General features: G+C 38.0%; 13 protein-coding genes across 30 annotated transcripts; 7 read left to right on the forward strand and 6 right to left on the reverse strand.

The window, feature by feature from the left end:
• Positions 1 to 1394: 1394 nt before the first annotated feature.
• loxhd1b (lipoxygenase homology PLAT domains 1b) lies at positions 1395 to 32306 on the forward strand. Its single transcript, XM_028032685.1, has 43 exons — positions 1395 to 2087; positions 3457 to 3571; positions 3662 to 3673; positions 3957 to 4037; positions 4156 to 4340; positions 4435 to 4533; positions 5077 to 5225; positions 7862 to 7985; positions 8264 to 8373; positions 9530 to 9670; positions 9742 to 9877; positions 11850 to 12010; positions 12091 to 12177; positions 12463 to 12598; positions 12687 to 12841; positions 15311 to 15471; positions 16862 to 16938; positions 17008 to 17204; positions 17305 to 17497; positions 17925 to 18085; positions 18193 to 18517; positions 19435 to 19586; positions 20419 to 20552; positions 20681 to 20826; positions 20918 to 21022; positions 21101 to 21229; positions 21316 to 21480; positions 21830 to 22011; positions 22087 to 22203; positions 22343 to 22505; positions 24214 to 24368; positions 24439 to 24648; positions 25853 to 25979; positions 27458 to 27666; positions 27882 to 28067; positions 28150 to 28277; positions 28582 to 28699; positions 29547 to 29724; positions 29822 to 30007; positions 30173 to 30343; positions 30439 to 30571; positions 31391 to 31546; positions 31638 to 32306. The coding sequence occupies exons 1-43, from the start codon at positions 1850 to 1852 to the stop codon at positions 32116 to 32118; spliced, it is 6774 nt and encodes a 2257-aa protein (XP_027888486.1). The 5' UTR covers positions 1395 to 1849; the 3' UTR covers positions 32119 to 32306.
• A 957-nt stretch (positions 32307 to 33263) lies between these two features.
• ark2cb (arkadia (RNF111) C-terminal like ring finger ubiquitin ligase 2Cb) lies at positions 33264 to 51972 on the reverse strand. 2 transcript variants are annotated; one of them, XM_028033388.1, is made up of 9 exons: positions 51679 to 51954; positions 48812 to 50825; positions 46196 to 46523; positions 45394 to 45525; positions 43663 to 43792; positions 43390 to 43494; positions 42266 to 42361; positions 41650 to 41753; positions 33264 to 39294 (listed from the first exon to the last, which is right to left on the reverse strand). In XM_028033388.1, the coding sequence occupies exons 3-9, from the start codon at positions 46426 to 46428 to the stop codon at positions 39177 to 39179; spliced, it is 918 nt and encodes a 305-aa protein (XP_027889189.1). In that variant the 5' UTR covers positions 46429 to 46523; positions 48812 to 50825; positions 51679 to 51954; the 3' UTR covers positions 33264 to 39176. The 2 variants fall into 2 exon arrangements, with proteins under 2 accessions (XP_027889189.1, XP_027889188.1); XM_028033387.1 differs by lacking the exon at positions 48812 to 50825 and having other exon boundaries at positions 51679 to 51972.
• Positions 51973 to 54457: 2485 nt separating this feature from the next.
• LOC114154662 (ATP synthase subunit alpha, mitochondrial-like) lies at positions 54458 to 61709 on the forward strand. Its single transcript, XM_028033964.1, has 11 exons — positions 54458 to 54604; positions 55060 to 55135; positions 56450 to 56619; positions 56772 to 56945; positions 58012 to 58178; positions 58256 to 58556; positions 59295 to 59519; positions 59616 to 59723; positions 59808 to 59952; positions 60959 to 61109; positions 61184 to 61709. Exons 1-11 carry the CDS (start codon positions 54545 to 54547, stop codon positions 61260 to 61262), a joined length of 1656 nt encoding a protein of 551 aa, XP_027889765.1. The 5' UTR covers positions 54458 to 54544; the 3' UTR covers positions 61263 to 61709.
• Positions 61710 to 64403: 2694 nt separating this feature from the next.
• LOC114155076 (phospholipid phosphatase 1-like) lies at positions 64404 to 74366 on the reverse strand. The gene is made up of 7 exons (XM_028034747.1): positions 74223 to 74366; positions 73879 to 74027; positions 70758 to 70909; positions 70392 to 70672; positions 67163 to 67220; positions 65950 to 66126; positions 64404 to 65084 (listed from the first exon to the last, which is right to left on the reverse strand). The coding sequence occupies exons 1-7, from the start codon at positions 74246 to 74248 to the stop codon at positions 64959 to 64961; spliced, it is 969 nt and encodes a 322-aa protein (XP_027890548.1). The 5' UTR covers positions 74249 to 74366; the 3' UTR covers positions 64404 to 64958.
• Positions 74367 to 77020: 2654 nt separating this feature from the next.
• On the reverse strand, positions 77021 to 103023 carry atxn2 (ataxin 2). Of its 10 annotated transcripts, none has more exons than XM_028033609.1 (26): positions 102549 to 103023; positions 98491 to 98521; positions 98277 to 98336; positions 97839 to 97910; positions 96559 to 96709; positions 96008 to 96022; positions 91616 to 91740; positions 91374 to 91465; positions 90447 to 90635; positions 89892 to 90064; positions 87976 to 88224; positions 86760 to 86945; positions 86466 to 86645; positions 85763 to 85870; positions 85591 to 85661; positions 85166 to 85506; positions 84626 to 84689; positions 84389 to 84526; positions 83475 to 83492; positions 82863 to 82935; positions 81631 to 81824; positions 81414 to 81540; positions 79754 to 79945; positions 79482 to 79681; positions 78635 to 78812; positions 77021 to 77208 (listed from the first exon to the last, which is right to left on the reverse strand). In XM_028033609.1, exons 1-26 carry the CDS (start codon positions 102656 to 102658, stop codon positions 77180 to 77182), a joined length of 3366 nt encoding a protein of 1121 aa, XP_027889410.1. In that variant the 5' UTR covers positions 102659 to 103023; the 3' UTR covers positions 77021 to 77179. The 10 variants fall into 10 exon arrangements, with proteins under 10 accessions (XP_027889410.1, XP_027889411.1, XP_027889409.1 ...); XM_028033610.1 differs by having other exon boundaries at positions 79482 to 79684; positions 82869 to 82935; positions 102549 to 103022; XM_028033608.1 differs by having other exon boundaries at positions 79482 to 79684; positions 102549 to 103022.
• Positions 103024 to 106894: 3871 nt separating this feature from the next.
• On the forward strand, positions 106895 to 121879 carry mapkapk5 (MAPK activated protein kinase 5). Of its 3 annotated transcripts, XM_028035033.1 has the most exons (14): positions 106895 to 107710; positions 109928 to 110001; positions 112533 to 112608; positions 112994 to 113091; positions 113735 to 113843; positions 113954 to 114043; positions 114591 to 114686; positions 114764 to 114844; positions 115310 to 115497; positions 115638 to 115758; positions 116989 to 117119; positions 117921 to 118036; positions 118199 to 118303; positions 119160 to 121879. In XM_028035033.1, the coding sequence occupies exons 1-14, from the start codon at positions 107675 to 107677 to the stop codon at positions 119252 to 119254; spliced, it is 1416 nt and encodes a 471-aa protein (XP_027890834.1). In that variant the 5' UTR covers positions 106895 to 107674; the 3' UTR covers positions 119255 to 121879. The 3 variants fall into 3 exon arrangements, with proteins under 3 accessions (XP_027890834.1, XP_027890836.1, XP_027890837.1); XM_028035035.1 differs by lacking the exon at positions 109928 to 110001; XM_028035036.1 differs by lacking the exon at positions 106895 to 107710 and having other exon boundaries at positions 109936 to 109996.
• A 1875-nt stretch (positions 121880 to 123754) lies between these two features.
• On the reverse strand, positions 123755 to 133143 carry ostf1 (osteoclast stimulating factor 1). Its single transcript, XM_028035037.1, has 10 exons — positions 132988 to 133143; positions 129437 to 129483; positions 128311 to 128361; positions 128009 to 128072; positions 127878 to 127931; positions 127649 to 127756; positions 127455 to 127504; positions 126411 to 126489; positions 126158 to 126256; positions 123755 to 124733 (listed from the first exon to the last, which is right to left on the reverse strand). Exons 1-10 carry the CDS (start codon positions 133019 to 133021, stop codon positions 124675 to 124677), a joined length of 645 nt encoding a protein of 214 aa, XP_027890838.1. The 5' UTR covers positions 133022 to 133143; the 3' UTR covers positions 123755 to 124674.
• A 695-nt stretch (positions 133144 to 133838) lies between these two features.
• Positions 133839 to 137837, forward strand: nmrk1 (nicotinamide riboside kinase 1). The gene is made up of 8 exons (XM_028032651.1): positions 133839 to 134050; positions 134408 to 134498; positions 134589 to 134637; positions 134872 to 135034; positions 135356 to 135427; positions 135548 to 135654; positions 135903 to 135986; positions 136778 to 137837. The coding sequence occupies exons 1-8, from the start codon at positions 134022 to 134024 to the stop codon at positions 136786 to 136788; spliced, it is 606 nt and encodes a 201-aa protein (XP_027888452.1). The 5' UTR covers positions 133839 to 134021; the 3' UTR covers positions 136789 to 137837.
• Positions 137838 to 139793: 1956 nt separating this feature from the next.
• LOC114155218 (gamma-glutamyl hydrolase) lies at positions 139794 to 145412 on the forward strand. 2 transcript variants are annotated; one of them, XM_028034999.1, is made up of 10 exons: positions 139794 to 139899; positions 140048 to 140098; positions 140201 to 140315; positions 141714 to 141764; positions 141858 to 141942; positions 142399 to 142537; positions 142948 to 143054; positions 144134 to 144227; positions 144324 to 144461; positions 144539 to 145412. In XM_028034999.1, exons 1-10 carry the CDS (start codon positions 139809 to 139811, stop codon positions 144655 to 144657), a joined length of 990 nt encoding a protein of 329 aa, XP_027890800.1. In that variant the 5' UTR covers positions 139794 to 139808; the 3' UTR covers positions 144658 to 145412. The 2 variants fall into 2 exon arrangements, with proteins under 2 accessions (XP_027890800.1, XP_027890801.1); XM_028035000.1 differs by having other exon boundaries at positions 139823 to 139939.
• A 1043-nt stretch (positions 145413 to 146455) lies between these two features.
• rnf122 (ring finger protein 122) lies at positions 146456 to 167318 on the forward strand. 2 transcript variants are annotated; one of them, XM_028034583.1, is made up of 7 exons: positions 146457 to 146682; positions 146802 to 146885; positions 156279 to 156435; positions 163868 to 163913; positions 163996 to 164037; positions 164122 to 164204; positions 165385 to 167318. In XM_028034583.1, the coding sequence occupies exons 2-7, from the start codon at positions 146861 to 146863 to the stop codon at positions 165497 to 165499; spliced, it is 468 nt and encodes a 155-aa protein (XP_027890384.1). In that variant the 5' UTR covers positions 146457 to 146682; positions 146802 to 146860; the 3' UTR covers positions 165500 to 167318. The 2 variants fall into 2 exon arrangements, with proteins under 2 accessions (XP_027890385.1, XP_027890384.1); XM_028034584.1 differs by having other exon boundaries at positions 146456 to 146885; positions 164125 to 164204.
• Positions 167319 to 169469: 2151 nt separating this feature from the next.
• LOC114154568 (chondroitin sulfate N-acetylgalactosaminyltransferase 1-like) lies at positions 169470 to 177874 on the forward strand. Its single transcript, XM_028033789.1, has 10 exons — positions 169470 to 169587; positions 170500 to 171041; positions 171135 to 171235; positions 172012 to 172190; positions 172943 to 173159; positions 173327 to 173428; positions 174454 to 174635; positions 174743 to 174837; positions 174924 to 175005; positions 175955 to 177874. Exons 2-10 carry the CDS (start codon positions 170679 to 170681, stop codon positions 176221 to 176223), a joined length of 1590 nt encoding a protein of 529 aa, XP_027889590.1. The 5' UTR covers positions 169470 to 169587; positions 170500 to 170678; the 3' UTR covers positions 176224 to 177874.
• Positions 177875 to 178927: 1053 nt separating this feature from the next.
• Positions 178928 to 236510, reverse strand: sh2b3 (SH2B adaptor protein 3). Its single transcript, XM_028033788.1, has 8 exons — positions 236195 to 236510; positions 216392 to 217510; positions 188585 to 188686; positions 187311 to 187399; positions 181791 to 181882; positions 181467 to 181681; positions 181189 to 181366; positions 178928 to 180184 (listed from the first exon to the last, which is right to left on the reverse strand). Exons 2-8 carry the CDS (start codon positions 217481 to 217483, stop codon positions 179820 to 179822), a joined length of 2133 nt encoding a protein of 710 aa, XP_027889589.1. The 5' UTR covers positions 217484 to 217510; positions 236195 to 236510; the 3' UTR covers positions 178928 to 179819.
• A 3619-nt stretch (positions 236511 to 240129) lies between these two features.
• Positions 240130 to 245970, reverse strand: LOC114154575 (sesquipedalian-1). Of its 4 annotated transcripts, none has more exons than XM_028033801.1 (3): positions 245474 to 245970; positions 244929 to 245019; positions 240130 to 242969 (listed from the first exon to the last, which is right to left on the reverse strand). In XM_028033801.1, the coding sequence occupies exon 3, from the start codon at positions 242938 to 242940 to the stop codon at positions 242071 to 242073; it is 870 nt and encodes a 289-aa protein (XP_027889602.1). In that variant the 5' UTR covers positions 242941 to 242969; positions 244929 to 245019; positions 245474 to 245970; the 3' UTR covers positions 240130 to 242070. The 4 variants fall into 4 exon arrangements, with proteins under 4 accessions (XP_027889602.1, XP_027889605.1, XP_027889603.1 ...); XM_028033804.1 differs by having other exon boundaries at positions 244929 to 245022; XM_028033802.1 differs by having other exon boundaries at positions 245451 to 245970.
• Positions 245971 to 247460: the final 1490 nt, after the last annotated feature.

A 247460-nucleotide genomic window follows, 5' to 3' on the forward strand; every position in this document is an offset into this window, starting at 1 on the left:
CCTGTATCTCTTGATAAATCTCAACATCTCAGTGACGCAACCTGTGCTCGTCCTCCGTGAAATGGTTGTAATCGTGACAACGTCTCCCTCTGCTGGTTAATACAAAATGTACTTTTCCTACTTATTTGCAAAGCTACGTTTTACTTTAATAATCTAAAAATGTATAATTGGCTTGAATTAAACCAATCTTTTCGTTATATGTAATAATTTATTTAATTATGTTTTATATTCTGTATTAGTTTTAGGGATTTGAATTTTGAAATGAATAAAATAGTGTGGTCAGCAAAAGAATATTACACAGCTCTCCGTGCTTTTAACCCCACTTAAAAACTCCTTGCAGAATCACTCTTAAAAAATATTCTTACCAATTATTTATTTTATTAGTGGTTATATGCTTTTTTATTATTTAACAAATAGAGTTTATTTTTAATAAATACCATTAGCTTTTCAGCACAACATAGGAGTTCTTTTAAGTCAGTAATTCATTGATATTAATGAAAAAGTTCTAGTTGTAAGTGAAATAATCTGCCAGTGGAACAAGACAATATTCCCATATTATACATGAAAAATTGTCTTGTTCCACTGGCAGATTATTTCACTTACATAGAGTACTTTTACATCAATATTCCGACATTATTGACTTAAAAGAAGCTAATATTTATTGCAGAAAAGTTACTTGCACATTTATTTTTGTCTTATTTCAAGTGTACTAAGATATTTGAACTAGAAACTAGACCAATAATATTTGATAAGATTTTGTGTTTTGTGACCGCAAAAGACTTAAATAGTACCAGTTTGTGAAAATCTGTTTTAAGAAAAATGCTTAAAAGTACACATTAGCATCAAATGCTAATGTGCTTACATGTAAATACCGCAGTTACTGCAGCACATGTTTTCATGAGCTACCATTGGATGACAAACCCTGGAAATGTTGATGGAGGTTCAGTCCCTCCAGATAAGGGGTGTGTACTTAGGGACAAATTGACTGGTCAGTTGCTGATAAACACCCTAGAATTATTGACAGGTGACATCATGTCAATTATTCAATAATACACAGAACAACTGGGGTTAAGTACCTTACTTAACTTACAATCTTCCAATTGCAAGATAACTACTTTCCTATTGAGTCACAGCTGTCCAATTAAACCAGAAAACATTTGTCCTTAGAGTCCTCAAAAGTCTTACAGCAGCTGAATCATTCCTTGTTTGGTGATTAGCTGCATGTTTTTTCTTAATTTTCTTTCAGTACATCAAAAAGAGTTGCTGCCTGGCCCACCTTTCCCTATAAGGGCTCCCTCCTCTGATCAGGTGACTATGTGCCATTCATCATTGTTAATGAGGTTCCCACTCCTCTCCTCAAGAGCAGATTCTAAGCTCTGTGTCTGGCTCAGGCTGCCAGCTCGTCACTCCCCTGCAGCCACAGGTCAGCTTAATCAAGTTTCACCGGAACACCCTGGAATCAGTTACAAGATAGGGAATAAATTAAAGATGCTCACTAAAAAGAAAAAAAAAACGTGTCAAAGAGCAGAGGGGGAAACAGAAGATGCCGATGACGACGACTCAGAGGATCGGGAACCTGAGCCAAAGAAGAAAACTAAGCAGGCAAGTGAATCAAAGAACACTGGAAGATTGAAGAAGTTTGAGGAAGGCGATGAAGACGGTTACACAAGGCATAATGTGAGGAGCACAGAGAAGAAAGGAAAAGAGACAGAAGAGGCATAAACTACAGAAGAGAGCAGGGATGAGTAGGACTACAAAGAAAACAATAATGAGTCCCTGGGTGGGAGGAAAGGAGAAAAACTCCCTGATGTGATCTAGATGACCAAAGAAGTTCTCTGTCAAAGTCAAGATGGGATCAAAGAGCAAAAACAAAAAAGGTGGCGATCAGGATGAGGACGATGAGAAAAAGAAAAAGAAAGACAAGAAGAAAAAAGGCTCAGGGAAAGATGACAGTAATGAAGACACAAAGAAGACAAAAGGGAAGAAGAAAAAGATTGAAAACTATGTTGAAATCTACGAGAACGAGCTGCGCAACTACGAACCGGAGCTGCAGGAAAACTACGAGGATGAATACCACAAAAAAAAAGGTGATACAAACTTCTTATTTCAACCTGAACGATATATATATATAGTCAATAAATTGTCAGAGTACAGTATTTACCTTTGGTGAAAAGTATCAAGGATAATTTGACCCTCAGACAAGTGGAGTATCCTTGGTTGTCATTACAGATGTCTGAGTGCCTTCAGTTGCGTGTGAGCAGATTAGTTTAATGTTCACCGTAACGTGTAGCCGACTTGATAGCATGTTATCATCAAACCCTAACTACATGACACTTGTCACTAAGTATTACAAAGTGGCAGTTTCACATCCATCACTGCCGCCCTTTAAAACCAAACCAAACCTGATGAGCACAAACATTTTCTCACTAACAAAATATACTGAATTGTTTCAACCTGTTTTAAAAAGACAGGAGGGGGTTCAGAAAACAGCGCATTTTCTTTCATTTTATGCAAATCAGTGTCTTTACAGAGTTAATGTGTATCAGAGCAGCAACATGATCTTAAGTAAAATGTAGACACTAAATTTGATTGGAAAATTATATGTGCGACAAGCAGCAGCTGGTCACTTTTTTTTCTTTTTTTTCTGAAGATTACCAGCTTTCGGTAGGTGGTATTTTTTATGCATTATCTGGGTAAAATATGAAGTTCTGGTCTTCAAAAATGTCAAGAAATTTCTAATTTAAAAAGTGTAACTGGATTCTTTCTGTGTTGTGTTGGATAGAAGTGAAGGATTTGCCATAACACAGAGTGTCTTTAGAGATGGATTGTTTCTGTTTCTGTTTCTTCTGGCGAGAATAATAAAAACAAAAGCTACCACATCATGAGCTGCAGGCACCAAGTCCTACACAACAAAACTAAAGTCAATTCCTGATGCTTTACAGTACTCAAATATTCACATTATGGGATGAATATACTGTATATTACAATAATGACGGTAACCAAAAACCACTTGATAAATCTATAAATAAACTGGATGTATTCTGATGAAAAAAGGCACCCACCTCACCTCCAGGACAAGATTAAAAAAGGGGAGAGCCTTAGATTAAAGAAATAAAAAGGAGGGGCACCCATTCTTAAGGTCGAACAGTCGCAACAACCATATAATTATTTGGTTAAGTTGTGTGTCATGTAAAGATAACAGCTTTTTTTTTAAATGTCTGGCTGATTGAAGGAAAAATCTAAATATTTGGAGCTTCTGAACTCTTTTTGGTCAGTACAACATGCTGAGTCGGTGGTGGTTGATTACCCTTTATGATTCCTCCTAAGTTAAAATCACAAGTTTGAACATGAGGATCCTGTAAATATTAATGCAACTTGATGTCATAGCTTTAGCTAAAGAAAGTAAAAGATTCTTCTCTGCATGTAATTACATAATTGATTTTATAAACCCTGCAGTGTATGAGGTGGTGACTATTACCGGGGATGAGAATGGAGCAGGTACTGATGCCAACGTGTTCGTCACTCTTTTTGGAGACTATGGTATCACACCCAAAATTCACCTGGCCAGCAAGTAACGAAAAATATTCAGATAGCCATCTATGTGTTTAATGAAGATAAAATCAAAAGTTTAAAACCTCATGTTTTTCCTCCACTTCCACAGCACAGAGAAGAAGTATGTACTTCATGAATGTTATGCAGAGCAGACTGAGTGCAGTGATTGGTGTTAATTTGTTCGCATGACTTTTCTTCAGCTGGATGAATTTTCTCAAATTTTTGCAAGGCTTGTTGACTTTATTTTCACTTTACTGGGAGTTGATGTGACATCTTCCCTTCATCTCTCTATATAAAACATTTTCTGTTTTCTTAAGAGTGTTTTTTTTAATTCTAGAAATTACAAAAACGAGAGCACCTAAATGTCAACACATTAAAATGTATATTTGTTTTTTTCATTACAGGAGTCGAACCGCTTTTGAAAGATCTAAAACTGATGTGTTCAGGATTCGAACTCACAATGTTGGACATGTAAAAAAAATTAGGTACGGCAGGAACCACTCATCCTCTCTCTTTTTAGATATTCTTATTAGATTCAACTTCAGACAGCGATAGATTTATGAGTTGCTTTCTTTAAAGGATGTTCTTCTCCTGATTGTCCAGGATTGAGCATGACAACACAGGCATGAACGCCGGCTGGTTCCTGGACCGTGTGGTCATCACGGATGTCATTCGCCCTCATCTCAGGTTCTACTTTGCTTGCAACAACTGGCTCAGCAAAGAGGAGGGAGATGGCCTTTATGCCAGAGACCTCCTGGGCAGCATGGACCAAATGGACATGCCCAAATGTAAGAACTTATTCATCACACAAAAAAAAAAAACAAAATCAGGTTTAAGGACTGTTTTTCAAATGTTTTCTTTGATTTGGCTTTGGTTTTCCAGATAATAAATACATCGTTAGCGTTTTTACTGCGGATATGAAAGGAGGTGGAACCGATGCGGACGTCTTCATCAATATTTTTGGCGAGTTTGGGGACACAGGTACTCACCATGCGACCAAACAAGTTGCTTTTCTCACCATTTAGATACCAATTTAACATTAAATTAAAATTCAATAGTGTTTTATTTATCCCAAATATAAATTAAACATGGTCATAACTCATCAATTTATCTTCAACAAGTAATTGTGGATGATGATGCTGTGGGCAGGAAGGATCTACGGTAGCTGTCAGTCTTACAATGAATCTAAAAACACCTCTGACTGAAGACTGTTGCTGTATCACAGTCTCCTGACAATAATCCACAGTAAGATGTCCTGAATGACACCATCAGTTGTTGCAAGCACTTCTAATCCACCTCATTTACTTTTGTTGCACCTCCTAAACGTCTGTTCAGTCCTGTGGTTAGAAAGCCATCTTCCTTTTTCAGCTGTGGAGTTATAATTCAGGTATTATTTGAGCTTCTGAGATGCCAATCAGCTGCTCCTAATTGTAATTGTAACCAATGCAACAATATATTATCTAGTTCTGATGCAGCTACTCATGAATTCAGCTGATAAAATGTACTATCTCTTTTTTTTTTTAGGGGAGAGGCGTCTTGACAGTGACAAAAATAACTTTGAAAAGGCCACAGAGGACAAGTTTACCATTGATGCGCCAAACTTGGGTAAAATTAGGAAGATCACCATCGGCCATAACAACAAAGGTTCGTCAGCAGGATGGTTTGTAGATAAGGTGAGAATAGTGTAAATAGATTCATCTTGAAAGTTAGAGATCTAAATTTCCAGTCAGAAAATCACTTGAAACGCACACTGAGGTTTGTTTGTCAAACTTCTGGAGTACAAAGTTTATTTTCTTTCTTAAAAGTTGGAATTTCCGAGTCCCAGTTGGAAAACTGATGAAAATAAAAACATCAAAGTTGGGGCTGCAACTTAAAAAGTAAAGTAGTTTTCAAAATCTCCAGCCTCAAAGTTCGTGAGAGCTGCAGATAACCGCTGGCACACACCGCAACGTTTTCATAGCAACAAGACTTGTTAGATGTCTGCCTGTATAACTAAACATCAAATACGACTCCAGAAAAATCTCAAACTGTGGATACGAACTGTTAATGCATTTCTGACAGTTTTTTTAATCAATGACACGCAGATATGTTTTACATATTTGATAAACGTTTGTGTAGTTTTTGACTGGATTTAAATGCCCAGTTATTGGTCAGTGCAGAATAAGCTCAATCTTATGAGCAAAATCATTACCAGATCAAAGTTTTGACTTGCTAGGAATAAACATTAGGACAGGAGGTCTGGGGTTGATTTTTTTTTATTTCTTTCAATAGCAGAGACATTATAAATAATATTTGCAGTTGCACATTCATAGAGGACAATAAAAATAAACTAAAAATCTCACAATCCTCCACTTGTTCATATAGAAGTTATACAGCTCTGGAAAACATTAAGAGACTTAATGAGAAACTTAAAATGATCAGTTTCTCTGATCTTACTTTCTATAGGTTTATGTTTGAGGAAAATGAACATTGCTCTTTTATTCTATGAACTACTGACATGTCTCCACAATTACAAGCAAAATATAGTTTTTATTAGTGAAAAATGAGAAATGGTCAAAATAACAAACAAGATGCGGCGCTTTCAGACCTCAAATATTGCAAAGAAAACAAGTTCATACTCATTTAGAAACAACAGTACTAATGTTTTAATTCAGGAAGAGTTCAGAAATCAATATTTGGTGGAATAACCAGGAGGTTTTCAAACAGCGGTTCAGTGCAGAGGACTCTTCATTTTTTCCAGAGCTGTACAGTATATATTTGCACTGACTCCAGCTCAGGCAGCAGTTTAAAACAAACATGCTTCAAAAGACTTCTCCTCCCACCATGAATGATATTACCAGCCTGGAAACTGAATCTAGTCTTTGTTTCAGAGATATGTAAGGCTAAGAAATGTTTTTTTCTGTCCATTCCAGTTATTGAAAGTAAAGACGGACATGTTTAAGTTGTTGGAGGAGAACATTCAGGCCCTCCTCAGTAGTACTTAAGACACTGGATCTCCTCATTTCCATTTCAGCCTTCCTTATCTGGGTTTCCCATCTCAGCTCTTCGAATGCGTACAGTACAGTGTGTGTGCGCCTGTGAGAGATGAGTTCGCTCAAACTGGCGCGTACACGGACACATACATGACACGCCATGTCGTCATCCTAGCCTCTGTGTAAAGGGAAACCATGCCTCATTAAGGGATAACCTTACAACACACAGACAGATGAGTCAGTAAATTTGTTTGCTCCTGCAGAGACGACTGACTCTAAAGTGTAGTTGTTAATGCAAATTTGCATACCGAGAGGAGTTTGTGATGTAGTATTTGTTAAAAATATATTATCATAATCTGAACAGCTGAAAACATTTCAGTTTTGAGTTTAAAAGAAAGTCCATAAAATTCCCATCATCCAAAGTTAAAAGACGAAGAACAAGGACTTTAAATTTGTCCCAGCAAACATGCTGAGATACTGAGGTCAGTCAGAAAGTTACTAAAAATTGCAACCTGGTTAGAGGTTGTTAGGAATGTTATTTATATATTCAATACTCTTCTAGACAGAATTTCTTACTGAGCATGGTCAATCCTAGCCCTCCCGTCAAGCTTCTTGCCCCAGTTTGGGCTATGTAAATAAAGATGCATTAAATTACGTTAATTCACATAAATAAACCAAATTGGAAAATCCTCATCAGAAAGAAATCAGAATCTTGAGGTTAATCAAGTCTCTCTTTGGACATAGTGAACCTAAGTTTCCTGATGAGTTTCATGAAGCCAGTTCCTCTTGGCAGTATGTATTTCTATGAGAGTATTTGTCACAACGAGGTGATCAGCCAATCAGAGGCAAGAGCTCTTGTACAGACTCCAAATAATATATTAGGAATTGTTTATTTAAATATAGACTATATAATAGGGATACATTTAAATATTTAGTGTGGCAGGTAGTAACTTTAGATCTCAGCCTGTGCCTTGGTCGTTTTTGGTATTGTTAAACTTCACAGTGGATCTCCACACTGTTGCTATCTCTGGTTAAAATGTGCCAATGTACAAATGTTTTCTTATCTTTCCCACTTTGAAGAATACCGGTTCATTCCCTTTGGTAAACATGAAGTTGTAGATTATTTATAAAATGTCTTTGTCACCTTGGTCAACTTAAAGTAAAGTGTACTTTTAAGAACTGCTTTATTTATTTTTTTTATTTTTTATTCTTTTTGCTCCTCATGGAATCCAAAGATCCAAAGATTTAATAAATTTTTTAGTGTGCAATAAAAGGTCAATTCATTTTAAGGTCAGTTGTATTGAATTATTTGAAATGTTTTTTTGATTTTTCTGCAGGTGATTCTGGATGATATGGGAAACAAAGTAGTGTATGAATTCCCCATCAATCGCTGGTTTGCCCTGGATGAAGATGACGGGAAGATTCAGAGGGACATTTTGGTTGGAGCCGACCAGCCGACAGGTGAGGAGAAAAACACTCAGTGAGTTACGCAGCATAGATAAAAACCAAACAACTTTACTTTTTCTAAAATTGACATGATGGTGTAAGGTTTTCTAAACCACTCTAAAAATATTTCCTTTGCCAGAAAATCTTGTAACTATTATTAATTAGCTTAGGCTGGCAATGTTTACATCTTAGTAATTGTGTTCCTGCTCATCCTGTTGAGACCTGGGAGCAGTGAACCTGAGAGACTCTCTGACTCTAGCTGTGATAAACTAACAGGTAACCTAATCCCGCAGGTATCATCTACAACGTTCAGATTGTGACGGGAAACATCCGAGGCGCAGGGACCAACTCTAAAATTCACATAGTGATGCACGGTACGAAAGGCCTGAAGAACAGTGGAAAGGTAACGGGAAAACAACAGAAACAGAGAAGAACTAGTGAACAGAACAGCAGTGTTTACTTTTTATCCAAACAAAGCAGAGTTGTGTTTTATTAAATCCGACACTATTGGCTTTTGTGCTTTAAAGTCACAGCGCTCTGCAGAATAATTTATTCTTCTTGAACATTTTGTCTGAAAGCAGCTACAAGCTTTGTATTGAATTGTGATTTTATGCAATAGATCAACATGATGTGCTGAAGAATTGTGAAATAAGATGAAAATGATACATGGTTTTCATTTTAAGTAAATCTGTAAATTGAGGTGTGTATTCACTAAAACTGCAGGTCTGTTGATGTTTCTATAATTCTTTGCAACATAGCTCTAGCTCTGTTAGCATGGAAAGCATCTAATTATGAACTCCTTCTCATGCTTTCAATATGATTCATATCTGGGCTTTGAATAGGCCATTCTACTGTAGCTCTGGTTAATTATGATGTTGGAAGATGAAACTCGCTCCAGTACCACGTTTTTTGCAGTTTTTCTTCCAGTAATTCACTGTATTCATCTTTAAACTTTTACCAGCTGTCATTTTCTTGCTGGAAAAAACAACAACAAAAAAACAGGATGATTCTGCCACCATCGTATGCAACGATAGTTTTCCACCGAAATGATTGTTTTGCATTTGAAGCAGTGTTGGTCTCATCCGACCAGAGCACATTTTGCCCATTTTTGTTGTGTAAAACTGCAGAGTGCACCTTTTATCTCCTCCTTTTAGCAATAGCTTTCTGCTCGTCACTTTTCTAATAAAGCAAGATTGATCAATTGCATGACTAAAAGCTTTTAGTCATGCTGTATCTCCAGCTTGTGTCTGTCTGTTACACAAAATCCCAGTAAAATATGTTGAAGTTTGTGGATGTAACAAAACAAAATGTGTAAAAGTTCAGGAGGGTGTGAATAATTTTGCACATAATAAAGATAATAAAGGTGAGTATGAACAACACTGGATTTAAAGCAGAAACATATTCAATGAAGATGCTGAATTAAAAATAGTATTGCTCTGGAATGCACCCTACATGCTTCATGTTGCAAGATATCATCCTCAATTCAGTTTCTTTTTATAAATTTCAGCCTCTGACTCCAGATTTGATTGAAAAGTCATCTCTGCCACCCTATTCTGTAGGTATTTCTGGAAGGAGGGAAGTTTGAGCGTGGACTGACAGACATATTTAACGTTGAGATTGCCGCGCTCCTCAGTCCTCTGAGCAGAGTTACGATTGGACATGACAATGATGGAGTTAGCGCCGGATGGTACTGCGAGAAGGTAAATCAAATACTCATGTTAAAAATACTGCAGTCTGGACTGTGAATTAGCTGAATCAGGTCCGTCCACAGGTTGTTGTCTACTGTCCTTTCACGGGGATAGAGCAGACCTTCCCGTGTGGCAAATGGCTGGATGATGAGGAGGGGGACGGCCTGATTGAAAGAGAGCTGTACGAGATGGTCTCTCTTAGGCAAAGGAGGCAGAAAAGTGAGTTTAATGTGAATTATTATAGCTTATCTGTCGAGGTATTTTCACGTACAACAGTTTGGAAAAGTCTTGAGTAATTCCTTCCTCTTTTCTTTACTATTTACAGCCACAAATAATATTTTAAAATGGTATTGATCTTTGGGCTTTCAGTTGCTTCTTTCTATTAGTCATTTTTCTTCAATTTTTGTATTTTTTCCTCTTTGTTTTAAGTCTTTACTTCTTATGAATGACTTCTTAACTGAAGGGATGAACCAGATTTATATTGACACAGCAGATGTGGAGAAGCAGAGTCTAACAATTAATCTCTTGTCCTCCACTTAAGCACTTTCCTTTTATTTAAATATTAGCTCTGAAATGTCTGACATGATTAAAACCACAACAAGTGAAAACAAATGGAAATAGTTGATGGAGAAAAATCTTCAAACATTTTTCTGTTTGTTTATTGTTTTAAACCTGAACCTGTGATATGGATCCTCTACTCCTAAAGTTACATTTAATCAGTTTGCAAATACCACATTTTTACACTATCGATGCTTTATCTTTAAAAACTCATTTAATTTTTGATTTTCTGTATTTTTAATTTTCATATTTATGCATTTGACAGACACTTTTATCCAAAGCAATTTACAAATTAGGATTTAACAATACTTTTTTTTTTTACTGACTTTATTGTCATTTTGCATGCACAGGGTGTATACAGAACGAAATTTCGTTGCATACGGCTCAGGACAATGTTTTGAGCTTTTAATGTTGTGAGGTTACTCCAGAATAAAATAAAATACAGTATAAAATATGAATATAAATCTAAATATAAATATAAAGTGCAGGACTGACAGTAAAATAGAAGTTATTTAGCTCTGTACATGTGCAAGGTATAAAGTGGAGACCAGATTTTGAGTGCAGTCTAGTTAAGAGTTCAGCAGTCTGATGGCAAGTGGGAAAAAGCTGTTTCAGAACCTGGTGGACCTGCACCGGATGCTGCGGAACCTCTTTCCAGAGGGCAGCAGGGAGAACAGTCCATGGTGGGGGTGTGAGGGGTCACTGATGATGTTTCGGCCTCGGAACACGCAGCGCTGGGATGAAATGTCCTGAATGGAGGGAAGGGGAGCCCAGATGATCCTCTCTGCTGTCCGCACCACTCTCCTCACGTTCTTCCAGTCGGAGGCGCTGCAGCTTCCACACCACACAGAAAGGCAGCTGGTCAGAATGCTCTCTATGGTGCTTCTGTAGAATGTCTTGAGGATGGGCGGGGGCAGGTGGGCTCTTCTCATCCTCCGCAGGAAATACAAACGTTTCTGTGCCCTCTTGATCAGAGACGTGGTGTTCACAGTCCAGGTGAGGTCGTTTGTGATGTGCACCCCCAGGAATTTGGAATACGCTTGCGACCCCCCCCCCATTACTTCTTAAAACGGGTTTTCCATCTTTGTGTGTCTTCATGTTCACTCACAGTCAAGTCGCCCTTTTTCCAGCTGGGATCTGTCCACAGCACTCAGTCACTCCAGGAAGGGAGTCTCTGCCCTGAGAGGATATTTTAACAAGCAGCAAATGCCCTCTCCTGGGCTCTGCTGAAATATCAAAGGAGCTAAATCAGTCCAGAATAACTTGCCCCACAGTATTTTGGAAAACTCTCAACTTATGATTGTCCTAGAAGTGTTGGTTTCATGTCTTTAACTCTTTCCGAGCGGCACAGGTAAAGGACAAGAGCTATGATGTTTATTTAAAACAGTTAACTTGTACAATATCACAGTTCTAATAATGTTATTAAGAATAATTATGGCCATTATGGACATTTGAAAGCTAAATTTTCTCTATTACTATTTCATTATTTCCAACTTTTCCATACTCTGATTTCCTCTCTTCATGGGCAGCTTTATCTCACTTGCTCCTGGTTTTATGACTTGAAACAACACAATGCTTAATGCTTTTTAAGTCTAACTCAAGTAATAACAATAGTTTGTTTGTCGGTCCTCAGAGCACCCCTGGTCCTTGTGGATTTGGACTACAGACATGCCCAATGCCGGCACCGACGCAGACATCTCTTTTCAGGTTTACGGAGAAAAGAACAAGTCGGATGAGATCAGACTGGACAACAAGTCTGACAACTTTGAACAGGGCCAAGTTGACAAGTTTATGGTCAGTAGGAGATCATTTAACTCTATATTATGGAGTTAATATCTGATAAAGAGGTGACAGATACTATTATTGTTCAACAGATTGAGCTTCCAGATTTGGGAAAATTGACCAAACTTCGAATCTGGCATGAGAAGAGAAATCCTTTCGCAGGATGGCATCTGAGCAAGGTGAGATTTCTCAAATCCAATTATTCAGCTCATTTTATGACATTTCTTGGCATAAATATTTGACTTTTTTTTCTATTTTTATGTTTATGATTCAACAATTTTTTGCTTTCCATATTTCCTCAACAATTAGCAAAATCTTATGTCGTAAAAAAGACACTCAAAAGACAATGCACTTCTTTCTTTTGACTTACTTATCGCACTGTTTAGTTGATATTTCAATCCATGCATCTACCTCAGTTGAATCTACAGCACCCCTTCACCTAGCTCAGTCTTATTTTTTTTTAGGTTACCTTGATGAAGACATTAACAAAGGAGAAGTACACGTTCCCATGCGAGCGGTGGCTGGACATTAACGAAGACGACAATGAAGTTGTGAGGGAGCTTCCAGCCTGTGGAGACCTGATAGCTGAGCCGCTTCCCGGCACGTCTTTACACAGACAGATGCATCAAAACCTACTTATTCATAAAGCTATTCCAACGATTATCAGTGGTGTTGTTTTGTTCTGCAGTGATTAAATACCGGCTGACAGTCTGCACGGGTGATGTCAGCGGCAGCGGCACAGATGCGTCTATTTTCATCAACTTGATCGGAGACCAGGGGGACACAGGGGAGCGGCAGCTGATCAACTGCAAGAATAATGTCAACAAGTTTGAGAAAGGAAACGTGGGTACATTTTACACTTCATCTTAAAATTAAACCATTATGAAGTCTAATTTGCACACAGGGGGCAGTAGTGAGGTGTCCTCGGACTTTACACAGTGAATAGAATAGAATAGAATTCAACTTTATTGTCATTGCACTGTCACAAGTACAAGCAACGAGATGTAGTTTGCATCTATCCAGAAGTGCTCTACGAGATATAAATATTTATTTACAGATGTAGAAGACTATGTATGTATGGACTATAAGGGGTTATAGCAAGAGATATAGATATTGTGTATAAATATAAATATGGGAGCTATATGCACAGATTATACAGATTATACAGAATATACAAGAATGTTAGGGAATGGATTATAGATAAATAATGGCAGATAAAATTTACAGGTTGTATGTGTGTGTGAAGAAAACAGTCCGTGATTCATTAGCTGTTGCTAATGAATCTTAATAGTTTTAGAGATAAATTATGTAGATTTTTTAATATAACTTTAATTAAAAGCATTAGAGTTGTAGGTTTTGTTGTGGTTTGGTTCAATATTTATATTCTGCAAGCTACATGCATTTATTTATTTTCCATAAACATGCATTTTTTTCATTTAATATAATGCATGTGTTTTACGTCTTAATCAAATCAATTGAATGGGATTTTTATGTTAAAGTAATACAACAAAAATCAGCGTTGTTTCAGTGGATTTTGAGTTTAATTGAACATAACCCCACCCCCCACCCCCAAAAAGAGATTAATAAAATCAGTTTTATAATAATCGCTTTAGAAGTCTGATGGACTTGTTCTAAAAGTTAAATTAAAATAACTAAAAACTCTTTTCTTTCATTTAACTACTCTTCATTAGTAGTTGGAGAAAGAAAGGTGAAACAAACCTAAACAGCTGTAAGGTCCATACAGTTAGTGCTCATGCTGCATTCAGGTACAGCTGGGACACGAGGCTGTCTAAAAATCAAAACAACAACAACATAAACACAGACTGAGTCAAAATATTTTAAACATCAACCTTGATAGTTTTCAAGTAGTTATGTGGTTGTATAATCCATCAAGCACCAGCTATACCAGCTCGTGCTATTTTTTATTACACTGTTTTCCAAATTATTATGCAAATTGGATTTAAGTGTCATAAAGATTACATTTGTTGTTGTGCTATTAAATTTATAGATGGTATTGTGTGTCAGGGCTCTTTGAATCACTATAATTAATTTCAGAGAGCTGGGTTGATTAGTTTGTCTGGTGAGCTCAATTGAAGGAAATCTACTTAAGAAGGATATTCCACATTATTAAGCAGGCCACAGGTTTCAAGCAATATGGGAAAGAGAAAGAATCTCTCTGCTGACGAAAATCATCAGATAGTGTAGTACCATATGACAAGGTATGAAAACATTAGATATTTAACGAAAACTGAAGCGTTATCGTAGTGTGAGGAGATTTGTGACTGATTTAGAACAAAGATGGGTTTGTAGAGATAAAGGCATAATGAGAAACTCATGGTGTGGTCACCATCCACCTCTGACCTCAACCCTATTGAGAACCTTTTAAGTTTCCTCAAGCAGAATATCTGAGGGTGGAATACAGTTCATATCAAAACAGCAGCTCTGGTAAGGTTTTCTGACATCCTGCAAAAAATTCAAGCAGAAACTTTCCACAAACTCACAAGTTCAATGGATGCAAGAATTGTGCAGGTGATATCAAAGAAGGGATCCTATGTTAACATGTAACTCGGTCTGTTAAGATGTTTTTGACTGAAATAGCTTTTGATTTTAGTACACGTGACCACTTAATGCTGCACATTCAAAGAATGACCGTTTGCAGTTCATTATAATCCATAAAATGTTTAGAAAATCTGCTGTGCATAATCATTTGGAACAGTGCATTTTGAGTTTTTTATTTTTGAAAAAGATACTGTTCTCATGGGGAGATTTGTTCAGTAAAATTTGATTTATACTGTAATAGTTCATAACTTGGAAATTATACTGACCATCATTTTCACTGACCATTTAAGAAAAACCGAGAAAATATCACTTGCATAATAATTTGGAACATGGTGTAATAAAATTAAAAAAATATTCATGTTCTAAGCTTTAGATAATAATAAAATCAAATAGGTTGTCAGAAATTGAAAAAAAAACTTGCTTCTGTCTGAAGTAAAGAAAAAGAAGCATTTATTCTGGATTGAAGTGTTTAGAAATTATACCGAATTATGAAGTTTTGTGTACAGTTGTATCTCTAGTAATTATATAATAAGCTTTATTATACTAAGCGAGGGACAATGTGCCCTTTTGAATGATAATGTTTGTTTGTCCTTGTCTTAAATAAACCACAAAAACTTAATTTACTATTTACCAGAACTGTCTGTCCCCTTATTGTTGCTGTAACATCTCATTTGCATTATTTATATGTTGTTTTTTTTAAATGAAAAAAATTAAATCCACCCACACTTTGCGGCTGTTGTCTTGTCGATCCAGATGGACGAGTTTATAGTCGAGGCGGTGACCATCGGACGGATCCGCAGGTTGAGGATCGGACATGACGGGAAAGGCGGCGGCTGCGGCTGGTTTCTTGACAAAGTGATTGTGAGAGAAGAAGGAAAGGCAGAGGCTCATGCTGTAGAGTTTTCCTGCAGCAGGTAATATTCACATAAATACCATGCATTGCAGAAGTGTTCATACAACTTAAAAAAATAAAAGTTTTAAAGTATCTTATTGAGTTTTTACCTGACAGATCAACACAAAGTAGCAAATAATTGTCAAGTGGAATCAGAATTATACTGGTTTTTAATATTTTTTGCAATTTCACTACTAGTCTTGCAGATCTGAGACTGAAGAGTTCAAATTAAGTTCAGCTACAGTGAATAGAGAGCATCTGTGAGCAATAACTTTTTTGTACTGTATGTTCACTCAAACTTTGACTGGGCCATTTTAACCCGTTACTGCTTGACTTTATTAATAATCAACTTTTTTTATTTCTTACAAGCAGATGCTGAAATAAACAGTAATGGTTTGTTTACATATTATTCATACAGTAGATATAAATAAAAGAAATTAGATTGAAAATTGGTGAAATTGGGCACTATTGGGTGGACCTCCTTCTATTTGCAATTCAGTGTTTGTGATTTTTTGTTGTGAAAAGTAATCTCAGTTATTTGTGTTAATTAATATGTCTGAAATATAGAGACATTATATCAGAGCAAAAGAAGAGTGGCACAAATGCAAGTCACACTTTTATTTGGAAAAACATCTACTACCATGATTCCTTATAATTTGATCTCTCAGTGATATTATATTGAGATTTGTGGTTGCTATGTGACAGCATGTGGAAAAATTCAAGTGTTTTAAATACTTTTGCATGATCGTTATATTAGTGACATTTGGTCCTGATAGTAAGGAGTAGTCAGGCATTTTCTTTAACCCTGAATCAAGTGACACAAAAGTGTCATGTTGGTCATGTTTGATGCTGCGAAAAACAAATCCTGACTTTCTGCTCCAAATAAGATCACTATTAATTAGATTACAGTTTAAAATTAGACCAAATTAAAACAATAAACAGAGAAGTTAGACAGAGCTTTCAATAAAAAAAACTTTGACTTTTTTCCACAGTGTGGTAAGAGAAATAGGAGACTCAAAATGTGCCAGGGAATGTTAGTGACACATGACAGGTGACAAGCTTCATGCTGCTGATGCCTAATCCTGAGGAGACCATCTGTGACACGTCTCAGCAGAAGAGGAGATACCGGTGGTGTTGACAAAGTCGATCCAGACAATCTATTTATTTATTTTATTTAGGATCATGCTGAAAATCCTCCCTGCCATATAAAAGCAAATCCTCTTCTGGCATCAATAATGTAATTTTGGCTTAAATTTCTCATTTTTCTATCTGATATGTGTCATTGTGCTCCCACCTCCCGAGATAATTACAATAATAAGCAGCTGTTGCTAGTGAAATGTTCTGAGAGCACAAAAAGCAGTCATTAGATGCTGAGACGAGACGTTTCATTCCCTGCATGTGTTGCTGTGTAGGTGGCTGGACCGCAACGAGGACGATGGACAGATCACCAGAGAATTAGTGCCATTCCTAGATGGTCAGCGTCTGTACAGTAAGTGGGAAGGAGGCCTCACGTTTATTCATTATTTCATTCTGTCGCTAAAAATTCGCCTTGTGTCAGATCTCGGCTATCAGATCGTGGTGAAGACGGGCGACATTCCTGGAGGAAGCTCAGATTCCAACGTGTTTGTCAAGCTTTACGGAGATAAGGGCGACACCGACAGGATGATGCTGGTGGTTTCTACCAACAACTTGGGGAACTACTTTGAGATGGGCCGTGTTGACATCTTCACAGTGGAAACTTTTGATATTGGACAGGTTTTCCCATTTAGTATTGATGAAAGACTAATATATCTCTATTGTGGCACCTGAGTGGTGCAACCTGCTTGACCCAACCTAATTTCTTGGTCGATTTCAGATAAACCGTCTGATGATTGGTCACACTAATAAAGGGATGCGTGCTGGTTGGTTCCTGGACAGCGTTCAGATCGTGGTTCCGGTCCACGGAAAGAATTACATGTTTCCCAGTCACCGCTGGCTTTGCAAAGACGAGGCTGATGGGAAAACGGAGGTGGAGATTTACCCCAGTGAGATCCTGGAGGTGGAACAATGTAGGTGAAACACTCACACAGACATGTTTCATAATGGAAAAAACAACATTATTAATCTCCAGGAGGGTGCTTTCAATTACCAACAGCACAGAACAGATATACATGGTTTCTTTCTCTTTGTTTTCATCAGAGTACAAACATTACAGTCTCAATATCCTGGACCAACAGTGAATGAACTCGTTTAATAACTCTTCTACTATGTTCTGATAACACAGCAGCTAAAATGTGCAAAGGTTTACCATTTCTTTTATTTGAAGCATAATACAACAAAGGAAAGATTTTTACTTATTAATGAGGTAACTCTTTTCTATGTCAATCACAGATTATTCATTACACACAATTGCATATTTCTAATGTCAGCAGGAATCCTATTAGTGACCTTATCTCACTTTCTTGTTTTTTTGTTACTCGTCATTTTAATTTCTAGTGATGAACTATGAGGTAACCGTAGTAACGGGAGATGTGATGTTTGCCGGCACCAACGCCAGAGTGTTCATCCAGATCTACGGGGAGAAAGGCAAAACAGAAACTATCACTCTTGAAAACAGATCCAACAACTTTGAGCGCAACACGACTGAAATATTTAAGGTATTAACATTGTATTTTTACTGTTATGTGTCCCCAGATATGTTTTGCTTAATAAGCAGAGAAAACAATTTGATATTTGATGCAAAAACTTCCCCATTTCTTAACAGTTTGAGGCCAAAGACGTGGGAAAGATCTTCAAAATACGCATTGGTCATGATGGTTCAGGGATCGGATCTGGCTGGTTCCTGGAGTCGGTCGACGTTAAACACCTGATTTTGACTCTGGTGCCCAAAGAAAAGAAAAAGGACGACAAGAAGAAGAAGAAGAAAAAGAAGAAAGACGAAGAGGACGAGGATGAAGATGGAGGAGAGGAGATGCAGGAGGTGGTGCTCCCGTACCGTTTTCCCTGCTCACGCTGGCTGAGCAGCGGTGAGGAGGACGGAGAGCTGGTGGTGGAGCTGCTGCCGGAGGACGCAGACGAGGATCTGGAAGGTGTGAAGCAGACAAAAAGCAGAAAGACAGAAAAGATGAACTTTTACATTTATGTTACTTCAAAGAGTTCAATACGAAGGAAGATATTCACACAAAAATTATTTTTTGCACAGCACTAAATGTGTAAGCACTGAGACTTCCTCCTTACCTAAAGATGTAGACATCTGAGGTGAAATCCATTATCCACTACTACTCCATTTTAAAATATTCTGCACTTGCAAAAATAATGTGAGCATTGATTGAACACTCATTCAAAATAATAGATAACCTCTTTGTTTTTATCTTTCAACACTGCAACAAGCTCTGCTGAAAACTAATACTTTTCATGCATATTATCAATTATTCAACTGAACTGTTGCAGCAATAAAAGAGGTTTCCAGTGCTTTGATTATTTTTTTAAATTTATTTATTCTTTTTGGCGGAATATCCGGCTACTTTCATTGTTGTCTTTACTGCTTTCTATCAAGTCTTCATCGAAGTCAAGAAAGCAAAATTATCAACAGTGGCACCATCTGTGATCCAAGCGCAGAAAACAAGACAAACTGAATTTACAATGAATAGCTATAACGTCAAGTTACATTCACATTACTTGCAAATATTAATATTTAAACACGACCTTTTATCAGTAAAGTAAAACATGTCTTCATGTTAATTATTAAAAGAGTATCATTGATAGTATTTAAAAACGCCAATTTCCCTTAAAGCCTCTCTCATGAAAGCACCAGCCTAACATCTGATGTGCTGCTTTAGAAATTTTTTTTGTGTGACTCATTTAAATTATTTATACCATTTAGGGCACATTTGCATTTTTAACTGATGGTGTGATTTGAACAGTTTGATTTGACACTGTATCCTGGCCAACATATGCGACAGTTTGGAGAAGGTGTGAATAATTCATCGCTTGCTTTGTCTGACAGTCAACACCTATGAAGTGTGTGTCTTCACGGGTGACATGATGGGAGCTGGGACAGATGCCAAAGTCTATATTAATATTTATGGGGAAAACGGAGACACTGGTGAGCGCCTCCTGAGAAACTCTGACAACCTCAACAAATTTGAGAGAGGGCAGGTAAGACGGGTTCAACGACACTTGACCAATTAATTTCTTAACTTTCTTAACTCCTGTTGCAAAACTTATTTCTGGCAGGATAAATCCATCGTATTTATCTGTTTAATTGTTCAGAGCTCACGCATGTTTGCCATACCGATCTCCCTACAAACGTTTACTGTAGCACCAATAAGCAACCACAGATCTATCCAACATATTTCCATCCAAAATCTAATTTTTATAAGGACCGGTGTTTAAAATCAACAGCTCTTACTGATAAACCCGATGACTTCTGGGCAACTTGAGCCTTGCTCTGAGGTGTGGGTAGGAGTGTATTCTGCTACAATTACAGGATCTCCTGCAGGCAGGCCAGCTGTGACTGAGAGGAGCTCTGAGGAGTCCTCCATGTCATTGAACCTGTTCTACTTTTACTCCCCACTTCATCCATTCCTGAATTATTCATCTCTACGTTACAACTGGTGACAAACACACTCAGTTCAGGTTATTTCAAACCCACAAATCAAGGCCTGACTAAAATCTTATTATCTAAGAATGATTTTGGGTGAAAAAATGTAATGAACATAGCAGAATCTGTCAAAGGAACCATATTATGTCATCTAACAACTGGAACTGTGCAAAACAAGGATGAATGATCCTATCAAATGAGAACCTGAGTTTACAGAACCCCAGGGAAGACCCAGAACCCACTACATGCTTGGGTTTTCCCTCTAGATCCATGCCAATGGCTGGGTGGATAAAAAAATACTTTCTCTGGAGAGATATCTCATAAACTGGGAGTGGCATACCTAAAAGTCTAACTGAACAACACAGAGTCTCTCCTGTAATTGTGCAGGAAGACGTTTTCATCGTGACAGCTATTGATTTGCTCACTTTGAAAAAGCTGCGAATCCGACATGACAACACTGAGCCTCACTCATCCTGGTACCTGGATCGTGTTGAGATAGTGGACACAAAGGAAGACATAACGTAAGTGTAACTTGTGTTTCAGTGCATTTTTCTCTATTTTCTGACTAAATATATCTGTACACCTAAGCACATTAACAGTTTTGTGCAGAATAAAAGCTCTGATTAGTGTATTTCTGGGGGGTCTGTAGGTATTACTTCCCTTGTAACCGCTGGCTCGCAGTGGATGAGGATGACGGGCAGATAGCAAGAGAGCTAGTTCCTGTTGATGAGGCCTTTATGAGGCAGGATGAAGATGAGGAGGGGACTAGCGCCACTTTGGGACTGGAGCAAAAATGTAAAGTGCCTTAAACGACTGAAGCAAATTATTAACATAATGTACAATGTAGTCTATGACATGATATTAACCTCTATTACTGTTATTGCAGCCATGTCCACTACCTATACTCTCAAAATAAAAACTGGGGAAAAGAAATATGCTGGAACCGATGCCAATGTTTTTGCCATCCTGTTCGGTGAAAAAGACGATACAGGTGAGCCCCGGCGTTGCCATGGCAACATAAAAATCCTGCCTAAAGGTTAACTGGGATGTGAAACTCCTGTTGATTCAGGGCTCATCAACCTAAAGTCTTGTAAAAACTACAAGAACAAGTTTGAACAGGGGATGATCAACGAGTTCATTGTGGAGGCAGTAGACCTGGGCGACCTGGAGAAGCTCCGGATTGGACACGACAACTCAGGCGAGTGAAAAAGAAAACTTTTTTTTAAACAGAAATAAAATTAGATTAAATTATATCAAAATATTTGATGTTTTTTATTCCAACAGGAGGTTCATCCGGTTGGTTCCTAGACTGGGTTGAGGTGGACGCCCCATCTCAGGGACAGAGACTACGTTTCCCATGTGGCCGCTGGTTGGATCCAGCAGAGGATGACGGTGCCATCGTGAGGGATCTCTATCCTGCTGACTTACAGACTGAAGTTTACACTCCATGTAAGCAAAGCTAATAAAAACATTAGTGGGAATGGTATTTATGGAAATGTGTTTTTTAGGAACCAAATATGTTAAATTTTACAAAATAGGAAAACACAGTAAAATCTGCTCAAGTGTTCAAAATTTCATCAATGTTTTTGCTTTAATTCCAACTTTTTATGACACTTTCAAAACATAATGGTAGTCCAAGGTGTGCACAGCAAAAGGCAGAAAGACATAAATCAAAGAGCTTGTAAAACACTATTCAGGCACAATGTAAGAAGTGAAAAGCAAAAACCATAATTAAAAGGTGAAATTTCATATCGCAGGTCACAAAACTAAGCAAATCTCCTGGTTTCTTGATTTTCAGTTGTGCCTTATGAGATCAAGATATTCACCAGTGATGTGTTTGCTGCGGGGACAGACGCTGACGTGTTCATCGTCTTGTATGGACAAAACGGGATGTGCACGCTGCAGAAGCACCTGTGTGTAAACGAGAGAGAGCGACGCCTTTACTTTGAGAGAGGAGCAGAGGACATGTTTATTGTGGAGGTGAGAGTGCGTTTTAGAATAAAGATGGCTTCTTACGGCTGTTGGTTTGCAAACAACCAGGTGTTCTTGTCTCAGCTGGAGGACATTGGTGATGTGATAGAGAAAATCAGGATAGGACATGACAACAGAGGCACCAACCCAGGGTGGCATCTTGACAGGGTGGAGATCAGGCGACAGCTCCGGAAAGGAAAGGTATCCAATATGCACTCCAGACTACAACGCTTTCTCGGAAGACTAAATAAATTATGAACAGTTTAGTAATATAAAATTTCTACTGGCCGTCCATATTAGTCCAACCTAGCTTGACTTATTTGTCTGTGGTTAACTTCAGGGCTCAGAGACCACGATATTTCCGTGCGAGCGCTGGCTGGCCAAGTCTGAAGATGATGGAGAGACAGTGAGGGAGCTGGTCGCCTCTGACATCATCACCCAGAAGCTCCTCCGGGACGGGACACTAAAGACGACCGAAATGGAGGTGGAAGATGCTCTGGAGAGTAGGTTTTACTCTGATTTAGATGAACAAGTACAAATTATTTTACTTTTACTTATCATATTGTTACATTCACATCAGTATCTTTAGTGAATGCATTTTAAAGCACACACTGCATACACAAAGTTGGCTCAAAATGGTCAAAAATAAAATGTTAAGATAGGTGTAACTGTTCAGACTTGGTGATAAATCAACATATGAGCTGCTGTTGACTTTCAAAATGGTATTGACAAGTTTCCACTTAATAGTTTCCACTTCCATATTTTTTACCTTGCTCTGTTTCTGCCAGTGAGACTTCTTCCTGATGGAGTTTGGGGAAAATTCAGCGTTCTGACAGAATAAAAAATTTTGGTAACACTTTATTGGAAGGGGTGTGCATAAGACTGACATGACACTGTCATAAACATGACATAACACGTGTTATGAACATGCAGGAGTCTTCATAAATGTTTACAACTGTTTTCATGAAGTGTCATTTGGTAAATAATGACACTATTAATGCAAAGTTGCACTAAAAGTTGTATTAAAAGTCAATTAAATGTGTAAACTTTGCTTTATTTGGACAGCGATGATCCTTTTAATGCAAAGTTCTATTAAAATTTGCAGGTTTTAAAAAAGGAAGGAGTTTCCTATAGGGGCAATGAAAGGTTTACCAGGCCTGTTGTAGAGTTATAATCTGCAGCTCCACTTTGCCCAGCATATTGAGTTTCCTCTTTTTGTTTTTCGTTTTTCAAGCCTGCAGCTGTTCCTACATGTTAACTCTCGACAATTGTTTTCATTGGGAAAACCCCTGGAACCCTATTCTGCTCAACTTGAATCACCATTCAAAGTCGGTGACTAGTTGCAAAATGTAAAGGCGTTCAGAAACCAAGGGTGAGTTGTTTCTCAGAGAAACAACCAGACTGAAACTCTGCTGGAAGTGAACGTCTGACAATCGTTTCCCTGAACTAAGGGAACTTTCTAAGTTCCCTGAACTTAGAAAGGAGCAGAAATAAAGAATGTACTTTAAAAGTCAATATAATGAATTATTTCTGACATTTAATTGAAGTTGGATTGGATGCAACAAACAAATACACTAATATGTGAATTAAAGTATGTTAGCATAAGCTGGAGGGAACCCAGATACATTTTACAGCCATCAATAACGTTCTTTTATATTTCTGTTCGTATATCTGACCACTCTTATTATGATAAATATCTAGGTTAATTTAAATAAATTTGTTTCCTGGCCCTTACCTGATTTTTAGCATAAAGCATAAATTTTAAGATACGTTCTCGTGTGTGTTGAAACACTCAACTGTGTCAACCGTTTCTCTTTTGTTAAACATTTTGGAAATAATCCTCTATCTTCATTATTTCATTTACTTTGTTCAAAAAAAAAAAACTAATACCACACAGATAATACAAAATAAAGCCCCACCAATTATTAGTATCACTTGGAAGATTATTATTTTTGTCATATTTTGAGACCATAAGCATAATTGACAGAAAAATACAATAAACAATATAAAAATTTTAAACATATTCTTGTTTTTAAAATGTCTTTGCTCATTAGAAGCTGAAAACCTTTATGACATGCAAACCTCTGACCTAAACTGCAGTTTGTGTAAAGAAATGTAATATTTTATTTTTATTTTTTTGTATTTGTGTACCTGAGTGTGAAAGAGCGTTAAGTCCACTGTATTCATAGTTTGGACTCTTCTCCTTCACAGCTCACGGATACAAAGTGTCGGTGCGGACAGGTGACATGTACGGAGCAGGAACTGACGCCAACGTTTTTCTCACCATCTACGGAGACCTGGGAGACACCGGAGAACGCAAACTCGCCAAATCTGAGAACAACAAGAACAAGTTTGAGAGAGGAGAGGTATTTATAAAGTTCAACGTCTAACAATGTTGGTGTGTGGAGACATTAAACTCTATCCCTCATTCTGTAGGTGGACAGGTTTACAATTGAGGCTGTGGACCTGGGGCAGGTGTTTAAGATTCGAATTCGTCATGACAACACCATGTTGGGAGCTGATTGGTACCTGGACCAGGTGGAGGTGCAGGATGAGGACACAGAGGAAGTTTACATGTTCCTGTGTGAGCGCTGGCTGTCGACAAAGAAAGAGGACAAACAGATAGACAGGATCTTCTACATCAAGGTCTGTTTGAGTCAGTGGATTATTTTCTGTTTTACAGACGAGGAATGCAGACGAAACAAGTTGAAAATGGTTGCTAAACCACCAAAGAAGAAATATGACCTTCTGAAGAGAATAAATAGTGCTGCTGAGAGAGGTTCAGGAATGATTTAAGTTTCAGAAAGAAAGAAAGCAATTACATCCTTTGATTATTCTAATGATTAATTAGGACAAGACAACCCGGCTTTTCCACCCCTGACTGTGTTCTTATCTGGTACAGAAAAGAGTCAAATAAACAACTTATATGCTCTCAGAAACTTAAAACATAGAAAACTTTAGATTAATACTGACTGAAGTTTATCTCTGCTCTTCGTCCTTTACGGTACATTTGATAAAGCAGATAAATATGCAGGTAGACATAAACAGAGTCCATTTCTTCAGCTCATCCCCCAAATGTTTAGAAGACAAAGGGACGAGGAGGGGAATCCTGTTAAAAATGTAAAAGTAAATATTCCTCCATGTTTTTAATCGTGTTTGCTTTACAACGTATCATAAGGTAAAAGGTTCTAAGAACTAATTAGATCCTTCAAGTACAAATTTATTCAAAACTTTAATGTCTGTCTGAATCTTCTAAGCAGTTTTTGTATTGAAAAAGTTTTTAAATTTTCATTTAATTTCAATGTTTTTTCACAGCCGCTGGTTTTGTTCAAAGAATTATTAAAAGAATCACCTGTTAACATAGTTTAAATTAGCCTTGAAATAACATTTTTAGTTCTTTCCTCCTTTTCTTACATCAATACTTTTCCTAAATAGCTAAAAACGTTTATTTGTCCTTCTGACACTTTTAACAAACAAACCATTTTGTTCCCATGTCCTGAACTGATTGTTCTTAGTACACTATTTACTCAGCTACATTACCATGAAGATTCTCCAGTCTAACGTAGATTTTTGTTCCACTGTATTTTCTGTTCTGGATCTTTTCTGTTAATTGTGGATCTGAGTCCCATTTGGTCCCTTCTTCTCTTGAAACAGCCGATTATGACCTCAGTTCAAACCAAAAGATGTCATTGACATTTTTAAACACTAAATAATGAGATTATGTTTTCCACTACAATGCCTGCCAAAAGTATGAAGCGTGGCAATATTTTTTAAAACAATCGTTTTTATTCTTATGCAGTGTTCTGTTTTGTTTTGCATTACTAAAATCTGTTTGGTGGGTCCATTACAGGGGTATGAGGGTGAAAGGAATACTGATCCATATTTTATGAAGATGGCCCAGTCCAGACAAGGACTCGATAAAAATGCCAATAAGAAGAAAAAGAAGAAAAAGACTACAGTGGCCGAAGAAGGTCCAAGTAAGCAAACCTTTAAAAATCACTGATATCAACATGGAAAACAGTCATTACACCTCCTGCTTGTTCAAGTTCACAGACAAAAATGTCCCACCGCATCAATATGATGCTTATTTAATTGAGACAAGATTTCGTAACTTCTTGTTTTGTTGCTGTGTTTGTAATTTTGTTTTTATCAAAACTGTTCTCTCAATGAGACAACCTGCATAAATAACAGTCAGATAAATAAAAATCAAAAATATCTCTTTAATAAAGCTGAGATGTTGACGATGAGAAGGTACATAAAACTTCACTGTGAAGGGTCTGCAAACATTCTGGGATTCCTTTGAGAAATGAGGAAAAACATCTGAGGAGCAGAAAATGGAGGCGAGCATTTATAAACTAATGAAAAAAGGGATTACTGAGGATCCTGAACTTCAGATGAAATTATATTATCTTTACGATGATTACAGCAGCTGGCTATATAAACTGAATGTTGGTTTGATATCAGATAGAGGCTAATCTAATCTAATTAAATTTTCGGGATGGCTCGCCCTTTGAGATCGATTATTTTCTTTGCCGTCAGATATTTAAATACATTTCCTTGTCATTTGACAGTTTGCCTTTATAAACTAGGTCAAATGTTTTTACCCACAGAGGGGTTTATACCCACAACTCATCTAGTGGCAGTTTTAGTTTCACTTGGTTCAAATTATGTTAAAAAATAAATTTAAAAAAATCTCCTACTAAGCACCTTTTGCTTTCCATTTATTAATCTTAAAAATAATCAACGTATTAGTAGAAATTATTTTTAGCAGCAGATGCAACCTTTGCTACAAATGATCAAATGTTCACTAAAGAAATCTTGTGTTTTGCATTTCAAACAATCACATTTTTAATAATTTAAAAAAATTTATTATTTACTTATTTGGATCTTTTAAATATTTCACATTTTCTAATGAGTTCTAAAAAATGCAAAATCTGCAGAATGTGACAATTTTTCATCCGATTAACCATCAGAAAAGTCAATAGAATAATTTATTACTAAAATAATCATTAGTTTCAGCCCTATTACTTGATAAAAAGTCAAATGAGAACATAGTTATAGTTATAATTTTCATTTATTCCAAACAGGTTTTTTAAAAACAAGAGAACAAGCAATCAAACATGTGCAAACAAAACCAAGAATAAAATAATTTGTTTGCCACTACTTTTCTGTTTGAAAAGGAAGAAGTGAACACTTATTTAATTATCTCAATTTAATGAAATATGCTACCTACTGACACAATATTTACCCAAAATTTGTAATTAAAACCATATGCCTGTTTAATATACTGCGCTAAACAGCCAACAAATCAAGTATGTTACACAGACAAAATGGTTACAAACTAATTCTCATGAGACACACTAATCTGATCTTATTTAAATTAAGAAGCAGATTTTCTAAAACGTCACATTTCTTTGAGTAGTTAAATTTGAATCTGATCTGGTCCCTCATGCAGTCATTCCTTATCACTTCACGGTGTCCACTGGGGTGGACCGGGACGGCAGCACCACAGCCAGGGTTTATGTCATCGTCATCGGGCCGAACGACGCCGAGACAGACCGTCTGTGGCTGGACCTGGCAGAAGGAAAGAAATGCTTCGCAGCTGGTGGCATGGAGCACTTCGTGTGCTACGGAGCTGACGTAGGAGAGATCAAGAGGGTGGAAGTGAGAATCTGGGACTGTCTGTAGCTAAATCTGTGAAGCTGCCTGTCTGCTGCTGCTGCCTCCTCAGTGTTGAAGATTTCACATAACGGCTTTCTAGCGCAGGAATAATTAACTGTAGCTGCAGTGCATGGGATGTGGATCAAACAAAATCAAGTGATTTCTGAATTCCCAGCTCTCTCTCTCCTCTCTCTGTCTCATCTCTTGCTGCTGCTCAGCTCGGCCATAACGGAGTCACACCAGAGAGCTGCTGGTTGGTGGATGAGCTGTCGGTTGCTGTCCCAACCAAAGGTATCAAGTACATCTTCCCATGTAAATGCTGGCTGGCTAAAGACAGGGGAGATGGTTTGACTGTCAGACTGTTCAACGTGCTGGACTCCAGCACCATCAACATTATCCGCAAAGTGAGTCATCGCTCTGAAAATATGAGCTGTTGGAAAGCAGAGTTCCTCTCATTTATGCCTGTTGTTCTCTGTGTTTTTGCAGGTTATTTATTCAGTCTCGGTTGTCACAGGAGACACTCAGTATGCAGGGACGGATACGAACATTTTCCTGACTGTGTACGGGGCCAACGGGAGCACAGAGGAAATGTTGCTGCCGAAGAACGGGGATAGGTCAGTCCAGCAGCGATCCTCTAATAATAAAGAAAGTGTTCTCCTGATTAATAAAAGTCCCCTGATTATTTCTTCATCCAGGCTGAAGTGATGTAATTTGTCATCTGTGAAATATCTGAGAAAGATTTTTTATTTGCAACAAATCTCCACCCAATATTCTTGGGGAAAAAAAATTCCCTTCTATAACAGAGACCCAATAAAATTCCCATAAAGTCTCATTCTGAATTTTGTGATTTAATCCTGTTTCATTCGTTTCCGACTCTGATTCTGAGACTTTTTGTTTGTTTATTGTTGTTTTATGCAGGTTTGAACGTGACCAAGAAGACACGTTCACCCTGGAGATAGATGACATCGCTCCTCTGAAGAAGATCAGAGTTCGGATCGATGGCACTGGGAGCCGCCCAGACTGGTTTCTTGACAGGGTAACATGAAAACCATTTATGTCTAAAACTGCAAACATTATTATAAATATCACCAAAATACTTTATCAGTGGTAGAAAAGCAATTATAGGGTCATAAAGTTGGTTTTATCTGGCACAAAATGTTTGATATTATTATTTAAGAATATTTTTTCAGTGAAATTTATCATTTATACAACTTTTAATACTAAAGGGACAGTATTATGTATTTTTCAGGCACATAGTACCATTTGGTAGCTCAATCAAGTAACTTTGTTACTTGCTGTATAAAATTTGACTTGTAATAGGGCCTCTGTCGCTTTAAGAAGTCTTCCTCTTTCCGATACTCTGCCTTCAGCACATAATCAATAACAATATAACATCATGTAAACTCAAAAAAGTAAATTTCATAAAATAGCTCCCTTTAAGTTCTCAATAAGTGGTAATGAGTCAATTATGTGAATTGTGTTCTTGAATTTCTTTAGATCAGAGCCTGATGTGAGGCTTTTTGACTTTTTTTTTTGCCTACTTCATGTTGTCAGACAGGCCCTGTTTAAACTTTTTATTGGATGTACAGGTCAAATAGTTATTAAAAATGTGGTTAAATTAGTTTAAAAAAGGGGAAATGATTGATATTGCTTGAAAACAGCATTTTTTTATTCCTTTTGTTTTTGTTTTATATGAACACGTGGATGACAATGTAAAACAATTCAGATTGACAAAAAATATCAAAAACAGAAGACATTTGTTACAAGCATCTTTCTAAAAATGACATTTTAGCAGATGGGGACATTTCTTTACATCCAGTCCTGTCGTACTGGCATTCTTTTAATGTTAATAGTTAATTTAATTACTCCATGCTCACTTTTAGATCCTGATGCGGAACCTGACCACTGAGGAAGAGTATCTGTTCACTTACGAGAACTGGCTGTCCAAGACAAAAGGACCGAAAAGGACAAAAGTGTGTGAGCTGCCAGCAGTGGTGGACGACGAAGAGATGGTGGAAAAAACAACCTACATCATCCAAGTTCAGACCAGCGACATCGGAGGCACGTCACATGAGTTTTAGACAGTATTTCTCTTTACTTTTTAAGTAAATTTCATGTTTTTCTGTCTCGTTTTTAAACATTTGGTGTAACGTTTCAGGTGGTGGCACCGACGCCAACGTGTTTTTGATTGTGTTTGGGGAGTACGGCGACACCGGGATGCTGCCGCTGAAAGAGAGCACCAACAGGAACAAGTTTGAGAGGAAAATGAAGGACGTGTTTCGGTTTCCTGATATGCTCAGTCTGGGAGAGCTCTCCAAAGTCCGAGTGTGGCATGACAACAAGGGTGAGAAGAGGAAGCCTGCAGAGTGCAATACTCATGATGCAAAATGACGTATAATGCATGGGAACAAAACCAGTGCCTTCTATTCAAATCCAGACCTGTAAACTGTTTAGAAAAACATTGTTGAATGCATCAACATTTGGATCACAATGCCTCTCGTACAAACAGGCCCAGCGCCTGGGTGGCATTTAGAGTACATCGAAGTGAAAGACGAGGCCATGGACCAGACCTTCAGGTTCCCCTGCGACCGCTGGCTGGCTAAAAATGATGACGACGGGCAAATTATTAGGGAGCTGGCTTGTGCCAACAATGAGTCAATAGACCTCAGCGATAAAACCAGTTAGTATAAAAATATGTTTATGCTGAAAGCTTAAAATCTTTTAGAGGTAATTACATTCACGTGAGATTATATGATTGCTTCTGCTCCATCACAGAATATGAAATCGCCACCATTACTGCTAACACCGGCAACGCCTCAACCTCAGAAAACGCCTGGATTGTGTTGGAGGGAAGGAAAGCTCGCTCCAAGGAGTTTGTTCTGGAGAATAAGAAAAAGAAGTTTTTAAGGCAAGTCTTTAAAAACACTCTTATTGTGACGATCTTGGTTTGGTTCTCTTTTGTGTTTCTTTTCTGATTATTCTTCTGGGTTTGTTATTGTCTAGAAGGTTTGCCATATTAGTTTATTCTTGTGTTTTGTTTGGACTTTAATTTGAAATCATATCGTGATAAATATCAAAACTGTTTGATAAACAGAAGAAATATCGATAATTTTTCTAGCTTGCATTTGTATCACCTATAAAAATACATAAATAAATCAAATTGGCTTCAGAAGTTGAACAGTTACTCTGGCCTGATGATTCACAACTCTGTGTGGGAGAAAACAAACTCTGCACTCTGAACTCATCATCTCCACTGTAAGACATGGTGGTAGCAGCATCATGCTGTGGAGCTGCTTTTCTTTACCAGAAAGAGGAAAGCTGGCCAAGTGAGAAAGACTGGATACTAGCAGGACTAAATTCATTAGTCACTGAATTAGTGGATTTAAGATTTTGATTATTTGGGAAGCAATTTCCAGGTATTTATTTGTGAAATTTTCTCTTATATGCATTGTTTTTATTGGTTTATCACATAAAATCTCTGTATAACACATGGAAATGTGAAAATGTTAAAGAAATATGAATGCATTTGCAGGGATCTTACATAATCTCCCATCGTTCATGCTTTCTTTTTCTGCCCTCCTTTATCTGCTCGCGTCTCTTTTCTCAGGAAAGATTATTCCAGTGCTAACAAAGAAAATGGCTCACTTTATTGATTTTTTTTTTTTTTCTAATTGCTTGCCCTGCACAAACTTGCCTAATAGATGCAGATTTTTGTGAACTTTCACAGCGGTGCCACTGACACGTTTGAGTTCTCGTCCAAACACTTGGGGGAAATCGCTGGGATCTGCCTCGGCCACATAACAAAAGATGGAAAGAAAGTGAAGAAAGAAGTCTTCTGGCACGTTTTGGAGGTGGTAGTGACAGAAAATGAGCTGGGAAACAAGTGAGTGGATTCTCACACAACTTACATAATGTTAGGTTATGTAAAAAGACAAAAAGAAAATACTTTAATGACTATGAATCTTTTCGTTTAGGTATTTCTTTCACTGTGATGCACAAATCCCTCTTGCAGCCAAAAAGGACCAGTTCCAAACATTCGAGTGCTATAAATCCATCGAAAGCTTTGCGAGCAAAGTTCGCAAACTGGTTCCCGTCAAGTATGAAATCATCGTCATCACCGGGGACGTGAAAGGGGCTGGAACGGACACAAACGTTTTCATCACTATCTACGGAGTCAACGGCGACTCGGGCAGGCGTCACCTCAGGCAGAAGTTCCGCAACCTCTTCGAACGAGGGCAAACGGACCGGTTCGTCATGGAGATGCTCGACCTTGGAGAGCTGCTGAGGGTCAAGGTCGAGCACGATGGGAGCAACTGGAACTGCGGGTGGTTTTTAGAGTGTGTTGAGATAACCAACACGGCTAACTCAGTCACAACCGTCTTCCTGTGTGGAAAGTGGCTGGATGCTAACAAGTCTGATGGGCAGATACACAGAGTGCTTTATCCAAGATACTAGAAGATAAAAACAAGGGGTAGACTTTTAATTTACCTTTTTTACTCCTATTTTTTACCTGATTATCATGAAAAAGGTCAAAGTAACTCTGTGCCAATTGTCGAGGCTTGACCGCTTCTAACTTAAGGAAAAGCAATTAAAAAAAAGAAAAGAATATCAAAGTAAACAAAACACAATAAACATTTAATTTATACTTTTATTTGTGTCATCTGCTTTTCTGTCTTCACATTGAAGTTACAGGACAAAAGCAGAATTATATGCACTCCAGCACAAACTGAAAGAAATACTGTAAACACAGGGGGAAAATAATAGTTGTTTTTTATAAATATCAAAAGGGAAGTGTCAGGTTTCTGATTTTAACTTAACTTGTTCTGTCGGAGCCCATTCTGCGTTTTAAGCTCTTTAAACTCATCCTAAACTGAGCCAAATCTACGATTCACAGACTCAGGAGGAGCTTAAAGTTTACAATTTTCCCAGTGGACCTTCCTTAGAAACTCAAAAACTTAAAATCCTGCGACAAATTAAGGAAATATTGTGTCATTATATATGTACACTTTACTTTTGGGGAATCCCTAATAAAATTATTGAATCACCCAATAGCTAACAAAACTATTCAACTCAGGGTATCCCTCAGCGTATTATAAGCCTAGTGAGCCACCAAGCTTTACTTGTGCCCCCCACCAGGCTTAGCATTGTTAATTTTCCTTTTTTAAAGAGTTTATAGTTGGTGTTTAAGGATTAATCTTGCAGTCTTCCAATAACGCATAATTATAAAATTATATTTTCAAATTTCCTGTCAACTTTAAACATGTTTTACCTCAAAAACATGGCGGGCAGCTGGATGACCGACTGCCCCAGTGCCCCGGGCTTAGCAAGCTCTTCGGGGGAATCCCTGCAACTTTAATAATAACAATAATGTTTTATTAAATAAAAGATCTGATTTACAATTTACAAAAAAACTGTGTGTCAAAAATTGATACAACCAAATTCAAATCCCGACTTAAATCTGATAGAGTTAGAAGAAACATGTTGGTAAATTTAAAACATTACTTTTAATTTTGGGCTTGTGTGGAATTGTTTTAATTTTTTTAAATAACTGAACAGCCAAAAAATAAATATATAATAAACACCACATGTTTGATTAGTTGTCAGCATTTTAGGCAGTTTATTTGAAAAACACATACAAAAAGATCATATACAAGACAATAAATAAAAAAGAGACAGAACAGTTTGGGTTAAGCTATGCAACTTTTTGCATCATCATTAGTAATAAATACAGTACAAAATCCACCCAGAGTGAATCTAAAGATTTTCCACAATATTCACTGATCATGTTATTCTTCATTAAGATTTAGCTATTGCTTTCATATTATTGATACATACTTCTACATTTCTATAAAATACTCAAGATCATAAAACATTGCGCGGTTACAGCAAAACAGCAGTGTGTTGTACAAAGATGGCCACTTCCCTTTTTCACTGGCAGGTTAAAAATCAACATTTTTCTCAGCAGCAAAGAAACATCTGAAATATTCAAGAAGGTACAGCATCATATTAAACACGTCTACAGAGCTACTCCCACATACACATAGGAAAACCTGAGAAGGACATGCATTAAAAAGCTTGTGCTTTGAGTTCTACTGTTCATTCCGGTTCATCAGCTTGAGTTAATACTATGGCTACTGTCCAGTTCAGCCTGGAGTTACCGGGGTACGCAGTGGAGGGCACAGGGTAAGGCCAGTGAGAGCACGAAATGAAATTATAGTAAGACCAGTCAGCTTCATTCCAATCCAATACATGTTAGAATAATTTGCAGGATTAGTAGAGTATTAATAAGAAATGCACACCGAAAAACGCAGTTAGCTTATCATACCAAGGTGTGAAACATCTATATTGTAAAACCACAGTAACACCAGAAGTTTGCTCAAAAGATCAATGGCTCAAGGTAGCATGTAAGAGAAGTCCCATAAATCCCACACGAAGCAACTCCTAGCAATATGTAGCAACAGATAATTCAACTGATGTGGTTTCTAAATTATGATTACTAAAGCGACATGTTGATATGAGGGATATGATCATTAAAGGATCTAATAAAATATCATGGATTATTATGAGCAAAACAAAAGCAAGCTATAAGACAAACAGGGTTGCACCCTGACATCTGTGGTAGATGGAAGCAGGAGTGATATTAAAATAAATAGAAAGTTTAAACATTCAGCGATTAAATCAATAAATGACATAAATGGAATGTAATCTAGATCAACAGCACCATGCTGGTTAGTCCCTCAGTCACCTTTTCTAATTTTTCTCCTTTGAAAAACAAAACACAGACGGCATGCACAAGCATCCCCACCAACCAATGCATAATGAGGTAATTTTTTTTTTATATTTTGTGTTATTTTAAATAAATATATTGATTAAATTGCAAAGTTATGAGACAGAGACATTAAATATTCCACCACAATAGCTAGCTAGCTACAGTTAGTAATAAATAATGATTGTTAAATACTTAAGGCATCTTTAATCACAGCATTCTATGTGGACTAGCAAAACCTCCATTTTCATGTATTTGTAATTTCTTTTTTTGGGGGGGGATGGAGGTTACATATGTAAATAAAATAAAATAAAAATGCAACACAAACAGTCAAGTTACCTTCCAATAGTACACAAGGAAGCATGAAAATACTTGGAACTGAAAGAAAACACAAAACCTCGGACGAGAAGTACCCACACCACCAAACCAAAATATCAGGCAACGCCATATTATAGTGCATTTACAAAACACAAGCTACATTAGAACGACAATAAATATGTTTTTTGCAGCATTGCAGCTTCTTTTTCACGATGGTTAAAATGGACAAGGTTTTGGCGTATTAGTACCATGTCCCGATTGGCAGGTGAGCAAAGAAAAAAAAAACAAATAAAACATACAATTAAACGAAAAAAAGAAATGGAAGAAAAAGACAGTTAAAATAAAATTAATGCTAAGAACAGTTGTTTGGTATTTTTCAAATGGATGGCTTTTTTCTCCCTTTCACCCTCCTTCAAGTGAAGTATGCCAACATGGTTCATGCATGATACAGAGAAACAGCTTCTATCACTGAACATATCACAGTTCTAGCAATACCATACACAAGCACCATGAGGGAGAGTGGGTGGGGGACAATCGTACACATTCTAGCACATTTCACAGGCAGACTAGTTCGGATATTCCCTGTAACACCACCACACAGTCTTGTCTTTATAAGTTTTCAAACAGACAGAGCAACTACGATTGAAATGCAAGGAGCTGATACACGACAGAGGCGATTTACTTCTATATAGTAATCACATGTGCTTGTCTGATAGGCAATAAGGTTCTGGTAATAAGAAATAGAAATGTCACTCGAATGGCGAGACTCAGGCACTGCATCATCAGCCTCGTGTGAGTGCCGTCAAGACATGAGCAGGCATGGGACGGTTTCTGGTTTTACGGTATAGCACGGTTTTTGAAAAGTCACGGTTTCAATGCCATTAACATTTTCCATCGTACCATACCTGAGGATTGAACCCATTTCACTGAGAATGCCAGTGATGGTGATGTTTGAGCATAGAGTAGGAATTCTCTGAAACGTTTCCTAGTGTTAAGAAAAGTAGTGCTTGTCTATGAACGGAGCAGCAAACAAGTGTAGAGATGCATCAAGAAATCAGCTGTTGATCATAATTTGATTATTTTTAGCTAAAAACCTAAAAATCTTAATTTTGCCAAATTTTGAAAACCCCAGACATGACAAAACAACCTTACTTGGTGTAACTTCTAAGTCAGAAAGTTATCTACTTTCAATAATCAGAGAGGTGTACTTCAGTAAAATGATGTCAAGGAAGCAGTGATTAAAAAAAAGCGATTGTCTTGTACTACAGTATCTATGCAATCAGATTGTAAAGATACTGTATTTTCTCTGACATTTTGAGGCTTGGTTCATTCAGGCTGTGAGAGAGCGAGAGAGAGCAAGACTTTAAGCAGATCACAGGAGGGGTAAACAGAGTATAGGAAAGTTGCTCTGTTGTTGCTGGATATTCTGGCAAAGTAAAAAGACAAATTAAGGATCCATATAATAGGGAATACACGCACAGACTGCTTTTTAGTACAGTAAACCACACTAAACATGCTAATCGCTAATATTACTAGAACCAATTTAAAATGCAATAACTCAGATTTAATAATGCAATAATGAAATTTTTGTTTTAACTTATGAGCAAAACTGTGTTTTCTGTCGCACACTGTGTGACATCACCCCTAATCCTAACACAGATAATGTAGAATTGCTCACAGGTGGTAAGAATGTTTTAAGCAGCTTTCTTGTTCCTTTTATTTCATATTTTTCAAATAGAAATTAAATCTGTTTTACCAGGTCAAAGCTAAACCCACCACAAATACCCTGAGTGGTGAAACTCTACACAAGAATTAGCATGTCTATTGGAAAAATCAACCAAACCAACTGTGTTGGAATAGGGAATATGGGCTTAAAACTTTATTTTGTTATATTTATTGGAACAATAATGAAGCTGACTTTAAAAAGAAATTAAATTTCCTCATAAACAACTATTTCTCAATAGTTGTTGAGAAATAGTAAATAATGTAAATGTGCTACACCATTTACATTAATTAGTGCAATTGTTCTGGTAAATGGTTCAGTCTCACTGAGCAAACGCACACATTTATTGGTCCTACCGTGGAAGAAGTGAGGAAATACTTCCAAATGTAGCATGCCAAGTCATTCTATTATTTCTTGAGATTTGCAAGCATCAAAGGTTAGTTTTATTGGAGTTCAGTAACTTAGTCTTTCTTGATGCACTTTAGCACCAATGTGCTTTAAAGGGTTAATTGGCCTGTTTTAATTTAAATATATAAATGTATGTCTGTGTATATACACATACATTTTATATATATGTATATGCATATTTTTTTTCCACACCATAAACAGCATAAAAATCTAAATAAATGGGCGAGTCAATGAATTCAGATTCTCTAAACCAACGGTTATGATTTGGGATTGTTTACTTAGTTTTCAAAAAAAAATTGTCATCTCATCTTATGATTCCCTGATTTAATCTGTATTTTGGATACTTGGTAAAAATAACAACAAAAAAAGAAAAGAAACTGATGTGAGATACAAACAATATGTAAGCAGTAAGTAATACCACTAGCTAACTAGCGACTGGCTAACCGTTAGCTGCTAACAATACATCTGCTTTACAGCTTCCTAACTCTGCCAGAAACAGCAATACATGGACTAGTCAAAATCAGTGTAATATATTACACTGATTTTAAATTATTTTAAACACTTTATGACTAGTGAGAACAGAAAATATTGGTAAAACTGCTCTCATTCTGGTGAACCAAATGTCGCTGATTGTATCATCACACCTGTACTGTTTAGTTATGCCATCACTAATCTTTTTTATTTGCTGATTTAAATTTCATCTGAACATTTTTGACTGTTTCAAGATTCAGACCATAATCATAACTTATATACAGCTGATACTGATTAAAATTTTGTGCAAATAGCTGACACTGATTTTAAAGACGGTAAACGTTCACACACGAGTGTGTGCCTACTGTCTGTGTCTACATATGTGCATCACAATAGCAAAATTTCATAAACATTATTATTAATTATTGCAATAATTCTACAGGAGTATGAGGTTATATCTTAGCAGCAGTGGAAATAGTAATTGCATTTATGCTCATGAAATAAAAACAATTAGATTATGCTGTAGCTACTTTTTTTTTTTTTTTTTAACCCAGAAACCGTGGCATTTTCCCTTGCTTTTATCAAACCGGGAGAATCTCATACCGGCCCATGCCTTGTCACGAGGGAGGCTATGGAGGGATTTGCCATTAGACCCAGATCCACCCGCAGATCTTTGAATCCTAAACATGGTGATTAGGAGAGAAATGCCACACTGGTGTGAGATCGGCGTCTAAAGGCAAGCGTGGTCTACTCAGGGTGAGCAGCAGGGTGAGGGATGGGTGAGGGGCTACTGGGTGCATTCTTGTCCTCCTCTATGAATGATCATAATATACGGTTCACATGCACAGACACAGTTCCTGTTTCTACTTGCTCCACAATATTAACGACACAGCCCAAGCCTGCCATACAGCATGCACATCCGAGGCCTCTGCTCTAGGCTGCAGAGGCCCCGCTACGACACTACGCACATCACTGAAAGCCATGCCTGCAGTTAGCGGGTTCAGCATCAACTCTGATGGCGTCTACTAACTGTAAGTCCAAAACCATGTTAGACAAGAAAGAGGGATTTTTGGCCTTTTTTGTTTTGTTTTTCTTTTAATTAGCTCTTTCTCTCATTGCTGAATACTCAATAGATCCTCTCTGTGGGATTTTTTTTAACAGACATATTTCTCCAAAAGGCTTTTTGCTTGCTACACAACACTGTTACTCTGTAAATACTTATTCAGTACTATACTCCATTACACCACAAGCGTTCAGCTACAAGAGTTCACACCTAACAACCTCATGCTAATCATTTGACAATGTTCTGTACAGATGTGCTGAGTGAGGGCTTGGGCAGAGTACGGCTTAAAGGACTTTTCACAGGCCTAGGAGGGAGAGGGCAGAGAGGGCTTGGCTATACTGGCAGAGAAACGGCCCTAAAACACCACACTGAGCTCGGAAGGTTGGCAGTCAAGAGCGTCCTCTCTCTTGGCAGCTGTATGGAGAAATGTAAGTGGGAGTACACGATCTGACAGAGTTGTGTGAAGCCTCAGCACATCTGTCCATACGTGTCTCTGCTCCTAACCTTTACATCCAGCAAAGTCCTTTTTAAACTGACCTTCAGTCCAGCCACCTATCTGTGCGTCAACCGCCCCGTCTCTCGTTGTGTTGTACGTTGAGTGTGCTTTGTTAATCCCTCTGTCACGGCTGTCTCAGAAGGCAGGCTCTTTGAGTGATGCAGAGGGAAAGAGGGGTGTTTGGCAGGACTTCCCCAAGGACCGACCGGGGGAGACGATGGAGAAATAACAAGACCACATCTAAAGCTGCAGGAGTCAAGAGGAGCCATCAACTGTCAGGAGTCAGCTGGGTCTCGATGTCCACTCTGCAGATGGGGCATTTCCTGCTGGTGGCCAGCCACTGGTCCACACAGGCCTGGTGGAAAAGGTGCATGCAGGGTAATCTCCTAAAGGAAGCAAAAACACAGGGTCAGAACTAGCTCTGTATCAATCGATTAAAACAGTTTTAATCTGATTAATCATGATGCTGAGCTTTGTAAAAATGTCCAAGTTTTCAAAATGCTTCTATGGAAATATTTTATTGTCTCAAACATCTCATTTTTCCAGGTTTTCATAAGAAAGGCTTACAAGAAATAATTTCGTTTCAAACATAATTTAGAAAATGTTAACAATAAACTGGTTGTGCTTTGGTGAAAGCACAATTCACCATTGGAATAAGTAGGTTATATTTCTTTTTTGTTTGTTTGTTTGTTCTAACATCTTTTTTTGGACTAGTGGCCTTTATTTGACAGTAATCTGACAGGAAGTGGGGAAAGACATGCAGCAAAGGAACTGAGGATGAATTCAAACTCATGACGACCGCATTGAGGTTTTATAGCTCAATGCCTGCTAAAGAGCTACTGTATATGTAAATTACTTGTTAATTTGATAGCTTGAATGAGATACATCTCTGGCAAGCATTTCACTCTTTTTGTCATTTGAAGAATGCTTCCAGATGCTCCAGTCTTTTCTTTTTCTTTAGTCATTTTGTCTTCTTGAATTGTCAGCCACAAACTTCAAATAAAGGAATCCCTCTTATCCCCTTAGACCAAAATGTACGAGGCACTCACATACAGGTAGTGTATACAACTCCAATAATTTCATGTGATATTCATATTATAAATGGCCTTCCCCTTGTGCCTGTTCTCCAGCTCACTGAGCCGTGTAGCAAAGGTAGAGCTTTTTGTCCCTTTTTGTCTTCAGCCCACAAATAGTTATTTGCTTTGCCTCACTCAAAGTCTTACAAATATAACGTTTTTCTGCTAGTTATCATTTTAACTTGTGTTTATATTTTTACGTACTTATTTTTTCCCTAATGATCAATCCTTTAAACATATATTTTTTCAACACGACTGTTTAAAACACTTCGGCTTTTGGTTTTGGCAGAAATTTAAACATAAGTTTGCTAACACAAAGGCATCTGCTGATGTCTAAATGTGAAAAAAAGTTATTCGGATTGTATGAGCAAACCTTTTCTGACTTTCAGCAGCTAAAGTCGAACAAGTTATTTAGGACAAAAAGGTCCAAGATTCAGGGCAGTTTTGGTTGTAAATAAAGAGAAACACTGACAAACCTATAATAGCCACTGAAATATGAACATAGAAGTTCAATGTTTAGAGGGCTTGGGACACTATGTCTGGAGTCAGGTCAAAAATAAACCCATCTTCTTTGAAATACAACCAAATACGGTTTTATTTGGGAAGATTTGTTATCTGTTGTTGACTTTTTTGTCTTTCAAAAAGCAAAAAAAAGCTGCAGTGTCACTTTCCCTCTGGACACACATTATGTGATTTGTGAAATGCTTACAGTATGTTTCCTGCGGGCAGCATTTTCAAGACATGATGCCATAAAAAAGGGTGGGGAAAAATCCTGTGATGGGATTTTAATACCTGATACTTTGAAGTTGGATGGCAGAACCAATTTAGGCTTAAAAACTGCTTAGACCAGGTGACAGCTGTATCCAGTGTGAATATAAATAAGGTCTGAGGGCTGTAAACCACATCTTTCTCCACCTCTCTGTTAACGGCATGATGTTAGACCCAAAATGAAAATATTAAAGTGGGAAATGTCCCAAAAAAACTTTCACATGGTGACAAACAAAGAGATTTTAATTCTAATAAACAAACAACAAGCTTGGCAAACATTTATCACAGAAGTGAAGCTTTGTACCTTTGAAAAATGATTTGCTGTACTTGGGATGAACAACAATATTGTTGTTTTGAGACCATTTTGAAGTAATAAATTGATAATGGCACTTAACAATGCATCTGGAAGCTATTTCAATTATCCAAAATAAAACAACAAAATAATAAAACAGAAATTTAAAAAAAAACGCTCAAGTAAAACCCCGAGTAAAAGAGATTATGAAATCTCTGAAAAAAATTCTCATTCAAAAATTACAGATCATTAGAAAGGAAATGATCAACTTTACTTTAATTTTTTATTCGATTAATTTCTTATTGTGTCAGGCTCATGCCAGTCTGCACTAAACTAGCACATATTAAGAGCATAATGAGGTTTTTAAAGGGTTTCTAAAGATGTTTTATATCATTATTCCACATTTCTCCTGGTAGAAATTTGCAGGGTTATCTGTTGTGTTTGTCAATTTTTAAATTATAAACACACAATGAAAACAGCGGTCCGGTTTTTAAAATGAAAGCTGCAAAAAAGCAGAGTTGATGGACAGACTGATGGATGATTCCACATGAAGCAGAAACCAAGCATCCCTCCTTAAAAAAAACAAAAACAGCATTTTCCTGTACCTTACATCCTCTCCGTCTTCCAGCATCGACAGACAAATGGTGCATTTCTCATCTGTGTCCAGCTCCTCGTCATCCAGACACATCTTCAGGTCCTGCGGTATTCTCTGCAGAGGAGAGGAGAGCACACGCAAACACACTTTAATTTTTAAACGGACGCAGTGTTGATGCCACAGGGGTGTCTGAGTCAGCTAGGGTAGGACATGTTTTCTTAAAAGAGTCACCTTATCACAGCTCCTTGAGAAGAAGAAGAAAAAAAGACACACCTAATATTCTCACACTTTTCCCACAGCAACTGGGTCAGACTGAATGTAGACGTTTCTTTAAATTCACTCCACGCTCAGATCTGCAGACAGCTGGATGACTCATCCCCCTCGCCTTAAATTATGAACGCTGCAGCTCCATCTCATTAAATTTCAAACAGAAATTGGGTTGACCTTTGAACTACAGTAAGAGTCATGACCTTTTCTCGCTACCCTCTTCTTCACTCTCTGATCCTTCCAACTGCCAGCGCTGACTTTCTCTGTTGTTCCCTTCTTTCACGGCTCACTCAGCTTGTTTCTGGCCCAGTTCTTTGTCTGTAACCATCAAAAAGGTTGCAAAGGGCCTCCAGTCGTACCTTTTTGTACTTGTGGGGGAAAGTGAATCTCTCGATGGTGGTTTGGACGGCTCCACGATTCACGCTGCCCAGTCTGTCCTCCAGCTGCAGAAGCTCCTATGAAGAAACATTAAAAAACTAATTATTATCTAACACAACGAGGAAGATGATAGCAAAATATTTTGAATGCAAAGGAGGCCACAAGAAAACTGTTGTCAAGTGAACATGAATGCTATAAGATTAAAGTATTCTGTGCCGTTTAAAGCATGTGTGCCAAACTCAAGGCCCAGGGGCCAAATCTGGCCCACCATAACAGTTTATGTGGCCCTCGTGACTCCAGAGGGACGCATAAGTAGAACCTTCACAATAACAGACTTGATTTGATTTTACCAATCAAATCAAATCAGTTTGTATCTGTTTACTGCTAAATTACATCAATCTGCCCGTCTAGTTTTTTACAATTCCTCAAAAACAGGAATTCATGTAAAATCAACAGATCCCCACAGTTTTTCGCACTAATGCATGGTTATGAGTTTATTGTAAATTTTCCCCAAAAAATTGTCAAAAACATTTGGTTTAACTGATGCTAACTCCAAACTGCAGGTGGCAGTATTTTTTTCTTCTGCTACACTGCTGCTTCAGCCTTAATTGATGTTAAGTCCATGATCAATATAGTAACAAAAATTCACATTTACTGTCATACATAAGTGCAATTATCACAAAATTTCTTGCAAATATTTCTAAATTAGCTCCACAAACTCAGTGATTTTGATTGCAAATCACAAAACACTCATGAAATTCTGGAGGGACTGATCAGTGTGACAAGATGTTCATTATTTAATTCTAAGAAGTTACTGAATGTCAAAGTTACTTGCAGAGACAGCTTTTTGTTAATATTTTATCAGTTTGTTATCAATACATTCTGGCACAACTGGCCCTTTGACAACATTCACGATCGTGTTATGGCCCAAAATTAAAATGAGTTTTATATCCCTGGTCTGAAAAAAACAGATTGCTTGAAAATAATAATAGAAAAAATCTGTTACAAACTGAAGCCTTCTCAGATCATTGGTTACAGAGAAAACAGTGATTAATTACTGGAGTCCTTTGTGTCTGAGGCAGAGAGAGAGAGAAGCTGCACAGACCTCATAGCTCTCTCTGACGGCAGAGGCGTGCCGGGAAGGGTTGAGACTCTGCAGAGCCAGCAAGTGCAACTGGGGATATGGGTAGTTTCTGATCTCATGGACGACCTAAAAAGTGACAGATAAAAGAAGCTGGATCAGCTCCACAGCAGAAATCTGACGCCGGTCCTCCCCGGCTGCTGAGCTTCAGCTCAGAAAGCGAAGAGAGAATCAGTGAAGGTTCACAGAGACAGAGATGATTTATTGCAGAGAGACCGTCCTGAGGGGGGTTCTCACCACTTGTGTTGAGGCATTGTTTCTGGGGAAGTGGTGCATCCTGGGGGAGGTCAAGTAGTGCTGATAGTGCTGCGGCAGCGGGTGGATGTGGTACTGGTGAGGGGGCAGCCCGGCATCCACACTGAGATCCCTGAAGAAAAGGCAAAGTCATTTACCAGCAGCTCACTCTGCATTTTATAGGTTTCAATAACTTGTGATTAAAGACTGTGATATATTTAGTAATTAGAAATTTATTAAAACAGATTTTGATTGAAATAGTAGACTATTAAAAAAACTAAAAATGGAAAGTCCTTTCATTAGAGCGAGCACAATTAGCTTACATTTTGTTCACTTCTGACTTTTTGTCCTGTCAGGATGTTTGCACCTCTTTCAGTATGGTTTGTCTTTTATTACTAAACCATAAAAAAGTAATTACCTCTTTTACAAGTGTAGAGAGCAGTATAAGGGTAGCATATTAGTCACTAAGATCTACATTGTTAGGGCCATAAAAGTTAATTTATTCACTACATGTATGGGTGGCTGCTGGTAGAGATTGAACCATATCACCTCAAATGTTGTAGCCAACCAAATATTGCCTCCACGAAATCCTAATATTACACTTGCTGATGCAGTGAATTTTGAAATTTCATTTATTTGGTAGGAATAAATTAAATAGATCAGTATATGTTAATTTACAGAAATGAACATTTCGGTAAATGCACCAGAATTGGCTAAAAGGCTATTTTTCATCCGGACAATGAATAATTTGTCCTGATAAAAACAAACAAAGGTTACACAAAACAAGGTTGAAATGACTTAACTACACAAATTCTGTCAATAAATGCAATCAACACAAATAGTAAATGTAAAACAAAGTAGAACTACATCCCAATTATAATAAAAGGTATATGAAATTAAAATAGTTGTGTTTGACAGTTACAGTACTGTGCAGCTCCAGTCAGAAGAAGAAGGAAAGATGGCTGAAAGAAGTAAAACCTAATATAGGGATGGCAGAAATATAATAAGGAATTAAATTATTGATAAACACTCAAAGCTTTTTTTGTATTAGCTTAATCTGAAATAATAACAGTTAGAAAAATAAAACCTTTAATTTGAATATGTTTGTTAATGTGGGTGAAACTCAATTACTGACAAAACAATTCCTTAAAATTCATATAAAATAAATTGTTTTTTAGATGTATGCTGTTTTTAGTTGAGAAGAATCTCAAGCAATGTTTAATTAGTAATTACGTTAGTTTAAATAAGTATGGCATCCTGTATGAGATGGATACAAATATGATAAATGATATTTCTTAAACTCTTTAAAATAGAAAAGAAAAGAGAACGTAGGGCAGATGTCTATCATGCTTCATAAGGAATATCTTTTAAAAAAATCAATAGCTCCTCACCTAAATATTTATAGTTTGAACAATCTGTGGACTTCTCCATAGCAACCATTTATTTTTCAGGATTTTTACACATTTTTATCCAGGCAGTCGTCTGCTTTACCAGTAAATCTCCATTTCCTTACATTGTTTTTAACTTTTTAAGCCAGGGGTCTCAAACTGCATTCCTGAAACTTCTATATATGTCCCTTGTCCTCCACATTTATACAGTATTACAGAGCTCCACTAGTTAGATCATATTGGCTCTCTGAGGCAGAGAGACATCTAAACATTGTGGGACTCTGGCCCTCCAGTAAAGCAGTTTAAGACCACCACTTTAAGCCAAATAATAAAATGCGCTGCTCACCAGTCGGTCCCCTCAGCCAGGTAGCGAGGTTGCTGCACCACTGGCTGAGGAGGGACATGAAGAGGAGGACCAAACTCATAGCCTGGTCGCAGTCTGTGTGGCTGGTGAGGGACTCTCTCTGGGGTGCGTCTACTAAAGGAAAGAAACCAAGCATTTGAATCATTTTCTCCATAAAATGTGACCTATTTTGCTTCCTTAATGTCTATGGACTATACAAAACATGTTCATTTCATTTTTTTGCACAAAATAATTCTTAGAAAATGAAACGTCTGGTCAGTTCAGTTTATTTTGATCTCCTTTCAGAATGAGATGTTTTGGGTTTGTTCCTTGTCAATGCTGCTGGCCACGTCCCTCCATCTCAACTTTTACATTCACATGTGAAAATAACTGCAAACAGATGTTACACAACAGCATATCTTTGAAAATCAGAAGTGGAGCCTCCTGCTCAACCAACAAGAACGCAGCAAGTAGTTTCTGAATAGTAAGTCAACAGCAAAACATTTGTCTTGTCCAGTGCATACAGTGTAAGTAAAAGTGCTGGAGCTCAGCTTGGATTATTAGGTAAGGGTATGGTGCCTCGACAATAAGGAGGTTTTTCAAATGGCTCATTTTCGATTAAACACACCAATAAACATTAACTTCTTTCCAAAAAACAGCTGGGTGGTTTTTTAAGCACTTTTGTTGTTCTCAAGGCCCAAAAGGAAGAATAAAAATGTGAAAAATGTGAATTTTGCTTAGTAGGTATAAACCTGAAAGCCCCCATTGTTTCTTTTTATTTCGCACCAAACTTGTCTTTAGATACCTGGATGGCGGCAGAATGTGTCGGTGCTGAGCCTCGAGGATCTGCTGCTGGAGGAGGTATTGCTGGTGTAATGCCTGAGGTAGGAAGGGCGGGCCGGGGATGTCCTGGAATTGCGGAGCGGGCAGCGGGTTGAGAGGTGGATGGAGCGGAGGACCGTGCTGGTGGCCAGGAGGGGCCAGGTGGGGGTTCATGCCTGACTGCGGTTGCCCTGGATGGGGCATTGGGAAGTCCATGGGCAGAGGGGCCTGAGGACCTAACTGGAAGTGCCGGCAAGAGGTAGCATGGCTGTGCTGCTGCTGTTGCTGCTGCTGCCGGTTAAAATGGGATCCTGTGGAGGATACGAAGAACTTGTCAGGAGTCTAAAGGAAGAAACAAGTTGGAATTAATTGTGAGTGAAATGTGGTGTCGCTTTGTGTGTGATGTAGCATGTTCATGAAGCCCTACGTCTTACCTAGGGTGAAAATTACTTCTGGTTGGGAAGAAAAATGATGGTTACCACAAGTACCATGAAAATGATAACCCATTTTTGGTCTTGCACAGAAAACATGAGCTTTTCTTTCTTTCTACCGACTCATGTTATCAACTCCAGTCTTCTGATTCAGAAGAGGAAAGAGACGGTGTACAGGTGATGTCTTCAATGCAGTTCACCTTGCATACATTCTGCACCTGACAATAGGTTAGCGAGCCCAATAAAACATTATTACCTCTCTGTCTCTAAGAAACACGGTCAAGTATTTCTGTGCATAACTCACTGTTTTTTATTTTAGAGTATTTTTAATCAAATTAACCAGGCAATATCCTTTGTTATTGCACAGCAGAGAAAATAACTGTTAAGATTACATTTTTTGACAGAAAATCTATTAATTGGCCTATTGACATTAAATTCACACCAGATGTTGGAAATAACCCAAGTAATTCACACATATAAGGAAGCTAAAACAAAATAGTCCATAAATTGTGCATAATATAGTGGAATGACACATGGAAGTAGTAAACCAAGATGCTAAAAGGCAAAAACAAACTTAGCATCTGAAGTCTGGCATCAATCCTTTTACTGTGAGTTAAAATATTAAGATCCCTGATTTATTTCCAATTTATAATCCATAAAAATGTATCCTATCTATCAGCTTTGGCCAAAAGAGGATGAAGATCATAAAAATAATTGGTAAAAAAAAAAAAAGGAGCATACTAAGAATGTTTGAAATCTTGTTGCAAATTATACTGAAGGCTTTGGTTACAGAAGTATTTCTAAACTCCAGCGAGTTCTGTTGGAGTTACAATCTGGCAGTGGAAAGGACCTAATTTCACCATAAACCAGATATGACCAGAGGGTCCTCACAAGTTCTCCTACAAAGTGAAAAGAATAATCAAAAAGGTTGAATACAAAAGGCAAGGACCACGCAAAGTTTTGAAAGACCTGGAATCAACAAGAAAATGACAAGGAATGAGCTCAGCAAAAATAGCATCTCTATACACTCACTGCACTAGACTCCACTGATGAAGAAAAGTGGTTTGTTTTTTCAGGATGTGGCTCTGGCGGGTTTTATATTAATGAAGGAATGGATAGAGGAACACTTGATAAGAATCAGAAAATAAAATATGAGTGGATTTTTCAACAAGAAAATAATCAACTATTTTCTGAAACCTAATGGAGTTGCCAGAAGAGTCTTCTATTACCTAGCTTGTATTAGAGCTGCACAATAGATTAGCAATTTGTTCATCATTATTCTCAAAATATCACGATTTTGTAATTTTATGCCGTTATATTCAGGATGTTGGATGATGACATGATAGTAGATGACAGCAGTCAATGTTGAAAGTAGAACAGATGGAAAAAGGAGTGAAGAAAATTAGTGTTAGTGCAAGTGTTCTACAATATCATAAGATTTTTTTTAATATTGTCAAGCCTTTACTTGAATTCAGTGGAAAATGTACATAACTTACATGCAGCTCTAATGCAAAGATAAGGCAAAGGAACATTCATGATTTGAAGAATTTTATGTGGATGAATGTCAAAGGTCAAAGTCACTCCTAAATAATGTGTGATTAGTTCACACATACAGGAAGCATCTTATAACTGACATTACCAAAAAAAGTGTCACGGTTCAAGCCTTTAGATAAGTGTTTAGTGTTTGTTTCCTTTAAAATGGTGATTCATTATTTTTTTGGCCATATTGTCAGTTGTCCAGGGCACCATCAGAAAGAGACATAAGTACATAAGCACTGATTTTAAAAACTTACTTATATCACTAGCACCTTGAAATACTATTCCATTTTCTTTTTTGGATGTGCACTGCTTACTGCTGAATATAGGAAAACTATATGTATTTTATGTTTGACTCCAATGCCATCCCAACTCATACTTCAAATTTCTTACATTTTGATTGGTTGCGGGAACCACCAGTGTTCCTGGACCATTCTTTGATTTGATGTATGGACACATTTGTTCAGGTTCTTTTGTATATGTGGATTACTTGGATTATAATCTGCATTTAGTGTAAACTTCATAATAACCATCAAAATATATTTACTGTTAAAAACATTGTCATGATCAATACTGATTTTCCACAGTGGAATCAATACAATCTACCCCATCTTCTTTTGTCTTACACTTACACTATGACTACATTGTTTTTCCATTCAGCAGTTAAGAGGAAATAGTTTGAATGCCTTTTTCCAGCTCTCCCACCACAGCTATTTGGCAGATACAGGGAACAGACTGCTGTCTGGAAAATAAGGGAGGAAAATTGCAGGCTGGGTTATACTCAGGCACAAAAAGGTTTTAATTCTCTGCCTAAAGTAACGACTTTTTGATTCATAAGTACAGACGATTTGCAGCTATAAGGATAATTTCAGCTATATTATTCTTGTTCACCCATTGGGGAGCAGATTTAACGTACTATGTCTTGATTTTAACAAAAGTGAAAGTTAGCACATAGAATCACACCAATCTTTTCCTTGACAAGTGTTTTAGAAACATTACTAGGCAAAGTCTACATTGCATTTGCTGGCAGTCGGCTTAAAAAGCAACGTGTCCCTCCGGAAAAAAAAAAGAATAAAGACATCTTTGTTTCAGCTTGGTAGTTTGTCAGTACAGGCAGGCAGACAAGAGGTTGAACTTGCCGCCTCGGGTCGAGTCTAGACTGCAAACAGCACACTGCGTTTTCAAGCAGCTCAGTGAAAACGATCACCATGAATGACAGCAGATAGACTCATTCAGGCCCTGTGATGGAGGAAGCGTGGAAATCGTCTATCTTTGTCATAGCAGGAGAGGAGGTGGTTGAGGGGGGTGGAGGGGATGGGGTGGAGGGGAGAGGGGCAGGTAGGGACAAGGCAAAAGGGGGCATGGGGGGAATAAATGGAAATCAGCAAGAAGCACACTGAAGGTTAGGATAAACACTATATTCTTTATTGAAAAATATTAGTATATGTAGAATTTGTGTATTTTTTTTTCCTTGTTTGTTTGTAATAGTATAAAACCATGCAACAAAACTAAACAACATAGATTGAAGGCAAGGCCCACCATGCTCCATATAGGGTTAAATAAAGAACAAAAGCAGCATCCAATGAGCAGACGTGTTGGCTACAGCACATGATTTCAGTACAGCAAGGGTACATCTTTACTACAGAAAGATTACATTGGATTTTCACTAGTCAATGTAGAAAAAACATAAACAAAAATAATTATGAATCATAAATGTGACCATGCACTGAAAGTACTATTACCAGAACAAAAGGTAAAGAGAGACCACAACCAAACAATAAAGACGTTATTAATAATAAGAGGATCTCTTTAGCAGTGCAGGAAAAAATAGGCATCCCTGTGAAATGGATAGCATTTTGGTTTTATGTTAGTGGGGTAAATTTGAAAGTGATGAACCACCAGTAAGCATGTTTTCCAACTTCATATTGAAAAATTTAACATGCCCACAAAGGGCCCTGACGATTCAGTGTGATTCAAAGCTTGAAATTTTGCGAAAGGGAACAAAAAGATTACACAAAAAATGGAGACAGTTATGGTAGGTTGCTGTGTGCAGGTGCAGTGTACCTTAAGTCACATGGCAGGAGGAAATCGCATGCACATGGTTCCAATTTGCATATCTGCTTTGTCAATCGCAGGTTGGTTTGATAATGTACATTGCACCTTGTGTGAAAAGAAGGAGGATGAGCCAAATTCTGGTGTTCAACGATGCAAGTGCAGTACTTTGAGATCATGCAAAATGTATCCACTTTACAGGAATTTACAGCATGTTGTCTAACAAGACTGGATGGGAGGTACACAATGACATTCAACTGATATCTAGAAAGGAGCTATAATGTTTACTCAGTGCTACAGCAATTTGACAGAAAAAAAGACAAAACAAGGTGCTGTGTTCTAGGTGTTAGCTATAGTTTTAGTCTGCTTAACATGAAACAGTCTATAGCTGAATACATCTCGGGAAGGGGTGCTTTTAATACCAATGTCGTCTTCTGATGGAAAGAGGAAATGAAGAAGGGATTCACAATACAGCTAAATGCAGAGAACAGGCAGAGGCCACGCCACACCACACAGCAGCAGATGATCATTAGCTACACAATGGGGGGGACGACAAAGATCTGATAAATGCAGAATGTAGAGCCAGCCTCCATACTATGAAACAGGGAAATAAGAACAGAAATAAAAGCACAATGAAATCACTGATGCCACTGTTGTAAAATTAATGTTACACTGTAGCGTTAGAAATGCATCTCTGCTATGTGAGCGCAGATTTGGGTTATGTTTGCAGCTTCAGACAAGCAGCTGCTGGATTGCTCAATTAGCAAATCAAAAAGAAACGGCGGACAGGGCTGATTGATCGGATATCTACGCTCTCTCCACGCATTGATTTGTACGCTGACCAATTAACACTGGTAGCAATTAGCCGAATCGTGGTGTGAAATCTGTTAGCGCCGGCAGGAGCGGATGATCTTCAAATGACATCATCCAGGCATAGCTAAGCTGACTGGCTGGAGAGGCTACGTCTATTTTGCGGTATTTTAACACTGCAAATACACGACAGATTAGGTCGTGCAAATTAGATAACAAGCTGAGGATAAAAAAAACTATCGATAAATAAACTATAAAGCACAGCTGGTTGTGCTAATGTATCGCATTTCGAGTCGCACTCTCTAAACATGTGGAACCCTTTGTGGCAAATGTTTCCGTTCCAGGAAATAGCCGGAGCCAGCGAGACAGTTAGCTTATCTGTAGCAAGGGCATTTCCTTTCTAACAGGTTTTTACCACGAAGTTATCGCAGACAAATTAACATCATTCGATAAGTCTCGCTAATCTATAACGACCCGAATTATAAAAGTACCGGCGCGGTTCGGGTCGTCGTCAGGAAAAGCTTGACCGTTAACTCGAAGCTAACAGAAGCTAACGCGACGGCTAGCCAACAGCTGCAGTGAATATTAAGATAAACAGGGCACATGTTTTGGGTCGATGTGAATACTAATACCGTACCTCTGTTTCTTACTGAGCCGAATACGGGAAGAACCAGATATCCTACATGCACTAACACCATCCTGGGATCCGTATCTTATGATTCCGCCGGGTTTTTTAAGAGAGATGGAGCAGTAGTAGCAGCCCATGCGGATCTACATTCAGGCGGTTGGTTGTTGCTTGCAAATACTACAGGCGAACCAACGACTGTCTGACTGGTCTGGTTGTCGCTGACAAAAGCAGACATGTCATTTTTAGTCCGGAGCAAAAGAGGGCGATGTTGCAGCGCTGTAGCTGGAGGTATCTCAAGGTGAACCTGTCCGGACCTGACAATTCAGCTTTATTTATATTACTGCGACTGTGAAACAGGCTGTTGTACAGGAAAAAATGTGCTAAGCTGTAATACTTCACGTTTAAAGGGCTTCCTGCATTCACTCAGGCTATTGATGTTTCACCTTATAAAAAAGACTCAGAAGAAATGGATCGGAAATCAGAATGTGCAAATCTAACTAGTGCCAAAAATGGAAGAGGATTGGGGAAGCTGAAAAATTCAATTCAATTAATAACAATGAAATTACAATTGAAGTTGTTCATAAAAATACAGTTATTGATTACTCAGAGCCTCCTCTTAATGAAACAGCTTTACAATCACAGAGTGTCTTCAGTGAGAGGCTACTTCAGAACCACTACAATACAGACTGCTACAGGAGATCTTCCTCCCATCAGCCATCAGAATTTACAATTCTTTGAATAACCTTTAATTTATATTTGGTATCAATAAAGTGTTTTTGTATTTCATGATTCTGACTTTAATCTCAAAATTATGAGAGGAACATCTGCTTTAAAGTCAGAACTATCTGATAATTCTTTTCCATAACCAAGTGCCTGGAAAAAAGGAAATCTAGTTTTGTAAATCTGTGCCCTTATAATAATAATTTGTTTTTCTTCAGTGGAAAAAAAACACAAATGGGGATTTGCTACTTAGCATCAGTCTGGTAAACAATAATAGATGTTTCGGGCTGAGAGAACTAGCATCTTCAGTAAGTTGACTTTCTTACTGGAACAAATACAATTAGTTCTATTTATACTCAGAAAATACATTAAGAATCTAACACCACTTCATTTAGGAGTTGACCTTCAGAAATGGCACTTGCTAACATTACAGACTTACTAGAGTCAGTCAGGAAGGAGAGACAAAATGTATTGATTTGTTTATGAACAAAACACCAAGAATTAAAGGCTGCTGTTTTGATCAACTTGTAGTGACAGCTGGGTGTATGAAATTCAAGATGAGATCATCCATAACGATCAAAAGTGATTAAATTATAAGACTCTGGTAAATAAGTAGCAAATTCTAAAGATTTTTCATACATGGTAAGTTCCCGATAACTTATTACTACTTTGCATTTTATGATTAACTAACTACGCACTCTCCAAGGTAGAGCAATAAGCAACGTTCATTCTTGTAGTAATCTCGTGTAGCATGGTTAAATTAAGATACATTATTGAAATTTATGGATCAATCAGTTTCAGAATATTTTTTTTAAAAATCAGTCTAAGAGAATTTGTCTGAAACCTATTTTAAAAATCTGCATTACAAATACAAGAGGCAAAGAGAATTTTGTGGGTAATTTTAAGAGTTTGTGGGTAATTTTAAGAGTTAGGATTTATTTAGGATCAATCTTAAGATAGATAGATATTGTCATTGAACAGAATTCAACGAAATTTCCATTGCAGCTCCCGTGCAAAAGGTCAAATATATACAGTAAAAACAAGCAAACACACAATAATAATTCTATTTTACTAAAAAGAATCTTTTATCACATGATAAATCAAAGGGAACTTCTAATTAATGTAAACAAGAATGAAATGAATAATCAAGCTAAGATAACATACTAATGGATAAAGAAAAGTGTCCTTCACTTTAGACAAAGAAGGACAATGGTTTCCAAATATCGATTATTAAACAAACGATCTAATACTCATCAAGAGCATATTTTATTCTCCAAAGTCTACAGAAAGGACTGGATCTGAGTTCTGATACCTATAAATATATTTGTAGGTTTGTTTCCATTGCAGTCAGTGTAACAAGATAACAACAAAAGAAGGGTATGATGTTACACCACATTACATAATATCTAAAATACACAAATACAGAGGGTGCTCTGGTTTTCTTTTCCACTCATACTTGCTTCTATCAGTGGATTCTTTATGTTAACTGGGGACAATTACTTTCCACTGTTGCCACATCCTTGCTCAGAATGATGGATTGCTAAAAAGTAAACAAATCGATGCAACTAACTTGACTTCTTTAGATAAATTTCCTTTCAGCGTGTTGTGTAAAATGGGATTTTTGTGTTGGACCGAACTGCACTATATGGAATTGGATCAGAATCTTACTTTGTCATTGCATTTTATTGAAATGGACTCAATTGATTTGATTTTGGCAATTAACTGGATTCTATGAAGTTGGTATGAATTGGGCCATTTGTCTTGTGAAGTGCCAGGGAGGCATTTTGTTGTGAATTAGGAACTACCTAAATAAATTAACATAAAAATGTTCTAAGATATATGGTATATATACAATGAGTAGTTTTATATTTTTAAAGATTTGATTTGGAAAAGTGTTTTTTCTGATTATTTTCCTTTTCCTTTTATAACTGTATTATTTATCTGTGCCAATGTTTCCATTTTATTATTGAAAATACCAGATTTTCCTTGGGGGAAGCAGGCCATTGTCTATTCCTTGGCGGCAGGGGGCATAGCTGAGCAGTAAACCAGACAAATTGACAACATTTCAATAAATAGAAGAAGCGTTCATTCAGCCATTACATTCAGGCAGGTCGGTGCCGCTTAGTGGAGGACAGGTCATTAGCAACCCGACAAAATGTTATCCGTGAGAGTTGCAGCAGCTTTGGTCAGGAGCCTGCCCAGGAGAGCTGGATTTGTAAGTATTTTACTAAACAATATACAGCTACTGTGGTGGTAGCACTAAGCATTTTTGGTATTATTTGTTGAGCTTTGTGAACGTGAAGGGTACAGGCCGCTAGCTTACACAACACTAATCCATAAAAGCGCATCTGAACGCAAGAAATCAGCTGTCGGTAATAACTTAGCCTTGTGGTGTTAATATTACTGAGCTAAACATATTTTGTCGAGTTGTCCTTGCAAAGACCCGGTCGTCGTCCTGCAGCGGCTAACGTTAGCATCCAGGCTAACACCGAGCTAACGGCTCATTCAGCCACGCTTGAAGGTCAGGAAGCCTGACAGCGCATGCCCTCTCCGCTGCGCAGCGTTTAACCTGCGCAGATCTTAGGTTTTTAATCTCACCACCAATATCCGACAGAATAATGTGATGTTTCCCTTGGACAAGTTAATAAGTCCGCCTGTCCTTGACTGCAGGTGTCCAAGACGCTCCCGGCCGCCTGCGTGGGGGTCAACCACATCCACACACAGAGACCATGGCTGCAGAAGACAGGTGAGACAAATGCAGTTCTTTCCTTCAACATGTTGTCTACTCTATTCAAATAAACAATACTTATATATACCTAGAGAAACGCTTCATGTTGTTGCAAAGTTCTTAATATGAACAGTTCAGTAAGCTATCTAGAACAAAACCCTGGTTGCCAAATGGTTTGCTTCTATTCAACCTAAAATCATGGGATTATTTGCAGTTTACTAGAAATGGACAAAGACATTTGAGGTGCCAATTTTGCCTCAGTGATCAACTGGATCATATGCAGAAAAATGTTTATTGTTTTTATCAAAATTAATTCTAAGAGCTCTGATACGTTTTGACATTCATGCACCTTGAAGTATAATTGAGATCGGATCAAATTTTATGGTGTACTCTGGTGTATAAATAACAGAGGTGCTTTGGTCAAGCTTTTCCTGAGTGTTTTTCTGTCAAGATTTTGAAGGAAACTGATGCACAAAGAAGAAAATCCTGCATGTTCTGTATTATTGGAACCAAGCCAAGTTTTTGTCATGTATGTTGTTCTAAAATGAAGGCTTCATTGTTTTAAAAGCGAATTCAAGATGCATTTTCTTCAATGATATTTGGAGACATAAAATCAGAAAAATTTAATTTTATATCAATTTTCATTGCAAACATTTATCAGATATTTTTGTTTATAGTTGGAATAAATGTTCATTTGTAACAATCCTTTTATTTAGCCAAAAATATATTGCTGTTATAATACATTAAAGACATCATAATATTATACCATAAAAAAAGACGCATTCAGTTTTGCACCCTTAAAGAAAGTGTTGGCTGAATTCTGAAATTATTTCCAATCCAATGATTGAAAATAAGCTGTATTCTCATTGATAACATATCTAGTGGACTTCTTTTCTTTTTTACTTTTTTGGTACTTAATGTTAATACACAAAAACAATATCTTGCTGTACTTTGAAAAGGTCAAAGTGTAGTAAAGACGCACAAATCTATTGAACAGACCTCTGAATCGTTTTTCTCCTAACTGGTTCTAATAGGTAATCGAGCATCAATGCACTTCAATAAAGGTTGAGTACATGTGCTTTTGTGCATAAATGGGATTATTCTGCCAATTTCTTCTGTGTGATTCAAACCATCTCCCACCTAAAAACCTGAAGCACTTTTTTGCTTCTCTTATGTGATTGTAATTGTTGCCAAAAATAATTTAGATCAACAAATTTGTCCCGACACCTGAAAAATATCCAGGCTGAACTCTGTTCTTGCCTGGGAAGGACCGATCCGTGCTTCCATGTATTGTTAGACGAAGCAGTTGTAATATTAATTATTAATTCACAGGCACAGCTGAGGTCTCCTCCATCCTGGAGGAGAAGATCATGGGTGCAGACACCTCCGCTGACCTTGAGGAGACGGGCCGTGTGCTGTCCATCGGTGACGGTATCGCCAGAGTGTACGGCCTGAGGAACGTCCAGGCTGAAGAGATGGTGGAATTCTCCTCTGGACTCAAAGTATGTTTAGGAACAAATTGACTGTTATAAACAAAAGAAACTGTTAAAGCTGCTTTCTGCATCTGGTCAGCTGTGATTCAACAGAAGCTGAAATCAAAAAGCTTATTACTTCCTAATGTCAAAATACTAAATATGTACGTTTGTCGTTGTAGGGCATGTCTCTGAACTTGGAGCCTGACAACGTTGGTGTCGTGGTGTTTGGTAACGACAAGCTGATCAAGGAGGGCGACATTGTGAAGAGAACTGGAGCCATCGTGGATGTTCCTGTGGGCGAGGAGCTGCTGGGCCGTGTGGTGGATGCTCTGGGAAACGCCATCGATGGAAAGGTTAACTCAAGTTTCATAAAAACAAATAAATAAAAGACACTTTGATGGGAAAATTTGTAGATCAGTTTCAAAGTTAAATGAGTATTCTACAGCAGATCGTTTTGTTGTTCAATTAAATTCAATATTGAAGATTTTTCTAACTGAAATTAATTTCTGCTTTTTATTTTAAAAAAAGAATAGAATAGAATTCAACTTTATTGTCATTGCACTGTCACAAGTACAAGCAACGAGATGTAGTTTGCATCTATCCAGAAGTGCTCTACGAGATATAAATATTTATTTACAGATGTACAAGACTATGTATGTATGGACTATAAGGGGTTATAGCAAAGAGATATAGATACTGTATATAAATATGGGAGCTGTATGCACAGATTATACACAATGTTAGGGAATGGATTATAGATAAATAATGGCAGATAAAATTTACAGGTTTTATGTGTGTGTGAAGAAAACAGTCCGTGATGTGTGTGTGAGGATAGTCCATGTGTTATTGTTGTATGAGAGGATAGGGGAGTACAGTCCTTAAAAAAAGTCTAACGGTATTGTAATTAACTTTTTTAATTTGACCTTCATTTATACAGGTTGTCTCATTTCCAAAAGAGACCTGTTTTAATAAAACAAAATTACAAACACAGCAACAAAACATGTAATTCAGATTTGACTCAATAAATAAGCTAATAAAAAGTAGAGCAAGTTTCATAAGATTTCTAAAAAAAAAAATTGAATTGTCCCAAAAGAATCAAAATGGATCAGATCCTGCTGTAGTGTTTAACCGAGCAGAGTAAGATTTTGGTTTTTCCAATTTTTTTTTTTCTTTGATGTATTTCAAAGATTGATGTTCATAGACAAAGAATCAAGGAAGTTCTTGGGTTTTTGATTCATTTCTTGAAGAGTTTAAAGCAACTCTTCCCCTCCCCCCTGTATTTTACACGCCAGTCAAAGGAAATTTGTAATTCTCTGATCTCTGGCCATTTGATCAGTGCATCTCTTGTATTCATAAAAAATCTAGTGTAAATTTATGACAGAAACATGAATAAGAGCAGCATGGTTCTCTTTTCCTCAGGGTCCTCTGGGCTCAAAGATCCGCAGACGTGTTGGTCTGAAGGCTCCAGGTATCATCCCCCGTATCTCAGTGAGGGAGCCGATGCAGACTGGAATCAAGGCTGTGGACAGCCTGGTGCCCATCGGCCGTGGCCAGCGTGAGCTGATCATCGGAGACAGGCAGACTGGGTAACTGCATTCAGAGCTCATTTAGAGAAATGCTTTTATGCTCTGATGTTTCTAAACGCTGCTCATTTTCACTTCAGCAAAACCGCCATCGCCATCGACACCATCATCAACCAGAAGCGCTTCAACGACGGAACCGACGAGAAGAAGAAGCTGTACTGCATCTACGTTGCTATTGGCCAGAAGAGGTCCACCGTGGCTCAGCTGGTGAAGAGGCTGACTGACGCTAACGCTATGAAGTACACCATCGTTGTGTCCGCCACCGCCTCTGATGCCGCTCCGCTGCAGTACCTCGCTCCTTACTCTGGCTGCTCCATGGGAGAATACTTCAGAGACAACGGCAAACACGCCCTGATCATCTACGACGATCTGTCCAAGCAGGCGAGTTCGAATGTCAAGAGGAATTAAAGCTAGGAGATTATGCCTTAATTTGACAGAATATTTTCAAAAGTGGCTTTTATTTAAAAAAATCTCTTCTGTGTTGTACAACAGCATATCAGGGCCAGGCTATGAGATTTTAACTACAAGAATATACTTGCAATATTAACAGAATAAAGATGCAATGTTACCAAAAATTCTTAAAATTAAGTGGGGGGAAAAAATGAGAAAATCTTTGAGTTATCAGTTCAGTCTGTGTAGATCTGTCTTCGGAGTAGACACAGTTGTTTGTATGATTGTTTCAAAGTCGATGTGATTAAAAGATTAAATATTTCTATTATGTATCATCTGTAAAACTTTTACCAAAATATAATTTCACAAAATGCTTAATATTCCTCATTTAAATTTTTTGTCATGCTGGAGTTCTCATAAAATCACTAATTTATTTTCCTAATATTAAAACTTTATTCTGGTAGTATGACTTTATTCCGATAAACTAAAGATGAATTGTATCCTGGCCCTGATATTCTATTTAGTTAACCTGAATTGATGTCAGACAAGATGGCAGACATTAGGTGTGTCAACATCACTCTGAACTATGGAAACCCAAGGAATGCTTTATTGAAGGGAGGGGGGGGGGATCCAGATTTCCCAAAAATGAAATCTTCAAAAACCCAAATGGATTTATCACTCAGCCAAATGTTGCATATGGACTAATTTTCTCCTGGTCTCTCCCACCAGGCTGTTGCCTACCGTCAGATGTCTCTGCTGCTGCGCCGCCCTCCAGGTCGTGAGGCGTACCCTGGCGACGTCTTCTACCTGCACTCCCGTCTGCTGGAGAGAGCAGCCAAGATGAACGACAACTTTGGAGGCGGCTCCCTCACCGCGCTGCCCGTCATCGAGACCCAGGCCGGAGACGTGTCTGCCTACATCCCCACAAACGTGATCTCCATCACAGATGGACAGGTCAGTATTGTTTCATATTAATATTCAGTAAATGGTCTCTTTATGCAGTGTTTAATTTAGTTTTGTCCTTTTTTTTTTTTTTTTTTTTTGCTGCAGATCTTCTTGGAGACTGAGCTGTTCTACAAGGGTATCCGTCCAGCCATCAACGTGGGTCTGTCTGTGTCCAGAGTGGGTTCGGCTGCCCAGACCAGAGCCATGAAGCAGGTCGGTCCAGTCTGTGGTTAGAATTTACCCTCATTATGTTTAACGAGAGTTGAATCCACTAAATCCAGTCTGACTTCCCTGTAGGTGGCTGGTACCATGAAGCTGGAGTTGGCTCAGTACCGTGAGGTGGCTGCCTTCGCTCAGTTCGGTTCTGACCTGGACGCCGCCACCCAGCAGCTGCTCAATAGAGGCGTCAGGCTCACTGAGCTGCTGAAGCAGGGACAGTACTGTGAGTGTTGATGGGTCAGGATCCGTAAAGTGATAAACAATATCTTACCTGCAGTAGATGGCACTCTTGGCATCTTCATTTGGTATAAATCTAGATGAGTTGAATCCAGAGGCCAAATTGGACGTCTGCTGTCCTAAGATGACTCATGTCTCCACCAGGGTTTATGTGAACACTTCCTATTGGACCTTTAAGTCTTCCTGTTTGCAATGGGCAGATAAGTACACAAACTGATTGCCATAATTAACTGAGACAGCTGCGGTGCACCACTAATAAACTTCCTGTGTGAAATGTTTTCTGTCAGAGAAGCTGATTAAAAGTTAGGCTGTGTGAAAACTACATCTACGTTTTATTTAAGGTAGTTACTAAGGTGAAAACTCTTTACATAATCCTTATTAGAAAAGTTATTGGTGGCACAACACCTCCCAACTCTATTTCCAGCATAAATGTATCATCTATACTATCACTATAATATACTTTTTTTTAAGAACTGAAATGATTAAGTTCACTAATTGGGATGAACTAATTTGATAATCAACCATTAACTGGAATATGCATACTCAGAAAAGGATAATTTAATAAGAAATGCCTTTATTGCTGTAATTAAGGCAAAACTGTAGAAAAAATATAAACATTTTGCATTTATGAAACACTTCGACTGTAAAGTGTCAAGTGTTTAGGGAAAAGTCAAATGTGACCATTTCTTTTAATCAGATTAATCGATAACTAATTAGTTGCAGCCCCAGTATTTTTGTTGTGTAAAATAGTGCTAAAATTAAGAATAATACAATTAAATTAGAGCTAAAGCTGTTTGAAAGATTTTAAGCTCTGAAGTTAAGAAAAAAAAGAGCTAACCATTAGCTTCAGCGTCTAATCTAGATTTATACTAAATGAAAAATGTTATCTACTACTGGAAAGAAACTTTAACACCAACACAGTTAAATCCTGAACTATACTGAAAAATATCTGGACTGGTTTATGTACTGGTGTACCTGCCTCTCTCCTGCAGCTCCCATGGCCATTGAGGAGCAGGTAACGGTCATCTACGCCGGCGTCAGAGGACACCTGGACAAGATGGAGCCCAGCAAGATCACAAGGTTTGAGAAGGCATTCCTGCAGCACATCCTCAGCCAGCAGCAGGACCTGCTCTCTGCAATCAAGTAAGGCAAAGCTTCTCTCTTGTATAGGTTGGCACATTTAAAATATTTTTGTTAATTTTTTTCTTTTTTTCCAGGGCTGATGGAAAGATCTCAGAGGCATCAGACGCTAAACTGAAGCAGATTGTACTGAACTTCCTGTCCAGTTTTGAGTAATGGATTGCACTTCTCCTGATCCTCAGTAAGCGTCTTGTCTGTGTCCTAAAGCGTATACATGTGAACACACTGAAGGCCAAAACCTCCATGTACAGATGTCTCCAAATAAAATTTTACAGCCCTCCCTTTCCTCCTGCTCTGCTTTGCGGCTCTTCTGGTTCTTGACTGCAGCAGAATTTAATTCAGGCAGTTCCAGCCAGCAACATGTGATTCTGAACATTTTGCTTCTGGTGTTCTACATTCATAAAACATGTTAACTGTAATAAGTTGTTAGAAATATATTCAAGCAGACCAGATGAGAGGGTTTAAATTAATTTTGACTGAACCCGTTCTTCACTGGTTTTACTATGATTGAGCTGTAACCCCCCAGTTGGCCTGTGGATGGAGTAAAGGGGTAAAAACTGTTTGATACCGTAGTAATAAATGCCGTGACGCTGTCACAAAATATTTATTGTCCTGTCTTTTGTTTGAAGGTTTTATTAAATCTTGATCTAGATTTTTAAATGTAGGTTTTTATTTAACTTTAGCTGAAAGCTGTATTTATGAGAGAGGCATTTACAGGCCACTTTTTTAGGTACACTTGGTCTATTGGTTTCTGCAAAAGCAAAAAAAGATGCCAAGACATTTAGGCATCTAGAGCTAAATAGCAATACCAAGATCAGTATTGGTATTGGAGCAATAATAACTCTTGCATTATATGCATATTAGACTCGGTTAACTTAAAAAATAGCCAACTTGGCAAATACCTTTGTAAAGTGGTTATTTTTGGGACAGCTACTTTTTACATATATTTAAAAATATGTATAAGTAGTACTACTCATACTTGGGTACAATTTTTGGGTTCTCTACCCACCTGCAAAATTGCAATATACTATAAGTATCAGCTATAGGTGAAAATATTCATTTTGTAGCATCCATATTTAATAGGCTATAAATTTGTTGCTAAGCAGCCTAAAGTAATAGTGATTATGGCAGTGTAACGTAGCTTTCACAACTAATGTGAACTGATTAAGGGAGTATTATAATGAAATAGCTAACAACTAAGACAAAAACAAACTGGCCTACATACAGTATATGTTAATTTGTGAAATATCCAGTAATGGATATTTAATATGATCCATGTTACATCACAGGTTCATTGCCATTAGTAGTTACAGTTTTATTTCCCATAAACTTGAGTTTAGTCTAAAGATAAACTCAAGTTTAGTTTTAAAATTTAATGCTTCAAAACTGTAATAATTTATGTTGATAATAACCAGAAGTTGATGTTCAACCCAGATCATCTCAAACTGGATTCTTCTGCATTAATTCACTTTTCTCCAACAGAACCTTTAGAAATAAACCAGATCAGGAATATACAGACAACAAATCAGCAACTGTGATGCATTACTTCCCCTGAGGTGAATGGAGTCAGGGTTTGTTGTCCTACTGTATTTCGAGTTAAATAAAAGCACATGAAATGTCACGTTCTCCAAATTATCTCCAGTAAACTTATTTTTTCTGTGGTCTTTAGACTTCCTATGCAGTCTCATATATTGTCCAGTAGGGGGCCTTATACATCAATAGAGATATCGTCCGAGGTTCACATGATTGTGTTATAAGAGACCTGCCAAAGTCTGCTTTTGAGTCGAAGTTTCCAGATCAGTTTGTAGTTCTATTTACTAAGAAATTAAAATGAATACAGAAAGTCGGTTAAAATAAAAAGAGTTAATATTTTTGTCACTATTGGATTTTTTTCTGTGAAAATGTCACTTTTTAACACGCCCTTTGCTATAGTGGCAAAGGGCCACTATAGCTATTTATGTGGCCCTTTGCTTTCTTTAGGGCCACATAGATAAAAATGTATAACAGTTGCATGGTTCAATGTTATTTCCATCAGTCAAATCAATTCAGTTTTTATTTTTTAATAGGTTGATTTATCAATATGTTCTGTCACTACAGGCCCTTTGAGAACATTAATCAACTTGATGAGGCCCGTAATGAAAATGATTTTGACATTCCTGCCTTATAAGATAAAGACTATTTGTATCAACAAAATGTGCTTGCAGGTCAGATTTGCTCCTTTCCTGAATTTTCTGGGTGTCTCAAATGGACCCCGAGCCACACTTTGGACACTCCTGATCTAAATATTTCCCCATTTTCAGTGATTCTGCTGATATGTCCTCACTTCCTCCCTGTGGTCTGCCTGTGTCCTCCAAAACCACCTTTTCAAGAAGAACACTCTGTTCTTTCTGCTCGTTCACGTGAAATGTAACGTTAAGAACTCAGAGGTTTGAGTCGTGCATTTCTCTAGCTGCATGGTTGCCTGGTGGGATAAAGTCAGACATGTGACAGAGAGTAAGTGGAGCTGCTTTCACTGAGGACTATTGTTGGTGTCAGCGTGACAATAAGAGCAAGCTCTGTGCTGCTGACATACAGACAATAACAAACAATGACAGGTCAGAAGACATGGGCTTGTTTTCAAGGGTAAAGTGGTGTTGGAAAGAAAAGCTCCTGATCATGTCATAGTAGACTTAGACTTAGACTGACTTTATTGTCATTTTGCATGCACAGGGTGTATCAGCGTAATGTTTTTCCTCAAACTGGTATTTCAGGTTTGCTGTTGGGTATGTGTGGTCCAACCAGACAGAAAATGATTGAGTAATTTCAATTATGAACCTCATTGGTTCATTATAATCAAGTCTTGTACATGGAAAAAAAGCAAACAATACAATTTCTGTGGGATTTCGAGGTGTTTTGTTTGACAATTTGTTTTCAATTCTTGAACAGAATCTGTGGGGAAATACCAAAAGTAACAATCTGACAGTATTCACACTAACAAGGGTATATATATAAAAATGAGCTAAAATGTTAAGTTTTAATGGTACTCTGTGTTTGTGTTTTCACGTTGACGCTACACAAACATGGAGTCTTCGTTCTCATACACTAGGTGTCTTAAAAACCTAAATGCCTGCAACATAAAGTATTTATTTGAGTAAATTATAACAAAAGACTGGTTTTTCCATAATTTGCATTACAGTCTTTCTACTTACATAGGAATAATAAAAAAAAATTCTGCAGTAACTTTTACCCCATCTGCTTTATATGTTCCATAGACAAACCCTCCCCCCCCTCAAACAAAGAAACACACGCACACAAAGGTAGCAAAAAGGCTTTTCCCCTCCTTTATTTTAAAACTTCTGAACAAAAATATCAATTTTACACAATTACCCAGAAAAAGATTGTATTTAAATATATAAAATTACACTTGGAAGCTGACAGCAGGCAGCAGCTTAAAACCAAGGCAATAATCAATACAAAATATTTTGTTTTTGAGTTCAGTTTCTGTTTATAACTGCCCTGGTTTCCTGAAGCACATAACCACCAGATCTCTACAAGCCTGCTTGCAGTGTGAATACAGAGGCTCATTATATTCTTTAAAAAAAATAAAATTAAAAAAAATTTAAAAAATGGAATTTTTTCAGACAAGCATGTGCTGCCAGTGTCCTGCGCACTGCGCCTGTGTCTGTGTCTGAAGCTACGCCAGGTAGCAGCCAAAGCCTGCAGCAAATGGCACCATGTTGGTAGAGCTTGTGCGCCCCAACAGGCAGCAGGTAATGTATAATAAGGCTTGCTGTTTATTTATGGGTTTTAGGTTGACTCTGAGGTCCTTTTGCAACTGAGGCTGAGCAGAGTAGCGTCTCTGAGGCACCGGAGTCATTCAGTGCTGTTATAGTGGTTACTATTGTTGGGATTTTCCTGTGAATTGGAGTGAGGGTTCTCTTCCGCCTGCGATACCACTGGTTCCACTGGCAGCGAAAAGAAGTTAGAGACACAGAAGACCTGCAGAAGACAGACAAGATGACAATACACTGAACTATGTAGCTGTAACATAGTTAATGTTGTATAGAATGAGCTAGAACCCGATCACGATTACCGAGGTTACATAGCTATGACTGAAATGTTAGAATAATCCAAGTCGACCATAACTGTTTGAATGGATCTTTAAAAATGACATGTGGACCCCTTGAATGTTATTGTTTACGTCCGTGAATTTCGCGTATGCACACGAGGGCTAAACAACTTTTTTATTTTTATTTATTTATTTATTTATTTTTTTACATGCCAGCCATAGCTGCGCTGCCGCAGTAACTAAATGAAACCTGGAGTTGTAGGTATTAATTTACTGCAGTGTGCCACAGAAAAAGAAAAAATAACACAGAAAACCGTTAAAGTACATCTCAAAACCACTGTTTTTTCACTCTCCATGTCGACTACGCTACACGTTGACTTATTGCTATAGCAACTGACAACAATGCCACTATGTTTCAGGATTCAACACCAAAAAAAAAAAAAAACACACCCAAACATTTCCCACACAAACACAACAACCTTCGGTTACAGTATTATGTTTTTGGGCTTGATGTTTATTTTACAATTAATGAATGATCGCTGACGTAGATTAGCTACCGCTAAAAAAAAACAAGCAAAAAAGAAAACATTACTCAGCACATTAACCTTCTTCAGTGTCAGCAATTTCACACGGTGTCAAAAATAATAATTTAACTGAATGAGTGTGTGAAATATCACATGGGCATGAGCTGGTATTGCTCATGGTATGAGAGAGAAAAAAAGGCGTCACTGTATTTGCAACAAAATAAAAAAAGCAACAGCAAATGATCTTTTAGCCACTTTATGAGACACTTACTGTGAAAACAGCCACCAAACCGCCTTGCAAGAGGCCAGCACACACGTCACTCCAGTGGTGTTTGTAGTCAGACACTCGGGTCAAACCCACATACACTGCAGTGGCAATCAGAAAGAACTGGAGGGTGGGACGCAGAAGCCGAGACCACTTTGACCTCATCCTGGCTTGAAGGTACAGCTGCAAGATACAGAGGAAAGAAAAATGTACAGTCACACCTTTATCTACAGATTCCACAGACTGTATCAATATTTGTGATACAGGTGTTCCCTAAAGTCATTTTGCTGGTCTTTTTTTAAAAGCATGATACAAAAAGGTGAACATTTTTATGCTTCAGAGGGTTTCATTGGTTGTTTGAATACCTCACAAATGAACAGATGAGATAAACGTGGCATGTAAACATCTCATTTAGTGATAGCTATGTTCAAATTTGAAGAGAGCCTCTTTGTGTATTATCTTGACATCTGTGCTGCATTGTTTTCCAAGCAGAACTAGTTAAGCACATGACATAAGCCAACATCATGAGTAATTTATGCTGTTGGGGTGTCACTACATTTTTTGCACAAACTCAATCTTAGATGATGAGATTTTAGTCTCGTCAATTCAGATTGTTGTGAGCTCCTTTCAGAACGAGCCGTTTTAGAGTTTCTTGTCACTTTAAATCCAAATAAGCTGCGGCTGGCCACGTCCTTCAACTCAACGTTTAAACTAGCATGTGGAAATGTGTAATTGCACATAAAGATATGTGCAATTACACAAATGTACATTTTTAAAAAGCAGAAGTGGAGCCTCCTGCACCGTTAGCAAGAATGGAGCAAGTGGTTTCTGGATGGAAAGTCACCAACAAAACACTTGTCTTTTCCAGCAGCCATTGTACAGCGCATACAGAGGTAAAACCAGCTGATCAAAATGTTCTGGAGCTCAGCTGGGGTTGCCAGGTGGGGGGCAGTGCCTGCTGATTCTAAACAAGTCGTGAAACATCATCTTATTGCCAAACACTGGCTGGATGTTCTTTTTTTTTTTTTTTTTTAAAGCACTTTGGCTGTTTTTAGAAGCAGTAGAGTATTTTCAGGTTAGGCAATGCTTGCCTTCGCATGATTATGATTATTTTCAAGGGTTATTAAATGTATTCTGTGCCCAAGCTGAGGTTAAGGGTGCCGCAAAACTGCATAATGACTGTGATGGGGACGCTAAAGCTTTTATTATATGTACTTACGGTAAGGAACAGCATGCAGTACATGGAGAAGGACGAGTGACCGGAATAAAAGGACAATCTATGAAGGAGAAGAAGATTGAAGTTTAGTCTCTTTTCTTTAAATACGCAGTGAAAATGAAACTATAGCACATATCTGATAGGGATAATATCTGGACGACAACAGAACGAGCCGTTGTCCTCAGATTCTGACTCTTGATTACCTGAATATTTGTACCCTGATGTGATAAGCGATAAGGTGTGTGGGAGAGAGCTGGCCAGCAGCCGATCAGAACCACCTCCTCTTGCAGAGATACCATTATGCCTCTGTGACCATGCAGATACTTTCCAAGTGCTCAGACCTTCCATTTGAAAAATGTCTTTTCTGAACCAAACATCTTTGCTTTTGTGTCCCAGCCGTCTGCCTGGCTGGTTTTATTGCTGCTGCACCCTCTGCTGCCGATCGTCTCCTCAACCTTTACAATCTTGTTCAGAATCCTTTGGCTTCAGGTCCACATTTGGTTGTAGGCAGATTTAATTTGTTTCTCAAATTAGCTCTTCAGAACACAATGCCTCCCCTGGTATTTGAAAGTATTTTTTTGTTTGGACTTTAATATTAGGCAGAAGAAACCTGAGCATTTTGGAAACGGGACACTAAAAGCAATGTTGAATTAAACTTTCTATCGGATTGATATTTTGGTATCAATCCGATGGCAAGTAAATACATGTCCAGAATCACCAATTGATGCCAATACCAATACTTTTTGTTAATTAGTTAAAATATGTCAAACTTCTGACTTCTTCAGGTGTTTTTATGGCTTTTAGTTTGAAACACTGTTAAAACCAAGCATAGAATTTAAATAAAGTTTATAGGTGTAAACAAAATACTTTAAAAACATGGTCAACAAAATAAGACAAATTTGTGTAATTTTTTACTAAATAAAGGGCAAAAAAAAATCTAATTTGAGAGCAAAACAAAATCTGTTTTGAGGCACCATTGAAAAACAATCCATAAGTAAAAAATTAAAGACAGAATATGAAACTAAAGCATCAATCTCACCACACCAATATTGATCCAACACCAATCAATACAGGTGGGATTTTGGTATCGATATCATGGATCGATCCGCCCACCGTTTCGCTCACAACTTAAAATGCAGATAGCATATTTTCCACTTTTAAACATGTTTATATTCTCATTGAAAAGGTGGCAAAGTAATTTGTTTTCTGCTTCCTCTTTGTCACTATCCAGCATGTTTCAAATTAGGCTCTTAAGGCAAAAAGGAACATTTATCTTAATATTTTCAAAGCTAAAATGTGCATTAAAGACCTTTTAAGCTGATTTTTTTACTAGATATTTTTTACATGCCAGACACACTGTGGTAACATAATATGGCAATAAGGCATGTTATGAGAAAACAATTGATCTCCTAATCACACAGTTTACAGTCTAGTTATGTTGTGCTATTTTAAATGATTATCACTTCAATTTTAAGAGGTACTTTTTAAAAGCCCATCTAAGGACAAGTGCTGCAAATTAGCTTTTGCACTATGACGCAAACATGGGACTGCTGTTTTGTTCAGTTTGTCTTTGTCGATGTGTTTCTGTTCCTACCAAATAAACTTAAATAGTCTCTCATGAAATACAAAATTTTTTTGAACGCTTATGACTTTCACAAATCTCTAAAGCTGCTAAAAAAGTAATTGGAAATAACCAACTGTATGACTAAATAGGACAGAATAAAAAAAGTGATTTGAGCTTTCATGACTCAAAAGATGCTTTTTTTCCCATTACGTGTGTAAAAATTTAATGGTTTACACTCAGATGTTTACTTATCTTTATCATTTTGGTAAAGGGAGGGAATCACATGTTAAATGGTAATTTAATTTCTAAAGAAAATTCATCATTACCACGCCTTGAAAATCCCCATAAAATGATTCATTGCTGACATATTTTTTGCAATGAATTCATGTTAAGTTGCTAGGAGTATTAAAGTAGCTCCAAGTTAGAAATCTGCAGCTTTCCAAAGCCCTGGTTTACAATAGTGTCACACAGAGGTTGATTTGTATTAGCTACTCTTCACAATAGGAAATAAAAAAAATCTAATTTGAAAGAGGCAGGAGTGTATTGATTTTTTTTTTATTTATTTCAGAGACAAAACAATTACTCGTCTAAACTGCTAATATCTACAGGTGGAATAAGGATTTTAAAGCTCAAAACAACTAGAATAAACAAAACCCAGATTTATCAAGCTGGGTTTTGATAAAAACCAACTGTCATCACACAGTTAGAGAGAAAAAATGTTCTTGTTCATTGATTTTAAGGATTTTACACATTTTTGACAGAAATGTAAATAATTGATATTGATAACTAAACCTGATAGCACATTCCCACCTTCTCAAATGAATACAATAACCAATAACCATGGGTAATAAAACTAATATCTACCATCTCAGATCTGAATGAAAGTAGAATTATTTTAGTCGTGCCATTGACAACCATTTCCCTTTTGTATATATAATCACCAATCAATCAGCCAGTGAATAAAATCTTCAGATTTTAAACATTGATCGTCTCTGTTCAGTGATTTTCAGGAAAACACTGAAGGAACTGATTATTTTTCTCTGATTTCTGATGCATTTCTGACTTGTGATAATTAGATTGTTAGGCAAACAGTGTTCAAAGATTAAATCAAAAATATTTCTTTCATTATCTGTTAGTTTCCAAATTACAATTTCTCCAAGGAAGTCAAAGTCTATTTTATCTCATACTGACAAGATTTGTTTAATTAACATGATGATTTTGTACGCTCTGTAGTTCTTAGAAGGAAAAAAAATTAAAATCACACACGAGGTTCCCCAAAGCTCAATTTGTGGACCATTTTCATCGAATGATGACCACAACATTTCCTACAATATGATTTTGTAACATTTTTTCCCACCACAGTTGCCAAATTACAGTAATCCAAATATTCGTGAATAGATCGGTACAGCTCAATTCAGAAAAAAACATTAATTATTGCTTTTGGTCGCAAAAATGTGAGGTAAGAGATCTGAACTCAGCTGGATTCGATGAGGCTAAAGACCAATGAGCATTTAAAATAAAGGATCTACAGTTTTAAAAGTTTTCTCCATGCCATTTTTCCCCACCACAAAACAAATGTTTCATATTGGAAGAATTTCCCACTTTAAAATCTCATTTTAATCAATCTCTTTTAGTCACAGGAGATTAAATTCAAAGATGAAACCTCACCTGGCTTCGGTCACCTCAAAATCATTTCCAGTGCAGGTGAAGTTCTCTATGTATCCTCCAGTTTTACAGTCAATCTGATTCCACACCGGTTTGCAAACAGCCAGGAAGTACGGCCGCAGTCGGCCGATGGAGTATTTAGCAATGTCAGTCAGAGACTGGCTGGCGGCGGCTCCAAACAAGCTGCTCCCCACGGCTTTGTAGACGCACATCATCCATTTCCTCTTCAAAGACCGGCTCTTGATGCGACACATGTACACCGATAGAAACTCACCGCAGAGGAGCTAAGTTAGGCGGGGGAAAAAAGCCATGGAAAGACATGACATCATGAAAGAGTCAGATTTTAATCTGGAATCTAAATCATCTTACAGCTATGAGTGTGAAGGGAATCATGACTCCGAGGAGCAGCTGGTAGGATATGGTGTCCTCTTTGTAGGGGAATCTGATGGACTCATCGTTGCAGAAGAAACCCCGCTTGAAGGGGCTGTGTCTGGGAGTAAGGATGAAAAATGGAAGTCCAACTGTGAAAACCAAAAGAGAGATAAAGAACATGACATTAGATATTAGTAAGTTGTAAATGCCCCCAACTGATCATCAATTTTCCTGATTGGAAAGTTGATTTAAGGCAATGCTGTTCTTATAAATGATTGAGACTTTTGGTTTAACTAAACGGTCAAGAAACTGCTGGAAATTCAGGAAAAGTAAAATACAGCTCTGGAAAAAAATTACCACAGCAAAATTACCAGTTTTCTGATTTTACTCTTTATAGGTTTATGTTTGAGTAAAGTTAATATTGTTCTTTTATTCTATTAACTACTGACAACATGTCTCCAAAATTTCAAGAAAAATTTCGTATTTATTTGCAGAAAATGAGAAATGGTCAAAATAACAAAAAAAAAAAAACATGCAGTGCTTTCAGACCTCAAATAATGCAAAGAAAACAAGTTCATATTCACTTAGAAACAACAATACTAATGTTTTAACTCGGGAAGAGTTCAGAAATCAATGTTTGGTGGAACAACCAGGAGGTTTCCAATGGGGTTCAGTGCAGTGGACTCTTCATTTTTTCCAAAGCTATATTTGTACTTTAATAGTGGAAAAGGAGTGCCATCTAAACTTGTTCTTTCTCATCTGATATTAATTATTTTCTTTCATAATCAAAATAATCCTATATCAGTTCATTTCTTTCTTTTTTGTGCGTCTTCTCAAACTCCCAGTCGGTCATGGCAGACGGCTGATTCTACTGAGCCAAGTTCTGGTTCTGCTGGAGTTTTCTTCCTGTTAAAAGAGAGTTATTTCTCTCTACTGTCGCTACATGCATGCTCAGTATGAGAGATTGCTACGTGCTCATCCAGGAAGAGAGTGGATGCAATCTGCTTGGTTTCCTCAGAAACTTTATAAGCTAACATGAATAATTAACTGAGCTTATTCTTTGATTACTAGGATAAATTGGAATGTTTGTGTGATTGAACTGAAATTTTTTCAAGATGACATTTATTGTGAATTGGCATTATATAAATGAATTAGATTAAACTGCAGCTCAAGCTAGTTTCACCTTCAAAACCTGCTAAAAGAGAAAACATCATCATAATTTAAATGTCCTAAACAAAAACAGAAAGTCAGCCATTTTGAGCCAATAGTTTTTTTCAGATTTTGTCATATTTTAACAAACTCAAACTTTGACAGCTTGATATGCCATAATCCAAGCTTTACATGAAGTCTTTATTTCACACTACACTCTTCATTAAGCCTTTGCTCCCAAACAGGAAGTTTGAAATGTTTCAGGTCACCCAACCTTATCCGCTTCATTAGAGAACAATTAAAGCTCATTTTTAAACCGCAGCACCACTTTCTGTTGCAGGTATTGCTAGACAGCTTGTGATCACACTGCGAAGATATTGCTCAAACACACTGGCTCCAGATTTATCAGCATTCAGCTTCATCACTGCTTGTGACACCAACAGGATGGTAGGAGTAGATTTACTAAACGTTTCACAACAACTGAAGCACACAGCCTGAGGTTGATTACAATAAAACAATTTTGTAACTGATGCGCAACAACCACGAAGACCAACTGTGTCACCATGCATACAGTGACGGGCAGGACTGACTGGATGAGGCCCGGGATGTGTGATCCGTCTCGAACACATGCTCCAACATGTGTTGTATCATACTCTACTGCTTTATCTGAATCGGTTTTACCTGATTTAAGAAAGTTCAGACTGAAAACTCTGACATGACATCAGGCATTTCTCCAAGTGTGGATGCTTTCAGGCTAACCGTCACTGCCGCCTAAATTACTCCATCTGCAAGGAGATCTGCACAAGCTTATGGGATTATATTTGTTTTGTTTGTTCTTTTGTAGAAGCAGCCACCTCCATTACAAGACTGACTCTTTAGTTACTGAAAATTATGAAGATCAGACTTTCTTCGTAATTAGCCAAAATTGATTTCTACACATAAGTATATCTGAGATATTTAGTTTTGTCACTTATTCACAGAAAACATTTAGCAGATGAAGGTAGAGACATGAAAAGACAATATATTTTTGTTTAGTTTCCATTTTTAGGCTTGGTCTGGGACGTTCAGATTATAGCCCGAATTGGCTTCAAACCTGACATGTCAACTGTGTTTCTTCGTGATAATGGAAAAGCCAGACCAGCTGGATTATGCTGAGATTAAATCACACGTTTTCTGGTTGGGTGACTTCTAAAAGCAAATGTTCCTCTTGACTGTATTCATCAAAATAAAATAGGACACATGAACAACACCATTCAAATGTTTACTTGTATAAAACTCTTAAAACCTTGTATCAATTTCTTCCCATCTTAGGCACTAATTTTCTTAGTCTTAAAATCTCAATAAAATACATTCAAGTCACATAAAATGCAGATTTAAAAAAAAAAATACTACAGGGAGAAAATGCGTTTTTACTGTAATGTTTGCTTTGGCTTCTTACTGCATTTTACAAGAATCATAATAATTACAGAACAAAATTTCCTGCTCTGTAAACACAGGGCAAATGTAAAAGGAGCCTGACCTGCGTCTGCGTGTGGAAAAAATGAGGAATAGGAGAGCAGTCAGCAGCAAAGCAAACCACAAGACAGTGACTAAGCAGTGAGGAATATCCTCAGGGAAAGCTTTCTACTGCTCTGAAACCCTGATCTTATGAAACTAAATCAGAATCTGCAAAGGCTTAGTTTTATCTCTATAACTAGTTCTACAGGATGCTTTTTCTGTGACTCTTTTCCATTCATGCAGCTAAAAATACAGATTAATGAGTGAGGGGGAAAAAAGAAAAGAAAACATGCAGGGTGGGACTTTTTCCATCTTCCTGCCTGGCTGCTGAAACCTCAAACCTTCCTCTGAGTGTACAAATACCATTTATGCAAATAACCTTACACTGAATTCCTCCTCTAGTTCTTTACTTCGGCTCTGAAGCTTTAAAAAAAAAAAAAAAAAAAGTTGCAGAAAAACCAGGTTTACCTACCGAGGACAAGGCAGACAACATCGAAGATGACAGGGATTCCCGAGGCTTCAAACATCTTCGCTGCTTTCGGGTTTGTGTCTTCAGTGAAAAGTTTCCTGCTGCTTTCAGGAGGAGAGACGAGGCGCAGCCTTTCTGCCGCACATGTGTCTCTATTCCAGCACACAGTTAAAACACAACACCGTCATTGCCTCTGGGAGCGTCCGAGCCGCTGTAAATCTACCACGGAGCGTTTATTGGGGAAAGAAAACCAAATCCTCTAAGACCAACAGAGGGTGAAACTAAAACTGGAACTAAATACATAAATAAAACAAAACCAAACCAAACAGCACCAGACAGCCGCTCACCCTTCCTGCTGCTCACCGACCATCATAACTCAGCTGTATTCCTTCTGCTCGTCAGAAAATATCCTCCTGTCAGCAGATGACACGATTATCCAGAATGTCCCTGGAGCGCTTTGATTAGCGATGCCTTCAGGGGAAGCTCGGAAACCTCGGTTACCAGCGTTTACTCGTGAAAAAAAAATCTATCATTGTGTCATTTTTTTTTTTTTTTACCAATCTAGCAGTGATGGAGATCCAGAAGTGCCACAATTCACTTAGAAATTAACTTTAAATGTTTGCTTATGAAACTATCACTTACTCAAGGTAATATGTTAGAACAGAGTAAAGTACTCTCATTGCCAGTACAGTGTTTACTGCATATTCTCGATCTCCAAATGACACAGGAGGTTCAAAAAATAGAAACTAATTATTGAGTAGAAACAGAAAGTCTTGCTTCAACATTAACAGTCGGTGTGTTTCTGTGTCTGATGCATATTTGGTTAAATTATGTTCGTTCTTCAGTCTGTGGAATTATCGGCAGTGGGTCGAGTATCCAGAAAATAACAATAACAAAAGCAATACTTCATAATATTACTAAAGTAAAAATAAGAGGTGTGAAAAACAACTTCTAAAAGTTTGTTTTTTTTCCCCCCTAAAAGAATACTCAAATAAATGCATCCAAGTCTCTTTAAATACTTATATCGCTAAATATAATATAGGTGTTTCACAAATTAAAATTTTATGATATTTACGTAGGTTTCACTTCTGTGAAAAATACTTAAAGTATTCAGTGTTCAATGTTTTTTATAATGTATATTCAACATGGATAGCAAACCTGAATTATAATGCTAATATACTTTAAATAATTGTCTTCCATTACACGTTCTTAGAATATATATTAATAGAAAATATTCTAGTTTGATGTTTCTATATAATAAAGTACATGAATTTTGTGATTTAATTTTTTTTTTTTTGTAGATTTGTCCATTTTAATAGGATGTTTCAGTATATTACATATAAATGTTATTTTAGGTCAACTTTTCAATTTTCAAATGCCATACATCAGCAGCTGAACCAAAAGAGCATTTTAAATCCAAATTATTCTCTCAAAAATATTATATTAATCTCTAGTTAGGGGCATTATTTTCACACAATCAGATGATGTTTACAAAGTTTTCAGTTCAACACTCTTCTCTTTTCTTGTATTTGAATTTCCAAGCTGAGCTTGAAGGCACCTCAGACAGAAGAAGAGAAGAAGTGAGCCAGGAGCCAATCAGGTGCCAGTCTTACTGCTACGTCAGCAGTCGGCTGATGCAGGTGTGCTCCTCCCTCCACCTCGCCGATTGTCCTCAGACCGGAAATAAGGCGTCAATAGATTCGCTGCAAGATGTTGATCAGATATTTGTCTCTGTTGTTTTTAAAAATATTTTTAGAGATTTTAAACGTTTCAGCAAATCGTGAATATTATTTTAAAAGTTTATATTTGAATAATATTCTAACAATGCTTTACACAGAGGAAATTGTGCCTTTTGAAATACTGTTTTCCTACGAATATTCAAAACTAATAAAATACTCTTGATTTTTTTAGTACATGAATAATCTCCCAAAAATCTTATCTTAATTCATTATCTTGATTTTAAAAAATATAGTATTTTTGTATCTGAACTAAGTTAAAAGGAATCCCACCAAAATGGGGTTTTCTGACAGATTATAAAGAACCCAAAAATATAAACCAGAGGAAAGAAAGTAATGATAGTTTTCAAAACTCTTCAGTTCCAATTAATCTTCTGGTTTAGGGTGTGCAACATGTTTATGAACACTTCCCTTTTTCATCATTTTTCTCTTTTATTGCAGTTGGTTTTGCTTTGTTTGTTGCATCACACAACTCTTTTATCGGGCATCCCATTACGAATGTAAATGAGAGCATGACACATTTCGGCCTCTTCCGTTTTGAAAACAAAGTTCCTGTTTTGCTTGTAGATCATTTTGAATGAGTTTTTATCTGTCCTTTTGTGATGATTTAAAAGACAAAAGACAGAAGAAACTCAATTCTACCGATTCTGCAAATGAAATACCAATACCGACACTTTATTAGTTTTAGAAATGCAGACTTAAAATATATTGTTCTGTATGTGTTGAATATAAGTTTAAATTGATTGTAAGTACTTGGAGATGCACCTTTAAACTGAGGTTTAATATTTTTATAAACTTTAATAAATGTTCAGAAACAGTCAAACAACAAGGCAACAACCATCCAAATAAAGAGTAAACCACAGAGACACCATCCAGTTTTTAAAACTTTTTTATTGTTTTTAAGTTTTTTTGCTCATTTTTTAATTATTTATATTATCTACAAAGTAAAAGTTTTAACTTAAAAGTTACATAAGGGTCAGGTGAGAAGTGGGATCTGATCACCTCAGCCGTTATTGTATTTTTAAATAACAATTCTCCTGTCCTCTTGGCTGCTTTATTATTATTATTTTATTCCTCTCACAGGACGTTTCTGGTCGTTTTTCCGGTTTTTAGTTTGGTTAGAAACTTGTCTTGTAGTCTGGAAACAAATGCAGCACTTAGCAGCAGCAGCAGCAACAAACAGTAATATTAATACTGTCTAGAAGTTGGAAGATTTCTTTTCCATAACAAGGTGCAGACAGAATACCGGTTCCAGTTCCTAGCAACGCTCTCTCTAACTCCTTCAGTCGACCCCTCATACTACGCAGGATCAGGGTCCGAACAGGAGACGTCTTGTCCGTTAAACCTCTCGTTAAAACACTGCATCAACCTGTTAACATTCACTTATTGCCTAGTCTGACTGGGAGGGGGGGAGGAGAGAAACGCTGATGTGAAGCATGTCGGATGGAGGAAGAGGAGGGAGGGAGGAAGAGAATGAGGGAGGGAAATCTCTCGTTCTGCCTTGTTATGGAGGTTCTGGTTGAGAAGCATGAAGCAGAGCGGTCCCTCGGCTCGCCGGCGCCCTCTATCTACAGCTGCTGCTGATGATGAGGCTGCACTGCAGGGACGACACACAAAGATGGAGTCAGGGATGGAGACAGGGACAGAAACAATGACCCAATTAGGCCTGGTAGTACAATCCTCCACCTTTCAGAACCACAGCCGACTCATTACAGAGATTAGAAAAAGTATTTACACCCATGGGAATGTTTACAGTTAGTGATGAGCCAACATAAGGTAGAGGATACTATCAAGCTGAATGAAAGAATCTGATCATCAATTTTCAAGTCTTGAACAACTCATTCTCATATGGTCTGAACTTTGACTAGGCCATTCCAACACATGAAAACCATGCAGCAACAGTGTTCCGTGAGAGGCCTTTTGAGATTTGTTGTAGATTTGTTGTAAACAATTATGTTGGTAATCGAGTAATAAATCACTCTGACGATTGATTGAGTAAACATATAAAAAAAATTGTCCTGTACCATAGGAGCTACTGGAGCTCCTATGGTACTTAGGAGTTTTTAAAATAAATATGTAAAAGAGAAAATGTTGGTTAGAAAAAAAAAACGTAGTTTTTTTTTACAATCGACAATTTTAGTCTCACGTTTGAAGTACTGAAAAAAAAATTGGGGTGTACAAACATATAAGAAATGAAACATTTCACATTTTCAAGCTAAGTGTATTCTTGTTTATGTCTAAATAGTATTATTATATTAAACATGATTTTGATGACTCAGACAATGTCTTGTTTTTACTATATGCACATTATTCTATATATTTGTGTACAAGTGGATGTCCATATTTTTAATCTACTTTGCATAACTGAAAATAAAGCAAAAACTAACTAATTTCTAATCAATCATTCTTCACTTTTAGTCTTAAGTTTTGAAGTATAAAAATCATTTATTGAAATAGATATTTGTAATCTATTTTATTTTAAGTATCACAGTAAAAAGAAAAATGAAAAGAACATGTTTGTTTCACAATCAAGCTTACTTATTGGTCTATCATCCAGAATCCTAATAAATGTGAATACTTCAAGCCACCTAAGCTAAAAAGCAATTGTAGGATTTTACTATGCAACACAGAGCTGCACCACATGATTTATAACGGTTGTGGAAATTCATTAAAGCAGATCAGGTTGCTTTACTGGCCCGTCGTTCTTTCCACTTGAGCGTTTCTGATTATCTGAACTCTCTAACGAGTTCAGATAATCCTTAGAGATTATCTGAAACAAAAAATGTTTCTGAAACAAATCTGAAGGAGGAATCTGGAGGAACTCCAAGAGTTTAAAAAACAGGTTTCATTCGTCATCCTGGCAGCTTCATCACAACCATCCAGGCCACCATTTTGAGAAGATGCCAAAAAACGATGATAAAAACATCTGACATTAGTTAAAATCTGCGCAAACCTGCAGGAAGGCAGATGCTGCTGACATTGTAGAGGAAACATCAAGCCTGTTAGCAGGTTGATGAGTTTACCTTGTGCATGCGCCAAGTAGGAGAAATGTGTAGTAGAGGACACCGGGATGGGGTTCAGGGCCGCCTGGGGCATCGGTGGCTGGGGCCCCCCTGGAGGACCCTGTGTGGCCATCAGCATCATTGGAGCGTGGGTAGCGGCTGGATGGTGAGATGGCACAATACCGGACTGCATATGGGCCTGGGGTGAAGAGAGAGAGGGAGCGAGAGAGAGAGGACAATGAGGGGACTGACAGCTCAAGCTTCAGGACGGCAGCGATTAGAGCTGCTGCCTTCTGGAAGCAGAGAGGCGACCACAATCTATAGGAAATACATGATTGGTCGACGAAAAACAATTTAATTAACAGCTAACAGAAAGCAGAATGAAGCCACTATAGCTGCACAATGTCACCTGGGTTTTTATAACAGCCAGCTCAAAGCCTCGAGGGAACAAACACTCAGCTGAAAGAAAAAGAGAGCAAGAGAGAGGAAAAGAAATAAACAGAAAAAGAGAGAGCAAGAAAAGAAGAAGAGTGAGGAAGAGAAAGAGCAAAAGAAAGTAAAGGACAAAGAAAGAGGAGAAAAAATAGTGAGAAAAAAAGATAGCAAAAGAAAAAGAAAGACAGAGACAGAAAAGGAAGAAAGATGAGATACAGAAAAGAAGAAGAGGAAAAACGACAGGAAAAGTGAAGTGACAACTAAAGGAGGCAACCAGTTGATCCATGAGGGAGAAACACTTGTTAGTTTGTTAGAGAAACATAAAAAACATCCTTCATTAAGGTTTCCTGCAGTATCAGCACTAAATCCACCCAAAGCTTGAAAAGCTGCCGGTTTTGACCCGGTTTTGACCCGGGTCGCCCCTTCGACCCACCTGTTGCATGTGGGCCATGTGGTTGGGGTTGTAGCCATGCTGCACCTGAGGGTGGATGTAGACGGTCTGCTGGGCGGAGGGGAACGACGCCTGGGGGGACTGAGGGTTGGGCGTCATGGAGGGGGGCGTCTGGGCCAAGGCTGAGTAGATCTGCTGCTGGGGCGGCGCGTTGGACAGATGCAGGGCCTGCGCTGCTGCCGCTGCTGAGAAACACATCAGCGGTGTGAACACAGTGTAAACCGACTCAGCCGCTCATTAGGAAAGACGATCACCTGCTGCTGCCTGCTGGTGCTGAGGATGCTGGACCGGGCTGGCTGCAGGGTGGCTCGGCGGGCCCCCGTGCTGTGGAGGGCCGCCCTGCTGGGGTTGGCCTGTAGGGGTGGCAGAGGGCTGCGGGTGCTGCGGGTGAGGGTGCAGGGTGGCACTGGGGTGAGGGTACTGCTGAGGCATTGGCCCTGGAGACACTGAGGCAGCAAGAGAACAGAATCAAAACTTCCTGTTGCCTCTCAGTGCAGCAAAACAGAACATTAATTATTTTATTTTTATTATTTCCTTTATTTAACCAGGTAAAACCCCATTGAGATCTACAGTAGATTTTAGTTCCAAGAGGGACATGGGCAGAAATCTGCAACACACAACGGCCTGATTGCACAAAAGTAAAACAATTAAAACATATACAGAAGTTTAAGACAAATTATACAACAATTTAAAAGCAATGACCGGCTTAACACGAGGGAATGGTATTAAGACAAGTTTCAAAACCACTAAAGTTTTCCATCATACCGGTGTTGCAGAATAAGAGTTTTTAATGTCTGGTTAGAAATAAAGTGCAGGTCAAATCCCAACATTCCCATGCTGCTGCAGCATCACGACTTCTGCATATCTACTAGCTATGAAAATTCAAGAAAGTCCCCTAAACTCCCCACCTCCCTTCTATCTGGGAATACATCAGCCACCGTAAGAATACAGAAGACAACATGGAGGAAGAATGTTACCCGACATGCAATTCGAGCTTATGGACGGCGGCAGCCAGAGGAGACGACACGTCACTAAATTTAAGGTGAAGTCTATGAAATTAAAATGCTGCCATTAGTATCTAGAATTAGAGAAACTAGTATCAGCATGAGGCTAGTCACAATTTGTCTGCATGAGTGTTTTGGATTTGGATAGTGTATTTGATTAATTTCAAGTGAAAGGTGGAAATACCGAGTGTCTCCACCTGCGTCTGTGAGGAGCTCTTCAGCTGAACGTGCTTTTCATATAAACTTGTACGTACTTGTGAATCCTGACGTTTTTCTGCATGCAAACAATGTATATATATTTAGTCTTCTTTTTGTCAACACCGACTCAGAATCTGAAACCCAATAGAAACTCCCAATGTAATATAGTAGGTCAATAAAAAGAGGCCTGTCGTCGCAGAGAACAACCTGATTAAAGCAGTGGAAACACAGTTGTCCTATTAGTATAGCCTGTGATCTAAAAACAACTTCCAATAACAATTAAAGTTGACAGTCTATAGATTATGGAGAGGTTAAGGTTAAATTCACGTTAATCATAATTGTTCTGTTAGAGCAGAAACGGGTCAAAATTCTGTCATATCTCATGTTGATTCAAATTCTTCAAAGAGTTATTGTAGATAATAATGGCTGTTGGCAGGAAAGATTTCCTGTAGCGGTCTGTGTTACATTGAATTTGAGGAAGCTTCTGACTGAAGACGCCCATAATTTAGGTCATGTCAAAAGGTGAAGATCAGCCCAAAAATATCACCAGTGCATTCACATCAAAGCATGATAAAGAAAATGCAAAACTACATATTTTAGATTTGTAATCATAACACTGTGACATTTTTACCCCAGGTATAGGTCATAATTTTGTTTCAGCCCATACCTACTTACCAGTGAGCTCATATCAAGACTGACAGCTGCTACTCACCATACATGGTGTGTGTCTGCTCTGGGTACTGCGTAGTAGAAGAAGAGACAAGGCTGGGCTGGCCGTGCGTAGGAGGGCCCATCATCCTGCCGGTGCTCTGCATGACTGGACTGAACACGTGCTGTGCCTGAAGGATGAGTGTTAGCGGTGATGAATGACCCGGTTCTGACCCTGAAAAGACCCTCCTCTAAAAGCTGCTTGGTGTGCGAGTCTGCACCTGTGACTGGTAGTGTGTCATCTGCTGAACGAGCGGCTGGCTGGTGAACTGCTGCGGGCTGCAGGTGAAGTACTGCGCTGAGTACGCGGGGTTCGGTGCTACGATAGGCGGTCCTGCTGCGGTTGCTGGGTGCATCATGGTGGGCGTTCCGGGTGGGTGGTGCTGGTCAGACCTCTGCTGGGGCATGTTGGGTACTAACAATTCATGTTGGTAGATTATAGGGAGACAAAGATTATTGACCTATAAATCAAGTCAAGTTAAAAAAAATAAAATAAATGTTTTTATTGATCATAGTTTAGTAGAGTCATAGTGTCATCAGCATAGTGTCGACCAGTCTTGTTTAGTTCGTTTTAATAAAACTCTAGTTCGTTTGGGGAGGCATGAACGTGCAATCAAACTGACACACAGAACAAAAAGTGAATTCTGGTCAGCCTAAAAGCCTTCAGTCTCGGTTCGGTTGAAGTGAACTCTGGTGCGGTTCGAATGAATATGTGAATGCCAAGCAGACTGGAGTTACAAAGGCAGCAAGCAGACTACAGCGCAGGGCATTCTGGGTAAATACAGCCAAAACAAACATGCAAATCTAAAGCTAGAGAGAGAAATTTCTTGTGGTCTTTTGACAAAGACAAAAGAGAAATCCTACAACCACTAAAATCTGACACCACTCCATTTTTGTTTACATTTTGTGAAGAAGAAAGTTGCGCTCATGTCTTCTTTTTGCGTCGTTTCCCTCATTAGTTTTGGTGAAGGAGGTGAACAGATTTTTCAATTAGTTTGACACAGTGCAGTGTGAACGCAAACCGCACCAGATGAAAATATAACAAATGTTGAAATTTTGGTCCCCGAGTCCACCGGACTACCAGGCGTGAAAACATCCTAATTTCCTATTGTAGGATTTTACTGTTAATGCTTTGAGAATTATGAGGAAACATTTTAGAAATACCCGATAAAAAATAACCTTAATCAATTACTAAGGTCCGGTATAAACAAAAATATACTAATAACTGAAGTAAAAATGTCAGAAGTTGCTCAACCGTTTCAATGTATTAGGAAAAAAAATCTGTTATTTAAAAAGCAGAAAATGCTCATTTTATAATGTTTAGATAATGTTGGCTGGAGACACAAATTAATGGAGCAAACAGACTGACACTTGCATTATACAATGAATTTGTAAGAGCAGGAAGTGGTTAAAAAATAAAGGGAACAGCAAAGAAAGCAGGGATTATTCTCACCTTTACCTGGTCTGTAAGGTTTCGACTGGCTCACTGCCATGTGAGGCATTTGGACCTGGTACACAGCTGGAGACTGGAAGGAGGGAGGCGATTGGAGAAGGAAAAAAAAAGTTTATACTTAATGTTGTTTAGCAAATGTAAAATAGAAAGTTAATCTAAATAAATTATTTTTTGAATTAAAATGTAAAGGTTTTGTAAAACCCATTTTCCTGTTTGGAAATATCCCCTCAACATTTAAAAATGCATCTCTCTTACCTTGGGTTGCATGCATTTTCTATTATAAAACTGTGTCAGTTATGCTAGCCTATACGCTATTATTTCTAAACAATATACACCATGCATTCCTGTCGTAAGGTGCAGAGCCGCAAAAAAAGAAGCTTGAGAACCTTCTTGTTTTGGGTTTGTTAACAGAATAAACCAACAGAAACAGGATAATGTTAAAGGTCCATCTGGGATGGCGGCTCAAAGGAATTGCAATAAGAAGTTGGCAAACCAACATCTGATGGCATAATTCAACAAGCAAGCAAAACTATTTAAGTACAGATTGGCCTTAAATAAAATAAACAAAAACAAGGGTTGAAAAAAGTAGAAATCTTAGAAAAATTCACAAACCTTCCATATTATGCTTTTCTAATGGAGCGAGAGAGAGAGGAGAAGGAGGAAGAGGAGGGGGAGAGAAGGGAAAAAGAACCACTCTTTAGTTGTTATTGTTTGCACTCGTCTGATGTTGGATCACCAAGTTTTTCTTAAAGCAACACAGGATAGATGACATTACATATAACAAACACTAAAAAGTGTTTTAAGAACCCCTACACTTATTTTACTGTATTTGTACAAATAAATTACAAAATTGCAAAAAATTCTTTTTTTTACACGTTTCTGACCTTTTTTGTACCTGAAGTTAACATCAAAACTTATCTGTGTGTGTCAGAGATGATTCACAGGTGCACAAACTTCAAAGGGGAGTTTGTTTTTTTAAAATTTATGTTAAATCTGTAAATCCTCTTATTAATCTGTGATTTATTTCTACAATTTGCCCCTCCGGTCAGCTTGTACTTAAATACTCCCATTTTACTCCTCCCAGCTTCAGAACAATGAACTAAAACGGTGGCAAACTAACAAATTTTCTAGTAGAATTAAGGTTCAAGACAAGCTGCAATAAAAATGCTAAAATCTCACATATGATTAAATTCTGTTCCACAAAATCAATTTAAAAATGTGCACAATGCTGTGTTACCATTTACTGTGGTTTTGATCTCCATTTGAATTAGTTCATTTCTATAAAATATGACAGATTTTGAAAAATGATCTTCTGCTGGTAGATATTATTTACTGAAGTCATATAATCTCATTTTATTACAGCAGGATGTGAGTAAAACAAAGGAAGTAACTGAGTTGTTAGTTGTCAGAGTAGATATGGCTAAAGAGCAAAATGACCTGCACCTGTTGACAACTCTTAAGGTAACTTTTATTTATTGTTAATGAAAGCAGATCCAACAGTTCTAGCATGCAGGCGTGCATCTCACCTGAACGCCGGGGCTGACTGGCGTCAGCGGATACATCTGAGGGAAGCAGCCGTAGACCGCCGGCGGCTGCTGAACCACGATGGAGGGGCTGGGCTGACCCTGAGGCCGAGGAGGCGTCGGGGTGTTGGCTGGCTTAGGCTGAAGAAAAAGAAAAGATGAAGAACAGAAGAATGAAATCAGTTTGTGATGCTTTTTCTGGACTCGCTGGGTGACTTTGCTACATCCAGACATACTGACCTGTGTATTAAACCTGGGTTTGAATTCGTTAGCATTTGGGTTCAGGGTTGATTTTCTTACTTGACTGCAGAAAACACAAACAAATTGTTGAAGGATAGGTCAGGTCAAAAATGTTTGTTTTCTTCTGCACAGCAAAAATACATGAAACTTAATGGAAACATCTTGTCTGCTGAACAGTTTTCAGTTTAATTGACAGCAGTAGGGTGTTCAGTGTTAGAAATGATAAAAAATGAAACAATTAAATTGATTAATATTTGGATAGCAAAAAGTGCTTAATAGGAGATTTTTTTTAAAGAATTTGAACCAGGTGAAGCTAAAACTACACCACTTCAGAGGTTCTGGATAAAAGATATTTACAGACTATGAAGGTTTTTCATCTTAAGTGCAAAATGTATGTAGTTTTGTACATTTCTGATTTAATTTCTGATTTGAATGTCCTTTTTGAGTCTGTAACAATTAATCGATTACTAAATCAGTTGATGATCGTTTCAATAATCGATTCATCACAATTAATTCAGTTAATTTATCCGGTCCACTCACTCTTGTACCGCCTCCTTCTTCTCCTCCTTCTCTTCATGTTTGGGTCCACTCAGAGTGGACATGGCGGTCGTCTGAAATCCTTGTGATGTCACATCCTGCCCTCCTCTCTTCTGCTCTAAGGAAGATGGAGACGGCGCTGCAGGGCTGCCAGGTTTACTGGCAGATGACGCAGGCGCGGCTCCGGAGCCGCCAGCAGTCAGCCCTGCAGCGCCGTCCTCTGCGCCATCTCGGCCCGCTGCGGCGGCCTTGTCCAGGGAAAGATCTTTAGGCTTGTCTGATGAGTCTCTGACTGGCTTGGTCATCTGGTCAAAGGCAGGGTCTGGACTGGAACTGGACTGCAACTGAAACAGGTGCAATAGATTTTCATTATGCAATCTGGTTAAGCGACCAGTTGAGTTTTTGTTGAGTTTAACAAGGATACTTACTCTAAAATCTACACTAAATTTCTTTAAATTATCTATTTGTTTTCGGTGGTCGGGGGCCATAGAAGGAGGCCCTGCAGAGAAATGGAGTCAGGTTATGTCAATCATCAGAAAATACATTTCTTTCAATGTATAAAAACATCTATGAAACACATGCCTGATAACAATAAAGTACCTTTACAGACTGGTCTTGAGATGCTAGGGGAGTTATCCAAAGACTTAATGTTCTCATTATTTGCTGAGGGAGATGACTGTCTCGTCTCCTGGACACGACATTCTTTACCTATAAAGATTAAAAAACACAGGGGAGAAAGTTTGTCCAAATATTTACACTTGTTGAACTTTTCTCACACTAAAAAATAATAATCTGAAAAGTGTGGTGTGCATCTGTTATCAACCCTTTACTCCAACAGCCTGAGCCAGATTTTAAAACGGGCCTACACGAGCAGTGGCCAGGTACCCAAAGTTAGGAGGCGGCTCTTTATTTATTTATTTTTTTGCCGAATGCATGTTTTACAAAAACTGCACCTCATTTTGAACTCATAGGCTCATTTCAGCTGTGGTTTTTTAATATTGTTGGATTTGCATTAATTTAAAACAAAAATGTTTTTTTGTCCAACATACATTTTAAACTAACCAATTCAGACCTATCTACTAATGTTCTGTAATTAAATAGTTAAAAATTGCGCGCACACCAAACCTGGCTCCAGCCCAGGGGCCCTAATCCTTCTAAACCCGGCCCTGCCAACAAACCCTATATGAACTCATTTTAAAGCAAATGAGAAGTTGGTCAAAGTTGCTGGTTGCTTCCAGCTGTAATTATGCTCTCAACTTTGAATTAAATGTTTCAAACTTTGTCTTTAAACATTTAATCTCACCATCCCCTGATGGAGAGGCAACCATGTTGGGGGCGGGGCTAGCAGCAGTAGGAGAGGAAGCTGACGTCACCGTCGTAACAGTTTCTATAGGAGCCATTCCTGTCTGGGGTGAGGAGAGTGAGGAAGAGCCGGGGGAGGCGCGGCCCACATTGTTCTGTCGCGGGGATCGAGGTCTGTGAGCTGAGGACAGAAAAAAAACAAAATACATAAAATTACTCCAAGCATAAGGATAACGCAACAACCTTAGAATCAGGATGTCCAAACAATCTCTACAAGTAAAGAAAAACACTCTACCTCCACTGACCACTGAAGACCAGGTTCCTCCAGAGGAGTTACTCCTGGCTGGAGGCGTTGCCGAAACGTCTCCAGGTGGATTGTGGGAACCCAAGTCCACTGCGGTGGAGACCGAGCTGATCCGCGACGGCGGCACTCTGTGAGCACGAGGCGTTCGCTGGGATTTAGGAGACATCCTCGGAGGACCTGTGAACAAAGGTCCCGAAAAACGTCAAACAGGCGTTAAATACAAACTCATCTGTGTCAATGTGAACCCAGATGTAAACATCACATCAAACAACAAGGACATGCGTGTTAGTAAAGAACAAAGTTTCATGTGACAAAAACACCACATCAAGCCTTTCAAAGCCCAAATAAGTGAAGTGGGAGATGAGAAAATAAATCAGTGGAAAGGAGCAGAGGAAGGAAGAAAGAAGAACTTCATTTAATTCAATGGAAACCAAACATATCTTGGATAAGAAGATGTGAACAAAGCTGTGCAGATGTATGGATATCAATAAAATACAATCAAGTTTGCCATTGTAACACAACCAGTTCAGTGGGTCTGAATACTTTAGAGCAGCACCGTTCTCTCAGAGCAGGTGTTTTTCAGCATCATAAGTTGTTTTTGTTTTTTCCAGCATTACCAAGCAAATTAAAGAGTTTCATCTTGCCAAGTGAACCAGAAAAACTCAACACTGAATCACCGAAAAAAGAAAAACTAGAGCGAAGAGGACCTGAAAAGTGCCACAGTCAGAGCTCAGATTGCTAAAATGACAGAGGACTTGCTTGGTTTTGGACAGATACTGCGGAGCCATATTTAAGCTAATAACTTTGAAACAGACATACTCAGGTTATTGTGAAAACTTGGTGCCTCACTCACATGTTCTCTTTATGAGGTTAAAACAATAGAGACGCAGAAAAAAACAGCACACACACACACACACAGACCTTGATGCACCCACATGCCGAGGTGAAATTGCCTCACACACTGATAAGGAGTCACAACCAAATTCTTGCCATTAAAATGGCCGTTTAAGGTCAGACCCCAAATCAGAAGAAGCAATTTCCAGATGTTTCTATTCCACAAAACACCTGGGCAAATTTATCCATGGAAGAATTTTTTTTTGTTAATGTTTTTACAACTTTTACAATTCAAATTCAATTCAACGCCAAGGTCGGCCCCTCAATCTCCATCTCATGCCTTTGCCCAGGTGGGCTCAACCTATGGGGATACCTTCTGAGGACATGCGTTTGGGCAGAGTGGAGGCTGGTGACGTGGGGCCATGTTGAGAAAAGGAGGATGGAGAGGAGGGATAGGAGGGGTGAGATGAATGAGAAGGAGGTCTGGAAGGCCGAGAGGGGGGCCTGGAGGGTGGCCTGGTGGGCGTGGTTGCCCGGGGAGGCAAGTAGGAGGGGCCAGACTGGTAACGAGAGGGGGGACGAGAAGAGGGAGACGGACAGGGTGAGGGCCAATGGGATGAACCTAAAAAAGGCAAGGACAAATGATCAAGGATAACAAAGAGTAGGAGAAAACACAAATGTGCAGCAGCAACAGGAAGGAGAGGAGTTAATAAACATAGCAGCAAAACAGGAAGTTTGATTTAAACAGGAGCAAATAATAAAAAGCAGAAAATAATTTTTAACTGAGAGAACAAATAAAATATGCCAGACATTCAGTTCACAAGATGAAAGGGGAAATTTTCACTCTTTCTACACAAACAAAAACATGCAAAAATTTAATCTGAAAAAACTAAATTAAATCTTGGTCAGGTCAATGTGACATTTCATCATGTGCTAGTAAAAGAGGAGTCCGTTATTGGCTTAAAGTCCTGGCAGCATTTCAAAAAGCACTCAGAGTTTTTTCTCTAATTTTTTCCTCGACTCATCAGAGGGCAAAACTACTTAATATCAGATAATCACCGTTAGACCTGCAAACTATCATAAGAGTTTATCATCACAGTAACTTTCAATGTTATAAAAGGTTCATTTTTATTATTAAAGTGCAAAGCATCTAATGCATTTAGAGGAGAGTAACTTAGATCCCAAATATCCCATCATCATGTTGGAGCATCAAGAGGACAATGTGGACTAATTACAACTGGAGTACATTCGTTGTGAATTATTAATGTCCAGGTGGAGCTCAGAGGTGGCTCATCTTTATGATGGAAATGTTCTATGAAAAAGGCTAATCACCCCAGAAAACAACCCTGGTTCCTGAAAAGTTTCCTCCAGTGGAAACTAGCAAAAAATACTGTTTCTATTTCTTTGCTCTATATATATGATTTAAATTGGACACCAGCCTATTTGGTTTTGAGTATTTGTAGATTTCTCTGTGGAAAGCAACTCCAAATTGTTTGCTGAAAACTCAGCTATCCTGTCTTTTTATGTATCTATATATACTGTACAAAAAAATAAAGGGAACACTTTAAGTGTGAAACACCTGTTTAAGTGTTCCCTTTATTTTTTTGAGCAGTGTATATACAGTACAGACCAAAAGTTTGGACACACCTTTTAATTCAATGAGTTTCCTTTATTTTCATGACTATTGACATTGTAGATTCACACTGAAGGCATCAAAACTATGAATAACACATGTGGAAATATGCACTAAACAAAAAAGTGTAAAACAACTGAAAATACCCCTTATATTCTAGTTTCTTCAAAGTAGCAACCTTTTGCTGTGATTACTGCTGTGCACACACTCTGCATTTTCTCAATGAGCTTCAAGAGGTCGTCACCTGAAATGGTTTTCACTTCATAGGTGTGCCCTGTCAGGTTAATAAGTGGGATTTCTTGCCTTATAAATAGTCATGAAAATAAAGAAAACCCATTGAATTAGAAGGTGTGTCCAAACTTTTGGTGCAGCTAGGGAACTTAAAATACACATTGCTATTTGACACGCTATTGGCAAAGCAGCCAATCCAGGAGGGAAATTTATTTTACTTGCTGCTGATTGGCTGTACTCCCAAAAGTGGAGTTCATTTGAACTCATTTCTAATGTAATAGGTTCATTTTAGAGCTGTAATCCTGCTGCCTTGGCTCCTACTGCTACATCAGAATTAAGTCGGAACGAGGTTGCTTGATTACTTAAAATCAAGTAACTCTGTACTCAAGTACTCTGAGTAATCTGTCACTGATTTGTTAACATACCTCCGTTCACCACCCTCTGGTCCGGGCCAGTGTTGGGACTGTAGTCATGAGGTCCTGGTCGAGAAGCTGAGGCTCCTGCTGAGCTCTGACCCAGTCGAGGTGAATTCTGCCGTCCTGCACCCCATGACATTGCTTCCCTGTTCCTCTGACCCGGAGGAATGTACTTGTTCTCTCTAAATAGACACACAAACACAAAATGAGGATCAGTTCCACACTATAATAATCTTGGAATTTTCTGTCTCCTAAAAGTCAAGTTTATTTGTGTAACACATTTCAGCAACTAGGCAGTTCATACAGTAATCAGTTATGAAACAGCAACAAACATTACATTTTGTTAAGCTCCATCATTAAAATATACATCAAATATATTGATGAATATTTGTTAACATACCTCCGTATGAACAACACATTCTGTGTTGTTCACCGTGTTTCCTTAGTGAACAACACAGAACGTCACCCGAGTTTGGTGCAAACTAATAGCTGCTAACTGCAGTTAACAGAAGACAGCAAAAGTATCCAGCCTTTAAGTTCTTGATGTGTGTAACCTCATTTCACCTGCTGAGCGTGGGAGTCTCCCTCTCCCCTCGCACCACAGCCGTGTATTTCTCCTCCTCTGTGCGCTCGTCGTTTTCAAGGGCCACCCGAGCTTTATATGTGGCGCTGGCCTCTATCTCCTCTGCCAGCTGGGCGGCACGAGCTTCCCTCTTCAGAAACTCCTCTGAGTCGTCACGCTCCAAGGGGACACTGCAGAACGACGTCCCGAAGGACAAAGATGAACTAAACAAGGTGGGACTTTAAATTTTTGTTTTTTGTCTAATCACAAAAATGATAAACTGAGCACGAGTCTCCTTAGGTAATGGGTCAAAACTTCAAAATAAACATATGACCAGCAGATCTATTACATAAAGATTGGTTTAAACAAGTGGTATTATGTATTTTCCAGGCACATAGTGCTATTTTCAGTTGTTATGAAAATGCTGTACATATCAAACATAATGTAAAAGAAATTTTGCTTCTCAGTTTGACGCCTGTCTCTTTAAGAATCTCCTATTCTTTCTGAAACACCGTCTACAGCACATGAACACAAAAATGTTCATCCATGATGCCGTTTTACAACTGAGAAGTAGTTTGCATAATAAACTTAGCAAACACGCAGTTAAACAAGGTGTTTGCCAATTGCTGCTGCTGCTAGTCTGGAGGAGCTGAGTGGGGGAAGCGCGGGGAAGGAGTGCTTTGTGAGGCAGAAGCTCAGCTCGAGCTTTGTAGAAATAGGCAGCGCTTTGTGAGCGCAAGCGTATAACCACCACAAAATGGCTGCCAAAATTACTAAATCAACACTCCATGTATGTTTTTGATGAGGAAATTACATTTTAACATGATATAAAGCTGAAAAAAGTCAATTTTATATAAATATTGATAATGCTAAGATATTTTAATATAAATAACACAGACAGTAAAAAAGAAAAACAGAATGATGCTTACGTATATGTGGACAGGCTGCTGTCATATGTAGACAACACTCCGTACTTCTCCTCATTGTACTTGAACATGTCGTTTGGGTCCCATCCGTTTGACTGATTGTAGAGACAAAGTAGGAAAGCGAGGCAAATTCGTCATCAAAGCTTTTTAACAAAGGACAAGCATTTTCACTCCTGTGAGAACGCTACCCCAATTATGACAAGCTGATATCAACGTGTCTGATGCGTTTGCGTGATTGATCTCACCACATCCGTGTCCAGGGACTCGAGGCTGTCAGAGTTGTGAGTGTCTCCTCCGTCCCACGGCTCCAGATCTTTCTCCTTATGTTCACCATTAATTCGACCGCTCACTGCTGCATCTGTGAAGTTGTCTACATTAAAAAAACAGATCACATAATAACGCATGTGGAATATCACACACACACAAAAATAGCTCTGAAATACAAGTTGGATTTGCAGTTCATCTCAGTGTGATTATGTCATAATGTTGAACACCTAAATTAGTCTACTACAGAAAATCAATAGCTCTGGTGAATAACATGAGTGGTTTATCTAGTTTTCCTCATTGTTCTCAGCAGCCCTAAAGAGTGCAAAGTTCATGATAGTGTACAATCACATGGCTGCATTCATGTTGTATAAGTAGGAAAGAGCTCATGTCTTTAGCGCCTCAGTCATAATCCCTCACAGCAACAACACAAATGGGGGCATAGGGGTAAAAATAAATTAGAATATCATCAAAATGTTTATTACAGTAATTAAATTCAAAAAGTGAACCTGACAGGGAATATCCGTGTTTGTCAAAGAGAGATGAGCACCTAAAAGCTAGCTGAGCTTCACAAACCCCATGCCGATAGCCTCCATGACATGCAACACTGATTCATTCATTCATGCAAAAGGAGCCCCAACCAAGTGTTGAGTTCACATACAGTTCAGTACATGCAGACTCTTTTTAGTAAGCCCAGATTTCCTTATTAAAAACAATTACTAGTTATATTCTACATTTAAAACATGAGATAGATCCCTGTGTGGAACGAATCTACATAAAATACTGCTTTAACTTTTCAAACTGAAATACCGAAACTAAATACATTTCAGTATATTCTAATTTATTCATAATCACACATATAATTTATTTTAAAAGAATCTGAGCAATGTCTTGAGCTGAGTCTGCAAAAATGCAGCACAACCAACCCAACAGTGTGTCTTACCTCTCTGTGTAGGCCATTATTATAGCAAAACATTAGCTTAATAACATAAATGAAAATTCAATTAACTCAGTACATCAGCACTGCTTGACCTTATTATTACAGTCCACTAACATTCAAGACAAGCAAGCTCAAAGACAAAATATGTTTGAAAGGAAAGGAAAGCTAGTCTTATGTTAGCCCAAGTCTGGCCCTATATTCTCATTCTCCAATCAGAGACAAATAAATTGTGCACATAAAGCACATTGATCACCTGAACTCCCATAACTTAAGCTTTGATCCCTCAACTCAATATTATTTGAAAACAATCCAAAAACTTCTGATGAATGCAAAATTAGAGGCAAATATTGTACACACAATGGGCTAACAGGCTTGGGCTATACTACAGTATGCATTGCTCATATAATTGTATTGTGCATCAAATATACAATACCTTGTAAAAGGATTCATGCCTCTTGAACGTTTACATTTTTTCATGTTAAAGCCACAAACTTAAATTTATTTTATTGGGTGTTTTTCTGACAGAACAAAATTAAGTGGTGAATCATTATGAAGAGGAATGAAAATGACTCATGGGCTTAAAAGTTGGTCACAAGCCACATCAGAGACACAGCAAACAGGATGGAGAAAGTTCATCCTGTTTGCATCCTGCACATGCAGTACAGACATGTCTGTACCCGGAACATACTTTATAGTGAAACATGGCAGTGAAAGCATCATGCTGTGGGGATGCTTTTCTTCAGCAGCAACAAGAAAGCTGGTCAGAGTTGATGGGAATAAGGATGGAGTGAAATATCCATGGAGAAAATCTTAATAAATGCCACTTTCCAGAGATTCCTGATTGTAAAACATCGTGAAAACCATTTTCCTTTCACTTTCCAGCAGTGTGTTACTTTTGTTGGCCTATCACATAAAATCTAAATAAAATTCACTGTGAAAATGTGAAAACAGTCATGAGGTGTGAATACTTTCTTTAAAGTAATGATCATAATTTGCAAATGGAGAATGTGAAGAGTGTCGAGAAACATGCAGATAATTTAGACCAGGGGTGGGCAACTCCAGGCCTCGAGGTCCGGTCTCCTGCAACTTTTAGATGCATCTTTACTTCAACACACCCGAGTCAAATAATGAGGTCATTAGCAGGACTCTGGAGAACTTGACTGCACTTAGGAGGTGATTCAGCTGTTGGATTCAAGTGTGTTGGACCAGAGACACATCTAAGAGTTGCAGGACACCGGCCCTCGAGGACCAGGATTGCCCACCACTGATTTAGACTGTAGTTAATTATATGATCTTCAGGTTGAAGACAAATCACACATTCAGGCAAGGCTGCATATCTTCAAATAAAAAAATAATCAGAAACAAAATAAAGAACTGAACATAGGTTGGAAATATGTTGCTTTCAATGCAATCACACTGTGTGTTTTCAACCTACGCTCTGCACTGTCAGCTTAAAATAAAGTGCTGCAGAAGGGTGCCAGCTTTAGCAATAACATTCACAACATACAAGTCCTTCTCAAAATATTAGCATATTGTGATAAAGTTCATTATTTTCCATAATGTACTGATAAAAATTGAACATTCATATATTTTAGATTCATTGCACACTAACTGAAATATTTCGGGTCTTTTATTGTCTTAATACGGATGATTTTGGCATACAGCTCATGAAAACCCAAAATTCCTATCTCACAAAATTAGCATATTTCATCCGACCAATAAAAGAAAAGTGTTTTTAATACAAAAAAAGTCAACCTTCAAATAATTATGTACAGTTATGCACTCAATACTTGGTCGGGAATCCTTTTGCAGAAATGACTGCTTGAATGCGGCGTGGCATGGAGGCAATCAGTCTGTGGCACTGCTGAGGTGTTATGAAGGCCCAGGATGCTTCGATAGCGGCCTTTAGCTCATCCAGAGTGTTGGGTCTTGCATCTCTCAACTTTCTCTTCACAATATCCCACAGATTCTCTATGGGGTTCAGGTCAGGAGAGTTGGCAGGCCAATTGAGCACAGTGATACCATGGTCAGTAAACCATTTACCAGTGGTTTTGACACTGTGAGCAGGTGCCAGGTCATGCTGAAAAATGAAATCTTCATCTCCATAAAGCTAAAGCATGAAGTGCTCCAAAATCTCCTGATAGCTAGCTGCATTGACCCTGCCCTTGATAAAACACAGTGGACCAACACCAGCAGCTGACATGGCACCCCAGACCATCACTGACTGTGGGTACTTGACACTGGACTTCTGGCATTTCCTTCTCTCCAGTCTTCCTCCAGACTCTGGCACCTTGATTTCCGAATGACATGCAAAATTTGCTTTCATCCGAAAAAGTACTTTGGACCACTGAGCAACATTCCAGTGCTGCTTCTCTGTAGCCCAGGTCAGGTGCCTCTGCAGCTGTTTCTGGTTCAAAAGTGGCTTGACCTGGGGAATGCGGCACCTGTAGTCCATTTCCTGCACACGCCTGTGCACGGTGGCTCTGGATGTTTCTACTCCAGACTCAGTCCACTGCTTCCGCAGGTCCCCCAAGGTCTGGAATCGGTCCTTCTCCACAATCTTCCTCAGTGTTCGTTCACCTCTTCTCGTTGTGCAGCGTTTTCTGCCACACCTTTTCCTTCCCACAGACTTCCCACTGAGGTGCCTTGATACAGCACTCTGGGAACAGCCTATTCGTTCAGAAATATCTTTCTGTGTCATACCCTCTTGCTTGAGGGTGTCAATGATGGCCTTCTGGACAGCAGTCAGGTCGGCAGTCTTACCCATGATTGGGGTTTTGAGTGATGAACCAGGCTGGGAGTTTTAAAGGCCTCAGGAATCTTTTGCAGGTGTTTAGAGTTAATTCGTTGTTTCAGATGATTAGGTTCATAGCTCGTTTAGAGACCCTTTTCATGATACGCTAATTTTGTGAGATAGGAATTTTGGGTTTTCATGAGCTGTATGCCAAAATCATCCGTATTAAGACAATAAAAGACCTGAAATATTTCAGTTAGTGTGCAATGAATCTAAAATATCTGAATGTTCAATTTTTATCATTACATTATGGAAAATAATGAACTTTATCACAATATGCTAATATTTTGAGAAGGACCTGTACATGCCACTAAATTTTAAAGCAAAATTATTTATTTACTTTAAATATTTTCACTATTTACAGCATCCCACACACATTCTCCCTCTCACCAGTAAACCTAAATACAAGCGTGTGGCTAATGAGACACTTGAAGAGGCCCTTTTTCCACTAAAAGCAACACCCAAACTAAAGGCAACACAAGTTGTTAAAAAATGACATGCATCATATTCCTGATCAGCAGAAACTAGTAATAGTATGTACCCAAACCGTGCAGAACTATGCTCCCATATTCTGATCCAAGTGTGTATATTCATGTAAAAATAAAAAAAAATTCTGAGAAAATTAAAGTTCTTTATTACCTGTGTCAGAAGAGACTAGACCATTGGAAAGAAGAGACACACAAATGAGAGAGTCAGAGGATGGACGGACAGACAGAATGAAGAACGAAAATACTAACAGTTTCCTGACCAACATGCAAAGATCTTCATCAAAACTTTTAATCAAAATGTTCTTTTCCTTCTCCTTTTTGTTTGTACCTGACAACAGTATTTACCCTAAAACATAATGTTCATTGGCTTTTTTATTAAAGACATTTAATGAATTTATTGTTAAACATCAAGAAGCAGACTCGTTCAACCTTAAGTGTCCTTTCTGCACTTGAACCACCTTCAGAAAAATCAATAGATCAAATCGGTTTGCCACGGCCGGCCAGAAACATAAGATGTAACTCATGTCAAAGTCACTTCAGGGCCGTGAAGATAGAAAACAATCAACCCACTGCACATGTGCAATGATGGCCAATTACATGTTTTTTGAGCATTTGGCAAATACAATATCATTAGCTCTCCTAATTGTCTGCTGCTTGATTAATAATGGGCGTGAATTCAATCAACACAAAAGCCTTTGGTACCTTTTCTGGCGAAATTCGGGTCCACGTCTTTGAATGTCACCACTACAACATCGGAAGCCTTAAAAATTATGCTCTCTACTATATCTTCTTTCCTGGGGCCAAAACTCGGCTCTGGGCTCTTTCTGTGAGCTGCATCCAACACCAGGTCGCACTGCAGGAGACAGGCAGGTTAATACAAATCATAAATAAAGTTAAAGGCAATAACACCAACCGAAAAGGGAAAAAAAAGAAGAAAAAGTGAGGTGCATTTCTTTATATTAGAATAATACAGAAATGTACTGATTTTGGTAATTCAATTCTGCATTCAAGCTGCTGATTTATGTCTTTTAATCAACTATTCTGGCTTACAGCTAATAAAAAAAACATTTTCAGAAATATTACACAACATGAATACAATAAAGTCTCAAGACTAAAACTTACACCCATGTTCTGTACAATACTGCATTAAGCTCTGGGTGCTTTAATCACAGCAGTCACCTCTTCTGGATACACCTGAATGCCACAGATGTAGAAAAATGTCCTGATACGTCTGTGTGCGGTGGCTCTTCTGAATCTCCCCAAAACTCCTTTCACTTTGCAATCCCTTACCCGCTGTTAATTGTGAACAATTTTTCTAAGACATTTTGTCCTTCCACTTAATCCTTGCACACAGCTGTCTTGTATAGCAGTGACCTGTTGTGGCATTTTCTCCTTGTGGAGAGCGTTAGTGACTGACTTCTGGACAGCTCCTGGTAGCATATTTCATAACATTTCCACTATCGTATTTCTGTACTGAAAATCATTTTCTCTTTATTTTACATTTTATAAGGTGGGAGATATTGGAAACATAAATACAGGACCTTCAGTTACGTGTGCAGTCTTGCAAATGGTGTGAAACAAATTTATAAAGTTGATTATATATTCAATACTTCCCCACAGACTGATTTATCCCTTTAAAGAAAGCATGAGGAGTCGGATTCCTCTCTGTTCTTAAACACAAGATGGAAACCACCTCAGGGGGTGAGGCTGATTTTGAGCGCTGGCAAGATGGTGTCCTGCCTAAGCTTAAGACATTTTTCCAGCTACAGAGACAGTGACTGAATCAGTTATTATAAAAAAAGGAATATAGATGGATATAAATGCAGCGGCCTCATTGTTCTAGACCATCTGGAGTCCAATTCCTGAACTACAGACCTTTGCTGCCCCTTCGTCTCTCTCTGCCCATTTCCTATCTAGATACCATCAGATGCCACTATTAACACAGCATCTTTAGAAAGATATTAGACATCAGCTTTCCTTACCTCAGGACCGTATGTCTTGAATACTCCTTCATATACAGCTCCATTTTTTACTTTCAGCTCACACTTGGTCCCCTGTGAACAGATGAGCCAGTCAGTGGTCACCATATGAAAGACTTACTCACTCAGAGAGCCGATGTGAGCGTACTCTTTGAAATAACAAGTTCAACAAGCCCATCTGCTGGAAGCCAAATGATTGATCTGCCTTCCTTATGGTACAAGCTGTTCTAAGTGTTGTTTACTGCAGTGTAGACATTCTCAACTAACAGCATGTGTTAAAAAAAAGAGCAGTTTTGCTGACACTAGTCATTTACAGTAAGAATGAGCCCTATAGATTTTCATTTGTACCTTTGCTGCTTCTGTTCAGGCATCCACTAATAATCAAGACAAGAATTATAAAGATAGCCTTTAAATTTGACAGAGACAAGAAGTAAAACTTACTACCACTGAAGTCAAGACATGGACCATCCTCATATTTGCATATACACCATTGAAAATAACCTAAAGAACAGAAACATTGTGAATAGAAATCACCTTCTGGACATCTGTTTCTGACCAAAACGCAATCATTGGAAAAACAACATCTGATGATAAACATTTATAAAGCGCAAGTGTCTTAGAGTAAACTTGTGACAGATATAGCGCACCAACTTACTGCTGCAGGGCCTTTGCCACTGTGTCTTCCCCTGAAAGACAAAAATATGACATCAGATCCCCCTCAATTAACAGCAACGTTCTTCCAATCACGCAGTTGTCTGGATTGAGCTACAAAATAATACAAATGAAGAAAAAACAGCACTGTATAGGTCGACTGTGGATGAAAACAAAATGGTGTTAGAAAAGGTGAAAAAGATTCATTCATCTAAAGCAATCCACTCAGTTTGATCTAAACCCAATCCAGAGCCCATCAGGGCTTTGGTGTGCCAGGCTCTTCAATCACAGCACTGTCCTCAACTCTCACCTTAAGCCGCGATCATGAAGATCTTTATCAGAGGTGCACATAGAGGACACAGCAAGTCCAAAACATTTTTTATTTCCAAGCAGAGTTCTAATGGTTGCTGTGGCAAATCATGGCAGTCATTTGTAAGTGCAATGATCCACAAACTGTTATTGCAACAACAATAGCAGTTCAATATTTCATGCAGCTGTTCACAATAGGCAAGAGCAAAGATATCTTTGATTTTCCAGTTAATTAAATAGAATTTAAGCAAAAATGGTGAAAGCTGGTGGTTTATATCAATGGTCCTCAATTTCTTTCCCCTCTGTTAGCAAATACCATGTCAGGAAATGAAGGTTTTCCCAGTACCAGCTTTCTGACAATTGTCTGTGTTGTGTCAAACAAAACAACGTTCAAAATCTTAAAGAATATGGTTTAATTGTGCATTTTATTTTTCCTCAAAAATTTAAGTTTCTAACTTTCAGGTTGGAAACATTAACAGGACAATCCTCATGAAGTCACAGGTCCAAGTAGGAAAGTCAGAGGTTTCTAACCTGATGTTAAATTCCAATATGGCTGCCTTGCATGAAAATTAGTGAAAGCTGAAGCAAAAATATAAATATATATTTGCTTTTCTGACAATTTGTATCTGCTCAAATCTTTCACAACCTCTTTTAGTGGACATGTTGGGGCCATGCTGGCCCCATACTGTCATCTTTTAAGAATATCTCCCACCATTTTCATGCAGATGATATTCAGCTGTATGTTTATTTTTTCCAAATGAAGTTCCAAAAATGTATATTTTAATAAAATGCTTCGATTCAATTAAAAGCTTAGTAGCTGGCGGTTTTCTTCAATGAAAGAAAGCAAAAACTGAAGTAATGGTTTTTGCACCAGAACAAAAAAAGAAATTACTTCAGAACAATCTGATCCTTGGATCTCTTGATTATGCAGCTAAATATTCTGTAAGAAATCTCAGAATAACCTCAGATCCTACACTTGAAAATCATGTCAGCTCTCTGGTTCGATCCTGTTGCTACCATTTAAGAAACATTGCCGAACTTACTTCTACTACCTCTTGTCCTGTGATGGAAATCTTAACTCATGCTTTTGAGTCATCTCGTTTGGATTACTGCAATATACTTTACACATGTCTAACTAAAACCTCCTTTTACTGGTTGCAGTTTGCATAAAATGCTCCTTCTAGGCTCCAGACTAAGTCTTCAAAATTTTGTCATGTGTCTCCTGCTAATCCAACTTCATTGACTCCAAGTTTATTATCAACTTATTATCAATAAATTATCAATTTAAACTTCCTGAGATAGTGCATTAAAATTTGAGATAATTGAAAGGCAACAGTGGCATCGCTGAACACACAACATTTGAAAACCTTTGAAAACTCTGCACAGAACCGATCTACAACTCTGAGCTATGACATCACTTTACCACCATAAGGGCCCTGAGGTCCTGCAACCAAGACTTAGTGATTGTATCACATAAAAAACTGAAATCTAAAGGAGACAGAGAAATTCTTTTCTGCAACTCCAAGACTCTGGAACGCCCTTCCTCTGCGATCAGCAGACTCAGTGGTTTCCTTTAAAAGGCCAGCAAAACGTTAAATGTTTTTAATCTGCTTTTATTCAAATTTGTCTTGTGTATTTTTCATCCTCTGTTAGCTGAAGAACATTGTGATTTTCATCTTGAAAAGTATTGTATAAATAAAGTTTTACATTCTACGTTTTGACAGCATAGGAAAGCATAAATTGCAGAGAAATAAAGTCATTACCTTGAGCTGATAATAATATTAATCCTGGTCACTGAGCATGTTAATTATCAGATCTCACAGGTTTTCAAACAATTAACTGCAGAATATTTAAGATGGTTTAGATGTTATTCTCACACAAGAATCCAATGCAGAACATCATAATTAGCCACTAGCATTTGGTCCTGGTTCACTTTCATTCATTTTAGTTTGCATTACATTCCTATTCCCACTGCAGTTCTTTTCTTTTGTTTCTGGTTATGTGGAAATCAATGAGGTTAGACACCTCATCATTTTAATTATTATTACCATTAGGTACTCTTGCTGAATTGCTTGTTAGCACAAATAGTTAATCAGCCAAACAAATGACAGCAACTAATTGTCTTTAGGGGTCTAGCTGGAGTGCAGACAATCTGCTGGAGTTCAAATAGAACATCGGAATGGGAAGAATGAGAAAACTAATGAATTTCTAAATGCAGTGGCCGGTTGAGCTGGTGTGAGTGTTTCTACTGAGATTTTCACACACAAACATTGCTCCGAATTACAGAGAGCAGCAAGAAAAAGAGAACATATCCCACAAGTGATAGTTGTATGAAATGGGCAGGGAGGTTTGAGATGATCGAAAGGCAACAGTGGCATCGCTGCATGTCAAACCTTAAAGCAGCAACATAAGACCCACAACGAATGTTTCCCCTGTCAGTCAAGGACAAAAAACTGGAGCTACGATTCAGACAGGCTAATCAAAACTGTACTGTAATGGACTTGAAAAATACTGCCTTGCCTGATTCATTCAGATGTCAGTGTCCAGATTTACTGCAAACACCATGAAAACATATTATGATCCTTTCTGAAAAACAATTCCAACACCTTGTTGTATCTTTTCATTTAAAAAAAGGGTTCCACATAATATGAGCAAGGTGTGCCTAATAAAATGGCATGTGTATGTGGATCAAACTGAATTTATCTGGTGAGAAAAATGGGACTTTCTTCTTCTAAAATGCACATTTTGGTGGTCACATTTGGTTTGTTGTACATAACAAAAAAAATACACATACCCCTGTATAGTAGTAGTAATGGTGGTGATTCGCCACATGATTTTGAATAAAAGATGGGTTAGGTTAGGTATGAATGCATCTCACCCTGGCTCAACCCTGCGTTACAGTGAACCAAGCCTGCGCCATAAATGGGTAGTGGCCCCAGTGACCGGTGAAAACAAACGCCCACAGAAATTAAAACGACAAAAACAAAAATATCAACATCCATGTGTTGTGTGTAAGCTTCGTCACAGGACAACACGTGGACAGAAAGTCATGCTTCAAGGACACTAATTTCCCACGAAAAGCAACGTCAAGGTTGACAGCCGGTCAGCATAATGACCACCCGCTCCTCCCTCCTCCCCCAGCACATGCTTTATGTCATTTATGTGTCAATCCCGTTGCAGTGATGTTGCGGTAACGTAGCAGTCAGCTGAATTGGGATAAACGCAGCTGGTTGTGGAAGCTGGCCTCTGCTCGGGCAGCCGCTACAACACCGCAAGTGTGCGGAATTACAAACACTGGGCTAATTAACTCCAACCAAATCGGCACCAGGCTCATATAGTGAACTGATATTAGCAACTTCGAACACCGTCATTACTAAAAGGAAGAGAGAAAAAGAAAAAAAAAAAGAAAAAACGAATATAAAAAAATCGTGGTTAATATTTTTATCCCTTCGGCTGTTTAATTGAATAATAAATGACAAAGGCATGTTATTTAACAAGCACCGGTGAAATGTTGCCCTTAAGTTGCAACATTACTGGACCGTGCAGGCAGGCAGGCAGGCAGGCCTCGCTAGCGAAGCTGCATAACGTCTCACGGCCCGCATAACACGCGTACTAATTTTGGACCACTTAACGGGAGTGTCATCTCTTCAAACTACTACTGCTAGACGTATTTGTGTCCACAACACGAAATGCCGACCACAGCACATCTGTTCACTGCGTTTTTTACTTGGCTAAGTTTAGGAACTCACAGACCTGCCCAGATTCTGTCTTCCCCCGCCGCTTCCTCCAGCACCGGAGGCGGCCGCACCAGCTGCGTTGCCCCCGCCGGGCTTGCCTCGATTTCCACCGGCCTTCATTGACATGGTGATCCCATAAAAGACGGTGTCTTTAAAAGCGATCGGTTGTAGAGCAGAAACTTCTTGACAACGAGGCGGCGTGTGGTTGTGTGACAGCTCGCTAACGTGCGACTAGCAGGCTAGCTGGTTAACAGCTGCTAGCCCAATTAGCAATCTCTACAAATCTTATTAAAACTGAGGGGGGGAAACTATTTTTTTTTAAAAAACAACACGCTTCAGTGGATCTTTCAAAATAACAGGAGCGTCACACCGCTTGTCAATTTGATATGAAATCCTAACAAAAAAAATCGATTATCTCAAATTAGAGTTTACAGCTAGCTCGGGTCCTTTCCGTTGCTAACAGCAAAAAGACCAAAACAGTCTGAAAGGGGACAAAAACCAGCGGAGGGATATATGGAAGGTGCAACGGCTCATAATATTTAACTCAATATTCATCCACTTTCACGGCATTCATTTTTGCTAGAAAGACGCAATTATCATATTTAATTTAGATTTTCAATATACATGTATAAATACTAACGTATTTCAAAGATTACACAGACACCTTGGCGCTACTTTCAGGAAGTCCGTGAGTGTTAAATGGCTCAGTAGCTGCATCCACGTGAGCCGGCGAACGCACAAAACACAAATGTACAAACAGTATGTACGAGCTGTCAGCGTCTCCTGTTGGTACATGAGCACTACAGGATAATTACTCAGTATGCTCATTAAGATACTGAAACATTCATTTAGAATACACATTTTGAAGCCTGACCAATGAAGAAGTGACTCTAAAGCGCCCATTTAATGACTGCCGTAGACATATATTGTTTTTTTTTTACATAACAAATATGCATAAACCATTAAACTGAAATTCTTTTTGGTTTTTGAAAAAAAAATTTTTTTGCCATTTCTTGCACAAACGGCAGAGAATAAAAAACTAAAGTTAAAGACAGAAATCTAATTGCACTGAGAAAAATGCATTTTCAGTGCTGCAGGAAGAACTCAGCTTGCTCTGTTTGACTCAGAATGACCTTGATCTCTCCCTTTCACTGAGTCAGAAAATGGTAAATGTATAGAGTACACAACCAATCCTAATTTTTCTGCCATTTGTATGAGCTGGAGTTATATGCAAAATGAAATATAAAATTCCCAGGGACAAAGTAGAAAAGCTCATCATTTCAATCAGATTTAAGTTAAGACCTTAACTGGACTAGTCTAAAACCTTTTCTCCTTTATTTTTAACATTTGCAGGTTTACTCTGGATCATTGTAGTGCTGCTTAACCCAAGTGCATTTGGTCACAAACTGATGAGCAGATATTCTCCTTAAGGATTTCTTCGAGAGAATACATAATTTGTGATTCCGTCACTTATGGCAAGTTATCCAGGTCCTAAAGAAACAAAACATATCTAGACCATCACTCTACCTCTACCATAAAGGCCATTTTCCATGGTCCCTTTTTAATACACTGAACTGAAGAAAGGAAGGTCTGCAGCTCTTACGGTGATGTTCTGTGGGGTTTTTTGTGAACTTGTAGATGAGTTCATCTACAAGTTGGACTAATTTTGGTAAATTGCCCACTCCTAGGGATGTTCACCAGTGTTATATGTTTTCACTGATTGTGGATAGTGGCGTTCACTGTGGTTTGCAGTGAAAAAAACCTTAAAAATTGCTTGTTAACAAATGATCAATCTCAGTAACCTCTTTTTTACAGTACTCTGTTTTTGAATTTCTTTAGCTCTTTAGACGTTTTTAAATCCTGTATCCTACTTTGTGGTGTCAGGTTGTATTTAACTGATTTTATTAATTAAATAAGTCCATCTGCAATCCAAACAGGCTGTGTTTTCTAAAATTTAACTGAGCTTGATAAAAAAAAAACAACTGCTTTATTACAGTTAATTTCTGGTCTAACAGTGTTCTCCTACAACTTTTCACATAGGGAAAGATTCTTTTGGATTGTGTTATTTTTTTCCCATACATTACATGAATTCAGCCTTTGAAAATTGCTCTTGCACTTACTCTGATTATTTTATTCTGAAACGAAGAATCCTTTAATGACATGAAACATGCATGACAAAAACAAGAACAAACAGAACAAAATTCCATGCAGTCATGCTCAATAAATTAGAATATGTGTTGCAATGAGACTTGTTTTTCAGATCAAAAGTATCATTTGGAAATAACAACCTTTTGACATAAACATGCTTTTTATCAAGCCATTTTTGCAATAAAATGTTTTTTATGAGTCTGATTTAACAATCAAATCTTAAATGTTGTTTTTATTAGTTGTAATTGTCTTTTCTGTGTCAAACAACAATAAACACAAAGAGATATTGCGTACACTTAATAGAAGCCATAAACTGATTCCTCTAATTCATCATGAACTACAGCAGTCCTAAATTATTAATGTAAAAACATTGGTCTTTAAATAGTAATAGGAGCAATCAAATAAATACAGTAAAAGGACTGTACTGTTTGGAGTATAATGACATGAACATAACAGTGGTAGTGTTTCAGTTATTGTAATTAGCAAAACTCTAGTTGTTGTTACAAGATGCCATTAGTGCACAACTAATTAAAATTACTGTTAAATCACAGAGAAGTTAAAAACATTACAAAAAGGAATGATATAATAAAGGTAAAAAAAACATGCTGCATATTAAGCACAAGACTAAATATTTATTTTAATGTCATTTAGGAGTGCCACAAGATGCAATGCAGAGCAAGATCAGGGTTACACAAGCTCACTGAAAGCTTGTGTAATGACATGAGCATAACATGTCATTACAGAAGACATTAAAAAAAACAACTACACGTTAGCCAGAGCTACGCATAACTAAATACAGAAACAGAAACACATTTAAAACATACAAATAAAAGTATTCATTTATTGCACAAGGCAAATGTTGATTTCATTGAAAGTTTGAATATATGTGGAACATAATAGCAGCTGCATAAAAAAGGAAATAATGTCATCTCTGGTCATTTTCAACAAATATTTTATCCTTTAATAATCTGTTAAAATATAATTATTTGTTTAAAGTCTTTTATTATTATTAATTTGTTATTATTTATTTAATGACATTTAAGCACTGGCACAATATTTTCCTCTGTGGGATTAAAAGTTCTTCTTATGTAATCTTATCTTAGTTAAATAACCTTCAGTTGTGCTATGAGTTTCCTATAAAGTCATTGTAAACTCGTCAAAACTTAAAGTGTCTCTTTCCCTGTTAAAAAGTGTATCCCCTCAGCATAATGCTGCCACCACCATATTTCATCATGCGATAGGTCGGTTTGGGATGATATCCAATATTGCATGTAAGCCAAAAGTCCAATTTTTGTCTTATTGTCTGACCACACAAAATCTGTGTGTTTTTCTACCATGGCCTACTATTTGTAGAAAAGTGTGGAAATTCTTTATCCCTGTTTCTTCCACTTCATTGTTATTTACTAGCTTTTGTTGGTCTATAACATAAAAATTAAATGAAATCCAATGATGTTTATAATTATGAAAGACACTGAATTTATTCATTACAAGAGCAGGGTAGTGACAAGTCACATTTACTTGAGTACTATTTTGGGGAAGAAAAAAATTTAAGAGTACTTTTACTTCACCTTACTTTTTACTTGTGCTTGGGTAATATTACAAAGTAATTACTTCAGAAAAATATCGGGACAAACCCAGTACAAGTAACTTCACTGGCTGAAGAGCAAATACATTTTAACCAAACACAGACAGACACTACAAGAGTTAACTATGAAGTGAGACTGTTTTGTTTTTATTTTTACTTTTACTACAGTAAAACCTGTGGATGTAGTTGTACTACATCTATAGATGTAGTACTGGCTACTCATGTTTTTTTGGGTTTTTTTTTAACTCATACCAATTTTAATTATTTCAAATTCGTCTAGGATTTAAAACAACACTGTTGTTGTGGCTGACTGTTTAAACAAATAAATAAATAATTAGATTAGATTTCAGACTGTAATAAACCTTTAATTAACCCTTGAATGTAAACTTGAATGCGCACTAAAATTTGGGTCTTTACGAAGGAACCCTCGCACATGCCAAAAAACAAACAGTAAAGTTATTCTATAAATAAATACAAATAATACGATAAATTTATGTGATACAAAAAATATGTCGACTTACAGACTGAGGATATATGTTGTTTCAATTTCAGACAACGACCAACACAGTTGGTATTAATTTTCATCAGGCGTTCTGCGTGGACTCCTATTGAGTGCCGTCTAGGTTTATGGAATTAACCAAATAGTCCAGAGATGGTCTGGACCTCCGCTGGAAAAAGAACCGGTCGACCTGCTTCATCGAACATATTAGGCCGTAGTATTTTCCAGTGTCCATGTACTGTTCTGATGAAGAATGATAACATTTCTGTCTTAAAGCAAGGCTAGAAAACTAACTTATCTCTTTGCCATAAGCCGTTGGGAACGCGCTGTGCTCGCTGTGTCGTATCAGCCCCCCAGGTGTTCCTGTATAATAGTCATTTTAAAAAATATCTCTCTTTATTCAGACCTATCCCGATGTCTGCTTTTTTATAACCAACTGGGCAAACTGTGAACTCGGCAAGCAGGCTGCTGTTTTGTTAGCTTCAGAGCTAACAGTGACCGAGTCAGTATTCGGGGGCTAAAAATATCGCTCACTGCGCCACCGAAGCTGCTCGGCTTCGGTCCACGTTTGACTCCCGTCGTCGGCTTTCTTTTTCTGGTGACCTTGCTCGGAGTTTGACGCTCTACATGGTCACCACAGCGGGTTCAGCACAAGAGGAAGAGCGAGTCGGACCCCGAGGCTGTGAGCCGAGCTGGCCTGATCTGACTTGCTGGGCTTCAGGTCTCCCGGCGGACCACACTCGGCTACGGCTGATCGGTGGCCGGGTGACATTTTGCTGTGATGGGCTTATATTGTCATTAGTGGTGATATAACGAGCCCCGGTTTTGCCCAGGGAGACCGAAACTTTACGAAGGGTTCAGAGTAAGCAACTTATTTCTAACTTTCGTAGACTTCCAGGAGCTGCGCACCATGACGGAGGACAACAATGCAGAAAAGTTCATTAAGGTAAGGAAGTGCTGATTAGTGACAGCTGGTGTTTTATCAGCTACTAATCTATGCATATTTTCATCATAAACATTTGGTTTTAAAATGACCTAATAATGCTGCATTGATAGAGCATTTGATAGCAGATTCATCACAGTGTTGCTTTTAATAATAAGAATAATAATAATAAAAAGATTTAGTACATGATCAACATTAGTTGGACCACTAATATCTGATCCAGCAGTAAAGGTCAAAAATGCTTTTAGGAGAAATAGTGGAAAAATAGATAATTTTCTGGCTCACCTTTGTTTTTGTGATGGTCATTTATCTATTCTCAGGACTGCATAAGCCCCATCACAGTTTTGTGACTTGTTTCTTATCTACAAAGTAGATACGAAATAAGATTTTATGTACTGATTTGGCCAGGCACTGAATAACTGTTTATCCTGTTACAGTTTTGTTATTGCTTTTTTAACATATGAAATCTAAGGTTAATTGAAAGTAAAAAACGTAAACGTAAAATTACTAATAAAACCAGACAAAATAACCAGGGTAGATATAATAGACTGTTTTCAAATGGTGAGTTGTTGCTTAGTCATGAATTAATGAAATCTTTTGGAAAGCTGAGTTTCATTTCATTTATCATACCAAGCCAGACCTGTATGATCAAGGAATCTTAAATAGAACTTTCTGACAACAAATCATAGGCAAAAATATCTTTTAAAAAAAATCATGCCCTGATTGATAGACATTCAAAATCAGATGTAAAGCAAAGTCAGTGACATGTATCAATCTGGAATAACTAAAGTAAACCACGACAAGTGAGCCAATATCCACAAATTGAGAAAATCTAAAACAGTGGCCTACTACCAAAGTTAGGAAATTCAGACACAAATGTGACAGGCTAATGGAAACACACAGATGTACATAAAAGCAAGCTATTTAAAAAAATTTAAGGCCACCAACTTTTCCAAATCCATCATATTCCCTAACAGGAACAGGCTGACTGATCAAATGGAGCATTGCTCTTGTGATACGTTCAGCCTTCTTGTTATCTGCTTTAAATCTTTCTTTCTCACACTCTTTTGCAGCATACATAAACTAAACATATGGTAGAAAATACAGTTTATATTCAGATATTTTAAATATTGCTTTCACTTAATTTTTAAAACCTCGCAGATGCAGAAAATAGATAACTTGGTTTGGTAACGGCATCCACACAGAAGAGGGTCTAACCTGGTAGCTTTGCTCTGTCTGATCAGGGCAAAGAAAAAGTTTGTATTTTTGAGCCTCAAAACAGTCGAGGAAGCTGAAAATCAGCCCGTTTCCATAAAAAACTGGCTTCAAGCTGCATTCATATTGTGACGGCAGCAAAATATGAGTTCCAGTTGCTAAGATTAATATATTCACAGGAAGATGAAACAACTAATCATTTAATGGGATTGTTTTTAAAAAAAATATTTGCACAGAATTTAAGTCCAAACTCAGATTATCCTCTCAATTTCAGTCATTCCTTCAGAGCACCACCCTAATCCTCTGTGTTGGCAGCAGAGGATAATCTTTCTGATGCATTTGTTTTTGGCAGCCAAGTTGTCATTGTCTAGAAATAATTTGTGTTTAGGATAACACTAGACGAATGATAAAGTATATTTAACTATGACACAACGTAGGGCTGCGGAGGAGAAATGAACAGAGGTCTTATTAGGACTGTCAGTCATTTATACCACATGAAATCTGTCAACTGAATTTGAAAAATCTATTATGAAACGACTAAGAAATTAAAATTCACAGCTGAGCAGATCAGGTTTTTACAAGCTGGTACAGATTTCCAATTTAGTTTCAAATCATGGTCTTGATTTCTGCTCAGATTCATTCATTTATTTTTAAGGTCTAAACACATACAAGCTAATATGTGTAAACTTGATTTTTTTTTTCCATCAACCATAACAGCTAACAACCATTGAGCATAAAAAAGAAAATGTGATAGAGATAGTGCTTTTGCATCCAACAACAAACAGGATTTGTATTTCACCTTTATCTGAGTTTATCAAACTCAGTAGAGTTCATCAAATAATGTTTTTGATTGTTCGTGTTGAGAAACACAAAAATTAGTAAACAGTTTGGAAATCATCAATAAACATTTATTCATTGCTTCAGTCAGTCTCACAAGGTTTGTAATTGCAAAACTGTTGCTGAATAATGGATTACGATTGACATCCTGGTTTGCTTTTCAAACAGGAGGCGTCCATCTTGGATGAATACATCATAAACTGGACACAGAAGCTGGGAGCAGGAATCAGCGGACCTGTCAGGCGAGCATTTCTCCTCCATTTGATTCATCTAATGTGGAGTCTATGAAGATAACTGGGGATTAAATTACCTATATGGAGTCAGATTAATTAATCTTTGTTGCTTCTGATCATAGGTTTTAACCAGTTGCATTTAATAACTGAATAATCAAAACTCTCATGCTGTGGTGAGAGTTAAGAGTTACATGTTGCTTTACACGGCAGGCTCTGCAGTTACTGTGGAAAAAACTGTTGTGATTTCTGGACAGATAATCTCTGCTGGCAAAAAATACTTCCCACGCATTAAAGATGTTTGCATTTTATTTTTCCTTGCGCAGGAAAAATGAAAATTATTAAACAAAAAGGGCAAGGAAGAGTCGAGGGATTTATGAAACGGGTTTGTTTGTGTCCCGTATGTCGTCTTCCCTCTCGCTGTCTGTGTTGTCTTGGACCTGCTGTGTTTGGTGCAACAGTGTCACATTCTAAAGGTTACTGGGCTTGAATCCAAAGCTAAACTTTTACCTGCTTCAGTACGTAACCGTGTAGTCGAAACTTTTACTGCGCAAATAAACATGTTTGTACGTATTAACCCACACGCTCTGAGCTACACTTATCGTCTTCTGTGATTACTACCCTGTGTTTTTAGAGAATGAAGACTGAAACAGTCATTGTCTTTATGTGTTCTGTTTGAAACCTTTTCTTTTGCTTCCATGTAGACGTGAAGGATACGAGTCATAAATCTTGCTCTGACTCCTGTTCATTCTGCTTTTTGAAGCTATCGCAGATTCAGATCAAAAGACGACAAGCTGTTATTTAACAAGCGTGTCATTTTAGCATAAAGTGATGAGAAAACTGAGAAATCGCCTCATCATGTCTGACTGAAAACCCACTATGATTCATGGTTTCTTTTTTTGGGCTGCTCTCAGTCATCCGGTCTTGTGTTTTCTGACTCGGTTCTTTGTTCCGATATTCATTGATGACTCTTCCTTTGCTTTAATCCTCCGCCACCCTGAATCTCAACAGCCCTCCAATGTGTAACTCTGTGACTCATTAGGTAGGCCACTTCTGCATTCAGAGGAACGGCCTTCGGCCAAAGCAAAGCAGGATATCTCCTGGAATAATTTCTTACCCCAGGAGGGCAGTCTGGGTTCAAGGGTCAAAGGTTGCTGTTTAAACTGAATTTATTTACAAGGCACTGCCCACTTTTTGTACCTCTGCAAACACAAACTTTGATGTATTTTAGTTCGATGTTATGCGACCAGCCAACACAAAGTTTTGTGTAATCATTTGGATGAGATTCAGTTCTTTCTCTGGTCTGCTTGTGTTAGATGAAGTCTAAATTTGTACCAAATGTTTTGAGTCTTTATAAAAGAAATATACTGCAAAGAAAGCATTTAAGCACATGGAAACAGTAACAACTTAAATTTTTCCCCTTTAATCAAAGTAAGTTGTAGTTAAAATGGTTGAGCAGATCTAGTCTTACTAGAACCGGATCAGGTCTCTGTTTTCTTTTAACAGAAGGTGAGTGAAAAACAGCCACAGATAAATCTGTCTTCCATATAAATCTATAAACCTTACACTAAAAAAATACTTCTAACATCAACATGCGAAAAGTTCAACCTTCTCTGCTGAGTTATCATCAATACAGTCTACGGCTGGCTATTTTTTTACTAATAGATTAATAATTGGATAGAAAAAGGTGCTTAATAGAACATTTTTTAAAAGAATTTGAACCAGGTGAAGCTAAAAAAAACTACACCTCTTGAGAATTTCTTGGTATAACATATTTAGAGACAAAGATTGTTTTTGAATGGGGAAAAAAATGTGAAGATGCACCAATGAGGCTTTTCATTGTTCACACTAATCTCCAGTTTTCTTTTAGTCTCATCTGCCTGTTACAGTTTTGACTGAATCTGATTCTGAATCTATTCACTTATTATTTTTTATTTACAAAGACTACGAAACATAAAGGAGGAAAAAATGTTTTCACGACTGGAAAAAGCAGTTTTGAGTCCAAAAGGAATTATAAGATTATCCCCCAGTTATGCATCCACCCTAGACGTGATTTCCCACAGTTTGGAGGGCAGAGTTCAGTTTCACTACAAACACTCAGGTCTGATTATTCCCTGCTTGTAGAATCAAGAAATGGGATCTGCCTGGCAGCATGAAGTAGGCTTAAAGATCTCAAAAAGCAACTTAACCGAATTTCAGCAACAAAACAAAACAGTCAAACATGGTGGTAGGAGTGTTGATGGTTTCTGGCTGCTCTTCTTCTTCAGGATCTAGATCATTTCTGTAATTGAGGTGAACATGAATTCTGGTTTTACCAGAAAATCCCAAGTGAGATTGTCTGACTATCAGTTTATTCCTTAAGCTCAAGGGAACTTTGTTTATGCAGCAGGATAATAATCCAAAGCACTTCAGCAAATCCACCTCTGCAATCTTTCTCTGTATTCTGTCAGTGAAACTAGAATTTTTTAAGATTTTGTGTTTTTGCCGTGTGGTTTATGTTGCTTAACCTGTTTGTTGACTCTTCTGTTCTCCCTCCTGTCCAGGGTGTGTGTGAAGAAGTCGAGTCAGGAACGCCTGGCCCTGAAAATCCTCATCGATCGCCCCAAGGCCAGAAATGAGGTTGGAACTCTGTCATTGGTCTGATTAATCCCTGTTGTTTGTCGCCTCTGGCTGTATCAGTATGCTTTGTTCCGCCTGTTATCAGTCTTGATTAATTCCTGTTTTTCTTTTCCCTGCCACTCACTCATCTGAGCCTCGGTCTGTTGAGAAGAGCGTCTTTGTCCCTAACATCGTCTTCCTGCAGCGAACAGTGTGTCTAACAGCCCTGTCATGTTATTTAGCTGCAAACTGTTTTGATCAAGCAGCTTGAAAGCAGAGATTTGCTTAATTCCCGCTGATGAATTATGAAAGCTGGCTGACAGGAAGATGAAGACTGTGACACACTTACAGCCATTTCTGCTCTTTTAACATCTTCTCAATGTAAGATTATTTCTCTTCTATGCAGGTGCGTCTTCACATGATGTGTGCCAACCACCCGAACATCGTGCAAATTCTGGAGGTGTACGCCAACACTGTCCAGTTTCCTCATGAGTCCAGTCCAAGGTAATAATGGCTTAACCCAGGGTTGTCCAAACTTTTTGCACTGTGGGCCAAAATCACCAAGCTGAAAGCACTCGGGGGACTTTTTTTTTTTTTTTAAATGCTAATTTTATTTTTAAAAAATTATACAGGTAATTATTTTCTTTTTGCCTGCTAAGTAACAAATTAACATTTATTTGAATTAAAAAGGTCAGGGAAGGATCTCAGAGTTTTAGTTTCCTAACTTGTTGGTGAAGAAATCAATTTTAGTTTATTCCCAGCAACAAAAATGAGAACTGTCTTTCAAAACTCTTATCTGTGTTTATCTCAATTTAATTACTGAGTGTGACTAAGTCTGTTTTTGAGTAAAAGGTCACTGGAGATTTGTGGCTCCTATGATATTAATATAAGAAAAAAAACATGTCTTAATTAAAGAAACACTTGTTTTGTACCTAAAATTTTCTATTTAAGATGTAAATTTGTTGTTGAAAAGTTCATACAAAGATAATTGATCTACATCAGCTCCATTTGCTGGACTTAAACCATTTCTAAATTGCGTCCAAAGGCCGCAAATGGCACACTTTGGACACCTCTTAACCTGTACACATTTTTTACATATCTATTTTATCCTGTCATAATCTTCCAAATAAATCCCTTTTTGTGAAAGAGCAAGACTCCTGATTGTTATGGAGATGATGGAGGGTGGTGAGCTCTTCCACAGAATCAGTCAGCACAAGCACTTTACTGAAAAGATGGCCAGTCAGGTCACCAAACAGGTGAGTGGAGTCCTGATATTCAACACCACGATTGCTCAACTCACTAAGTGGAGTGTATGCGTGTGTCTGCGTGTGTGTCGGGGTGTGTGTAATGTGTCGTCCCGCTGTAGATCAGCCAAGCATTGGCTCATTGTCACTCCCTGAATATTGCACATCGTGACCTGAAGCCAGAGAACCTGCTCTTCAAAGATAACTCTCTGGTAAGCTGCATTCACGTCAGGGCTGTTTGGAGATGTCCAAGGTTTCTACGCTGGATGGAAAAGTTTGGAATAATTCAAAAATATAGTTTATGTAAAAAAACACAAAAAACAAAAACAAGAAAAAGTTTAGATTGGGTGATGATTGGAAAGAAGAATGGATGGAAGAATGTGTCTGACAGATGGAAAATGTGTAAAAAAACATCTCATCTTGCTGTTTTTTTCTCATTTGCTCCGGTCGGCCACTGCCGTTTTCACATAATGTTAAATTTTCCATTGTGTAAAATCAGTTTACCTTTCCATCCATCCTTTCATCCATTCCTTTATCCCTCTCGACATGGAAAACGTTTAGTGAACTTTTTGTGGAGCACACAAGTTCAGAAACTCAAAGCTCCTCATCCATAATTGTCAAATTTCAAGGAATTTATTTTTATTATTTCTCTCCACTTTCTGCAATCAATCTGTGATTGATTTATTGATTGATTTATTAATATTAAAGCATTTGAGACATATTGTATATTAACTTTTTCTTTCCTTTTTTGCCCTGCAGGACGCACCTGTGAAGTTGTGTGACTTTGGCTTTGCCAAAATCGATCAAGGAGACTTGACGACCCCTCAGTTTACTCCTTACTACGTAGCACCTCAGGTACAAAAAGGGAAAAAAATTATTTCCGTTTTTTTAGTTTAATTAATTGAAAGATGCATAACTGATTTTCTGTTCAGGTACTTGAGGCTCAAAGAAGACACCAGAAGGAAAAGTCTGGAATTATACCTACCTCACCAACTCCTTACACATATAACAAGGTGAGACTCACTTCAGCTGAGTATAGAGTAAAAGCATACAGTGTAAATCCAAATCATTGTTTAGGTTTTGATGGGAAAATAAACTTAGAAATGTTTGCAATAAAAACTCAGTCATATTTGGATGCTGTTTTTGCTTGATCAGGTTTTTATTCAGGCAGGACTTCTGTCAGAGTGAACCTTCTTTAAGTTCAGGATCAAAATCTGTCTTAAATTATTGTTCTATAAAACAAGCTACTAGTTATAGATGGTATTAAAAAAAAAACTAAATTAATACATAATATAAATACGGACTTGTGTGATCTAATCCTAAGAAATAAAAGGATTAAATTGATGATAGTCTTGGTGTGAGGTGCAGCATGGCTCCATTTTTCCTCTCATATTGAAGAGAAATCTCTGATTTTATTTTATGTACATTTATTGTTGCCAATGCACACGGGAAGAAAAGCTTATTGTCTGTCTCTGCAGAGCTGTGACTTGTGGTCGCTGGGTGTGATCATCTACATAATGCTGTGCGGCTATCCTCCGTTCTACTCAAAGCACCACAGCCGCACCATCCCTAAGGACATGAGGAAGAAGATTATGACGGGCAGCTTTGATTTCCCAGAAGACGAGTGGAGCCAGATCTCTGAAATGGCCAAGGACATTGTACGCAAGTAAGACTTCTTTTTAATGATATTAAAAAACCCAACCTCCTCTTCCTCATGCTGACCTTTTCAGCATGTTTATACTTGCTTATCCCATTTGTCTGCTTTTTCACTCATTTTTGCCTCTTCTCTCCGGTTTGGGTGTGTAGGCTACTGAAGGTGAAGCCAGAGGAGAGGCTGACTATTGAGGGAGTCCTGGCTCACCCCTGGCTGAACTGCACCGAGGCGCTGGACAACGTCTTGCCGTCTGCACAGATGATGATGGACAAGGTGAGTAAGAAGCTGCGGTGGCCAGAACGTTTCGGGCGATGCAGCATTACTGTTGGTGGAGTGTTCATGCAGCCCAGTCTACAACCCCAAACTCCACATTATGTACAGTATTTGTGCAGGTTTGTGAAATTAACAAAAAATGATACATAAGCCTGTCACAATAAGCAATTAATCAATTAATCACATGATACATTAAAATGAGCTTGATGATTTCCATTCTGATGATTAATAATTTTTGAAGATCAATTTTGTTTGCAGAGGCTTTATGATGGTTTTTTTAAGGTTTCAGTTGTGTGTTTTTATTTCTGTTCACGGTTTTTGGTTGTTGTATTTAATTTTAGGACACTAGACACTCTTCCAGTTAGAGTGTCTAGTGCTCTTGACAAAATTAAAGTTTATTAGTCTTGGAAAGGGCGACAAATGATCTCAAATCAACAATATTATCGCTTGTAACAGTAATTACTGGGACAATTTATCATCCTTTAAAATCTGTTATTGTGACAGGCCTAACAATAGGTAGATTTTTGTTTTACTACTTTATTTATAAGTCACTTTAAACCAACAGTAACTGTGGCAAAGTGCTGTACAGATAATAATCAATAAATATTCAAAATGTGGGAAGGACTAAAGACAAAATGGCATATAATGGTTTTATACAGTTAAAACTTTAAAGTGTGGCATGCATTTATTTTCAGTCATGCTCTGGTTTTTGCGACAGCTCAAACTCAAGTCAGATTGAATGGAGAGTGTCTGAAGATCAGTTTTTTCAGGTTTTGCCTTAGATAATAAATTGGAGTGGAATATTGTAACACACGGTTACGCTTCAATCTAAACCTGGGATCTCCGTCTTCAACCCTCCAGTGTTTCTGTACTGCAGATGTTGAATTCTCCTCTGAAGACACTAGTTTATCAGGTCTACTCAGAAAGTGTAGCGTTTTTAAAATCAAGATGCTAAAATGTGATTTTATGATGGTAAACTGGTTAAAGTAACACAGTTTTTTTCAGTGTCTTTTAAGTGATGATGATGCTGTTGCTGTCAGAGGAGTTGGTGAGCAGAAGGTTTGCAAAGTACAGCACTTTCTTTCATCGACCTTCGTCTCTAAACTCACCTTCAGCAGAGCGAAACATGGCTGGGGAAACGGGCAGTCACAGCTTTCTGTCGGCACAAGGGAGAGCGCGTCGACTAAAACCTGACGGCTCTAATCGTGGCTCTGATCTCTGTCTGTGCAGGCCGTGGTCGCAGGAATCCAGCAGGCCCACGCCGAGCAGCTCGCCAACATGAGGATTCAGGATCTGAACGTCAGTCTGAAGCCTCTGAACTCTGTCAACAACCCAATACTCAGGAAGCGGAAACTGCTGGGGTACGGCCATGACGGTTAAAACAATTCCCCCTGTAATCATATCGTTAGAATATTACTAACCGCACTGACGGAGAGACTTGCTCACTTACTGCATTAAGTTTAATGGTTGCACAAAGTTTGCTTTTTGGTCGTCCCATTTAATCTGAATGTACACTTAAGGCAAAAAAGTGATTAATAAAAGAAATTGACTCTGTTGTACCTAAGACTTTAAAATGTTCTGCCAAGTTAAATCAAATCTTCCTCTGTGAAAAAGAATACGTCACCAGCTCCCTTTGATTCTAACATGCATAACTCAACGCTCCATCAAAATGTTGTGTAAATAGTTATAATTTTTGCCTTAGTAACAACTGAAGTGTAATATGTAATGTAATCTATTTAGCTATTCTACTGACTTAATATATTTGCAATTCATTTTAGACTTTTATTTCGTAATCTACAGTCAATATATAAACAAAGAATACACTATAAGTAGAAAAATTATCAGTTCATAAATGTTCAATTGTACTTGAAGTCTGACTGCAAATATAACCAAGTTGTCACTTGTGTAGTAAATATCTAGAATATTTCAAATTAAACATTAAAGTAAGCTTCCCGTTTTCAATCTTGGCTACAAATTTAAAATACTTTGTTAGTATTTCTGTGGATTCAAACCCCCCGCCCCGAAGAAAACAAGTTGTTATTGTTAAAGGCGGTCTTACAGCCTGCTCAAACATGGGGTTCACTTTTATATTTTATTTTACACAACTAGATGAAGAATGTTGTAAACTTTCTCTTTGTACCTTTATGTTCTTAATCTTTCAGGCCCAAACCTACAGACAGTTTCTTCATCCATGACCCAGAGAACGGAGAGGAAGACTCAAACGTAGCGCTGGAAAAACTGAGAGATGTCATAGCACAGTGCATACTCCCACAGGCTGGTGAGTTTCTGCACATTAAAAAAACCCAAACTCTCAGATTTCCTTATGATCTCTGCATTTTGGTGTCGGACTTTGCAAGGATGCTGATGGTAACGCATCCTGAGACAAATAAAATGAGTAAAAATGACATGTTTATATGTGATTCTATCTAAAACGTTCCAGGAGAAAACGAGGATGAGAAGCTGAATGAGGTGATGCACGACGCCTGGAGGTTCAACAGAGACTGTAAGCTGCTGAGAGACGGCCTGCAGGGTCTCAGCTGGGATGGTCTGTATTCATCTTTATTCCTACATTTTCTTTGTCCTCTTTAATCTGCTGATGAAAAACTGAATATAATTATCTCATGTCTAATAATTAAGTATTTTTTTTATAGATTCATCTTATTTGCACAGATTTTTAAAGTCATACAGTCTACTTATTTCTACTCTTGAGCGAACAGCCAATTAACACCAAGCAAAATGAATGCCGATCCTTGATTGGCTGCTTTGCAAACGTCAGCCAATAGCGTATCAAGTAGCATTAAGTGTGGAAAAAACAGAGACTGGGAAAAATGTTTATGTATTCTGCCTTTGACTAATCAATTGTCTAAAAGTTATATCCATCCCGAGTCTGACAACCAGCTGATTCTTTCCTCTTACTGTCTTTCCATCCATCCATCCATCCATCCATCCATCCATCCATCCATCCATCCATCCATCCATCCATCCATCCATCCATCCATCCATCCATCCATCCATCCATCCATCCATCAGTCAGAAGTTGCTGCAGATTTCATATTTAAAGCCTGACTGCTGTAGAAAAATCCCCCATAAAGTCAAAGATAAAGATATGACTCTCATCCTTTTATTCTAACTTTGTTGCTAAATTTTGCAACTCTTCAGACCCATCTGGCAACGTTTTTTTTTTTTTAAACTAACTCGTGATAAAGTCTAATTCAAGTCAAACCCCATCAGATGTTCCTTATTACTAAAGTGCTATGAACCCCAAAGGAAATCGCTGAAATAAAAGGACCAGAGCTGCCTGTAGTGCTTCAAATTACTCAATTAAAACCATTAAATGTTTCTCTATTTTAGCTATAATTGATGTGGTTATCGAGGCTTTAACTCCAATGTTTTTATTGCAGGGCGATCTTTTTCCGATAAAGTTGACCGCTTGAAGTTGGCTGAAATAGTGAAACAGGCCATTGAAGAAAAGACAAATCTTCAAGATTCTCCTTAGCCAATGGTGACTTTCTATCTTTTTACATTTTATTTCATTGTTTATCGAGACTCTTTTTAATCCATATCTGTAAAGACTGTTTTATGTCAAATGATGTGCAGTTTTTGTTTTGTTTTTATTGCCTCCATAATTTCATTTGTAAAACCTATTGTTGACCTATACTGGAAGAGCTACTGTACAGCTGTACATATATTTCAAAGGATTTGTTGGTACTATCATTTTTTTTTTTTTTAAACAAATGGACAATTGCAAAGAATGTGGAAAAAAATATATTTTCATTTTTACTAAAAAAAGATAAAAGAAATCTGTGAAAGAAATTATTTTTTGGGAGGGAATTTTTATTAGCTGCTCGTCGAAGATGTCTTGTTTTATCCCAATTATTTCTTTCTCTTCTTTAATTATACTCATTGTAAGAGTTTTATTTATTTAAACTGAAAATTCCAAGATTTTATATCTTTCTTGTAGCTCGATAGTGGCTCTATGGTTTAGAGAAGCTGTTTATGATGTGACCTTTGTTCTTCCACTCTGCCTGCAGGTATATAAACATAACAGCCATTGTTTAATTTGTTGTTTTTTTTTATCAAACCTTTTTGACATTTTTAATATGTAGGACAAGCGGAAATGAGGAATTGAAGCAAAAGAAAGTGTCAGTGCAGAAACATGCACCTTCAACCCATTTAAAACATCAGCCGACTAAAATGAGAGTTGGAAAAAAAACGTCCTTAGTTTGTAATTAGTCGAAAAAAGTTTTTTGTTTGTTTGTTGATGAAATCAAAGCCACATGAGACCAAAGGTTTGCCTTTCGTTGTAAATCAGTAACTCTGCTAACAGAAATGCTCATGTGTTGCATCACACAAAAGTGAGAAACTCGGACATGTTGAGCTTCATCCGCCTTCATGGGAGAAGAAAGTGATTTTTACAACTGACCATTCAGAGCCTTTTTTTTTTATTCAAACCTTAAAGTTGCCTCAGCCGTTTGGAAAACACTACTGAATACTCGACGCTTCTGAAGAGAAATTATTTCACCTGCAGTGGATCTGAAAGTTATTCACTTTCTGTTAAAACGCCAGCTTCTGTGATGTAGAAAATGAGACCAAGACGACCTTTAACCTTATGTTTAACATGTAACATGTTAGCTGCTTAAAGACAAACGAGTAATAACAAAGCTATGATAATGTATATGTTTCATTTGTTAATAATTTAGTAAAAGTTATCAAAACATTTTTGTCAAGACACCGATCTACAGGAAAGTCGGCAGATTCTGGACTCCTGCTCAAACAAGACAACTATTCGAGTTCCAGCTAAAGAAAAACAACCCCACATCATGATATTGCCACCGCCATGTCGGAATGGTGGTGTTTTTGTGCCAGACTCGCCTCTTGAGAAATGTAAACAACTAAATGTTCGACTGTGGTGTCTAGTGTCAGCTGGAGGAAGGTTTGAACAAGTTTGACAATCGAAATTTTAGCAACACCTTCACGTTTTCTCTAGAAGAAAAACGTATCTGCGACTCTCCATCTTGGAGACTAAATAGATACGAGAAATTGTTGAATCAGAAAATCCTAAAACTCCTTGGATGTTTTTTCTCCTCTTCTTTGACTGATACCTTTGCACAGATAACTAATTTTGATCATTGTGTTACATCTCCACAATCAATGTCTTTGGAAAAGAATGGAAATGTCGGTTAACTTCCCCACTCAGCTCCTCCAGACTAGCGGCAGCAGCATTTAGCAAACACCTTGTGGGACTGCGAGTCGGCTAAGCTTATCATTCAAACTACGTGTCAGTTAAACATTCCTGTGAACCACTGAAAACAGCATAACGGAGGAACGTTGTCAGAAAGAGTAGGAGCTTCTTAAAGAGACAGAGGCCCAATTTCAAGGCGTCAAATTGCAAAGTCGGTTATTTTTTTATATATACTACTGAAGGTAACATAGTTACTTGATTGTGCTATAAAATGGACCTATGTGCCTGGAAAATTAATAATACAACCCTGTTAAGGTAGTGCACACTTATGCAACCCCAGTTATTGTAACTTTAAGGTTTTTAATATTTTTCCCATGTTTCTGTCCAGCAGATTTTTCAAGTTTAATTGTACAAGATTATTAACGGTGGAATGTATATTGTTAAAATCTATCATGGTCTCATCTTTTCATGACAAAAAACTGTTTGTTTTTTTAACAAAAGTGCATACACTTTCTGAAATCCATTGCTAGATTTCATGCTTGAGTCTGAAATGTCCTCAATCCATTTCTTTTAATTCATTGTTGATCTGTGAAACTGAACGATTCAAACTGCTTAGATGCAAATCGGCATCTGCTGGAACTCATATCTGCGCGGTTCGTGTCTTTACTTTCTTTCCCTGCAAAAGCGGTTGTGACTTGAAGAAAAATAATTTCTTGAAACACAGTAGGGAAGTCTGGGTTTTGGTTTCAGAACTTGACGTTTTAGACCATGTGCAATAAGGCAATCGTTTATTCTGTGTTCAGATCACATGGATGTTCACAATGAGATCTGTCAGTATTACTCTCACTCTGCGCTTCATTTCATTCATCTGTGTGTAACCTTTCTTTCCTGTTGGTTATTTTCACCTTTTAAGTTCTAATAAACATGTTATTGACTGGGCTGAATTAAATCCTTATACTTCTGTGCTGCAGTCATATCTGATATTAAAACACAGGATTTGTTTTAGTTTAAAAAGAAGCCAGAAGTTATTTTAGACAGAATCCCTTAAAAGCTCGAAGACAAAAGCTTGTTTAAAAAATGCCTCCTAATTATATTGCAGATTATTTAAATGTATTCAGTGCCTTATTGAAAGAGGTAGTTCGTTCCAATAAATTCACCTTTATCAAATTATTTCTCCAGTTTTCACAGAAATCATGACAAGACTATAATAAAACGTTTTCATCTTCTCATAATAAACTAGCAGCATGCATAGTCAGATTTACAGAAGACAGAGCCACTGAAAAAAAATTCACATTTCACAAAAATTCACAAATTTAATGCAGATGGGTAACTGGGAGCAACCAGCTTCAGTGATGGAGATGCGAGTTGCCCAGGACATGGACGCTTGCTGAAAAAAAATCTAAAATGAAAACATAAAATGTGATTCTTCTTCATAAAAGCATATAATACAAAAATTTTTCTATGAACATCGTATGGGAGTGCAAAAATAAAAATTTTATATAATAGGCTGGATTCTGACTTTTTTTTTTTACTCCGGATTTTGAGAATAAAGTCAATTTTTTTTTCAGGTGCCCTAATCATCTCCAGTAGATTAAAAAAAACTTTAGAAATATTTAAAAATTGTTGACACTTATAAATAAAGTGTTACTTCATGCTAAACGATGTATTATGGTAGTGAATGATTAACTTCATCTGGCAGTTTGTTAGCTTAGCATAAACCATACAGAGATGGTATTTCTAACAACATCGGAAAGAGATGCCGACAACATTATTGCAAATTATTTCATCTTTATTGAAAGCTTACATTGAAAGAAAGTCACTTGTACAAGCAATTCAATCTAAATGTATCAACTTTAACTACATTAACTGTTTTTTGTCCCACGTACGCCGTGCGGGATGCTGAAGCTCAGTATCAACTTGAGCTAAATTAGCAACTTATGCTAGCCGGTTAGCAACGGTCGTTTGGAAAAGTCTCACCATTTTCAGGTTTCAGCGGACAGTTGTGGAGTTGGGGTTGTCTTTATCATTAAAGAGTTTAGTATTTTTGCTCATTTAAAACTTAGGTTTTGATGCACTTCATCACACTCTGCTCATTTTTAGATTACATATGTTACACATTACCTAGCATCTGTGCTGCAGGACAGTATGTGTGTTTTTGTAGAAAAGGAATGTGTACTGCTGTTTAAGTTGAAAACCACAATGGAGACATGCAGTTCTAAGAAGCTGTGTACCCTGCTGTTTGCTCAACGTTACCAATAATTGGACTGCTCCTGCTGCAGACCATCATCTTCATACCTATTGCAGACATTTCACAAATGTTCTCCTTTACTTGAAGTTTTGATTTAATTTAAATTGTAGACATCCTCCCTACTGGGAGTCATGAACAAATGCTGCTCTCCTACTTTATACCAGCAAATTAAGAAAAAAATATTATTTTTACTTTTGTTAATGTTGGGTACTTTGTTCTGTGAAGAGGAAGATTTAATTTCTAATACAATAACTTTGTGGTTAAATGTTAAACTGGAGAAAGGACATTCATTTCAGAAAATTTCTCTGCTTCAACTTGCTTTTCTCCCCGCCGGTGTGGCCGTTATGAATCTTTCATTGACTTGCTGTATTTTCTGCCTTCTGGGAATGTCAAAATGCTGACTTTTTAATGAATAATGTCTTGAAACTGAACTCATGCTTTTTCTTTTTTCCCCCCACTTTACTTACATGTAAATTGTAGATTTAATTTTATTACAAGAAAAAAAAGTGTTTTCAGCTAATTTAACACTGTATTGAATTTGTTGCAAAAAGCTTAAGACAATTAAGTGAGACTGGATGTTAACATTTTTATTGCAGGTTTAAGACAAAATTGTGAAACATAAGCAATATTACACTCAACCAAAGAAACAAATATTCTGTTGCATAGATTTTAGGCATTTTATTAAATACAAATAGAAAAGCAGCAATAAATTTGAATTTTTCTCCCAGGCTGGAAAGCAAACAAACTCTAGGACAGAGTAGAGAGTAGCTCAAGTCTTTTTTCAGATACTTTAACTGTTATTCGGTTATAGTGAACTGAGAGTAGGACTCTGCTGCCAGTGGGAATAACAGAAACAAACAAAAAATACTAGTAACAGGCTATTTGATTTTTACCATGCAAGAACGGTTTAGACTCACCCAATTAATCCTAAAAGTTAAAGGCAGGCTTCTTCACTTCAGCATAAGTTTAAGTTGCCTTGAAGCAGGAAGATGCAACAGTTTCATTCACTTTGGTCTACTGAGGAGTTCAGGAATGACAGGGAAGCTTGGAAACAAAACAGAAGTCATATAAATCTCTGAATCTGCACTGGCACTTTAATCTCCATTATAAATACATAATTTGCATGTTTTAAGGCGTGTCTCTGCAGAGCTTTGGTCACATCTCTCCCACTACATACAGTAAGCACCTCAGCCCACAGAGTCTGCCTTTAATGCTCCAAAATACACTTCTTACATGAGGAAATGAACTTGGCAAAGCAGACAGTCGATGGGATTAACGCAGTGCTTTGAAACTCACACAATATGCAGAGGGCGTAAAACTGAAGTGTTTGAACAAAATATTTCAGCTAAAAATGGAGTTTCAGTTAAAGAATCCCATTTTAGACTAGCAAGAAAAACAACAAAAACAAAACTCTTATAAGTTCCACGACCTCCAGAGAACCAACAATATAAAACAGCGACGACGGTCTGACCGAGCCGGAGCCAGCTCAGTCCGAGTCCTCGTCATCCAAATACTCCTCTGCGTTGCTATGTGTCCGGGTGATGGCTGTAACAAAAGAAACAAACCTATAAATGTAGAATAGTTCACTTATTCTATTAATTCAGTCCAAAAAGTCAAACCTGTATCATATATATTTTTTGTAAACAGTGATGAATTTCTGATATTTATCAGACCTTACAAATAAAGAAAACCCTCCAAAATGTAGACTGCAAATGAATAAATAGTAACGGCAATAAAAAAGAATTAATCTGGCAACGTGCAGCATATGTAGTGAATAATTGGTCCGATTTCTGCATCAATGCAAAGTTGAATGGAGGCGATGAGCCTGAAGTTCTGCTGATTTGTTAATCTCAGGGTGGAAGATGGATTAAAAGGTGGAACTCATGGGGAAATACTCAACTTCTTCTGGCCTTTGATTTATGAGAGAATATGTATCTTTTAAATGAAAGAGGTGAAAGTCTGAAAATTACTGTGGCAAGACGCACTGCAAACACACTGGCTCAAAGTCCAACACAAATGCAACAGAAATGTACTGCAAACAAAAAAAAAATATTGCAAGAATAAAAAACTGAAAATTCAGTCCACAAAACGGAAGGCCTCCTGACCACTAGGGGGAGTCGGTTACCAAATCACATGGGATCAGACCCTCAGTAAAGACAGGATGTCCAACAGATAGTTTGAGGAACAAATAAAAAGTGCATAATTTTTAAACACAAAGTCATTTACAATATTATAAAATAGCAGCATATTAACATATGTATTACCTAGTCCAGACTCCCCCTAGTGGTCTGGAGTACTTCCATTCTACATTTTATATTTGCCGTTTTTTGCTATTTGCGGCATTTCCCATTTGCATCCATTTCCTGTGGTTGTAGAATTTTTCTTTTGCATTTGTTTTTTGTGCGTTTTGGAGTTTTCATTCATGTGTTTCCAGCACCTTTGGCCATTCACACCTGCCAGCCACTGTAGGAAATGCAAATGTTATTTTCTAACTTTTCTTTAGATGTATTTGGAGCTGCTTGACCAGTTTTTTTCAATACTGCAAACAACTTCATCTTTTTCCTTGAAACCATTTAGTTTTTGTGTTTAATTTATATTATATTCCCTGTTTGTGCTATATTAATTTGAGTCTTAACATGCTTTCTCAATCTTTATCATTTTGTTTAACCAATCTACCATCACAACCCTAAATATAACTGAGTTTACCATCATTTTCTACATCATTAAAATTTTAAAATAAATCATATTAACAGCTATTTTACAGCAATACGTAGTGGCAACGTTATCAGTAAACGAGACCACAGTGATTTAAAGAGCGGCTTCTTGTTCTGAATTACTGCAACATCTCAGATCAGCTTCATGCTTTAGGAAACCTGTTTTCTGTGGCGTTAGCTGCAGCAGTTTCTCCTGCGGTTCTACAGCAGCCTTGTTCCCTGTCCATGACGTTCTGCACGCAAAGAAGAACTTACTGCTTCCCTGCTTCCTTTTGATGAGTGAAGCACACTGGGCATTGGTGGCCATTTCGACAGCCAGTTTACATTCGTTGTTTTTGATGTCTATCCTCGCATCTGAAACAAACACATCGACATTGAAGTAAATTACAGTGATATAGAAAGAAAGAAAAAAAAGAAAACTGTAAAGAAATCAAAATTTGATGAGTTTGACAAATCTTAATAATTTCTCAAATATCAGTGTCTATTTAAAATGAAAGGAGAAACTAACTTTTAGCAAGCAGCATTTCCACGATGTCAGAATAACCCTTCCAGGCAGCAGCGTGCAGCGGTGTGTCTCCCAGTTTATTCTAAAATATAAAAACAAGGTCATTAAACAACTATGACGCTATTTAACACCCATTCACCCAACCAGTGACAAACTAAGGACATGTTTAAACTTGAAAGTTAGTGGTAAATTAATTTTAAAAAGTTGTTTTAATCATGTTGATTCAAACCAGGAATTTAACTTTATAGAAGATGGAATTAAAATCTCAGTGTTAACATTGACAGAATTGTTTTATTTAGTTTTAGTCACATTTTAGTCATGTTTACTCATCTTAGGTTTAGTCTAGTTTTTGTTGACTTTATCATAGAACAGTTTATTTTGGGGAAACTTTCTTTCCAACATGGTGAGAAATTTATCCTTGGGTAGAAATTAAGTTACATTTTTGAAAAGACAAGATGACCTTTGCCAACTTTATTTGCATTAACTTTTTAATTAAATCTCTATTTTCCAAACTCATCTTTACTTTAATATTTTCATCTAGGTTTTTTTCCATTATGATTTTTGTCATTGGTAGGAATTTGATTCTCAGTATGTATTAAATATTCTCAGTTTGTTTTACAACGTTTCATTTGGTTATTTAGATATAAATGGTTAAGAGATTAACTGGTTTGATTTCCAAGACATATTTTCTAGTTTTCTTTAAAGTCAGTCTTAGAGTCAACATAAAAGAAAATGAAAATCAAGGCATTACATCCCATTTAAGCGCATTAAAAAGTTTATATTTTTAAAAATTTATGCATGCAACATCATGTTAGATGAAAGGTTTACAAATACACAAAAGATGCAGAATCTTAGTTTTTACTGAATTTGACGAATGATGGAGAAAAATCAAACATCTCATATTTATTGGTGCATTTCTAGTAGAAGTTATTGATTTAACACCCAATACAGTCGGTTATGGTTTTACACTCTGAAAATGTTTCCTGTTTTCAAATATTCAAACAAGCTTTGAGTGAAGCTGCTAATGAGCTTTTAAAATCACCTCACCTGCTGGTTGAGCTCCACACTGGGCTGGCTTAGCAACAACTCCACCACATCTGACAGGAAATGGAGAACATATTGAACATGTTTAGGATATTATGCATACAGGGAACAAGGAAGGGCCAAAACAAACATCATTTTGTTACAATACTTCCCATGCAAAACAATACACTAACAATGGCATAATGTTCACAGTGTACCTTTATGTCCTCCATGGCATCCCCAGTAGAGGGCAGTGTTTCCCGCCTTATCCAGCCCGTTAATCCCAACCTTGTTGTCCAGACATTCCCTCAGCCAGCTCATATTGCCTGAGATTATACACAAATGAGCGAAAACACACAAAGTTTGGTAACCATTAGCAGTTTAAAAGGTCAGGGCTGCTTGAAAATATTAAAAGATCAAACGATTTAAATACTGAGACAGTCGTACCTCGTTTAGCTGCTTCATGCATCGGATTATCAATAGACTCTGCCTGCTCAGCAACTGAAAAACAAGATCATATAAGACCACTGTTGTGTGAAATTATTGGGTTATTTCTGGATTATCTTTCCTTTACTCACCATAGTTACTAGGAATTAGTCCTGTCCTCCCTCTACATGTCCCCTTCCACCAATTAGAGTCGCTCTGAAATAAACATTCATTTTTACTAGCAGAATAAAAAGAGCAAATTTAAGAGCACAGAGAAAATGAAAATGGGAAGTGAAATCAAGATGGAGCATGTTATCTGAGAAGGGATGTATAACATATAGCAAGGAGAGAAAAAAAACATGCAGAGGTAGCAGGATTCACATTAAAGAGGAAGAATAACTGCAGAGTCAAAGATTGTGAGAAAGGCAGCAGAGAAATCCCAACTTTTACCAACCGTGTCTGAGATGTACAAAATGTCTCCTTCTTCAAAGTACAACTCATCTGGCTGAAAAAAACAACAACTCATTGTTACTCTGGGACACTTAGACACACTGATCAACTTCAACTTTGCCTTATTTTCATTCAATTTATCTACCATCCTGTGCTTAAAACTATTTCAACTTAACATTTGGTTTAGTCTATCCTGCAGAAACAAAATAATTCCTATAGCTAGAGATCTGATTGCTAAATTAATTGAGAGACTATATAAAAACTAACATGCACCAAGAAATGGTTGGCAGACTGAAATAGGTCCTTGGAAATGTTGGGAAAATTTTGGAAATCAAAGAGTAAAAGATAAATATCTGCAACCTGTGGCTCCAGAACCACATCTGGCTTTTTACCTCCTCCATGGTGGCATTAAAGATTTTAAAAACTATTAAAATTGGGAATAATCATTTTATTATAAAAACAAAACGGTAGATATAGGAGTTCTAACATTTACACAGAGTTTTGTTTCCCCTAATTTTTATGTTAACAGCAAGTTAATTGTCGTTTTTTAAAAGTTGTCCACTTTCCCTAAAAATTATCGATAACTGACCTTATTTTACCCAGAAAGGGAACTTTTTCCCCTCATATACATTTAATGTTCTTCTTTGTTACCAAAGAAGCTCATAGCAAAAAGAAAATTGCAGTTTGTTTAATTCAAAAGACAGCAGCATGTTATAAAATATAAACTTAATCAATTGTGGGTTGTTTTTTTTCAATGGTGGAATTGTTTTTGTACCATTCAAAACTCACTTTGCAAAAGCTAAAAAAGCTTAATAATGATCGCTAAACCAGCTAAAGTTCTGGTTGCTAAGGATTCCATAAGTCATTCTGCCTCCATCTAGTGGTCAGATGGTGAACTGCATCTTGACTTCTAAGCAAAACTTAGAAAAGTCCCAGAATTTTCTGTAAAACTACATTTTTTGCATCAGTAATTAACCATGATTTACTGTATTCTGCAACAGGAATCGATGTAGATCTCTAAACACATTAAAAAACTAATATTACAAATCAAGTTCCTTTTTAATAAGTTATACTGAGAAATTGTCACTAATAATCAAAAGATATTGCCGAAATTAAATGACAGTTCTTACCGTTCTGGGATCGAACGTGAACAACGCTCTGAACACCTTCACTTGGCCTGCAAAAGAACATAAAAACAGTTTGTTAAATGAAACATGGAGCTGCTAGATGGGTTAAAACAGAAGCCATGTTGGAAAAAAAACACAGTAAGGACACACAAAGGAGTCGCAGCACAATCAGTGCAAATTCACTCCTGCAGCCCAGCTGGCTTCAACATGGTGAAATTCCTGGATGTAATAACAAATCAAATCGGTGTGATTCTCCTGCAGCCAAATTACAATACACACTTATTACTACATGCAGCACAAGAAGACACACAGTGGGTCATTGTGCAACAGCGCCTTCCCCCTGGGCCTGCTCTGGCCTGGAGTTCGCTCTGCTATAAGAATGCAACCTGGGTGGTTGTGGTCCGCCTGCAGAAGACGCTCAGGAACCCACAAAAAGCTTATGGAAGCATTTTTAAACAGTTAAGCCTGAAGTCGCACCGCCATGAGCTGCATGTTAACAACAGAAATGCAAAGTTTAGTAAGCAGCATAGCCATCGGGTTGCACACAAATAACGAGGCGCCGATTTAGCTCAGCTTAACCAGAACGAGTCAAACTCTGCAACCAAACAAAAAGATTTGCATCGTTCTTTTGGTGAGGCATCATCACCCTGTGCTTTGTTCAGTCGACTTCCTTTTCAAACGTGTCACACCCCGATTAGGTCAACGGCATGATTTAAAACCACAAACAGATGCATTCTTTATAAGTGCATTTATTATCTTTACTGGGAAAGCTGTAAAAATAAAATGCAGAGCTGTGGTGTCTGGTGACACATGCGTAGAACACATGAAGAAATCTCACGTTGTGTAACAAATGGCAATGAATCAAAAGGTCAGATGGCGACAAGCTTAAATATATTTACGATTATTAGAATTAGGAGTTTTTAAATCTTTTATTTCAGCACCTGGAATGTTTAGATGCACAGTGTTTAGAGGTTAAACTGGGGGGGGGGGTCTGTACCACCGCACAACACCAGTTCTGTTCATGTCTACTGCTCCGCAGGCCCAGTCATGTTATTTTAAACACACAAATACCTCAGCTCAGGAGGCCAGGCTCTGGCTTTATCTAAAACCCTCTGCAACAGAACAGATTCAAGAGGAAAATAACCTACAACAGGACTAAAAAGAGAAAAATAAGAGTTTTTGTACAGTCCACAAAAAAACAACAATAGCAGCTCTGTTTAATTTCTTAATTCCTAAATACAAGAATTTGTGTTTGGCTAGAAATCTGTGGCAACTTACAAAATAAATCTCATTCTTGCAAACCAAAGGCCAGCTGTTCAAAGCAACATCTGCACACCTGGTCTTGTTAAATCTGAATACAACACTCCAAACCCTGCGGCATTTGTCATGAGTCAGGATTACAGTTAATAGTCAGTTTATGTAGTAAAAAGCAGAAAACTAAAAAAAGGGAACAAAACCAAATACAAACTCTGTGCACAACCAGATACAGACAGAAAAACAGCACCTGATTTAATCTGTTATATGATGAACCAGACATGACAACATAATCCAGATAATCTTCTGTGGAGCCATCAAATTTGTTCCTATTGCTGACGAGATGTGCCTCTGTTCATTCTGAGCCTAATCTTCATAGAAATGATTATATACAGTGAATTCATTGATTACTTATTGTAAAATCAAAATTTCTGTTTTTGTAAAACATTGGTAACCAAACTTGGTGTCAAAAAACAAGTGTGGGAGTCTTGAGATCATATCCAGATATTAAATTAAAAACACAACAATTATAATAGCAGGGATGATTTGTGACATAAATACAAGCATTTACAAATAGAATAAAAATATATTGGCTATTTACAGTTTTTTGGTGATTTTTACCCCTGCTTTATTGCCATAAGTAGATATCTAAGCTAATAGTGTGTGTCTTGAGTTTCTTCCACTTTTAATTTGTAGCCAAAAAGCTGAAACATAAAATGTGTTTCTGACGGTTTCAGGGCAGCTCTTTCCCCATGTTGCACCTGTAATAATAATGTACTGAAACTATGGCTTCTAGGCTTATTTTTTTTAAAGTATTTTTAGGAATTAAAGGACTGATTCCAGGTTCTGATTCCAGTTTGAACCAAATCCTGTAGGTATGAATTACTTAATGGCATAACATAGGGCTACAACTAATGATTATTTCAGTAATCTATTATTCTATTGATTTTTTTTTTTTTTAAAGATTTTGCAGATTTTTTATGTAAGCCTATTTTATACAACAATATAAATACATTAAAAGATGCAAATAAATAATTCAATCCCCTTTTCAAATGAGAAAATAATTTTATTGCCTAAATTTTCTAAATTTGGCTTAATTTATGCTGTTAATTTTGAGTATGCTCCAGTTAACATTAATCGATTATTTGATGATTCTTTCAATAAGTAGTTTGTCAAGATCAGTCCAATTAATCGTTCCAAGTCTTATAAAAAAATTTTTAAAATTATTTATAAATACATTGATACAGTGGGTTTTTTTCTCAAAGAAAGCTAGGTTATTGTTAAGTAGTGCAACTAAAATTAACCCACATTTTCCTCATGATATTCCTTTCAAAAAGTGCTTATTTTTTTATCTCAGAAGAAAATGCATGGGATACGTGTAATCAACAGGTACACTGGCGATTTAAAGAGAGAAAAGTGGACATGCACATTACTCAGTGTGCACCACAGCGCCACCAGTGGTAAGGCGCAGCACTGCACTCATCTCCCAGTACCATGTATATAAATAAGCTTTGCGTAAATTCAGCAATTTTGATAATAAGTGATCCCATAATAAAGAAAGTTTATAGAACAATCAAGTATAAATTGATTTTTTATCAATTAACAGCATTTTACATTACCACACAAAAGAAGCAGTATCTGAGTTTATGCATTAATTAAGTTTAGATCTGATGACATTTTAAATAAGCCCGATTTACTATTTTGAATGTAGAGGGAAAAATGAATAATTTAGCATGAAAGAACATTGAAAACATGAAGTTTCGTGCATTTTTTTAATTCAAATGTTGCAGGAAAGACGAATGTCATCGCTGTTCAGTAGCTGCTGCAGACAATATTTACAAGTTTAAAAATGACCTCTAAGGAAATCCACTGATTTAAAACGCGGCCTTTGCACTGGAAGGAAGACAATCAGAACACACAGGTGTGACCACACAGTCACCTATTTGACTGAAGCTACCTCTGGGGCAGCAAGCTGCAGTTACTGCATGAATGATGAAAATGGGGAAGTGACGGCGGCCTCAGAGCTTAGTGCCCCGGTCACCCAGCAAACACCCAAATAAAGCCTCCCTACCCCTTCCTTCCTATGGAGTTATATTATTGGAATCCCCGAAATAAAGCAATTAATTACTGCATTTAGGTCTTCTACCCCGAGCTTTCAGACAAACTTAACAAGCGTACCCTCCGCCCATTTGCGTCAGCCACTCAACAAGACAAGGTGCACTGTCCACGTACCAAACAACACCGAAAGAAAAGTTTTTGGGGGGAAATTAAGTCAAAAGTCACGACAGACATGGTCTTACCTGGCTTGGCCGGCTTGGGAGGAGGCTTAGACATCTGTGAGGCTCGAAGACGAACCGAAAAGAAAGATGGTTCAGACAGAGACGACGCCGGACTGTGGATCACTTTGAAGCTAACGCTGCTAATGAGGAAGTTAACTTAAGCGGAAAACTTGACGTGCGCATGCGCACAGCTCATAGATAGATAGATAGATAGATATTGTAAAGTTAATGATTTAGTATTTAGTGTATTAGGTCAATTAATATGGGCAATTTCATTAACATTTTCAAGGATGTTGATTTTATTTTTAGTGTTAGTAATCTTAGAAATAATAGCTGTATGACAAAAGAAAAAAATATGATAAAAGAAAAATGATCAGATTAAGATCATAAAAATAATATTTTTATTAATATTAGTAACTGTTATTTTTATTGACTATGTATTTTACATAAATTAACAATTACAAATAATATACATTTTAATTTTATAATTCATGTAAATTAATTCTAAAATGTAATAAATTTTTATAATGAATATAAAAACTAAAATGTACGTATATTATTTGTAATTGTTTATTGTTTTTGTTTTGTTGTTTATTAAGCAATTTGTAATTATTTATTAACATAAACAATAGCAAATAATTTAATTTTCTAATTTATATAAAAATTAAAATATATATTATCATTTATGTTAATTTATGTAAAATGTATAGTCAGTAGAAATAACAGTTACTAATATTGATAAAGTTTTATTGTAGGTATTTATTGCGTTATTAGGAACATATTTTAAATTTAAATTGAAATATATTTTCATAAATCAGCAGCCAATCTAACGCGCTTATTTTTTCTTTCTCAATGAGCAGGGCGTGACGTAACACCGTCTTCAGCGAATCACATGCGTCCTCGGGCGGAAACGAGTGACAGAGAGGAGGGTTGTACTTGTGTAGGTAAACAATGCGGCTGTCTCTTAGTTAAACGTGAGTTGTTGTTGTTTTTTTTTTTGTTATTTTCTTATAACTAGAGACACGCATCAGCAGTTTTGCCGTGAGCATTCGCAAATGAAGACTTTAATTGTTGGAGTTGGCGGGTAAGTAAATCTGAATGCTGCAAACAAACTAATGTGTAAATGTTTTAACCGTCACGCATTGCTGCTCAGCAAACACATCACCAAAAAAACGGAACCACTGATAACGGAATTACAAGGTTTCACATTGTAAAGTGCTTCCGATGTGACCACTAAATACAAAGTAGGAGAAAACAGGAAAGAAAAATGTGCAAAAATACTTGAAACTGAAGGATCAGTAGACTTTGTGATAACCATGTGGCAGTGAAGGCTGATAAGACTTGTTTACTCTTTACGATTCTGGGAGAAAACCTCTTAAGTAGGTATTTTCTGTTAGATTTATTTACCTTCATTTATAATTTCCATTTGCTTTAATCGCAGTGTGACCAATGGAGGAAAATCTACCCTCTCCCAATTTCTTCACCAGAAAATACACAACAGCTGCATCATTGCTCAGGATACGTATTTTAAAGTAAACCATGAAGGCTTCCTTGTATAATATTGGTGTTTTAACCATTTCTGGCACCACAGATAAGAATTTACAGTTATTTATTCTTGTCAGGATGACTGTGTTGTACCAGTGGACAGTAACGGCTTCAAGCAATATGACAGTAAGTTCAAACACTTCATCTGTTATTTAACTTAATGATTTTGACTGAAATTTAGGTTCTATAACTATAGACCAACTCTTTTTATGTGATGCCCATCCTGAAAAAGTTTTTCTGGTAACGTCGTTTTTGGTATTTTAGTGACGTTTCAGGTCACTTGTCGTGTATTAAAATTAATTTGACCTAAATGTGTCTCAGCTGAGAAATGGAGATGATGCTCACTGCGTTCTCTTTAAGCGCTTGATGCTCTTCACATGGAGAAGATGATGAAGGAGGTTTACTGTTGGAGAAAAGACCCTCATGACTTCCTGAGGCGGCGAGGCCTGATAGCCAAAGATGCATCCACTGATGACGAACTTTACGTTCTGATAGTGGAAGGTTTCCTCATTTTCAACCACAGGTATAAAATGCAGGATGGATGGATGGATGGTTTGTAGGCGGATGGATGGATGGATGGATGGATGGATGAATTGATGGATGGATGGATGTTTTTCCATTTTATTTTTTAATTTCTAATCTCATTCATGAAAACTGTGAAATTCTGTCTCCTTTATTTACATATAAAATGTTTTGTAGAATAATTGATCTGCTGTTTCTAGTCACCATTATTTCTGTTGCATCTCACAGTTTAATATTATATTATTATATATTATTATATTATATTAGTATAAAATTCTCCTAGCCGTCCTTTAATCATACTTTTCACATTCTGTCCTTCCAGGCCTTTAAATGAGATGTTTGACATGAGATATTTTTTGGAAATACCTTATGACATCTGTAAGAAGAGACGGAGGTACTCATCTCTCTCCTTTTTGGCATTATTAGTGTAATTTTGAAAACATTTTACTACTTTCACTCTGATTTTCAGTGAAATCTTAATTTGAGAGCTGTTTCTGTGGTTTTGTCCTGACAGTATGAGGGTGTATGCACCTCCAGACCCTCCAAATTACTTTGATGGATACGTGTGGCCAATGTACATTCAAAACCGCAAGGAGATGGAGATAATCACTTCAGAAATTGGTGAGAGGACATCTAAAATGTTGAATGGCCTTTAGATTATGGACTTGTACAATTTAATAATAACTAGGTATGAGCAACATATTGATTTTTACAGGTACTTCTATGATAACGGCAACTTGCCCTTTTCTGATGATAATAGTACTGATTTTATTGCACTTAACCTTGTCAATATTTAAAGCTCAAACTGTTGCACTGTTTGTAAAAATGTTAAAGATGGCAGGTATTGCATGCTTATCCTGTTTTTGCAGTTTTTCTGGATGGTCTGAAGCCAAAGGATGAGGTTTTAGCTGCTGTTTATGAAGACATTCGTCAGGAAATAGCCAGACTCCAGGGTAAGGCTGCTTCTTAATCTGGAAATAAAAATCAGTATGCTGAATTGGAACAGAGTCTCTTATTGGTAATTGGCTGTTTATGTTGAAATATCCAACTAAAGCGATTAAGAAGTGGTAAACGTTAGCCCAACCAGGAAAAGAAGCTTGAAATGTGGGCGAAGTTTGGCTAAATCACATCCTGTATTAAGTAACGTGAAGCTTTCACATGCAACTCAGCAAAATTCATTTCGTTTCTATTTATTTGATTCATTATGTTCCTCTTACTGATTCAGTCCAGATGTGGAGCCATTTGTACTCCTGGTAGATTAAAGTTTGAATTAATATTTTCTTTTGTTTTGTTGACATTCAGGATTAGATGGTTTGCATTACACCAATTTTATTGCTTCCAAATGAAGTCCAAATCAACTGAATTTACAACAAATGGACTCCATTTATGTTGTAGAAACAATCTCCGTTTTGAGCTTCATAACCGTGAATAGTCACATAAATGTAATATCTTGGTTTTCTGTTATTTAATAAACTTCAGGTATTTGTGAGGAAAGAGTATGAGTTTAGGAGGGTTTATAGGAAGGAAGAAAAATATATATTAATAAGTAAATTGACAAAATACCAGTGAAAACATCCAGAAACTTGGTGAGACGTTGCAGGAAGGAAGGATTTGATTGCTGTAATGGTAATAGACATTTTTTCACTCATTACTAAAGGTAAATTTCTGTATGCAATTTTTAAGTAAAAATTGACAAAATGATTTAAAGGAAATCAAATGTTTTTACTTTGTGTTTTGTTTTCAGGACAAAGCTGATGTGATCGACATCTATCTGGATGTCAGACAGTATCTCCTAGTGGACTGTTGTGTGACTGAAAGGACCAACCGTTTTATTGTGCTGTTTGAAAGACTTTTGCGTCTTTTGGTTACTGTTGACTTTGATCTCATTTAAGTGGGCTTGTTTCAACACTTTATGCAGATGCTTGGTCCCACAGGCTTAAGGTTTTCCCGCCTTAGAATTTCATTATTGTAAAACAAAAAGTGATGTTCACTTAAAATGTTACTGCTTTCAGTAAGGTGGATGATAATTTCATAAAAATAAAAAAAACAACTTTTAAAAAGGTGTTTATGAGAAGAAACTGATCAAATATTGTCTATTGTTATTCTTCTGTTGCCCGGAGCTGACATTTTCACCATCAGTTAGTGGATTTTACAAAAACATGAACTTCGTTTCACACTGGATCCTTGTTTTTTTACTGACATGATCCCAAAAAAGCTCAACATATATCAAGAAATTGTATCGCAGCTCTATAATATCAGTTTGTAATCCTTTTATCTCGTTATCATCCGTGACATTTGTTTAATGTTTGACTATTGAATCAATGAAATTCACCAGTGTTGAATTTATGAGCCTATAAATCATCAAAGATTCACCCAGCTTTATCCTAAGACTGAGATTACATTTTTTGAAAGCAAAAATAAATTCAAACTGTTTCCTCTGACCTCTTTATAGGTCTTTACTAAATCTGATCTGAGGTCAGAAAAAAGTTGCAGTTGCCATGGAGACCAAAATGCTGTCACTATGACCCTGATAAACCAGTCAACTTTATGCAGTGAATGTTCCAGTCCCTCTCAGATTGTTAGTGGATTGCTTTTCTTAGAGCCCAAATAAAACAAATATGTTGACCAAATTATAACAAGCACTCTCTTTGTTATAAAAAGCAGCTAATTAAAGCTTTTAATTATTTGGTGGTTCATATTCTCCAGCATGACATTTGTCTGATTATTTTAGATCAGTTTTAATTCATGTTTCTGTTCCGTTGTCAATACTTGTTTTTGAAAAATAAAGGAATGTCTACCATAAATGTTCTCATGTCATCGACTTTATTGCAAAACTTCCAAATTTCATGTTTTTGTCACTTTTTAAAAATATCAGTATGTAGAGTGTGGAGCAAAAGGGAAATATGTAAAACATTTAAATGATCAGCACAGAAAAAGTGACATTGTTTTTATGAAACAGTGTTCTACTAGTCTTTATAAGCAGTCAATATCTTACTTGCAGAATGCATCATTCATCAGTGAGACTTTAGAAAAACAGACAGTCTGACCACTAAGTTGTCTGGATTAAAATCAGACAAACGTTTCCTGTTTGGAGTCAGTTATGAGTATAAAAACTATTTCTCTTCTCTAAATGCCGGAATAAAAAGAAAGAGAATTTTTAGAGGATGTTTGGTTACATATTTACAGTAAATATGGCCACATATTTACTGTAAATATGATTACATATTTACTGTATTCAATCAAACTTTTTGTTTGATTGAATACTGAAGTTTACTTAAACCATAATATCTGGTTCTTTAGGACCATTTTTAAAAAGCCTAGAGAAACGTATGCTCTTTAGGTGAGGGCAGTTTTTTCAGGAGTATTGTGAAATAATTATTTGGTTTAAATTGCAGCATTAAGTTAAAACTTACAATTCAAAATTAATGAACTTAAAAACCAATGTTTAGACAACTTGTCTCTTGTTGTTAAATCAACTACATGAACTTTAATTCTTGAGTTAGAACCAATACAATTTTCTTGTTGACTTATTTTCGAGGCAGCAGGTGGGCCTTCATTTTCAAGATAAACCTCTTTCAAATGTTTTACAGTGTGCAGAGACCTGGTTTGTGGTACTTTGCCAGAAACTTTCTTTGAGAAACACAATTTGTTAAACATTAGCTGTAAATTGGCAGGGAAATATTTTTTATAAATAACTAATGTGCCGTTTGAAAAACCTCCCAAATGTAACATCACAAAAAAAGCAGGCACTGCCCCTCACCTAGCAACCCCAGTAAGCCCAGCCTGTTACCTAGCAACCCAAGCAAAGCCCAGTCTGTTACTTAGCAACCCAAGTTAAGCTCCAGAACGTTTGGTCAGCTGATTTTACTGCTATATGTGCTGCACAACAGCTGATGGATAAGATAAGTGTTTTGTTGTTGTCTTACCATCCAGAAACTACTTGCTGCATCTTTGTTGGTTGTGCAGATGGCTCTACTTCTGCTTTTCAAAGTTGTACAGTGGTATAATTTCACATCTGTTTGCAGCCATTTTCACATGCGAGTGTAAATGTCTAGTGGCCAGCAGCAGCTTATTTGGGTTTGAATGACAGGAGACTCTAAAACAGCTAGTTCTGAAAGTAGCCAGAGTAACATCTCATTATCTAAGAAGAATTTTACTCAAAAAAATGTAATGAACATGTTTTGTATAGACCTATATTAACCTGTTCAAGGCAGCATAATAGGTCACTTTTAATTTATCCAGGATGGTCTTTTATCAGTGTTAACACAGCAGTTGAAGTTATTTCAGCCAGCTTGCTTTACTGCCATTTCATTGCGCTCATATTGGCCAATGAAGTTTCCTAACTTTAAGAAGTTGTGCCCTAATGTTATGTAATCCAAGAACTTCAGAACAGGTTGCCTAATAAGTAATGTTTCCTTGTAGGTTTTATAAGCAGGAAAGTTTTTCAAATGCACATAAAAGCCACAGATTTTCCAAAATGCTTGTGCAGCTTCATTGGAATAAGTTTGGAGTTTCACAGACTCTTACTGACTCTTAATTACTGAAACGGAAACAGCCTTAAACTACTGCTTTCATTTTCACACGCACAATCTTGTCTGACACCACATTTTCTGATTTTCACTGAGACCTGCAGCAAGTTCTTTTTGCAAAATCCCATGTGAGATGCATGAACCTGGACTGTTTACCACATCAACGGATGAAACTTTTCCCAAAAACTCCATGTCATCTGCAGGATATTTTTGTGCTTACGTCAGCAGTGAACTTGTCCGACCGGCATGTGCAGTAAAACAGACATCACATGCAAAGCAGGGCATTCCTCACTTCCCCTTTCTGACTGTATCCGCCTCTACTTCTACATATATATAAGTATGTAGTTACTATTATCACAAACTGAACCCTCTGGCAGGTTTGTAAGAATCATTTTTTGCTGAATTGTTCAGAGGGAAGATGCCTAGCAGAAGATTTTTAATCTGCTTCTTCCTGTTTTCCATTTGCCTCATCTGTTGCCATGAAGCCATGCCTGCTAATCTCAACCAGGAGACGCTGAACGACAGACCGGTGATTGGTAAGAAACTTTATTTAGGAGTTCTGCGCGTAAAAGAAACCCAGTGAAATTAGTTTGTCACAGCCACGTTTGATTGTTTTTGTGATTTGTTTTGCTGATCAGGTGTTTTGACTCAGATGGTCTCAGATGATGTCATGAAACCTTTTGGAGAAACATACATACCCGACTCTTACGTCAACTACATCGAGTCAGGGGGAAGCAGGGTGATGCCGATTAGGTGGGTTGGAGGCGCCGCTGGTTTTACCTGTGAAAATGGTAGCAAGATGATAAGAAGAGGTTTAATATTGTGAGGAAAACAACGTTCTATTTTTTAAAAACTTTTTTATTTTGTGATGGCTTTTAATTTCGCTAATGGCTTCTGAAGAAAGAGACTGTCCCTCCTGTGACCCTGTAGTAAAAGACAATTCCACAATACATGGATGGATTAGTCAAAAACTAATGTAGTACCTGATTTTAACTTGTTTTGCAGCAACAACTGCTATCCAGTTTGTGATAACTGCAGTCATTTACCTCCATGTGGAGAAAGTTTAGTCCTCCCATCTTAGCAAATTGTTCAATTTAGCCACATTTGGGGGTTTTCGAGCGTGAACACTCTTTTAAAGGCAGGCTTCAGCATCCTAGTAGCATTTAATCCCAGACTTTGACTAGGCCACTTCAAAAACTGAATACAGTCATTCAGAGATGGACTATATGGACTTGAAAGTAGCCTTGTCATTATAACAGGTTTTCCTGGATGATGTATTACCCAAGAAGTCATTGTGATAAATTATAACATTGTTGTTTTTGAAACCATTTTGAAGTAATGTAAGATCAATCAATCTTAATTTCTAACTATCATTTAATGCTAAAACCAGAAGACATTTTAAATATGCAAAGTAAATAAACAAAACAACAAATAAAGTGGATGAAACCTTTGGTCATCCAGTCATTTGTAGAAAGAGACACATGAGAAAAACAAATAATCATGCTTGTTTCGTGTTATCTTGTGATAAATTGATTATTGCTTATTGAAGCAGGTTTGCACGCACACCATGTTTGTCTCCAGTGCATAAAATATCTTACTGAAAATCTTTGGGATCATTAAGATTTTGTTTGAAAGGCAGACAGACTTTGTGTCATTTTTGTTCAGCTGTGGCTCTGACTTTAGACCAGAACCTCAGTGATGAAGCAACGGCGCTGAAGCTCATTAGATGTTGTTCTTGGTTCTTTTGTGACCTGTTGGATTAGATCCTGGACTATTTTTAGTAGACAACCCTGGGAAAGTTCACAACTTTTCCATGTTTACCCCACTTGTGTAGAACAACTCTCACTCCCTGGCGTCCCACAGTCTTAGAAATGGCTTCATAACTCTTCCTAAATGTCAGTTAATAAATTATTTATAATATAAAATAATCCTGGACACATGATTAACTTACTTTGGGTGGTTCATATTTAGCTTCTGGAATGCTTTTCCCAATCCCTAATCTCGATCCAGTTGAAAATTTCTCAACTATACAATAAAAACATGTATTAAATGTTTGATGATTTTTTAAAAAATGTGATAATATCTGAATGCTTCTGTTTGTAAAATGCATAAACATTAAATGACCACTGACTGAGCTGTTTTGTTTGACAGATTGACTCTTTCTACTGCGGAGTATGAAAGCATCTTCAAGAAGATAAATGGGTGAGAAAACCCAACATATTTATTATTCTACAGGAGAACAGTTGAATCTTTAATTAAAATATTTACCATTTTTAATTTCTTCGTGGTGTTCAGCCTGTTTCTCATTGGTGGAGCCGTAGATTTGACAACCTCAGACTTTGCCAGGGTGGCCAAGATTTTTTATAAACTCGCTCTGACGGTGGGTACAACGCATCTTCTTTAACTTTCTGGTTAATATTTCTAAAATTTTCTCAGCACTGACTGTGATTTGTTCTTCATTTTGTTAATTGTAATTTTTGTGTGTTTTCACCCTCATTTTGCATCCTTTTCACTACCAATCTGTTTCTTTGCATTCAATCAGGGCATCTAAATAGAAAGCTTTGCATGCTTTTAAGACATGTACACTTCACGTACTTGTGCTTTAATTGCTGCTCTGCATTTCTTTGTCGTCATTCATTTTTGAAGTTATTTGTGTTTCCTAATTTGTATCTGCTTTGCTGACTCTGTGTGTTAGACCCAGTCAGTAATCCATCTATATGCTCTTTGGCCACAAAGTGAGAAAGATTTTATAAACAGCCTTTAAAGGTTATGCATTGTTCTCACGTTTCTTTTGTTTAAGGAGCGTAGGGAAGTAAAATGAGTGTGCTTGTTCCAGGCCAATGATGCAGGGGATTTCTTCCCCATCTGGGGAACCTGTCTGGGCATGCAGCTGCTCACTGTGCTGGTGGCCGAAGAGAATCTGCTCTCAGCAACTCCAGCTAGAAATGAGGCTTTGCCCCTCAACCTAACCACAGGTGAAACCTTTCTGTGGCATCACTGACATCTTTTAATCGCTTGGATTGCTTTTTAGGTTAAGGAAATATAAACTGTTGTTAAACTTCATGTTTTTTTGCAACATACATGATGCGAATCCCAACATTTGGGGTCAGCAGAGGGAAGTTAAACAGGAACGGCTGATATTTTTACGCTATAGTGAATAAAATGACCTCCCCAACACAAAGTGTTTTTGGAAATAATTTTTGATAATTGTTAGAAGATAAGATTTGTTCAAATTAATCCTGAAGAAAGATACTGAAAGTCTGCAGTCTGTCAACTTTTCATCTAAATTTGGACATCAGTATATATCTAAACATCTTCAATTTTAGTTTTAAACTTTACAGAGATGCATTTTCATGTTTCTAAATTAATGCTTTTATTTCTACAGAAGCCCACTCCAGCAGGATGTTCCAAGGTTTTTCTAAAGAGCTAATAAAGGCTTTGACAGAAGAACCTCTGACTGGCAATTTTCACAATTATGGCCTGACAGTAGAGGTATCTTCCTCTTTTGTTGTTTTTACCCCTAAAAGGAAAATACGCCATATTTTTCATGCAAATACATATTTTTTATTGGAAGTGTGTGATACAACTTGATAGATACGTAGACGTAGTTTTTCTTGCAAACTGTTTGGACGATCAGAGATGGGCACCTCAGCCACATCCACAGTTAAAATCAGGCGTATTGTTGTACTTTTAATGCCTGAGTCACATTAAATCAAGCCATCTATCTGAACTGCACAGTAATGAACGCTGTTCGCTGTTTTTGACAGCAACTCTAGGAGCAAGAAAAGCATAATAATCATTAGAATAAAGTACATTTTCCAAGTTTTCACACCGCTTGAACTTTTCCATATTTTGTTCCATACGTATGTTTTAATGTGATCAGCCAACCACAATGTAGAAGATAAATGTCTCTGAATGAGATGGTTTTATACCAGAACAAACAGTAATGTGACGTAGTTATCAAACAAGTTGTACCGTTATGACCAATAGGAAAATCCGACTGCCTGAGCCAGGGTTCAACCTCAGGAGTGAGACTGTTTAGGCAGAACTAAACAAATTTACACAAAAACATCTAAATTAGCACAGAAACATTAAGATAAAACCCTAATTAACTTATTTATGCAGTTTGTCACCAAAAATGAAAGAAAAAAGTTGATTTTGGGTTTAGTTGCACTTTAAGTTGAGACATTTACCCTAAACACGCAACCACAGTTACAAAGGAAGAGTTCAGATCAGCACATGTTCTTAAAAGTTACAATGGCCTAGTCAAAGTCCAAACCTACATCCAATTAAGAATATGTGGCCAGACTCGCTGTTCACAAATAGTCTCCATCCATCTAATTGAGCTTGAGCTATTTTGCAAAGTATAGCCTGAAAGCCTGAAAAACCTGCTGCTGCGACTGGAGCAAAAAAAAAAAATGCTTGCCACACTTCTCAGATTTTCTGTTTTCCTCCAACATCACAAATACAAACTACTTTGTGTTGGTCTGTTACAAAAATACATTGGCGTTTCCAGCTATAATGTGGTGAAATGTTGAAAACTTAAATGGAAAATGAAACTGTTCTTCCAGGCTTTCCAGAAAAACGAGAAGTTGAGCGGTTTCTTCTCCCTGCTGTCAACGAACGTTGCTGAAAATGGAGCTCACTTCGTCTCCACCATTGAAGGTTATTCGATTATTTGAGTGTGGAAGTGAAAAGCCAGACTGTTTCTCTTGAGCCGGGCGGTGACAGAACGTCCTTTCGTTTCCTCTGCCCTGCCAGGCAAAAGGTATCCGTTCTACGGAGTGCAGTGGCATCCCGAGGTGAACCGCTTTCAGTGGAACAGAAAGTTTAGCTTTCCTCACTCCAGTCATGCTGTTCGGTTGTCGTCGCAGATAGCCGAGTTTTTTATCAATGAAGGTAAGAATTAGGTGAGAATTATCCTCTCGTTACAGCTTCAACTGTAATGTGAGGATAATCATCTGTGCTTTATTTAGGACGGAAGAGTTTCCATCATTTTGACTCTCCTGAGGAGGAAGACGCCTCATTGATCTACAAGTTCACTCCTGTCTACACTTCAAACTTTACTGCCTACGAGAAGGTCTATTTCTTCTAAGTTTAGGAGGATGCCAAGGCCTGCTAGACGCCTGTATTTCCTTTTGAAATGTGAAGATGTGGCTTGAATTTGAGTGCAACATTAAATAGTTTTATTTAGAAAAAGATTGTTTAAAGCCATGATAAGATTAAAATAAATGTTGTGGACTTATGAAGACGGGTATTTCAAAAAGAGAGCACTTTTTGTCCACTCCAGGAAAGTTGAGGTTATATATTGCTGCATATTTTCTTTTATTTTACAGTTTTTCACCTTCTTGATAACTTTGTACGAATTGTATATTCAAATAAAGTAAAATGATTGGTTGTTATACAAACTTTAAAATGTCATTATTGATAGTAAAAGTTATTTTTTTCTTTCTGAATTTGGAGTGCTGAAAAAAACAATAATTTGACTCCATCACAGGTTTCTTTTTATAACACTTAAATATTTTAATAACAAATAGAGACAAAAAAATGTGCTTGATGGTTGACTCAATCGATTGAAGGAAAACTCTTTATCCAAGTTGTTAAATCATGAAAGAAAACATGTAGCAGTGAACAGATTTGTGTTGTATAACGTATGTAAAATAAAATAAAAAGTTATAAGTGCATTTAATATTACTAAAATGTAGATTGAAATGATATGTAACTGAATTTAAATCTGTCTTCATGATAGGACTGTATTGGTTTGATATGATTCATATTTTGGGATGTAAAGTATCATCAGATTATTTTGGCTGTGGAATGGCGTTATGCAAATAAACTGAATTAAATTCAGAGATGGGTATTCACTTACATTTACACAATTACATTTCCTGGAGCAACATTTTGGAAAAAATGCACTTTTAGGAGTAGTTTCACTGCACTGTACTTTTTACTTTTACTTGAGTAATATTATTATGAACCATTGCAATTCTTACGCGAGTAAAATGTCTGGATACTCTATCCAACATAAGTATCTTCAATGATGAAAGAATAAACATATTAAACCAAAAATTGTTTAGAATAAAACATATTAAACCAAAATTGTTAACAAGTGTGTGTCACAGACACACACTTGTTCATAATAATAATAATAGTAATAATAATATTATTACTATTATTATTATAGTAGGGTATCGCTTCTCTAAACACTCAAAGACCATTTGCATAAATCCAGTAAAATTACAAACAGAACACTGAATAAACAAACTCAGAAAAGGAGAATAATTAAATACATAGCATGTAGCTAGCAAAATAATAATAATAATATATTAATAAAACACAGGACAATAGTCATATACTAAAATAAATGTATTATATTATATATTACATTTATATTATCACTGAAAGTTACAATATTACTGACACACAGCTACACATTGCGTAATGTAAGTATTAATTTTATGCAGTTTATAAAGTTTGGCACATCACATATAAATGACATAAGTTTATAGTTGTTTTGTTTAGTGATATATTTTAAAATATAAAATCTGATTTTATGACCAGTTACTTGAGTATCCTTTGTGTCAAAACAATTTTTAGTTATTTTGTGGTTTTGTAGTCTTTTTTTTTTTTTTTACTGTTTAATTTGTGTTTTTAATTTTGTAAAGTGTTCTAGGGTGTTTTGAAAGATGCTGACAAATAAAATGCATTATTATTATTATTATTATTATTATTATTATTATTATTATTATTGACAATACCAGAGGGGCCCCCTGTTTTAGCTGATTCGCCCCTGAAAGCCAGCCCAGTCCACCCGTCACAACAACGCACCGACAGGCGGGCTGCGGATTGGACTCCCCGCCCGTCAGCGGCGTCTGTCTGGGCGGGAGCAAACAACACAGAGCCAGCGCTTCAGTTTCCACCGTCTCATATCGATGCTGCCGCCGCCACTGGGTCACTGCCATGCCGCCTGTTAATAAAAACCGACTCACAGCAGCCAGAATGAAATGAAGAAATAATAATAATAGTAATAATAAAAACACTTCAGCGTTTCTGCTTTTCTTGACTCTGCAGAGATGATCCATCGCGCAAGCAATGTGACACAACAAAGCTTCGGGATTTGGTAAAAAGCAACGCGTTTTTTCCCACTGAGGACCTCTGATCAGGTGCTATTGTCTGGTTCACCTCTCACCCAGCTGATCCGCTGTCATCCCGGCCTTCTGGGCGCTTTCATCCGCACAGGCGTCTGCGGCTTGTTGGTAAACACGAACCCGGCGGCAAGGACTCCCTCTGGTGCATTGATGCACCCGTTTCAGTGGTGTAACGGTGAGCATTCATTTATATTAACACCTTTGTCTGTCTGGGGCTTTATTGTGACGAGTAAACTGTTATTTACATCCAGAGACACCAGGCGGTATATCATTGTAGAAATATGACCTAATTTGACTTAATCAAGATTTATTATGACCTAGATCATTGGGGATGTTTCCAATTTAAATAGGCAGACAGTAATTGATTACTCTAAAACTGTAAATATATATTTCTGTGCTCCATACATGCAAATAAAATGTATTTGTATGTATGATTATATAGCATTTATAATGATTTTTAATTAGAAAAACATCATAAAATGGTAAGTTGTGTGCTATCCCATCATGTAATAAATGGTTCTTTGTTCCAAAATTGGGTCACTTTCATTTCATTTTTGCTATAAATTTAATTAATCTTTGCATTGATTTGCAGGATACAGAACTCTTTAATCAATGTGATCCTTTATTTTCATCCCCTGCTGTTCCAGCGGGGATCCACACAAAGCCCATCTTTGTGCTCTCTTTGCAACATCTCAGGGTAATCTTGTTAACACTGACTCGCTCTAACTACAACCTATCACTTTCACCACTTGGCTTGCTGCACTCGTGGTGGCAAAGTTTGCAGAACTTCTAATTTTGGCTCTGTTTGTTGCAGCGAATGTTTTGGTGCCCCACTGTGACAGCTAGAGCTCGTCGAGATGATGGATTGGAGGTCTTTTCCCTTTAGCTTTGCATGTTTCAATGCAGCAGCCTTGTCTGGGGATTGTTGGTTGGTGCTGAGACAAAAGACAATTCCCCCTTTGTGTGGCTCAACTCCCCTGCTATTCATAGCACAACCGCAAACACAGAGAGCAGCACACGCAGGGACACTCTGCTGGAAAAATGAAGCAGTATCACAGAGTTAGAGCTAAACTCTGTACTAGTGCAACCAGGTATGAGGAGGTTTCAGTTTTTCACAGAGTTAAAGGGGCATTGTTATGTGTTTTCCAGGCTCATAGAGCCATTTCACAGCACAATCAAGTAGCTATGTTACCGTCAGTTGTTTTAAAAATGCTGCGCATATGAAAAATGACTCAAAAGTAATTTGATGCCTTGAAATTGGGCCTCCGTCCCTTTAAGAAGCTCCTGCTCCTTCCGATAGTCCCCCTTCAGCACATCATTACAACAATGCTCCGCCATGATGCTGTTTACAACAGGAGTTTTAGACTGAAAAATAGTTTCTACGATAAGCTCAGTAGACTTCCAGTTCCACCAGGTGTTTGCTAATTGCTGCCGCCGCTAGTCTGAAGGAGCTGAGTGGGGGAAGGAAGGCTCTGTGAGGTGGAAGCTCAGCTGGAGACTACAGCAACAAGGAGGAGCTGCGTGGAAAAGGCGGCACTCTGTGACGTAAAAATGACCTTTACATCATGTTATTATGTTATTCCCACATTAAAAACATACCCGGAGTGTTGCTTTGATTCTATCAGGCATGTTTGAGGAATCCTCTAATCTAATTGGCAACCAATGTGGGGTGCCTAAACGCTTGGTGGAATCAAGGCGCCTGCTGTTCACACAAAGCTCCTTTTCGGAGCTGCAGGCTCCAGCCGGGCTGCACTGTTGCCTTGCAGCAAGAAGGTCGTGGGTTCGATTCCCAGCCCGGAGTCTTTCTGCATGGAGTTTGCATGCTCTCCCTGTGCATGCGTAGGTTCTCTCCGGGTACTCCGGCTTCCTCCCACAGTCCAAAAACATGACTGTCAGGTTAATTGGCCTCTCTAAATTCTCCCTAGGTGTGCATGGTTGTTTGTCCTGTCTGTCTCTGTGTTGCCCTGCGACAGACTGGCGACCTGTCCAGGGTGAACCCCGCCTCTCGCCCGAAACGTTCGCTGGAGATGGGCACCAGCACCTCTCCCGACCCCAACAGGGACAAGGGTATACAGAAAATGGATGGATGAATGAACCTGTATCTCTTTAAAACTTCATCTATATTGATAAACTTTAACCTGTCCATGTTATTGACTATCTGCTACTGCTTATTTATCACACGTGTCGTCGTTTTCATTTTTTTCAACTTTCTCCGTTAGACCAGCAGGAACTGGCTTGCGTTTTATCCTCTCGTCTGAAATGCTGAATATTTGATGTGGAGTTCTGTCTTCAGCGCAGGCAGCAGCAGAGGCAGCGTTGTGTGAAATCGGCGTATGTAGGACAAACTCCCACCGGTGTCCCGTCTCAGGGAAACATCCTCCACCGAGGTGTTTCGCAGCTCCGCCAAATCACAGAGGGGTCTCCCTTAAAAAAATAATAAATGACAGCACAGGAATCTGTCTCACACAGATTTTCTTTGTCCTCAAAATGAGAACTTTCCCTCGCGAGAGCCTTCGTCCTCGCTCTGCATCTGCTACTCCCGGCGCCATGGCAACGAGCCGCCTCATGAGAGAGCCGTTATATAGGTCAGTGGTCATGCAAGGCTCCACCCAAAGCAAAATATTACACATAGCTGTCTGATATCCACACATGCAGAGGTAGAAAACAAACAAAAGAAATCTGCCTGCACTGTTAGTCACTGCCTGATGAAGATGCATGAAAGCTTTTGCTAATATGACCTACATTTGGTGTGTGAGTCTGCAGCAGCTTCAGTGCTGATTTCTGGCCTCATCTGTGCAGTGACATGAATGCAAGAGCCACAAAATCCTTCAGTCTGTCCTTTGGTGTTTGCGTGCCTCTCTGTCTTCAGATGTTCTGTGTGGGGCCCAAAGATCGACTGAGTGATGGGAGAAAATGAGGTCGACGGGTCTGTTTGTTTGCATGCTCACATCCTCGTGTGCGTCCAGCCTGGGGTGGGGATGCTGAGGTCATATCCTTAGGGATATTCCCCGAGCGGGACTATCTAAAGCAGCTGATATTTTACAATGAAACATGTGTTTCTCATTATTTAGCTTTGTTTTTTAAAAGCCAGAGTAGAGATGTGGATGGATGCTGTGCAGTTTGGAAAAGAATGGGGTTTAAAGGATGCATCTGCAGCAAAAGCAAATACTTCCAACATCAACACGTGAAAAAGCTCAGCCCTTTCTGCTTGACTGATACAGTGTTGATTTATTTTTGACTTATAATAAAAATTGAATGTCAAACAAAGGCCCAAGACAGGCAAAGGTGTTTGAATTTGAATTTGAACAAGGTGAAGCCAAAACTACCACTTGAGGAGTTCTGGGTAGAACATATTTAAAGACAGGTGTTTTTTTTATTATTTAAGTATTTTTTGTACAGTTTTGTCTTAATTACTGCTCTGACTGTGTTGCTCTTCCAGCAAACCGCATTCTGTATACTCTGATCAATCGACTACTTAATTAGTTGATGATTATTTCATTAATCAGTTCATCGAATTAATTATTTCAGACCCCAGATGTTATATTTTTCCAGTAGCCGGACTGATTTCTCACTCAGGTTTGTGTTTGCAACCCAAGCAAAACATTCACTAACATTATGTCATGTTGCAAGTACGTCTAATATGTTGCTGCCTTCATCCCAGCCAAAATGAAACATGTTGTTTATTTCTCCCTGCTCTAATTGGTTCCAGGTTTCATGTTTGGATTTGTGTTTTTTTTTTTTATTGTTTGCCGTCTATGCCTCGACAAAATGTTGTAATTTATATTCCAATTTCAGGAGAAAGTAACTGACATTGATGTGCTTACAAACACATCTTGTTATACTGTAGAGTTTTTGTTTGTGTATCTGACTTTCAGTTTTTGCTGTAAAGCTGATTTGTATGTAAATGACTGTGTATTCACAGTTTCCTCCTCCATCCTGCATCCACCTATCCGTCTTCCTTCTCCATCATCCATCAAAATAAATCAAAACTCAGACCGCATTCACACCTACAGAGTAGACGCAGTTGGCCATTTCTTTCTTTCAGGCTAAAGTCCTTATTAAACTGAGTTACATAAAACCATAATAACCCCAAAGGGAAATTAGACTGACAATTTTGATGTAAAAAGAACAGTTTGTCATAATTAAGAATCGTTATATAAAGGCGTTTCTGTGAACAGGAGCGACCTCAAAGGACGCCTCTTATGAGACGGTTTTTAGGAGCAGGAGTCTGGAGATTTCTTATCAGACGCCACAGACTGATTTCACTGATTACCTCTCAGGCAAGGTGAGCTAATAAGACACATTAGCTGCTGTATATGTTGATGGAAAAGCTGCAGAATTTCTCAGCCTTCAGTCTAAGTAAAAGAAACTTATTTCAGCAGCCTCTGACTCATCATCTCTCACTGGGTTAACGTGACCCTAACATCAGCCTCATGCAGATACCGACTGCTGTAGTTCTTCGCCGTCTAATTCGCTGCTTTTCTATCTGCATGTGTTTTTTCTCCCCCTTTCCTCTCTTATGGAAACTTGAGGTTGTTCTCAGTGTAAGTGCACTGCCTGTTAATTTTCAAGTGCAAGTACACATACAGCTTTGTCCCTTTAAAACCAGAAACTTCCTTTCTGTATTTTCTGGATTAATTGAACTTCTGAGAGTGACCCATTCTTTCACAAATGTTTGGAGAAGCAGACGGCATCCCTAGAAAATGGATGTTATGATGCGTTCAGGTTACCTGGGAAGTCAAAGTAACAGTGTTCTAGTTAAGAAGTTGGGATTTCAACATGGCAACGCCCTTAAACATCGTTTTCATTAGTTCTTATAAACGTCTTTTAAATCTTTCACTTATAACTTTTGATTTGTTCAGTTTATAGTTGCCAGAGATTGATAGTAACTACAATTAGTTACCATCAAATATACTAGTTACTATCATTTACTCAATTACATTTACCTAAGTAACCTTTTTGAAAAAATGTACTTTTAGTAGTAATTTTACTATGCTGTATTTTTTTAATTCAGTAATTTTATTATGAAGTATTGCTACTCTTACTTGAGTGAAATTTCTGGATTGAAAAACAAACACCTTTCAGCTAAAAATTCACCAGACACAGTCACACACCTGTAGTTTTTTTTTTTTTTAAGTTTCATACATTTTTTATTGAAAGAAACTGATTTGGACAAATTTTCTTTTGCCCGATTTTATTTTTTGTAACTTATATGAATTATTTTCATTTTCATCCTGAAAATATCAAAATTTCCACTTAATTTTATATTTTTGTCCGTCTGATTATGTAATTTTAAAATATTAAATGATTGACAATTTGACCAGTTACTCAGAACTTGAGAGTAAACTTTTTACCAAATACTTTTTCACTTTTGAGTAATTTCTTGGATGGCTACTTTTTACTTTTACTTGAGTAAAAATAAGTTGAAGCAGTGCTACTCCTACTTGAGTAAAATGTTTGTGTACTTTACAAACCTCTCCCAGCTTCCTAATGGGAAGTCCGACTTTGGAGGGCATTCCAGTTAATTTTTAGAAACTGGGAAGTCAGAATTTCCGATTACAATATACTTCTGTTGTGACTGAGGTGGTTGGAATACCTGAATTTAATAATTTGGAGGGGCGACCCAAACCTTTTGTCAATATCATGTAGGTTAGCATAACAGCGTTTTATTCCTAGAGTTTAGTAGAGCGTCGAATGAATCATAGGTTAGGTTCAAAAGGCGTAAAAAACAAAAACATTCCTCTGAAAATGTCCAGATTCTTGACAAAAATGAGTGAAGAAGCACCAAAAGTCCAAATAAAACTCTTCAGTGATCAACTACGATTGGTCATGTTTGAAGGTTAATAAAGAACCCAAGCGCAGAGACTGAATGTAACAAGAGGAAATGTTTTAACAGGGTTTCCTCCAGTGTGCACCAAGCTGGTGTCCAAACTACCAGGATTAGAAACTTTTCTAGGGGAAACCCTGATTTAAACAATAAATAACAGAAGAACTTACAGCGAGAATCGCAGGAAGAGCGGTGGCAGAGTAACTGAGGAATCCAGTAAGGAACAATCAAAAACCAGAAGCTTAAATACTGAGGCAGGGGAGCAGAACAATGAAGGGACCAGAGGAGCTAACTGGGGGTGATGAGAAACAGCTGTGGCAGAATGAAAGCGGGGAAACAGAGGAAGGGTCTCTAAGGTTACGTTCACACAGCAGGACTTGATGCTCAATTCATATTTTTATGCAGAAATTTGCTTTTTTGTGTGTGTGGATGTTGATACGACTAAAGAAATGCGACTGCAATCAGATTTCTATGTGAACGGTTGTCAATGGATCGATTTTAAAGTTTATTCAGGAGGAGACAGGATTATCATAAAATTATAAAAACACAAAGAAAGCAGAGCTAATGGGACTGCAACTTCTGTAGAGAAGTCTGGATGTGTTGGACCAGGAGTGGTTAGATTGTGATGCACTTCACCCACACAGACTTCTTTCATAATTTCATAATTATAATTTTTAGCCATTGTTTATGTCCTGACGGAGCCCTCTAAGGGACATGGGGAATTTTTTTTCTTTTGCGTTCCCTCGCAAAACTTTTGCGTTCCCTCGCAAAACTTTTGCGTTCCCTCGCAAAACCTTTTGCGTTACCTCGCAAAACTTTTGCGTTCCCTCGCAAAACTTTTGCGTTACCTCGCAAAACCTTTTGCGTTCCCTCGCAAAACTTTTGCGTTACCTCGCAATACTGTACTGGTCAGTTATGCAGCATAATTGAACACTGCCAGCCTTTCTTACGGTGGGCGCCGTACTTTATGCTTTAATATAAGGTTATGTGAGGTTTTTCCATGAATGTTAGTATCTTTTTGTGAAATATCTGAAGTTTTATATCTTTCTTTAGGATAGAAAGGCACCACAAACCTACGATATAAACAGAAACCTTCCGTAAGTAGGAAAGAAATAAAAATACATTATAATTTGGACTATTTCTGAGTTATTATCGCGGGTAATAAATCATCTGACAGTTTTGATTGTGTCTCTGTTGTGTTCTAGTCTGAATGGTTTAAAGAGCTGCTTTCAGTGCCATCTTAGTTTACAGACATAAACATGCAGTAAAAAATAAATCGATTTTCAATCAGTGTTTTGCACCAAACAGTTAATAATAATAAACAAGTTTTCACTGAGGCTCTGTAAGAGCCATATGAATGAAATAAGTAATTATTGATATGACAGGAGCAGCGGCTTTGACACTTGTGTGGTGGGTGTGTCGATGTGGGCGTGACGTCACCAGGTATGAATGGGAAGGATACTGGCTTTGTGTGTATTAGGAAGCAGATGAGCGGGGCGGTCAGTCCTTGCAAAGTTTGGAACCTGATCATCAAAATGGAATAAATCGATAATTGTGACAGAACAAAGAGGTTTGGAGTTGATTGATAAACGGACAGATGAGATTCCCAGAGTTAACCCAGTGCGGCCCTTTACCATCATTAGTTTGTCGTGTTTTTAATAATAAAAACTTGTTAACAGTAAAAACTGTTTGGTGCAAAACACTGATTGAAAATCGATTTATTACTGCATGTTTATGTCTGTTAAGGCTGAGATGGAGCGGCACTGAAAGCAGCTCTTTAAACCATTCAGACTAGAACACAACAGAGACACAATCAAAACTGTCAGATGATTTATTACCCGCGATAATAACTCAGAAATAGTCCAAATTATAATGTATTTTTATTTCTTTCCTACTTACGGAAGGTTTCTGTTTATATCGTAGGTTTGTGGTGCCTTTCTATCCTAAAGAAAGATATAAAACTTCAGATATTTCACAAAAAGATACTAACATTCATGGAAAAACCTCACATAACCTTATATTAAAGCAAAAAGTACGGCGCCCACCGTAAGAAAGGCTGGCAGTGTTCAATTATGCTGCATAACTGACCAGTACAGTATTGCGAGGTAACGCAAAAGTTTTGCGAGGGAACGCAAAAGTTTTGCGAGGGAACGCAAAAGTTTTGCGATGTAACGCAAAAGAAAAAAATTTCCCCATGTCCCCTAGAGGGCTCCGTATGATTTACTTTGTCTGGCTTCTTCTGGTGTAGAATTATAACGACGTAAAAAACATAACCTTATTAATACAAGAGGAGACTCAGAAGGAACCACAAACCAAGTGGGAAACAACCTGAAACCGACATAAGTTAATAAAGCAAAAATGCATGAAGGACCACAAGAAATAATAATATTAAAATAAGAAATTAGACACAAATGAACAAACTGATGTGGCAAAATCCTAATGTCACAAATCAAAAACACGACATGGAAAAACTTTTTCAAACAACAATAAAACCACAAATACTAAAAAAAAAAAAAAAAAAATCAAAGAAAGGAAAGTATGGCTCCTTGGAATGAAAACATAAAGAATTATAAATGAATTATGACTTCTTTTTTTTAGAATAGTTTAAATGCTGCTCTGACCTTATGGTTTGGTGTCTGGACAGAGAAAGATTGTAATTAAACATATGTGGTTAGTTATATTTCAAACAACAAAGTCTGTTATTTACATTCTTTGCATTCAGTTGTTTTATTCAGGCGCATTCTTCTTTAAAGTGGACCTATTATACAGAATTAACTTTTAGCGTGTTTTTTTTAACTTCCTTTTGGTGCTCAACTGCTTCCAAAAACAAGCGCTTAGAAAAACCACCCAGCCTTTTTGTTTTTGGTAATAAGTTAATGTTTTTTTGTATTCTGGAAAATGAGTTGCTTCAAAAACCTCCCGATTGTTGAGTCACAATTAACTGGCACTGTGCCGTTGCCTAGCAACCCCAGCCAGATACTGACCGGGATAAACAGGGTCAACATAAACAATAACATTGAATTCAGAGTGTTTGTGCTGAAACTACAACAACAAAGCAAGAAGTCCAGATGCTCTTTATTCATTAAAATCAGATTCAAGATCAAATTAAATTACATTTAAAGGGGCCTATTATGCATAAATTCATATTTTGCACGTTTTTCTTCTTCCACTAGAGCCAACACTGCTTCTAAAAACAGCTAAAGTGCTTAAAAAGACACTCAGCTGTTTTTTGGCAATAGGTTATTGTTTTTTGGTGTCTGGAAATTAAGCAGTTTTAAAAAAAACCTCCCGATTGCTGAGTCACATTCGACGGGTCACCAGAGTAGAGCTCCAGCACCTTTGGTCAGCTGGTTTTACCGCTATCTGCGCTGCACAATGGCTGCTTGAAAAGACAAGTTTTTAGTTGTTGACGTGTCGCTCGGAAACCACATGCTGCATTCTTGTAGGTTGTGCAGGAGGCTCTACTTCTGCTTTTCAAATATCTACTGTTGTATAATTGCGCATCTGTTTGCATCCATTTTCAGTGTAAATGTTTTTTAGCTTTTTGAGGCCCTAAAACAGCTCATTCTGACAGGAGCTCAAAATAGGCAGAACATCTCATTACCTAAGAATGATTTTATGCAAAAAATGTAATGAACATGTTTTGCATAGACCGATCCTAGGCTGTTCAAGGAAGCATAATAGGCCATCTTTTACCTATATGTAAATAATTCAGTTAGTCCTCTCTCTGTCCTTGCTTAGGGTGCTTCTGTGGTCTGGGAGTGGTTTACTCAAACAAGTCGTGCACCATGCCGCCCATCACCTTCCAGGACCTGCCCCTCAACATCTACATGGTCATCTTCGGGACAGGCATCTTCGTCTTCATCTTGAGCCTCATCTTCTGCTGCTATTTCATCAGGTAAGAGAAATACGTGATTTAACCGATCAAATACAACCACTCAAAAAGAATTAGCTAAATTCTGACTCAAACGAGCAATAATATTAATGTTGTGTATCTGAAAGTCAAGCTAAATTAGCTACTTACATGTTTATTTTAACAGGAAAATGACACGGATTTAAAAACCATTTGTATATTTTTTTGATTTTTCAAAAGCTATTAAAGTGGCTAATTTAGTAGACATTTTTTGCTTACACTTTGTGTGCCTCTGCCACGTTCAACATGGGGACTGAAGGCAGTGGAGGGTTAATGGGAAGACAGACAGAGCTAAATGCAAGGCAAACTAAAGGCTGCAGAAGATTTAAGATGCATGGCAGGACTTAAAATTAAAGCTCATAGAAGCAATTTGACTGAACTTGAGCTTTTTTCCGATGAAGAACCGTCAATATTAATCAGTAAAAAGACTCGGATCAATAACTCCAGCAGCCAAATCCCAATAAATTATAGAGACATTTGTGATTGAAATGTGACCAATATGAGAAACGTCAAGGTGTACGACCTGCAGTTTTTGTTTTTTCAAATATAATGTCATTGTTTCTGATCCTAACACGCCGATTTGTGTGTTGTGTTATGGTCGGTAGCACTGTTACCTTGCAGCTGGAAGCTCCTGGTTTCCCCTTTTCTGCTTCCCTTCAGGTAGTCCAGCTTCCTCCATAGTTCAAAAACACACTCATGGGTTATCAGTAAATCTAAAAACTACATCTAAAACTTCCTCTAGGTATGTGTCCGTGCAGACATGGTTGTTTCTGTCTGTGAGCCCTCACAGCCTGCAAGAGACTGGCACCAGACCCCACATGTGACCTTACAGGCATAAGCAGGAGTAGACAGTGGATGAATTGATAACAATTTAACTTCAAAACACTAAATAAAATGCCAGAGTCATTACATTTAATGACATGCGGGAAATAAATGTGACAATTTCATCACAATTCAGCCAAAGGTTATTGAGTCATTTTCTGGAAAACAAGAGTCGGTGATGGAAGAGTCAGGCGATCAACAGCCTGACAGATCCGTCCCTTTTTTTAAATCTGCTAACAGAGAGACATTGTGTGTGTGTGTGTGTGTGTGTAAAGGCGAGAAACACGGTGAGGGAGGGGAGGGAAACAAAGGAGAACATGGTGACCTCTCCTGCTGTTGACTGTGAACTCCCCTGATGAGACCCGGAGACGTATGTGTCCAAAGGACGGGATGTGAGGCAACAGGAAGCCGCTGGCCACAATGTGTGAGGACAGCGATGAGCTCAGAATAACCGTCGCCTGAATAGCTCACAGTGGGAGCGCACACAAGCTCACCAGGAAACACCGACACCTGTGGGAGGGATTTGCCTGGACGGCTCCGTATTTAGCAAATTGCCTGGCGTTTGGTGTTGCAGAGGGAAATTTTTAGACCAGGGGATAATGAAATCCTGTTCAAAGGGATCAAAATGTCTCAGGTTTAGACATGTGTCAGCTGGAAGCAGAAAGGACAAAAGTCCTGTCCGGCTGAGTGACATGAGGCGGATACTCTCCATCCATCGTTCTTCCAGTAACGGAGTTAAATCACGTCCTTATTAACCAAGAGATGAGGCCCTTGAAATTCATGAAGTAAGAAATGCATTTAATCAAGACATTTAAAGGGGGCCTATTATATTAACAGAACATTCCTTGACATTTTTTTCTCCAGAAAATCATTCTTGGATAATGAGATTTTAATCTTCTCAGTCTATTCTGAGATCCTTTCAGAAAGAGATATTTTGGGGCGTTTTATCACTTTAAATCCAAATAAGTTGTGGTTGGCCATGCCCCCAACTCAACATGTACACTCAAATGTGAAAATGGCGGCAAACGCATGCACAATTATACAATCACACATCTTTGATTAGCAGAAGTAGAGCCTCCTACACAACCAACAAGAATACAGCAAGTGGTTTCTGAATATTAAGTCAACAACAAAACACTTGTCTTTTCCAGCAGCCATTGTACAGCAGTAAAACCAGCTGATTAAACGTGCTGGAGCTCCACTTTGGTAGCCCGTCGAGGTTTTTGAAATGCTTCATTTCCCAGACAATAAAAAAAAACATCAACCTATTGCTAAAAAATAGCTGAGTGTCTTTTGGCTGTTTGTAGAAGCAGTAGAGACTCAAAAGGAAGAAGAAAAATATACAAAATATGAATTTTGCATAGTAGGTCCCTTTAAATGTAATTTAATTTTATCTTAAATCTGATTTGAATGAATAAATTAAAAATTAAACTATTACTGAAGAGCATCTGGATTGTTTGCCTTGTTGTTGTATTTTTAGTTTTAGTTTACCCCGGTCAGTATCTGGTGGAAATCATAAAGTATCATATTTGAACTAATTTGTTGTCAGACAGACCTTTGACCCCTGGCTGTGTTGTTAAACTCTCGCATCACTTCTGTTTTCCTCGAAGTTCTCGTCCATGAGTCACAGTCTCTGAGTCACTTCCTTCAGCTGCATTAACTTAGACGATCTTTGTTAGACGTGGGATTGTGAATTTATTTATAGAGCAGGTGAATCATCTCAACCAGTGTCTCTGGCAATCCTGGGTGTGAGTTTGTGATTTTTTTTTTTACTTTAAAGAGTGAAGAGTCTTTAAAGGCTCTCTTTGTCTGCCTTTTAGAGATTTTAATTGTTCCCAGTTTAAGGAATAAAAACGATTTCACCTTTTCAGACAGAAGAACAATATACGACTCGGAAATTATTATTTGCACTTGAATCAGATTTTATTTCTTAAACTGGTGAAGTTTAAACTCTGGAAATCAATTTTTTGTGTTTTGTCTTCAAAGTTAAACTATTTTTTGTTATAAAGCACCTTTCAAGATATAAAATCAAAAGAGAACAAAATGCAATCTTGGCTTTTTAAAATCAAATATTTTCACAGGCCTGGCCTGACCACCACTTAAAATTTTCTAAATTTTAGTTAATGGTCTCTGTTTCATTTTACTAAAATAAACCAGCGGAGAGTGCTTTTGCATCATCAAATTGTCTTGGAAGTTATTGCAATAAACAATAACATTGTTGCTTTGGGACCATTTTTAAGTAATATAAAAACAACAGCATAGTAATGCAAATAGATCCTTTCAAAGATGAATAAACTTCAATTTCTAATGAACACTTAACACTGGAACTTTAAGACATTTTAAATATCCAAAATAAATAAATAAAACAAGTTGTTGTTTTATTATAAGTTGTTAATAAAAACAGATTATTTCACTTTTAATAAGTAAAATTATCTGCCAATGAAACTAGTACTTTTTCATCAAAATTAAGGAAATACTGACTCCTAATTCTTGCTGAAAAGTTACTTGTAAGAAATTATCCTATTTCAAGTGCAGTAAGATATTTTTAGTGGAAAGCAGAGCAGAAATCCTTGGTAAAATTTTGTGCTTTTTCAGTGTTGCAAAAAGGATGAAAATGCAAGATTTCTGACTGCAGCCAACAGCCAACACCTTCAGCTGCTCCAGTTGTTCTTTGTTTATGATTACATACTTCAAAAAGATGGTGAATTAAATAATAATAAATGAATAATAATCTGCAACACATTCAAAAAGATGGGAAGTTTTCTGTCAGAGAAGCCTTAAAAACACGAAGAATGTCTTCTTTGTATGTCGCAGTTGAAATGGTTTAGAAAGTGAACTGCTTCACATAAGACGTGAAGCGTTTTAGGAAATTCAATCAAACAGCAGAAAGGTCATGCTGGAGGTCAATGTGAAGGTAGAAACAGAGGCAGCGGACTCTCAGGAAAGGAAAGGAAAACTCTGGCCGTGAACCGTTCATCCACGCAGCACAACAAACGCTCGCTGTTGAAATTGTTAAGAGACTGAGATGAACGTCCTTCTGCGCTCTGCCTCGATGTTGAGAAGCTGACTTTGTTTCCACTGCGACTCGAGGCCGAGTTAAAGTGGGGTCAGGGAGCGGTTCTGATGTGAAGGGTTCACGGCTGAGAGCTGAGGAGGTGAAACAGGCTGGACTGAAAGGAGGGTGAGTCATCTGAAAACAAACTGCAAGGACTCAACACTGAACGGCGGAAAGTGCAAAATCAGCCTCTGAAAGCTGACGGACAAAACTAACCAGTGAAAACTACAGATATGTGTAAATTATGAAACTACTTGAGGCTGGTGAGCCTCGCTTCTGGCATTAAGGACCAGCAAACTCAGTGGGGAGATGTGAAGTTATGCTTCAGGTTTTTAGTAAGAGTTACTTTTACTTCTCATATTTACTTCCTGTGAGAAGTTGATTCAGGCTCTAAAATGACACAATTTGTACACAGTAAAGGTAAAGTATTTAAAACGATCTGCAAGGCAAACCTGCATCTCAGTTAATTAGAATATTAACAAAAAGTTCAATTATTTAACTAATTAAATTCAAAAAGTGAAACTTATTTAAAGATTTATTACAGTTTAGCTCAATTTTGACGATGAAGGCCTAAAGCTAATGAAAACCGAAAATTCAGTTTTCTAATCACAAACAAAAAATTTTTTACATTATTTTTAACACCAACATATTAAAGTATGATGATCAGAATCAAGTGGAAGGAGGCTAACCGCAAGGCGGAACTGCTTACAAAGCTGGCTATTCACCTTGCTATTTTTAAGCATAATAATGGAAAGTTAAGTGGAAGGAAAACTTGTTAGGAAAAACTGTACAAGTGTTGAATTAGGAAATTAAGGTATCTAGCTTTTTAGAAAGAGCTCAGAAACATAAAATCCGAGTCATGACGTTTCCACTGGGTTGTGGTTTGGGTCGCCATGTCATCTGCTGGTTCTGGCCTGTTCTGTTTTCTGACGTCCTCAGTCAATCCAGCATCTACCAGGAAACACTAGAGCACTTCCTTCTGCTGACAAGCTGTATGCAGAAATGCTGATTTTATTTCCTAGCAAGACTTGGCACCTGATCACACTGCCAAAGGAATCAAAAGCTGGTTAAGTGACCACGGTGGTCCTGTTATCGATTGGCCAGCAAACTCCCCTGACCTTTAACCTCACAGAAAATCAATGGGCTGTTGTCAAGAGGAAGATGAGACACCAGATCCAACAAGGCAGCTATCAAAGCAACCTAGGTTTCCATTACACCTACGCAGCGCCACAGGCTGATCGCCTCCATGTCACGCCACATGGATGCAGTAATTCAAATATCAAGGGCATAGAAATATACATACCAAATTTTTTGCTTAAAACATCCATTTTTGATTGGTCTAATGTGATATTCCAAGTTTCTGAGACACTTTTTGAGGTTTTCTTTAAAGCCACAATCATTAAAATTGCGAAAAGTAAAATCTCTAAATATTTACTCCATAAGTAATGAATCTCATTTCTGAGATGACAGACAAGAAATACTTAAGCAGTGTTAAATATTTTGAGAAGTAGTAGTTACTTGATTGTGCAGTAAAATGGCGCCAGGTGACAGGAAAGTACATAACGACCTCCGCCTTTTCAAAATCATGCGAAGTAAAACGCCCCTGCGAACAGTTCTTTCAAATTAATTTTCTTTTTCAGACGAAGCAGTGACATCTTCGCTCCCGTCCCCCTTTTCTCCTTCTCCACGTCATTTTCCACCCATGGGAAATCTCAGCGGATTTAAACTGTGTATCCTCACATTGTTCATGTGAAGCGCTGTTAGCGGCAGTCGGCGTAAACAATAAACCAAGCTAGACAAACAACTAATAACTGTCATTTCCTCACTCCTGCTTTCTCACTTGATATGTATTCTCTGCATTTATATTTCACGATTTGAATTTAGTAGGTGTTAGCTTTGCTTCCAGTCTCAGAGGTTGGAGCTGCAGTCGTAATGTCAGGCCCCAACTGCAGACAGTGGCGGATATTTGGGTCTAAGTTTAGTTGTGTAAAAACAGGAGGCCGAAAATAGCTGGTCGAACCGCCAAGCGATAAGGATCTGCTCTCCATTGTTGGTTTTTTGGGGGGGTGGAGCAGTGATTCAAAGACTTTACGTACTCATTAGCTGTGTTTTGTGTGTGTGTGTGTGTGTGCGCGTGTGTGTACTGTTGCATTCTTGGCGTCGCTCCACGACTGTTCATGTGTGTTTGATAATACGAGGCGGTGTTTGCTGTGGAGCTTATATTTTGCTTGTAGCCACTGTAGTTGTTTAAAAGACCCAAATTTCAAATCTCCGGCTGGATATCTGTACTTATTTTAATTGTACACAGTTCTTTAAATGTCCTGTGAGTAAATATATTTGCCCATTTATCCATAACAACTGGAACTTTCAATATCCAGCAAGCCATTTTCGCAATGTACCGTGCACCTTGAATTAATTACACTTCCTGCTACGGGTCGGGGTGAAATTACCGTAACAACCCGATATTGGCTGGAGAGCGCAACTTATCCCCTTTCAGAAACCGTTGGAATTTTTCAGATAGCGCAAAGTGTGGTGGAATTACGGTACTGTAAATTTGGCGCAATTTAACTAACAATTTAACTCTGGAACTAAAACATAAGCTGCTTGATTCAGATCCGTCAGCCATCGTCTTTTTTTAAAAATGTCTATTTAATTTTTACTTAACTTACTTTTTTTTTTAAATCAAGGGATAAGTGCAATATAAGCAATTATTCATAGTATTTTTTTAAGTTAGACATTGTTTTATCTGGAGAATTGCACCCAAATTTTGTTGTACAATGTTTCATTGTTACAATGATAATACCGATTCTGTTCTATTTTATTTTATTTCTTAAATACGGCAAACTGATATTTTTTTACACTTGTTCTAGATGTCTTAACTGTTTTATAATTTATCAATAAAATTTAGCTTTATTAACCATATACAAAAATGTCAGACTAAAAACTGATCTCTACAAAAATAATGACATTTAAATAAAAAATTATAACATAAAATGAGGGATTGCATAATGGACACAACATGATGTCATGATCAGGTTTTAGACAACGGAAGAAAAACTTTGAATGACCTTCAAAAATCCTGGAGAGCTATTGATCAAGACCAACTTTAAAAGATTTAAAAGGGTCATGCTATGCAAAGGTACAAAGGAATAAGACTTCTCCAAAGTACAGTTTTTTGTTTTTCCTGCCAATTGTTTATTAATCATAAACATTCTTGTACTTGTAATATTTTCTACCATTTTGAAATTTTCCACAACTCTCTGATCCAAACATGGAGAAGCAGCATTCAGCTTCTATGCTCCACAAATCTGGACCAAACTTCCTGAAAACTGCAGAGCAGCTGAAACACTGACTTCCTTTAAATCCAGGCACATTGATAAACATTCTGATGTGTAGTAACGCCACTAGACAAAATGTTATGCTTCAATTGTTGACTATGTGTTTCATGACTTTGTATTTTTGTGCGTTTTTATGATCTAAAGCATTCCGATCTGCCAGATCAATTGATTGATTGAAATATTTTCTTTTTCTCGTTGACAGCAAGCTGCGCCACCAAGCACAGAGTGAACGCTTTGGATACAGAGAGGTAAGGCAGGAGGTAAAACCCAGCAGCATGGCGACTCCCACACAACATCACATATCAAGGTGTGCGTTTGTTACCTCTACAGGTGGTGCTAAAAGGAGATCCAAAAAAATTAAATCTTCATGGGGTAGGTTTGATTTCTGCCTGGTGTTAGTGGGTAATTTTGGAATGATTGTCAGTTCTCACTTTGTCTTGTTTGTGACTCTTGCAGCAGACGTGTGCCGTGTGTCTGGAGGACTTTAAAGTGAAAGACGAGCTGGGGGTGTTACCATGCCAACATGCTTTCCACAGGAAGTGAGTAGGAGCACAGTGGAGTCTTTCTTCGTGCTTGTTCGCCACCTCACACGCGACTCGCTAAAGCTAAATCTGTCTGGGTTGTTGGGAAGGTCAGAGGTCAGAAGCGAGAGAGAGAAGGGTTTTTAAGGTTTTAACATCGTGTGATTGGGAATTAAATAAGATTGCTTAAGAACAGCTAAGTAATCCATGACTCTTATGTTTTGTTTGTTTCTCTTCTCTTTAAATGTATGTTGTGCATTGCCCACAGATGTCATTTTTGTTTGCAGGCATAAAAATGCAGGATGCAAACCAGGGCCAGGTTTCACTACATATGGTACAACAAGCACCAAATTAAAACAGATTACTAGTGAAATACTCATTCAAACTTAACATTTAGTAGGCTTTATTACCAGTCAACCTAAAAATGAAACTGAATGAACAATGTTTCATCTACCAGTTCCACTGATAGGTGATGTTTAGATGATTACTTAAATTAAATAAATTTTTAAAAAGTAGATTACAAAACATCTCATAATGCCAATTTCAATACTTAAGAAGAAAACTAGATCTTGAAAGATTAAAGATTGGGTATCAGTGACAATATCCCCAATCCATATGGGGGGATCTATTCAGTCTAATTCTATACTTTGAGCTCTGAGCGACGTCATACTTTATAATTTATTTTACATGATATAAAATTCCTAACTGCACTGGCTGAACAAACTAAAGTTGTGTTGTCTTTACATGTTTGAACAAGCTATTGGTGTATTTAAACGTGCTGTACTGGTGCAGAGTTATTAAATAAATTTGTAATTCAGTATATTTATGTCTGTGTTTTTTGTTTTTTTTAAAGAGACATGTTTTAAGTCAGTTCAGCACTGTTTTTTCTGTATCGGATCGGTACCGACTGATACTAAACCTCAGATATCCCTGGTTACAACTCCATTTTCCAGAGAAACATTACTAAAAAAAAAGGAAATAAATAGTAAGAAATACAAATAAATGAAATAAAAATATAATAATAAAGTGTATTTACAATAAAAAAGTGGTTTTATCAAGCTTGGTCTTCCAAACTTTGCCACCATAGACTAAATTGTTCGGTTTTATGATTATCCATCCAATCATCTATGGTTAAAAACCATTTTCTTGTAATGCTAATATCATTTATCTATTAGCATGTGTTTCTTCTTCTTTGCAGGTGTCTTGTAAAATGGCTGGAGGTGCGCTGCGTGTGCCCCATGTGCAACAAACCCATAGCAGGCCCCCCCGAGCAACATCACAGCATTGGGACTCTGCTTGATGAACTGGTATAGCCTTCGAAGCCCTGCCAGCCTGGGTGGGAGGCCGGTGCTCAGCTACATCATGACCAGCGAAAGCAGGGACATGCCGCGGACACACGGCGAAGCACCAACACAGGGTAACCTAGATACCACCTGGAGAAAAAACCCCTGAAGGTTGCTATGAGATTTTCCTCAGCCGCCCACACACCACTCTTCCTTCAGCATCCCTCCCTCCCTGCACCCGTTCCTCCACATCCTCGGCTGCTGCCTGCAACGAGGCCAACGGCGTCACTGAGGCGGAGGAGGCAGCTGTTCCATCGCCACGTGGACGAAAATGAGCATTGACGGGAAGAAACGCGCTTCGTCGAGGAGTCGGCGCTCCAGCCCTGCATGTCACAGTGGGCACAGGCATGAAATTATATCCGTACCCGCCGAATCCCGTGTGGAGAAACAACAACACCAGCAGGCAACGCCTTTCAGATGAGGAGATCTGAGGGGGAATAAAAGCCACATGCAGACAAAAGTCTGTGTCTGTAAATTGTAAAACAAAAAAACATAAAAAGGACAGGTAGAATAAGAGCGATGAGCTTTTCTAAAGGCTAAATGTAATCCCCTGTTGTTAAACGGTATTTAAAGATTATGTCAATGTAATTTGTGGGTCTATATAATTAATTTCCCCTTTTCCATTGGGAAAAAGTCTTAAGCACACTGTCAAAAATGTCTCCAATTGCCAAAATTTTACTGTTTATTGTATGAATACAGCTATCAGTATTTTAAATTAGACTTTTTTTTTACAGTGCAAGAAAATACAACTAATTTCAAGAGGTCCAGTCTTTATCCCGACACCCAGTTATGGATACTGTAAATTATTCATATGTTCACGACACATTTATTACTGCCCAGATATGTGTTTGTGTTGAGATGGATGGAAGAAATCACAAAGTTTCTCACTGTTATAAATAATAATTAAAGCTTTTTAGAGGACTAAGTAAGGATTACATGAACAAACTTTAAAAAGATAGATTAAAAGTCACTCTTTTATTTTATTTGTTTGTGAGATAAATTGCCTTCACCTCCATTTATTCGGAAGCAAATCTGCCTCAGCTCCCTTCTTGTGAAACTGAATTTATGTGTTTATTCTGTATTAGTTTAAATAACCCTTTGGTTGTAAAGAATAAATTTCACATGTCAAGAAAATTGAAGTTCTAATTTCAAGAATAAAGTTGAGTTTAATGTTTTTATATTACGCTGAAATACTATTTCAAGGTAAAAGTGAGACTGAAATTAATTTTTTTCTCTCGAATTGTATGATTTTATTTTAAAAATACAGTTGATCTTGAAATGTTCTTTTCTTGTTTCTTTAAACTGTGAAATAAGCAGTTTGTTTTTCTGCACATAACCCAAATTCACCATTTTAAGTTCATTAAAACAATGTTGATAATTTTTACAGATTGCACTAATTGCAGAAAATGTTCTAATTGTATAAATTGAAGAAGTTGAGGAAGGAAAACAGAAATCCAGCCTTACTGTGTTTTCATTTGTCATGATTCTCCTTTGCATTCCTCCGTAGTTGTCTTTTATATCTTAAAAGCGTAATACTGCCTGAATTGAGCTCAAAACTCACAAAGCACATTGTTGGGTCACAACAGACACCTGCACTGTGATTAAAATGCTGAGTGAAGTAAAAATAAATGATAATAAAAAGATGGGTGTAAAAGGTGATTCTGTTGCATTTTTGTCAAAAAAAAAAAGTAATACAAATGTTCACTCTGACTCCAATCACATTCTACCTTTTATAAAACAACAGATGTAAATACTTGAAAAAAGTCATAAAATAAAGTTGTTTGCTCAGCTTTTTGCTTGGTTCTTTACCCGTGAATGTGGCGCCATCTTCAGGTGAAATGGTGCAACAGTAGAAAACCGAATAGGACCCTTTGCGGTTGTTTTTTTTTTTTTTTTACCTGCATGAATAATTAAAAACAAGTTTTAAAAATGTTACCCAACACCTGAAGTTGTCTTATAATGTTTCTTTTTTTACATTATGTATCACAGATTGTTAAAAGATCTACAGATCTGAGAGAACATCTTTATCATACTAATATTTTCACTTTATTAACTAAACTTCTGCATAGTTTATTGGTAGAAATATGAGAATAACATTGTCTGGTCTATTTTTATTATTTTTGTTTTTATTACACCACTTTTAGTGTGTTCATGTTAGAGCTGCAGGCCCAACTTATAGCATTGATTTTAGACGCACTCTTATATGCATCTGGTTACATCATGTAAATGCTATGTATTGTGTCCTTTAGGAGTTCTTCCGCTCCCAGCTGAACCAGGCGGAGGTGAGGTCAGAGTAATGACCTAGCGTCAGTGTCATTACAGCTAGAAACCAAAGATCAGGCCCAAAATCTGGGAACAGTGATGCACTCTGACCTGAACCTTCAGAGCCACATAAAGACAGTTACAAAGTTGGCCTTCTATCACCTGAAGAACATTTCCAGGACTAAAGGACAAGCTCTAGAGCAGTGGTGCCCAAAGTTGGTCCTCGAGAGCCGGCATCCTGCATGTTTTATTTCTCTCCCTAGTTTAACACACCTGGATCCAATGATGGCTCATTAGAAGGCCTAAGAAGAACATTAACATGCTGAAAGGGTTGTTACTACCAGCAGGGAGAAAACTAAAACATGCAGGATGCCGGCCCCAGAAGACTGAGTTTGGGCATCACTGGTCAAGAGAAACTCATCCATGTGTTTATCTTTAGTCAAGTCGATTCCTGCAACAGTGTCTTTATAGGTAAAAAAGAAAAATCAATCCTCCAGCTAGGGTTAGGGTTAACCTTTCTGACTAAACCCAGAAAGTTAGAGCATATCACACCAGTTCTAACGTCTCTACCCTGGCTCCCTGTAGCTCAGAGAATAGACTTTAAAATACTGTTGTTCGTTTATAAATCTCTGAACAGCTTAGCACCACAATACATTCAAGATCTGCTGTTGTTTTATCAACCTTCCCGATCTCTCAGGATCTCTCCTTAACATTTCTTAACATTAACATTTCAGCGGTTTAAAGCCGCTGCTGACGGGATCTGGGCTGGAGGTTCGCAGACAGACAACTGTCTGTCAAAACTAGTGGTTTATTTTGGTTTCAATGCTTGGGTTTTCTAACATCCTGATTTGCATCGTTAGCTGTCTCTTTTATCCATCATTAAACTCTGGTTAGCATCGTGCAGAGGTTAATAATAGATATTATTAGGGCTTAATTCGTAAAATGGCAGCAAATTAGCTTATTTCATAACTTTATAACCAGAGACCTTCTCTCCTCTGGTCTGTTTAACAGCTACAGTCTCAGATCAACTCAGACCTCCAGGACTGTCAGCAGCAGAAACAGCAACTTTATACCTGTTGTGGAAAATATACATTTGATTTGCATTTCCCCGCATGATGGCAATGATATAGTAGATTCAATTAGATTCTTGATTAATATGGGTGGTTGCTATGTTGTTATACGGTGTTTTTGCTCAATGTGCCCCTTTTTAAAATTTGAGCCCCTGCCCCTCCAAAGGTCTCTGCACGGCCCTGGGTGACATGACACCTTACGTGTACTTCAAGCGGTTTGTCACTGATGAAATGCTCCAGGAGACTGCAGAGCAAATGAACATGTATAGCTTTCAAAAAGAGCGCAAGTCAATAAACACAACTGAAAGGAGATGGAGCAGGTATCTGCATATGGGTCTCGTTCAGGTGCCTTGTGGAGCCTATTGGGAGATGTAAACAAAGCTTCCTGCAGTTTGTGATGTGATGTGATGTCCGGAGATCGTTTTCTGAAACTACTGACCCTAATTCACCTTCAGGACAATCTCAGTGCATCTGATGATGCAAAAAAGGACAAACTGGCAGCTCAGGCTGTGACTGCACAGTAAGCAGGGAAGTGGAGAGGGAGGGACTGGAGAAAGGTGGAGACTGAGTGGAGGGAGGATCAGTTTACTCCAGCAAGGTCACTTCAACGTTTACTTTCAAAGACCTGCTTCATCATTTCCTCCTGAAGACACAGTCTAGCGAAAAAGTTGTAAAGTTGAATTGTTTCTGACTATCGATTCTTCTCTTTGGGATGCACAACAGTTGGTGAGTACAAATTCGATATTTCTCTGTTATTAATTTGATTGGATTTGTGTTCACTTTAAGCTCTGGTTACACACTAAAAGCTTATTCTGGGCAAATGCAAGAGAAAACGTTAAAACCTGACATCCTGAAGGAGAGAAGCATAGCAAACTATGAAGCACTTTTACAAGTTTTTTCAGTCGGAAAGATCTCTACATTTTTATGTTATAACAGTGTTTTGTAGGCCATGACTGCTAGAAAGCTCATGTAAACTCGCCTTCACACACACGTGCATACACACGCTTGTGGGGAAACATAAGCAAGCCATTCATGAAAATGCCCTCTACCTGAGTTATAAAGAGCCAACTGTGTTGTGAATAAACTGATTATGACAAGACACACCCTCTGTGAGGTGGAGGCGCTTACAGAGAGATGCTTGTTTCTGTCCCCCTTTAGCTTTGCATCATGTCAAAGGTCAGAGTGTTTCTCTGCATTTTATAGCAGCAAACCCAGCAGTCAGATCGCGATTGAATTGTGATTTGAGGTGAAAATAAATGTCTTCAGTGCAGACCTCAGTTCACCCCGTGTGTGCTGCTTCTTCTGTGGAGTTTTAGAGAGTCATGTGAATTTGTACTTGTGGTTTCTACACATCCTGAAGTCAAACGTTCTCGCTTTTAAGGCGCCAAATTTCCAGAGTATTCAAATTGGACTTTTCTGAGAATTTGAGTATATGAGAAAAACCCCAGAATGACTATGGTAGGAGAAATGTTTTAAATATGGAACCTGAAAGATGGATAGATGGATGGATGGACGGATGGACAGATGGATGGATGAACAGATGGTTGGATGGATGGACGAAAACAGCTCATGTGATCGTTTTAACAGCTGAAACAAGTGTTCTTCCTCCTGTCGTTTCGTCCACTTCTCATCTTGCAGTAAAGTCGGCGATCGGATCAGAACCAGTTGAACCAGTCACTGAGACCCAGTGAACGCCATGAACAAACTGGAGGACTTCCCGCAGCTGTTTGGCTCTTTATCACAGCAGCAGGTATATATGTTCGCAGCTGTTTTCTGTCTCTTTAAGCGTTTCTAATTAACTTCAGAGACGATCCAGCATGTTGAGACGGTGGCTGCTGGCGCTGATGACCCGGATCGGCCTCATCACGTCGGGCTGCTGCTGCTTTCTGCTGCTCTTCTACCTGCTGGGCTGTAAACCTTCATCTCACAGCAAACACCCGTCTCTGCTGTGGCCTGGAGGGGCCACCAGTAAGGAGGGCTACCTGGCCCTGCTGCAGGAGAGAGAGGACTCTCACAGACACTACATCAGCAGTCTGACGAAGCAGATAGCGGAGCTGAAGGTAGCTCTGGAGGAGAGGACGCAGCAGCTTCAGGAGTCCCTGGAGACGGCGAAAAGTAAAGGGATCCTGCCTCAGGGTCTGGAGAGTCTGCACAATACCCCTACAAAGTCTGACCTCAAGGTAGGAGAACACACTTCTGGATGATTTATCGATGGGAGCTGGTAAAGTAAGAAGGAAATACACAACATAAATGCTATGCATTGTGTCCTTCAGGAGTTCTTCCGCTCCCAGCTGAACCAGGCGGAGGTGAGCTCAGGTGTGGAGCTGCCCAACGAATATGCACTGATCCCTTTTGATACCTTCACCCTGCAGACGTGAGTACAGCTGTGCAGTCAGGCCTCCATCAGTATAAAACGTGAGACATTTAAACATGTGCCATACCTTGAGCAGAAACAAAACTGAAGTTATCTTTGGACCAAAAGAGGAGCGAATTAGAGTCAGTGTCATTACAGTTAGAAACCAGAGTCCAGCCCTGAAATCTGGGAACAGTGATGAACTCTGACCTGAACCTTCAGAGCCACATAAGGACAGTTACAAAGTCAGCCTACTATCACCTGAAGAACATTTCCAGGATTAATATTTAATCTTTAGTTTATTTTAGTCACATTGATTACTCCAATAGTGTCTTACAGGTCTACCTAACAAATCATGTAGCTCAGAGATTAGATTTTAAAATACTGTCAGTTTATAAATCACTGAACAGTTTAGCACCACAATACATTAAAGATATGCTGTTGTTGTGTCAACCTTCCAGACTTTCCGGTTTTATGGTTTTGGTTTGCTTTGCATCCCCAGAACCAGAACCAAACATGCATAGAACAAGCATTCAGCTTCTATGCACCAAAAATCTAGAACAAACTTCCATAAAAATGTGAAACAGCCAGGACACCAAGTGCCTTTAAATAAAGACTTAAAACTCACCGGTTTAGAATTGCTTTTGATTAGCAGTAAGTGATCAACATATTTAAAGTGTATTGATGGCTTTGATTATGGAATTTGACTAAATGTAATGCTGCTTGTTTCACAGTTGGTAACTGTACTGAAATATGCTGTACAAATAAACGCAACGTGACTTTCTGGCGCTGCTCAGGGTTTACCAGCTGGAAACGGGGCTGACGAAGCATCCGGCCGAGAGACCCTCGAGGAGAGACCGCAGAGACGAGCTGGTCGGGACGGTGGAGACGGCGCTGCACGTCCTGAACGGACCCCAGCAGCACGCAGACGACACCAGGAGGAAACGAACCTACTCCCCTTCAGACTTCATACAGGGTGAAAAACTATGAATTCACTCAGAATTCAAGTCACTGAAATAAAACACAAGACAACGGAAAAATTTGCCACACAAAAATCTGTTTTTCCACTTATTTTATATGTAACCAACATGCGGGTTTTAGCTAAAAGAAGAAATATTATCATATTGAAGAGAAAAATTGTGAGTTTTCTTTTGCATGGAAACCAAATCTGATGGAAACTCACTTTATAGATTTGGGATTTCCTTTAATTCACAGAGAATTAAAATCTTTAAGTCTGAAGATCTATAGATGGGAAGCATCTCTAGATAGCAGTGGTGAGCAAACATCTAGTGCGCTAATAGTGGAGCTAATTTTGGGTTTATTGCTTTAGCATTCGAAAACATTCAATTTCCCCAAATTTAATTTTCTAAACAATTCTAACCAGCTAACTAAAAACTTGGGAGTTCTGGATAGAAAATATTTACAGAAAAATAATTAGTTTTTTTTTATCTTAAATGCAAAATGTATATATTTTTTGTAATTTGGCTTATTTATTGGTCAAAGTATGAATACTCCAGTGAAGAATCGATTGTTTATAAAATTAGTTGACGATTCTGCATCCCCAGATTAATCCGATTCATCGTTTCGGCCGTAGTACAAAAAACCCGACTGTTACATGAATCTTTAAAACTTCCCTCAGGAGTGAGTGTGTGCTTGCATTGTTGTTGTCCCTGTGTGTTTCTGTGCTGCCCTGTGAGGGTTGAAAGAATATTTTGGTCTTTGTCTCAGGTTTGACTCGCACAGAGCGGACCAGAGGGACCGTCTATGAGCTGGTGTTCAAAGGCGACGGCCCACAGAACTTCGCTCAGCTCGTCCTCTTCAGGCCGTTTGGGCCTTTGATGAAGGTGAAGAGTGACGGCGTGAGCACACACGGCATCATCATCAACATAATCGTGCCGCTGTCCGGGAGAGTGGACGCCTTCGAGCAATTCATGAGCAACTTCAGGTAACATCCGGAGGTGGACGAACAAAACGCTGGTGGGAAACTGTTGACCGGAGAGATCTGGGTGAAAGCTCATTTCTACGAATGAACAAGTTAGTTAGGGAAAAAATGTTTAAAGGGTTTCAAACCACGCGGTATGAATCTGTTCTTGTTTTGTTTGCTTGGTTCAGGGACGTTTGCGTCCGACAGGACGGCCGGGTTCACCTCACTGTGGTCTACTTTGGTCGAGATCAGATCGACCAGGTGAAGGCTGTGCTGGATCAGATCACAAGGTAATGCTAAGAACTAGGGCTGGAAATAATGATTAGCAGTTATTCTATTCATTATTTTGACAATTAGTCGATTTATCGGATAAAAAAAATTAGCCCATTCTACAGATTTCTAAGTAACCCAGTGCATCATGTATGCATTTTTTATTTGAGCGCTTGATCATTTGCAGCAAATGATGCATCTGCAGCTTAAACAATATTTCCTACATCAACATGTGAAAAGTTCATCCCTTTCTGCTTGTAAAATGCTGATCTGGCTATTTTATGGGTTAACCAAAAAATAATTGAACAGCAAAAGGTGCTTAATATATATATATATATTTGATTTTTAAACTAAATTTTAACCAGGTGGAGCTAAAACTGTGCTTGAGTTCTGGGTAAAACAAATCTTAAATGCAAAATGTTTAAATTTTCTGTACAGTTTTGACGTAATTACAGCTCTGAGTTTGTTGCACATTTAGAAAATGTTGCTTTTTTGAGTCTGTATACTCCAGTTAACAATCAATTACTAATTTAGTTATTTCAATAATTAATACATCAATAATTATTCCGATTAATCGTTTCAGCCCTGATCTGTTTTGATGTTCAGTTTAAATTTAACATAATGCACTAAGCTTATGTATTGCTTTATGAATCTTAACCTGTCTAATCTGACAAACCTGTTGCACTGTGTGTGACAAGCATCACCCAACGCATATTTTGAAAAGCTCATGCGGCATTCTTTATTACATTAATAAAAAAAATATAAACTCATTATGAAGCTAACTGACCTTGAATAAAAATGATTTATTCTGGGTTTACCAACACAACTAACTTGATTTTTAGAAGACCCACAAAAAACCATCTATTTGAAGGTTTTTAGTCTTTAATGCAGGGACTTTTCCACGTGGGACTGCACATTTCATGTTGGCATTCATAAACTAATAAAAATGGAAGAGAAAGCCTGAGTGCGCACAAGAAAATGAAAATGAAAACCTTGCAGCTGTGTAATTAAGAAGCGATGGCAGACGTTTTGTCCTGTGCCTCAGGGAGACTCGGTTCAGGAGTTTCACCTTGATCCAGATGAATGAGAAGTTTTCTCGCGGCCGAGGCCTCGACGTCGGCGCCAGGGCCTGGAGACAGCGGCAGAACGTCCTGCTCTTCTTCTGTGACGTCGACGTCCACTTCACACCAGACTTCCTGACTTCCTGCCGCTTGAACGCAGACGCTGGTGAGAGCGAACCAGAAGATGTTCTGCACACTCTCTCCTCCGAACACGTTGTTAGTTTCTCATCGATAGCTACCCATAATGCTTTGTTGCATTGTTCGTTCTTCTAGGTAAAAAAGTGTACTACCCTGTGCTCTTCAGCCAGTACAACCCATCCATCATCTACAGCAATCACACACACATTCCCTCTATAAAACAACAACTGGTGGGTAAAATGTGGCAAAGCTTTCATTCTGATGGAGAAAATATAGATACAAAGAGGCTGATTTAAATCTTTTTCTTCTGTTTCAGGTGATAAAAAATGAAAATGGATTCTGGCGGGACTTTGGATTTGGCATGACATGCCAATACCGATCAGATTTTATCAACATTGGTAAGGTACACCCAGCTGTTCATGCATTACAGAAATATCTACATACCTTGTAGTTCCCTTTAATAATTGTAGATAGTAATATGTTTTTCATTAATTTTCTGTCAAAATTAATTGTAAGAGACGTAATTAAATTGTTATCAATAGTGTTTCATTATAAAAACAACTGAAAATCTACAGTAGAAATATACTTTTAATTTCAGGGTTTGTTTTTCATTAAGTTAAAGGAGATTAGTTTATATTCTTGGCCGTCTTCAGCTGGCAGAAATATGGCAAGAACTGGGAATATATCAGAATAAAGAAAACATTTTCATAATTTTATCAGGGATTAGAAAAACAACCCAATGAATGTTGATTTTAGAATTTCTGTCTCCAGCTTCTTATAATAAAAAAAATACCTAAAAGATTTACCCTTTAAACTAATTTGAATAATTCACTGAGCTTATTGTAAAGCTTGTTAATTAGGATCAGTTAGAATGTATGTGTGATTGAATTGAAATAAATTATTTCTTTGTAACTTGAGACATTTGTTGTGAATGACCTGTTTAATATCTTAAAAATTATTATGGTTGCACAAAAACCTTCGTATCACAATCAAAACACAAATGCCATTTTTATTTAAGTTGGATGATTTTAATGACCCGACTTAAAAATAACTGTTTTACTGCATCTGATCATTCAAAACTATATATAACCTCTGCTTTCTAGACAAAAATGTATATAATTTTTGCTGTATACTTGCTACATCTTATTTTGCTGTCTTTCATTCAAACTCTATAAACATTGGATCATAAGGTCAGGTAGAAACTACATATTGACACCGTTTATTTATGTATTTTTACATCATTCAGTACATTTTCTGCTCTGGAAGAGACCAGTAGCTGTTGTCTAAGGATCACAAGGTTTATATTTAAGTTAATGATGTATCAAATTGTTCTAATCTCGCCGACAGGTGGGTTTGACCGCAGCATCAGAGGCTGGGGGCTGGAAGACGTCCACCTGTACAGGAAGTATCTCCACAGCAAGCTGATGGTGGTTCGAGCTCCGTCCAGAGGCCTCTTCCACCTGTGGCACGAGAAGAGCTGTGCAGATGAACTTCCTCCAGACAAATACAAGATGTGCATGCAAACCAAAGCCATGAGCGAGGCCTCTCACGGCCAGCTGGGGGCGCTCTTCTTCAAACGGGAGATAAACTCCCAGAAACAGAGCCAAGAGATCTGATGTTGACATTCAAACGGCATGTAAAGGCCTACTGAAGGCTAAAGTTCCATGCTTTTATTTTGGTAACATTCTGTATAACGTATCTATAGCAACAGAACAACAGAGCCTTTCTTTGAAGGTTAACTGCAAAGAAAGAAAAAGGTTAATAGCAAGAAAAAGGCATAAAAGGCAACTTAAATTTAAGTTTCTGTCAATAAGGGAACAAGGTAATGGTGATTACCTGTAATAACTGTAATGGTGATTATATTTAAAAGAGAGAGATATTCAGTTTAATACAATGCCAAGCATGGGAGAAAAATAAAAACAAGCAAACACTTATATTTTTTTGGTTAGGTTTATTTAAAAAAAGTCAAATATACAGTTGATATATATATATTTATATATTTAATATAATTTAAATGCTCATAACTGAAAGGGATGCCGACCCAGTAGAAGGTGTGAGAAGCTGCTGTGGACATTGATGCGTTGATGTGAAATGTTTACAGTGCGAAGTTAACAGACAGGATGAACAGTATTCAGAACACATTACATTCATCAACTGGATGAAATCAGCAATACGACGGGGAGGGGAGGCGATCAGGGCTAATGACACCTTGATAACACTTTAAGGTTGTATAGAAGTATAGAAAAATAAACTAAAATCTGGCAGCTGTGGTTGTTATGCAGCAGGTTTTCTGTTTGAATTTGACTGTTTTTGGTCTATAAGCGGATATATAAGCACCTAATTCTTCCGTTCAGCATGGTGTGAAGTATCTTTCATTTATTGCACGGCACGATCACACCCTGAGCTCTGGAGGAGGGGAAAAAAGCAACAGCAGCTTTCTGGCAAAGGCACACTCTCCCAGGAATAATAATAATAATAATAATAATTATAAAAAAAGACATCAACTAAGAAGAGCGAGAGAGGATACGAGACTGGTGCTCAGAATAGTTTTCTTCTTCTTCTTTTTATTTTCTGCTTTTACCGTTGCTCTGCTTTAGCAGAAATGAAACAGAGGTGACGAAGGAATCTGTTCAGACACATAAAGGCAGGAAGAACAACCGTACGTTTGCCAAAAACATCCTTGTTTTTGTTCCCCTTAAAAGATGTCAGTCTAGATCACAATAACACAGGACGCAACAACCATTAAGTAAACCAACAAATGTTAACTTTGGTAGAAAAAATAATAATTAAAAAAACTGGTCTATTACTACAAGAACTATCAAAACCAGGAGGGAAAACGAAACAGGAAGCTGCAGAGAAAGACACCAAACTTTAGGCGCAAGTTTACTGTGAGCAAATGTAAAATGATCTGCTGAAGTTAGTGTTAAAGCAAAGTTAGAAGACTTCCCAAACTCATCCCGCTGCGAGTGGATGTGAAAGTTACAGATAATCTTTGACTTCTCTAAAGTTTGGGATGGAGAATGATGGGTTTTGGTTAAAGGCTTCATTCACTAAAACGCACACCTGAGTTGCTTATTGTGGTCAAAATTATGGTTTTAAACCTTTTATAAAGGCACCTTTAATTATTAATGGTAGTGGTTCCGCAACATCCCACGCCACATTTAAACACCTTTCGAAACTCAGTTTACAAAACTTTCCTTTTAAAAATATATAATAATCGATTAGAAAATACATCTAGTGTAAAAAAAAAAAAAAAACATGATTCTTTGCAGCCCTTTTGGTTTCAGCTGCTGTGGTGAAGTGAGAGAAAATACAAAGAATTAATGCTATAAGTGTAAAAACGTAAAGCTAAGACACATAACGCTGCTACCAGAATGGAGAAAGGTGCCTGAAACTGGGGAGGGGAAATGTGGTTGTAGCAGCCGAGCTGCGTCACCGAAAACCAAACGTCTCTGTTAGAAAGAGGACAAATCATGTAGACTCTGATTCAGTCCAATCATTGTTGCTGCCTGGAAGTGCTGCGGAGTATTCCCTCACCGAATGCCACAAAAACAAGAAACTGGAGTCAACTTCTTCACGGATCATTAGAAGTCTTTGAGGGATGAGATAACTGTCCCTTTAAGACAGTTATCTCATCTTTAAGGAATGAGATAACTGTCCCTTTAAGACAGTTATCTCATCTTTAAGGAATGAGATAACTGTCCCTTTAAGACAGTTATCTCATCTTTAAGGGACGAGATAACTGACTACGTCTGTCTCCAGGACGACCTTAAAGTGATGCTGCTTCACGTTTCCGGAGCAGGAATCTGGATCCTGCTGCCCTCCATGCTGACTCTAATCTAATAATTACATAGAAATTAGTATCAATTTAATAAACATGTAATAATTTATACAGTGCTTCAAACTAATTTTTTATACCAGATAGAGATAGTCCAGGTAAAATCAACTTTGTTAGGGAAAAAGTAGTAAAGTCATAAAATTCTTCCATTAAAAAAACCCCCAACAAAATAAAACGTTAAAACTAAAGATGTAGTTTTAAAATTACGATTTAGTTTTCCAGCGTTCCAAACCAGTAGAGCCTGACCAATCAGAATCGGCTAAAATCTGCCAGCAGGCTGAAGGAATCAGCAAATTAGTGATATTCAATCAGACGAGAATCTAGTCTAGAAATAAAGACATCGCTCTTATTTCCTTTTATCTAACTCTGGAAAACTGTGAAATGTCTCACAACTAATGCATAAAAGATATTTATTGGACAGATGAGATTAAACTGATTCAGTGATTTCTAGAAGAATAAACAGCTTTCTGTCAGAAATGATAATTTCTCAGGTTTCTGCAGCAGAATGTCGGGCCAACATTCTGGCCAATGTTAAAATCCAGATTTGAACATTTTCTAAACCTCAGGTTTTTGGCTGTAGGTCGGTAAAACTTTCACTGTCACTCCAGTTTGTTTGATTTTGTGGCATTTTCTTTAATTCATCATTTTGCTGACATAATTTCTTTACGGTTCGTTTTGCTCATCTCACATCCAGACTCGGATCACAAACTCAGCTTCAGCTGACAGGAAAATCCTTAATCCCGTTTCTGTTTTTTAACAGCGATTTAGTTTCTAGAACTACCTCTTTTTTCCTTTTTAGTTTTTTTTTTTCCTACAAAAGATTGTGTGTATTGAAAAAATACACAACGTGTACAAAGTGCACTGAAAGTGATGCACACTTAGATGCTTAATAATGCACAAAGAGGAAGAGCAGAATTTGATCCCACGAAGAAAAGGAGTGCAGCTTCGTTTGTGTCGAGAGGTGGAGGTTTTCCTCCGCTTTGGGAACTTTGTGCGGAAAGTTCATGCCCTAAGTTTTCCCAAAAGGAGCGCACAGTGATTTCCCATCATTTCAGAAATAACATCAAGTGCACTAATAAGAAAATCACAACAGGTGTTAATAAACTTTCTCTCTTTCGTCGATCAAAAACAAGATAAATCATCATCGTCAATACTCTTTAAAAAGTCCAGAAATACATTCACTGTGGACACTGGAGGTTCTGAGGGTGAGGCAAACTTGTTTTTGTTGGGGTTTCTTTGCGTATTTTGCATTTGTCTGTCTTGTTCGGATTCGTTCCCTCGTTTTCGTTGGCCTCGTTTTCATCCCGATGAAGGCGACGCACTTCATCCGAGCGATCGTCGCGACTGCGTCTTCATGGCCGGCCAAGCGGAGGGTCAGAGCAACATGTACTGGTTGTCTATCGCCCGCTTGCGACCGCGGTCAGACTCCAGTTCGTAGTCCGAATCCCGCTGAGGGATGATGGGAGTGTTAGGGTTGGGGTTGCGCAGCAGGGGCCGCCTCCCCACCGACTCGCTCCGGCGCAGGTGGGCGGGCGCCGACGGCGCGGGCTCCGTGGTCGGGACGGCGCGGCCGAACTGGGAGAAGGAGCCGGGGCTGGAGGTGGAGGTGGTGCTGGTGGGGGACGGGGAGAAGGCGGGGGGCTGGCTGGAGCTGCGGGCCAAGCTGCAGCGAGCCAAGCTGGGCTCGGAGCTCCACCGATGGAGGGAGAAGGGGACGAGGAGCGCGCCGGAGAGCTGGCCTGAGGAGCAGAGACAGGAAATGAGCCAAGGAGTCAACACATCACACCGCTCATCATTTATTGTGATAAACATCTTAGAAGACTTTTGATTCGCTGTTGTCATGATACATTCAAATGAATGTTTAAAACCCCCCCAAACTGTCCACATCATCAGGATTATTTTGACTGTTTTCTCAAAATGTGATTAAATGCAGTTATTGTGTAACAAATCAAACTTCTTTGTCCTAAAGAAGAGTCATTACAAATGGGAATGTTTGTCAGGAACAGTGTTTGTGTTTATGAGGTTATAATTACTCTGTCATGACGGAGCAACATGAACAAGGTGAAAATACTTTTTTTTCGCCATTGTATCGCTAAAGGAAGGCTGTGTTATTAAATTTTAGACAATAAATTGCCTATTTTTTATTTCAAAATTATTTATTTGTATTTTTTTCATCTATTTCTAATATTGTATATATAGCTTTAGTTGAAAAAAATTCCGAATAATTAATAGACTAATCAATTACTAAAATAATTGGATCGGATTTCATAATGTCTTGTATTTTAACTTTAATCTTTTCATTTTGACACATTGCAACCACAAACTTCAATGAATTTTATTTGGATTTTATGAAATAGTTCCCTGTTAGTTCTTTAGAGATTTTTGCCATATGAAATCAGGTTAATTGTTTCCCAAATTCAACTGACTTTTATTTTTCTACGCTGCATTTTAACCACAATTATTAACCCTACAGCAATGTTACGTTACTGTATTTTAGACATTAAAATGTTTATTTTCTTAATTAAAATTCCGTTTTAAAATCTTCATTAGCATCTTTTAATGTATTTCTAACATTGCATAAAAAGGCTTTTGGGGTTAAATGAAAAATCTGCAGAATGTGCCAATTTCTTTTATCCAACTAATTGATAGAATGATTGATTATTATAATAACTGTTAGTTGCAGCCCATGTCTCAGCCTGTAACAGATATTAAATAGTCATTATTGTCCCAGTAAGAGGCTCACCCTGTGAGGGGGTGGTGGAGCCGGCCAGGACGAAGCTGGACAGCGTGACGGCTCCGGCTGCTCCGCACTCCAGCGGGATGGGGTAGAGGCGGAAGTGGCTGAGCATGTCCATGACGGAGGGGAAGCGCAGGTGCTGCACCCTGCATTGACCCCATTCGTTCAGAGAGAGGCGCAGGTGCTGCAAGAGGAAAGACAGAAAAACAACCAAACTCTTATTTAAAACATGAAGGAGAAGAAGCAGCAGCTCATTGTGCCTCCAGACGTTCAGCCGCGTTCACCTTTGCTTTTCCCTGGTAGTTAAACGTGAGGACGAAGTCTCCCCTCCGCGTCTCGCTCTGCCGGACCAGAAACACGCCGTGGCCGTCGGGTCCGGAGCTCTGCACCAGGTGGGCTGCCTTGACCCGAGAGATGGGGCCGTGAAACCAGGGGAAAGAAACCAGGAAGTCATCGGCCTTCTGGATGACCTGCTCAGGGAGGGCGAAGGTGACGGGGCCTGGAGAGACAAAAGAAATTAATTTTATGATCAATTTTTATTTTTTTAAACCTCAGAGAAGGAAGGAAAAGCACCCAGATTATCACAGGAGCATCGTCCTGCTACTTACTCTGACGTCCTGAGTCTGAGCTCCTCCTCTGATTGGCTGGAGCAGAGCTGTCAGCTGAGGACAGGGGGGACTCCAGATCCACACTGCCTGACCTGAAGGGGGCGACACCACCATTCAGAGCCACTTTACACATTTAGTTTCAACTAATTGTTACTTTGAAAAGTTTTTAGCAACTGTGGAAGTGAAGCAGCTGCAGGGTTTCCCTCAGTGTATTATAAGCCTGGCGGGCCACCAGACTTTACTTGTGCCCCCATCAGGTTTAGGATTGCTCATTTATTATTATTATTATTATTATTTTTAATTATCGCCTTTTTTAAAGACTTTATAGTTGGTGTTTAGGTATTAATTTTGCTAACTTTGATACCGAAAGCTGTTAAAACTGGTCGTTTAAAACTGGACAATAAAAATGCTACATGATTTTATAGTACTTTTCAGTGATTTAAACATGCAATATTTTTATAAAATAAAGTAGAAAAGATCAGCAAAACATCTGAAACATCATATGTTTTCCTTAGTAAATGAACGGTTTACAGGTTTTTAAGTTTTCTGATCGAATGTTTCCCTCTTTGTTGGTTAGAAAATGATTTTAGTCTAATTTCAACAACAAAAATGAGAACTTTCTTCTAAAGTCATTGCTGTCTTTAGAGAAGTTTACCAATTATTTAAAAGTTGCTGGATGTTATTGTAAAAATCAAAGTAAAGATCGCTTTAAAAGATCACAACAAAATCTGGACTCTTGGAGGCAAAAGAGAACCACTTGTAAAGAAATTAGAAGTGGTTCAAAACTTCTGCACAGTACTGCATGTGTCTGTGTGTGTGTCTGTTTGCGTGTAGGCGTGTGCGTGATGGCGTGCGCCTGTGTGTGTGGGGAGCTTGGTGAATGTGGAGGAAACAGCAGGCGGCTGAAGAAACACAAAGACACCGAGCACAGACAGGAAGTTGGTCCAGTTGAGATCTGAACTGAAACCCACTGTTCTTCTGTGTCACTGCTCACACACGCACGCACGCACACCCCCACACACACATGCCCATGCACTGTGTTGTGCGTGTGTGACTGCACAGACGAGAGTGGGAATGTTAAATAGGGAAGTAGGAGAAAATCCTGCGTAAATGCTGACTTGACTTTGTGTTGCACTGAATAACAGGAAGGCGAAAGTCTCCTTCTGCCTCGCAGAGAGCATTTGTGTTTTTGTCCTTCTGTCTCCGGGACAATCTTCGTCCTCCGTCTCAGTGAGGGCGGTTCAGTCAGGCTGCGAAGCTTCGAGGATTTAAAAGAGAAACGTCCTAACGTTCCCTCACATGATCCTTAAAGTTGATCCTATTCTTCCACCTTTAAATCATTTGCTCGCATCAGTCGCCTCACAGAAGTTTATTGTGCGATTAAACGTCGTTTTGCTTGTCGTATAACTAAAGTCTTAGATGTTATAAACCTCATCAGTGAATCTGTAATGCTGAGGATTCAGTGACTCAATATGCAAGACTTTACGCAGCTGAACGGAAGAGAAATCCAAGAAATGCAGCCATGGTTTATTTTCATATTACTGGTAAGTATTTATGATGTTAATTTTAATCTTGTCATCAAATTTACAATCTGTAAGTCTTCAATTCTACATTCTAACAATCTAAGATTTTATATATTACGCAAAATAAAATAACTTATCTTCTTTCCCTTACAGCTTTCATATTAAAAATATTATATATAATATATAATATAATATATTAAAAACAACATTTTAAAAATCTACTTTTCCTTACCAAGTCTCAAATTAAGAAAATAAGTTAGAAAAAAAATTAGATAATAAATAATTAAAAACATTCTTTCCCGGTCTTAAAATATGAACAAAATAAACAATTATAAATTGTTAAAAATCTGCTTTTGATCACAAAATCTTAAAATTAAGAATATAAACAATGATAAATTAAGATGCAGATATTTTTAAACGGATATTTTTCCACCAGGTTCGACATGGTCTGTGGATTTCCAAAAACATTTAGTAATACCCTGACTGCGTCAGTAGGGGGCGTTAACGTTTGAGTCGCACTCAGACATCTACACTGTGTGAGGCTACAGATAACTACGGTGGCCGACAGGTGCAAATGCGCAGCAAAAGAGAAAACATGCAAACAAAAAAAAAACACGCGCACAAATTAAATGCGGCAAGCAAAAAGCGAACAAAATGCAGCAAACAAAAAAGAAAACACCCCCGAATGAAATGCAGCAAACAAAAAGAGAGACGCAAACAAAAAAAGAAGACACCCCCGAATGAAATGCAGCAAACAAAAAAGAAAACACCCCCGAATGAAATGCAGCAAACAAAAAAGAAAACACCCCCGAATGAAATGCAGCAAACAAAAAGAGAGACGCAAACAAAAAAAGAAGACACCCCCGAATGAAATGCAGCAAACAAAAAAGAAAACACCCCCGAATGAAATGCAGCAAACAAAAAAGAAAACACCCCCGAATGAAATGCAGCAAACAAAAAGTGTTGAAAACGGAAGTGCTCCAGACCACTAGGGGGAGTCAAAGAAAATCGAGACCGAGCCCAGAACGGTATGACTGACACAAAGTCTATCACGCTACCCATAAATTATTCTGTTATTCTATAATATTATAAAAGACGGCGTATCTTTTTATAATATAAGTACGTATAGTATTTATACGTACTAAATATAGTTATATAGTACGTATAACTATATTTCTGAAAAGAAATATAGTTATACGTACCTTTACTTTCTTTCAAATTTCTTTCTCTGAATCTTGCATCTGGTCCCATAGAAATGAATACTATTTTCTTTGACTCCCCCTAGTGGTCTGGAGCACTTCCGTTTTCAACACTTTTTGTTTGCTGCATTTCATTCGGGGGTGTTTTCTTTTTTGTTTGCGTCTCACTTTTTGTTTGCTGTATTTCATTCGGGGGTGTCTTCTTTTTTGTTTGCGTCTCACTTTTTGTTTGCTGCATTTCATTCGGGGGTGTTTTCTTTTTTGTTTGCTGCATTTTGTTCGCTTTTTGCTTGCCGCATTTAATTTGTGCGCGTGTTTTTTTTTTGTTTGCATGTTTTCTCTTTTGCTGCGCATTTGCACCTGTCGGCCACCGTAGATAACTCACTGCTAACACCCATTTATACATCAAGTGACATATGCTGATGCTAACATGCTAGCTAATGAGGTAGCGAGCTAATGAGTTACCATTTGGCTGGTGATCAGTTTTGTGGAAATATAGGCTTTACAGTTCTGTCATAATGGTCTAACAAATGTTTAAATGTAAGTAAAATACAGTGTCTATAAGAAGTATTCACCTCCTTGGTTGCTTTTACGCTTTAATTGCTTTTACAAATCAATAATCCATAATCCGTCCACAAATTTAAGACACTCACTGCACTTGGGTGTCTCCATTCTTAAAAAGAGTGAATATTTATGAATTTACTCATAAATATTCATTTATTTATTTATCAATATTTATGAATAAATACATTTATTTACAAATAAATAACTGTATTTATTTACATACTTAGTAAATAAATACATTTATTAATGAATACATGTATTTACTTAATAAATAAATAAGATTTATTAAATTTAATAAATAAATGTAATTATTTTTTTTATTCAATAAATTAATTAATTTATTACATTTATTTATCTAATAAATAAATACATTTATGTAAAGAATACATTTATTTATTTAATAAATAAATAGTGACAATTTTTATTTGTCATTCTTTTGTAAAAATCTGGTTTTTAGCATTTCTTTTTGTCAAAAAAAAAAACCACGTTTTGTTAATAATGACAGGTTACTAAAGCAGTAAAAAGTGTGACATTAGTTTAAACTTTTTACAGGCGGGGTAAAATATTAAAATGCATAGAACTTTGGTTTAAAATAAACTGCTGATAGTTTTTAATGATCCTAAGGATTTTGCAGAAGTCAGACGCTGAAAACATTGCAGTAAAAATGTTTTCAGTTAATTATTAGGAAGAGATCAGGAAACTGGAATAGTTATTTTCTTTTTGCTTTTGGGCTTCTCACCAGCACCGTTTCCAATCCACTTTTCATAACAGACCCTGTTAAAAGGTTTAAACTAAATACTTTTCTGCAGAAATATTGCAAACATAGCCGAGTTCAAACCTGCTCCAGTTTGCAGAGCCATCAATCAAACCAATGCCCAGACAGACACACACTCACGCGTACTCAGACACACTAGCCTGTCCTCGTGCACATCTTAAGGAGCCCTTTCACTTTGCAAACACATACCTCAGCATGAGTAAACATTCAACTCAGCCAGAAGAAGAAAAACAAGTTATTTCTGCTCAGAGTCTCAGGAGGGAAAAGGTGAAAGCAGGCGTGTAAAGATGATGATGATGCTGATGAATCCTTTTTTAAAAAAAAAATGTTTCATGTCACTTAACTACTTCAGTTTAACGGTAAACTGCCTACAAATATATCCATTTATTGCACGAGCTTCAATTCTCTTAAAATCTGGTTAAAGTGTCACAGGCGAGAGCTTCAAGAAAATATTGATGAATTAAAAGTTAAAAATTCTCATACTAAATTCAGTGTTAATAAATTATTTTCGCACTCTCTTTTCTAAAAAGAGAAATTACAAATGACAGAAAATACCTTCAAGACACAGTTTTACTAAGAGTCTAAAAAATGCAAGAAAAAAAAAGTTAATGAGAAAAAAGCTAAGTTGAGAACCTGACATGATCAGCTCAGTTTGTGTAAAACTTTCTTGATGTTGATAATAATTTTATACCTTAAAAGATTAAGTATTAAATATTATTTATAAAATTTTTACCCAACTATAACTTCACAAGATGCTCGACATTGCTCATTTGAATTTTTTTGTTATTTTTCTGTTGAAGTTATCATAAAATTACTATTTTATTCTTATAATATTATGACCTTATTCTGGTAATATTAGAACTTTATTAATTAACAAAATTTTGTCTGGTCCTATTTTGCATAATAGAGTTGATCAGAATTCAAAGTCCAAATAAATAAAAGTTTTAAAACACGCTTATCAAACAGGATGACATCATTCCAAACTACGGAAATCCAAAGATGCATTGGTGAAAAAAATTCACATTTATTCAAAAACAAAAATTTTATTAATAGATCAAATTGATTTATCGCCCCACTTCGGACCTCGTACTCATTCTGTTTATTTTATTAGCACAGGCCTTGTGGTTTAGTCTTCCCCATGATTTAGCAGAGCATAAAAGTAAATTTATGTTTTAGAAACTATCAGTAAATTTGAGGTTCTCTGCTTAAGCAAAAATGAACAGAAAGAAACACTTGAACCATGCTGCTCTATTTGGATGAATCTATTAGTGATGCAGCGATATTGAAATATTCCCGTAGATGCAAAATACAAGGAGTTTAATGCTGGAAACTTGTAATATACTAGTCGTTTAAATAATTAACTTAGAATTAAATTAGTGGGGAACATTTCTGAAAATATTACAGGCTTTGGAGGAGAGACATTTGGGTCATAAATGTGGTGCGTTCAGGTGTTTCTCACCTGTTGCTGATGCATTCCTTTAGCTCTGTGGTCCAGGAGCTGACCTGCTGGTCGTTGTCCGTCTCAAATATCAAACTCCCTCGATTAACCTGCACAAACAAAAATGGAAACAAGTTGTGTCACATGAAAACAACGAAATGGGAAATGTGTTACAGATGTGTAAAATGAGCTTTTTTCTAATTCATACTGTTACTTAAAGGTTAAAGCAGTGTGGATCAGGCTAAAATTTTGCTTCATAATTTGGTAAATATGTTTTTTAAATAAGTTTTTTTTATTTTAAAATTCAAATTCACAGATTTCCCAGTTGGTTTCTGAGTCATTTTTCGTGACTTTGAAAGACTTCTTACATATTTGCAGCGAAACGGTAGCTTTTATTATCATTTAAAAACACAGATTGTATTCAAACTTAAAAAACAAGGAGAGGGAAAAACGAAACATTAGACTTTTCCAACATGTTCAAGTCTTTTCAATCAAACTTAATGAAGGTTTTGCAACAACTAGATATCTTTCAACACAAAAATGTCAGATTCCTCAATGCCTTTTAGGTTTCTAAGTAAGAATAAAAATGTTCAATAAGAAGTGATGTGAGTTCTGGATGGATATTGAATTGAGGGATGGATAATAATGACAAAAAGGTGAAAACTCTACATCAGCGGTGTCAAACTCATTTTCGTTTTGGGCCAAATCAACATGATGAATGCTCTTAAAGGGCCGGTTGTGCCAGAATGTGTTGATAAAACCTGCTAAACTGTTAAAATATCAATGATTTCCTAAAATTAAATAATATTATTGAACATCTTTTCAGTCCTTCCAGGATTTTGTGATTTTTTTTTTGCAATAAAATTCAAAGTGTTTGTGGCACTAATTTGGAAATATTTGCACTGATTTATGACGATAAATGTGACTTTTTATTACTCGTTGTATAGATTTATGAACTATAATCTCACATCAATTAAAGCTGAGGCAGATGTTTAGCACAAGTAAGAAAACTTTTGACAGTTTTTGAGAAAAATCTGCTATAAACTCCCAAATATGTATTAATGCAAAAAAGGTGTGGGAATTTCCACAATAATTCTCAAGAATCTGGAGGAACTGACTGATATAAATTGGCAGTAAACAGATAAAAGCTGATGAACACTTTACTCATCGCTACAAGGAACCGTCCTGGAGTGAAACCAACTTTACTAATATATACAGAAATGTAAATAAATGTCTAATAAATGTTAAAATGAAATTGAGCCTACTGTGGATGCTTTGTGCGGCGAGCTGTGTACCTTTAAAACGAATGTGTTTAAGTTGTCGGGCATCTCCAGTCGGGTGCAGCGACGGACTTCTTGGATATCTGAGCAGTGAGTTGTCAGTTTGGGACTGGAGGCCTGAAAAACAACAAAATGTCGTCATTATTCTCTGGACATTTATCTCACTGGGCGTTGCACGTCAACATTCAGAGACAAAACGAAAGAGATGAGACGATGAGTGAAGTGAATAACGACCCTCCTTTGAGGAGTCAGAAAAAATGTCTTTGAATATTTTGAAAACATAAGCGGCTTTGCAAAAACATAAAATGATCCAGGTCAGATGGTTGCTGCAAAAAAGTAAACATCTTTACAGTATCAGGTAATAGACATTAGGTTAAAGTTGACCGTAGCTGGAGGTGAAAGAGTGTCCCAACACATAATTAATAAGAACCAGATGTTCGACGCTGAAGCTGTAAAACAGAGGCCGTTTCTGTCTGATGTGTTTACTTGAACAAATGTGTGACTGTGAATCCTCCCGCGGTCAAAAACAAAGCAGTTGGTTGTGTGAAGCAGAACCAGCGCCGGGGTCCGGCCTGCCAGCACTGAACTGTTTGTTTGAATAAAGTGATGGGACGCTGGGATATTCTGATACGTGTCAAGAGAAAATGGTCAGAGAGACCTTCAGAGAAAAGAAATGATTAAGACAAGAATGACTGACAACAAAAAACACATGTAGAGATAGATGGATGGACGGTTAGGCAGATGGATGGATGGATGGATGGATGGATGGATGGATGGTTAGGCAGAATGATGGATGGATGGATGCTAACCATGCTAATAACACTACAATAAGCTAAAGACAGCTACAGAGTAATTTTTGCTGTGGAGCTGTGTAACATCCACTGCTCTCTCTCTCTTTCACAGTGTGATGTCATCTCTGCTCCTGATTTAAAAACTTAATGATCGACCATGACAGGCAGCTTGAAGCTACGATGAAATGCTACAAATTAGGATTTTATGCTTGTTTTATTGACACAGATACATGTGTAATGATTACCGCAGTAAAATGGCTCTGTGACCTGAGGATGTTTTTGAGAAAATCCTTCATTCATTTAATTTTCTCTTTTTTTCCCACAAAATGTGTGAATAAAGTTACATTTTAGTTCATGAAGAAAGTGAAAAGGGCATAAAATTCAAGTTTGGTTAATTTCTGTATTAATTTAATTAAACTTTACATTAATTTAGTTCTACAGACAATTTCTACCGTGATTGCTCTCAAGCTTCAAGCAGCAGCTTCACTGTTACTCTTGAGAGGTTCCTCAGAATAATTTCAGACACCGTTTCTGACTCACTGCCTGGTTAGCTACCAGAGAAATGAAACAGCTGTAGATAAAAACAGTTTTATCAGGAACTGATTACAGTTGATGACGCCTGAGATAAGAATGTGGAAGGAAAAACAGCTGGTCTGTGGGTGATAGTTTCAATACAATGTGTTTCATGGTATATTCAAAAAGTTGTCAGAAACTTTCCTCAGAAAGTACCACTATAATACATAATCTTTTATAAAATACTCTCACCCTCCAAATGAACTAGTACCAATTTCAGTTCAGTAAGAATAAAACTGAATCTAAAAATCAATTACTAAACATCAGGAGATAAATTCACATTTCTTTCTCAGCATTTGTATCCCCATATTCTGTATTTAATAGGACTGAAATTCACATGTAATTATACCTCTGGATCAGATGTTATTTTTGTTTGGGTTATTTAATCAAAACTGAAGATTGTCAATGTTGCAAAAAGTATTTTCTTGTCCACCTTCACACACATTTAAACATGTCTGGCATTCAATCCCCAGAGTTTAAGTTGATATCGACCCGTCCTTTGCAGCTACAACAGCTTCAACTCTTCTAGTGGGGCTTTTCACAAGGTGAAGAAGTGATAAATCTGAGAATGTTCCAGAAGCCTATTTCTGAGGTCATACACTGTTGTTAGACGGTCTGTAGCTCATTCCTAAGGCCATTTAAGTTCTTCTAAACCAAATCGCTTTTGCTTTGATAACTCAGTCATGGCGGAAAAACTCACTGAAACATAGAAGTCTTAAAAAAACCAAAAAAACGAAAGCTCGAGGTTCAAAGCTAGTGAGTTTTATTAATCAGGAAAACAAATTTTCTATGTTTTGTTGGCACATGGTTGACAGGAAGCGCAAGGATTCATGTGAAGTCCAGTGACGGTGAAGAATCACATCAGAAACATGCAGGAGTCAGTCACAAACATTTAAATAAATCAGAGGGTTTTTCTTGAAGGTTTTGTTGCTCTGTGTGCCAAATAATCAGATTTTTAAAAAAAAATTGTTAATTTTTTTAAGCAGTGCAAACCGAGGGCTGTCGTAACATGACGCATCAAAATGTCAGTGGAGATGACTGAGGTAGGAAATAAAATTGTGGAACTATGCTCAATCTGCAGGTTTTTTATGCAACAAATATTTAGGTGTTGACTTAAACTCTAAAGCATTTACAAAAGCTAGATTTTTTATAAAGATTGTTTTACACATAATGTTTGAGTTACATTTGTGAAACCTGGATAATAGTAAATGTGGACTTTTGGCGTCTGATTCACACCAGGGTTTCCACAGTGAATTATGAGCCTGGTGGGCCACCAGGCTTTACTTGTACCCCTACCAGGCTTAGCATTGTTATTAATCTTCCAGTTTTCCAATGACACAAAACTATCAAGTGGTATTTTCAAATTTCCTGTCACCTTTAAACATTTTTAACTCACAAAGATGGCAGCCGTCTGGATGACTGCCCTAGCGCCCTGAGCACCAGGTTTAGCAGGTATTCTGGGGAAAACCTTGCACACCATAGCTACACACTGGGAGGATTACATAAATATATTTAAAAAGTGGAATTTGGGAAAAAATAAAACAGATTTTATTGGATTTCACATCCATCATATATACACACTTGCTACCAACCAGCATGTTGTTTGCAATACATCATTAAGTGGCTAAAAATGTGGCATCTTGTGAGATGAATGTATTTGACCTCTGATTCATTAAAGCGTACAGTGCAAGTGGACCAGACCAAACCAAGTAGATAGAGATGAGGGGATGAGCAGAAGCAGAAGGAAAAAGTCGAGACATATTAGACAGGAGAGAGGGAGGGATGGAGACCAGCGGAAAAGGCAGGGAGGACAGATTCCAGGGATTTATGCACCGGATGAGTTTGAGTCTATGTGACAGTGTGGGAGCCTGAGGAATGTCTGTTAATTCTGCACACATAAAAACACACAGAGGAGGGCTCTCTCTCTGACACACACATCAAAAGAACGATTTATGTCCTCGCTTGTAACTTTCAAAACTCTGTGATTCAACCACATGGACTAATATTATCAATAAGAGACAAAGTGATGCAAAAACGAGGGTCTGTGTGACTCATTTAGTGATTTCTGAGTCAAAATTTGCTGCTATAGCTCAATTTTAGTTCAGATTTTCAGGGAAAATCTTTGTTCTCGTTTCTGCAGGTGTTGAAAAGTAAGAGACTGAACAAAAAAAAAGATAAAATCAACAATACAGTGAAAGAGGGAAAGGTGTGTTTTCACAAAAAACAGATAAAATTAGCCTTGCTGTTTAGAGATGCATTGCAAAAATTTGTTCCAATCAATTAACTAATAACATCCTCCCAGATTTTGCCATTTTGTTGTAGTCTGGCCACACTCCAGTAGAGGACGCACTGATCATCCTTAAGCAGAGGAGTTGATACAGAAATAAAGATGGCGGAGCCAAACCAGAACGGGAAAGCAAAACAGTCCTATCAGTATGGAATGAAAGATTCTCTTGTTCTGTTTTGAAATATAAACACTCGACAAACTTCACTGTAATCGAAATGGAGCAGCGTCAACTTTTTATTCTCAAAATTACAGTCGTGCTACGAAGGCGAGGATGTGACGACAGAAAAGCGGAAGAGATAAAGTAGAAAAATTGTAACAAAAACTATGATACCAATAAGGACACTTGATTTTGAGGTATGAAGTTTTAACATTACCTCCAGACTTTATTTTTGTGTTAACGTCTCTCTTCATGGGAGATTTAAGTGTTTCACATATTTTATTCTTTTCATCTTTTCTTCAGGTTCTAAGAGATCCCCGTTTTGCTATATTTTATAAATATGTCTAATTTTAATAATGTGAGAAAACCACCATTTCCTGATTATTCAGTCAGTATTTAATACTGGTGACCCACCTTTCTTATGACATACTGGGGGAAACCCTTCATATTATAACAAATTTAGTAATTTATGTTATGGAAAGACAGTAGCCTCTCTTGATGCAAGAGAAAAATCAGGTTTTTAGTCAATCAATTAACCAACTCTAGATTAACTCATTAATTGATATATTGGATCCCTTGTTGTGTTGTTTACCTTCCAACATGTGCAGCATTCAATCTGCAGAGGGCGCCATTCCAAAATAATGCAGTTTAATTCTGGTTACCGGTCTGAGACACAGAAACAGGACCAACCGCTAAACCTTGCATCCGACAGAATAAATCAGAAGCAGAACATTCATTCTGAAGCCGACGCTCTAACAAAAGTTTCCAGAGTTGCACAATCTTCAACTCATTGAGAAAACAGCAGATAATTCACAGCTGCAGCACAATCAATAAATGGGACCAAAGTCTTTACCATAACAATTGCACCGGATGTGTGACCTCTAATAAGACGCGCTGCTCTCATTCAGACTGAGCATCGGTCGGAGCCCAGTGACTCATTGAGGCGAGTTTATTGTAAGAACGTGAATGAGTCTCTGACTAGTAAGAGCATCTTTGAGTAACTGTTCGAGGCTGTGGAGGGATAGCAAAGAAAAGAGAAGAAAAAAAAAGAAAAACATTCAGCAGATGTCTGAGTGGTTGAGCAACAACCGGCCTGATTTCTGTGAATCAGCTTCATCAGGGGAGCAGAAGTACAAACTCACAGCACAGTTCCTATTACTGCAAACTGCTCTCTTTAATGGTCCCCCGAGGCAATGCACACAAAGACTCAGACACACACATCCTAAAAAGGCTGCTGCAGTTTTTTTCCCTCTTCGCTTGTAGGAGAGATATTTGAGATTATTTCAAAAAGATTATTTGCAAAAGCGATGGGTGGAAAAACTGAGTAAGTCTGTCAGAAATGCATCCAGCCTTCAAACGAGATATAGAAAGTCTTAACTGACATCAATTCCTGGTAAATGTTTCTCAGCCTCATGTTGGCATTGCTCAATGAAACCTAAAGGAAAGAAAAAACTGACGAAACATCACAAACTGTTGCAAGATGACCTCAAAGAAGAAACAACACAAAATCCAAAAAGTTAGAAAAGACCTACAGAATAGAAATGCAAAGGCATAAATTATTGGCAAGCAAGCAACGGAAATTAATTATACAGTCAAACATCCAAGCAATACTTTGCAGTTCTGAATGTTTTTCCAGCAACGATACCAAACCTCATATTGTACAAAATGTCACAAAAAAGCTGCAATGTCGGATATATAATCTCACTATAATAAACTTTTTTGGATGCAGAGACTCAGAGATCCAGACTTTGTTGAGTCTACTTCATCACTGCTCTCTGTCAGATTTTGCTAATAGTTTCAAATTAAATATATTACTGTGGTAAATATATTACCAAGTGGTTGCATGTGTTGCTAATGTTAATTTCACTATGGATATTTTGATTTTAATACTGTACAACTCTTTGCAAAATGGAAAATCAAACACTCCCAGAAAACTGACAGATATTTGTGCTCTACACTGCGTACTGCTACTGCGCTATTTTCTTTCTAATCTCCCTCAGAATATCACCAATAGGATGAAGCAAAGCAACACATACAGATCCAGATTTAATCAAGCATTCTGAGTCTATAAACATGCAGAAAAACTTTTCATTTATCTCTTAGAGAGCAGCTCGTCTTGCTCGCTGAGCCGTTTTCAAACAGACCTCAAAGCCTGAGATCTTTTCCATTCGCCGTTTGAATTCAAATCCTGAATGAAATTTTGATCGTTTCATCCTAAGTCTTTGATGATAAAATAAACACAAGAGTCACAAGATGTTACGTACCTACACTTGTCTAAGTAGTTTGCTTTTTTTTTTTTTTTTTTTTTACATTTTTATGACACATTAGAGGGAGAAAAAAACCCCAGATAATCTGATAAATAAATAGAGTTTGTAAAAGGAAGAAATACCGTGATGGCCATCAACATTAGCTCAGAGAAACATCCTGATGGTGTGACTGTTAAAGCAATTATATGAACCCGCTCTGACTTTTCAGTTTCCACTCCTGCATCTTTTCACGTTGACTCAACTTTCACTACTATGTTTTGACTTCAAACACGGACACAGACAAATATCATACATGCGAAACGCAGATAAAAAACAGTGACAACGCAGCCTGCATCCTGGCTCCTCAAACCTTCAAACTAAACAACCTGCCAGGTAATATTGAGTAAAAATCTGCCCTATTCTGCGTCTCCTTTCAGTCTTTACTGTGATTGAACACAAGCATTTTTCATGAAATTAAAAACTTATTTTGTACATCTTTAGCATGGTTTACATCTTCTGTTATATTTTATGCTGTTTATAGACTAAACCTGAAGACAATAGGCACCAACTATTGTTGGCCAAGTGTATAGTGTAATGAATCAATTGTTCTTTTCACGACCAACACCGAATTCTTCTAAATATCTGACCTGAGATTTTATTAAGCAAATAAAAGAGAATAAAATGCTGAAGGTTCTTTGAAAGATCATCAGGAATTACAAGATTGTCACCATTTATGCATCAGATCATCTGTGCCAAACCTTTATATGATTTAAATGAACAAAGAAATTATTGAAGAAGACTGATCTGAAGGGAAACTTGCTAAGCAAGGTGCTCAGGGCGCTAGGGCAGTCATCCAGTCACCTGCCATGTTTTTGAGGTAAAACATGTTTAAAGTTGACAGAAAATTTGAAAATATCGCTTGATAGTTATATGATATTGGCAGACTGGAAGATTAATACCTAAACACCAACTATAAAGTCTTTAAAAAAGGGAATCATTAAAATAACTCAAATAAATGAACAATGTTCAGCCTGGTGGCCCGCCAGGCTTATATTACACTGATGGAAACCTTGGATCTGTCTAACAGCTTTTAATTTCGATGCATTTAATGAATGAAGAAAAAATTTGATTTTTCAGTAACTCACCCACTGATTATTGATCAGAGCTAAAAGCTGTATCAGGATCTCCAGCCAACTGATTGATGCTTTTTATCTCCATTTTTTTCATAATTTCGCTGTTTAATTTTACATTTTAAAATCTTACAGATATTTTTGGTCAGGATATGAATTATTATTCAGAGCATTCACTTGCCATAATTGAATCTTTAATTATTTTTTGGAATCCACTACAGACTAAACACAGAGCTCCCAAACGTTTCTGCGTCAGAGTCACTGAAGAACAGTGTTGGAGACTTGGGAGCCCAAATATCATGGAGTGATATACAAACAAGATAGGTCAATAAGCCAATAAATAACAGCAGAAACATTATGTGTTAATAGCTACAGCTAAAGCATTTATTTTTTCTTTAATCTGTCCAGGATCTTCCAACAGCGGCATTGCAATCTTCACTTCGGCTTATTCTTAACACTTAGAAAAGGAGCAATTTTCCAGTCTATTTCACAAAAATAAAGCTAAAGTCTCTCTGTCTGTTTTCAGGAACTGCTTCTCTCAGGTTTATGCAGCAAGCATAAACACTTGATGACAAATAGAGACACGTCCACAGATGCAGCTATGCAACCTCTCACCCACACAGTCACAAACACATCTAGAGTTCGAGCGTACACGCCCACACACGGGTGACACACAGGATGTTTGGAGTCCAAAACGATCTTCCCAGGGTCCCTTTCTCAAGGCCGTTGCAAAGGCAACTCACTGACACTCAACATTCCTCTATCCCTCCGAGGGTCACCGAAGCCAGCGCTGTCCGGGGCGCGTGGTTGTGTGCGCGCGCAAAGCGCCGACATTAGAGTCCCAACTGATCTCTGGAGACGTTTTGGAAAAAGTGTATGCATTTATCCAAGACAAACACACACACAAAGAAATGTTAAAGACTACAGAGAGCCACCCATGAGAAAGGGCCGTGACCTCAATTGCAGCAACTAACACATCTGTCTGTACTTCCCCTGGCTTCAGGTCGGGATCATTCAAGCATTGCTCTTGTTGTTTTGCTGCACAGTTAAAGAACGCAGTGGCTGGTTTTTTATTCTCATCTTATTGAACAGAAATCTATTAACTATTGAACATTAACTTACTTTTTTTTTATCAACTTGACCTTTAGTTACATTTCTGGACCCTGTTTTTCTGTGGGATTGGATTCATTATGGGTGAAACATCACATCCAATCTGACTCGATTTTGATGTAGTTGTGCAACTTTGCCAACTTCAGTCAAGTGCAACTAACATTAAAATAGGAAAACATGGAGTAGTCTAATCCTGTTCAGCCAAGCTAAAAAAAAAGCATTTATATTTAAAAGACAAACCTGAACTTTTGCTACATACAAAGGTAATTTATGAAGCTAAGGGAGGAAAAAAGCAATAGAAAAATCGATTAACCTAAAAGTCATGTCTTGAACTGTGAGGAGGAAGATGAAAAACTCAGAGAGAGTTCAAACATCGATAGAGAGAACAATCAAACTCCATGAAGATACACCGTTAACGGGACCTTCTTGCTGCAAGGCTGCAGAGCCAACTGTACCAACCATACCAAACACCTGTTCATGCACATCAGGAACAGGTGTTACTGCAACAATCTGGCTGAACTTGAATCCCCACTACTCTTTGTGAACTTTAGCATCTCCGCCATTAATAATATACACTACTTTTAGGCATCGGCATGCAGAATTTGCATTCATGAAACATAACGTTATGGCAAATAGTGCATCCAAGCAGTCTCTTGATGTTGTGCTAAGGATTTGATATATTTGTTTCATTTCATTACTTTGGAACTATGTTGCATAATTTATTCTGCCAACTGAAAAAAGTAAATTGATGCACAAATTGAAAAAAACTACAGAAAAAAAATATCCTGGAAATGCAAAAGAGTAAAAATGCAGTCCAGTGTGAATTTGAAATTCTGTTTTGTTTAGCTAAGTTGAAGTTTAATATACATGTATGAAAAATGTGCCAGAAGAATAAAAGGAGGAACATATGACTTTAAACTGTTGCTTTTCCCCCCAAAGCAAAACAAAACGCCCCTCAACCTTTAAGCCGACTCGTGGGCAATTTTTACCTTCTCAGCTCTCAGACAAACAAAAGTAGTCTTTTTCTGCACATTGATATTTCCTACAAGATCATAGCGGAAAAAAGATTATATTTGTGCAACTGAACTGAACGAACGTGGTCTTTGAGTTTGACGCTTTTGAGTTTTTTGCATAACAGGATTTTTTGTGGCTCTTATGAATTGTTTATGTGGAATATGTAAGCAAGGCTATTGCTCGGTTTGTTGTTTTTATGCACAGGAAAATTTGAGTCCGTCTTTCGGGGCAGTTTTCACACATCTGCCTTCAGTTTCTTCTGAATAAAGGCAACTAAACGCAAATTCTGCTCTGTTTAAAAGAAAAGAAAAATAAATAAATGAATCTACATGTTGCCCATTTATGCACATGTAGATTCAACATCAAAGGTGGCATCTAATAGCGTTGATCTGCAGCAGCTGGTATTGTTTTCCACTCTGCTGCGACCTCACCACCTGTTTGTGTCATGCAGATAAACAATCCCTAGGTCCCTGATCCCAGTTCCACTCGGCTCTGTGGTTGTTTTTTGTTGAGGTCTTCTTACGAGAGGAACATTCTTTACAAAGCAGATCATACAAGCAGCTACAATAAATAAAGATAGTGAGTGTTACTTCCAAAACAAAGCATCAAAAATGCATGAAATCACCTTTGTTTTGGAAACTGTTGCACATGGACGTTTACAAATCTGCAGCCAAATAAGTCGTTTTAAAAACATTTTGGCACTGAGAAAATCTCCCTCTGCAACCTTTATTCACACTAGCTGACAGTACGTGTACGCAGCCTGGAGATCACTAGAGCTGATCACATTCAAAATAAACTATCTGTGGCATCATGGAGGATGTGGGAAACACACACACACACACACACACAAGCTCACAGAGCACACACACACCAAGCACACTAGTCGCGAGGTTAGCAATGCTGATAGAGATGAGTGTGTTCTTGGAAACCTGTCAGAAGCCGTCGCAGACGCAGCTTTCTGTGATGAAGAAACGTGTCACATATTGCACTGTCCTCCTTGCAAACTTCTCAGAAATACTGATATATGAGCCAAATATGTAAAAGTTAAGACAGCACACTTTAGATTCACAGAAATGGGAGCAGTTCCTCGTAAATGAATTAGCTGCGGTTGTGCACACCAATTAGCAAAGCTGACGGGGAAGAAAAAAAAAACTAGAAGGGAGTGAGCCTGAGAAAGAGTCTGACTACAAAAGAAAACAAGATGTGGTGGCAGATTATTAAAAGGCAGGATTAAAAACATGGTATTTTATTTAATTTTGCTACTCAAGCAAATATTTTTCCACGTCGAAATTTGGGGAGAAGTACAGTTTCACCCACTGAATATTAAGGGAAAATTGCAAGTGCATAATTAATTTGCACAATTGCATGTTAGATCTACAACTTCCCTTTTTGCATATTATCTGTATTTTCATTCTGGGATATTTTATGGCAGAAAACTTGAGTTTGAAATTTACCCCAATGTTTAAAAACAAGTGATGCAATGTAAAAATGTATCAGTAAAACTGAAACACAACAACTATGTCTTGACATTATAAGCTTAGTAAAAAATACTAGCTCAGTACTAAAGCAACCTACCATTGGGAGGGATATAAATAAAAATGGACAAGTTTAAAAAAAGGCCTGGGTCATACCATCTCCGTGACTTTTGCTTCTATTCCCTGCATGCAGGACTGACCACAAAAGATCCAAAGGAGGAAAATTAGAGAAACAGAACCAGAGCTGAGAGCAGCAGAGAGTCCAGTGATGCATCGACCAGACTCTCAGATCAAACAGACACGTCAAAGCAGCTTAAACTGCTTAGTTCTGATAAAAAGGGTCCATGTTTGGTGACACAAATAATGTCATAACTCTAAAACACAGAAACCTGCTGCTGGACATGCAAGTCCCGTTCTTGGAAGGTTGTGGTGCTGATGGTGCTTACCGAACTGAAAGAGCAGCAGCATAAAGTCTGCAAACACTTACATTTAAACAGGGATCTTTATAGCTAATTAGAAGTACAAAAATAGTATTTTTTATTATGCAATCTGTTACGGAAATTCAGAAACTTTCTGAAAGTAAGGCTAATAAAGTCTGTGGAGGTAATTTTTAAGAAATCTGGTCTATTTTTGTGAAAAGCTGTATTACCAATTGAAAGATTATTTTGCTGCTTTAATAGAAGTTAAATTAAAAACTTTAATGACTACCTACCTTAAATTGATACAGATTTATTTTATTAACTTAAGCTGAAGTGTTTCCCCTGCTGAAGGTTTAGGGTTTAATAATTTGAATTGATAAAGGATAATTTTTAAACACCAACACCTCTTAGTGACAAAGATCCTAAAGTTCAGTAAGAGAGTTGTGGAAACATTATTTGGGTAAATATTATTGTAATATAATTAAGGCGTAGAATGTAAAATCTGGACATTTGTAGGGCTTTAAAAAACTGTTTCTGAGTAAAGCTAGAGTTTGAAGCAGCAATCAGCAATTTGAAATCTGTTGCAGCTCAGGCTGCAAAACCATTATGCCAAGTTTTAAATAAGCAAACATAACATATGTCAATAATGCTAAGCTAAGCATGTCTGAATAGATTATTCCAAACTTTAAAAATAGACATATTGCATCTGCTTAATAAACGCTCTTAGAAATTATTCCTGCAGAACCCTCATTTGTCGTTGATCCATTGACAGTTTAATGCGTAGCAGCAATTGATCGGGGTGTCTTGGTAGCCTGGTGGTCAGGGATGCAGCCACAGAGTCCGGACCCACGCTCCCAGTGGGATCTTCCCTTCTTCCCACTCATTTCCTGTCTCATCTCAACTGTAACCACCAAATAACACAAGAAGAATAGCTTTGGATAACTACAACTGCACAACCTGTTGTAGATTAAAGCCGTTTTACTGTCAGATATTTTGGGGTCTGGCGACTGAAGCCATGTATTAAGCTGAAAACAAATCGTCCAACTTAAACCAAGCTTTACTGTGGGTCAACTCCTAGCGTCGATGTTGAAATGTCCAACACAGAAGCAGATCAGCTTACGGAGAAACAGAAGAGAGATCATGCGATTGTGTGCAGCGGTGAATATAGCATGATACACTTCTGCAGCAGAGTTTCCAAGAACTTTAACTGATTCATTTCTGGCACTAATGTTTGCGTTATCAATGAAAGCATATTTTCAAACGTGTCTCGCACGATTTCGATAACACAAGGTGCGATTCTTTACATTAAGTTCAGGGAAAAAGTGTTGACTCCTGACTAATTTCTTCTGCTTCTGAAATGTTTTAGATCAAACTAATTTTAAAATCACATGAATAATTACAAAAACGGGTCTTTCACATCAGGAGGAATTTTGACCTACTTCCCTTTGCAGAAACGTCTTAATTCAATAATGTTGATTTCTGAGTATGAACAGTGTGCTTAAAGTCAATCGAAAGCATCTGTATTGGTTGAGACTTTGGCTAGGCCACTCCAAAACTTTATTTTGTATTTTTGAATAATTTGGATCCTTGTCCCGCTGCAGAACCGAAGTGTGACTAGGTTTAACGTCACTCTCCTGCAGGATTTTCTCACAATTACGTCAATTATGCCGAGTCATAAAAAGCAGCTCCTAACCCCGTTTCTGAATTCCTGTCTTAGTTTTAAGTTAGATGCAACATGACTCACACCTTTGACAAATGTAATGTTTTCCCTAAGTTCTTGTGGATCATCAGGATGCCTTTGGTAAATGTGAGGCAGGTCTTTACGTTCTTTTGGTCAGCTGTGATTCTGGCCTCTCCCTTAAATCCTGTCAGCCCTGCAGAGGTTTAGATTATCCAAATCCAACTTTATCACAGAAAGTCTCAACGGCCCGATTATAATCTTTTCATCCCCAACTTTCCCCTTTGTGCCATTTCCCTATGTGGCACACATTTGGATATACATCTCATAGTTTTCAGAACATCTGCAGTCAGAATGGTCATGTTGCATTTTATCCAACTGTTGTGTCATTGACGTGAGACATGCATCATAATTCTGCGCCAGAGGAAGTCATCCGACAGTAAACGGTGGCTAAAGCAAGCAGTGCTGACACCCTAACCCTTAGCTTTCTTTGTCTTATCTTGTGACATTATTGTTGCTAAAAAAACGTTGAAATCAATACACAGATGGCAGCCTCCATCATTACTACCATAAACGGAGCAAAGCTGTGTGACGTCAACGTTCTTCTTCTGTGCATGCGAGTCGCTTCAGGCTCGTAAACCGTTCACACAGAAGTCTGAGTGTGGTTGCATTTAATTTGTAGCATGAACAACAACACACACACAAAATCTGATTTCAGAAAAAAAGTCAGAGCTAAGCATTAAGACCTGCTGTGTGTAGATAACCTTGGTTTTCTACCGTTTTTGATTTCTTTTTAGGCGTGTTGCTTTCTAAATAATGTAGTTTAATCACAGTTTTTCACTGTGATTTAACAAAAGGGGCAAATGATTCCTGCTTTTGTATTTACAAAACTTAACTTTATCCAGTGCTAAAGCCAGTTTGGTGATCTGGAATAGTTCAGTGTGACAAAAAAACAAAAACAAAATCAAAAATTGAAAAAATCTGTAAAGGGGGAAAACACTTTTTCAGAGGACTGCAGATAGCAGCATGACAGACAGATAGCATATTGGAGGTACGTCTGGTGACCCTGTGCAGAGTCAGCTCAGTGTGTGTCAGTTAGGGCGTGTGGGTGTGTGTGTGTATGTGTGTGACAGTTAGCTAAGGGTATGTTGTCTGTCCGGTAACTACGATCATGGCTAAGAATATACATGCATTTACTCAGCAACTAAAACCACTTATTTAGACTAAATACCTTTTGTAGAATTACCATAAGAAACATAAAATACTACTTTTACTTGTATGCTAAAAGTTACAAGTTGGATTTCAAGGGAGCAGTAAAGACTAACAGTGACAAGTGCTAAAACAACATTGGAAAATGTTACTTTTAGGTAAAAGAGGACAAATAATGAATAACTTTTAGCTAGAGATTTTTTTCGTACATCACATCTGAAATATTTGAAAGAAAAGGCAGCTTGGAAAAATGCTGTGTGGTCATTTAATAAATAAAAATACAATAAATCACCAGAAATCTACATGCATCCTGAAAGAAAATGTAAACTTTTTCTAAATGTAACAAAAAAAAAAAAAAACGTACTCATTAAAAATTCAATGTAACGTCTAGTTCTCCAGTTTTGCACCACAACAAAACAAAAACAGAAAACTATCATTAGCATTTTCTGAACATCTCCCCCTGCTGGTTGAAAACTGAACTTCATTTCCAGCGCGCCAGTTCTTTGAATGCAATTAAAATAAATTACTGAATTAGAAATGAAAATTTTTTTTTTCTTTTAATTGAGGAAATTGAGAAACAAAATCATGAGTCAAGTGGTTTTTGGTATTTAAATGAACATCCTTTGACGTTGCACACACTTGCTGCAGCAGTGCTCACTCAATGACATAATAGTGCTTTGTAAAACAATGTTTGCAGGTGTGTGTGCGTGTGCGTGTGTGGGTCTGCGTAAGCACATATGAATAAGATGAAAAGAGGCCAAGAGAAAACTGTTGGGCAAGGGTTGCACAGCTTGGGGGCTTTCCAATCGCTACCCAGCAAGGTCATGTGCGCTGGCATTGTGGTTGCAGGTTGCACACACACACACACACACACACAAATACATATACCCATAATGGAGGCTCGTAAAGAGGTGATAATGAGAATAAAAGCACACATTCAAATATTAGTAGTCACCATGACAAACTCATAAAGCCACATGATGACCAGCGCATCTGATTTTTATTTTATAAAATTAAACGGCAGACAAAGACCCACGAGGCGCATAAAAAACTTCTGCAGAAGACGACGCTGAACTAGAAAGAGACAGAGCAAGAGATCTGACAAACATCTTGACCACATGACTCTAACCACTCCACTTCCTTTAGATGTTTCTCTTGATTTTTGTCACACTGAAACGTTCACGAGCAAACACGCATCCATTTTCAACCATGTGAGCGAAGTTTTCCACTCCGTCTGAGAAAGCTTTTCTACTTCCTTTGTGCTCTATCCAAACAAACGCAAACAAAAGCGACAAACAGGCAGTAAAAGCTGGTTTTGATTTCTGTTTTCTGCTGCTTTTCAGTCACTTTTTTTGACAGTACCTTGAAAGCAATGCACCGACAGTTGAGTCATTTAAAGCTTACATCACTAAGCATTTCCTCATCCATGTCTACATGCAGACATACGGTGAGTCTAACTCACCAAAAACCCCTTGGGAATCTCAAAGTGGTCATTCCCATCTTATAATCCTGCAAAACCTGTTCTTGCTTTTTGCAGAGAAATCCTTCATGAAGGAAAAAAAACAACTAACATTTATCCGGTGCTCTAAAATATGATTCCCATAAGAAAGAAAATAAAACCAGCTATATATGTGTAATATAAAGAACATCAAAGAGTGGAAACGATGAAAAAACATGCTGGAGTTGTTCGTACTCTGCCCGCCCACAACCACAGCTCAACGCAGAGACGTTGAATAACAGTCAAATATTAATTGATCTACAAGTTTCTGCCAACATCTGAGAGGTTTTCATCCCTAGAGACTTTAATATTGGCTGCATCAAATGCTTTCCTTAGAAATGTGTGGGTTTTCAGCTTGGAAGGATCTCTCTATGACTCATACTATTCCTGACAAGAGTCATTACAGCTGATTGGTGCTAAATGCCGGCTCTGTAATCAGTCATAATCCCTTATGCCCACTTTCATGTGAGCATGCTGTGTGAGAACTTTTAATTAGGAGGAAGAAGGCTGAATATGGAATCATACTTTATGGAGAAAGACTCTGAATCCACAAGATTACCATCAAAGACAGTAAGATTACCTCAGTGTATAACAGGAAAATGAACTTTGGTGAACATTAGAAAGCTAACCATCCTTATTTTTGAACACATCGAGTTGCGTAAGCTGCATACCTTACGCTTCATAGTTCATCAAATCTCTCTTTTTTATTTTACCCCTCCAGGGGGTCTTTTGTGGGCTCTAGTGTCCCTTATATGATAGTAGGCTGACAGAAAAGGGGGAAGGAGAGGGCGTGAAGACATGCGGCAAATATTGTCGGGTCCGGGAGTCGAACCCGCGACGGCCGCGTCGAGGACTCAAGACCTCCAAATATGGGTCGCGCTATCCCCTACGCCACCACGGCACGCCCAAATCTCATTTTCATATTCTTCATGATTTCTTTGTGTTTTCTTGCTTTTCTTCTCACTTTGCTCACTTGTTCCAGAGATCTCTGAATGCCATTTGACCTCAACATGTGGCCCTCTGAGGGAAAATGGAGGAAACATCAAGAAGCAGATAGAAGAAACGCAGCTTTCATTTAAAACAAACTAGCAGCAGATCCAGGTGGCGCTCATGGGACAGCTTCTTCTTATTTTTTCCACAAATATAACTTAAATGTCACTTATTGAGATTAGTGTTTAATTACAAAGACTAGGCCATTCTAACAACTAAACATGTCTTGATGTAAATCGCTCTAAAGGGTTTAACAGCGTTCATCTTCCCTTGTGCTTTTCCCACAGTAAAATTCAAAAACTTTTCAAACATTTTCAAGGTAGGTTTTCCAGCAATACACTGAAAACAAAAACAATACAAATGACCTCAATTCACTATTACATAATATCCGAGTTTCCCCCAGTGTACTATAAGCCTGGCGGGCCACCTAGCTTTGCTTGTTTTTTTGCAGTTTTTTGTAATTTTGACTAACGTAAAACAAGAACTTCAAATAGTAAAAAAAGCAAATGTGTCTGTGTTCTTTTATCATCTTTAAATATTTGGTTTCAACTATAAATAATGCTTGCCTAATAATTTGATCAATTGGGTAATAATTTTAATCAAACACTTTAATCTGAAGTCTGAATATCAAGCATTTTCAAGGACTTTATACAGAAATCAAGCACTTTCCAAAACCCAGAAAACACCATGTTTAAATTCAAGCATTTTCAAGGATTTCAAGTACCCATACAAACCCTTCAGCTCTACTCAGCTTCTATAACTTTGTTGAAAAGAATTGCCACAGTATGATGCTGCCACTGTCGTGCTTCAAGGGGAAAACTGTTATATCAGGCTGATGTGCAGTTCCAGTTTTCACACACCACCTTCTGTGGAGTGCATGAATCTCTGCAGCTCCTCCCAAGAAAACACAAGCCTCTTGGTTGCTTAATACTACTACTAATTTAGTAGAGAAGTTCCAATCAAACCGACCTGCATGTTTCTAGGAGGAACGCAGATAAAAACAACATCTAACATCTAAAGCTCCACATGTGCAGAGCTGAAAATATGAGACAGAAGCAGTTTCAGCTTTGACCTATTTAGCTGGTCAGTCTTGCAGGTAATCACGGCTCAGTCAAAGGAAACAACCTGTGCTACTAAAACCCTTTCAGTCAGCATTTGTCCCTCACTGCTGCTGCCGCTTTCAGAAGGGATGTGAAATCAGCCGGGACGCCATCATGGCAGATAAACTCCTAATTCTTGTAAATCTTGAAACGATAAACTGGCTGGACAGCTTTCAGGCGGATCTAGCCAGATTTTGTGTTTTTTTGATAAACTATGAGTTGTGGCATTTCTGCAGAAAGTTGAAATGTCACACAGAGGAACAGATGACAGGAGTAGAAACCAGAGTTGGGTCAATTTAGTTAAATTTACTCAATAACATTTACTTGACTAACTTTTGAAAAAATGTAGTTTTAAGAGCATTTTTACTGTGCTGTACTTTTTATTTTTACTTGAGTAATTTTCTTATGAAGTATTGCTTCTCTAGAGAAAGAGTAAGATTTCTGGATTCTCTACCCACTGTGAGTAAATTCACTGACTGAAAAATAAAATCTGTTTTTAGCTGTTTTTGTTAAAGTTTCAGAAGTTTTTCTATTGAAAGAAACTGATTTGGACTTTTTTTTTTTTACTTTGCCTGATTTTATTTTTTGTTATTTATATGAATTATTGTCATTTTCGTCCTTAAAATGCCAAAACTTTTACTTAGCTTTACATTTGGATCCATCTGATTATGTAATTTTTAAATATGAAATGACTGACAATTTGATCAGTTACTTAGTACTTGAGTAGACTTTTTACCAAAAACTTTTTCTTCTTTACTTGAGTAAAAGTTTGTTGAAATAGTGCTACTCTTACTTGAGTACAATTCTTGGATACTCTCTTGGTGATACCCACCTCTGGTAGAAATGAGTGAATAAATGTACATCGACTTTCTCAGTTTCCTTGAAGTTCGGCCATATTAGAAATATTTTCTGGTGGATTTAACACTCTGGCTGCTAAAGGTCAGGCTGTTTCTATAAAATGTTAAAATCTCTGTGGAGCTGGACATCATCTTGTGATGAAAAAGCTGGAGAAGGAACAGACGGGTACGTTTGCATGGATCAAATTTAAGAAACTAAACAGCAGGACCTTCATGGCGGCGGCGACACCAAAGTTTGAGTAATCCATCTAAGTGAGCCAAAAAAGACAAACATGAGCACATCTAGTCTCGAGCTTTATGTCTGGCTGAAAATGTGTGTGTGTGTGTTACATGATATTTTCACTCTATATACATGTGGTGAACACATACACACACACACACACTCTGTAATCACAGAGCCGAGCAGTGTCTTTGCACCCACACAGTACATGACTCACTTCGAGGCACAATTTCTAGGTTTCATGAAACTCAATCCCTGGAAAGAGGAAAAGATTAGACTTTGTGGGTGAGATACATAGATTGCTGTGATGTAAAATGAAACTGTCTCTGAAGAAGCAATCTCTGCTCCGAGTGCTAGAATCAGCAGAGCCAGAGGAAGCTGCTCTTTGTTGTCTTTCGTTAGCTATTAAACTGTTTTTCTGAGTTTCTGGATTAGCAAAGAGAAAGACATTTATGTTAGCGACGGGATTTGGCACCTTCATTCGTCACATACAGAAACTCATCTACCAGCTACGTGCCGCCACGATGCGCTCCGCCACACATTTGTTGAGATGGTATGAAAATAATTTTCCGGTTCGTCCATAAAACTACGCATCTAAAGCACAGCCGCCCAGGGTGTTCAGTTTATCCGTTCACCTGTATAAAAACACCTGCAGCGCTCTTCCCCGCCGTTCCTTCTGAACCAGCAGCTCCGGGAGGAGAAAAGCTGCCGTACTCCGGGTATCGCACCAGTCATTTTAAGGATGCTTATTGGTTTCCCAAAAAACGACAAAGACCTGGACATTATCATCAATCAATAAAATCCTCTCTGGCCGAACTGGAAAATTTGACTTTATGCTGCTAAACTTAGATTTCATCAACAACTCATAGGTTGTGATGATCTGTATAAAATTCCAATAAATTCTATAATTTTGCCCAGTTACATTTCAGGCAACCATGTTTTAAAAATCACTAATAGTAAATAATTGTGTGAACTGTAACAAAATAATATGCATTTTTTGTCTATTTGAGATATTTTCAACCTTTACAACATTAGCAATAATAAAAAAAGAGAGAATGCACTGGCTGCTGCAGCTTGTATCTGTCTGCATCATGTGACCGACTCTATGCTGTGTTTACATCTGGATTTAAATATCTATAAATGCAGCGAAATATGTTTCGAGCCAAATTATCCATGACTCATATCAAAACAGGAAGTAAACAGGCAATATGTGACTCAAGTAAATTGTGTCAAAATGATGGAAGTTAAAAAAGTTTTACTTTCATACTGGATATCAGAAGTTCATTAGCTTTGCTATATCAGGTGGGATAGTTGTGGATATGGCTAAAAAATGAAATAATTACCTTATTCTAGCGCAAAACCTTTTATCAAAATTTTGTATTTATTTTTTTTAAATTGTCACGTTTCCATTGACCTAATTTATTTTCATAACTCCAAATATCCCTTGTGGTCAATAGAAACACAGTTAGCAATAGAGTAACATATGCATCATTAGCGTATAACACATAGATAAATACAATAGCTGCAGTACAAACATATTAAGAAGGAAGGGGTCATTAGACATTGATATTAAGATTTTAAAATGTAATATTTCGCAGCTTTGACTAGCACATATAAAGTTTAATTGACTTCTAATTTGTAAACTCTTCAGTACAAATCCTGATATGTGCTTAAACGAGCTAACAAAATGGGTAATTTAGCAGATCTGATATAAACTCATTTAAGTCTATACAGAACATTTCTTTTAATTAATCCCAAGGATTTTTCTTTTTTTTTTTTAATGTAAAGTCAGTGAGATGCCTTGATGTTCACCTGTCCTCCTATTTTCTTGGCATGCATCTGCTGCCAGCCAGCCAGACCAGCGTCTTTTCATGTCTCCTCCAGTTTTGTTTCCTGTGTTTCTCGGTTGGATTGGTTACGTTTCTTGTTCAGCTGACTGGAGCCCATGTGTTGGAGGCTTCAGTTGTGGTGTGCAGCGAGAGCCAAATTAACACTGCGTGTTGCCATATGAGAGCCTGAAGTGCAACAAGTAACACAGAACAGATGGATACCAGGGTCTGGTTGTTTTGAAAAGTATTTTCCACTGATGTTGCAAACGCCTCTTGAGATCACACACAGAGAGAAAAAAATGAGCGTGCAACTAGCAAAGAAACACAACTTAGACCTATAAATATAGATCACAAACATGAGTGCATCTTGACTCATTTATAACTCGGTTTATTGCAGCCTAACGTTCCGTTTTATTTCTAGACAGAGCCTGGTACAGCGGATTCTTGTATTTTCTTTGAGTTGAAGGCTCAGGATAAGCATTACATGACCCCAATTGGATAAAAAACAAACATTTTTAGATTTAAAAAAAAAAAAAAAAAAAAACAGCAGGAGTGCAAACACATAAAAACAGAAGAGCAAACTCCAAGAGCAACACGAGACATGGTGTAGCCACACACACACACCAGCATGAAATGAAACCATGTGGGAGAGATTAGGGCCAGAGGAGCTGAAACTAACACATGCAAAAGCACAAACACACACAGCTGAAAAGAGATGAGAGGGGTATGATTAGGATGGAGGCAACAGGAGGTCTGAGGAAGCATGTCAGACTGTAACCGTCTGTGGCAACTCATGCTAGAGGACACAACAACGCCATTTTCCTGGAAGAACTCCTCACCTTGTCTGGAACTTTAACAATGGGACTCCTCTATGTGTTAGGCAGGCAGCCGCAAACTGAAATGTGTTTTCTGGGCTTTGCTAGGTGACAGGCCGACGCCAACTGCTGCAAAACTGCAAAGGCACGAATATTTTTACCAGCCCCATTTACTGCGACAACCTTTAAAAAGAGTGAATTCTCATCAGTCGGGTTTAGTACGCTTTAATCAAACTCTAGTTTGTTTGCCTAGAAGGTCCGTTTTGTTTGGAGAGGTGTGAACGCGCAATCAAACCCTGATGCGGACCCAAAAAGCGAACTTTGATCCGACTAAAAAACTTGGTCTCGGTTCAGTTGAAGTGAACTGGCGCAGTTTAATCTTCCAGTCTTCCAATAACACTTCATTATCAAGCGATATTTTCAAATTTCCTGTCAACTTTAAACATTTTTTAACTCAAAAACATGACGGGCCGCTGGATGAATGACTGCCGAGAGCCACAACCACCAGGCTTAGCAAGTTTTCTGGGAGAAAACTTGACTGATGTTTAATTACATCTACAGTACCTGTAGGTGGTGAAATTATGCCTTTTTATCCACAACAAGGTCAAAGTTAAAACACAAGACATGATGGAGAACTTGAAGATAAAGTCCCAGACAGCACAGCGAACTTCTCGTCTTTTCAGCTGACGAGACAAGATTTACTTCTGCAACGGAATAAGAAATGCCTTCCCTCAGCTTTGTGATTTTTTTTTTGATATCCGAAACAGCACACAGACATGAAATCAGTCTCTTTAACAAAATTTTAAAGAATGAATAAAAAAAAGAATCAAAGAAGGAACAAGCATACTAGTCTGTTTTGAGTTTGCCCCACCACGTCAATTACAGCTCTGCAGATGTTTTCTCTAGGGGTTCGGTCGTGTCACATCAAATGCAAAGAGAAGAACAAAGCTGAAGATTTATAGGCAGCTGTTTGACCGTAAGAGTTACTGACAACTGTTTTCTGTAAATGCATTTTCACTTCTGTTCTCCTGAAAAGCGGCTTGTTCATGGTCCGGGCCACCGCTACGCTTTCGACTCCCACTTTTTCAACCCAGCTGGGCAACTCAGATCTGCATCAACTGCGATTTTTAATTAAGGTTTACTTCTCAGGTAGGGTTAAAAGCTCAGCACTTGGCATCAATTACATGGAAGTTAAAAATCGCTCTTTAACTACGCTGACGTGTGAAAAAGCTTCAACTCGTGGATCAGTTACGAGGACCGAAGAGCCTGGATCTTAATTTATCTCAGGCCTAAACACTGCAGCAGGATGTTCTCTTTTAAACACCGAGCTTTTGTTAGGTCAGAACGTGTGTGCTAACACTTTAGATTATAATAAGAAGTGAAACAGCCACAAGTTTCTGCTGAACTTACAAGGCGGAACTGACTTTTCCCAGTAAGTCAATCTGTGGTGTCCAAACTTTTGGCCATCAGAGCCAAAATTATTAAGTTGAAAGCACAAGGGGCCACAAAACTTTCACATTTTTGTGGCATTTATATTGTATTGGCTCAACAATAAACAAAACAAAATGTACAATTTTATTTAAATCAACAAATTCTGATTTTTATTGAAAACAGAAAACTTGCTAAGCCCGGTGGTTGTGGCTCTCGGCAGTCATTCATGCATCCGTCGCGTTTTTGAGTTAAAGAATGTGTAGAGTTGACAGGAAATTTGAAAATATCACGTGATAATTATTGGAAGATTAATGCTTGAATACCAACTATAAAGTCTTAAAAAATGCAAACATTTAAAAAAACTAAAATAAATAAGCAATTCTAAGCCTGGTGGTCTGCCAGACTTATAATACTCTGGGGGAAACCCTGAAACCATTGTAGATACAAAATCTTAAAAAGTCTTACAAGATCACAGCAGCATAACCCAGGTCCACAATTACATTTTGTGGCTGATTGGTTCCTTATTTGTGCTACAAGACCTAGTTTTGAGAAAAAGCAGGTCTTGTTTGCAAAATTAAGATAAATGCAAAAACTTCATTAATAAATGGGAATCTATTTTTTGCACCTAATATCTTATAAGATGTTACTTATCTATGATGAAAAAAGTTGCCCTAAAAGATGAAAACGTGTCCATCAGAATCAACCGACTATGCTTACAGGCCAGGTTTGCTCATTTACAAAATTGAGGTCGAGGGGCCGCTCAATACCCTTCAGATGGCCACAAATGGCCCCTGGCCCGCACTTTGGACCCCCATGTATTAAATCCTGTTTGTTGCTGGCTTTCATATGACCTAAAAAACAGCTCTATAGATTCAGGCAGCAACCTGATGTGATTCTTAAAAATCTGAAGGGTTAGTTCATTTCTCAAGCTTGAATGCCAGGGACCCTTCACAGCTGCGCCTTGGCTGCTCTTTCCTCACACAACAGCACTACCGGCTTCCACGGAAAGCCGCTTTGAGCTACATTACATCTCTGATGTTACTTCTGTTTCAAAAACACACACATCTACAGGTAAAAATAAAGTTTGCATGCATTAGCATGACCTATAACTTCTTTTTTATTCTCTGGGAAGCCAAGAGTTGCACACAGCGCGAGAACCTCCGCTTGCAAAAAATATCCCACTTACTATGTGTGAAAACCCGATTTACATTCACAAAAAAATGCAGCTGCAGCAACACTTAACATGGCAGCAACACCTCCTTCCAGTATGGTGCTTGAATTACTTTTTCTGGGTCGGGGTGGTGGGGATGCATGTGCTTTATATTCTGTGTGTATGTAAAGACGGGAGCATGCTTCTCCAGAGCGCTCCTTCCTTTTAAGGCCATTCTCTGGCTTTATCTGTCCGTCCTGCCAAGACTAAATACCCAGAGAAAAGAGAGGGAGAGCGCTCAGAGCAACAATGCAACTGGCTTACTACACAGCAAAGAGCAGGGTCAAGTCTGCCAACACACACACACACACACACACACACGTATCACTCTGGCTCTATCATCAACCGAATTACCTCACGCACATGGTTAGGGCTGCAGCTGCCTGATGAGCTGAGGGCTGCTAAATATAAAAGGCTCAAAAGCACACACACGCACACCCATGCAACGACTTTCCTTGCACCACCCCATGCAGAGACCCGGCCTGGCTCGTCCCGTCTGGAAGTACGTTGGGCTTTAAACCCAACGTGAGGAGTCAAGCACAGGTTTTAGATTCAAAAGAAAAGAAAGAGAAAACATCCTGCTGTGTTGTGTGAGATGAGGGGAATCTAACACTTTGAGAAAATGCATATAGGTCAAGAAAACATGAGTTTCTCAACGTGGCTGTGTCATATTTGCAGGTTAAGTAGGTTTTTATTACCCACGGATTCAGAAGCAGAGACATTGTGCCTGGCTGAAACCAACCCCAAACAAACAGGAAAGAGTGTGGGAGGTATATCTACACACCAAAGGGTAAAAGAATGCATAAAGGTTGCTGACACTTTGATGTAACTCAGCACAGAAATGCCACACTGGGAAAAATCCACAGCTAAATTCACTTTTTTTTGCTGTTTTGTTTTAAATGATTCATTACAAAGAAACAGGCAGATAAACTCCAAACTCAACCCCTGCTTCCTGATGCCTTCTTACCTACATCACCTCTGGTCTCATTTTCAGCATTTAACATTAAATGATTGGGGTTTTGACAGTTAAACCACACCGAACTGTGACTAGACAAGTTTAGAGCGAACCCCTCTCCTGCTGTTAAAACATCAAATCCTCCACAGAAGGCAACAACGCAACAAAAACCACCTGAAAAACGAGAAGCTTTTCTGAGGCGAAGCTAAATGTCATCACAGATTTTTGTCATGAAGCGAACTGTGCAGCAAAGCACTGAAAACCAAACAATAACGGGGCAGAGGAAAGGGATGGTGTTTGTAAAAAGGAAGAGTGGGGGGGGGGGACCCTGCAACTAAAACAGCTGGAAACAGGAAGTAACTTTTTCTGCCTTTTTTGTGTTTGTGTTGATTTTAAGGGGGGTAAGCAGCAGCATTCTCTGGCGAAGTTACACTAACAAGCCCTTTAAAGGGTTTCTGTGGGTTTCCATCTTATTGACACAAACAGATTTGCAGCCTTATCTCGCTCAAATATGAAACACAAGAAGAGGAACCCGACAAATGCTGAAGGGCTCGGTGGCGCGTAGTTCTGAGAAGTAAAGGAACTTTTTGAGAAATGCCGACGCAGAATCCGATCAAGCATACTCCTGTGAAACATCTGCACTGAGAACAGCACAAACAATCAATTATCAGATTCTGGCGACGAAACCCAAAAGGTGCTGTGGTGTTGTTGAACACCTGCATGTCTAACCTGAAATAGACAGATAAATGTGTGGGTAGGTGGTTTGGGATTTGCGTTGCAAGCAAATCTGTATGAAAATCACTATGAAGCTTAAAGTAATGTGAAGTCTGTGCAAAGACTTGTAGCTAATTTAGCTGGCTAGTTAAACCAAGACCAATACAATTTTGAGGACGAAAATCTATTTTAGCCTCACTATGTTCGAGTAATGGCCACGTTCAAGACGAATAAACTTGAGAATAACCACGTCAGATGGAAAAAGCTCAAAACCACCTGCAGCGAGTGTGAAAAGCCTCAACATGCCTGTCAATGAAAACACGCATCATTTAATTGCAGAAGTGGGATTTACTGGCAACAATACCAATCACCTTCCTTCGTTTTCAGAAAGGTTTTACTGTAAATCACCCTGCATGGATTTCACAATCAGCTGGTTGCTTTAGACCGACTGACGCAGCCCTAAGCATTTCCACATCTCTTATTTTCTCTTGGAAAACCTGTGAAACGTGTAGACTTCATGTCACGAAACCACCAACCTAAAAATGTAGTTGCGTGAGAATATTTTCTTGTAATTTTCTGTAAAAGCTGCCATGTTGGAACCACAAAATGAATTGTATTTAATTGGGATTTCATTTGAAAAGCATGATTTGAATTGGAAGGAAAAGGAAACAAGTTTTTCAACATTTTGCTACAGGTAGAAACCTTTAAAGAGGAGTTCATTTATATTAATTTGTGGAGCAATTACAGTTTTCTGGGTTGATCACAAATCTTTAAGATTCAGACTTAGGCCAATTGGAAAGTCGCTACATATACCAATAAAGTTGCTAAGTTGGCAGCAACGCATCTGTAGTCGTGACTTGGTGGCGTTTCTGTCAGTCAGATCTCACTGCAGAGCAAAAGAGGGCAGTGGCTGATTCTCACACCTTTGCTGAGGTAGATAAGATTAGAGGATAAGATTGGTTTCTCATGTAAGTGTAGACCACAACCCCCTGAACACATCAACTCCATGGTGAATCTTGGTAGTGGCAGCATCATATTGTGGGGGTGCTTTTCTTCTGCAGAATAAGAGGAGCCTGATGTTGCATATTATTTAATTTTAAGAGGACTCATTTAACATTTTAACTACATTTAATGGGTACTTTAATTGATCCATTCTGCCACAACCAGCTCTTTGAAGATACATATGAAGGCCCAGAATTAAAATGAGTTTGATCCAATGGTTTAGAGCAGGGGTCTCAAACTCCAAGCCTCGAGGGCCGCAGTCCTGCAGTTTTTAGATGTGCCACAGGTACAAAACACTGGAATGAAATGGCTTAATTACCTCCTCCTTGTGTAGATCAGTTTTCCAGAGCCTTAATGACCTAATTATTCTGTTCAGGTGTGGTGCAGCAGAGGCACATCTAAAAGTTGCAGGACTGCGGCCCTCGAGGACTGGAGTTTGAGACCCCTGGTTTAGAGGCTGCTAAAGTCCTGAGGATTCACCTTCCAGCTGGACGACCCAAAACATAAAGCAAGAACTACAGTGAAATGCTCTCCTTCAACTCTGACTGAGCGTGATCTGATTTACAAATAAAAACCATGCTTTGTTTTCACTTGCGAGTGAAAATGGCTGCAAACGGATGCACAATTATACAGCCGTACATCTTTGAAAAGCATAAGTTGAGGCTCCTGCTCAACCAACAAGCATGCAGAAAGCGGTTTCTGAATGGTAAGTCAACATACAGCAGTAAAACCAAATGATTAAACGTACTGGAGCTCAGCTTGGGTTGCTAGGTGATGGGTTTTGCTGGGTTGTCACGTTACATTCAGAAGGTTTTTGAAACTGGTCATTTTCTAGATACCAAACATTAACTTATTGCCAAAAACTGTCTCTGTCATTTTATTGAGTGACTAGGCTGTTTGTAGAAGCAGCAGAGACTCAAAAAGAATTACAAAAATTTGCAAAATGTGGCTGTCGCATAAAAGATCCCCTTTAAAATCATGGTAATATATTTTATTTAAAGATAGAAAGTAAGATGTGGAAAAATTCACCAGATGTGAGTTCTACCCAAAGCTAACCTATGTTATGTAGTGACGACAGACGCTGAACAGATGATTGGGAACATAGATCCTACCTTTGGGGGATCGTACAGCTCCAGCTGGTACCTCTCGCTTCCTGCTCTGCCCCCTCCACTTTGAGCGTCTCTGATCCTCCTGACGAGCAGGCGGCAGCGTTGCCAGTGGGGCTGAGAATCCGAGATAGTGTCATCCACCAGCAGGTACTTGAGCTGGCCCTCCTTGCAGCAGCCGCTCACGTCCAGCCTCCGGAGCCGGATACTTCTGCTGCGTAACCAACGGAAACCCTCCAGGAGATGCGAGACGACTCTGGGCCGGTGCAACGCGGCCAGAGCTGTGGCCTCGGAGTTTTGAAAAGAGAACGATTGGGAGGAAGAGGATGAGGATGAGCCTTCGTCCACTCTGTCGCCGTTGTTTGAGGAGCTGTTGTTGGCGGTGGCGGGGTTGGGGTTGCTTGGAGACAGGTCCTGGGAGGAGTGGGAGCTGCGGGATTGCCGTTTCTGGAAAATCCACTGCACTGTCTTTTGGATCTGGCTGACAGGGAAATGCGTGACGTCGCCGTGTCCTCCAGAACCCGACACCAAAGAGTCCGAGGAGTGGCGCTCGGACGACTGGTGACGATCAGCAGTTGAGATCTCGTCATTGCTGTGGCTCTGAATCAGCAGCGACCCACCACCGGCACTTCGCGACCCGGAAAAGGAGTTTCTGGCAGTGCATCTCAGCGGCAGCTCCGGCTCAAGACTCACCACTACCGGCTCCACTTTCGGTACCGCGGATATCGACGTGGCTCCTCCGCTTGACCGCTTCGCCTCCCGGTAGTCCTGCGACAAGGTCGAGTGCCGCAGCTGGTTGATCAGGGCATGCGGTGAGGGAGTTGTGGCGGAGGCGCTTCCGGAGGCGCCATCTTTGTCGACTTCCAGGCAGAAGTGCTGCTGGAAGAGGTCGGTGAAGTGCTTGGAGAAGGTTTCCGGGGGGACCAGTTCATGCTGCGGGCGCTCACTGGCGAAGCTCCGGTAATGTCCAGCCAGCTGCCGTGCGGTGGCGATGGCATGCAGCTCGCAGAACTCCCGCCAGCCTCTGGGTGGCGCCGCTACGCTCGGACCTCCTCCTGCTGAAGTGGTGTTGGCTGGATGGATAGTGTTACCATTCATTGCAGTAACCAGACTGGCAGAGAATCACTGCAGAGACACAGAAAAACACAAATTAATTAATTGAGAACATTTGGAGGAGAAACTGACAGAGCTGCAGCTCTGATTATTTTACTAATCGATTATTCTTTCGATTAATTGATGAATCAGATAGAAAGAAATTAGCACATTCTGCAGATTTTTCATGTTACCCTCTTAAATCTTTTTTATACAATAGTAGAAACCCATGAAGAATTCAATTCCTTTTTTAAATAAGAAAAATTTACTGTCTAAAATGCAACAACTTTGCATTTTCTTAGTGAACAATAGATCATTTGTAGCAAAGGATGCATCTGCAGCTAAAAATATACCGTTATTTAAAGATCAATACTTTGTTTTGTAGCCAGTATTTTCTATATTTTTCTACTGTTAGAATATCTTACAGTAGATATTCTTACTACTGTAAGATATTCTACTATAAGGCTATCTTACAGCAGAAAATGTAAAAGTTTGTCTTTTGGATATGGCTGACAACATTTTGTCCTAAAATATCATTTAGGACACAGTAAAAAAAATTTTTTGTCCCAAATGAAAACATTAGGTCTCCATTTACATCAAACACCTGTGATGGGAGCCATTTCTGCACCATTTTTGAACTGAAGTCAGGTGCCGCACATGTTCAGTGTAGGGGCCGCAAATGGCCCCCAGGCCACACTTTGGACACCCCTTCTCTAAAAAGTTGCAGAAAGTTTTAGTGTATCCATAGTTGAGGCTCATTGAACGCAAATGGTCTATTTAAGAACATGCAAATAAAGTCCTTATTTTCTTAATTACTGGGGTTACTGGGGGATTACTTGATTACTGGGGTGATGTCACTGGTAGGAGTTTCATCATTTGTGGATAAAGTGTCTGACTATGGTTCTTTGGATTGGTGCATGTGTTGCTTTTACCCCATTTCATCTTGTCTGACAACTTCAGCAATTGCAAATTTTTAATACAAATGTAAGTGGGAAAATACTTTCTTTTTAGAAGTTCTGAAACATTTATGTGTGAAAAAGAAAGGAAAAACAGCAGGAATCTGTAACTGGACAAATACATTTTTAAAAGCCCTGTATTTTAGAAAAGAACAAAATACATTTAAATACATACTGTAAAATGGTGTAAACAACACTACACACCAGAAATTACAAAGATTTTTTTATTTTGCTGGTTAAAAGTTGAACCATTGGTCCAAACAGGCTGATTTTATCAGTGCCCCGTCTTTCAGTGGCACTAATTGGATTTCAAGGATCAAAGCAAAAAATCTTAGCCGATCAACCATAGATGAGTCTTGTAGATAAAAGCATGACCAAAGTTCACTGAAAAGACCGGCTGAATGAATGAAAAACTAGAAAACAGAGCAAATAAATGTTTGGGGAAGCTGAACTGAGTGAAGTATTTGAAATAATTGACATGAACAGGTCAGACAGACAGTGAATGAGGCGCTGGTTGAGGAAGTAAAATTAAAAACTTCTCAATCAACCACACTGCATACAGAACCATCTGTGTGTTTCTGTATTTGCATGTGACCCGTTTCAGTCTTCCTTCTGCTTTCTCACCTCCCAGTGAGTCAGAGTCTCCTTAAAGCAGCGGATATCAGAACCATGACATAAAATAAAGCCTTTTAAACACACATCCTATTTATAATGTATCTTGGTTTTTCTTTTTACCAATAAGAGTTTAGGATTTCATTTCTTTGAAATAACACAACATAGTTTGTTATTGTTTCATTCCACACCACCAGCAAGAATAACAAAAAAAAAAAACGACCCCCGGCAAAGAAATTTGGGGGAGGAAGTTGTAGTTCTACATTAACATGCTGAAATGGATTTTTAAGAACAAGAAACTGCAACGGTTTTCAGGCCTTGTCTCACTTGGTCACAGTGCAACCACAAATTTTGATGAGTTTTAATGGGATTTTACGAAGCAAAAGCAGCTAGCGGCGGGAATTTATCAAATCGTTTATTGTTGTTGTGAAATATTTTTAATCATGGTGAGAATTCAAATTTCATTGTGACAATTAATTCCTATTGATGACTTTCAAAAATGGACTGATGGATAACTTTTTTAACGAGGTACTAGTATTTCAGCGTGCATGTTTACGGCGGCAGAAAAAGTTTTAGACGATAAAACTGGACAAAACTGGAGAGACTACTTATTATTTGCATGAAAGACATTAACGCCTCTTTATTATTGTTTATGTATCTCAAGTCATGTTGTCATCACGTTTACTGACATAATCATGTACAAGATCTTTTCCTAATATTATGCAGCTCTACATAGCTTCCTGATTTTTATTTTACACATGAAAAACTAAAAAGTGTGTCCATCAGTGAACAACCATCATTGTGAAAACCGAGGAGAACAGCAGGCAGGTCAAAGATAAAGTTGTGGGGAACTTTAAGTCTTTAAAATAATATCACCATCTTTGAATATCAGTTCAGTGAATCATCCAATAATGAAAAAAGTATGGCACAACAACAAACCATGTGAGCATTTCCTGCTGTGACAGTCCACCCCGATCTCACAGAGCAACATTGAGTCGATCCAGCATGGCACAGCTCCCAATCTACCAAGACATGGCCATAAACCTAAACAGACGTGCTGGGCAGGGAGAGCACTAATTAAAGCAGCAGCCCAGAGCTAAGGTTGGACAATCTGTCAACAGGACAATTATTAGTCATCCCTCCACAAATGTACACTACACTTTCTGACTTTTACTTTAAAAAATCTCTGCAACGATGTTTATGACATTAAAAAAGTAGTCGGTAGAATCACAAACAGTTCAGTCAACCAAGCAAATGTGACTGACTGTTATCCAGTAACTATAAATTTCCGGTTTTCTGCAGTTGTTTCTTGCTTTTGTTACTTTTTTTTAAAGATTTCTATGCAGGAAGTAAAAATTAGTTCTTTTCTTAACCAATTATTATGATGAAAGTATAAAAAAGATCCTAATGTAATCTGAACATATATAAGCCAAGCTTCAATCAAAGGCTTTCTTATTATTAAGCACCATTTTATTTTTTCTGGCTTCATGACATAAAATATAGTAAACTTTTGGAGGCAATCGGATCCACCTCAGTTCTCTGCTGTTACCCTCTTCCAGTGAACATCAAAACACACCTACAGCTAAACCGCTGTAGCACTGAAAAGGACTCATTCTGTGCCAAGAAGGTTTTATTAGCACAGGAAGCATTCATGTGTGTGCAAGGTTTTGTGAGCGAAGGATGATGGGAGTTGGGGGGCTTAAAGACTTGGTCCAACATATCACAGAAACCCACAAGAAACAGGAGGGGAGGGAGTGAGAGGTGGTGGCGGGGGGGCAAGGGGGGTCGTTGTGGTCGAGACAAACATGGAGCAACTTGTCTCGTTATCTTGTGGCTGACGTTCGCAGATGAAAACTTGTTAAATCTTGGTATATAGTCTCTTAATAAAACCAGAAAGTTTTCCTGGAGCGGCAGCGGTGGATCTACCGACGGTCCGCATACGTCAATGAGGCTGAGCAAACGTGCCATCGTGAAACATTGCGTCACCACGGTTCCTGGATGTGTCCTGTCACAACAACCAATTCCCTTCCTGTAGTTTTCGGAGCATGCTCAGTGCGCGCTCGCCCCCCTCCAGCTGGCCTCTCCCCCCCACCGCGAGAGTCTGTTTCTATCTGCCTGGCCAGCCCAGCGATGACTCAGCATTGACCCACTACAGAACATACACACACACTCATGCACAGACACACACTTCCTCTCGCCGTATCCCTCGGGCCCGTCTCTGTTCCCAGGGTTTTCCTTTTTCTTTTCATCCTCTCGCCTCTCTCTGGCATGAGGATCGCCAGATGTGATCGGATCCTCGCTTCCCTTTATTTTTACCTCAACTGAGGGCCACAGGGAGAACAAAAAGAGGTTAAAACTGCCTTGTTGTTCTTTCTCCGCTGTTATCCTGGAACTCTAACCCTAAGTTGATGCTTGGTTGCCGCATTATGGTTCTGTGGAACAACGTTCAGCTGGAGATCAAACGACATAGGCAAGTCCAAACAAACTGGAAAACACTCCATCAGGACATGAGTCAATGCTTCAGCATTCTTTCCTTTCTTTCACCCTCATCTTCCGCTCATGTCTTTCATGCCATTTAAAGTAATTTGACACCTCAAACAATATGAGGAGCCAATGAAGCTCTGCATGGAGCAACTTATGGATAAGCTACCAAACACTTAAATCTGCTGCAGTTCATCAGACAAGAGACAAACGTAGCCTGACCAATTCACCTCTCATTTCATATGAATAATGGGGATAAATGGTAATAAATATGTTCAAATCTAATTTAGATTTTAATTTAGTTACCCAATAATGTCTAAAAATTTTGTGTTAACCCTGTTTCGATTGATTGCGACTCCAAATCTCATTTGTGACTGGAACACTATAAAACGATGAATTACAACTCCAGATCAAACATAAAATAATTCCAGGCGAAATTCGTTTTTAGTTTCAGAAGACACAGAGAAGCTGCAGGTTATTTACTGAGGTCAGAACCAAAGAAACTCATAAAACTGGTAAGGAAAAAAAGCAAATATATACCAGGCCAAAGGTGCAAAATGAGCATGAGGGAAAAGCCCTAAAAGTGAGATTCGCCTCAAAATTATAGCTGAAAAATCAGCAAATTTCAATGTGAGCACCATTGCAATTCCAACATGCTTCTAATAGACAATGCATGCATTCGGTTTCTGTGCAAACAAATTGACATTTTGTTGCCATTGATGTCACCAGACTTGAGGTGGATTGTAGAAACTGAGATGCTAAACCTCACAATCAGTGATGACGACATTGAAATATTGGAAAGAAGTCTTGCTGCATTTCTCACAAATAATTTGGAAGACGATTAAAAACAATATTCTTATAAAAAGCAACACTTAAATGGAACTGGTAGTGCAGCAATTATGTCACAATGATGATAATTAGGAACATTTGGCCAAATAATTTAAAAGAATATTAACTTTTTGACATTTTGGGTAATTTTTAAAAAACCTTTTAATGCCAAACATGAAAATCTGATGCTTTTGTTCTAGTAGACGATCACCAGGACCTGAGCCTAACATTTAGCAAGATGAGCTGCTGCTGAAGTGCATCCAGTGCAAACTCAGACAGAAGAATTGAGCAAATAAAACCCAGGAAATTTCATTTATTTCACCAGAAAAGGCATTAAATTAAAATCCACAAAGACTGACGCTTATACAACACGGAGATAATTATCAGTGCAACTGGTGGAAGCCCAACTGCAGGGAGGTCCTATTTATATCTGCAGAGCCCGGTATCAGCTCTCACACACCACTGTGTGCTCCCTGTCGCCCTCGGTTGGGAACAGCTTGTTTGATGCACACACACTCGTGTGGTCTCTGAGCTTTCGGGTCAAGTATTCATAGCAGGCGACTGAGAGAGCCGACTGCATGCTGAGCGTCATGCAAAAACCGCCTGAGATGCAGTTTATTTCTCATTCATGCAAGACGCTGACTATGAAATAGAATGGCAATAATTTAATAATTGTTCTGGTAAAAGTACATTTCTGTAGATCTACAAAATCTTCTTTAATGACAATCAAGTCACTGCAGGACTCCAGAGAACTCTGTGTAAAAATAACACACAACCAATCAGCATTGGATTAATAAATACTTTGATTACTCTCCCTCTATTTCAGCAAATGTTGAATATTTCATGTTGGTTATATTGTATTAAATTCTGCGGTCTGCAGATGTTACAACCTGCCAGATTTTATCGCTGTGACACAAGTAGCCTGTACCAGGTTGTATCTCTTCAGAAGTACACAAAATGTTCACAATTACAGGCTTTTTCTTACGCATGGTCAACTGGACAATATTGCGCAGGGTTCCTACAAATAATCATGCATTTCCATACTTTTCATTTACTTTACTGTGCTCTACTCATTCTAACATTTCACTGGCGGGCTTTGATTATCTGTGTGCTTTACAAATCATGAAACAACACAGCGGTTATGTTGGCTTTCTGAACTGGAGTAAAGGGCTTTTTCAGCTTTTCATCTCATCAGATCTACACCAAGTAGGGCAAGATTATCTTTGATTTGTTAAATCATATTTTGAGATCTGTGATTGGTTTTTATTTGTTTGCACAAAATTCCAAAAATTGTGGGACATAAATCCAGGTTGAATTAAGTCTAGAAACTTTAGCCTTTTATCTTTTTTAACAATTCTTATTCCGATTCCGAATGGTTCAAGACCACATAAGAACCAGAGAAACAAAATAATACTTTTGATATTTGACATAATTAACAAAAACATTTTATGCAAAATCCAACTCTGAACAACCTTGAGGAACTGCTTCACATATTTATTGTAACAAGATCGTTAGTTATGAGATTCAGACTTTATCCAGCGAGTCAGCAAATAATTTCCTTACTATTTAATTCTTGTTTTATAGCTGACAATCTGGGTTTCCCCACAGAAACAGCTGAGACTTCATTTAACTGATTTGGGTTGGCCATATTCTCATCAACTAGAGCACTGCTTGTACTGGATTAATATCTCAACAACTCTTGTGCACTTCTCCTTTTTCAGCATTTTAGATTTGAGTACTTTTCACATTTTTATTAGCAACTGAATGTATGAAGACAAAGACGTTCCAGATATTTAGTCGAGAACAACAAGAGATTTTATTCAAATCCTATTTTATAATTATGAAAGTTCACTGCATAGATGGATGATTTATAGGCAACATTTTCTACTTTTGCTATTTTTTCGCAACCCTGAGAATAAACATCAACTATTTTCTGCTACAATTACATACACACACAACAAACTTCAAGTATTTCTCCACTTTACTAATCAGTTTAATGATTTTTTTTCCCACTTTCAAGAGAAAAACGAATCCAAAAGACCCGGTTTGCATCTCAACAAGTTTGTCCCCATACTCCATGCACAGTTTGGTGGTTTACTCCTGCCAAAATGGGATGTGTTGCTAATTGAGATTACTCATTAGGTAAAATGTAATTTACAACAAGCCACTTCCGTCTGACCTTTTTATAGCTCCGGCCTTGTTGCAGAGATTGGCCGGATTCAATCTGTTGCATGTGACTCAATTAATCTGCATGGCATCAAGGCCTGCTTAGACATCAAAAGCTCCAGATTTTCCTGTAAAAACCGGCTGAAGGGGGAAAAAATGTATTAATAAAATGCACCAACATGTGCACCACAAACCCCAGAAGAAAAAAAAAGGAAATTTTTATTAGTGCCTCTGAATTTTCAGTCTGTGAATCACTGAATGAATCACAGTGGTGGATAGATTTACAGAGGAAGAAGAGAGGCGGTGATTTTGTCAGAGTGGGAGCTGTTCAAAGAAAAGGGCTGGAAGGAGAGAGAGATATCAAGCATAGAAAGGAAGAGGAGGAGACAGAGAGACAAAAATCACAAGGATAGCTAGAAATAATGAGAGGGCAGGCAGGAAGCGAGAATAACAGGCAGGCGAGGAGGCGAGAGGAGAGGAGATGGCGCCAAGTTTGCGGGTAAAGGTCCAGGTGGCAGAGCAAGAGAGGAACAGAGACGAAAGGATCTCAACTCTGCTCTGCCTGGGCAGCAATCACAGAAACAGGAAGCCCTGCCCTGCCCTGGCAAGCAGCAACCAGAGCACACAGGCAGAGGCAGTGTGTGCACACACACTCACACAAAGGCACACCAGACCACGGCGTCACGTCAAGACCCAGGGAGATGATTCAAGAGCTGCTGAAGGAAGACCTTTTGTGCTGAGCTCTACAACAACAAGCACCGCTTGTAAAAACGTCTCCTGTTGCATTTGTTCACTGTGATAATAAAGACAACTTGGCAGGATTATTATATGAAAACATCAAATCGACCGCTTCCTCCTCCACAGGCCAGAAAAAACATCTTGGATGAAAACCCAGCAAAAACCCTACAAGATTCATGAATATTTAGAAGAACATGTTTGGGGGTACGGGCTGCACAGTGGCGCAGTTGGTAGCACTGTTGCCTTGCAGCAAGAAGGTCCTGGGTTCGATTCCCGGCCGGGGTCTTTCTGCATGGAGTTTGCATGTTCTCCCTGTGCATGCGTGGGTTCTCTCCGGGTACTCCGGCTTCCTCCCACAGTCCAAAAACATGACTGTTAGGTTAATTGGTCTATCTAAATTCTCCCTAGGTGTGTGTGTGTGTGTGTGTGTGAATGGTTGTTTGTCCTGTATGTCTTTGTGTTGCCCTGCGACAGACTGGCGACCTGTCCAGGGCGTACCCCGCCTCCCGCCTGGAACGTAGCTGGAGATGGGCACCAGCAACCCTCCCGACCCCATTAGGGACAAGGGTGAACAGACAATGGATGGATGGATGTTTGGGGGTTTTTTTGTTTTTTTTTTAAAGCAAACACAGATGGACCAGTTGTTTCATGCTCCATCTAAAGCAGACGCCTGCAAAGATGGAAACTCATTCAAAAATAACACAGCAAAGCAAGTCTACTGCTCCATTTTCATGCAAAAAGCCAAACCTGATCAGCTCATTTTACACCTATGAAGCTAATGAGTTCTGAGCTACGCTAACTGCTGCTAAAGTTACACACTAAAAGCAGAGATGCTCTTGAAGATTTTCAATAAAGTTGCACTCACAGCTCTCCTTTAGTTTTAGTGTCCTGGTCACAACAGGTGGGTGATATGGAGAATCATTTTGTGGTACTTGTATAACAGAATAGCTTATAAATGACAAAAAAAAATCTATTACTTATTTTTTTCATTAACTGTATGGATTTGAGTGCATGGCACAGCATTAAAACACAAATTCTGTTCTTGAAAAACATTCAAATTTGAAATGTGCTTCTTCAGGATGCCACTTACTTAAAAAAGTGTAATTTATATAACACAGTAACTGCATTTATTCATGTTTTGAAATTTACTGGTATTCATTGACAGTTTCGTGGAACAAGCAGTGGAGAAAACAAGTTTTATTTCTTGTTTTTCTTTTTTACCATTAATAACTGAAATTTTACAAGACAATGACATAAATCAAAGTTCTTCTGATAGATGTATTATGTGCAAGGATAGTATGAATGAAATATAAAAAAAAATACTAAAACCCAGCTTTAAGCACAATGTTTCATGTGTTGAAATTTCCATTATGACTGTGATTTAATATATTATGTAGCCTTTAATGTGGCGAGTTGCATGTTTTCCCCAAAGCATGCATGCTAGTTACATTGGCCACTCTATTTTGCCCTTAACTTCAATTATGTGAAACATGGCTGTTTGTGTTGCTCTGTGACAAACTGGTGACCTCTTCTCTCACCCATTGACCCCATGAGACCCTGCAAAGGTCAAGCAGGCAGAGAGATTTAGAGGATGAAAAAAAAAAAGTTTGCAAAGTGTGTCCAGTATTCAATCTTTTGATTGATTGAGTACAGGAAGCTATTATGGATTATTTTTGCTTGTTTGTTTTAGCCGATAAAAATTTACAGTTTAATCACCTCAACTTAACAGATCAACAATACTTTAGTTGACGCGATGCTTCCTATTTAGAATAATGTTAAAAAGCTAGATTACAATAAACAGCCGCACGCAATACATCCTGTAAAATAGACTTTATGAATTACAATTAAAACTGAAAACATTGAGCACATCAGGCCATGTCAGTTCAGTTGAGGACTTTTGCAAAATTAATTTTTTGTAAAATTTGAAGATGGAGTCGACCGACGCCTCTCACCCAATTGAAATAGGCACCAGACCTCATTTTGCTGACTTTTTTTAATGGTCATTGGTGGAAATTTTTATATTTATTCTGTAAACTTAAACTTCAAGTCCCCTTAGATTTAATTCCTGGCTGTAAAACTGTCCTTGCGTCAAACAAAACATAATTTCGTTCCATGTTCACTGTAAGTGGATGTTGGAATGACAATAAAAGTCAAAGTTACTTTGCAAATCTGCCAATCCAAAACCCTGGAGATTATTGCAAACAATGTTAAAACGTGACAAAGTTATCAGAGCCAAAAATGATTAAATTCATATTGAGGTTAAGAACTGGATTGAAGAGGTTTTTCTTCGTTGGTTTTAGGGTGATGTATACCTGCGCTAAACTGGTTACTTATCAACATCCCAATATGTATTATCCTAAACTTTTAAATGACACATTCTGACAAAGGTTAAAGTAGATCAGTTGGTGATCTACTTGGATTTGGACCTCAAAGAGTGAAAGAAAAAGTCTGACTGTGTGATGTTTTGTCAACACAAACTTGAAGTTCGTCCCTTTTTTCTAATACACAATACAAAGTTGTTGCAACACCGCAATGTGTTGAAAATATCAATCCGTTCAAATCTCTAAAAGGAGTTTGTTCACATGTGAAACATGTTGATCTTGTTAGTTTTGAATAATTTGTTTGGCTCCTAGGAAAAAATAAAAAATCACCAAAATTTCAGGATGAATGCACAGAGTCACAGCAGAGGTCCTCAAGTTCAGTCCTACTGTCTAGGTATCCCTTCTGCAACACACCTGAATCAAATGGCCGACTTCCCTTATCAGCAGTCATTCATTGAGCTGCAAAGCCATGGTAACCAACCATTTATCTGATTCAGGTAGGAGAGTCATGACAAAAAATTTTCCTGGATGGTAAATCGTCCTAGAAATTACAGCGATAAACAATAATATTGTTTTGACTTCATTTTCAAGTAACATAATGGCGTAATAATGCAAGTACACCCTTTCAAGGATCAATAAACTTTAATTCCTAATGAACATTTAACACTGGCACTGGTAGATATTTTATATATCTTTCACTCTCTCTATATATATATATATATATGAAAACAAAACACCTAAAATAAAATAGATGCTGAAGTCTCTGAACAAAACTGCCTTTCAAAAAAGGGGCTTGTTGAGACCAATTTGCTAGAAAAAGAGACAGACATGAGGAAAATCAATCTTCCAAATGGAAATTATTGAGCTCGTTTTAATTTATTATGCAATTAATTGATTTATTGATTACTGTGACAGGCTTAGATTCGGGCGTTATGGGGAAGAGTGGTAATTCTCCACAACGTGAGCTTAATTAAGCCAATAACTGCACCACTATTAAGTTATGACATTTAATAGTTTAGAGGCTCAAAAATATAATTATTTAATTATTATCAGTTAGTTTTTTATTATCAGTGCCAATTTATTCATAAAACATTTAAAATCAAGAAAGATTACCCAAAGCTTGAATACAACCATTCTAAAAACGATCTTAAACTATTAAGTAACTAATAAACGTTGGAGAAACAATAGGGTCCTATCAGGTTGTCCTCACAATCCAGTATTATTTGAATCTTTTCTCAGCAGAAAAATGCCAGGAATCCTCTCCACAACAGCCACTATTCAGCATTGTTTTGTCAGGCTGAGAAGCCGGGTCTCACTGGTAGCCAACACACCAGTTAACACGAACTGACATGAGGTGACCTTTCTCCTCGTCCCTTTCACTTCATGTTTTATACTTGAGTGGAAAACGCTGCTGTGCAACAAACAAAAGTGGAACAACCTGACATTAGCTGCACGCGGCTAAGTGTTTTCTTTTACAAATCGTTGGCTGATTGATTGGCTGCATGAAAGTGGAGGGCGACGGATAAAAGACCTGCAGTTGTTGCAGGCTCGGGATGGGGCCCTGACGCTCCGGGTTCCTGTTTGCGTGAAGTGAGATGTGAAAGAGCTTTGATGGCAAACAGAGCAGAAAGCGAGACAAGCGCACCTTACATAATTGAAGAACATATTGTAAGGGAGGAAGCAGCGCTGAAACATGAGATAACTTCGGGCCTGAGTCCCCACAACCCGAGGAAGGCATCAGCTGATTAAGGCTGCAACGAGAGCTTCTGCCCGTTTCGCATCGAAAGCTTGCAGTTGATGCATTTGATCTTAAAGAGATGTTTGTGGAAACCCACTTCTAAAACCTAATGACATAATAAACTTCTAACACCTGGTTGAAAAAGAAATCCCCTCAGAAAGCTTCAATCCTTTGTTTTGCACTCACAGCAGGGGCCTTCAACACCACACCAAAGAGCAGAAAACCCGCTCTTCTTAAAAAGGAGCTCAACACCTGATAGTCTGGTGGGCTCAGTTGGATTGGGGACCAAAGTAGCAACATTTGTTACATTTTCAGTTGGTGTGGTTCACTTTCACACTGCACTGTCAAATGATCCAAAATGTTCCTCCCCTCGCCTGTGGTGGCGCTGCACCAAGAACGACTGGAGGAAATTACATGAAAGCCTCTGAAGAAGACCCAGAGTGCTACTGACTTCTTCACAAAATGTAATAAAAAATGAAGTACTCCCATTTTAGTGATTGTAGGATTTTTCTTTTGTCTTTGGTAAGAGAGCACAAGCCATTTCTCCTGCTAGCGCTAGACTTGTGCGTTTGTTTTGGTGGTATTCACCCAGAATGCCCTGTTTCAACTCCTGCCTTTGGAGTCGAGCCAGAGTTCAATTGCACATTCACATCTCCTCAAATGAAACGGACTTTGTAGGGAAACAGACTAGAGTTTGCCTACTAAACAGCGCTGGTGTGAATAGCCATTTTGCCCACTTTTCTATAATTCACACATAATATAAAGTAAGAAAATATGATTAAATGAGTAAAATATATAATATCTACCAGCAGTATGTCACTTAATATGAGTCAACAGGTCCAAACAGAAAAAGATTTGAGCATTTTTTAACTATTCATCTCCCTAATGCTTGCAAACAATGAAAAATAACCAGCAGTTTTAGCACATAGATACAAAATTAAAGTAGGAAGCAGAGAAATGGCAACACATTGGTACGTAACGAGGGGTACGAATCGCAGAACGGCCAAATAAACCCCGAGTCTTTGTGCTCCACCTCTTGTTTATTGTTGCATGCATAGACAAAATACTGCCAAGTACACAGAGCTTTTGTTTTGGCTAAAATATTCTCTTGCTCTCTACTGCATTCCCACAGCAATAACACAATGCAGCTATTCTTAAGACACACAGAAATAAAGTCAGGGCCACTTTCTGGCCGTTTCCTGTGGCGTGGGAAAAAGACGGAGGCGAAACCGCTTGTAAAGGTAGCAGCAAAACTAGGGAGCTGGTTATGTGATAATAAATTATTTATAATACACTGCATGCCATGTAATATCATGCAGAGAGAGATGCTGACATGTGTAGGATGCCCTAAAGTCACATAATGACATGGAAAAGCTGAATTGATAGAGCTTTTAGATAAGAGGAGGTGAAAAAATACCTCTGGCCCTCAGAGCTGTCAAAGCACAATAACTCATAGTAATATGTGGTTTATTACTTAGCAATATAAAAGTGACAGGGGAAAATTTGTTTTAAAAAACTCAGCATACGAGTCAAAATTCATATTATGACTAAATGCTGGGAAAGTTGCTATTTATTTCCTGTTTTTGCTCACATTTCTAAACTACCTCTCTCAGGATGAGTAAAAGAAGCTAAGCTAGTTCACTGATAACATGATGTTAACTGCAATTCACCTACGGTAATTTAAACACCAAAAAGGGGGGATACAGTGGCAATGATTGGGTTTTTCATTCATGACCTTCACATATCAGAGCAGAATCTTCACTTCCTGTTTTGAAGTATCTTTAAAAACACCCATGTGTTCCCAGCAGCCTTCAGCTGCAGCATCATTAGAGACGAACACGATCAAATCCTTCAAAGTAGCGCAAAGGTTGCTGAATGAAAATGTTTTCATGGTTTCTGCTTTTGCATCTTTGTCATTCCCAACTCCAATGCAAAGCTCTGCATGCCCTTGGATTCACCGAAACATTTTTTGGTGCATTTTAAGCATTTTTTTCTGCGACTCAAACTCACCTCAACCCCTTACTGGAAATCCTTAAAGCCCAGGCTACGTTTCTGAGAAACCAACAACAACAACTCATCATTCATGACTCCACTGAGTCAAATCTCACAATTTCAGCCAATTCAAATATTTGAGCGCAACAAGCATCTCTGTTATGACTTTATGAATGAGTCACCCTCCCACCGCGCCCCTGCTTGTAATGCGCTTCTGATTCATTGTGATTTGTGAAATTCATGGTAACTCAAAATCTTCAACGCTGTCTTCTGTGTGTGTGTGTGTGTGTGCGTTAGCGTGACTGTGTGTGAAGGGATTTGGTTGAGAGATAATTGACTCCTTCAGCCACTCTGATCTGCTGTGAATCATCTGCAGCCATCTGACTTCCTGGAAGGCTATTTCAGGAGTTATAAACTTTTCCACATTGGGACTAATGAGGAGCCACTTCGAGTTCTAGCGTTCGCTCTTACAAAATACCCAATAACCCAAGATTTCTGCTTTTCTGCATCAGTAGCATATTCTGCATTTGAGTAAATGCTAACATGATGCAAACGGGGTATTTTCGCATGAGAATGAGATCCTACTTTCACTTCAGCTCAGGCTCGACTCCCATTTCTGCTAAATATACACACCACAGTAGGTATTCGATGTGTGTGTAAGCACCAGTGAGAAAATTATTTTCACTGTTGTCACTTTTCTATTTATCTGATTTCGGGTTTCGCTAATAAAACATAAACTACACAGGGATTTTCACTAAAACGATCTTGTTTGAAAAGTGACTGAAACTTTGAACTTATGATCAAACTAACTGATTAAAAGTCATAAGACTGTTTCAGCCTGGGGACTGGACAGATCCGTTGAAGCACACAGCTTTCTCTTCACAAGTCTGATTGCAAACCTGAGGAGGAAACCTGCAGTCTACACGCACGTTCACATTTTTTTTTAGCAACAACCTTGCAGTGCTGCAGATAAATCGAACCTATAATCAACATTCAAAAAACAACAAAAAACAAATTTGCTCTGAAGTAAACACGAGCAAGTACAGCGACTTTAAATAACACTTATTGTAAAGCACACTCAGGGACACTGCAGGCCTTAAAAGCTCATATTAATGGCATTAACAGCAAAGTAAGCCAGATACTATAAATACACACTTACTGCAAAAAAACCAAACATTTTGTCACCAGACAAAAAAAGCCACATTTTCACTTCTTTGCATACATCTGGGTTTTATTTTATATTTTCTCTTGACAGAATCTGACCTGTCTTTGACTGCCAAGTTATCCCCAGAATTAGCTCCAATCCTTCTCATTTCACTCTTTTCACGCTCACATCCCCTCCCTGCGAGGCCACAGTGGGTCAGATCTTTCTCGTGGTCTCACCAGTGGATTTCTTAGAACCCCCCGAGGGAAACGGAAGAGCTGATGTCTGCGATAACATCTCAGCTAGAGACATGGAACCATGACATTGCCTGATCTGCAGCTGATACTCGGGGTTACAGAGTGTGACACATTTTCTAGTTTGTGTTTCTGCAATGCCTGTTTTGCATGACTACAAGCAGGGAGGACAAGCTGCAGGAGGCTCGAATTGACAAAAATAAAATAAAAAAATAGTTTAATTTCCAAGAAGACGCTTTTATTTTTCCTTTCAAGGAGATTTATTTTCAGTGCACAAACCGGCCAACCAAATAATCTTGTCAATTTGCAGAAAACCTTGTTATAACCCCCCTGATCAAGTGTCATGCCACCATCTGGGGGAGAATCCCAGGATATTCATAGCAGGAAAAATGTACAACAGAGTTAATCTAATGTGCCACAAGATTCAGGGAAGAAAATTCAACTTCATCAAATTGTAGTGATTCAGTTGGGTTTTACTGTATGGTTGGCATGAGGATCAACTCAGCAAATTTCAAGAGAACACTTAAAGAGCAACAAACACAATTAATTTATGACTAGGAGTCCAAAGTAAGAGTCTGAAAGCTTGAAAAAAAAAATTACAGAGATTTTGTCTAGACCTGTCTTTTTCCAAAGAGAAATCTGCGGGCGAGTAAAACCCTGGAAAGCATGTTAGCAGACGTTACTTCCTCACCCTGGGGCACGTCTGTCTCTCTTTTGTGTTCAGTGACTCAAGGTGGGACAGCGATTGTATCTAACTGACTACATCTTGCAGGAACTTAAACCTCAGTTGGGTTCTGGTATTACTATAAACTCGAAAAGTGTTTCAAAACATATGGATTGGTTAAAATCTAGTAAGGAAGTCAATATGACGTGACAGAACGCTAGTTTTACATTGTGTTTGATGTAGGTTACAGCCAGCATTACTGTTTCTAAGCAATTCACAAGATAATTGCTTAATATAAAAATCTGACTAGAATGAAGTGTTTTTTGGTGAATACTTGCATCATGTTATGCTCACCTTAATGCATCAGGGACGAGAACAAGGCGAGCTGACTGCGTTATGAATATTTAGACATTTTTACTTTCTTTTTTAAACTCCGTGAGAACACGCTTTTCCTACAACTATTTACGACAGACTTTTAAAACACCAGCTTGTGGCCATTTTGCAGGAGGAAGAGGTATCAGATGCAACATGCATACGTGCATTCACAGTCTTCACAGCAAAAAAATTCTTAAGCTGCAGTATTCCTTTTGCAGCAAAAAGTGTTGATAGAAAGGTATCAACAATCTAGCTTGATCTTGTTTCAGGAAAACGTTTTGCACATCAGTTTATGCATGTCAGCAATTAATAATTGTAGTTATTTCCACTAAATTTTAACAATCAACCTGTTATTTGTAATATCTAATGCATCTAGTGCAACTGCTGTTTAAAGTGGTGCTTGCATGCAACTGAATAAGATTTGAAAGCCTGACTTTTGATTAGACATGGGCAGGTGTGAGATTCTCACAGTGTGATAACATTAGCGCTGCTTCACAGCATTTAAACAAAAATACTAAGCAACAAAGAATAATATGATCCAATTAAAACAGAAAAACAATTATTCTGACTGCTGTTAAAATAATGGACTATACTGACTACTACAGTGATAATGATGTTCAGAGGATTTATTTATTGATTTGGAGCAAATGTTTAGAATAGGAATGCATCACACTGTTTCCCCCAGTGCATTATAAGCCTGGCGGGCCGCCACGCTTTACTTGAGCCCCCACCAGGCTTAGCATTGCTTATCTATTAAATGTTTGCCTGTTTTTAAGACTATAGTTGGTGTTCAGATATTAATCTGCCAATAACACATAATTATCAAGTGATATTTTCCAATTTCCTGCAAACTTTAAACATTTTTTAGCTCAAAAACACGGTGGGCAGGTGGATGAATGACTGCCGAGCGACCCAACCACCAGGCCTAGCATGATTTCTGGGGGAAAACCTTGCACCAGTATGAAAATTTGGACTGATATCAACATCCAATATTAATATTGCATTTGTGGCCCTATACAATAAATGCATTACTGTCACTGTCTCATGACCAAACATAAACAGCAATAAGATGGAGATAAACGTTGGCTACTAATATCAGCCCAGTTTTACATATTGAACTGATGCCGATATGTTAAAAAATTATACAGATACCAATGTTGATCCCATAATATATAGTGCATCCCTAGTTTAGGATAAATTTCCACTATATTTATTTGAGTTATTTAACTTTTACAGATCTTTATACAACAATTATCTGTAATTAGCTGATTTGCTAGCTTTACTTGCTTAAACAACTGCTTGTCGCTAACTGTTTTCTGACTTCTGTTTTCAAACAGCATTAATAAGAGGAATGTGTGGCGTCGCTTTAAGTTCCACACCACAACTATCTGAGACAAGTGTAGTAGAGTTCTTTCAGGCAGCTAACAAGCAGTGAGCAGCAAACGGTCAGGAAGGGGCAATTTGGCGTTACACTAGGCTCCATACAACTAAAGAAAACTGCCAGTCTATCTTATTAAAAGTAAACTTAAAATTACTTTAGTAACAATTTTGCAGTAAGCTTTCGATCCTGCAAGTAGCACAGCAAAGATGTGTCTCAGTAAAGATGCACGATTGTTAATTTAGACTCTTTAAAGCCAAGAATTGGACTTTGATTTAATGCAGCCATAAAACATAACACTAAGCCTACCAGAAACAAGAAAGCAAACGACCTGACCTAAATCTGAACCTTGGAATAGGCCAGTGAAAATGCCAGGAGTCTAAAACTGAACGTGCTCACGACAAATATAGACAAACTGAGCCAGGAGACACACATGGACACAAACAGCACTGCTTTGGTTGGCCGGACATTCAGCAGCGGCTCATAAAACTAAATGTCTGCTTCCTCAAATGATCCTGCAAGAACAAAAAAATTCTAATTGCAACCATTTTAATATACAAATAATGAGGGGAACAAATAGGTGGACATGCACGATGCGTGTCACGACTTCAGAGTTGAGTCATCACCATGGTGACCGGAGACAATTCTGTGCCAAATTTGAGTAAAAATAAAAATAAAACACTGACAGGCAGCACATGTTTCCAAAGTAGAGAGTTTAGCTACTAGTTGACGTTTTTTTTTTTCTTTCCTGACAGACTAACGATGCAATGAAAGACCAGGAGTTTTAACATGATGTCTATCTTAAATATATATATACTTATTTTAATTTATGTGCAAAAACATCTGCGTAACACCAGTGACGTGCAGAGGGAGACCCTTTAAACTCCACGCCACCACATTTCTGCACTATGTTTGCTCAGAAAAGAAGTAAAATGTTTTCAACTTCGCCACTTCAACAACCGCAGCCGGTTATTTTGGACTTCAGAAACCTGAAAAGTTCGTCATGTAGCAGCAGTTTTAGGAGAGAAAAGGTGGGTACCGGTCGAAAAGGTACTGCGATGCGTACTCACGTTCTCCGTTATCTCGGACGGGCACCCACCGCAGCACGACGACTAACCACCAAGTTGGACTTCGCATAACGGAAATGTGCAGAGAGGCATCTAAAGTAGCATCTAAGCGCCGAGCAGGAGCAGAACAAAGTGGACTTCAGAGGGAAAGGTTCGCGTGGAAAAGCCCCTCGCTTTCTCTCTCATTGTGTCAGCATGCAACTGGCCTTCCACGACAAAAAAGAGGAAAAGAAAACTTTCAGCTACGAACTTGATGTTCATTTCCGCCGTGTAAAAAAAAAAATGCCGCGGTCCAAGCGAGTGTGAAGCAGCTGTCAAGATGGCCGGCGTACAGCCTATTACTTCCGGTTATTGTGCTTTCAAAATAAAAGGATACATTTTATTTGGTCGCTTAAAGAAAATATTTTGACTTTCATCTCTGATTTCTAACCTCTTCTATCAGGAATGTCACATTAATCTCAGAATTCGTAATTTATTCTCTGATTTTTTTTAGTTTAATTTTAAAATTCAGATCCCCCCGCCCCCTCAGAATTCTTATAATATTATCAAAATTCTGACTGTTTCTCAAAATATTTATGTTAATCTCATAAGTTTCTTTAGGATTCTGACATTAATGCAAATGGCCTTATAGGAGCAACCAGTTTCAGTGACAGAGATGAGAGTTGCGCAGGAGGACAACACACTTCCTGGAGAAACATGTTGGGTTGAAGGCCGGTATCCTCTACAAAGAGAAAAGGCATAAAAGGGTTTTATAAACCTAATTTCTGCTGAATGTTGAATCTAAATGTCAGTGCTTGAAGTTTTTTTTTTTTTCTTTTTTCAACCATGATTAGAGAACTGTTTCAAATGTTTTGTTCCAGGTTGGACATATATCATACTTTGAAACTTCTGAAGTTTCTTTAAAATCCAATATGGCGTACACATTGAAAAAAGTTAGTGATAGTTGTTATTAAATTCTTCCAAAACATTTCTGAAAGCTGGTTTCTCAGTAAATTAGCCACTCATGTGGATCTGTTCAACCAGTATTTGTCAACATTTGCCACTTTACCTGAGAAAATAAAAAGATTAAAAATGAAAGTGGAGGTGCTTTTGCAATAGGAGAAATCAAAATTGAAATTGCTCCATAAAAGAAAATGCAGGTGATTACTAGTTTTTCACCTGCATGAAAAATGACTTATCCTACTGTTCTAGGATGAGCACAACACAATGGATGGATTGATATAACACATATATTACAAGATGTGAAGATGATTTTCAAAATTGTTTTAAGGCGTTTTGACATTACCGTCGTCATTGAACGAGCTAAATGAAAATGGGTAGTTTTATTTTGAAATTCCATTTTCAGGAAGTAGCTCCTCTGTAGTCTTGCTGCAGCCCGGAGTCTCAGGATCAGGAACGGAATGTGCAAGATGCAGAAAGTACTGACTTTGGCAAAAAGTCTTCATACTATTACATTTTTAAGTAGTTCCGCCACAGTTTTAGGTTGCATGCAAATAATCTCGTGGACACATTTAATATTATTCGTATTTTCTGACATAAAGACCCTGTAAAGTTTCAGTTGAAGCTTTGAGGATGACATAAACAAGTCAACCCGCTCAAACTCAGGGGGTGTAGTATCTCTATCAGCTTATGCAACTTGTTATAACCCCCACCCCTCTACCCCTCCACACACTAATTTGCAATGCTTGATGAGTTGCATTTAAAGTACTTACATTTGATTTTTATTGCTCCACAGCAACAAGGCACGTTTTAAACATGTATCCAGTGAAACCATGAAATGCATTTCCGGACATACTTTTATATTCTGACTTTGTTTATCCAGATGGTTACCTTTTGGGGCAGAAGTGTGAGCAGAAAAGATGATCCAGACCCAGTTCTAAAACTGTTCCACAGTGACACCTGGTGAGAGACAGGCTGCAGAGCATCAGGCACGTTTGCGTTAGTGACTGCAACTTACCGAGCTGGTGAGTAAATACAGGAAACAGCAACTCAAACAGGAGTTCACCGCGGATTTCTGTAGCGTTATTGCACAAAACATTTTATTAAGAAGTGAACACAGAGCATGTAAATGAGTGCAGCCAGAGAGAACCCACACATGTGTATATGGAGAACATGCAGACTCCATGCAGAACGACCCCAGGTCAGGATTTGAACCTGGCACCTACTTGCTGCAAGGCAACAGCTCCAACATAGACCTATTTGTAATGACAACAGATTAATTTCCACGCTCAGCTTTCAGGTTCGTAAAATACAATATCCAAGCTGATATTACAAAATTACACGAAGACTTACTTAGTAAAAAGTAAAGTTGAACATTTGCAATATTTTCAGTAGAAAATATGCTTTTGTCCTTGAAATATACTCTAACCCCAAATGGTGGCCAAAAAACACAGTTACAAAATGGTACAAATTTGTCCCTCCAGCTGCAGAGACTTTGAATTAACACCAAGTGTTTTTCTGTAACTATCCATGTTCAATTTCTTATTTTGTATTTCATAGCGGGGCCACAAATATCAAGTGACTTTTTTACTCCAAAACAGACTTAGGCACACCCTTGTATTGAACTTCTGAAGTCTTTGTTTTTGTTGCTGGGAATAGAATAAAACATTTTGTGGACCAACAGAATAAGAAAACACCTGACGAAAAAAAGTTATTTTATTAAGGAAAACCTCTGAGGCACATTTTTGGATTTGCAATGACGCATTGTAAATGTTAAAAGAATACACACCTAAATTATTTTGCTCTTTAAGTTGGAAAAACACGTGTGTACTTTGAATTTATACTGATTTTGATCTGCATTGGAAAAGGTTTAGACACCACTCTAATATCACCTCTTTAGCCAGTCTCTGTGTCAAATTATATCTGATTTTATTCTTATATAGTGTTTTTAACATTTTTGGATGCACAGGTGAGCCCTCTATGACTATAGAAAGGTCAGTGTCTTGGTTTAAAAAAACAACCGATTCCTTGAGAATCTCCCTCAGAGTCTTGAATGAGCTTTGCTTCACAGCCCTCTGAAGGCTGCGGTTGTAACATTTGCTAAACTTTACCACAAATGTGCCTGGATTCAGCACTCTGTGAACAGTGAGCTACTTTAGAAACAACTGTTTGTGGCTTACCCTCCTTGTGAAGTTTGTGACTTTCTGCATGACATCTGTCAGGTCAGCAGTCTTCCCCATGATTGTGTCAGCTATAACATCACATTTCTCCATTACAAATTCACCTTTAGTCTTAGTTTATGTTCACACTTTCAGAGGCTAAAACTCCTGTTTCTGAACCTAATTTTTCCTTAAAGTAATATATTAAGTAAAAAAAACTATTTTAAAAATGATATCCAGGTGACAGACTGCTGCATCCTAGATGCACAAAAGAGCATTATCACAGATCCTTCCTCACAGTAGACTTTATAATTACACCCCAGCTGTTATTTGAAGATTTTTCAGTTCGTTTTGTTTATTCCACAAGTGTATACATATATTTTGTGCATTTTGTTTAAATAAATTACCTTAATCAGTTTCCTGTTTCTCTTAATTTGCTAAGTATAATAACTTTATTTTTTGCCCATACTGCACAGTCTCTTATGCTTCTGTTTTTATATGATTTTTACTTTAGTTTGAATATTTATGCCTCTAATTAAATTTTCTGCTGGTTCCTGAATTTTTCACACTGTGGAACAATAAAATACATTTCTATTTTGTTTCTATTCCATATTTTTATTTCAGTAAGTGTAAGCCACAATCATCTAATTAGCAGAAATAAATGCTCGTAAAGTGTCGGTAATAAATCTTTATGTTTAATTTCTTGAACCGAGTGATTAAAACAATTAATCTATTATTAATTAATTAATTAATTAATCTATTATTATTATTATTATTAATTAATCTATTATTGTCTATTCTTAGCACCATAGATGCATTTTAATTATGAAAACTCACACCTTCAGTGGATTGAAAATGCTTTAATAAGTGATTTATACAAAACAGACATATATTTGTGTACCGTGGTATAACGTTGTACTATTGCTTTACATGAAAGTTCAATTATCAATCACTGAAAATGAAACATAAAAGGGAAAATGCATTTTTCTCTTTTGGCACCTTTTAAAAACATTTTACAGTCAAAATGAAACATTCGTACATTCCTTTACCTTACAATTACATAAACATTATGTTTAAAAATGCATGTAAAACTTTAGATAACACTTTAATAGTAATAGAAAAGATAATGTGTTATGTTTTCTATTGTCTGTCTGCACAAGCTGAGTGTTTAACTGGAATGATAGTGTGGTGCGTTGATGCAGCAACTCACTCATTGTCAAAAAGTGATTGCATTAAAATGAACCTTTGGCAACAAGGAAACGTAATGTAATGTTAAAATCACGTGGAAATGATTACAAGTTGTCTATTCTCAAGAAACATAAGGCACATAAAAAACAAATCAACTCTAAAATGGATAAAAAAGTAAATAGCTTTAAAAGGCCCACTGTGAAGAAGTTAGTATTAATTTTTAGCATGGATTAGTAAATAGTTGTATCCAAATTGAAGAAAGTTGGGTGTTCATGTATGTCCCAGCCCTACAAGACGTTTCATCAGTAACATTTAAAGTAAATAAGTTGTAAATACATAATCGAAACTCCAGACTGGATTGTGCATCAGACCGAGACAAAAACAGGAACTGGGACCAATAAATCCCGCGGATAAACCACCTCCTTTTCCTCGGAGCATGAGTCTCAACGGGGAATAAATGACAAGCACTCTTATGACACAGCATCATCTGGCCGCTGGATAAGAGCGACTAAAAATAAAAAGGTTTCTATTGCCTTGATCAGAACATCCAGCTCCACACATGGTCCCCGGTGACTGCGGCAAGGATGTTAGCAACCGCCGAGGCCTCCGGGGAGAAACCCAGGGAGCTTTGAGTGTGGAACGCAAAAGTGCTATTGTTTTTACGTAGCAACAAAAAACTGGTTTAGGTGAACGGTTTCTTTATATTGACTGGAATCAGAAAATCAGACTGAAAACACTCCGAGGGCAGCGGATATGGCTAATTATCTGTTAACATCTTAATATTGCACGAGTTTTTCAACATTGCGTCACTTTCCAGGCACAAACTACATTGTATTTTAATGGAAACAAAAGAAAACATAAAAATCTAGAAATAATCTAATTTAGATTAGCTGCACAGATCGAATGCACTCCATCCGATCTGTGCAGAAGAAGAATGGGAAAACATTTCAGTCTCTTTATGTGCTAAACTGGTATTGCCAGATCTTTCAGATTATTTGTGTTGGCCCATCACATAACTCCTCATAATAAACTACATTCAAGTTTGTGGTGAAAAGGTTTAAGAGGTATAACACTTTGGCAAGTCACTGTATATTGTAGTATGTACTTTTAGTATTTTTCCAGATAACTAGACAGATTACTAATCTTAACACAAATGGTTGAAAATAAGACAAAAAACAAATAGATGTTACAAACGTACAGGGAGCAACAGAACAATTTGCAGCGATTGCTGTAGAAAACACATTTTTCTGATTGAAATAACCTCCATGACCACTCTGAGTTAAATAAAATCTGATAAATCCCTTCTTAAGTAGTGTGTTCTTAATATTTTAAGAAAATTACTGAGAAAAAGAGCATATTTTGTGCTTCTTGATTGCAGAGCAGATAGTGTTAGATAAAAAAAACCCCATTAGATTCCTCTATAGAAGACAAGATTGGAAATGGAAATCACTCCCAAATGTTTTGCTTTTAAAAAAAAAAAAAATAAAACAGATTTTTGACAAACAGTTTTTAATGTTTTGCTGTGTGGAAAGTTCAGGAGGCACTGCAGAATGATCCGAAGGGAATGACTGAACCTTTTCCTCCTCCATCAGCCTACTGGCTCTGCAGCCACTGCGCTCTCAGCTCCTCCACCTCCCTGCCGTACCAGTCGTGGAGTTTGGAAAAGCAGGCGGTGTCAGGAGAGACCGGGCTCTCCAGAGACGCTCCTAACCGCCGTGGGGGCACTGGTGGAGCCCTCCCTCCGTCGCCCGCACATCCAGACACCATCCCGGAGTCTGTGCAGCCGTCCCAGGTCACGCAGGACGGTGCTGCCTCTGCCGACCCGTTAGCCGAGGCGGATGGAGGTTTGCTCCATGCGACTCCGTTCTCCCTGGAACTCCCGGAGATGAGCTGCACCTCATCCTGAAGGCTCTTCTGAGCAGAGTAAACGGCGGCCATGGAAGGAGCGCTTGACGATGACGAGAGGGAAGACGAAGATGAAGAGGAAGATGCCCCGGACCTGGATCGCACCACTTGATTCCGCCGGGAAAGCTTCGGCCTGGACTGCTGGCCTCCAGCTCCGGCGGCGTCCTGGATCTCCTCTAGCTGCCTCTCCAGCTCCTTCACCACCAGCCTCATGTAGTCGAAGCTGGCCCTCGACAAAGCCTTCACCCACGACTCCATGGCCGCCTGGTTCTCCGCTGCCAGCTTGTACACCCGCGCCTTGGTGCAGTCGAACTTGATGGCGAAGGCGAACTCCTCCACAGACTCGCACAGCTCCACGGTGCAGCCCTCCAGGACGATGACGCCGATGGGCTCTCGGCTGTCTCGCTCCTCAAAGTAGAAGAGCATGTTGCCCTTCAGGACGAACCAGCGGCGGTGATACGCCGTGTTGCGTTCACCCTTTTTGAACAGGAAGCCCGTTTTGTCTGGTGGGGAATCACAGGTGGCGTAGTGCGCCACGCTGCGTTCGTTTAGCTTCATCTTCTCCGCCCTGTAGGATCTTTATTCACCTAAAAGAAGAACAAACATCAAGACAGATTTTATTTATAAGCTACAGTGGGTTTTTCATAGAAGTGCATCGATTGCAGTTTTCTGCTTGATTGCAGAAATCTTACCAATCTTTTACCGATTCCAATTTTGTAGTTTTCTGAAATGTCGCTAAATACAGCAAGAAAGACGCCGAGTTGGTAAGAGTGGGGTGGCTACTATTAACTGTAAATGTGCAGATATGACGTGATGGGTCGGTTTGTCAGTCAAACCTCTCATGGGAGAGCAGAAGAGAACAGTGGATGATTTTTAAACCTTTGCTGAGGTAGATAAAATCGGGGGATAAAACTGGCTTCACATGCAAGTATTGGCCAATCACTGATCTCCCAAAATTAAGGAAATCGGAGTCAATAAATCGACACACTTCTCTTACAAATGTCATATTCTACAATATAAATATACAATAACATACAATACAATATACAATATTGTATTGTACAATAACAAATGTGACATACAATAACAAATGTGACATTTTTTCTGAATAATGACACTATTACAAACCAATTAAGTAACATGGCTGATAACATGTATTCGTGCCATGTAAACAGGTAGATCATTTGTTCTGGACCCAGCAGCTCGCTTTTTAACAAACACTCAGACAGGAACACATTACACCTGTTTCAGCTTCCCTACACTTGCTTCCCGAGTAGATGTTAAACTTTTATTACTTGTTGAAGCTCTTAACATCCTTCCTCCCCATTATTTTTCCGAGTTGTTGAGCTTCTCCAGTCGCACCAGGCCCTTGAGTTTAGGCAGTCACTTACAGCTCCGGAAATTCAGCTCAATTCAAAAATGTCATGAGTTGTGGTGTGAGTGGTGAGGCTGGCGCAGAGGACCCAGGTTTAGGAAGTGAAATGATGATTTTAATGAAGATTCCAGGAATACAAAGTCCAATAATCCCAGGCAGCACAGCTGAGCAGAAGGCTAAGGCTCAACACTGGTAGCTACTAGTAAACGAATGGACAGCAAGACAGACTGGAACGACACATTCGACAAGGACCCGACAAAGACACAGAAACACAGGTGACATTAAATACACAGGAGGTAATCAGGGAATGAGACACAGCTGGGAACAATCAAGGGGAAGACAGGACAACACGGAGACTCAGAAGACACAGAAACTTAAAATAGACACACAGAAAAACTCAAATCATGACAAAAAATGCTTTATCCCAAACGTAAATAAAATGTTGTCATAACTCAGATCATTCGGGGATCTTCGAAGAGTCACGTGGATGGCGATGTTGTTGGATGATATCATCAGTTATTGGAAAACACTGCTGCTAACCCATCTCATTTGCTATTGCCACTTCTCTTTAAATTTCTGAACGATTAAGCCGAGCAGGGAGACGTTGGAGATATGATCCTTGCCCATGATGATGGTTTGAACTTCCCCCTTCTCTCCATGAAACCTCCTTTTCAACTCTCCTGATAACATTGTTCAGATATTTTTTTTAAGCTTTTCAGACGCTAATCGGCTCTTCCCAGTTGTAAAAACAAGACACTGTTGTCATGGTTATACATCATAACAACTGTTTTCATGTAAAAATGTCTTCATTTTATACCTAAAAACCTGATCTTGGCATCACTTGAAATGGTTTTTGTATGTTTTAACTTACAGTGACATCCTGTAGCCTCCTCCCTACTGGGATATCATGCTAAATCAGTGATTATAGTTTCATTTTCTTCCCAGTTACAGGACAGAAAGGTAGAAACAACCTGACTGGACCTTGAAAATCCTGACCGTTGCATTTTTTTTTACTCTGTATAATCACATGTTCAAACAGTAAACCAGGACTTGGAACCTTCCCATTGAGTAAACAGCTACTAATCCCTGCTGTAAATTCACCTGCTGTAATGTTTCTGCAGTCACAGCTCCTAGTGCAAACACATCAGGATAAACAGAGGTCACTACTTACGTTCTTGTCTCATGTCCAGCAGACACCCGCCCCAGTGCTCCCATCACATCTGGACTTCCCAGCTCATCGGTTCTCCGCCTCCATCATCCGTCTCCTCAAACGCAGAGCAGGGAAAAGCGTTAGACAGCTATACATTTACCAACACCGGCCAAGAGAAACGCGGTTTAAAACGGCCGGGATTAGCCGTTTCTTCCACCTCGGAGCGCTAATCCATCGTGTCTGCGGGAGGGGAGGGGAGGATGGGGGGATGATTCAGCCCTCGGCGGGGCTGCTGGTGGGTCACAAGCTTTTGACGCATCAGCACTTTGCACCAACTCATCTCTGACTACTCAACAGTTTCATTAACGCGATGAAAAGCAAGAGAAACTTTTGCTGAACCTTCTGTGAAGCAGCCAGCCTCTCTTCCTGTGCCAACTAGCAAGAAGGTGGCATTTAAATCCCACTTAGTGGGAACAAAAAACACGCATCGTGAGGGCCCGTCGGAGCGGTTCCAGTCACAGCTCGTGAAAACAGTGCGAGTACCTGCGGATAAAGGCGACTCCTACCTCCTCCAGGCGGATCATCTCTGGTTTCTTTTATTTGTAGTTCTTTCTCTTTCTTTCTTTTTTCTTTCGTTCCTTTCCACCCTGTCACGTGACCAGTCAAAGGGGACGCTTGTTGTGCTGTACCAGGCGCGGCTCGCTTGGGCGGCTCAACTATCGCTCTGGTGAAGCGCTTGCGTTCCCCGAATAAAGCTGTATCACAAAAAATATGCCCAACACGTCGTCGTCCTTGGAAATATGAAGCCTCAACATTTCCCCCCATACTCAAACAACCGTCTGAAGCTCCAATAGTTACATGAAAAAATATTTAGACCATAAACGTCTCTGTGTTTTTCGTGCTGCAGTTACAGCCGCAACTTTTTGCGGCATGTGTCTTCCATCTTTGCACATCTAGAAAGACATTTTTGCTCATTCCTCCTTCTCAACTCTAAATGAACGAGCTATTTTAAAAATAAAAATGTGGACGTGAAAATCTTATTTTTAAATCTTTTCAGAGATTCTAAGTTATATGTAGACTTTGACTAGGCCAGGGGTTTGCAACCTGACTCTTTGGACCTTCTCCACAATACCTCCAAATACCTTTAGCTAAAAAAAAAAAAAAAAAAAAAGATAAGGAAATATCTAATAATTTGAAATCTAGACAAAGGAAGAAATACAGGGTAGTTTTTCCAGCTGTTTAATTTAATAGTTTATTTTAATTTCCACAACAGAATGGTTACCAGTTACATTTTCTTAAATCATTTTTTTTTTATCATTAGGTTGGAAGCAGTGTGCTTCATTTACATCAGTTTTCATAAATATCAAAATTCCATATGATGATGTGTATCAATTGTGGTATTGCAAAATTGTGTGTTTTTATTTATTTATTTTAAACCTAAAAGTATGGATTAAAAAATATAAGTTGTCTATTTTCAAACTCCTAATAGCTCCTAATGAGTTTTAATTATCTGGTTTGAGTGAATAAAGATTGGACTGTAAAGTTGGCAGACCCCTGCATTAGGCCATTTTAAGAAATTACGATACCAGAGGTATCCAACACTCACTACAGCACAGTTTATTGTTTTCTTTCAGTAGTTTTTTTCCTTCTTTCAATTGCCACTCTTGCGTCCAGACCAGATTTGTAGAGTGCACAGCAAATATTAGTCCTGCTAACAGATTTTCTCACCTAAGCGGCAGATCTCTGTAGCTCCTCCAGAGCATCTGTGGTCCTCTTGGCTGCTCCAGTTCAGATGGATGACTAGGTCTTGGTATGTTTTTGGTTCCACTGTTCAGGTGATGGACTGAACAGTCTTTCTGGAGAAATTTAAATCACGATTTTTATTTTAGAACTTAAAACTGCTTCAAATTTTTTCTCAGCTCCTGTCTGGTGTGTTGCTCGTTCCTCATAGTGCTGTTTCTAAATGTTCTCTAACAAACAGGACAGCTGTGTTTGTGCTGAGATTAAATTTAAAAAGAAACTGTATTTACTAATTACCTGAATTCGGAAGGCAACTGTAAATATCAAGTTTTGTTTAGAAGTATTAGGATAGCAATATGTTGTATGTTGTTATTTATTTATTTATTTGGTATATAAAGGGTTGAAAACAAATATCCATTTTCTTTCCACCACAAAAGTATGCCCTATCTTGTGACCATCTAACCTGCATTAAAATAAATCATGCAAAAGCAAGGTTTGAGATATTGTTCTTGAGTAAGATAGTTCATTGATTAATAATTTAATTGGCAGAGATTTCTTTCACAGACAAAATACCAAGAACATTATCTATAAGTCCAGTGGCTCAACACAGTTTTATAATCTTAGGCGTTTGTAAAAAGAAAATCGATCAGGCAGCTGTAGCTCATCCAGAATGCTGCTGCCAGAGTCCTTAAATCAATGCACTTTGTGAAAGGTCAGATTTTAAAATCATTTCATTGTTCAATACTGAATGTTCTTGGACCAAAATACAATAAACTGTGAGTTGGAAGAACTAGTCATCAGAGGCCTGTTCAT

Source organism: Xiphophorus couchianus, chromosome 12, assembly GCF_001444195.1.
Source record: "Xiphophorus couchianus chromosome 12, X_couchianus-1.0, whole genome shotgun sequence".
Classification (NCBI taxonomy): domain Eukaryota; kingdom Metazoa; phylum Chordata; class Actinopteri; order Cyprinodontiformes; family Poeciliidae; genus Xiphophorus; species Xiphophorus couchianus.

Excerpts from the sequence above, each read along its gene's own strand:
- nmrk1 (XM_028032651.1), top strand. The coding sequence starts at position 134,022 with ATGAAGACTTTAATTGTTGGAGTTGGCGG. Across the intron at positions 134,051-134,407 it reads TTAATTGTTGGAGTTGGCGG|TGTGACCAATGGAGGAAAAT; the intron begins GTAAGTAAATCT and ends CTTTAATCGCAG. Across the intron at positions 135,655-135,902 it reads GATAATCACTTCAGAAATTG|TTTTTCTGGATGGTCTGAAG; the intron begins GTGAGAGGACAT and ends CTGTTTTTGCAG.
- loxhd1b (XM_028032685.1), top strand. The coding sequence starts at position 1,850 with ATGGGATCAAAGAGCAAAAACAAAAAAGGTGGCGATCAGGATGAGGAC. Across the intron at positions 5,226-7,861 it reads CAGGATGGTTTGTAGATAAG|GTGATTCTGGATGATATGGG; the intron begins GTGAGAATAGTG and ends ATTTTTCTGCAG. Across the intron at positions 31,547-31,637 it reads GAAAATGAGCTGGGAAACAA|GTATTTCTTTCACTGTGATG; the intron begins GTGAGTGGATTC and ends CTTTTCGTTTAG.
- sh2b3 (XM_028033788.1), bottom strand. The coding sequence starts at position 217,483 with ATGAATGGTAACACTATCCATCCAGCCAACACCACTTCAGCAGGAGGA. Across the intron at positions 188,687-216,391 it reads AGCTGTACGATCCCCCAAAG|GCCTCCAGTCCCAAACTGAC; the intron begins GTAGGATCTATG and ends GTTGTTTTTCAG. Across the intron at positions 181,367-181,466 it reads ACTACCAGGGAAAAGCAAAG|CACCTGCGCCTCTCTCTGAA; the intron begins GTGAACGCGGCT and ends TTCCTCTTGCAG.
- LOC114155076 (XM_028034747.1), bottom strand. The coding sequence starts at position 74,248 with ATGATGGTCGGTGAGCAGCAGGAAGG. Across the intron at positions 74,028-74,222 it reads GTCGGTGAGCAGCAGGAAGG|AGACACATGTGCGGCAGAAA; the intron begins GTGAGCGGCTGT and ends GTGCTGGAATAG. Across the intron at positions 65,085-65,949 it reads GTTTGGTGGCTGTTTTCACA|GTCTTCTGTGTCTCTAACTT; the intron begins GTAAGTGTCTCA and ends TGTCTTCTGCAG.
- atxn2 (XM_028033608.1), bottom strand. The coding sequence starts at position 102,658 with ATGTCAATGAAGGCCGGTGGAAATCGAGGCAAGCCCGGCGGGGGCAAC. Across the intron at positions 86,646-86,759 it reads GTCTTCAGTGGTCAGTGGAG|CTCACAGACCTCGATCCCCG; the intron begins GTAGAGTGTTTT and ends TTCTGTCCTCAG. Across the intron at positions 85,662-85,762 it reads CTCAAGACCAGTCTGTAAAG|GGCCTCCTTCTATGGCCCCC; the intron begins GTACTTTATTGT and ends ATTTCTCTGCAG.
- mapkapk5 (XM_028035033.1), top strand. The coding sequence starts at position 107,675 with ATGACGGAGGACAACAATGCAGAAAAGTTCATTAAG. Across the intron at positions 113,092-113,734 it reads CCTCATGAGTCCAGTCCAAG|AGCAAGACTCCTGATTGTTA; the intron begins GTAATAATGGCT and ends TTTTTGTGAAAG. Across the intron at positions 114,044-114,590 it reads TCTTCAAAGATAACTCTCTG|GACGCACCTGTGAAGTTGTG; the intron begins GTAAGCTGCATT and ends TTTGCCCTGCAG.
- ark2cb (XM_028033387.1), bottom strand. The coding sequence starts at position 51,739 with ATGGTGTTAGTGCATGTAGGATATCTGGTTCTTCCCGTATTCGGCTCA. Across the intron at positions 43,793-45,393 it reads CTGGCTGAGGGGACCGACTG|GGATCTCAGTGTGGATGCCG; the intron begins GTGAGCAGCGCA and ends CCTTTTCTTCAG. Across the intron at positions 41,754-42,265 it reads TCCCCCACAAGTACAAAAAG|AGAATACCGCAGGACCTGAA; the intron begins GTACGACTGGAG and ends TCTCCTCTGCAG.
- LOC114154568 (XM_028033789.1), top strand. The coding sequence starts at position 170,679 with ATGTTGAGACGGTGGCTGCTGGCGCTGATGACCCGGATCGGCCTCATC. Across the intron at positions 172,191-172,942 it reads CCCTTCAGACTTCATACAGG|GTTTGACTCGCACAGAGCGG; the intron begins GTGAAAAACTAT and ends TCTTTGTCTCAG. Across the intron at positions 175,006-175,954 it reads ATCAGATTTTATCAACATTG|GTGGGTTTGACCGCAGCATC; the intron begins GTAAGGTACACC and ends TCTCGCCGACAG.
- LOC114154575 (XM_028033801.1), bottom strand. The coding sequence starts at position 242,940 with ATGAAGCTAAACGAACGCAGCGTGGCGCACTACGCCACCTGTGATTCC.
- LOC114154662 (XM_028033964.1), top strand. The coding sequence starts at position 54,545 with ATGTTATCCGTGAGAGTTGCAGCAGCTTTGGTCAGGAGCCTGCCCAGG. Across the intron at positions 54,605-55,059 it reads TGCCCAGGAGAGCTGGATTT|GTGTCCAAGACGCTCCCGGC; the intron begins GTAAGTATTTTA and ends CCTTGACTGCAG. Across the intron at positions 59,724-59,807 it reads AGACCAGAGCCATGAAGCAG|GTGGCTGGTACCATGAAGCT; the intron begins GTCGGTCCAGTC and ends ACTTCCCTGTAG.
- ostf1 (XM_028035037.1), bottom strand. The coding sequence starts at position 133,021 with ATGTCTAAGCCTCCTCCCAAGCCGGCCAAGCCAG. Across the intron at positions 127,757-127,877 it reads GCATGAAGCAGCTAAACGAG|GCAATATGAGCTGGCTGAGG; the intron begins GTACGACTGTCT and ends GTATAATCTCAG. Across the intron at positions 126,490-127,454 it reads GTGTGGAGCTCAACCAGCAG|AATAAACTGGGAGACACACC; the intron begins GTGAGGTGATTT and ends TTTATATTTTAG.
- rnf122 (XM_028034583.1), top strand. The coding sequence starts at position 146,861 with ATGCACCCGTTTCAGTGGTGTAACG. Across the intron at positions 146,886-156,278 it reads CCCGTTTCAGTGGTGTAACG|GGTGCTTCTGTGGTCTGGGA; the intron begins GTGAGCATTCAT and ends GTCCTTGCTTAG. Across the intron at positions 156,436-163,867 it reads TTCTGCTGCTATTTCATCAG|CAAGCTGCGCCACCAAGCAC; the intron begins GTAAGAGAAATA and ends TCTCGTTGACAG.
- LOC114155218 (XM_028034999.1), top strand. The coding sequence starts at position 139,809 with ATGTGCAGTAAAACAGACATCACATGCAAAGCAGGGCATTCCTCACTT. Across the intron at positions 141,943-142,398 it reads TTTATAAACTCGCTCTGACG|GCCAATGATGCAGGGGATTT; the intron begins GTGGGTACAACG and ends TGCTTGTTCCAG. Across the intron at positions 143,055-144,133 it reads ATTATGGCCTGACAGTAGAG|GCTTTCCAGAAAAACGAGAA; the intron begins GTATCTTCCTCT and ends CTGTTCTTCCAG.